The sequence below is a fragment of the Molossus molossus genome, unplaced genomic scaffold (genome assembly GCF_014108415.1).
Source record: "Molossus molossus isolate mMolMol1 unplaced genomic scaffold, mMolMol1.p scaffold_m16_p_14, whole genome shotgun sequence".
Taxonomy (NCBI): domain Eukaryota; kingdom Metazoa; phylum Chordata; class Mammalia; order Chiroptera; family Molossidae; genus Molossus; species Molossus molossus.
This window is the reverse complement of record NW_023425349.1, coordinates 9,274,706-9,483,022: the sequence shown is the minus strand read 5'-3', so window position 1 is coordinate 9,483,022 and position 208,317 is coordinate 9,274,706. Positions and strand designations below refer to the sequence as shown.

General features: G+C 40.4%; 4 protein-coding genes and 3 pseudogenes across 10 annotated transcripts; 3 read left to right on the top strand and 4 right to left on the bottom strand.

Moving 5' to 3' along the window:
• Nucleotides 1-6,756: 6,756 nt before the first annotated feature.
• Nucleotides 6,757-132,988, bottom strand: SCAI (suppressor of cancer cell invasion). 3 transcript variants are annotated; one of them, XM_036261547.1, is made up of 18 exons: nt 132,861-132,988; nt 132,133-132,177; nt 69,000-69,131; nt 52,044-52,139; nt 51,395-51,481; nt 49,642-49,740; nt 38,582-38,678; nt 37,509-37,607; nt 37,213-37,365; nt 35,451-35,552; nt 34,923-35,024; nt 34,148-34,226; nt 31,885-31,984; nt 29,551-29,632; nt 16,467-16,539; nt 12,725-12,898; nt 12,451-12,551; nt 6,757-7,619 (listed from the first exon to the last, which is right to left on the bottom strand). In XM_036261547.1, the coding sequence occupies exons 1-18, from the start codon at nt 132,911-132,913 to the stop codon at nt 7,473-7,475; spliced, it is 1,821 nt and encodes a 606-aa protein (XP_036117440.1). In that variant the 5' UTR covers nt 132,914-132,988; the 3' UTR covers nt 6,757-7,472. The 3 variants fall into 3 exon arrangements, with proteins under 3 accessions (XP_036117440.1, XP_036117442.1, XP_036117441.1); XM_036261549.1 differs by lacking the exon at nt 37,213-37,365 and having other exon boundaries at nt 132,861-132,949; XM_036261548.1 differs by lacking the exons at nt 132,133-132,177; nt 132,861-132,988 and adding an exon at nt 69,449-69,502.
• On the bottom strand, nt 54,427-55,358 carry LOC118629868 (annotated as a pseudogene).
• LOC118630333 lies at nt 89,047-89,147 on the top strand (annotated as a pseudogene).
• LOC118629926 lies at nt 104,507-105,257 on the top strand (annotated as a pseudogene).
• A 5,743-nt stretch (nt 132,989-138,731) lies between the features above and the next one.
• PPP6C (protein phosphatase 6 catalytic subunit) lies at nt 138,732-167,277 on the bottom strand. Its single transcript, XM_036261267.1, has 7 exons — nt 167,126-167,277; nt 155,399-155,494; nt 145,097-145,162; nt 143,938-144,079; nt 141,125-141,204; nt 140,744-140,953; nt 138,732-139,535 (listed from the first exon to the last, which is right to left on the bottom strand). Exons 1-7 carry the CDS (start codon nt 167,198-167,200, stop codon nt 139,287-139,289), a joined length of 918 nt encoding a protein of 305 aa, XP_036117160.1. The 5' UTR covers nt 167,201-167,277; the 3' UTR covers nt 138,732-139,286.
• Nucleotides 167,278-173,048: 5,771 nt separating this feature from the next.
• On the top strand, nt 173,049-192,360 carry RABEPK (Rab9 effector protein with kelch motifs). 4 transcript variants are annotated; one of them, XM_036261943.1, is made up of 9 exons: nt 173,049-173,110; nt 173,488-173,824; nt 175,398-175,456; nt 178,592-178,749; nt 180,962-181,114; nt 185,929-186,090; nt 188,241-188,390; nt 190,769-190,918; nt 192,051-192,360. In XM_036261943.1, exons 3-9 carry the CDS (start codon nt 175,404-175,406, stop codon nt 192,338-192,340), a joined length of 1,116 nt encoding a protein of 371 aa, XP_036117836.1. In that variant the 5' UTR covers nt 173,049-173,110; nt 173,488-173,824; nt 175,398-175,403; the 3' UTR covers nt 192,341-192,360. The 4 variants fall into 4 exon arrangements, with proteins under 4 accessions (XP_036117836.1, XP_036117837.1, XP_036117838.1 ...); XM_036261944.1 differs by lacking the exons at nt 173,049-173,110; nt 173,488-173,824 and adding an exon at nt 174,042-174,068; XM_036261945.1 differs by lacking the exons at nt 173,049-173,110; nt 173,488-173,824 and having other exon boundaries at nt 175,402-175,456; nt 178,520-178,749; nt 192,051-192,355.
• Nucleotides 192,361-193,799: 1,439 nt separating this feature from the next.
• HSPA5 (heat shock protein family A (Hsp70) member 5) lies at nt 193,800-198,620 on the bottom strand. 2 transcript variants are annotated; one of them, XM_036261450.1, is made up of 9 exons: nt 198,542-198,620; nt 198,246-198,457; nt 197,915-198,146; nt 197,412-197,549; nt 196,999-197,111; nt 196,520-196,910; nt 196,136-196,373; nt 195,171-195,338; nt 193,808-194,715 (listed from the first exon to the last, which is right to left on the bottom strand). In XM_036261450.1, exons 2-9 carry the CDS (start codon nt 198,365-198,367, stop codon nt 194,153-194,155), a joined length of 1,965 nt encoding a protein of 654 aa, XP_036117343.1. In that variant the 5' UTR covers nt 198,368-198,457; nt 198,542-198,620; the 3' UTR covers nt 193,808-194,152. The 2 variants fall into 2 exon arrangements, with proteins under 2 accessions (XP_036117342.1, XP_036117343.1); XM_036261449.1 differs by having other exon boundaries at nt 193,800-194,715; nt 198,246-198,615.
• Nucleotides 198,621-208,317: the final 9,697 nt, after the last annotated feature.

The window sequence follows — 208,317 nt, the reverse complement described above, 5'->3', positions numbered from 1 at the left end:
TTCAAATGTTTTTTTAAAAATCACATAACCTTAGTTTGATAATTAATTTTAAAAAATAACTTTAGAAAAAACATAAAAGAAATTAACAAAAAATATTTTAAAATTAAGAAATGGTGCTTCATAAATAGAAAAATATCCTCGGGTGAGGATTGAAAAAAAAAAAAAATGGTGCTTCAGTCAGTGATTAACAGTGTTATGCAGAAATGAAATTCTTCTCAAAAGTCAACATTAAACCAAATAAGTGAAAAATACCAATTTTAGCTTAAGAGAACATTTCACATCTACAGATAGAAATATTTCTATGGCACCAAAAAAATCAGTTATATTAATACATTTATCTTTACCCAATTAAGGGCATGCCCCCTACATCATCTTCTGACACCCTTCTCTTCAATGGGATTTCATTCACACATCAATTATTTTTCTTTAAACACAAGGCATGCTTAGGAAGTCTGTGTTTAAATACTCAGTGAAGCTGGGACATCATGTAATGTTATGTTTTGAAATTCTAGAGTGAGGAAGACAAACTGCCTTAAAAACTTTTTCTGTTTTTTTTTTTAAGTAAAGTGGTCATGGCCAGCCGGTGTGGCCCAGTGGATTGAGCATTGTCCCATGGACTGAGAGGTCCCTGTTTGATTCCCATCAGGGCACATGCCTAGGTTGCTGGCTCAATCCCCAGTAGGGGGCCTGCAGGAGGCAGCTGATGTTTCTCTCTCCCATAGATATTTCTCTTTCCCTTACCCTCTCTCTCTTTAAAAAAAAAAAGTAGTCATAGTATCCAGGAAAGAATGGGAGATCTTGCACAAATAGGTATAAAGTATCAATGTCTAAGAGTACAGGAGGCCCAGAGGGTGTGGCTCAGTGGTTGAGTGTCAACCTATGCACCAAGTGGTTGCCTGTTCAATTCCTGGTCAGGGCACATGCCCAGGTCGTGGGCTGATCCGCAGTGGGGGGGCGTGCAGGAGGAGGCCAATAGATGTTCCCTCTCATCAATGTTTCTATCTCTCTCTTCCTCTCTCTCTAAAAAAAAAAAAATCAATAAAGAAAAAAAAATTTTTTTTTTAAAGAGTACAGGAGAACAGGGAGAAAAGACTTGGTTTTTCTTATATAACTGAAAAGGAACTGGCTTTACAACTGTTAGAGTCAGAGGTCATATTCACAATGTCATTCTCATCTACTGTATTTATTGCTGCCACTCTCCTCAAATCAATGTCCACATTGAGCCTGAGTCAGTTCCATGAATTTTAAATAGCATAATATCTTCTCTGCTACTCTCCAATTTGCAAGAAATGATTTGGTGAACAACAAACACGATGGACGTTTTCACTGACTTTTCAGAAATCGTACATTACCAAATCTTAATATTTATTACTTTATTTTAAATTTAAGACTGTAATTGAGAAGTGCTATGAAGAGTTGACTGTTTTATTAAAAATACAATGAAGAGCCCTGGCTGGTTTGGTTCAGCGGTTAGAGCGTCGGCCTGCGGTCCTGAGAGACCCAGGTTCGGTTCCTGCTAGGGGCGCGTACCTCGGTTACAGTTTGTCCCCGGCCCTGGTCGGTTGTGTGGGTGGCAGCCACTCGATGTGTTCCTTTCACATCGATGTTTCTCTCTCTCTCTCTGTTCCTCTCTCTCCCTCCCACTCTACCTGAACAAACAATGGAAAAATGTCCTCGGGTGAGGATAAAAAAAAAAAAAAAAAATACAATGAAGAAGCAAACGTAGTATTTTGGGGGTGGTAAAATTGACTCCTGACTCTAACTTCTCTCTCTCTCTCTTTTTTTTTGCCTTTTTAAAAAATAGACGTTTTTATTGATTTTTCTTAGAAAGAGAGGAAGGGAGAGAGAGAAACATTGATGTGAGAAACATTAATCGACTGTCCTCATGCACGCCCCCTACTGGGGATTGAGCCCACAACCCAGGAATGTGTCCTGACCCGGAATTGAACCTGGACCTCTCAGTCCATGGGACTGCACTCAGTCCACTGAGCCACACCGGCTGGGCATCTAACTTCTCTCTTTAAGATAATTTAACGTTGGATCAGGTAGATTTAATCTTCTGAAGAATTATGGGGTAAACAGTTTCTTTGCAGTTATAGCTTATCATGCAAAAATAACCTCTACTCAATATCTGTGGTGACTGTATCCAACTATATATTAAACATCTTTTACACGCTTCCATGCAAATAAACATGCCCAGTGAAGACAGGAGTAACTGAACATTGATACTCTGTGATATTTCACAGGTTCACACATTGGCACTGTACATAATTATCCTCTTATCTCCCCCACCTGACATCTTTGGTAGAGGTTTGAAGGCCCAGATTTTAGAGCATACCATGCACCTAATATTAAGAATCCTACCTCATGTGTGAATATACCATCAATTTACAGAACACAAGTGGTCTCATAGAGACAAAGAAATACAACAGGAGGCATTTTATTCACTGGAAGCATTTTCTCAGATGAATATACTCGTGTATCTTTCATATGCAACCCCAATAAGAAAAATCTATAGTCAGAAATGCCAAGACAGTGCTAACCTGATCACAGCTATTGTAAATATAGATTAACAACTTCCTGTTCTCAGTAAATTCCACCCCACCTAGCCTTCCCCTAGCTAATGCCCCCTTTTCTGCTTCACAGAAACATATAAAATGAGATATATCAGTGAAAAAAAAAGTTCCAAAATTAAAATTCAGTATCAGGTATTAAAATGGCAACTAGAAACATAGTCCCCATTTAAAGGACATTTCCCTACCTATTTTGAAATGTGATCAAAGTAATTTTTTCCGCACTCCCTTGATTCTTAGTATAAATACTTTACTATTCAGTAATAATACTCAACTATGGATCAAGAAAATAAAGGACTAATATAGCTTAAGAACCTGCTGGTGTCTCAGTTTCACATACTTAGGTTTTTCAGGTTTACATCACTAACTTATCAGTTTAAATGAAAACTGGCAGATGATTTTAAAGCTAAGAATATCCAGCTTTCTGTTAAGATCTTCGTATCCTAATTTCAACTCCAAATCAACCCATTTTACTCAAACACAAGCCCCTCAAAATAGAGGCTCATGAATGAGATACAACCACAACCTAATTATAGCAGCATGAACAGTGCCACTATGATGTCCTCATAGAACTTAAATAAATTCAGCCCACAATGGGTATGGGTATATAATACACATACTATATCATTGCATACCAATATATTTACAAATATGTACATATATACACAAAGTGTACACAGAGATTGCATTTAGCGTCATAAAAATATACACATGCCATTACAAATTAGAATTTCAAATAAATAAAGTCAACAAAAGAGCCCTCAATGTAAATATCTACACTCTCCAAACACATAGGAATATATATACAACTAAAAATTACCAGGAGATTCATACCATTCATATTAAGATAAAATCTTTTTACTCACTTAGGGTGGGGAGGTGGTTCTGAATCACTGGCAGTAGCCAAGTTTGCAGACCTTCGTACCTTACTGTATTTCCAGTCAAGAATGTTCTCTGTATATCAGGCTAATTACAAGTCTCCGCGGATAACTTAAGTACAAGATTTTTCAACTGGGTCCAAACCCCTTGTAAGAGACATAAAGTTACTAAGTCACACAGGTCAGAGATTACACTTGAAGAATGCCACCGAAAGTTCCATAACTGCTATATGAAAAAACAGATGGTTGATTTTCCCTTTACCTCAATGAAATTCAGTTCAATCACCACCTAAATCCATTTCAGGGAATTCTATTGAAAGAACAAAATAAAGGGCAGAAGCCACAAGTGAAGAAAAATAAAGCCCAGATCCTATATCAGAAAATTTTCAGTCATGACTAGATTGCACTTTGCCTTTATAATCTCAAAACATTTCAACGCTGTGAAAGTATAAAGGGTACAATAGATTCTATGTGCTTTGAGAGGTTTTGAGAGCACCACTTCCTAAGAGGAACACACACACACACACACACACACACACACACACACACACCCCATATCCTGGCTAAAATCAAAGACAAAATGTCTAACTTATGGATTTTTTAATTAATAAATAAAAAATGTGCTAGGGCTGACTAATTTACTGGTTATAATATTTAATATGAAAAAATACTATAACCTTTGTGCCAAAATAGAAATCTCTAATTATTTCTTTCTTCATTATAGAAAACAACCTGAGCTACTGGAAAGACTGGGCTGAGATCAGGAGATCTGAGTTCTAACACTATCACTGTGAATAACCTGACAGTTTTTTGTGTGTTTTTTTTGTGGGAGACTGGGGATCTTAGATTTCTCTTCTGTAAAATAGGGAAGATAGGTGCTTTACCAACTTCAGAAATACACAGGGGTAAAGAAAGATAAAATAATTCTGTTGTGCTTAATTTTGTTTTGTGTATAACTGACTTCTTGCAGTCTTATACTTTCTATTTTGTTTACAGTGATTCTTAAGAGAGGTGAGAGACTGTATCAGAATCTCCAGGGGGAGTTTGTGCAATTTGAAAACAAAGAAGTGCCCTTTCCTATTGCTTTGCATTGTTCTTAATTCCAATATTTAAATTGCTATGAATTCTAAAAATAAATAAATAAAGGGCTTAATATTTTTATGTTTATAGAGAAGTGTGCACTGAAAAAATGAGATTCTTTGCCATTGCCACCATGAGCCCATTGGGTGATTGTCCTTTTTACGTTTCTTCTTCCTTGATTAAAGTAACGCCTTAAAATGTAGAAGCTGGGTAGTGGGTACAAGAGGGTTCACTGGGTTCATTAATCTCTTTTTATGTTTAAAACTTTCACAATAAAATAATTTTAAAAATGGAGAGAAAATACAAAGAAATATGAAGTGTTTGCACAAATGTAATCTTTTCAATAAGGCCTGCCCTCGTCACTCACTTCAACATTGCTCTTTGCCCCAAACCAAAGGGAAAATTTCCCTTACCATGCTCTACCATTTCTTTATACTACTTATAATTTACTAACATCAATTTACTTATTATATTTATTGCCTGGCTCCTCCTCCTAGAATGGAAGCTTCATGAAGACCAGAATTTTAAGTCTGCTTTGTTTGCTTCCCCTGTGCTTGGAACAAATCTGGGGTATAGTTGTAGTTCAACACACATTTTTTAAAGGATGAATGAAACAATAGCTTAGAATTTTCTAGCAGTTTTCCTCTCAAGATTACTTCAGTTCACCTTTACATTTGTAACTATCAATGAGGAATTGCACTACTATTAACTGAAGAAGCATCATCTAAACTAGTTGTGACAAGACCCCTTGTTCTTAGACAAACATTTTTAATCACAAAAGCTCTAATATTTCAGTAGAGTTTCTCTCTGAACCAGTTTCTACAACAACTAAGTGGGACCCAGATATTTATTTGAATAAAAACTAGCTAAATATGATCTAGAAAAGAAAATGTTGTGTACACTAAATTCAGGAAAACTAGTTTTCCAGGTAGCAGAGGTGCAGAAATCAGTATCTTTTGGAACCAAGAGTACAAATTATAGAACCACTGAGTTAGGACCTTAGGCCAACACCTTCATTTTACAGATGAGAATGCTAAAAAGCAGAGATATGAAGAGACCTGCCAGGGGCACAAAGCTAGTTACCAGGACAGCCAGGATTAGAACTCAGGCCTCCTCATTCTCAGACCAGTGTTCTTTATGCTGAACAGGTGAGATAAAGCTCAGGATATAAAATATTTTAAGCATCAGAGAACAGGAAAAATTTTTTGGGGAACGTTACTGGCACAGAATTTCTGGACAACTAAAAGAAGAGGTCAGACAACTAAGGCCAGTCTTGCTGGAGTCTAGGTGAACACTGAGGAGACAGGAAAGCTATGAGGTTTATTAAGGGACTGAAGAAAAAGGGAAAGCAGTCTATCTGATAATGAAAACCCACTAGCAAAGGTCATCTCTATCCAGAATAACTTTCCCAAAACTTTCTGAAATAATGTTTAAAAGAACAAACAAAAATAATTTAAAAATGAATAAAACACCACAAATCGCCCAAAATCAACAACGTCTTCAAGACTTCAGATGAAAAATCAGCAAATTGGAATAGGTATATGAATAACTTAGACTCAAATAATTCCCTATGACAGAAATAAAAAACCAAGTGAAAAATATTACAGTAACATCTCCCTAGGGACATAGGAAAGAGGCACCAAAAGTAATCACCTCATTTCCCCCGGGACTGCAGAGGTAGAATGTAAGCCCACACAGAAAACTAGAAGAGCTTTTGATTCATAACTTTCTGAACTTGAATTCTGTGGAGTCAGAAGTGTGTGTGTGTGTGTGTGTGTGTGTGTGTGTGTGTGACACACACAGACATCATAGCTAGTCTAGTGCCTGTGAAATTATGAAGGGGATGACAGGGAAGAAAAACCTTTATATTATACACTGAGTCCTATTTAAAATAATAAAAAACATGTGTATGAATATAAAATATTAAATACAAGAAGTTTTAAAAACATCTTATTGCCAAATGCAAAAGCAACTTCCACTTTAGGTTTACATAACATTCAGTTATCCCCCAACTAAAATGAATATCTCTGACTCTGAAGTCTTATAAACTTGAACTATGCAAAAAGATGACAAAGTCTGTACTGTATACCATGAACTTCAATCTACATAGTCTTCAAACCTGATCTCATGAATGAAGAATTACAAGAGAATTCCTACTGGAAATACTGTATTATAAAATTGACAATTTGATTTTTAAGTGAAATATGAAAAGTTGTTCTTTTTCATTCCAGCACTCAAAGACTACAAAGAAAACAAAATATGCAAACATGTCTCATAATAACACAGGACTCACACATTCCAAATGATATTTATCATTCTTAAGACCCCAGTTAAAGCTTTTCCTTTCAGACGCAAATCAATCTTACACAGTTTCTGAAATTCTGACAATATTTAAGCAAATCAAATGATTTCAAGAACTGTCTCAATTATACTATTCAGAGAATCACATATTTTTTACCTACTAACTTGGAATGAAAGGAAATACTATGGCAAGACTCTGTTCTTGATTTTTAGTAGTCCATGCTGGCTAGTTTCATCTCTGTGAACAATTACATATTTTCCACATCCACACGTGTGAGGTCCAAGTTTAAGAGTTGGATTTTCCTCATTATATAAAAATAAATAATTTACTCTTCGCAGGGTGAGAACAGTGACTATCTGAATGGCGGATTAGATGCTGGAGGAAAGTATTCATACCTCAAAACCAAAAAAATAAAATTTCTCAAGATTAAGCGAGTTTTTTAAAAGACCCGAAAGATTACATTTTAAAACAGTTACCCTAAAAGTTTGAACAATGTTTTCACTTTGTTTTTAAAAGGGTGGGCCTAAATTAAAAAATAAAAACGAAGTAACACCACTATGTGTCTGTCATCATGTTAGAAAACGGCACCATTTAAAATCTGTGGCAAATGAAAAAGGGTTTTGACAAGAGGGTTTTTGTTTAATAGTCATCTATGGTGTTTTCAAAGAACACGTTTCGAACATCCAGAATGGATGCCAATTCCAAAATGTGCTTCTGGAGATGAGGGTTCTCCACTGTTTCATCCCTTGGCAGTTGTGGATAAGATTCTGGGTAATTTCGTGTTTCCTAATAGGCAAAGAAGAGAAAAGTCAAGTTTTATAGTTTAATGAAAGAAAATTATAAACATTAACATTACTGTTAACATTTACAATATCAAGGAATAACATATATTTTTCTCTTTCATACTGGTATGAATCTTACTGGTGACATATTTTGTGAATATATAAAATTGTTGGCATTTCAGCATTTTGACCTTAAAAAATGAAAATTTCATATTGTTTAACCTAATCTATTAATTTAGTGAGTTAATTCTCTGGACCGCAGGCTGACTCTCTAACCGCTGAGCCAAACCGGCCAGGGCTAGTAAGTTAATTCTCAAATATTACTGGGGCCAAACATTTCTGGGCACTATGCTATACTGTGGAAACCATATAATTTCTACTTGTTTGGGCAGAAATCCTAGCATATTTCAATAAGTATTTGTTAAATGAATAAATGAACAGATTTTTAGCAGAAATTAAAATGAGAAAAAACATGAGAGGCACTGAGAAGATCAAATTAATGGCCTTCAAAATTAATTACAGGAGAGGGACATATCAAAATGACTAGGATTTCAGGAATGGATGACTTGAGAGGAGATTTGGGAACAACTGAGAGAAAAAAAAGATAAAAAAGAGAAGATAATTTGGGAATAGGAGAAAGCTTCAGGTTTTAGGTACATTTTATTTGTGGTAATAGGGTAGTACAAATAGAACTGCTCCTCAATGAGAATTTGAAACTTTTGGGCTGTCTCTCAGAAGACAAGTTTAAGTAGTATATGTAAACACTGATATAATCTGCACGAAGAGAAATATTAAAGCCCTAAAATAGATGAGATTTCTAAGAATATTAGCAAAGAGTAAAACAAAGAGTTCCTCAAAAGGGAGATGAAAGTTCAGAAAAAGAAAAAAACAAACAGAGCCCTGGCTGGTTTGGCTCAGCGGTTAGAGCGTCGGCCTGTGGTCCTGAGAGACCCGGGTTCAGTTCCTGCTAAGGGCATGTACCTCGGTTGCAGTTTGTTCCCGGCCCTGGTCGGTCGTGCGGGTGGCAGCCACTCGATGTGTTTCTTTCACATCGATGTTTCTCTCTCTCTCTGTTCCTCTCTCCCCCTCCCACTCTATCTGAACAAAAAATGGAAAAATGTCCTCGGGTGAGGATAAAAAAAAAAGAAAAAACAAACAGAAAATGAGTAATAAAAAAGAAAAAAAATTCTGTAATTCTATGAAAGCAAAAGAAGAAGATTTCAAAAATCAGGTAATTCTCAGCTGGAAATTCTTCATTTGGTAATTTCTATGGACCATAATTTGCCACACATTTAAAATTTCCTGAAGAAATAAGTTACTACTTTTTTACATATCTCACACAACAGCTCATATATTCAAATGTCAGTTCTATCTCTCTATTCCTGTAGGCCTCACTTATTACACATTTCAAAGGCCAAATTTTTGTTTTACTATACTAACTACTATAAGTGATAAAAATAAAATGTTCAACCCCCTCAAAAACAAAAACAACCAAGGACTACTGTAAGCTAACAATTCTCTCAGCTCACACAGGGCTGGGAGATGTTTTAGTTCTGAGCAAACATCCTCCCAGACAGGAGAGTATTTGTTGAAAAGGGACATATGAAAGAGACCTCAAAAGAATCACTCTTCTTAGTTTTAGGCTGAAATGTTCCTAACTATCTGTTAACACTACTCTAAATCCACCCCTAATAAGCTTAAAAACAAGCTGTGAAGTCTGGCTGGTATGGCTCCATGGATTGAGCATCATCCTGTGGACTGAGAGGTCCCAGTTCGATTCCTAGTCAAGGCACATGCCCGGGTTGTGGGCTCAATACCCAGTGGGGGCCTGCAGGAAGCAGCTGATTGATGTTTCCCTCTCATATCTAGGTTTTTAACTCTCTCACCCTTCCTCTCTCTAAAAAAATCAATAAAAACATATTAAAAAAAAATACCACCAAGCTGTGAAAAGATCAAACAGATCTGCAAGTAGGTTCGCTCCAGCCAGAACAAAGTCTAACATTCTTTATAGAAAAACAATAAACTCTAGAATTCAACATCATAAAATTCACAATGTCTACAGTTTAATGAAAGTACTGGGCATACAAATGAGAAATATGAGACCTATAACTAGTAGGAAAAACAATAAAAATAAACCTATAAATGATAAAGAATATAGTATTAGAAGATAAGGACTTTACCTATTACATATACATTCAAGAGCACAATGTAAACATAAAAATAATGAAATAAATGAAAAGTATTTAAAAACCAAATAGAACTTTTAGAGATGAGGAAAATGTAATCCCTGAAATGAACAACTAAATAGACAGGTTAACAACATATCAGACACTACAGAAGGAAACATTAGTGAACTTGAAGATTTAGGAATAGAAACCAAAACAGACTGAGAAAAGACTAAAAAAAAGACCAGCCCTGGCCGGTTTGGCTCAGCGGTTAGAGTGTCCGCCTGCGGTCAGGAGAGACCCGGGTTTGGTTCCCGCTAAGGGCATGTACCTCGGTTGCAGTATGTCCCCGGCCCTGGTTGGTCGTGCGGGTGGCAGCCACTCAATGTGTCCCTTTCACGTCGATGTTTCTCTCTCTCTCTCTCTCTCTTCCTCTCTCTCCCTCCCACTCTATCTGTACAAAAAATGTCCTCGGGTGAGGATAAAAAAAAAAAAAAAAAAAGACCACATCAGTAGCCTGTATGACAATATTAGGTTGTCTAATCTATGTGTAATTAATGTCGCAGAAGAAAAGAAAGGGGAGAGGAAAAAAAAAAGGGGGGGTGGGCAAAAGTAGGTTTACAGTTATAAGTACATGGGACATTTATTATTGTATTATTTATTAATTATTGCATTATTCATTTGTATTATGTAAACCTACTTTTGCACTCCCGTTTTGAAGAAATAATGGCCAAAAATATTCCAAAGTATTTAAAAACTTTAACCCACAGATCCAAGATGCTCAATGAAACCCAAGCAGAAAAAACACAACAAAGAAAACCATATCAAGGTACCTCATAATCAAATGATCAGAAATCAATATAAATAAATAATGATTCATAAAGAGATGCAAAAATCCATAATGAAATATTAGCAATCTAAATCCAGCAACACAAAAGGATAACAATACATGACCACAAAATACATTTAACCCAGATACACAAGGTTGACTTACTATTTGAAAATCAATCAATTCTATTCATCATGTTAGAATTAATATATATCAGATTAATTAATGCAGACAAAAAATATTTTACAATCCTCTATACCCATTCCTGATAAAACTCTCAGAAGATCAGAAATAGAAGGGAGCTCAGGTATCCATGAAAAACCAACAATTAACATTACATTTTATGGTAAAAGACTAAATGCATCAAAAAGTGTGATAAAATTGCCCTGGCCTATTTGGCTCAGCAGTTAGAACATTGGCCCCCAGTCCAAGAGGGTCAATTGCAGTCAAGGGCACATACCTTGGTTGCAGTTCGATCCTGTGTGGGAGGCAACCAGTCAATGTGTCTCTCTTGCATTGATGTTTCTCTCTCCCTCCCACTCTATCGGAAAATCAATGGAAAAATATCCTTGGGTGAGGATTAAAAAAGAGAGAGAGAAATAAACTGATGAATGGAACGAGGGATGGATAAATGGAAAGATATATAAGAAAGCAAATATACCAAAATGTTACTAACAGAATCTAACCAGTGTATTCACTATACAATTAGTTACCATTCTAAAATTATATTAATAAAATGGAATGTACATATTTTAAAATTATGTATTTAAATTTAAAGTTACAAAAGCTGTTTAAAAATATCCAGGGGTATTTGAAAAAGAACCATATGTTACTTATGGAAGTGAAAAATATAATAAGTAAAAATTTTTAAACCTCAGTGAACAGTACTATGTAGTCACCTGAATACACAGAAAAAAACAAACTACTTAGAACCAAGCAGACAAAAGACTGAACACACTCTTCATCACAAAGAAGAACACAGAATAACACACAAAAAGTCACTCAACCTCAGTAGTCCTGGAAATGCAAAATAAAACCACCATGAGCCACTACTTTACACCCACTTGATTCACATGGACTATATAAAGTATGGCTGTTGGCAAGGATTAGAGCAACAACAATTCTTATACACTGCTAGCACCAGTGTAAATTGATACAACCACTTTACAAAATGCTTGGCATTCCCTAGTAAAGTTGCATATGCCTAAATCATCTGACCTCACGTTCCACTATTAGGTATATTCCCCAGGAAAAGTCTTATCTACATGTACCAGAAAAATGATAGAATAATTTACTGTGGTGGTGTTTATAATAATAAAAAACTGGACACAACTCAAATGTCCATTATCAGTAGAACAGATGAGTAATTTGTGCTACATTTATCAAATAATGAAACCCTATATAGCAGTGAAAATGAATGAATGAAAACTATAGCTGGTCATCATCATGGCTCAATCTCAGGAATATAATAGAGTGAAAAAAAGCATGTTGTAGAATACATAAAATATGGATCCATCAATATGTTGTGTAGGAATATAAATACATGTGGCAAAACTTTAAAGAACAGTGAATGATAATTATGAAAATCAGGATTTTAGTTTCGAGAGGAATACAGGATTAGGGAGGACCTACAAGGGTAGAAAATGTTCTACTTCCTAAATTGGGTGGTAGGATACTCTCAGATGTGCCTTATTTTTTCCATCTTTAATACTTTACATATTAATTTGTGAATATGATTTTGGACCTATTCAAACTCTATTTAATACAGGTAAAATATAATAATACATGATGGTTAAATATCTAAAGTGGTCAAACTGGTCATTAAAATATTCTTTGCCTACCCGAAAAATCTTGTGCATCCTCATGGTGGCTGAACAAAAGACAAATCTTGTGAGAAGCAAGCGAAGAAATTCATCTCCAAAAAACTGGAGGAACGCCTGATCTGCAAAGAGAAAAATGGTGACAGTAAAAAGATGCTTCCAAGAGGAAGAGAAATTCAGGAAACCTTTTCAACATTCGTCTCTTCAACAAATACCTCTAAAATTCAAACCATTTAAACAACTTTAAATCATTATAGTGCGTTCCGTTAAGTGTGCAGTTAGATTAGTAGGGTACCTATTGAACGTGAATGGGTCAGTAGCTGGGCAATATCGCGGTTGATTTTTCGAAGATATTCTTGACACTTTTCCCATAGGCCTCTACGCATGCTTGACAATCCAGAGACAAACAGGAAGGCCATTAGAGGATTGTTCAAAAAGAGAGTGAAGAGGCTACCTCGTTGAGATTGATCTGTAATAACAAACATGTTTTACATATATATATAGAAAACAGTTTTGCAAAAGAAAAGAGATGCATTTGAGGAACATTTTAATATACCGATAATGTATAAAACTAAAGCTATGTCATTAAATCATAATTCAATAAAGTAGATTCTGCAAGGAACTACAAAAACATATCCCAGGTTCTTTGCTTTCTGCTGAACTAACTTTAGAGCCTAGTAAACTAAAGGGAAATAGAACATAAACATATTCCTTTGCCTTTTTCCCTCCAACAAGTTTTATCCAAATACAGCAAGGTCTGGATCACAGGCAGTTCATGATAGACTTCTCTGATGAGTTCTAGGATGGCCAGCCTTTTTCACCCTCTTGTGAGGTATTCTTTCTCCACCTGTCTGTTAAGTGTCAATCTTTTCTTTCTTTGACCTGATACATTGCTGATCTCACCTACTCCTATAATCTTGGTTATCATGTATATGCCTACTGATTCCCAGTTCTCTATCTGCAACCTAGATGGATCTCCTTAGGGCTGAAACTGTGTTGCCTTGCAGTAGCTACTGGACACTTGAAAAAAAAACTTAAAATGTGACTGGTCCAAATTGAGTCACACTACAAAATATAAAATATGCAGGGATTTCAAAGCACCAGTACAAAAAGACATATAATTAACATTAATTTCACCAGTTTCTTTCTACTTTTAAAAAAATGTGGCTACTAGAAATCTTAAATGAGAGAGGTGACTCCCATACTATTTCTACTGGACAGAGTTGCTCTAGACTACTATATTTAACCTAACTCTCAAAGGTAACTCTAAACTCAACATGTCAAAAATTGACTACAATTTCCCCCCTTTTGTTATCTTATAAATCTACTTGTCATTCAGTATTTTTGGTATCTTTGGCCAGAAACCTGAAGTCCATTCCTGCCTCCTTCCTCTCCCTTATTTTCTCATCATCACCAAGTCCTACTGGTTCTCTGGGCTATTATCTTTTGAAGCCAGCTAACCAGCCACTGTCCTGGTTCAGCTGCCAGATCTCTTTATTTCCATCAATGCTCCTGTCCAATTCATTTTATATAAGGTTAACTGAATGCTCTTTCATGGTACTGCTGTTTAAAAATCTTTTGATGGCACCCCATTGTCCTCCATTTAAATCAGGGGTGGGGAACGTCTGGCCCGTGGGCCGTATAAGGCCTGAGAAATCAATACCAGCTAATGTCACACGCCTCACCAAATTAGCTGACCAAATATAGCACGCTAATTTTTAAGTTGATAATTTTGTATGGTCCAAGAATGATGTTAAAATATCCAAATGGCCCTTGGCAGAAAAAAGGTTCAGTCTCACAATCCCAAACTCTGCCCTTTAACTGGCAGGAACTACTTATAATTTCTCTAAATGGTCCATAAAATCTCTCATCTTAGAGCTCTTATCTCAGGGCTCACATGCTGTTTCTCCACTAGAATACTCATTTTCAACCATTTCCAGGCCCATCTAATTCTATGTATCCTTCGACACCACTTTAGACATTTCCTGTACTTTCTTCATTCTCAAAAGCAGATCAGGAGTTCCTCCAGTGCTGCACAGACTTCCTCCTATGGGACACTAATAGCATCGCCAGTAACTGTCTGTTAGGTTGTCTGTTTCTTCTACTAAACAACTGGCTCTGTGGGAGACATAACTGTCTGGTCACAGTGTTACCTCCAATGCCTAGCACTGTATCTGACAAATAAATGTTGAATGAATGAAGTAACTCTTGGGTAAAGAGAAAACTATAGACTGTAGATACCAGAGGAGCAGAAACCTGATGTGACATTCCAAATACTTAGGTATCTGCTAGGTTTGTGCCCAGAGAGGGCACATTTAGGACTTGGAGGTCTAAGCTTCATAGCACAAAAGACAGGATACTGGACTGAAAAATACTAAGCACATATATTACAACTAAACATATTAGGAATAATGATAGTTGGCACATACTGAATACTTATTATATACTTGGAATTATTTTATGAGGCTGGTACTATTATTATCTCCATTTGATAGGACATAAACTGAGACACAGAATGGCTAAGGAACCTTCCAAGGTCACACAACTAATAAGTGGGGGAGTTGGGATTCAAATTTAGTCAGTTTGCCTCCAGAGTATGTGTTTTTATCCTATACATACTGAAGCCCTTCAGACCAAATATTCTTGCTATTAACCCATTAGATCTTGCAATTTTAACCAAAGCTGCCTCTTGATAGGATAAACTGATAACAAAAAGTACTCTCAAGTAACTGAAAAGGGTTACATTTCTCCAGAAATGATAAGCAACAGGCTAACAGAGTCCTCAAAGCAGGAGAATTTTACCGTTGTTTGAAGGTAAGTTCTATCCCTTAGTAAATGGACTTTTGGATACAGGAACTTAGTATCTCTACATGTTTTTCCCTATTAAATAGCAGAACTTACCTTAAAACAACGGTGAAAAGTCTCCAGCTTCTCTCAGGCATTCAAATGCTGACCATCACTTCCTGTGTCAAACTATGTCAGCAGACAGGACTTCTGGCTGGGAAGTAGCAGTAAAATGCCATCTCCCACAGAGAGACATCAGCACTATTCACAGTCAGGGAGATAGTGAAATGGTGACAAGCACGGCTAAAACAGCGGCAAGGTTTGTTTAGTATCTTACCTAGTTAATGGCTGGGTGTTGGAACCAGACTGCATGTGCTGCCAGTTAGGGATAAATTATTACTGCTGTGGTTTTTTTACAGCTAACTAGTATTATACTTTTTAAAAATATATTTTTTAAATTTATTTTTTAGAGAGAGAGGAAGGGAGAAGGAGAGAGACAGAAACACTGATGAAAGAGAAACATCCATCAGGTGCCTCCTGCATGCCCCCTCCAGGGGATCAAGCATACAACCTGGGCATGTGTCCTGACCGGGAGTTGAACTGGCAACCTCTTGGTGCATGGGACAATGCTCAACCACTAAGCCTCACCGTCTGGGCTAGGGATAGATTATTAAACGTCTTTCATTTCTTATTCACCTGAGAAATGGCCAGAACATTGACCTGTCTTTCTGGCACACTGAGAAGAGGTTCTTTTATTTGAAAAACACAATAAGGTAAAATGTGAATAAAAGAAACCCTTTACGTTGTGCCAGTCAGGTATCCCAACTCTTAGGCAGAGACTGAGTAGTTTTCTTGACCAGAAACCTTACAGTCTTAAAAGATGCCTAAAATATGTAGTCAGTGATACAGGAAATCATGCCAGATGGAAGAGGACAAGCTCACCCAAACAGACAGCTGCATAACAAATTTTAAAATTCACAAATCATGAGTTCCCCAAGAGCAAGGGACCAAAAACACCCTTTTCTCAGGAACGCTTTACCACTTCTTTGAGAATTATCTCAAGGCCTAATGGCAGCACATTAAAGAAGTCTGGTGGTTGGCAAGACCTCTGGATTGATTTCAGATTGACATCTGCCATATTAAACACCATAAATCCACATGTGATCATTATAGGTGGGAAAACAAAGATTATTCAAAATGTAGACAGTGTTTATTTGTAACCTATGGATATAAGAGGGAATGATAGAACATACCTTGTAAAGCTTTTGGATATGCTGTAGGAGAAAGCAAGCAGACTAGTGGCTGTCCAAATAAGTTTGTGAAATTCTGTAATATATAAGAATTTAAAAAGTTCATTAAAGGTTTGACCACAGATAGTAATTTTCCGAAGCACATCATCAGTGTTTAGATTGGGTTCTTTGATTCATAAGCAGCTGCAGAAACATCAGTAACAGCTGAGGAGACTGCATTCATGTATAACTACCATGCATAATAGGCTTTTTAAAAATAGTGACATTTACTAAGTGAACTATTGATGTTAAAAATAAAGGCATAGATATGGTTGCAGGGTTACAGGGAGAGATCATCTGTCCATCTACCAAGAGGCCACCCACTGGGCAACATACACTGATAAAGGTGCATTCACAAGGGTGAATTTTCCAAGATCTAAGGTCTGGTTCTCAGCCTCACTGGCTCTAAAACCTGAGTTACTGGTCTGTGAAGAGTAGAGCCATCTCTCACTATGAATTGTATTAACTGCTCACACAGAATGATGTATAAAACCAGAATGTCAATGAGTTCATTTACAATGAGAATTAAACTGACACTCAAAAAATACTCTTTGCATGACTTAAGGATATCCTTTCCTTAAAGGCAGATTTACATGGGAAGTAAAATCATAAACTATTTGGTAAAACAAGATAAATAAAACTAAAAGTAAACATAAGATGTGAAAATAACAAAAATTAAAACACCCTTGAGTCATAAAAATAAAGACGGAAGAAAATGGAAAGATATACTATGTTCTTAGACAGGAACCCATTCTAAAGATATCATTACACTAATTGATTAAAATTTAAACCAACTAAAAAAAAAAAAAAAAATGGCCAGAGTTTTTTTTCCCTGCCCCTGAAAAAAAAAATTCTAAAGTTCAAAAGGAAAAAGCAGATTAGCCAGGAAAACTCTGCAAAAGAAGAGCCGAGAGGGAACAAGACTCATCAAATAGTAAAATATACTTTAAAGCCTCAGTAATTAAAAATATGTGGCCCTGGCAGAAGAATAGGCAGAAGACCAATGGAAGAGAATGGAGAGTCCAGAATTAGATCCCCAAACAGGACTGAATATATATGATAAAGATGACAGTTCAAATTGGTAGGAAAAAATGGATAGCTATGTAGAAAAAAAGTAGGCTCCATACTTTATACCATACACTAGGATAAAATATGTCAAAGATTTAAGTGCAAAAACTTAAATAATAAAAGTGTTGAAATATAAGAGAGTAAGGGTTATTTTTGTAACCTAGAAGATCTTCCTATTATGATTATGATTAATAAACCCAGTCACAAAAAATCAAAGGCTTGTACACAGTAAAATACTGCATAAACTACATCAAAAGCTGAATGATGTTCTGGGACATATATCTGCAACTCATATTACAAGGGATTAATCTCCTTAAATAGAAAGAACTTCTCCAAATATGTAAGAAAAAGTCTGCCAATAGAAAAATGGGTGAAAGATAAAAGAATTAATAGAAAAGGGAATACAACAGGCTCAAATGTATGAAAGATGCTCAACCTTACTGATAAGAGAAATAAAATCAAAGCTACACTAAATCACCATTTTTTAATCTATTAGTTGAGCAAAAATGCTAAAAGTTTGAAAATGTATGCTACTGGCAAAAAAAAAAAAAAGAAAACAAGCATTCATATGTAGAAGTACATACTAGCACAAACTTTTTAGAAGACAATCTGGCAGTATCTATTAAAGTCAAATGCATACTCCATTAACACAGAAATTCCACAACTAGGAGTTTACCCTATCAATATACTCTCAAAGTTGTAAAATAACATAAGCCTTAATTCATTCCTTGCAGCATAGTTAATAATAGTAAAGGACTGGAAACAATCAAATGACCAGCAATAAGGGACTGGTAGAATAAATGATGGCACAACCATACCACAGAATGCTATGCAGCTATAAGAAAGAATGACATTCTTTATGAATGGATGTGGATAGACCGCCAACGTTTCTTAGTAGTGAAAAAGTAAACTACAGAGCAGTTGTATATGGCATGTTACTACCGTTTATATAGTGAAGACTTTTAAAGACTATGTATTATATATACATTTAGAATTTTTTTCTAGAAGGATAAACAAGAAACAGACAACATCGATCACCTACAGGGAGAGATAGTAACAGGGTGAATTGGGTGTGGGAGAAACAAAGAGAATTCATAATATGCCTTTTTACAATTCTGTGACTTTGTAAATATACTATCAAAACAAAAAAATTTAAACAATTTAATTAGAAATTTCTCGCAATGAAAACAAAGGGAGAGTTGAATACTATTAGGGTGCACCCTCCAGACAGGCAGCTGGAGGCATTCTCCCACTGCAGAGTCTCCTGGGTCCTCGGCCAGGACACTCGCTCTCGGATAGTGCTAACACTACTGTTAACTTGTGTCCCAAGGTTTCCTTTTTCTTTGCTTCACTTGCTGATCAACATCTCTCCTGATTTTTTTTTTTAATCCTCACCCAAGGACACTTTTGCATTTTATCTTTAGATAGAGGGGGAGGGAGAGAAGGAGGGGAAGAGAGAGAGAGAGAGAGAGACGTGGATGTGAGAGAGACATCGAACAGTTGCCACCCACATGACCCCAACGGGGGCCAGGGACAAACCACAACCAAGGTACATGCCCTTAGTGGGAACTGAACCTGGGTCTCTCTGATCCGCGGGCCGACGCTCTAACCAATGAACCAAACCAGCCAGGGCTCTCCTGATTTTTTAATACTGTGTAAAAAGAGTTAGCATAACAAGTCTGATTGCTATCCGTTGAAAGGCCTGCTTACAAGGTTGGCCCTTGGCTGGCTTCTGGGATCTTAGATTTGGATGAGTTCCCATCATTAGCAGAACTGATAAGAGCGGTTCACTTTGCCTAGACTGTGCAAACAAGATGGTTTATCCTGAACATCTGCTTTCTTTATGGGAGAATGGCATTTGGTATGTGCCAGGCACACAGTGCCTACATGATCAGTCCCCAATACACACCCTGGGCACTGAGTCCCTCATAAGCTTCCCTGGAACACACTTTGGCTGTGTTGTCTCAATTTGTTGCTGGGAGGATTCGAGAGATCCTGTGAGACTTCACTGGGAGAAAACTCTGGGAAGTTTGAGCCTACTTTTCTCTGGACTTCATCTTATATGCCTTTTTCCTTTGCCAATGTTACTCTGTATCCCTTTTACTGCAATATATACACTGCAGCATGACTATATGCTTAAACCTGAGTCCTCCTAGTGGAGCACTAAACTGGGGGTGATCTTGGGGATTTCTGATTCCCTTCTTTCAGATTATATTTAAATTTTAGGTCTGGGAAATAGTAACATTAAGTATGCTCCACATGTTTTAACCCATTCAGTAATTAATGTTATAGTTTAACTCCCAGAGGATAATCTTATTTTATTTGCAAGTTTTGGGGCATGTCTCATAATTTTGCCACATATACGGATTATATGATTCAATGCTGATACATTACAAAAATGACAAGTATATGTAAATCGATTATATATTGAAATTTTAACTTGTTATACAGCTCATACATAAGATTGCTATTGATTTTTGTACATTGACCCCATATCTAAATACTTTGCTGAATATGTATACATACTAATTTTTTTATGATTCCTTTGAATTTTCTAAATATAAAATCATATAATCTACAATTAATAATTCTCTCTTCCCAATATTTATACCTCTTGTCTAGATAACTGTTTTTTGTTGTTGTTTTTGCTTTATTTGGGGAATATTATAAAATTCTGGTCAGGACTAAAGCAAGATCAATCATAATGATAATAGGAGGCATTCTCTTTTTCTTGCTCATTTTAATTAAGAACATTTTCAGTGTTTCTTACTCTAAGTACAAAGTTGGCTACAAACAGAAACGCTTCATCATAGGCTGAGCTTTTTGTTTTTCACTAAGAATGAGTACTGAATTTTATTAGATTTTACAAATGACGATTGAGATAAGCATGTGATTTTTACTTATCCTGTTAACACAGTATATAACACTGATTTATTTTCATATACCTAACCTTCATGTATGATTCAGATACTCTTTTGGAATATTATTCTATTAATAGGTCCATTTACTAGAATTTAATTAAACTTTTTCTAATCCATAATGATAAACTGATTTGGGTAGAGTTTTCCTTTGTGTGTGCTATTTTTATCTCAAGTAGTGTCACCATAATAATTCCTATCACTTACTGATGCTACTTTTCAAGGACTATCCCACGCTGCTCCGACCTAGCCTATAATTTTTTTTTTTTTTTTTTATCCTCACCTGAGGACATTTTTCCGTTTTATTTTGTTCAGGTAGAGTGGGAGGGAGAGAGAGGAACAGAGAGAGAGAGAGAAACATCAATGCGAAAGGAACACATCGAGTGGCTGCCACCCGCACAACTGACCAGGGCCGGGGACAAACTGCAACCGAGGTACGCGCCCTTAGCGGGAACCGAACCCGGGTCTCTCAGGACCGCAGGCCGACGCTCTAACCGCTGAGCCAAACCGGCCAGGGCCTAGCCTATAATTTTAACAATCCTGTAAAATCAGTATTGCCAACCTATTTTACACAAAAGTGAAAAGTGGCTCAGAAAAGAACAAGGACATGTTCAAGGTCACACAAGTGTCTTTTGGCCTAATTACTATAGAATGAATTGGACAGTTCCGACCTTTTTCATTGCTCTAGAACTGTGTATTTGATTCTGAAAGTTTAAAGTATTTATTAGTGAACCCAAAAGGGCTTGAGGCTTTTTTGTGGGGAAAAGAAGATAACTATGATCACTTTCCTCTATTGCATACCCTGTGATTAGGCTTTTCCTTCTTACGGCCATTAGATTTTTCTCCCAGGAAAGTATCTATTTAACTAAGACATTAAAATATCTTACAACTTCAAAACAGTACATAGTGTCCTTTTTAAAGATCTCTGTTTTTCAACAAATACTCACTGAACCTATGGATTAGACACTGTTCAAGATGCTAGGAATATAGCAGTAAACAAAACAGATTTAAAAAAACCCTGTATTTCTGGAGCTATTTATTTTTTATTTTTTTCCTCTAGATTAAAAACAATTTTTATTTTATTTCATTTTTCCATTACCATTTATTCCCTTTATGCCCTTTTCCACTTCCACCCTCCCCTCTGCCCCCCACAATCACCACACTGTCGTCCATGTCCATGAATTCTCTTCTTTTTTCTGGAGCCGACATTTGGAAGGGGTAGAGTGGCAGGTAGAGACCCACCATAAAGGAAATAAAGAAGCTGCATAATGTCACAGCAGGTGACGACGGTGCTGCCTGTGGAAGGACGGCACAGGGTACAGTCAGCAGCACAGGCGTTGCAATCAGAGTGGTTAAACCCCAACTCAGCCACTGACGAGTTGTGTGTGAGACCTGGGGCAGGCAAATTACTTCACCTTTCTGTGCCTTCGTTTCCTTATCAGTAAGATGGGGATAATAAAGTATCACATTGGGTTGTATGAGGATTAAATGTGTTAGTATTTGTAAAGTGCTTAGAACAGTGTGTGGCACTATACAGACACTAACTGCTAGAATTCTTAAGAACAATAAAGTAAGAAAGGGGGGTAAAGAGTGTTGGGGGCATATCATTTTGAATAGGGCGATTAGGGGAGACCCTGTGAAGAGGCTTCAGTTGGTTGAACGCCTGACGAACAATGTGGGTATCTTAGGAAGATTCAAGGTGGGGGGGACCAGGACACAAAGATCCTCAGCAGAAGGCTGCCAGGTATGTTTGAGGAGCAGTGAGGTCCACGCGACTGAACAGAACCGACAGGGAGACTGGCAAGAGAGAAGATCAGAGATGCACTGGAGGGGAGTAAGGACGAGTGTGAGTGCAGATAACACGCGCCTTTCCTCTGATGAGGAATCTTTGGAGGTTTTGAGGAGAGTAGGACGTGGTCTGACTTACAGGCGCGCTGTAGGGGGCAAGGGCAGAAGAGGAAGACTGGTCAGGAAGCTACTGCAGTAATTCAGGGAGAGAAGATGGAGGTATGCACCAGGGAGATGGCAGTGGAGGTGGTAAGACCCTGGATATACTCGTAGAGACAGAGGATTTACTGAAATGAGTGCGAGGGAAAGAGAAGTTAAGGAAAATCCAGTAAAGGAGATGGAGAAAATAAGCCGACTGCAGATCTCTTTTGTCCTGAGGTAACTGTACAATTTCAATTTGGGTTTTAAAGGCCCTACCCAGAGAATGGGACAGAAGTCAGATGTCAGAGCTCCAAAACTGTCCCTGTTAAATCAGAATCCCAAAGGGCTATATACCCTTAGTGTAAGAATGAATCAAACAAACTTCACAGCTTCCTTCACTCACGACTCCTCCTCAGAGGTCTGCAAGGACAATTTTCTTGGTGCTGAGCAGAGCAGAGACAAACAAAACAAAATAGTCTCTGAGGATTTTAACTATAAATGAACCTTCAGCTTGTTTGCGGCCCAAATTCATACCACTAAGTAATCTCCCCAAAAAGGTCCTGAAATAGGGTGCCTCCAGGTGTCTACAAAGCAAATGCAGACCTTCTCTGGATAGAACTTCACTCTAGGGCTCAGTGAATTCCCCACAAATAATCTTAAGGATGACAAGAAATTAGTCACAGATAATCAAGCCTATAAGGATACAGAAATAGCAAAGGGTGTCTTTAAGTAGCAAAAGCAGATTTCAAGTATAAGATTATCATAGATAATAAATAAGTATATGTATTAAGTTTAAAGAAATAAAGAACAAACCTGAAAATAGAATACAGGACAGTATAAAAAGAGCAATGCATTACCTGAGAAAGAACCAAACATAACTTCTAGAAAAGAAAATTACCACAACCAATATAAAACTCAATGGGTTTAGCCTTGGCCAGGCCCACAGACCAAAGAGTCACAGGTTCTATTCCAGTCAAGGGCATGTACCTCGGTTGCAGTTTGTCCTTGGCCCTGGTCAAGGTCATGTGGGAAGCAACCAATTGATGTGTCCCTCTCACATCTATGTTTTTCTCTCTCTCTCTCCCTCCCTCCCACTCTACCTGAAGATAAATAGAAAAATATTCTTATGTGAGGATTAAAAAACAAACAAACAAACAAGAAACAAGACCTAGAACTCACAGTGTAACTGCAGAATGCCAAAAACTTTCACAGAAGCAAGAAAGCAATAGAATGCATGAGGCTGACTGGCAGAAGAGCCATTTCCTAATCTTGCTACGACGGTGACCGCCTTCACAGACCACAGCAATCTGCAGCCATCAATCAAACAGGACGAGGCATCCGGCCTTGTCATAATTACTTACACACTCCAAAGTTTTTCTTCTTTCAAAGAAAAGAAAGTAAAACTGAAAGAAGTGTTCAGAATGACTGAGGCATTTTTTTTCACTCCCACTTGTACTGCATTAGTACAGAGGAGGCCACCTCCACTTGCCTATGCCCCGATGGAAATCTGAGAGCCACAATGTGGGCCATACTTGTTACACAGATCTTGGCATTCCCATCACTCTCCTCTGAAATGAGGCTCAGACGAGCAGGCAAAGCTCCTGTTCTCCTAAGTGGAAAGAGCTGGGGTTTTGGAATGACAAAGACAGCTGGAATCAGTTCGGCAAGTTTCTTAACCTCCATAGGCCAAGTTTCCTCAACTATAAGGGTAACAGTACCTATCTTCATTTAATCATTTACTAAGAACCTTTTAAGTGTGAGGCCCTGGGGACATAAAGACACATGTGCACACAAATATAAACACACATACAGACTTTGGGGAAAACATGGCCTAATGCTGACAGTCAGACCTTTATGTTCCAGGCAGAATAGTTGTTTGCCCCGAGGAATAGAACCAGATCATAAAGACAGACCTAAAAACACACCAGAGACTACCCAACTAACAGGTTTAGCTAGACAGTCACTCTGAGCAGCTGAGCGTGACAAGCCTAATCAGAGATTCTGACCATTTTCCGAGCTTCCACTCTTAAATCTACGCAGATAGGCAAAAATTACAATACTCTGAGGAAAGTCTCTCATAGGACATATAATAGCAAAAACAAACAGAAACACATCAACATAGAAGAAACAGATAGCAGGGAGAACTTTTTAAAAAAAATCCTCACCCAAGGATATTTTTCCATTGATTTTTAGACAGAGTGGGAGGGAAGGAGAGAAGGAGAGAAACATGAACATGAGAAAGACACATCGATTGGTTGCCTCCTGAACGATCCTGACCAGGGTCCAGGAGTGAACACATAACCCAGGTACGTGCTCTTGACCAGGAATCAAACCTCGAACTCTTTGGTCTGCAGGCCAACACTCTAACCCCTGAACCAAACTGGCCAGGGCAGCAGGGAGCACTTTTAAAATGATCATTGATAGCACTGGCTGGTGTAACTCAGTTGGTTGGAGTGTCATCCTGTACACCAAGATTGCAGGTTTGATTCCTGGTCAGGGCACATACCCAGGTTGTGGGTTTGATCCCCAGGGTATATACAGGAGGCAACTGATCAATGTTTCTTTCTCACATCAATGTTTCTCTCTTTCACCCTCTCCCTTACTTTCCTCTAAAATCAATAAAAACAGCCCAGCGGGTGTGGGTCAGTGGATTGAGAGTCGTCCCATGGACTGAGAGGTCCCAGTTCAATTCGCAGTCAGGGCACATGTCCAGGTTATGGGCTTGATCCCCAATAGGGGGCCTGCATGAGGCAGCCAATTGATGTTTCTCTCTCACATTGATGTTTCTATTTCTCTCTCCTTTCCTCTCTAGAAAATATAAAAACATATTTAAAAAAATAAAATAAAAACATATACTTGAGTGAGGAGGAAAAAATAATAATAAATAAAATGATCATTAATATTCTCAAAGGTAAGAGAATGTATTTCAACCAGGATAAAAACCAACATAATTATACATGTTTATGCATATGTATTTTATACACACCTAAATTTTTTATGAAAGAAACATCTAAAGAACAAATAAAAAATCTCAATAACGAGTTTAGAAGATAAAGGCAAGGGAATTTCCTGAAGAGCAAAAAGACCAGAAGATGAAAAATAAAGGGCAAGAAAATCAGAGGATAGACCAGAAGGTCTAATTTACGAATGACAAAAGTTGCCAAAAGATAGAACCGAGGAAAATGGGGGGAAGAAAATCAATGGAACAACTCAAGAAAATGGGCACAGTCTCCAGACTGAAAGGACTCACCAAGTACACGCCAAGCACCATGGTTAAAAGTAAGCCCAGACCAGGACAGCTGAAAAACACTGGGGACAAAGAGAAGAGCCTATAAGCTTCCAGAGACTGAAAACAGGTCACATAAAAAAATCCAGAATTAGAATACTTTGTACTTGTTAAGAAATAACAGAAACTAGAGAGCAATGCAGCAATGCCTCCAGATCCTGAAGGGAAAGTATTTCTAACCTATTCCAAAACTATCATTAAAATGTGAAGACAAATTAAAGACATTTGCAGAAATGCAAGATCTCAATATTTTACCTCATGTTCACCCTTTCTCAGGAAGCTACTATAGGAGACGCTACACAAAAATGAGAGAGCAAATGTCCAAGAGGAAGACACAGGATCCAGGAAACAGGGATCCAATACAGAAGAGAGACGAGGAATTCCCAGGGTAACAATGAAAAGAGACACCGGGGTAAGAGCTGTGCAGCACACAGATGTAGAGGGCGCCAATTCAGAGGCCCTGAAGATCATTCATCATGAGGATAAATTACGAGACTGATGCATCTGACCGATCTGAAAAAGATTTAGACAATTGGTGAGGTGGCTGGGGTTGATTTAGCGATAAGTTCAAAAGAAAAAGAAAAAAAAACAAACCAGAAAAACAAGGAACAAAAATAGATAACTATTTGCTCCAGAAAGTTGTATAGGATAAAGAAAAAGTTTACTATGTGACTTAGCTGTTTAAAGCACTTTACAGGCACAATAATATAAGCACTAAATATTCAGTGAATAAAAATTATGATGTAAGATTAGTGTGTGGATAAAAGGATGTAAGAGGTATAAATGTGAGCTGGGGCTACAAAGAGGAAAGAAAGCTTATTTTCTCTTCCATAATGGGATAGCAATACATAATGTGTAAAACTGAGTAGTTCTCACTCTGGCAACACACTGGAATTACACTGACCTCTGACCCCACCCCGCAACCCCCACCCCCCAGTGAACAGAATCAGAGTTGGGTTCCTGGTGCAAGTGGTTTTGAAAAGGGCTCTGAATGTGTCTGCTGCACAGGGAGAGTTGAGAACTAGAACTTTAAACTACTATATGCATGAGTTGCTTTCATAAAAATAAAAAAGTAACATTTAAATGAAGAAATACACATAAAAGGTCTGTGCTTATATATGAAGAAGCATTTTAAATACACATATATGTTCATAAAACATTCACATGTATGAGACACATACAGCAAAGTAGGAACTCAAGAAGGAAGAGTGCAGTCATGCAGCCCTCTCCTTTTTCATGAGAAACTTGCAAATGCTGCCCTGGCCGGTTTGGCTCAGCAGTTAGAGCATCGGCCTGTGGTCTGGAGAGACCCGGGTTCGGTTCCCACTAAGGGCACGTACCTCAGTTGCAGTTTGTGCCCGCCCTGGTTGGGTCGTGTGGGTGCCAGCCACTCGATGTGTCCCTCTCACATCGATGTTTCTCTCTCTCTCTCTCCCTCTCACTCTATCTGAACAAAAAATGGAAAAGTGTCCTCAGGTGAGGATTAAAAAAAAAACTTGCAAATGGTAGTTTACAATTTTTTACACAGGCTTTGTAGAAAAAGTATCAGACACCTTTGTATGTTAACACACAGGACTGCATACTTGACTTAGAGGCATTAAATAGTACTAATTTTTAAAAAAGACCAATTGGTCTGTGCCATACTCTGATTTGCCTACTGCACATGGGCTCCCCATTTCTATTCTGAAGATCAATGTGTTCTGGACAATTTAATTTTTTAGAGGAGTTATACTGCATGTGCCATCAAAAAAGCAAACAGACCAAAAAAAAAACCCAAAAAACACAAACACCTTTTTATTAGTCCACTGTTATCCTGGGTGTCAGAATAATAAAATCTCGAATTAAATCATGGTACATAATTAAGTAAATACATTTCCAAATATGCAAATATGCACAGTGCAAATATGCTATTTTAAAAATGAGCATCCAATACTCATTCTACATCCAGAACGCAGTCTGGAAACAGTGGGCACATATAATGAAAGATATTTTTAAGATTATAAAAGGTGCTATCAAATAATACCCAATGAATTGTGAGAAATCACCAGGCTGCTACAATACCCTCATAGCATGCTAGAGCATATATCCAATACACTTGACCTGATGCAGCAACATCTCCTGTCACATCCTTAAACTTATTCCTTCTCATTGACAAAGACACAGAATGCTTCTTTGAATTCTGTGAAGACACAAATGCCTGGACTCCTCTGGTCTTGTAAGTTTAAAAGGGACAGCTAATAAATCTTTTCCTTCAGCAACTGCTCATCCCCTCAAATAAGATTTTAAAAAACATCACACACATGATTTAAGAAAGTATCAGCTAGGTCTGGCCGGTGTGGTTCAGCAGTTAAAGCATTGGCCGGCAGGCCAGAGTCACTGGTTTGATTCCCAGTCAAGGGCACATACTTGGGTTATGGGTTCGAACCCTGGCCCCCAAGGCTGGGGTCGTGCGGGAGGCAACCAATTGATGTATCTCTCTCACATTAATGTTTCTCTCTCTCTCCCTCCTTCCCACTCTATCAAAAAAAAAAAAAAAAAAAATCAATGAAAAATATCTTCGGGTAAGAATTAAAAAAAATAAAAAAAAAGGAAAGTGTCAGCTAATTTTCCCCCAAATCAAAGCTTTAAACTTGACAAAATAGGTAGCAGGAAATACGCTGAAAAGTCTACAGTGGGTTCGATGCTCTTGGAATTCAGACTTTAAAAAGTGAAACTAAACATGAAAATTAGATGGAAAACATATGTTTGGGGTCAGCTCTCTTAACTACCAGACATTTCCATTGCTCTCCTGAAATAAACCTACTACTAATGCTTGCTTCTCCATCTAATTATACAAACATCCACAACAGAAATAGTTCTAATTGACAGTTTAAAAATGCAGATCCCAGCATATTTCTGAACATATTGTTCACTAAAATATTTCAACCACATGCAAAGGACTCCAAAAATTCTGTTTTAATTTTCCTAAAAATTACTAGAGTTTGAACTCTAATATCCTACTTTAAAATGTTTTGCTGCTGACATTCTTTATACAATCACTGAAAAACATTGCTTCAATCGAAAAAAATAAAACAAAGTATTTTCAAGTTAGATCCCTGTCCCTTATTTTAGCATGCAGGGCCATCTCTTTTTACTAATGTCACAAGTTTTTTTTGTTGTTGTTTTTTTAATCCTCACTCGAGGACATTTTTTTCCATTTTTTGTTCAGATAGAATAAGAGAGAGGGAGAGAGAGAAACATCGACATGAAAGGGACACATAGATTGTCTGCCACCCGCATGACCAACCAGGGTCAGGGACAAACTGCAACCGAGGTACATGCCCTTAGCGGGAACCGAATCTGGGTCTCTCTGGACCGCAGGCCAACGCTCTAACCGCTGAGGCAAACCGGCCAGGGCACAAATTTTTTTAAATTAAGTGCATTTAAAACAATTTATGTTGATATTCAATGACTGTAACTAAAACCATAGCTGCTCAATGTGTAGATGAGGAAAAAGTTTCAAAGCTAGAAAATAAAATGTGCCCGTATACTTCTACTTCTATTAAAGAAAATTATTCTGGGTTATATAACAAAAATAGACCTTCCACCAGAGATCTTGGAAATCTTGAATTTTTTTTTCCTGCAGGATTTATTATTTTCCACTGAGTGTCCATTCATGCGTTTTCTTCTTGTTTCTATTCATAGCACCAGATCCTGACTAGCATGCACAACCTCAAAAGAAAAGAAAGACTAAATACAAATTGTGTAAAATTAAATTAAATGAAGCAAAATAAAAAGGCACGTTAAGATTGGTTACCTGGGGGTGGCGCCATCATGTCTAACATGCCGTAACACTCACAGAACTCACCTTATATGCAACACTATTGGACGAATCCACGATGATAAACAGGGGCTTCCTTGTGAAAGGATAGAGATCTCCAGGATGGAGGCTGAGAAAACAACAATAACAATAAATAACTGAGTAACTCGACTGCCAAGTCTTAGAATTTTTCTTTTTCAATTTGCTGTGCTCATGTCTCCTTTTCATCATAGCACTGAGAGAAAAACAGAGATTAATTAAGCAAAAGACAAAAAAAAAAGTCAAGTTTTATTTGGAAAAAAATTCAGAGATAACTATTACACAAGAATATCCAAGCTAAAGAGAAGTCTATATATTTCAAGATGGACTAAACACACAATGTGAAAATCTCAGAAGTTGGCATTTAGCACTTGTTTAGTATTCAAAAGCCCCTTTAAAAACACGTTTTGAAAACAAAGATGTAATAACACAACCAGATTTGTATTTCAATGAGTCTTTCAAAATCTGTATCTGTTTTAAAGATTTTTAGTATTTCAAGCTACATCTTAATATTGCAGACAATAATAAGGACTTCCCTTTTACTATTCTTTGTTTTCTCTGGATATTTTTCAGAATCAGCTGAGTGCTGCTGCTACTTCTTTTTTTTTTTAAATATGTTTTTATTGATTTGAGAGAGAGAAGGGAGAGGGAGAGAGAAAGAAGCATTGATGAGAAAGAAACATCAATTGGCTGCCTTTTGCACGCCTCCTACAGGGAAATCGAGCCCGAAGCCCAGGCATATGGGATCTAACCAGAGACCTCTTAGTGCATGAGACACTGCTCAACCAATGTAGATATACTCACCAAGGAAGGTGCTTCTTTTTTTTTTATCCTCACCCGAGGACATTTTTCCTTTTTTTGTTCAGGTAGAGTGGGAGGGAGAGAGAGGAACATCGACGTGAAAGGAACACATCGAGTGGCTGCCACCCGCACAACCGACCAGGGCCGGGGACAAACTGCAACCGAGGTACGCGCCCTTAGCGGGAACCGAACCCGGGTCTCTCAGGACCGCAGGCCGATGCTCTAACCGCTGAGCCAAACCGGCCAGGGCGGAAGGTGCTTCTTAAACATATAGATTCATTGGCCACAGAAGACCTCCTGGGCCCAAAGGCTAAAAGTCCAGTAACAGGTATTTTAGAGCCACTGCCTAAAAAGGTCACAATTTTGGTGTGCATGCTCTTTCCAGATTAGTGGACAATGTGTGTGTATGGATAAAAATTGATGTAAATATATAAAATAATGTGTCAGTGAGTAATATCATCAAATATCAATATATTTCAAATATAAATTTTTCTAATATAAATCATTTACAACTAAGGTCAACAATAGCACTAACGTATAGCTTGGGGGCTGTTAGCTACTGTAATTTGAAACATCTCTCTCTGCCCTCACTTCACCATTCTGTAGTATGAACAGTTAACATCTTCTTGTAACGTGCTATTAGGAATGCAGTTTCAGCCCTGCTGGCGTTGCTCAATGGTTAGAGCATCAGCATCAATTCCCAGTCAAGGGCACATACCTGAACTGCAGGTTCAATCCCAAGCCTTGATCGGGGTGTATGCAGGAGGCAACCAATCAATGTGTACTTCTCACATCGATGTCTCTCTCTCTAGAAACCAATGAGAAAAATATCCTCAGGTGAGGACTTAAAAAAAAAAAAAAGACAGTAAAAGAAATGCAGCCCTGGCTGGTTTGGCTCAGCAGTTAGAGTATTGGCCTGCGGACCAGAGAGTCCCAGGTTCGGTTCCCGCTAAAGGCATGTACCTCAGTTGCAATTTGTCCTCGGCCCCGGTTCGGGTCGTGTGGGAGGCAACAAAGTAACGTGTCTCTCTCAAATTGATGCTTCTCTGTTTCTCTCTCTTTCCCTTGTACTCTCTCTAAAAAGTCAAGGGAAAAATATTCTTGGGTGAGAATTAACAAAAATAAAAAAAATTTAAAATATAGTAGCCTAAGAGAACATTTCTAGTACTAGAAAAAGCCCCCATTTCATTTAATATTTCTTTATTTGTTTTTTTTTATCCTCACGTGAGGACACTCTTCCATTTTTTGTTCAGGTAGAGTGGGAGGGAGAGAGGGGAAGAGAGAGAGAGAGAGAGAGAGAGAGAGAGAGAGAGAGAGATTGACATGAAAGAGACACATCGAGTGGCTGCCTCCCACATGACCCAGCCAGGACTGGGGACAAACTACAACCGAGACATGTGCCCTTAGTGGAAACCGAACCCGGGTCTCTCTGGACCCCAGGCTGATGCTCTAACCGCTGAGCCAAACTGGCCAAGGCTCATTTAATATTTCTTAAGAGAGAACTACAATATTTATAATAGAGAGAGACACTAAAATACATACCAGTGCATTTCTTTGTGGGATTGATTCCGTTTGTGGATGGCATCTCCATTTATAATATCCCGGTTACTATTAGTAAGTACCCCTCCAAAATCATAAGGACCTATGAAAACAAAGGGAAGAATCCTAGACTTCAATTGGAGAGGAGCACTGTTCTGATGTTTAAAGGTATTATGTGAATTTCTCACTGATACAAGTAGAAGATAATTACAAAACATTTAAATATCTTAAAATTTAACATTCTCATTTAATGCAGTATTTAAATGATTTCAGCATGTTGCCTATTTCAACATTTAAAAAATCATTTAATTATTTATCAGTTCTCCAAATGGAATATAATGAGAAACAAAACAAGAATCCACTGCATCCCCTTGTTCTGGGTGATAAAAGGGATGGAGATAAATGGTCTTTGTATTTCAAGCCAAATTAAAGTCTCAGGTTTAACAAAATTACTTAAGAAATTACAGACTTAAGTCCTAATAATTTCTTAAATACAATTTTAAGTAAGCCATTAATTGTAAAATTTAGGAAAAACTTGGAAAAAACCCTTGAAAATTCTCATTAAAAAAAAAAATCTTTTTTTTTTTTTAAAAAGAATTGCCAAATTGCAGCGGGTGAAAAAATCCATTATTATCACTATTATACCAACCACTGTAGTTCCAGTTCTGAAGTTAGCCTTTGCTCACTGGTCATGTCAGTTAGTTAAACTCTTGCCTACATGGAACAGCAACTGACCGGTGATAGGAATAATCTCTCTAAAAGGATTATCCAGCTAGTACCTATTGTAGTACTATTGTACTTTGAAAAAAGTAAAACAAGAGGTCAATATATTAAGCAGGGGCCCCACAAATCTGATTCAACAGTAGAGAAATGGAAATAGTTATTTATAAACAAAACTATTAACTTTACTGCAAAAATATTAAAGTAGTTTATGACTTTACATCACTTTTATTTATTTATTTATTTATTTATTTTTTTTTTATCCTCACCCGAGGACATTTTTTTTCGATATTTTGTTCAGATTGAGTGGGAGAGAGAGAGAGAGAGAGAAACATCGACGTGAAAGCGACACATCGAGTGGTTGCCACCCACACGACCCAACCAGGGCCGGGGACAAACTGCAACCAAGGTACATGCCCTTAGCGGGAACCGAACCCGGGTCTCTCAGGACCGCAGGCCGACGCTCTAACCGCTGAGCCAAACCGGCCAGGGCTACATCACTTTTAACGCTGTTATATTTTATCCCTTTAAAAAAATCACTGCAATGTAAAGGCTTTGAGGTTTATTTTGTTTTGTTTTCATTTTAACACATTAAGAGGCTCTGTAGGTCATGCAAGGAAGATGGCAGGGTCATGCACTGTATAAAGGAATGCACATTTCAACAAACAGATGAGGAGGAAAATGTTACTGATGTTAAGAAAACATTTTATTTATTTTTTTGTCCAGACAGAGATTTTTTTTCTTTATTGATTTCAGAGAGAGAAGAAGGGAGAGGGAGAGAGGGAGACAGAAAAATAAATCAGAGAGAAAATCGACTGGCTGCCTCCTGCATGCTCCCCACTGGGGATCGGGCCCACAACCTGGGCATGTGCCCTGACCTGGAATTGAACCAGCGACCTTTTGGTGCATGGGTCGACGCTCAACCACTGAGCCATATGGGCCAGGTGCAGACAGAGATTTAAATGCATCATTTACATCCCAGTTTACTCACCTATCCTGACCAATTTCATCTATTTTAGACTCATTTATTTTGGACAGTTTTAAGTTCTTATTCTGAAACAGCATCCCAATATTCTACAGGTTGAATCCATAAAAACCAAATAAAGAAAGGACATAAAACAAAATCATGACAAGGACTTGAACTTTCACAGTTACAAAAGTATACTGCTTTCTACAAAGACTCAGCCACAATGAAGCCACTGACCAGATTCCCTAAAGCACTAAAGGCTCAGAAAAATTCCGTGATGTAAAGCAGATCATGAGGCTTGGTTATTTCATCCAAATGTGTGCTTTTGGCAAATCTGATAGTGAAGCACACAGTTAATATGTGAATTTGCTGATGATCTATGGACTTCAGTGTATATTTCAGCACATAAAATAGACTGGGGTATCTTATTATAAGATTGCCAAGTGAACAAATAGACCAGGTTTTCAATTTGGAAGCCTCTCTGAAAAGCTGGAGATGGTCTGTGGGCCAAGGGTCACCGTCTCATAGAAAGGAAGAGAATTCAAGCCCGGCTCACACAGGAGCATTCCTTTATTGTACCTTCACTGTCAGAACGACCTGTAGGGAAAACGCCGGTGGCCGACAGGTAAATCAGAAGCACGCTATTGGCAGGCAGCTCCTGAAATTTTAAAAAAGCACATATACAAAACAACAAGCAGAGAAAACAACAGTTTCACTTAAAGCTCATGGCATTTGAAGGTGTGGGGAAAACGAGAACCTAATCTGACATATTACTGTGTTCTCCAAAAGAGGAGCCACTCTTGCTGGTTCCAACTTCTGTCTACATGGCAAAAATTCATTATTAATTTATAATCTGCAATGATTGCCAAAACTTTTGAAGACATTCTCTGCTTCAAAACCCCCATCAATTAGAGAATGTTCTCTGGAAAACTTGAAATGGGAAGTAAAGATCCTGACGATAGGCCCAAAAGACAAACTCCATCTATTCCTTACTCCTCACAGCACTTTCAATGACCAAAATAATTCCTTGAGCTGCGCAAATACAAAACAGGCCTATGCAACCTGCTCCAGTTTTTTAAGTTCTGCACTGATTCTTATGCCTAAAGTAGTTTAGTAATAAAATCCTGGAGGAAGGAGAATAATTAAGCAAGTCTCATTAATTAAGGGCAACGAATATTTACAGCATCATAAGCAATTTCCATTCTGAAATAGCTGTGATTAGGATACTCTAAAGGCAGTTTCAATTTAACCTTACCTAAATTCTTGACTCAAATATTCAAAGAGAAGAGTGATCTCAGATTCCACTTAGGGCACACCTTCCCCCATACAGTAAAAAATACTGGATCACATATACCTTAAAAGATGCTGCTAAGAATGTGTACAGTTGGCTGAAGGTGGGTTTGTAGAGCAGGTACTTGTGGGGGTTTTCTCGCCTGGTAGGCTTGTCAGCTGATTCCTGTATTTACACACAGAAAACAATACCCATACAAGCTGTATTTGACAGATGAATTATCAGTGCCTATTTTTACTATTCTCTTCCTCAAATACCTTTTTGTTACTATTATTATGCTTATCTATATGTCCTGTATTTCATCAAGAGAGCTTTTTTTTAAAAAAAATTTATTGATTGATTAGAGAGAGAGAGAGAGAGAAAGAGAGAGAAACCAACCCATGCACTCATTGGTTGACTCCTGCATGATTCTGACCAAGGGTCAAACCTGCGACCCTGGCGAACAGGGACAACGCTTCAACCAACTGAGCTACTGGGCAAGAGCAAGAAAGCTCTTTATTCACACTCATAGCATTTGTTGGATAACAGAATTCCATGAGAAGCAGAAGCAATAAGAGTGTTACCAAAACTGCAAAAGTAGGGAGAAGATACCTGCATTCCTGGCTTATTCATCTGGGAAGCTAAATTCATTGGCTCCCTTTCCAGGGCTTGTAACATCCGGAACATGTCAACAGTTAGTTCACTGAACTTAACCTGAAAGGAAGACAAATCTGATCATTAATGCAGAATGCATATCTTGGAGTCTTTAATCATATTATTAACCCTGACATTCATGTGTACTTAATGACACTGGGTATTTTCTTTTTTTTTTTATCCTCACCCGAGGACATTTTTCAATATTTTGTTCAGATAGAGTAGGAGGGAGAGAGAGAGAGAGAGAGAAACATCGATGTGAAAGGGACACATCGAGTGGTCGCCACCCACACAACTCAACCAGGGCCAGGGACAAACTGCAACTGAGGTACATGCTCTTAGCGGGAACTGAACCCGGGTCTCTCTGGACCGCAGGCCGACGCTCTAACCACTGGCCAGGGCGCTGGGTATTTTCTTTTCCAGGATTTTATTATAAAAAAAAATTCAAAAGATAGAAGGTTGAAAGAACACACATATACCATCTAGATCTTACAACACTGACATTTTTCTATATTTGTTTTATCACATATCTCTCCATTTATTCATAGTCCTATCAATCCAACAATTTCCTCAGGTATTTTTACAAACAAATAAAAGTACTCATGTAAACAGAGAACTATATTAGGTCCTATAAAACATGCTAGCCCTGGCCGGTTTGGCTCAGCGGTTAGAGCGTCGGCCTGCGGTCCTGAGAGACCCGGGTTCGGTTCCCGCTAAGGGCGCGTACCTCGGTTGCAGTTTGTCCCCGGCCCTGGTCGGTTGTGCGGGTGGCAGCCACTCGATGTGTCCCTTTCACATCGATGTTTCTCTCTCTCTCTCTGTTCCTCTCTCTCCCTCCCACTCTACCTGAACAAAAAATGGAAAACTGTCCTCGGGTGAGGATAAAAAAAACAAACAAACATGCTAACTTTGGCAAAATAGCAAAGCAGAAATATGGCTATGCCTCATTTTATTTTATTACATTTTGGTACTTTAAAGTATCTGCATTCCTTTTCGACTTTGAAAAGGCAACATTGTATTTAAATTAAAGTGTTATAATTTAGAAATTTGAATTAATGGTTATAAAAGCCAAAGTTGGAAAAGCACTTGTAAAAGTTAGTAACAAAAATGATAGGTGTAAGGATCCAAAATTTAAATGTATAAATGATGCACAGAGAAAAATGTATTCATTGGCGAATTTTCCAATACCCCAAAATTCCCAGGAAGTAACATTGCTAGTATATTAAAACATCATGTGACTATTCTGTCATGAAGAAATATTTGAAATTTGCTTTTGACAAATGCACTTAAAAAAAATCCCTCCTCCTTTTTTCCTGTTTATAACATGTACAGATTTAGAAAGCTGTAAAGAAGAAAATAAAAATCACCTATAATTCTGCTATCAGAGGTAAACCTTTTTTATATTGGTTAATTTCTTCTTGGTCTTTTTCCTGTGCAGATATATATAGACATTTTAACATGAAATAATTCTGTTTACATAGCTCCATAACAGGTTTCTTTTCACTTACCATATCATGAGTATCTCCTTTCCAATTAAAAATTATTTCTAAACCATTTAAATGTCTGTAGCATCGTCCATAGATGGACTTGGCATAATTTATTTAACCATTTCCTGGCAAATGGATGTTAGGCTATTTACAAGGAAACAATAATCCTGTAATAATCAAAAGTGATACTTTTCAAAGTGGATTTTCAGCATAACTCTTCCACAATTCTTTACCTGGTTATTACAATTACCAATAATGAGCGCGTCAGCCAGAGACAGCTGTCCCACAATCATGCCCTGTTCCAGCAGTGGGGCTCCCGTCTCAGCAAGGCGGTTCGATGTGATGACAATGGTATTGTCATCATTCAACACCATCACGGGGTCCGCCTGCAGAGAGGAGCAGTGAGTAGATGACGGCCAAGGCACCATGTCAGTATAGGAAGTAATTCCTTCTTGACAAATACACAGTAAAAATGTGGCCCACACAGGAATCCACTTAACTGTGACAACCTTTCTTGTAAAAAACTGACCTCGATGAAAGCTGCGACTTCTTGAAGCACCAGGTTCCACTCCACCTGATCTTCAGTATTAAAGCGGTGAGTGTAATCTTCAATTTCATCGGACAATTCCTGATTTTAAAACATCACAAAGAAAATGAGTATAAAAAGAAAAAAAAAAGACAGCTATATGGTACCATATTCCTGACATAATTAAGAAGTTTGATTATTATCAATATACACTCCCAATTATAACCAAAAACAAAGAATGAAAATTACATGGATTTATTTCACAATCAAAAACTCCAGAATGATACATATCCATAAAATCTTCACAGAATCCATAAGACCCATACCTACTCAGTGCCACATTAGCAATGACTTTATTAATAGAAAATCCTTAAAGGTAAAACTCCAAACTTAACATTAAAAAAAAAATTAATACTATCTAGCTGATTTTCTTTGGATTTGTAGCATACTGGTTTTATCTGGAAATAGTTTTTAGTAACTAGGAGTGGAGGAAGACAGAGGGGACTTGTCAAAACTAGCATGTTTTACTTGAGTACCCAAAATGAAGAAGCGTGCCACTGAAACCACCACCTGAACACACAGTGCAGCTGGCATGTCCCACGCAGTCATTACAGATAGTGAGTCCCAAATGCTGTTAACCCTAATTGCCTGAGTTAATGGAGGAGAGAGTGACGCAGACATACTAAAGGTATGAATAAACCAAAACTCATTCCCAACACCTTTGTAAAGCATTATGTACTTTTGCTTGACCGAACATTTCAATTATTTTCTTTTAAATCAAATATTTTAACTCTTATCCCTATTTCCCAATCATCCTCTGATGGGTGGTGAAATGTAAAATATGCTGAAGGGACAAAAAACAAGGAATTCAGATAATTATCTCTGATCAGTGTGTGTTTGAAATATGAAGAGAGTTGAAAACAAGCTTTTTATCATGACCCTTGGCAGAAGATACCAGACTCTGAATGCTGTAATGATATAGATATATCAAAAATTATTTTAACCCTAAATATATTTTTAAAAAATAAAATTATCCATACACAATTAGATATTTAATTATCTTAAAGTACATTTACCTTCACCAGATCCTTCACAACATCCATTTTGTTGAGAAGAAGACAAACTACTATAAATCTTGCATAGTATCGTAGCTTCTTAACTACCAACTCAGGTCTATGGTAGATAAATGAAAAATTCGTCATTAGATTAAAAAAGAAAATATGCTTTTTAATCCCTCTCCCCAACTTTCCTATAGCTTTTAAGCTCTTTGACCCTATCCTGTAGTTATAAACATTTCAACATATAACCTATAGTTTTAACACATTTCTTACCCATTCATTAAGTAATTCACTAATTCAACAAATATCTATGGAGAATTATAGCCCTGGCAGGTTTGGCTCAGAGGTTAGAGCATTGGCTTGCGGACCAAAGAGTCACGGGTTTGATTCCGGCCAAGGGCATGTACCTCGGTTGTAGTTCATCCTCGGCCCTGGTCAAGGTCGTGCGGGAGGCAGCCAGTTGATGTCTCTCTCTCACATCGATGTTTCTCTCTCTCCCCCTCCCACTCCATCTGAAGATAATTGAAAAAATATCCTTGGGTGAGGATTAAAAAAAGAGAGAGAGAACTATAGACACATCAGACACTATGCTAGAAATAAAGTGAAAAAACAACAAACCCAGAACAACAGACACAGACCCTTACTCACAGATCTTAGACAGAAACATATTTAAAATATAAAGGAGACAGATAAATACTTAAAACACAGTGGAATAAATGATAGGAGAAATAAAAGGATGCTATTTGAGCCCACAGGACTGATTTGTTGACAGCAAACTTCCCAGAGAGACTAGTGTTTAAGTTAAGGCTATGTATAAGGAAGAGGAGAAGATAAGAGGCAGAAAAATTCGAGGCGAAAGCGTTTCAGGAAGAACATCCAGTTTTCTTGTGCTTAGTGCTTACATACCACATCTTTTTCTGTCCCTACATTTTCAAGTACCTGTGTTCTTTTATTTTAACACATCTTCTGTAGACAGCATACGGTTAGGTCTTCTTTTTCAGCCACTGTGATCATCTCTGCCTCGCATACTCAGGTCCTCTGGGTTTGTGTCTCCATCTTGCTACATTTTTCTCTCTCTCTTTTTAAAAAAAATCTCCAGATTTTTCTTCTTTTTTTCATCTTTGGTATTTATTTATATATTTATTTTTTAAATTTTATTTTTGTTACAGATGTTTCTCCTTTTTTACCCCATTGACCACCTCCTCCCCCCGCCCCGTCCCCGGCTTTGTTGTCCATGTCCATTGGTTATGCATACATGCATATAAGTTCTGTGGTTTATTTCTTACCACCCCCACCACCCCCTCTTCTGAGGGTTGTCAGTCTGTATCCTACTTCCGTGTTTCTGGGACTACCCTATTCCTCAGACTGTTGTAGTCATTATATTCCATATAAAAGTGAGATCATGTGGTATTTGTCATTTTCTGCTTGGCTTGTTTCACTTAGGATGATACTTTCCAGGTCCCTCCATGTGGTCTCAAAGGATAAAAGCTCTTTCTTTCTTACAGCTGCATAGTACTCCATTGTGTATATGTACCACTGCTTTTTTATCCATTTGTTTACTGATGGACACTTGGGCTGTTTCTAGATCTTAGCTATTGTAAATAGTGCTGCTATGAACATGGGGGTACATATATTCTTTCTGATTGGTGTTTCAGGCTTCTTAGGGTATATTCCTAAGTGGGATCACTAGGTCAAATGGAAGTTCAATTTTTAATTTTTTGAGGTAACACCATATTGTTTTCCATAGTGGCTGCACCAGTCTGCATTCCCACTAGCAGTGCACTAGAGTCCCCTTTTCTCCACACCCTCGCCAACACTTGTTTGATGATTTATTGATGGCGGCCATTCTGATAGGTGTGAGGTGATACCTCATCATTGTTTTAATTTGCATCTCTCTGATGATTAGTGATGTTGAGCATTTCTTCATATGTCTCTTAGTCATTTGTATGTCCTGTTTGGAGAGGTGTCCATTCAGCTCCTCTGCCCATTTTTTAATTGGGTTGTCTTCCTTTTGTTGAGTTGTATGAGCACTCTATATATTTTGGAAATTAAACCCTTATCTGTTGTATCATTGGCAATGGGTTGCCTTTCCATTTTGATGGTTGTTTCTTTTGCTGTGCAGAAGCTTTTGAGTTCGATGTAGTCCCATGTGTTCATTTTCGCCTTTGTTTCTATTGCCTTAGGTGATGTATCAGTGAAAATTCTGCTGCATATGATGTCCGAAATTTTGTTGCCTACATTTTCTTCTAGAATTTTTATGGATTCTCGGGTCACATTTAAGTCTTTTCTCCATTTTGAGTTTATTTTTGTGTATGGTGTAAGTTGATGATCTAGTTTCATTTTTTTGCATGTAGCTGTCCAATTTTCCCAACACCATTCATTAAAGAGGCTCTCTTTACTCCACTGTATGCTCTTGCCACCTTTGTCAAATATTAATTGAGCATATTGCCTTGGGTCCATTTCTGGGTTCTCTGTTCTGTTCCACTGGTCCACATGCCTGTTCTTGTGCCAGTACCAGGCTGTTTTGATTACAGTCGCTTTGTAATATAACCTGATATCTGGTATTGTGATCCCACCTACTTTGTCCTTCTTTTTCAAAATTGCTGTGGCTATTTTGGGTCTTTTTTGGTTCCATATGAACTTTTGAAGTATTTGTTCTAGTTCTGTGAAATATGTCGTTGGTATTTTGCTGGGGATTGCATTGAATCTATAGATTGCTTTGGGTAATATGAACATTTTAATGCTGTTAATTCTTCCAATCCATGAACAAGGTATGTGCTTCTACTTTTTTATATCTTCCTCTATTTCTTTTTTCAATGTCCTGTAGTTTTCTACAAATAGGTCCTTTACTTCTTTGGTTAAGTTTATTCCTAGGTATCTTAATTTTTTTGCTGTGATGGTAAATGGGATTTTTTTTTCAGTTTCTCTTTCTGTGAATTCATCATTGGTGTATAAGAATGTCGTCGATTCCTTGACGTTAATTTTGTTTCCTGCTACTTTGCCAAATTAATTTATTAAGTCTAGTAGATTTTTGATGGAGTCTTTAGGGTTTTCAATGTATAATATCATGTCATCTGCAAATAATAACAGTTTCACTTCCTCTTTTCCAATTTGGATCCCTTTTATTTTTTCTTCATGTCTGATTGCTGTGGCTAAGACTTCCAGTACAATGTTAAATAAGAGTGGCGAAAGTGGACATCCCTGACTTGTTCCTGTTCTTAAGGGAAATGTTTTTAGTTTCTGCTCATTGAGTATGATGTTGGCTAAAGGTCTTTCATATATGGCCTTTATTATGTCGAGATATGATCCCTCTATTCCCACATTGTTGAGCGTTTTTATCACAAATGGATGCTGGATTTTGTCTAATGCTTTTTCAGCGTCTATTGATATGATCATGTGGCTTTTCTTCTTCATTTTGTTTATGTGGTGTATCACATTTACTGATTTGCAAATATTGTACCAGCCTTGCATCTCTGGGATGAATCCCACTTGGTCATGGTGAATAATTTTTTTGATGTATCGCTTGATCCGATTTGCTAGGTTTTTTTTCCAGAATTTTGGCGTCTATGTTCATCAGGGATATTGGCCTGTAGTTTTCTTTCTTTGTAGTGTCTTTTTCTGGTTTTGGAATTAGAATTATGCTGGCCTCATAAAATGAGTTTGGAAGTCTTCCTTCTTCTTGAATTTTTTGAAATAGTTTGAGGAGAATGGGTGTTAGTTATTTTTTGAATGTTTGGTTAAACTCCCCTGTGAAGCCATCTGGGCCTGTGTTTTTGTTTGCTGGGAGAGTCTTGATTCCCTCTTCAATTTCCTTAGTTGTTATTGGTCTGTTCAAGTTTTCTATCTCTTCCCAGTCCAGTTTTGGGAGACTGTGTGTTTCTAGAAATTTGTCCATTTCGCTTAGACTGTCAAATTCGTTGTCATATAATCGTTCATAGTAGCTGTTAACGATCTTTTGTATTTCTGTGGTGTCGGTTGTTACTTCTCCTCTTTCATTTCTGATTTTGTGCATTTGGGTTCTCTCTCTTTGTTTCTTGGTGAGTCTAGCTAAGGGTCCATCAATCTTGTTTATCTTTTCGAAAAACAAGCTCTTTGTTTCATCAACCCTTTGAATTGTTTTTTTGGACTCTATGTCATTTATTTCTGCTCTGATCTTTACTATTTCCTTCCTTCTACTTGCTCTGGGGTTTTCTTTTTGTTTGCTTTCTAATTCTTTAAGTTGTGAAGTTAGACAGTCAATTAGAAATTTTTCTTATTTCTTGAGGTAAGCCTGTAGTGCTATAAACTTCCCTCTCAGAACTGCTTTTGCTGCATCCCATAGATTTTGTGTTGTTGTGTGTTCATTTTCATTGTTTTCCAGGAAGTTTTTAATTTCTTCCTTGATCTCCTCAGTAACCCATTCATTGTTTAATATCATGCTATTTAGCCTCCATGTGTTCAAATGTCTTTGCATGTTTTTGTTGCAATTGATTTCTAGTTTCATGCCATTGCGATCTGAGAAGATGCTTGATATGATTTCAATCTTCTTGAACTTGTAGAGATTTAGTTTGTATCCTATCATGTGGTCTATCTTTGAGAATGTCCCATGTGCACTTGAGAAGAATGTGAATTCTGTAGTTTTGGGGTGTAATTCTCTGTAGATATCTATTAAATCCATTTGGTGTAGTGCTTCATTTAGAGTCTCTGTTTCCTTGCTAATTTTTTGTCTAGAGGATCTATCCAGTGGTGTCAACGGGGTGTTGAAGTCCCCTGCTATGATTGTATTGTTGTGGATTTCTCCTTTGAAGTCCTTCAGAAGATTTTTAATATATTTTGGTGCTCCTATATTGGGTGCATATATGTTTATCAAGGTTATATCTTCCTATTGGATAGATGCTTTCAATATTATGTAGTGGCCTTCTTTGTCTCTAGTTATGGCCTTCGTTTTGAAATCTATTTTATAGGATATGAGTATTGCTACCCCAGCTTTTTTTTGCTTTCCATTTGCTTGGAAAATTTTTTTCCATCCCTTCACTTTCAACCTATGTGAGTCTTTTGTTGTGAGGTGGGGCTACATTTGTTTCCGATTTGCACCTTCTGTGTTTGTGTATTTTGTTGCCCCTCTCTTGCTTTCTTTTCGGTTAATCTAATATAGTTCAGTGTTCCGGTTTTTATATTGTCTATTGGCTTCTTATACCTCTTCATTATCGTTCTTTTTGAGTTGCTAGGAGTAGCAATATGCATCCTCAACTCCTGAACGGCTATTTAGAGTCAATATTGCATTTCTTCACACCTGACCTTTACAATGATCCTTTATCCACTGAGACCTGACATTCCCAATTTCCACTTCCTGCTTTCCACGTCCTCCATTACAAATATAACAACCATACAACGGTATGTTTTTTGTGTATGTTTGACTTTTTTCCATAATAAAACTCAAAAATTTTCTCTTTGACCCATAAATTATTTAGAAATGTGTCTACTGACAAATTTACTGATTTTTTAAAAAACTATGTTTTCAGCCCTGGCCAGTTTGGCTTAGCAGTTAGAGCGTCAGCCTGCGGACTAGAGAGTCCTGGGTTCAGTTTCTGCTATGGGGCACCTACCTCATGTGGGTGGCAACCAGTTTATATGTCTCTCTCACATTGATGTTTCCTTCTCTCTCTCTTCCCCCCTCTCTCCCTCCAGCTCTATCTGAAGATAAATGCAAAAATGTCCTCGGGTAAAGATAAAAAAATAACAACAAAAAAAAACAACTATGTTTTCATTCTTAATTTTTAATGGAGTTGCACCATAGTTAGATAACATATACTTGAAAAACCTGTTTTGTGGCAAGTATAAGTCAATTTCACAAAAGTCTCATTTGATCTTGAAAATTACATGCATTCACTTACTGTATGCAGTTTTGTTGTTGTTGTTTTTTTAATCCTCACCTGAGGATATTTTTCTGTTTATCATCAGATAGAGTGGGAGGGAGAGAGAGAGAGAGACATCATGTGAGAGCAGAGACATCATGTGAGAGAGAGACATCAACTGGTTGCCTCCCATAAGACCTGACCAGGGCCAGAGAAGAACAGCAACCGAGGTACATGCGGTTCATCTCCTTGACCAGAATCAAACCCGAGACTCATTGGTCTGAGGGCCGATTCTCTAACCGCTGAGCCAAACCGGCCAGGGTTTTATGCAGTTTTAATACAATATTAACTTCTTAATCCTATTACTCAAATCTTATCATTAATTTTGTCTTCTTGGTATATAAATCATTAAATATGGAATATTTCAAATTCTCCCAGAAAATGTGCCACTTTTTACTTTGTTTATATAATGCTACCTCATTGGGGATATACATGCTCAGAATTTTTATATTTTCCTGAGGTGTTCCTTTTATCATTAGGAAGTAAGTCTCTCTCCTTAACAGCACTTTCCGCCTTAAATATAATAATGTACACATAAACACAGAAGCATTCTTTTCCCCTACTATCGTTTCATTTATCTTTCTATGTAACATATATCTTCGGAGGATCTTTTGTAAAGAGTGTAGTACTGGATTTTTCTTAAAAAGGCGTACTGATAATCTCTGACTTTTACCTAGGAAGTTTAGATCACTTTCATTTACTATGATTACCAATGCACTTAGACTTGTTGCTACTTTGCTATTTTATACTAATTATATATTTTAATGTATATTCCTTCTCTACCTTTTACTGTAATAATCATAATTTTATTACTCACTTTTCTCAACCACCTATCTATTTTGAAGTTAAATATTCTCCTCAGGTTCTTTAAAAATATTTTTCTTGCCCTGGCCGGTTTGGCTCAGCGGTTAGAGTGTCGGCCTGCAGTCCCGAGAGACCCGGGTTCGATTCCCGCTAAGGGCATGTACCTCGGTTGCAGTTTGTCCCTGGCCCTGGTTGGTCGTGCGGGTGGCAGCCACTCGATGTGTCCCTTTCACATCGATGTTTCTCTCTCTCTCTCCCTTCCTCTCTCTCCTTCCCACTCTATCTGAACAAAAAATGGAAAAATGTCCTCAGGAGAGGATTAAAAAATAATAATAATAATAATATTTTTCTTAACATTTAACAACCAAATTTTACTCTAAGCTTCTTCTGAACAATGAATGGATCTTATTAGTGTGATTTAATTCTTTATCTTCTTTCTACTTTCATGTTATAGCTCTCCAGGATTTGGCTCCATTTTATCTTAATCACATCAAGTAGCCATTATTACAATGATTACCGTCTTATTAAGTCTGCTTTTTTAGGAAACAAGGGGAAAACTTTATCTAACCAATCCTTCTATCTAATTTAAATTTTCCTCTCCCTGAAGAAATCGTTAGTAGTTTTTTTATGTGACCAAAACACAGCCCTCCCTACAAGGTTGCTATAGCACTGGTCACAGGGCTAAAGATCAGGGGACTTCCCTTACTTTCTTGATAGCTAAGCTGTCCATTTATTTATTTCTTTATTTATTTCTTTATTTATTTTATCCTCACCCGAGGACATTTTCCCATTTTTTTGTTCAGGTAGAGTGGGAGGGCGAGAGGGGAATAGAGAGAGAGAGAGAAACATCGATGTGAAAGGAACACATCGAGTGGCTGCCACCCGCACGACCGACCAGGGCCGGGGACAAACTGCAACCGAGGTACATGCCCTTAGCGGGAACCGAACCCGGGTCTCTCAGGACCACAGGCCGATGCTCTAACCGCTGAGCCAAACCGGCCAGGGCTAAGCTGTTCATTTAAAGGCAGGCTTGTTCTATTTTATCCAGCATGTCTAGGTGTTTTGGATATAGTATTTTAGATTACCTATCCTACCATGTTGTCAGAAATAGAATTTAAAATAGAAGAGGAGGATGTCAATTCATACTTGAAATATTAACATGGCAATTCTTTAATATTTGATAAAAATAAAATAGGTTCTATGACTCTGTATCGTAGATTATAGAACTATGTAATAACAGAGATTAAACAAACATATTGAGCCAAAGATTGACAAACATTCTGTAAATGCCCAGACAGTAAATATTTTTGCCCGCACAGGCCACATATGGTGTCTGAAGCATATTTTTCTTTTCTTTTTTCACAACTTTTTTTTTTTATCCTCATCCAAGGATACTTTTCCATATATATATATTTTTTTTTTCAGATAGAGTGGGAGGGAGAGAAAGAGAGAGAAACATTGACGTGATAGGGACACATCACGTGGTTGCCACCCGCACAACCCAGCCAGGGCTGGGGACAAACTGAAAGCGAGGTACATGCCCTTAGTGGGAACTGAACCCAGGTCTCTCTGGACCGCAGGTCGACGCTCTAACCGCTGAGCCAAACCAGCCAGGGCTTTTTTCACAATCTTTTAAAAAGGTAAAAACGATTCTAAGCTGCTAGACAGTACCAAAGAAGACCATAGTTTGCTGACCTTTGTATTAAATAAACACACAGAAGTGGTGGATGCATTCTGTTTTGGAAACCACTGTGTTGAACTGCAGCAAAGCACAAATGAAACGAGTGCTGTCAGCTCACACGTGAGAGGCATTCCCAACCTAGGCTGCAACCCTGAATCCACAGCCCACGGCCCAATGCTTGACTCCATCCAAACTGCAGAAGAAAAGGTCATCCTGTGACTCTCAATGGACAGGTCCACATCAAGTCCTCTTTGTAAACACTGCCACTAGGAAACCGCAGGTCTTCACACTTAGATTCACATTTCCAACTGCAAAAAATACTTCAATACCATCACTGCTGAAGTTGACGTCATGATCTGACAAAGCCCTTGTGGCACTCCAGAACTGCAGCCCTGTCCAACCTGCCAGGCCCACTACTTGTAAGACACCGACTCTTGACACATTTGCCAGAGAAACTGATTTTCCTGGTGCTAAATGCAACATCACCCCCTACCCTCTGCACTCAAGACACCTTATTGTCTCCATCTCTAACTCTGCCCAGGGTCAGCTTCAGCCATTTGCAACAGTCTGGGCTATGCCCTGGCCGGTTTGACTCAGCGGTTAAAGCGTCAGCCTACGGTCCAGAGAGAGACGGGTTCAGTTTCCGCTAAGGGCACGTACCTCGGTTGCAGTTTGTCCCCGGCCCTGGTTGGGTTGTGCGGGTGGCAGCCAATGGATGTGTCCCTTTCACGTCAATGTTTCTCTCTCTGTCTCTTCCTCTCTCTCCCTCCCACTCTATCTGAACAAAAAATGGAAAACTGTCCTCGGGTGAGAATAAAAAAATAAATAAATAAACAGGATGGACTGTGGACTGAGACACTGTGAGAGCTGTTTATGCTTAGTTACAGCAGTTACCTTGGTGATTTTGTCAAAGCCATTCCTCCTGGCTGTGATAAAATCCTTAGGCACCAAGACAGTGCAGAGAACTTGCCCCTTTGAGGAGAGATTTTTGCCTTTTAAAGCAACTGTGACATTGTAGAATAGTTTCTTACTTTATTTTAATCTACTGGCTGTTGATTTTAGGAGTGTCGCCAATTGCTACCTTAACTGGCCTTCTTACTCTATATGAACAAAGAAACAAACAACACACCATCGAAACCAAGTCCTCCCAGAGAACAAGGTCAAGATTTTGGATTGTTTCTTTGATTCTAATTTAGTGTCTTTAACGCAAGGGCTGTTGTCATCCTGGTTCCAAATAATCCTACCTCTGTTCATCTGCCCTGCTCTAGGAGGCAGCAAAGGAAAACAATTGATATGTGGTGTTTGCTCTTAGGATAGAAAATGATTTCCACAAATCAAGCTATTGGGTTTTAAGCCAACGGGCCTAAGGCCAATTTTCCTTTTGGCAAATTGGAAAAGTGAATTATACAAGGTATTTTACTATTGCTTAAAATAGTTCTTTGCTGATAAATGTTAAATAGCCCTTTTGCATGTTCTTACGGATACAATTTATCTCACCAAGAATTCAGACAAATTGTATAACCTAAATGCAAAGGCGGGGGGGGGGGGGGGGATGCGTTGGAGGAAATATATCTGGAGTGAATATATGTAAAGCCAATTATAAGTAAACCTGAAGGAAAAGTAATTGATGGACCTTCTGACAGAACAAAGGAAGGCAATGACACAAACATTTCAGCATCTACATGCCTCACTTGTCTCAAGCCAACTCCTCCAGGCGAGCTTGAACAAGATTCGCAAGGGCACGAAGGGGATTTACAAGAGTGGGGCTTTCCAAAAACTGTTGCCGTAGAGCTGGGAAGCCTATGATAGGCAACCACAAAGTGTTTTTCTAGAAAATCATGTCAAAACCACATTTTCCTCTAATGCTAAAAGAATATAATCTTTTCACTATGTAACAACTGTGAATTCTGTTGCTGGTGGTAGAGAGAACCTTCACATCTTCTAGGCCTGAACTTTCTCTTCCAACAATCCTTGGAACGCTAGCAATAAAGATTCTCCAGCAGATCCCTGGTTTCTTCCACAATTCCATGCTCATCTGGAATTAATAACATCACCACCCACCTGTACCCAAAAGACATCTATAACTCCCATGAGAAGATAATCTTTCGAAAGGAAAAGAGCACACCTGTACACCTTCTTCTTTTCTTTGTGCTCTTTCCGCCCAAGCAGTGACCACAGTGCCAGATGTGTAAGTGCTCCATGGATTACTGTTGGAATTAATGAATCCCACCAGATTGTTTCCCTAACAACTGCACAATAGTATTAGGTTTACAAAATAAAATTCAAACAGCTTAACATCTTTTCTTTAGTCCTATATGACAGCTGTTGACAGGCTTTCGAATGTATATGAATTAAGGCTAAAAAGAATTAACGTTATCAGCTAAGCCTCACTCTGGAGTTCTTTTCCGTAAAATTTTGTGTGACCCCCAATCTCTCATAACGAAGTAATCCACCCCTCCTCTGTGCTCTGACTCTATGCTGGTATTGTGACATCTGTTACAACATCTGTAGTATTTATTGCTATTAGGTAACATATCTCTGTGTGCTTAAGAAGGCCTGGTACATAGTAGACCCTCCATAAAACCCATGAAATGAATAAAAGTTACAAACAAATGTATGCATTTCTGCATAATTTGCACACAAACTAGAAATGTTAAGTGTTTTACCTTCCTGTCTCTAAAAATGTAGGAAGTGCATACCTGTCCTCTTTGTTGACTTGAGAATAATATGATCTCTGTCTGATTGCAGAATAGAAGGAAAAAGCCTCATTCAGATAGCTGGTCTCAGATGTGCGTAAGCTACGAGAAAAAAAAAATCTTTAAATTTGACAGTGTCTCAAATTCTTCACCATGATAAATACCTGCTTTATTATTCCTCTATTCCTATACAACAGGGATGGGAATGACTGTCCTAAATTTGAATCAGCAAAGCAATATTCATATCACCCTTAAAATGTGTAAAAATAATAATAATGATAATTTTAAAAATACCTCCCCACTGCTCCCAAACCTTTTTGGATGGCAACCCACAGTACACATTATTCTCATTCTTTGGAGGGACTCTCCAAACATTTCCTCAGTTAAATCTTCCTACCCAGGACCAGACCTTTCATTACCTTCCCCAAATTCATACATGGTCACTTGTCCTTTGACTAATGTCTTCCTTTTTTTCTCACAGAAATCAGAAATGGACTAATCCATATTAATCTTCACAGGACGCTGATGAATTAGGTTCTTTGTTTAAAGAACTGAGCGAAGGAGATGAGGGATTAAGAAGTACAGATTGGGCCCTGGCCAGTTTGGCTCAGCGGTTGAGCATCAGCCTGCGGGACCAGAGAGTCCCGGTTCGGTTCCCGCTAGGGGACCGTACCACAAAAAAATAAATAAATAAAATAAAAATAAAATGTATCTTTAAAAAAAAAAAAGAAGTATAGACTGGTAATTACAGAACAGTCCTGGGGATATAAAGTACAGCACAAAGAATATGGTCAATAACATGTAGTAATTATGTATGGTGCCAGGTCGGTACTAGAAATATCAGGGGGAACACTTTGTGATAAAGTATATGATTATCTAATCACTGTGATGTACACCTAAATCCAACACAATATAATATTGAAGGTAAACTATAATTGAAATATTAAAATATTTAAAAAACCACATTTTTAGTTTTACAAAGGACTTCTTAAGAAAATATGCTACCCAAGAGAATGATTTTAACGGTGGGAATTTTGGGTGGCGTGCCAAAAGACAGGAAGAGGAAGGAATTTTTTGGCCTATTAAGTTACAAATGGGCCAAGCCTTTTTATGGTATACATGGTATTATTTCTTGATGAGATTTAGAGTCCTAAAAAGGAGTTCTCTTCTTTCCTTGACTCATGGGTGGGACTAAATACAGGGGTGAGCAAAAGTAGATTTACAGTTGTGAATACACACAGATTTTATTCTTTTATTATTATTTATTAATTATTGTATTATTGTCAATAAGTACAACTGTAAACCTCCTTCTACAGGATGCTATTGCTCTAATATAATCAGAAGTATCCTTACTTACTTCATGTAACCTTTCAGACATATCCTACAAATATGAATTTTAAAATATCCTCCTAAAACCAACTCATTCAAACACACAAGTCATGTATTTGCACAGTATCAAGATTTAAGTGAAGCTATCACAAACTATAAATTCATAATTCAAGATCTTATTCCTTGAAGTTATAAATGAGTCTGACCAAATGAACTATTGGGAAGGTGAGCCTTTGAAGCAAATAATGTTACTCTGATTATGGAAGGTCATTTAGTAATGTGGTCTTGATCCATATGATCTGAATTATTAAGGTTTCATTTATAACTCCTTAGTTTTCCCCCCAGCCACGTAAGTATACCACACATACATCCACCTGCTGTGTTTAAATCAGGACAACGCTTGATTTTCCACGGGCAATTCACTTACTAATAATGGTAGTATAGCTGCCCAATCTTAGAAGCAATTTCTCCTATTTGCCACCGCTTCAAGCCATACCGATTATCCAAGACTTGTCTGTTTTATATAGGAAGAAAATAGAAATAAGAAACTATAAATTTTTAAAATAACCAGATTTGTAAACTTAATAGGATAACATAACACTCAATTCAGCTTGAAATTTTAAATTCATGAATTCAAATTCATGAATTTTTCATGATATTTCAACATATTCATTCAATTAATTTCAAAAAGCAGTTATTGAATGTCTATTTAAAGTAAGCTGAAATACAAAAAATAAACTTGCATTATGTTCATGAAAATTAGAAGTAATACCCCCAAATAGTTTAGGCCAAAAAACAATCAATACCTATTTTAGAATGAAACCAATCAGCCAAGATATGTTAGAATTAATCAGAACCATTTCAGACATAACATTGTCTTTAAAAATCAGATTAAGAACATTACATTTTAAAAACTTAAATAAACAGGGAAAAAATCCATTTGTTTTCAGTTGGGTCATAAAGATGAAATATATTAAGATGCACCCAGAAATAAAAAGCACTGAGGTAGTCAAGGTCAAAACTGTGCTCAATATAAAATGGAAGTTCACTCTCCTTTAACAATAAAATTCCTTTACCGATGCTGCTGCTGGAACTTCCAGAGTTTGGTGTAAACATCAAAAGTTCTTCCAAAATAGGACTGCCACTGCTTCTGCCCATATTGAGGCAAATCTCTGTAAGAACAAACACACATACATTAATTTTAAATCTCTTATACTATTTGAAAACTAAGTCTTGTGATGGTACAAACTGGACAGATTTAAAACATTTGCATTCAGGCTTTCATTTTTTAAAAAATGTTATAATTTTGGAGAATAGCTCTATAATAAGGGTCCAGGGCACGTTCCTTCCTATTCTTCCCCCTACCTCTGACAGTTCATTCTTAGTGTCCCATGAGGTTTCTAGCACTCTCTTCCCTCTCCTGGATGATCTGTTTCATACTCATACTATGGTAACTTCCAAATGTTCTCTTCAGCTAAGAATTCAGCACTTTCAAAAATGCTGCTTCAGGGACTCTAAAAGGAAATGTGCAGGTGGTACTGTTCTCAACTATTCTACCCCGTCCCTATAGGTGAAACTATAGCTCCCTATCCTTGGGCCTGATGGCTCTAGTACCTCCCTTAGAGACAAATACTTCCCTACCATGCAGACACTGAGACTGCCATATGACTTGCTTTGGCCAATGAAACATAATTGTAAGTTATCTCTACCATATCTGAGAAGGTTTAAGAGGTATTACAGGGGTCAGCACTTCCACTTTCCCTCTGACCTAAGACCAAGATGGCACTGCTCCTCTGCCTGGAACACAGAGAAGACACATTTCATACCACTTGTAGCTGCTAACATGGGAGCTAGAAATGAATCTCTACTGCAGTAAGGCACTACAGTTTTGAAGTGATTACCACAGCCTTACTTAGGAAAAGCCAGTAGAGAAACTGGTACCAGGGGTGGGTTACTGCCATACCAAACACACCACGTAAGTGAGACTGGCGTTAGACTGAGTGGCAAGTAACTGTTAGTGAAGACTGGAAAAATGATGACACATGTAACATGGTGGCAGAGCTGCCTGTGCCAGCAATAACTTGGAAAGCAGATCATGTGGCTAAAGAACTTGAGGGTTTATAGGAAAAAGCCAACAGATGATATGCTACTGGCCCTGGATGCTTAACAAAATACAAGGAAGAGATGAACTCAGAAAAGAACCAGCTGCAAGCAGGAATGGAAAGGAAAAGAGAAAATCCACAAATTCCAGAGCTGGAAATACACAATAGTTTCTAATGCCTAAGTGTAAAAAATACAATTTGAGAAATACTACCTTAAGACTCTGTCTCATCCTCAGGGCAAAACCTCACCATGAAAGCCTATGAATAAACGTAGGAGAGGGGTCCCAAATATATTCTTTCAGGGGGACAAAACAGATGAGAGAAAAGAATCTAAGGGTTCTGCTATTTTATGGAGTTCTGATAAGCTCAGGGTATTAATAATCAAGTCTAGAAGAGAGAGAGGCATGTCTCAAAAAATCATGGGTATGGCTATTGGTACATGGAAGCTAACCTAGACCAAATAGATAAAGAATAAATAAACTGCCCTGGCCGGTTTGGCTCAGCGGTTAGAGCGTCCGCCTGCGGTCCGGAGGACCCGGGTTCGGTTCCCGCTAAGGGCATGTACCTCGGTTGCAGTTTGTCCCCGGCCCTGGTTGGTCGTGCGGGTGGCAGCCACTCGATGTGTCCCTTTCACATCGATGTTTCCCTCTCTCTCTCTCTTCCTCTCTCTCCCTCCCACACTGTCTGTACAAAAAATGGAAAAATGTCCTCAGATTCAGATGAAGATTAAAAAAAAAAAAGAATAAATAAACTAAATCTTGTGAGAGTTTACTGTTGAAGTCATTTGTTTGATAAAGGAACAACCACCATTTACTGATTACAGTGTGGCACACACTTATCCCAGTCTGTGACTTGTCTTCTCATTTTTACTGATATGAGTAGTTATCAAATATATCAATCTTAGCACTGGCTGGTTTGGCTCAGCAGTTAGAGCATCAGTGCTCAGACCAAAGGGTCGCAGGTTTGATTCCTGGTCAAGGGCACGTACATGGGTTGCAGGTTCGACCCCCAGCCCCGGTCTGGGTCGCGTGAGAGACAACCAATTGATGTGTTTCTCATATCCATGCTTCTCTCTTTCTCTCTCCCTCCCTTACGTCCACTCTATCTACAAATCAAGGGTAAAATCCTCAGGTGAGGATTAACAAAAAAATAATAATGAGTAAGACAACTTGATTAAAATATATATATATAATATACATATATATACACACACACATATATATAAATCTTAATCTTTATGTTTAGTGCTTTTTTTTTTTAGCTTAAGTGCTATTTATTGAAAAGAGCAGAGAAGAAAGCATTACAGGTACGCTGGGGGCAGGAGGGGCAGAAAAAGCAGTGCAAGCCAGCCTCCTACTCAGCATATTCTCTTGTTGCCCCACTGGGCCATCTTGTTGTTTATTGCATCTTGAAGAAGCGGTCAGACTGCATGTAGGCAGCAATATTCTCCAAAGCCTCAAAACGGCACAATAAAGCCTTCAGATTTGGAAATTCATCCAAGCACTTGCGCTCAAACATACGGTTCTGATCTAAGACAGCGTAGGTGAGGAAATTCACAAAGGTGAGCTTTTCCCCTGCAAACCATGAGAGTTTCCCCAGGAACAAGGAGAATGGTTTCAGTTGTCCAGGTAGCTGGTCCAAGTACTGAGGCTTCCATTTTTTTTTTTTTTAATCCTCACCCGAGGATATTTTTCCATTTTTTGTACAGATAGAGTGAGTGGGAGGGAGAGAGAGGAAGAAAGAGAGAGAGAGAAACATTGACGTGAAGGGACACATCAAGTGGCTGCCACCCGCACGACCAACCAGGGCCAGGGACAAACTGCAACCGAAGTACGTGCCCTTAGCGGGAACCGAACCCAGGTCTCTCCGGACCGCAGGCCGACGCTCTAACCGCTGAGCCTAACTGGCCAGGGCAAGGCTTCAATTTTTCATGGCCAGAGTTGTAAGAGAGTCGAACCAGTTGCAGGCAGAAATCCATGATGGCCACTCGAATCTTTTCTTCTTCAGTGTCGCTGCACATACTGTGCTTGCAAGCGATGTAGTGCAAGATGGCATTGCTTTGGGTGATCTTATTCTTACCATCCATGAGGTAGGGCAGATTAGGAAAGTCCAGGTCTATCTTGAATTTCACATCCAGCCATTGGCTTCTATCATAGTCAGGAGCTCCCCCACAGGTGTACCGTTTCTCCTTGTAGGATATACCTGTGAACTCCAGGAGCAGGCAGATGGCGTGAACCAGCCCGCGAATACCCCGGAACCCAGAACCACAGCAGACTTAAATGAGGACATGGTGGTGCTGTTTCAGTACCTCTGGGACGCTTGTTTAGTGCTTTTAATATCTTTGTAAAGCAATTCATCCATACAGTAATACAGACTTTTTAAAAAAACTTAATGATGTGACTTTATTGAAACTTAATCAAAAGATGCTGTCCTCCAAAGCATTATGGAGGTTTTGAATTAATAAAAGTATAAATAGAAAAATGCAGAGTTCTGCCCTGGCCAGTTTGGCTCAGCGGTTAAAGCCTTGGCCTGCAGTCCCGAGTAACCTGGGTTCAGTTCCCGCTAGGTGCATACCTCAGTTGCAGTTTGTCCCCGGCTCTGGTTGGTCGTGTGGGTGGCAGCCACTTGATGTGTCCCTTTCACATCGATGTTTCTCTCTGTCTCTCTCTGTTCCTCTCTCTCCCTCCCACTCTACCTGAACAAAGAATGGAAAAATGTCCTTGGGTGAGGATTAAAAAAAAAAAAGAAAAATACGGAGTTCTGTTTCTACGCTAGTCATTGTGGTCAATGCCTCCTGCTGATTTATTGCTTTGTCTGCACCCAAGGTAGGAGGTTGCCTCATTGGTGTCTACTCTGGCTGTGATCAGTCTCAATGTGAATGTTTCTTTAATTTCATAATTGTAGGACTTCCATTCAGCTTGATTTCAGGAGGTTCTGAATGATGGTTGTTCTGTAGTTTAGTTTTACTTTGATGTGGTTGTATCTAATACAGACTTTTTAATGATATAAAGTGTTGGCCTTCAAATTTAACTCTTTAATAGAACCAAAAACAAATTCTATCTGAATGATTAAAAAAAAACATAAAACATTCCTTTGGCTAATATAATAGAACTAGAATTACAGTCATCAATATTCCCTTATGCGTGTGTCTCAGCTCTTCGTTTTATTCTACGAGTCTGTTTTTCCATTTCCTCATTAACATTGTCAATTACTATAGCTTTATAATAAGTCTGGCATGTTTCTTCTTTTTCAGAAATGCTTTAGCTATTCTTGGTTCCTGGTACTTGCACAGAAATGTTAAAATCAGCTTATCGAAGTTCTAAAAAAAAAAATCCTAATGGCAGAGTTCTAATGAGGACGAAATGAATCTGAAGATCCATTGGGAATTAACATTTTTAAAATAACTTTTCATGTCAAAAATATACATTTTCATTTATGTTAAAAACATTGTCATCCCTTGGCCAGTTTGGCTCCGCGGTTAGAACGTCGGCCTGTGGTCCAGAGAAACCCGGGTTCGGTTCCTGCTAAGGGCACGTACCTTGGTTGCAGTTTGTCCCCCAGCCCTGGATGGGTTGTGCGAGTGGCAGCCATTCGATGTGTCCCTTTGATGTCGATGTTTCTCTCTCTCTCTCTCTCTCTCTCTCTCTCTTTCTCTCTCTCCCTCCCACTCTATCTGAACAAAAAATGGAAAAAAAATCAGGTGAGGATAAAAAAAAATATATATTGTCATTAGCTCTTCCGGTTTTGCTCAGTGGTTAGAGTGTTGGCCCGCGGACTAGAGAGACCCAGGTTCAGTTCCCACTAAGGGCACGTACCTTGGTTGCAATTTGTCCCCGGTCCCAGTTAGGGTTGTGTGGGTGGCAACCACTTGATGTGTCTCTTTCACATCAATGTTTCTCTCTCTCTTCCTCCCTTTCTCCCTCCTGCTCTATCTGAAGATAAATGCAAAAATATCCTCAGATGAGGATAAAAAAACATATATATTGTCATTAACCCTGGTCAGTTTGGCTCAGCAGTAAAGAGTGTTGGCCTGTGGACCAAAGGGTCTCAGGTTCGATTCCCGGTCAAGGGCATGTACCTTAGTTTCGGGTTTGATCCCGGGCCCTGGTTGGGGTGATGCGGGAGGCAACCAATTGATGTGTCTTTCTTACACTGATGCTTCTCTCTTTTTCTCCCCCTCCCTCCCACTCTAACTGGAAAAAAAAAAAAAAAATCAATGAAAAAATATCCTCGAGTGAGAATTAAAAAAATAAATAAATAAATAAATAAATAAATAAATAAATACACACACAGACACACACATTTACATTCTTGCAAGGTCTCATATTTTTATTGCTTTTGTGAAAGGTATCTCTATTTTTTTAAGTTATGTCTTTAAGATATTTTTCACATACACTACACTAAAGTGGAGAAGAGTCCAATGAACCCTCACATACCACTGCCAGCTAAACAAGTTAAAAACTTGGGGCTAATCACTTCCACTGAGGTTGCCAGATAAATGCGCTAACTCCTTTCCATCAGTTCGTCCATCTCTGTGCTAAGACACTTTGTCTAAATCAATACCTCTATGATCACCATGAGCACTGTTTTAAATTAAGCAAAAAAGTGCAGGCTCTGTTTCTGAATGAATCTCTATAATCCAAATGTCTACCAAAACTCTTAAAAAGAGAAAACAAACGTTTAGTAGTAAAAGACTTTTAAAATAGAAATTCTCTCATTTAACCCTATTTTAATATATAAAAGAAATCCTTTATTTACCTCACATAACTAAATAAGCTGAATGTTCTTTGTACACTATACAATTTCATAGAAATTTGAGGTAGTAGCACATTGTGTATATTACACATACATGTCTGAGACTGGCAAAAAGAGACCACATATATACACACAAATCTGCCACATTTTTATTTGCTTGGTGAAGGAAACATAATTTTGTGGAAATGAGATAGCTACAGAGCAAAAGCTAATGCAGTCCATGCTTGTATAGCTTTTCTCTTGCACCAGTGGGTGTCACGCTGTTATTGGTGGCATATGCCCTGCAACTGGGCGAGGTACATGCTGAGGACAGTGACAGGAGGAGGAAACCTGCTACTACATATGATTCTATCGAGTGCTAAATATTATGAAGGCCAGAGAAAGTAATGTGAAATATGGTCTGTATAATCAAGGAGCTTATTGTTAGGTAGACAGAAAACACTAACATATACGCAGAAAAAGAAATAAAAAAGCACGTTACGTACTAAATTATTCAGTACTGAGTAAAAGTAATAGAAGAGTGTAGAAAAGAGATAAATTGAGGGTTTGAGTAGTAAGAAAAAGCTGCATGAAGAAAAATTTGGATATGCAAAAGAGAAAGAAGAGATCAGCAGAGAGAGAGCTAAGTAAGATATTTAAGAGAAACAAAGGCAATTTTAAGCTAATAAAATGTAGCACAAGTCTCAGCCAGACCTCACTCATGCAACTGTGGACAGCTAGTGGTGGATGGTCCAGCAGTTGCCTAGATGGTGGCTAGGGGATGGGTCACGTGTTTCTCATCATCCAACAGGCTAGCTTGGGTCTGTTCATCTGAGGTTGTTTGCAAAGATCCCAAGCGCAGCAACAAAGAGGGAAGCTCGAATGTGCATTTTTCTTTCCAAGTCTTTGCAAAAAATCTCTATCGTTCCATTGGTCAAAGCAAATCTCATAGTCAAGCCCGGAGTCAGCGTGAGAGGGGCCAACTCTTGGGCATGAATGCAGGGAAGGGAATGACTTTTACAGACAAAATATCACCTTATGTTTCTTTTCTAATTTTGAAAATAATATATGTCTTGAAAAGCAAAGGTACTATACAGCATATAAAACAAGAAGTAAAAAATATCTTACTGTTCCTCCCTTCTAGTCCCCAGAAATAGTACCCTTTAAGAATATATTTCCCATGTACATTTAAATATATATGTGAGCTTTCTACTATTTTAAATGAGATCAAACTATATATGTTTTATAACATGCCTTTAAAAATAATATAACATGCCTTTTTAATTTACTAATATATCAAGTTTCTTTTTTTCTTAATCCTCATTGGAGGATATTTTTCCATTTTTCTTCAGATAGACTGGGAGGGAGGCGGGAGAGAGAGAAAGAGAAACATCGACGTGAGAAGGGCACATTGACTGGTTGCCTCCCAAATGACCCCAACGAACCGCAACCGAGGTACGTGCCCTTAGCGGGAACTGAACCTGTGACTCATTGGTCCATGGGCCGACACTCTAACCGCTGAGCCAAACTGGCCAGGGCAATATATCATGTTTCTTTAATGAATACAGAATGATATCAATATTACTATGAATAATGTATATAATGAACCACTTTAGCCAGTCCCTTCTGATGGACATTTATACTGCTTCCAACTTTTCCCTGTTATAAAGATGCTGCAATAAACATCTTCATATTCAACAAACTTGAATACTTATGTGATATGATTAAAAGGTAAATTTCTATAAGTGGAATTGATGAGTGAACAAAAAATTCGCATTTCTGTACCAGATGTTAAGAAAATGAGTAAAAAAGCAAGAGGTTTTCCTACCCTAAATTTTCAGGCACACATAAGAATGAGCTAGTAATTGCATTTTTAATCCATTTCCATTATGCTTATGATAAGCAGAAACTCATTTCAGATTACAGAAATAGGTTAACTATATAGGTACTAGATTCCACATTTATTGTAAGTTATCATCTTTTTTGTGTCTCCATGGATCTCTAGTGAGAGGCTGCATTAGGAATAGCTAATCAGATATTTTAAAATGGAAGTTTCTGCTAGAATCTTCAAGACTCTAATCAAGTAGCTGCTGCCAGGAAGACTGTACTATTATATAAAAGCATCAGGCAGCAACATCACTTCATGAGAACTGACAATTCTTGGGTGCTTCTTTAACAATACTGTGTAAAGTCTTAAGACCAATTTTCAAGTAAGCATTTTGCCCGCAAGTTCCTAAAATTGACAGATTTACTAAACCTCGGTAATACATCTTGTTAAGGGAGAAAACAGAACCGGAACTCTGTGCTTTATTTCATGACTACATAACTTGAGATAGTCAGTGGCAGGGTTTTAGAGGAAGGGAATTTTGTATGAAGGTTTATAGCCTGGTGTTGCTCAGTGGACTGAGTGTTGTCCCATGGACTGAGAGGTCCTGGTTCGATTCCCAGTCAGGGCACATGCCTGGGTTTCAGGCTTGATCCCCAGTGAGGCTCATGCAGGAAGCAGTCGATGGATGTTTCTTTCTCACATCAATGTTTCTCTCTCTCTCTCTCTAAAAATCAATAAAAACATTTAAAAAAGAGAGGATCTAAAAGGCTAGAACCACATTCTTGATAATAAGCCATAATATACCCACATCTTCTGATTTATTGGATACATTCCATATTATTTCCCTCAAAAGAATTTAGAACATCTTCCACTCTAGTCTAAAGACTTGCTATAAAGATTTTTAAAATCCTCACCCAAGGACATTTTTCCAGTTTTTGTTTAGATAGAGTGGGAGGGGGAGAGAGAGAGAGAGAGAAACATTGATGTGAAAGGGACACATCGAGTGGTTGCCACCTGCACGACCCAACCAGGGCTGGGGACAAACTGCAACTGAGGTACGTGCCCTTAGCAGAAACGGAACCTGGATCTCTCTGGACCGCAGTCTGATGCTCTAACCGCTGAGCCAAACCGGCTGGGGCAACAATTTCTTTTTTGAAGTGTAGTTTAAAATTTTTTTAACTTCCTAAAAGGATAAGTCCTATGATCACCCTTTTTCTAATGAGACATATTTTTAAAAAGCTAGTATAAAAAACCACTATGATTGGAGTCTAAAATTAAGGTATTTTATAAAGAGTTTTAGATAAATTCCTCTACCATTCAGAACTTGACTCTGGTTTTAAACTCTGAATATATCACTTGGTCATTATTACTGTCAGTAGAGATGGGAAATTAATGGTCCATAGAATTAAATTAAATGGGGCTCTGTGAATTATCCTGTAAGCTAAATGACCTTATATTTCACATCTTGCCAAGGCACCTGTGTTATAAATTGGCTGCTCCTATTCTTTTTCCAAGGCTTTAGAGGAAACTGAAAGTATGACACTGATCTCCAGTTGTTAAAATCCTCAACTCTCTCAAAAGTTGGGAGACTGTGGCAGGAAAGAGTATAGTACAAATGATTAAACCTGACTCTCAGAGATGTTTCAAATGTAATGCTGAGATGTCAAAACTTAGGAACTTTCTTCCAAGTTTCTACAAGTCAACCCTCTTTACTAAACGGAACTAGCTAAGATCAGTGATGCCTAACCAGTACATCTCAGAATATGAGTGTATTTGGAGACAGGCCTGTAGAGAGATAATTAAGTTAAAATGAAGCCTTTAGGATGGGCCCTAATACAATTTGACTCATATCCTTATGAAGAGGAGATCAGGACACCAAGGGTACTCATGCAAAGGGCAGCCACATGAGGACATAGCAAGAAGATGGCCATTTAGAAGCCAAGGAAAAAGGCCTCAGAAGGAACCAACCCTGCCAACACCTCGACCTTGAACTTCCAGAACTGTGAGACAATAAATTTCTGTTGTTTAAGTCACTAAGTTTGTGGTACTTTGTTATGACAGCCAAGTGATCAAGTTCCCCTTAAATCCCAAAGTACAGGTGGGTGGGGACAAATCAGCAACAGCCAAAACCTGCAGGCTATCAGCACCTGTACAAGAAGAGACCGGAGAAACAAAATGGGACGTCTGGGACGTCTGACAGACCTGTGAAGAAGAAAACCACAAATAGCTGATATCAATTCACTGAACAGCACACTGGACCATTCTGAGAACAGAAGCTAAAAGTGGGAGGAACTTCACCTGAGCCGACAACCACGTGTGGCTATGGAGTACGTGAAATGCGGCTAATCTGAACTGAAATGTAAGTGTGAAACATTCGGCATAGGTCAAAGACTTAGCATGAAAAAAAAGAATGCAAAAGATCTCCCTACGTTTTCTATATTGATTACATGTTAAAATAAAATATTTTTTATATAATGGATCAAATAAAATATATTAAAATTAATTTCACTTTCTTCTTTTTCTATTTTTTAAACCTGGCTGCTAGAAAATTTTGAATCCCATTTGTGGCCCACATTACATTTTTATGAGTCAGTGCGTCTTCTCTATTTCACTCGAGGCAGGCTACCTCAAATTCAAGGGCATCTCTTTTGAGTAGGAAGCCATATAAAATGAAAGCATATAGCACAAGCTTATACAATAATTTAGGGCATTATTTTTAATAACATATACCTTCCTATTACCAGCTTGCAAAACTTGCCTCTAGGAAAGCATTCGTGTCTTGAAGGAGGAGAGGGAAGAGGGAGAAGAAAAAGAGGAAAGAGGAAGGAGAGGGAGACAATATGCAAAGTGGTTGTTTCGCAGTTATTCTTTCCTGTGTAGGAGCCAAGACTTCCTAAAAATAGGTTTTAAAGGAAGCATTATAGATTATTTCTTCTTCAACATGAAATATTGGGAGCATGATTAATAAAAATAATTCCTGCAATGATTTTTACTTAAGACCATTACACTTCACGTTGGTGCACGTCTCTGTAAATATGTACATTCATAGGCTCCAACGCTTATTTTGGCTTTGTGTATTTGCTCCTCTGGAGTCCGATAATTAGTGACTTGGAGGCCTCTGCTGATTCAAAGCACCCAGTCATGGATATCAGTGTTAGACACAGCTGTGTATCGCAAATACATGTCTCAAGATGCTGCCTTATATAATCCCACCAAGTATTCCACTCTGCTTCATCACCATGGCAACCGGAACCCTGCAAGCACTTGGGCTTTGATCATTTTTCTGACAGTATTCAAAGCTATTTCTAACACTTCATTACTACTGTAACTACATGCAAGAGCTACTACAAGCACCCCACCATTCATTCTAATCATTTCTCACTCTCTGGACTATGTTTTCTTACACAGCAAGTGGAAAGAAGTTTATTTATCATGCATATATTATCAGAAGGTATTTTCAGTCAAGAAAAATACTCCATTAAGACAGTCACAGCTGGGAAATTGAAAAGGCTCTGACAACCTGGATGAATGGCTTAATGTAAGGTGGAAATACACAGCTTCAAGAGAAATGAGAGAATTTATTATATCCGAATTAAGACAGTATATAGAAATTCTGAGGCCTTTCCTGCACTTTTTCACTCTGTTCATGAAGAGTTAAAAAGTCCAGGTAAGCCCTGACTGGTTTGGCTCAGCGGTTAGAGCATCGGCCCATGGACCAGAGAGTCCCAGGTTCGGTTCCCACTGAGGGCACGTCCCTCAGTTACAACTTGTCCCAGGCCCCGAACCAGGGCCGTGTGGGTGGCAACCAGTCAATGTGTCGCTCTCACATCGATGTTTCTATCCCCCCCCCCCCCCATGCTCTATCTGAAGGTAAATGCAAAAAGGTCCTCGGGTGAGGATAAAAAAAAAAAAGTCCAGGTGAGAGAGAACACAGGGAGTTGCTAAGGTGCTGTAATATTTCTTTAACCAATTAAAGCCACATGGATGTGTTCAGTCTGTTAAAAAAATATATACTTACGTGTACTTTTCTGCAAGTACATTACACTGCAATAATAAGTTTAATCATTAGTGTGTGAACTCAGGAAAGAAAGAGAGAACACAAAGGAAAGCTAGCCAAAAGATAAGTGCAAACAATAAAAGGTATGCTGGGAAAGAAAGGCCGATGCTAAAGGCTGACACTGTTCCAGCTGGATTCTCACTTCACCCCATTTCCCCAAGTTCGAACACTGGTCCAGGACCACTGCCAATGTATTTCTTGTTCTCTAACAGCACTGTGATCCTGTTTTTCTATTCAGCCCAACACAACTATAATAGAACAAAAACAAAAACTTATTTTAATTACTCCCAAAGAAATTTTCTATATTTCAAAAGAAATGCACAAAAAGTAATCAACACTTAAAGTAGAAAAGTGTTTAATTTATACACACAGAGAGGTTTGGACCGGGAACCGGAAGGAGTGTGGAGCCCGTCACGTGCCTCTCCCACCCCCACCACAGGAACTCTATCACAGACCTGCAGAACTGATAAACAGAGGCCTTTCCAATTGCTTTCCAACCAAAGAATAATACTGAACAAAACACTTTCATTTACATAAACAGCACAGAAAATACACAACTCACGGAGACCAAATGGTCACGAAGAGCAAACAGTCCCCACCACATATATTTAATACAGAACTCTTAATTAAAAAGACCATTTAAAACATATTGTTTTTACAATTTGCTTTTTATTTGACCACATATCATAGGCAACTTTTCATTTATATCTTCACTAAAATCTTTTTCAATAGTTCAATCTTATACTATATAATATATATATAACAATTTTTCTTTAAAAATGGAGAGAAAAGGGAAGAGTCAAAGTACTAATCTCTCAGTAAACTATAAATCTGTGCTGCCACTAGCCACACCCCAAAGAAAAACTCAAAAGCAAGCAAAGAATATATATACTTACTCACCACAAATATATATTTTTGTAGAAATAATTAAATGTGTTTAAACTGAAGAGCGTCCTACACATAATGCACTAAAAATAAATCCCTGATGGATTTGCTTACCTAGCCTTCTAGGTTAAAATATATCGTTATTAGTACTGCCAAATTTAAAAATGGCACTTTAGGAAGGTACTCCTCCACCTCTGGGAAGCAATCAATATGTTAGTACAGGAAATACTGCTTTCCAAGTAGTGATTTATGGTATCTGCAAGTTATACTTATGCACTGACAGAATTACTGACTCAATACACAAAGAAGAGAAATTTCAAGTTGGTGGGACCTGTGTTTTTATCTATTGAATATTTCAGAGAACAACAGTTAAAAGGATTAATACCTGTAATTGATATATAATTGACATATATTAGTTTCAAGTATACAACATAATAATTTGTATATATTGCGAAATGATCACCACACTGTCCTGCTGATGTACTAAGTGGTTAGAGTGTCAGTATGAGCACTGAAAGGTCTTGAGTTTGATTCCTGGTCAAGGGCACGTACCTGGGTTGCAGGTTTGTTCCTGGCCCCAGTCAGGCGCATGCAGGAGGCAACCAATCGACGTGTCAATCTTACATCAATGTCCTTCCCCCCCCACTCTCTCTAAAAATCAATGGAAAAAATAACCTCAGGTGAGGATTAACAACAACAAAAAATGAGCACCACAATAAAGTTCAGTTAACATCAATCACCATAAATAGTTACAAATTATTTTTTCTTGTGATGACTTTTGAGGTCTGTTTTCTTTTTTAAATTTTTTTTCTTTATTGTTTTTTTTTTTCTTTAGGGAGAGAGAGAATGAATAGGAGAGGGAGAGAGAGATAGAAACATCGATGAGAAAGAACATCGATTGGCCGCCTCCTACATGCCCCCCTCTGGGGATCCGGCCCATGACCTGGGCACGTGCCCTAACCGGGAATTCAATTGTCAGCCTCTTGGTGCATGGGTTGACAATCAACCATTGAGCCACACTGACCAGGCTTAAGGTCTATTTTCTTAGAAACTTTCAAATATACAATACAATATTATTAACTATAGTCACCATGCTATACATTACATCCCTATGACTTACTGATTTTTATGGCTGGAAGTCTGTACTTTTTAAACTCCCTTCACACATTTCACCCACTCCTTCACCTATGACAACCACCAATCTGTTCTCTGTATCCTTGAACTTGGTTTTTTTAATTTTGGGGAGGGGGGTGTTGTTAATGGTGGTGGTGTTATATTCCACATAAACTAAGATCATATATTTATTTGTCTTTCTCTACCTGCCTTATTTCACTTAGCATAATGCCTTCAATCTCCATCTATGTAACAAATGTCATGATTTCCTTCTTTTTTACAGCTGGGGATTGAGCCCACAACCTGGCATGTACCCTGACCGGGAATCGAACCAGGACTTCTCAGTCCATGGGACGATGCTCAATCCACTGAGCCACACGGGCCAGGCCATCTACCCATTTTAAAATCCGATTGTTGTTTTGCTATTAAGTTATATGAAAAGACTTCTTTTTTTGTTAATCCTCACCTAAGGATATTTTTCCATTCATTTTTGGTTTTTTTACAGAGAGTGGAAGGGGTTGGGGAGAGAGAAACATCAGTTTAACAGAGACACATCAAGTGGCTGCCTCCTGCATCACCCCGACCAGGGCCAAAGATTGAAGCTGCAACACAGGTACACGCCCTTGAGTGGAATCAAACCCACAACTCTTCGGTCTGCAGACCAACGCTCTAACTGCTAAGCCAAACTAGCCAGGGACAAAAGGCTTACTTCTTAGACCTGACACAGTATTAATTATTTAATATGACATGCTTGGGATACCGTGTACTATTCCCATAGATACAAGTTTATTCTACAATTACTTTGAAAATAAATAAAATCTGTGTGTTATAGTTATAGTTGTTACAGAGTGATCTTAGTCCAGCAGAGAGTCTTAGGCAGGAGACTACTTGAGCTTTACAATTCATTTATGATTCAGAATCAGATTAGGAAAATAATTCATTTTAAGAAGAGAAATGCCACTGCTAAATTCAATATGCTTCTCAGATATAATGAAAAAATTCATTTCCATTTACCAACACATTAAAATATCTAGTGGATGTCTTATTTGAATATATAAAGAAGCTAGTAAACTTTAGGTCAAATATTTAATACCTAGTTTTTAAAAAAGCAATATTGCAAAAAACACTGATATAAAATGACAAGATGAAACATATCTTGCACATGGTGGACAAATGTGAGACATCAAAAGATGCTCAACATCATTAGTCATTAGGAAAATGCAAAATTCATATGTGGGATATAAAACTAAAACTCACAGACACAGAAAGACAACAATATGGTGGTTACCAGAGGGAAGGGGGTGAAGGGTAGTAAAGAGTAAAGACAGCCAAATAGATGGCAATGGGAGACTATTTGACTTTGGGTTGTTGGCACACAATGCAATATGCAGATCATGTATCATACCCTATTAACCAGTGTCACCCCAATAAAAATAAAAATTTTTAAAAACCCACAATGAGATACTACTTCACACCCACTTGAATGGTTATCATAAAAAAGACAGACAATAACAAGTGTTGGTGAACATGTGAAGAAAATGGAACCCTCATACACTGTTGGTGATATAGCCTCCTTGAAAAACAGCCTGGAAGTTCTACATAATGGTAAATATAGAGTACCATATAGCCCAGCAATTTTACTCCTAGGATATACTCAAGAGAACTGAAAACATGTAAGTCCACACAAAAACTTGTACACAAATGTTCATAGCAGTATTATTCGTAACAATAAAAAAGGGCAAAATAACTCAAATATGCATCAACTGATGATTAAATAAACAAAATGTGCTAAGTCTGTACAATGGAATATTAATCTGTAATAAGAGGAATGACAGCCCGGCCAGTGTGGCTCACTAGTTAAGCTTCAACCCATGTACCAAGAGGTTGCCAGTTCGATTCCCAGTCAGGGCACATGCCCAGGTTGTAGGCCCAATCCCCAGTGGAGGGCGTGCAGGAGGCACCAATCAAAGTTCTTGTGAAAGAGGCCAATCACAAAAGATCACGTATTGTATGATTCTATTTATATAAAATGTCCAAAATATGTAAATCCAGAGAAACAAAAGTTTACTATGGGCTTGGGAATTGAAGAGCCACTGCTAATGGGTATGGGGGTTACTTTTGGGGTGATTAATGTTCTAAAATTAGATTATGGTGATAGCTGCACAACTTAAAAATATACTAAACGATATAACTGCAAACTATGAATGGGTGAATTTTTATGGTATGAAACATAGCCCCATAAATTGGAGGGAGAGAAGAAGAAAAAGTAGGGATTAATCATTTAAATAGAACACAACAGTACAAAATTATTTACCCACCACACACAAGAAAACATCATCAAAGACACATCTAGACAAACATGCACATAGCTTCTGCTGCCAGTCCAAGGGCATGCACAACTAAGCAAAAATAATGCTGTCTAGAATCCTCTGTCATTACTTTAGTTAACAGATATTTTATCCAAAGAAAAAGAATGAAAGGATAAAAGAAACAAGCAAACAAGTGTACAAAGATTGAAACAGAAGAGAGACCACACATTCACCTGAATTATGCATGTGTAGGCTCCTTAGTCCTCAATACCCCAATGTGTGAAATCAGATGTAAATTGAATATAATGTGGACTAATGTATATAAAGCCATCTAACAAAAGAGCTCTCCTCAACTTGAGTAAAACAATATGTTATGCTCTTTTCCTTTTTAATCCTCACCCGAGGACATTTTTCCATTTTTGGTTCAGATAGAGCGGGAGGGAGAGAGAGAAAGAGAAACATCGATGTGAAGGGACACATCGTGTGGCTGCCACCCGCACGACCAACCAGGGCCGGGGACAAACTGCAACCGAGGTACGTGTCCTTAGTGGGAACCGAACCCGGGTCTCTCTGTACCGCAGGCCGACGCTCCAACCACTGAGCCAAACCGGCCAGGGCTCTTTTCCTGTTTTTAAATCTGAGAATGAAGAAACAGTGTCAAAGAAAAAAAGCATGGCCTTGGTTGGTGTGGCCCAGTTGACAGGAGCCTTATCCCATGCACCAAAAGGTTGCCGGTTAATTTCTGGTCAGGGTGCATACAGGAGGCAAACCGATCAATGTTTCTCTCACACATGAATGTTTTCCTCTCTCTCTCTCTCCTCCTTCTTCTCTCTTAAAAAAAAAAAAATTAAGTTAAAAATAAAAAGGAAAAGAAACATGATCAATTCTAGTATAGATATTTATGCAACATTCTATCCATAACTTTCAGAAAGTTACCACACATCAGCCATGGGAAAAAATACACAGAACTAGAGAAGAGTTTAAGGTATCAAGAGTCCACTAACCTTAACCCATTGAACAGTTGCTTAGATTTATCCAGAAGATAACAAAAATCTGTAACTGTTTTCCTCTCTCCCTGTGGGATGTCATCTTCAGCACCTCCAGAGGACATGATTTCTTTAAGAGCAAATTCAGTCCTGGAAGAAAATATGTGTCCATTAACCAAGTAAGTGAAACTAAAAAGAGAAACAGACCTTAGTTATACCACCTGATAGCACTTTTTTTTTCAGGATAGAGAATTCTTCTGATTACAAGCAAATCATCAAACAATTTAAATATAAGATGGTGTGGGACAACAGATATTCTCATAGTTAGTGGGACTGGAAATTGGTATATCCATATTGGAAAGCAATTTTTTAAATATTCTTTCATCCATTAAGTATTATTTGAATGACCATTACGTTCCAGGCATTCCTGTACATGGTTAAGAATAAAAAATGTTTATCTGCTTTACCTATTTATCTATTTGATCCATTCTATAAATCCATCCTGGAAAATAATCCTACAAAAGGAAAACACTTATCCATAAAGATATTTATTTCAGTATCATAATATTTAAAAAGTGATAATAACCTACAAGAACCAAAAAGGAAAATGGTTAAGGACTTCTAGGATTAATGACTGCTCTCTACCTCTTTCCTAATTTACAATTATATTTAGATGATAAGGCAATAATATGGGGGATACCTCCATATAAAAGGGATATAAAAATCACACCTAAAAACAAAAAGAAAAAAAACACACCACACACAGAGATATATTTTAAAACTATATTTTATTGGATCCAAATTCTTCTCATATGAAATCAAACATGTTAATCAGCCGTTTTAAAAACACCAAGTTGCTGGACAGTATAAATAGTATGAACCCATACTAAACAAACAAACAAAACAATTAAAAATTGAACTTCCATTTGACCCAGTGATCCCACTTCTTAGAATATATCCTAAGAAGCCTGAAACACCAATCACAAAGAATATATGCACCCCTATGTTCATAGCAGCACTATTTACAATTGCTAAGATCTGGAAACAGCCCAAGTGTCCATCAAGAGATGAGTGAATACAAAAGCAGTGGTACATTTACACAATGGAATACTGTGCAGCTGTAAGAAAGAAAGATCTCTTATCCTTTGAGACGACATGGAGAGACCTGGAGAGTATTATGTTAAATGAAATAAGCCAGTAAGAGAAAGACAAGTATCACATGATCTCACTTATTTGTGAAATATAATAATAAAATGAGCTGATTAACAAAATAGACCCAGAGACATAGAAGTAGGGTTCAGACTGACAAACCTCAGAGGAAGTGGGTGGGGGAAAGAAGTAAACCAAAAAACTTATGCATATAAGCATAACCAAAGGACACAGACAACAGTGCTGGGGGCAGGGGTGGGAATGGGGAGGAGGGTGTCAATGGGGAAAAAAGGAGAAACAACTGTAACAAAAATAAGTGAATTAAAAAAATAATAATCCCATTGCTAGAAACATTAAGGTGAAACTTAAGAATTCCAGAAAAGCCCTCTCCCCTCCTGAGCAATTTGGCCCTATAGGCCTGAGGTGGGACAGAGCACAGCTGGTGCCCACACAGAGGGCAGCCTGCACGGGTAGGCATCAGAGTCCAGATGTGAGGAGGGCATCTGTGAGGGGGAAAGACTAGCAGAGGGAGTGAGAGCCTGAGCAGGGTGAGGAGGGCATCTCCACCAGACAGTGTTCTTGGCATCAATAGATGCCAGGATTCACCAAATTTTAAAAATATAAACATACGCTCTGGCTGGTTTGGCTCAGCAGTTGGAGCGTCAGCCCGCGGACCAGAGAGTCTCAGGTTCAATCCCAGCCAAGGGCACGTACCTCGGTTATGGTTCAGTCCTGGGGCCTGGTCAGAGTTGTGCGGGAGGCAACCAGTTGATGTGTCTCTCTTGCATTGATGTTTCTCTCTAGCGCGCTCTCTCTCTCCCTCCCTCCCTCCCTCCCACTCTATCTGAAAATAAATGGAAAAAAATATCCTTGGGTGAAGATTAAATACACACACACACACACACACACACACACACACACACAAATGGCCTGGTTGGTGTAGCTCAGTGGATTGAGCATCGTCCCATGAACCAAGAGGTCACAGGTTCAATTCCCAGTCAGGGCACAGGCCTGGGTTGTGGGCTCAACCCCCAGTAGAGGGTGTGCAGGAAGAAACTGATTGATGATTCTCTCTCATCAATGTTTCTATCTCTCTCTTCCTCTCTCTCCAAAAAGACAATAATAATAATAATAATAAACATAAATATATGTGGGGTGTGTGCATGTGTGTAAACATAAGCACACATACATACTCCCTAGCTCTGTAAATCTGTCTACCGAGAAGGCCTCTGAGCAGTGACCACCTCCACTCCCAATGGGATGAAGGTACCTAGCCAAATATAGTTAAAATCCTGGGGCCATATATAGTTAAAACAATATAACTGACTATATTCCCTATGCTGTACTTTACATCCCTGTGACTAAATTTATAACTGGCAGTTTGTTCTTCTTAACCCTACCCCACCCCTGCCATCTAGCAACCATCAATTTGTTCTCTGTATCTATGAGCTTGTTTCTGTTTTGTTTTGCTTTTTAGATTCCATATATAAGTGAAATCATATAGTATTTGTCTGACATTTCTTAGGATAATACCCTCTAGGTCCATCCATGTTGTTACAAATAGCAAGATCTTATTCTTTTTGTATGGCCAAGTAATATTCCATTGTGTGTGTGTACCTTCTTTATCCATTCGTCTATTGATTGATGGACACCTACGCTGCTTCCATATCTTGGCTATTGTAACTAATGCTGCAATGAACATAAGGGTGCATCATATATCTTTGCGAATTAGTACTTTTGATTTCTTTGGATAAATACCCAGAAGTGGGATTGCTGGGTTATATTGGTAGTTCTTTTTTTTATTGGTTAATCATCACCTGAGGATATTTTCCATTGATTTTTAGACAGAGTGGGAGGGAAGGAGGGAGAGGGAGAGAAACATTGATGTGAGAGAGACACATCAATTGGTTGCCTCCTGCATGACCCCAACTGGGTCAGAGATTGAACCCACAACCCATTTACATGCCCTTGACCAGGAATCAAACCGACTCTTTGGTCCATAGGCCAACACTCTAACTGCTGAACCAAACTAGCCGGGCAGCAGTTCTATTTTTAATTTTTCCTTTTAAATTACAGTTGATGTACCATATTATATTAGTCTCAGGTGGATTATTTTAATTTTTTGAGGAATCTCCATACTGTTTCCCATAGTGGCCACACCAGTTTACAACCCACCAACAGTGAACAAGGGTTTCTTTTCTTCCATACCCTTGCCAACACATTCCTTGTTGTTTTTTAGATAATAGCCATTCTGTGATTGTTATTCTTGAATAAAAAGACTGAAAGGCAGGTAGGAAGGAAGGAAGGAAGGAAGGGAAGGAGGAAGGGAGGAAGAATACCAGACTCAGATGTTTTTACAAGTTTTCAAACAAATGTTAAAAAAAAAAAAAAATTAACATTAAATATCTTTCCCTCCCAATCTTCATTTTAAAAATGCTAACAGCCTTGACACTGAAAGCAATACAAAAAAATCAAAATTACAAACCAAAGTCCATAGTATATAAATACTTGTCGCCCTGGCCGGGTTTGCTCAGTGGTTAGAATGTTGGCCTGAGGTCCAGAGATTGGGTTCGGTTCCCGCTAAGGGCACGTACCTCAGTTGTAGTTTGTCTTCGGTCCTGGTTGGTTGTATGGGTGGCAGCCACTCAATGTGTCTCCTTTACATCGATGTCTCTCTCTCTGTCTCTCTCTCTCTCTCCCTCTCTCTCTCCCTCCCACTCTATCTGAACAAAAAATGGAAAAATATCCTTGGGTGAGGATAAATAAATAAATAAATAGTTGTTATGTCCTCAAATGTTTGTAATATTAATAGATCATAGATCACTGAAATTTTACTAGTACAGCAAACATAATCTCACTAGTATACTAAAAAATAGATGGTAAATTCAGACTTATGAATGACATTCATGAGAAGCATATGTGTAGACATACTGCATGGGTAAGAATAAAAGTACAGACAAAGAAAAGGCAATAGGGTATTGTTATGGGTTGAGCTATGTCACCCCCAAAAAACTATATTGAAATCCTATCTCCTTGTACCTGTGAATGTGACCTTATTTGGAAACAGGGTATTTGCAGATGTAATTAAAATTTGAGTTAACATAAGGTCATACTGAAATACATCGAGCCCTTAAGCCAACGTGACTGGTGTTCTTATAAGCCGAGAAGGAGAGACGCCGAGACAGGCACACACAGAGGGGAATGCCACGTGAAGACACAGAGAGGGAAGATGGCCATATGAAGAAGGCAGCAGAGACTGGAGTTCTACAGCTGCGAGGCAAGGAACACCAAGGGCTGCTGGCACCAGCAGAAGCAGAGGAACAGACACGGAACAGATTCTCCCTCTAAGCTTCTGAAAAGGAACCAATTGTGCCAACACCTTGATTCTGGACTTCTGTCCTCCTGCAGCGAGAGAGACAAGTTTCTGTTGTTTTAAGTGAGTCTACAGAAAGCAATGCATGTATGACAAAGTCCTGACACAGATTACAAAATGGGCACACCAGCAAAAGAGCAGTGAGGGGACAACTGCTCAAAGGCTTGTTCTGCTCAATACAGAGCTTCTGACAAATCAGTGACCTGCCCTGTTGACAGTTTCTTTTTAGAGGGAGTCTTTTGACAAAGCAACAAGCGAAACTGCTACTCTGGATTTAATTCTGAGTAAGTGGTTCAATATGAAAGTATGAAAGAAACCTGGAAAGAAGTGTCTAAGTGTGTGTATTACATTATATCGAGGAGCACAGTGCAGAGTCCTAAGAGCAGTGGAAAGAGCCCTGAACTAGGACAGAAGCCTGAACAGTCCTGTTCCTAACACTTCCTACTTAAGTGGTTATAAACAGATAAAAAACTCCAGCAAATTTGGAGTTGCAGGTTTTTAATCCACAGAAACAAGCAATTTACACTTGTCTTATCTGCTTCAGATAACTGTTGTGAAGATAGAACAAGATTATAAGTGTGAAAGAAGCCTTAAGTGATTTAAGGTATAATATCACAACCATTCCCACTCTGCAGTTTAATGATGTTTCAAAAAGATAGGGAATGACCCTGCGATTAGACCCAACGGGAAACAGGCTGAGAAAAGAATGGAAGAATATAGGAAATGAAACAAAAATATAATAAATTAATTCTGACAAAGAAGAGAAGATATTTATAGAAGCCACACGGTAGGAAACAGATCCTTTTCTTATGCACTAAGATTTTTTAAAAAGACATGTAAAGAGATAGAATGGCTATATAATTCAGCATCAACGTAAGAGAGTACCACATATGTTTTTCTCAGCTATAAGAACATCAATAATAGCTACCTTGTAAGGCTGTTGGACAATAAAATGACCCAATGGATATAAAACTGCCCTGTCAATTATAATATACTCTAAAATTGTTAGTTGTAAAATTGTCATAAATGCACTCAAAAGCAGAGCATAAACTGAAAAATACCAAGTACAAAAACATATTGAATGTGCATACGTGGGGGGTGATGATGATGTTTTGATGTACAGTATGAAGGGAACAAGAAGCTGCTGAATGGTACAGATGGTATTCCTATAAATTGAACAAATGACAAAGCTAAAAAAGCTAGTCCTCACCAGAGTATAAAGCATCTTCATGCATAAAAGAGAGCATAAAATAATCACAAATTATATACAAATTATTTTCCAAAAGCAATTTTTCTGACTTATTCCAATATGTGACTGAAGTGAAATTACAGGTTATAGTAACAGCTGTAAGAGAAATGCATAGGTACCAAACCTCACATTGATCAACATTTATATTGATCAACAATATAAAGAAACCAAATGCTAGGAATATATCCTAAGAAGCCTGAAACACCAATAAGAAAGAATATATGTACTCCTATGTCCATAGCAGCACTATTTACAATAGCTAAGATCTGGAGACAGCCCAAGTTTCCATCAATAGATGAGTAAATAAAAAAGCTGTGGTAGCCCTGGCCAGTTTGGCTCAGCAGTTAGAGCATCGGCCCGTGGACCAGAGAGTCCCAGGTTCGATTTCCGCTAAGGGCAGGTACCTGCTGCAGTTTGTCCCTGGCCCCCGTTGGGGTCGTGTGGGTGGCAACCACTCAATGTGTCTCTCTCACGTCGATGTTTCTCTCTCGCTCTTCCTCCCTCCCTCTCTCCCTCCACTCCATCTGAAGATGAATGCAAAAATGTCCTCAGGTGAGGATAAAAAAAAAAAAGCTGTGGTACATATACACCATGGAATACTATGCAGCTGTAAGAAAGAAAGATCTCTTATCCTTTGAGACGACATGGAGGGACATGGAGAGTATTATGCTAAATGAAATAAAGCCAATCAGAAAAAGACAAGTATCACCTGATCTCACTTATTTGTGGAACATAATGAACAAAATAAGGTGATGAACAAACTTGGAAGCAGGGTTCAGATTGACAAATTTCAGAGAAGGGGCGGGGGGATAAACCAAAGAATGTATGCATATAAGTATAACCAATGGACAAAGACAACAATGTTGGGGCGCAGGACAGAAACGGGAGAAGGGTGTCAATGGGGGGAAAAGGAGAAACATCTATAACAAAAATAAATTAATTAAATAAAAAATAAATAAACTAAATGAATTGAGAGCACAGAGAATTTAAGGAAAGGAAGCCAAAGAAGCTAGGGCAGGGAGCAGCAGTGACACACACAGCCAGAAGGCCATTTGAAACACACTGCTCAGGAGGCCAGGAAGGTATCATTTTGCTCACCAAGTGTTGAGAGAGAGATGTGTTTACCTAACACACACAAGTATGCAAACTATTCAACCGAGACACAGCACAGCAGTGAAAGGAGGAAAGGCAGCTAGTCAGTCAACCATCTAAAAAGAATGACTATCAACAAGACATATATACAGGGACTATCTATGAAGCTAATGGGGCAGGAAACACAAAAACATACAAAATGAAAAAAACCATCAAAATATAAACCCTGGAGAATAATGTGGGGACATGACCTGAAGTAGCCCAGGCTAACAATTCATAAACATGGTCTCCAGTGGAGCCCTGGCCGGTGGGGCTCAGTTGTTTGCAGTGTCATCCTATACACCAAAAGGTTGTGTGTTCGGTTCCCCATCAGGGCCAATACCTAAGTTGTGGGTTCAATTCCCAACCGGGGCATGTGTGGGAGGCAGCTGATTAATGTTTCTCTCTCACACTGATGTTTCTCTCTCTCTCTCTCAAAAAAAAAAAAAAAGTGTTCTCCCATGGAGAACCCACAGAAACAGCTGTCAAATACAATGTAGTTCTAATTAAATAGCCACTTATTCATAACACCAAAACTCAAGAGGGAACAAAAAGTTCGGGCAAGACCCTGAATCACTAACCAACAGGACATCACTCCTGTTTAGTATGTAAAAAATACAAGCCACACAGACGTTCCTTCTTAATCACATCCAGAGATGAGAGGAGCAGGCAGAAACCACACCATGCATTTTCTGTACATGTCTTCTGCACACCTCAAGAAGGCAGGCATTGTTACCAGAGTTTAGAGGTGAAAAAACAGGCCCAGTTATTTACCCACAGGTACACAGTTGGGAAAGGCCTCCAAAGTCAGAGGACCCTCAAGGTCAGCACCCTTAGATAAGAAAGCAAAGATTGCACAATAGCACTGTCTGCTCTCTTCATCTCAGTGCTTCAAATCCTGTGGGCTCTACCTCTCCTTTCCCTTAAAACATAGCTAATAGTGTTTTTAAGCCCCCTCTCCAGTGATTAAAAATCACTCTTTGAAAAAAATTACAAGACCCAAAAAAATCACTAAAACAAATTTTTAAAAATGGACTTTGGGCCCTGGCTGGTTTGGCTCAGTGATTAGAGTGTCAATCTGTGTACCAAAGAGCTGTGGGTTCAATTCCGGTCAAGGGCATGTACCTTGGTTGCAGTTTGGTCTCCGGTCCTGGTCGGGGTCGTGTGGGAGGCAACCAGTCGATATGTACGTATGTATGTATGTATGTGTGTGCGTGTGTGTGTGTCTGTCTCCCCCTTCCTCCCTCCCTCCCACTCTATCTGAAGATAAACAGATAAATATCCTCAGGTGAGGATTAAAAAGAAAATTATTTCCTGCTGGGGAGTTCCAGCTGTTCCTGCTGCTTATAACCCACCTAGAGGTTGAAATGTGCCGCGATGATGATACCATCAAGACAGAGCCATACTGCTGATGGGAGGGCTTCTTACATGAGGACCACTTGCCAAATTGCCAAACTGTCCTCCTGTCGTCTGGGTTGACAATTATTCTTTTGTTAGACCTCTATCTTGGCAAACTCAAGAATGCCCTTAGCACAGAGGTAGTTATTCTGCAGCCAATTTAGAAGTCACTAAACTGACTTAAGAGCCTCCACTTCACAACACTTTTCTGGATCAACCGTGACAGAAACTGTTTTTCTCTGAACTCTAAATTACTTGACCCATATAGCTCAGCTCCGTTTGTCATAGTTCTTCGTGTACATTCATCATGTCCTTACTAAACTGGAAGCTGCTTGAAAGCAGGAGCTTGTCTGAAAAAGCTTTCTGTAGGGCACCTGTGAATACTGTCCTGATAATTCCAAAATACAAACTGATCAAAGACAGTGAAAGAGTTTGTGTGTGCACATGACAGGCACTGTTCCCGGTGCTGGAGACACGGGTGTGTGTGGTGGGGGGGGAGTGGGGGGAGAGTGTGTGAACATGAATTTATTTAGATACCAAAGATGACCAGAAATAAGGGAAAGTGACTGTGGCAGGGACTTGAGAATCTGCAAAAGCTGGGAATGTTTGTCACCTAAGTCCAGGAGGGAATGAATTCCAAGTAGCTGTCATTAAGAGTGAAAAAAGGCAAATGTTCAGCCTTCTGAGAAAGAAATCTGATTATAATCAGACTGGTGTAACAGTACATGTGAGTAACCTACAAGTATTTTGTGAAGGAAAAAGGAAACCCCTTAAATTCCCAAAGCCTTAGCCACATGCCTAATACATGGCCTAATACTATGCAGATGAATTATCAGGGACTCTAGTAGGTCAGCTCGTATTCTACAGACAGGTGTGTCTGGGACCCGCGTGGAGGCCACAGAGCAGAGTGCTCAGGAGCACAGGCACCAAACTGCCTACACTCAGCTCCTGGCTCCACACTAGTCAAACATGGCTGTGTGATCCGAGCCAAGTTATTTAACTCCTTGGTGCCCCAATTTCCCCCGGTGTAAAACAGGGTGTAATAAAATCTGCTTCTTAGGGTTTTCATGAAGATTAAATGAGAATATACATAAAGTGTTCATAAGAGAGCCTGGCACACATTAAATGCACTATAAGTAGTAGAACTACCATTTAATTCCCACCTACTCTGGAATAATTCTGTGATTAAAAAGGGACGTTATTAATAATTACATAAAGACTGCACAACCTGAGACTATGTTAAGCAAATCAGGACATATGGTCACCCTGAAAGTTAGAAGAAATGAGAAAATGTGACCAGAGGAAGTAAAATTCCTTGCCTCACCTCTTTATATGGAGGCTGCCCATAGATACAGGTACCAAATGTTGACATCTGAATTATATTCTCCTGCATGCACTGTTAGAGTTAAATGAGTACACTTAGTTTTTTTGCTATAAATAGTTTAAATTAATATACCAATCAATACTGGCACTATTCCCACAAGATTAATAACAGGCATCTAACAAATACTGAGGACATGGTAATGGTAATAGGCAGAAAGATGCTCCTTGCCCTCAAGAAGCTACCCACCAGTTAGTCAAATGATTCCTGCAGGTACTTTCCTGCTAACAGTTCTCAGAGGCCATGGTTACAGAAAATACACCAAAACAGGAAGATATTTCAGAGAAATATTGGAAAAGATGAGAAAGGCACCTTAAAATCTGAAGATAGTAAAAAAGAAAGAGTTTTACACAGCACTGCCAAATAGTTTAAGACATTCTAGAAAGAAAAACCAAAATTCACAAAAAATATTTGTGACAGCCCTAGCCGTGTGGCTCAGTTGGTTGGGCATCGTCTGGTGCACAGAGAGGTTGCTGGTTCAATTCCCGGTCATCGAACATGCCCAGGTTGTGGGTTTGATCCCCAGGAGGGGGCGTGCAGGGGGCAGCCAATCAATGTCACCATCTCACATAGATGTTCTCTCCCACTCCCTTCCTCTCTCTATAAAAATCAATTTTAAAAAATCTTTTTAAAAAAACAAAAAGAAATTACAGCAACAGCATCTGTCTCAGTCCGTTCGTGCTGCAGACCAGGTGGCTTACAAACAACAGAAATCTATTTCTCATAGTTCTGGAGGCTGAAGTCTGAGATCAGGGTACTGGCCTGGCTGGGTAAAGGCACCCTTCTAGCCGCACAGTTCTTGTTGTAGCCTCACTTAACAGAAAGGGGCTCAAGGATGTCTCTGGAGCTTTTTTTAAAGGCACTAATCCCATGAGGGTCCACCCTCATGACTTGAGCACTTCCCAAAGGCCCCACCAATTACCTACGAGGGTTAGGATTTCAACATATCAATTTGGGTGGGAACACAAATATTCAGACCACATCAGCATCCTTAAACCAAACATCCTTGACCAAGGTCTTCCAGTGTGACCTTGGCAGCAATTCCAGATCTTTTAATTCCCTTGGTTCCTGCCTGTTTTCTAAACCAGATTCTCCCGTCTTTCCATCAGTGCTGTGAGGTACTTGACAACCTTCCAATAAATTCCTTTCTGCTTAAATTGGCTGGAATTAGGGCCTATAATTCTCAACCAAGAACCTTTCCTGAAACAATGCCGTGCCTTTTTCCTTTTTTTTTTTTAATGACCTGTCACTCATCAAGTTTAGCCTTCCAAAACTAAGTATAATTAAAAAGCTGAAATTCTAAATGCCATTCACATCACCAGCCTCCTGAAAACAGCTTGCAAAGTGAACAAGGAGTTTTATTTATTACCTGATTAAATCCAACCTTGTACCTACTCTGAGCTTCCATCCCAGCAGCTAAATATGGCTGAAGAAACACACACAATCATGCTGCCTGGGCTCATGTTCAATTCACGACCTCAGAACAGGCACTCCCACCACAGTCCCCTAGTTCATTCACTCTGCCTTCCCAGAGCACTATTTCACACCTTCTCTTCTCCTCTCAAATAGCCAACATTTCATCCCCATCCTCACTTTTCAGCTGATGGCAACTGTTGCATGGTTCACTGAAAAAACACAGGCAATCAGTACAGACCTTCCATACACACCCATCCACACATATACCAACCACTGGCACCTGTAACCGTGTACATTACCTTGTCTTTCCTTCTATTACCTTGACTGAACCATGTTCCTACCTAAGGTCAATGCCTCTATTTACGCACTAGCTTTCATATCCCCTACTATTCAAGGACATCAACCCATCAACCATTCTCTTTCTGCAGCATCACCAATAGTCTCCTCTGAACTGCACAATGATCACCAGTGTTCAAAGAGGCTGTGTTATCTCCCAACTCAAAATCCCTCACAACCCCCCTCTAGCTCATGCTATTGCTCTACTTTCTATCTTCTTCACAGGTCTTTAAAAAGACATGTCTAGCCCTCACCGGTTTGGCTCAGTGGTTAGAGTGTCAGCCTGCGGTCCAGAGAGACCCGGGTTTGGTTCCCACTAAGGGCACGTACCTGGGTTGCAGTTTGTCCCTGGCCCTGATTAGGTTGTGCGGGTGGCAGCCACTCAATGTGTCCCTTTCACGTCGATGTTTCTCTCTCTCTCCCTCCCACTCTATCTGAACAAAAAATGGAAAAAATGTCCTCAGGTGAAGATAAAACAAACAAACATGCCTATATAGCAGTCTCCAGTTTGTCTCCCCTCTCTCTCAAACACACAGCGACCATTCCATTGAAGCATTACATGTCAATACTAATGATCTTCATGTTGATAAATCCAACAGGCAATTCTCAGTCCTCATCTTAAGCCACTTGTCAACAGCACTGGACCTCGATGGTCATTCTCCTCTCTTGAATACTCCTATTTGTCTTCTCGGCTTTCACTTTCTCCTCCTACCTCACTGGCTGCTCCCTTTCAAGTCTCCACCAGTGGGTCACCTCATCACCCGACCTTGGAAGTGCCCCAGAACTCAATCCTCTGAGGTGTTCTCTTCTCCACTCATTCCGTAGGTGAGAGAAGCCCTTTCATGGTTTTAAATACCTTTCACACACTGCAGCTCCCAAATACTTAGAATCAACAGATTGGTCCCCTCTCCCGAATTCCAGTCTCCATTATCCAACCTCCTATCTAACATACCTATCTGGATGTCTAATTGGCATGCCAAACTTAACATATCCAAAATTGAATCCCCGTTGTTCTCCTCCAAACCTTCTCTATTCACAGTCCCCTCCTTCTCAGTGAAAGGCAACTCCATTCTTCCAGTTGCTCAGGTACAGTTTATTCCAAACAGAGCAGATAAAGTGATCCATTTAGAAGGTAAGTCAGGGGCTGGCCAGTGTGGCTCAGTGGATGGAGCATCAGCCTGCACACTGAAGGGTCGCAGGTTTGATTCCCAGTCAAGGGCACATACCTGGGTTATGGTTCACTCCCCAGTCCCAGTTGGGGCGTGTGCGGGAGGCAACCAATTGACGTATCTCTCACATTGATGTTTCTCTCTCTCTGTCTCTGTCTTCCTCTCTCTCTACCTCCCTCACTTCTTCCTCTCTAAAAAATCAATGGAAAAAATATTCTCAGATGAGGATTAACAAAAATAAATAAATAAATAAATAAATAAATAAGATCAATGTAAGTCAGATTCTATCACTTTTCAGTTCAAAACCTTCACATGGCTTCCTGTCTCATTCTGAGAATGTCTTGAAGTCTTCACAATGGCTTACAAAGTCTCATATGATCTGACCACCACTACTATGTCCAAGACTGTATCTCCTACAACCCTCAGTCACTCTGGTCTAGCCACACTGGCCTCTGGGCTACTCTTCAAATATACCAACACGCTACACTCTCCTGCCACCAAGTCCTCTTGGCATCTGCTGTAATACTCTTCCCCAAAATAGCCATCATTTCACTTTCACTCTTATCTCTGATCAAATCCCCTTATCAGAGATGCCTCTCCTGACCACTCTATATAAAGCACAAACATCCCTCCTTACACAGCATTATTTTTCAAGTAATTCTCACCATCTGACATATTATAAATTTACTTATGTGTTTATTGCCTATCTCCAAATACAAAGAAGCCCCATGAGAGGAGGCCTGTGCTTTGTTATTTCCCATCTCCAGTGCCTGAACAGAGTCTGGCACACAGTGGTTGCTCAAGAAATTCTAGTGGAAGGAATGACTAAGTAAATTTTAGCTTTTTAAAATTATAAAATGGATACATAAACATGTATTAATCACTTTCACACACCAAAAAAGTGACAGACAGAGATGTGCCACCAGGTTTCCCTGGGGAGGACTTGGTGTCAAGCTGGCTAGGAGTGTTGCAAGCCAGCCCCTCCTGGGGTCATGTCTGCAGAGTGCCTTGCCCAAGGTCATGCTCAGTGGGAGGTAGCCCACATCCGGTGGCTGATGGAGGCAAGGGTATAAAGATCCAGCCATTTCAGCCAAATGCAGAATGACTCTAAAAGGCCACTTGAGTTCCAGAGCTCCCTGTAGAGTCAGCCCAGACTGTTGCTCAGGACTGCACCATAGCTCAACGCCTCCTCCTGCCAAATCCTGACTCGCCCCTCCCACTCCTGCCACAGGTGTTGTCCTGAGAGCACTCCTAAACATCCTGTACATTAAACTCTGTCTCAAACCCTGCTTCCTGGAGACTCCAATGTGGAACAATTTAAAAGGAGAAAAAAAAAATGCTTGTTGTTAAAACTAAAAAAATAGCCCTGGCCAGTGTGGCTCAGTTGGTTGAGCATTGGCTCATGCACCAAGAGGTCACTGGTTCAACTCCCACTCAGGGCACATGTCAGGTTGTGGTCTCAATCCCCAGTAGGGGGCGTGCAGGAGGCAGCCGATAGATGTTACCCTCTCATATCAATGTTTCTCTCTCTCCCTCTCCTTTCTTCTCTCTCAAAAATGGATTAATAAAAACATAGTTTAAAAAAAAAAAAACCTAAAAAAAACTGCCCTGGCCGATTTGGCTCAGCGGTTAGAGTGTCGGCCCATGGACCAGAGAGTCCCAGGTTCGGTTCCGCTAAGGGCACATACCTCGGTTGCGCTTTGTCCTCCGCCCCGGTTGGGGTCGTGTGGGTGGCAGCCAGTCGATGTGTCTCTCTCACATCAATGTTTCTCTTTCTCTTGTCCTGGCTCTATCCCTCCCTCTCTACCTGAAGATGAATGCAAAAATGTCCTCAGGTGAGGATAAAAATAAAGAAAAACATAAAAACTAAAAAACAAGCCAAGAAACTGCATCCCTAGAGTAGAAAAATGTAATAAAGTCCTACAATATGCATTCACTCCTTTCACAAACATGCTTGCATAACAGTCCCCTCTTTTCTTAATTTTTTTTTCCTTTATTGAATTTTAGAGAGAGTGGAAGGGAGACGAAAAGAGACAGAAACATCGATGAGAGAGAACATCAATTGGCTGCCTCCTGCACGCCCCCCACTGGGGATTTGGCCCACAACCTGGGCATGTGTTCTGACCAGGAATTGAACCGGCAACCTCTTGGTGCATGGGTCAACGCTCAACCGCTGAGCCACACTGGCCAGACAAGTCCCCTCTTTTTAACAGGGCAGAAGGCCAACCAATGAAAACTAATCTTCCATGCATCCAGGAGTGGCTGACGCAATTTGAGTCGAAGTGATTACTATAACTTCCAGAACATGTCCTTAGAGGAATCAATGTGCCTTCTACCCTCTTTTGTCCCAACCAGGGCTGGGGACAAACTGCAACCAAGGTACGTGCCATTAGTGGGAACCGAACCCGGGAATCTCTGGTCCGCCGGCCGAAGCTCTAACCGCTGAGCCAGACTGGCCAGGGCGGTCCATGACATATTTCAAGTGAAAAAGGCAAGGTACATAGTTTATATCATATAATTCCATTTTCATTTAAGAAAATCAGCATATCTTTGATTATGCAAAGAAAGGGGTTTGGGAGGATGTACACTTATTAACTGCTGGACCCTAGGGAACGAGGTGCTACTCACTGGATGCTTTCAGTGAGTACTGCTTCAGGTTGGATTCCTCAGAGCAGAACTTGGGATGAGGTTTCCCTGGGAAATAACTTACCAAGAAGAGTTTCGGGAAAACCTGGTAGGGAGTGAAGAAGTGGGACTGGGAAGAAAGAAGGAGGCTGGAGGGCAAGCAAGGATGGAGCAAGGATCAAGCAGAGCCCCGGGGAGGACAGCTTTGGCTCAGTCTTATGCAGGAAGTGACGGCAGCCTAAGGGTAGCCTTCCTGTAAGACCTGCGGATGCTGGCTGTGGAGTGAGAATTGGGGGGGGTGGGGGGGTGGACCGAGAACAGAAGCAATTATAGAGGTTTACCCAGTTATAGAGGTTTAAAGACAATAGAGGTTTTTTTTCCTCATGTAATCATCCCGTTGAAGCATCCCAGGGCCTGTGGTAGCCTCACAGGTCCCAGACTGCTCTTCTTTTGTTGTTCTGTCATCTCTAGGTTAGTGCCCACAGCTCCATGGCTCAGGATGCTCAATATTATATCTCTATTCCCATTTGAGAAAAGTGGGGAGGGATCCTGTAGGTGGCAACCAGAGTAAATGTGTTTCTCTCACATCGATGTTTCTCTCTCTCTTCCTCCCTGTCTCCCTCCTGCTCTATCTGAAGATAAATACAAAAATGTCATCAAGTGAGGATAAAAGAAATATGTCATGGATGACATTCCATCACAGTAAAATATATATATTCCCCATTATTTCTCAGGATGAACAGTTGCCTATAATTTAAAGTCTAAATAAATGTCAAAAACATTTTCAGAGAAAAGAAGGAGGAATTTTTTTTTTATCTCATCCAAGGACATGCTTAGAGAGAGAAAGGAGGCGAGGAGAGAGAGAGAGAATTGACATGAGAGAGAAACTGACTGGTTGCCCTCCACACATGCCCTGACTAGGATCAAACCCACAACCCAGGCATGTCCCTGACTGGGAATCGATCCAGCAACCGTTTGGTGCACAGGATGACGCTCAACAAACTGAGCCACTCCAGCTGGGCAGAAGTAATTTTTTGTTTTGTTTTGTTTTATTTTGTTAATCCTCAACTGAGGACACTTTTTCCATTGATTTTTAGAAAGAGCGGATGGGAGGAAGGGGGAGGAGAGAGAGAGAGAAACGTGAATGTGAGAAAGAGACATCAATTGGTTGCCTCTCACACACACCCCTGACTGGAGCTAGGGACTGAACCTGCAACCCAGGTAAGGTGTCCTTGACTAGAAATTGAACCTTCAGTGTGTGGGCCAATGCTCTGACCACTGAGCAACACCAGCCAGGGCAGAAGAAGTATATTTTAAAAGATGGGAAACTTTGTGGGTTTATTCCTGTAGTTGTGCTCACTGATTAGCAGAAAGATTATATACACATTGACTTCTGGGAATACCAAAAATAGTAAATGCAGAATTTATTAAAACCAGATAAATTACATCTTCTTTATTCTGATTCTTTAAACTCCTGAAAACTTTAAAGGACTGAAAAAGATTAATGTATTTCATATGTATATATACATAACCAGTAATATGTTAACTCTAAAATATATAAATATATTCAGAGACATATAAAATTCATATGAAAAAAATCAGGACATTCTTCCCTAGAGTCTTGTGATTTAAAGAGGCAGGGAGAAAAGAAAAAGGAGTCATACAAATTGTATGTGTATTGTATTGTTCTTCTCTCTAACTCCTAGTTGAAGTTTGGCATTTCCAAGTAATATCCTTCTGTTACTGGCAAAATATATTCTAGATATTTCAGAAGGGTATGTTATTTGAAATAAACCTACATTTCAAGGAAGAAGAGTTTATGGAAGTTTCACGAACCTCAAAGAATTAAAATAGCCAATACACAATAGAAATTTTCAATACAAACATTATTTAAGAATATGAGCATATTTAGAACATACCTGAAAATATAACAATAAAAATGATCTCTTATGGGATGCTACATCTGGATTGCAAGTGTAAGAAAGACTTAATAAAGCAGTGCTACGTTTATTTTGTACAAAACAACTCTACTGGTATATAAAATCAAACAGAATCCTTTAAAAGACAAACTCTTCTGCATACGATTGTTTTAAACTCGTTTAGAACTGTTCAATGTTACATATTAAAAAATTAGGAAGGCCCACAACCTGTAAACATTACAACGGAAAGGTAATAAAATGAGGCATGGCAGTGAGGTGCAGCTGTACTGCTGGTGAATTAAGAAAGGGAGGAGGTCAGATGTGGGAGATAACTTCTGTGGTAGTGTTTTTCCTATTTATGCACTGCAAAGGAAATCTCCAATCTAGTTATTAAACTTTCAGTCTGTCTGAGGTAATAGCTATTATGCCAAACCAATTACACAGGCTAGAGCTGGGGATCTGAGGGTTCTGTTGTTGTTGTAGCAGATGTAAGATAATTCCTGGGTTTGTGTTATGTGCTCTTATCCTTTAATCAGCAAGTACATCTACAATACCAAAACTCTCACTCCTGTTCACATTTCTTCTCAATTGGCAAAATCACAGATTTAAAAAAAAGACAGCATTACCCTAGATAAACATGTCCGATCTTGCCTTTATACAAACTTTTTCAGACAAATTTTAAAAACAGATTTACTTATAGGAAATTTTCTGGAGACGTAGAGAAGTAATTGGAGTTCCCTGAAGGTATTTGGCTTATTTCACTGAGCATGTCTTCAAGGTTCATCCATGTTGTAGCAGGTGTCAGCATGTCATTCCTTTTACAGCTGAATAATATTCCATTAGATATATATAACATTTTTTGTTTATCCATTCATCCATGAGTGGATATTTGGGTTGTTTCCACCTTCTGGCTATTCTGGGTGCTGCTGCTATGAACAATGGTGTGCACATATCTGTTTGAGTCCCTGCTTTCCATTCCTTTCTGTTACCAGAAGTGGTATTGTTGCATATAGTTCTTCTGTTTAATTCTTTGGGGAACTACTGTATTCTAATACCAGTGTATTTTACAGACCTATGAGAAGTTGCTCTGGTCTCCTGTGCTGATTGCTCACACTGAGTACCTTTACCTTAAAACTGCAACTTGTAACACATACGTCACAAGTGGCCCAAGATTTCACATTTGGAAGGGAACAACAGTGATAATAGCAGCTATCATTTATTAGCCAATTACTAAGGGCCAGATTCGGAGCTAAGAGCTCCGATGTACAAGGACGAATACACAATGCCAGCCAGCCAAGAAATTAAAGTACAGTCTTATTTTATCCTGAGGATTTTTCAGACTTTAATAAACGAATATGTTCTGTGACTTTCTAGGAGGGGATATACTGAGCCATGACTCAAATTGGTTTTTGTGGAAGGTCATGTCACAGGAATGTTCTCATCCAGGGCAAGGTTCTCAACCACAGCGCTCTTGCATTTGGGCCCAGATCATGCTTTGATGTGGAGGCTGTCCTGTACATTGTAGGATGCTCAGCAGCACTCCTCCCTTCTACACACTAGATGCCACTAGCATATTCCCCAACTTATTTTTTTTTAAATTATTATTATTATTATTATTTTATCCTCACCCGAGGATATTTTTCCATTTTTTTGTACAGACAGAGTAGGAGGGAGAGAAAGGAAGGGAGAGAGAGAGAGAAACATCGACGTGAAGGGACACATCGAGTGGCTGCCACCCGCACGACCAACCCGGGCTGGGGACAAACTGCAACCGAAGTACGTGCCCTTAGCGGGAACCGAACCCAGGTCTCTCCGGACCGCAGGCCGACGCTCTCACCGCTGAACCAAACTGGCCAGGGCTTTTTAAATTATTTTTGTTACAGATGTTTCTCCTTTTTCCCCCACTGATTTCCCCCTCCCCCCTCCCTACCCTGTCCCCAGCTTTGTTGTCCATGACCTTTGTTCATGCATACATGCATGTAAGTTCTGTGGTTTATCTCTCCCCCACCACCCCTGTTCTGGGGATTGTCAGTGTGTACCCCAAATCCACGTCTCTGAGACTATCCCATTCCTCAGACTGTTATGTTCATTATACTCCGCAAATAAGTGAGATCATATAATACTTGTCTTTCTCTGTTTGGCTTGTTTCACTTAGGATAATACTTTCCAGGTCCCTCCATGTTGTCTCAAAGGATAAGAGATCTTTCTTTCTTATAGCTGCATAGTACTCCATTGTGTATATGTACCACAGCTTTTTTATCTATTCATCTACTGATGGACATTTGGGCTGTTTCCAGATCTTAGCTATTGTAAATAGTGCTGCTATGAACATGGGGGTACATGTATTCTTTCTGATTGGTGTTTCAGGCTACTTAGTATTCCCCAACTTATGACAATCAAAATATCTCCAGACATTGCCAAATGTCTCCTGGGAGACAAAACCATCCTCCAATGAGGTCCCCTGGTCTGTTATTATCTCAAGAAGTTCACTCGCCAATTCCCCACTTAATAGAGGCCATTAGACATGAATTCCTCATTTCCTCCTCCAACTGTCTTCCTCCTTTCCTCTTCTTCCAAAGAACAGCTGATCCTCTCGGCCTCCACCTGCACAGTACGACCTGCCCATCAGTTATCCTCTGGCAAGGATGTTTAATTTCTCCCTTGGGTTCCAAACATGCTCATTTGTTTCTTTCCTAAACCAACCAAACAACAAACCCAAACCCTTTCTCCTCTTTCTCTTTCTCTATACAACTAAATCTTCATAAGGATCCATCTTATACTCTTGGTCTCCACTCTCCCTTACCTCACATTTATGTCTAGTCTCTCAAAGATCAAGACCTCCTACCTGCCCAGTTCAACGGTTTCCTCGTGGTCCTTCCACTACATGACATCACCAAGTGATTAAAATATTTCTGAATGGTGCTTGCTTCAGCAGCACGTAAACTAAAACTGGAACAAAACAGAGATGAGCATGGCCCCTATGCAAGGACACAGAAACTTGTGGCGCACTCCATGTGCCCAGCGTCCTCCCACACTGCTGATCATCTCAGGAGAAACAATGTACGGCATTCAACAGCAAAACTGTGACTTTCCCCTATAAAAGTATTCGTGTATGGCAATCTTGAAATAACAGGGTATCCCAAAAAAACGTACACACAACTTTGAATAACTATAAAGCCAGTGTTTATTCAAATAAATTTCATTTTCAAAATGTAATAGAATCTACAGACACCCTGTATACATTTTTGGGGGGACACCCTGTATATGTTTTTTTAATGAAGTTCTGAAGAAAATATCTGACCTGGTGAGCAACCTAGCTCTTGAATTCCATGACAATGGTCTCCTAGTTCTCTTCTGATGGCCTTCTCTGGCCATTTCTCTGTTTCTTCTGCATCCACTAAATACAGGTCATCCTTTGAGGATGATTTCCAGGCCTCCAAACACCCCTAGGAATTCTCTGTATCTCTGATCCCATATTATATCCTGAGTTCCAGATTAAGATTTTTGAACAGCAAGGTGGCAGACTTTTATTTATTTATTTTTTTCCTTTATTGATTTTAGAGAAAGAGGAAGGGAGAGGGGAAGAGAAAGAGAGAGAGAGACATCAATGAGAGAGAACATCAACTGGCCGCCTGCTGTATTCCCTCCACTGGGGACCGGGCCCACAACCTGGGCATGTGCCCTGACCGGGAATCGAACCGGCGAGCTCTTGGTGCATGGGTCGACCCTCAACCACTGAGCCACACCAGCCAGATTAGGTGGCAGACTTTTAAATAAAAGGAAGTAATATTAACATAAATAACAATAATAACTACCATCAAAAGAATGCCTTCTACATGCCAGGCAGTGAAGAAAATAGTTTATAAATATTACCTTTTTGTGTGTGTGTGGTACGTGCCCCTGGCGGGAACCGAACCTGGGACTCTTCGGTCCGCAGGCCAACACTCAACAGCTGAACCAAATCAGCCAGGGCACCTCATGTATTTTACTCAACAACCCTATGAAACAAGCCCTACCATTTAAACTGTATAAATGAGGTTAGAATCTCAGACAACTTAAGTAAACGTTCACATATAGCTAATACATTATAAATATAGGACTGGAACTAAATTTTACTTTAAGGCAAATTAAAGTATCACTTAAGTTATCAATTAAGTATCACTTAATCAAGTGATACTGTTTCATAATATTTTTCACATTTCTCCTCAAAATTCAGTTCTCTTAGGATTTTTCTGATTTTCACAAAGGTACAGGATAACTTAAGGTCAACTCTGTCAACTGTACACTCTTAGCCTCTGTATTAAAGAAAACATTATTTTTGTCAGAATCTAGGGCTGAAAGAAAGTCAGCGTCATAGAGTTCATTGCCAAGCCTGCAAGAAGAATTGTATCTAAACCATTCCAGACAGATGGGTATCTTCTATTTTTAATGACACTTAGGAAAGGAGATTCTTGCCTACTGAATTTAGATTGCAAGCCAAAGGAAGAAAGCATATCTAATTTTATACTCCATATAGCTATACCGTCACATACAGCTGGCAATATGTTTTTTAACAGGAATATTACAAGTAGAAACGGATACTTAAAAACTCCAATAGCCTGGCTGGTATGGCTCAGTGGTTAAGCGTCGACCCATGCACCAAGAGGTCACCAGTTTGATTCCCGGTCAGGGCACATGCCCAGGCTGTAGGCCTGATCTCCAGTGGGGGGCATGCAGGAGGTGACCAATTGATGTTCTTTCTCATTGATGTTTCTATCTCTCTCTCCCTCTCCTTTCCTCTCTCTCTAAAATCAATAAAGCAAATAATAATAATAATAACTACAATAAAAAAATAAAGCCAGTCACTAGAGAAGGATTCAATAATAATAATAATTACAATAAAAAAATAAAGCTAGTCACTAGAGAGGGATTCAATAGGACCGTCAAGCTAACAAGAGGACAAAATCATTCTAGTCCAAAGTACAAAGAAGCTGACATCACATTATTCCTATTAAACTCCATCTGGCAGAAGTAACTAAAAAAATGACAAAGGAGTTTCCTAGTACGAGGTCTACATATGGCTATGACTAGTTTTAAAAAGTTAATTCCAAATCTTACTGGAGAGGAGCCATGAATGCATCTGAAGTCAGGAACTTTTTGAGGTGTCTAGTTCTACCCTTGCCATCACTTCCTTTAGGCTCTAGGCTTTAGAATTCACAATCCCCCCATAAGAGTTCAGTCTAATTCTGCCAATCAGATGATCTTTGCTGTCTCTTAACACATTATAGGAAAAACAAACAAAACAAAAAATTAACAAATGCTGCAAAATGAAGAGATTTATTTCATGTGCTTTACTTTAAAAAAATACTTGCACTATTTGTTACAGCAGAAAGATAAAATCACTTTCAGGTCATTGTCTTGAAGAAGCTACTGGCTACAGCTGACACAAAAGTTTCATTGGCCTTAAGTCAAATACTGTCCCAACTTAATACTTTCCCAATCATTCGAGCAAAAAATCTTCACAAAGTCAGGAGGGCTTTAGCATTCCTTCAAATAGTATAATCCCTAGCTTAAATCATACTGTAAAATTAAGTTCATCCTTTTTTATAATGATTAAAGGAAACTGCACAGAGGATAATCTCATAAATTTTTACCTCTAAAATCACATTAAAATCTAGCACAGACTAGCAATAAATGAAAGTTGATAAAGCTAGGGAAATGTTTGTATAAAATTACAACAGTGTTGGTACAATTCCAAAAACCCAGGTCACAGCTTGACCATTTTTTTAAAGTAAGTATTCATCAAAAACAGCAAATGTCAAGGATAAGATGAACATACTGACCTGACCTACCTTTTGTCACTTTGCTTTTGGTTTCATATGTAAGAAACCACTGCCTAATCCAAGGTCACAAAGATTTACCTCTGTGTTTTCTAGATGTAAATTTTCTGAGAGTCTTGTAATTTTAGCTCTTCCATTTAGGTCTTTGATTCATTTTGAATTAATTTTCATATATGATGTGAGATGTGGTGTCCAACTTCATTCTTTTGCATTTGGATATTTAGTTGTTCCAGCACCATTTGTTGAAAAGACAATTATTTCACCATTGACCTGTCTTGACACCCTTATCAAAAATCAGCTGACCAGAGGAATGGGTTTTATTTTTGAACTTTCAATTCTATTCCCTTGATCTACATGTCCATCTTTATGCCAGGACCACAATGCCGTGATTATTGCAGTAAATTTTGAATACTTAGATTTTTAGAATAAATGAAGAATATTTTTAGACTTAGAAACTCCAATTACAACAACATCTAAGGCAAGAGAAAGAGAGGAAAAAATGAACACATGGGAATACATCAAACTAAAAAGCTTCTGCACAGCTAAAGAAACAACCATCAAAGCGGAAAGGGATCCCACTATAATATGGGAGACCAAAATCGTCAATGATAAAGGTTTAATTTCCAAAATATATAAAGTACTCATACAACTCAACAAAAGGAAGACAAAGAACCAAATTAAAAAATGAGCAGAAGGCCCTGGCCAGTTTGGCTCAGCGGTTAGAGCACTGGCCTGTGGTCTGGAGAGACCAGGGTTTGGTTCCTGCTAAGGGCACATACCTCAGTTGCAGTTTGTCCCTGGACCTGGTTGGGTCGTGTGGGTGGCAGCCACTCAATGTGTCCCTTTCACGTCGATGTTTCTCTCTCTCTCCTCTATCTGAACAAAATATCAAAAAATGTCCTCAGGTGAGGATTAAAAAAACACACAAAAAATGGGCAGAGGACCTAAATAGACACCTCTCCAAAAAGGACATACAAATGGCCAAGAGATATATGAGGAAATGCTCAACATCACTAATCACCAGAGAGATGCAAATTAAACCAACAATGAGGTATCACCTCACACCTGTCAGAATGGCCGCCATCAACAAATTATCAAACAACAAGTGTTGGCGAGGGTGTGGAGAAAAGGGGACTCTAGTACACTGCTGGTGGGAATACAGACTAGTGCAGCCATTGTGGAAAACACTATGGTGTTACCTCAGAAAGTTAAAAATTGAATTGTCATTTGACCCAGTGATCCCACTTCTAGGAATATACCCTAAGAAACCTGAAACACCAATCAAAAAGAATATATGTACACCTATGTTCTGGAAACAACCCAAGTGTCCAACAGTAGATGAGTGAATTAAAAAGCTGTGGTACATGTACACAATGGAATACTATGCAGCTGTAAGAAAGAAAGATCTCTTAACCCTTTGAGATGACATGGAGGGACCTGGAGAGTATTATGCTAAGCAAAACAAGCCAAACAGAGAAAGACAAATATCACATGATCTCACTTATTTGTGGAATATAATGAACTAAACAAACTGCTGAACAAAATTAACCCAGAGACATAGAGGTGGGGTACAGACTGATAAGCCTCAGAGGAGGGGGGCTTGGGAGAAGAGATAAACCACAGAACTTACATGCATGTATGCATGACCAATGAACATAGACAACAAAGCTGGGGATGGGGCAGGGGGGAAGAAGAGGAGGGTGTCAATGGGGGAAAAATGAGCAGCATCTATAACAAAAACAAATTAATAAATTTTTTTAAAAATTGTTTTTTAAAGTAAAAAAAAAAAGAAACTCCAATTACAGAAAGACTCCAACATTTTAAAGGCTGTTATCTCAAAACTTCATTTTCTAGTCAACTGTCTAAAAATCTAGAACTTTTTTCCCCTGGTGTTTACACACACACACACACACACACACACACGCACACACACATTTATTTTTAATCCTCACCTGAGGATATTTTTCTATTTATCTTCAGATAGAGTGGGAGGGAGGGTAAGAGAGAGAGAAAGAAACATTGATGTGAGAGACACACATCGACTTGTTGCCTCCCGCATGACCCCGACCAGGGCCGGGGATGAACCAAAACCAAGGTATGTGCCCTTGACTGGAAATTGAACCCATGACCCTTCAGTCCACAGGCAGATACTCTAACCACTGAGCAAAAGCGGCCAGGGCCGTACCTCACATTTTTATTTACATTATGTTCTATATACCTAACTTTAAGGTTTTAAAAATGTTCCATCACACATGTATCAATTTTATTTCAAATACTCTATCATACAAAATAATCCATTACTTTGTACCACATTTCCCCCTGGCAACTTCTTTCCCATAGCATTCCATTTCTGGCCACAATGGACTGACTGCTCTCAGACCTGGTATGCAATGTGCATCTCGAAACTTCCTTTCACTGTCCTCCTATGTTGGAGCTGCTGACCCCTGAAGCCCATTTATCATCTTTCATGAAATACACCCTTATTTTGCTAAACAATACCTCCCAGTAGTTTTCTAAGAAGGAATAACATTTCTAAATCCTTGCTCATCATATACTGTTAATACTTGGTTGATCATTGGGTCAGGTATCAAGTTCAGGCTGAAAGACATTGGAGTAATGCTTGAAAATTTTTGACAAAAAAAAAAAATCTAGAATTGCAATTGAGAAATCTGATTCTCTTCTCATCCTCTATTCCTTACAAATGATGTGCTGTGAGAGAGATTGCAAGCTTTCAAGACCATTGGTTTCATCTTTTTTTTTTTTAAATCCTTACCGGAGGATAGTTTTACATTCATCCTCAGATAGAGTGGGAGGGAGAGAGGGAGAGAGGGAAACATCAATGTGAGAGAGAGACACATCGACTGGTTGCCACCCACACGACCCTACCCGGGGACGGGGACAAACCGCAACCGAGGCATATGCCCCTAGCTGGAACTGAACCCAGAACTCTCGGGTCCGTGGGCCAACATTCTAACCGCTGAGCAAAACTGTCCAGGGCTGTTTCATCTTTTGTAAAGGATGTTCTGCAATTTCATGATGAAGGGTTTTACTATGGAGCTTTTTCATTCACTAGGCTAGCTACTCTGATGCTTTTCATTCTGGAAACATCAGTTCCGGGCAATTTTGTTTTGTGGTGGTTTTATTTTGTATAATGTTTCTTTCCTTATGCAGCTTCTATTAGTCTGTCATTGGACCCTCTCAGTTAATTCTGTAAGCCTCTTATCTTTTCTCTCCTATTTTCCCTTACTGTCTTTTCCTTTTAATCTCTGAGATTTTTGTTATTGTTGTTATTTTATCTTTTTACTTTTTATTGAATTTATTGGGGTGACATTGGTTAATACAATTATATAGGTTTCAGCTGTACAATTTTATAATACATCATCTATATATTGTGTTATGTGTTTACCATCCCAAGTCAAGTCTCCTCCATTACCACATATCCCTCCATATCCTTTATACCTCCCTCACCCCACTTTCCCCCAGGTAATCACCATACTGTTGTCTTGTGTCTATCAGTTTTTGTTTTGTTTTGATTTTTGCTTAATCCCTTCACCTTTTCACTCATCTCCCAACCCACCTCTCTTCTGACAGTTGTCAGTCTGTTCTCTACCTATGAGTCTGCTTCTATTTTGTTTGTTAGTTTATTTTGTTCATTAGATTCCACCTATGAGTGAACTCATATGGTATTTGTCTTCCTCTGACTGGCTTATTTCACTTAACATAATGCTCTCCAGGTCCACCTACGCTGTCGCAAATGGTATAATTTATTTCTTTTATTGATTTTTTTGTGTGTGTGTGGTACGTGCCCCTAGCGGGAACCGAACCCAGGACTCTCTGGTTCGCAGGCCGACGCTCAACTGCTGAGCCAAACTGGCCAGAGCAGATTTCTTTCTTTTTTTGGCCAAATCGTATTCTGTTGTGTAAATGTACCACAGCTTTTTGATCCACTCATCTAATGATAGACACTCAGGCGCCTTCCAAACCTTGGCTATTGTAAATAATGCTGCCATGAACATAAGGGTGCAAATATTCTTTCAAATCAGTATTTAGGGCTTTTTTGGATATAGTCCCAGAAGTAGAATCACTGGGTCATAAGGCAGTTCTATTTTAAATTTTTTGAGGTATCTCCATACTGCTTTCCACAGTGGTTACACCAGTCTGTATTCCCACCAACAGTGCGTGAGGATTCCCTCTTCTCCCACATCCTTGTCAGCACTTGTTGTTTGTTGATTTATTGATAATAGCCATTCTAACAGGTGTAATGTGATATCTCATTGTGGTTTTAATTTGCATTTCTCTGATGATTAGTGACATTAAGCATTTTTTCATATGTCTATTGGCCATCTGTATGTCTTCTTCGGAGAAGTATCTATTCAGGTCCTCTGGACATTTTTTAATTGGATTGTTTGATTTTTGGGTGTAGTTTGATAAGTTCTTTATAAATTTTGGATATCAACCCCTTATCAGATGTATCACTGGCGTATATGTTCTACTATTCAGTGGGTTGTCTCTTCATTTTGTTGCTGGTTTCCTTTGCTGTGCAAAAACTTTTTAGTTTGATGTAGTCTCATTTGTTCAGTGTTTTCTTTTGTTTCCCTTTCCTGAAGAGACATATCATAAAAAAAACTGCTTCAAGAAATGTCCAAGGCTTGGCCGGTTTGGCTCAGCAGTTAGAGCGTCGGCATGCAGTCCAGAGAGACCTGGGTTTGGTTCCCGCTAAGGGCATGTACCTCAGTTGCAGTTTGACCCCGGCCCTGATTGGGTCATGCAGGAGGCAGCCACTCGATGTGTCCCTTTCATGTCGATGTTTCTCTCTCTCTATTCCTCTCTCCCCCTCCCACTCTGTCTGAACAAAAAATGGAAAAATGTCCTCAGGTGAAGATAAAAAGAAATGTCCAAGATTTTACTCCCTATGTTTTCTTCTAGGATTTTTATGGTTTCGAGTCTAACATTTAATAAGTCTTTAATCCACTTTGAGTTTATTCTTGTGCATGATGTAAGAAGGATGTCTAGTTTCTGTTTTTGCATGTATCTGTCCAATTTTAGGGGAGAACTTTTTCAACTTCACCTTCCAACCATTAAAAAAATTTTTTTTAATTTTAACTACCAGTTACATATATGCAATAGCTCTTTCTTATCCCAAATTTTCAAAGAATCCAGTTCTTATTTTATAAATCCTTATTTCTATGATATTATGAACCAGAGAATTTTTGTTTTATTTTGGTTTGAGGAGATATTTTTCCCTGTGCCTCATGATCCTTAGTTGCCTGTTTCTACTTAAGAATGCGACACTGCCCTGGCCGGTTTGGCTCAGCGGTTAGAGCGTCGGCCTGCGGTCCAGAGAGACCTGGGTTTGGTTCCCGCTAAGGGCATGTACCTCGGTTGCAGTTTGTCCCCGGCCCTGGTTGGTCGTGCGGGTGGCAGCCACTCGATGTGTCCCTTTCACATCGATGTTTCTCTCTCTCTCTCTCTCCCTCCTGCTCTATCTGAACAAAGAATGAAAAAAAAAGTGTCCTCGGGTGAGGATAAAAAAAAAAAAAAAAGCCAGTTTGGCTCAGCGGTTAGAGCATCGGCCTACGGTCCTGAGAGACCTGGGTTCGGTTCCCGCTAGGGGCATGTACCTCAGTTGCAGTTTGTCCCTGGCCCTGGTCGGCCGTGCGGGTGGCAACCACTCGATGTGTTCCTTTCACGTCGATGTTTCTCTCTCTCTCTGTTCCTCTCTCTCCCTCCCACTCTACCTGAACAAAAAAATGGGAAAATGTCCTCGGGTGAGGATAAAAAAAAAAAAGAATGCGACACTGAAAGATTTGATTGGCAGCCCTGGTATGTACAGACAGGGTTTTCAACCAAAAAACTTCCCTATAGGAAACAGCTCTTTCATTAGAGACCCTCAAACTTTGAAGCTTCTTTAGTTTCTCTCCTGAATAAGCCCCAGAAGTCTGGTGACCGAGCTCAGGAGCCAGAGTATATCTGACAGACGAGGTGAGAGGCTGCAAGTCCACAGTTCAGCACACAGATGATTCCCATTTTCTGTTCTGCGACTACTTCATCCCCAAGCATCTCTGATTTATAGAGAACCCCACCCCAGCTACATTCAATAACTGAGGGGTGTAAGGGAGGTGGTTGTCTGGCTGCACCGTGGGAGACAGAGGACTTGGGGATTTAACTTTTCAGTATAGAGACTTCGAACCAATGCCTTATTTTCAGCTCAATGCCTCAGCCCCACCTCTCAACTACCTGGTGCCTCTAGGAAATATGTGGGTAGAGCTGGTCTGCTTCTTGTAGGCACTGTCCCTTCGGGTCCTAAAGGTTGATAACTAAAAAGTAATAACATCGCCCTGGCCGGGTTTCTCAGTGGTTAGAGCCTGCGGTCCAGAGAGACCCGGGTTTGGTTCCTAATAAGGGCACAGATCTCGGTTGCAGTTTGTCCCCGGCCCTGGTTGGGTTATGCAGATGGCAACCACTCGATGTGTTCCTTTCACGTCGATGTTTCCCTCTCTCTTTCTCCCTCCCACTCTATCTGAACAAAAAATGGAAAAATGTCCTCGGGTGAGGATTAAAAAAAAAAGTAATAACATCTCTCCGTTCTGTTATGTCAGTAACTTTTTCCTCTACCAAATTTCCGTCATTAAAATCTTATTAAATCTCCCATCAGAGGCTCTGTTCTCAATCATTCTCCTTACGTTTATAGTCTTAACATTTGCTGCTTTTTAATATTAAAAGAAAAAAGCACATACATATGGAAAGTGCATCGTTTTAAACCAAAAGTGAATCTAAAGTTACAATAGCACTGGGGGAAAGATATTATCAAGTGCATTTTAAAAATAAGAAACCTAAGTCTCAAAATTATTAAGTAACTGCTTAAGTCAAAACCCAGCAAGTGACAGAAACAGAATCTGAATCCACCTTTGTGAAGAGTGAAACATTCAATATGGAAACATAACAGAATTATAAAAACAAACTAAGAAATATAATATTCAACACAGAGATGAAGAGCATATATTGTGTACATTGCTTCTCATTTTGGAGTAAATCAAGAAAAGAATGAAGGAAAGGGGAAGAAGGCAGAGAAAAAGGGGAGGGAGGTGTGCAGAAGAGAAAGAGAAGAATGGGGGTGTTTACTCCAGTTACCCTCGCCCTGTGCCACCACTGAAGGCTGGGAGGGGCAGGCGCTCAAACCACATCAAGAAGTGATGGAGAGACTATCACAAGATCCTGGGGGTTAAGCCTGCTGCTGTGATTAGATGGGACTTTCGGGTTGTCTTTTCTTGTGAGGAGGAGAAGAATAAAAGATTTTATAAGCATAAAGAATGAAAGAAAATATTTATGGCTAAAAGAGTGAATTGTAGAATACTGAATTACTGCTTTACACTTCAGGAAATGCTAGTCTAAACAGTCAAATTTATGGCAAGAACCTAAAGCCTATTACATAATGACTTACAAAGCCTAATAACAACAGTAACAGGTAGCATTTATTGAATCCTTACTACACCAGGGTGTTCTAAGAGCTTCACATATTCTAACAACAGCTAACATTTACTGAGTGCTTACCATATGTTAAGCACTATTCTAAGCACTTCACAAGTATTAGTTTAATTCTCAAAACAAGCCTATGAGATACATACTATTATTATCCCCATTTTATAGATGAAGAAACTGAGACACATGGACGTGAAGTAACTTACCCAAGAGTACAGAGCTAACAAGTGGCAAAGCCCTAGCTCGAATTCATGATTCAAGACTGCCCCTGCTGAATAGGCTACAATGCAGCTACAATCTGAACTCAGAATACAACTTTTCTGTAAAAGAAAATTTTTTCCATGCCCGACAGGTGTGGCTAAGTGGTTGAGCGTCGACCCATGCACCAAGAGGTCACTGGTTTGGTTCCTGGTCAGGTCACATGCCCAGGTTGTGGGCTTGATCCCCAGAGGCGGGCATGCAGGAAGCAGCCAGTCGATGTTCTCTCTCATCGATGTTTCTATCTCTCTCTCTCTCCCTCTCCCTTCCTCTCTCTCTAAAGCCAATAAAAGAAAAAAGAAATTTTTTTTCCAAATTAAGTGGCAATTTTTTTTGGCTTCTTCAAATAAGTTATTTATTGCTGTTATGAATTGTATACATTTTTAAATCATTTATTTCAACATTCTATGACCCAGAAGTGAACCAGACTGATTTAAAGATTTCATCATACAACAGTGTTTACAAGGACTGCCTAAAACTGAAATGACAGGACCATCTGTACTCCTTCTAGAGTTTTATAACCTTAGTCTAAAACATAACTGTGAGCTTCAAGGGGGCATTCATAGGGCAGAGAAGGAGACACCCATATAGAAGCAGCCCATCAGGCTTAAATTACATAATTTCATCATAACCTTCTCTCAGTTCTGACAACCTAAAGCTCTTCTTATTTTATTTAAAGTGTCAGCATTGTGTTATTTCCTGAACAACAGGGGGCTTCAAGGGAGCTTGATATTTCTTACTTCTGTCGGCAGAGAACTGAAAGCTAATACACCAACTATTAGAAGCCATCTGGTGGTGAGAAAACCAAGGCCACATTTAAGATTTCAAATAACTCTTAAATACAATAGTAATTAAGGGGCAGGTTCAATTTCCCCCAATGCTAAAAATGTTCTGATTCCCTTTATGACACTGGAGAAATTACTTGTACTTCAATCAGACCTACCCCATTTCCCCATACACAATGGAATCCAAATAACCTTTAGAAGTCCTTTGGGCTCAAAATTCTCTACTGTATCTCTGAAGGTATACAATAGAGATGAGAAATGTTGAGCCCTGGCCATTGTGGCTCAGTTGGTTGGGCATCATCCCATAAACCAAAAGGTTGCCAGTTCGATTCCTAGTCAGGGCACATGCCCAAGTTGCAGGCTTGATCTCCAGTATGGGGTGTGCAGGAGGCAACCACTCGATGTTCCTCTCTCCCATGGATGTTTCTCTCTCTCTCTGTCTCCCTTCCTCTCTAAATATCAATAAAAAAAATTTTTTTTTAAAGAGCAAAATGGGAAATGCTGAACTGTAAAAATAAAGAGAACCACAGATAAATACTTGGACAAAATTACTTCTTTATGTTTTCTATATTTCTATTTTTGCCACAGAAAAGAAAATCATTTACTCTATTTTATCTTCAAGAATTTAAAGTTCATCTCCCAATATATTTCCAAACCTTAATCTCAGAATATAAATACGTTGTAGAAAAAGGATATAAATACATTCATATTTATGCAATATGATCTTAGAAAGTTTTGGTTTAAATTTTTTTTCATTTTTTTTCTTCATTGATTTTAGAGAGAAAGGGAGGAGAGAGAGAAATATCGATGAGAGAGAACATCGATTGGCTGCCTCCTGCATGCCCCCCACTGGGGATCTGGCCCACAAACCTGGGCACGTGCCCTGACCATAAATCAAACCAGTGACCTCTTGGTGCGTGGGTCTACGCTCAACCATTGAGCCACACCAGCCGGGCTGGTTTAAATTTTTTAAAGTTTAAATTACGTTAAGTATAAGTAACTCTGTCTATTCAACATAAAAGCATAATTTAAAAAATATAAGCACTGTGCCCGGCTGGTATGGCTCAGTGGTTGAGCGTTGACCCATGCACTAAGAGGTTGCCAGTTCGATTCCCAGTCAGGGCACGTGCCCAGGTTGTAGGCCAAATCTCCAGTGGGGGGCATGTAGGAGGCAGCCAATTGATGTTCTCTCTCATCGATGTTTCTATCTCCCTCTCCCTCTCCTTTCCTCTCTAAAAGCAATAAAAAAAATTTTTTTAATAATAAATAAATTAAAATATATAAGTACTGGAAGATTCATTTCCTAAGGCCTCACCATCCAGTAAAATTGTTTTAGCATCATAAGCTTTATTTCCTGTACGACATCCTCAGAGATCTGGTTTGACAACTCTCCTGTACAATTTCTACAAGACTGCTCCAGCCTCTCTTGGCACATGTAAACTGCCGCTAGGTAATATTTCTTTTGGCAACAGATGACATATTTTGTAGAAACAGACCTTCAACTGAACCCATTCCACTCAAACTCACATTCTTCCCTAACTTGTGAATTTGAAACTAAGTCTACTTTAACAAGATGGACACATTTGATGGTACTGAAACGTTACATATTCACTAAGTGTTCCATGTAACAAAATTCAATTCAAGTTACAATCTCTCCTGAATAGAAATAAAAAATGGTTTTGGTAAGTCATACTCTGAATTAGAGCTATTTTTTTCAATTGCCTTAGAATAACAGACAGATACCCATTCTACAAGGTTTCAGGAAATAAAAATAAAATGGAGTGAAATCTAGAAAAATAAACACAACAATACAAATGATACTTCCAAAGTTAAAGAACTATACTTTCAATTCACTAGTCCCACATTTCTATTCCATACAAATGAACACTAACCCACTGCCAAAGAGGTAAAATGTACATTTAGAGACTGACAGAGCCCAAATGAAGTACTGAAACAACCTTAAACCAAGGCCTCTCCTTTTAAAATCTCAATACAAACCCCAAGTATGCTTGAATTACAATTCAAGTATCTATTTGGCCTGAAGCCTCAGGTAATACTAAGTTTTATCAGAGACAGAACTTGCCTGCTAGTTTATAATCTACTAGGGAGGATAAAAGAGTATACAAATGTAAAAGTATATATTATGGTAGTTTGACATAGTTCAAAAAAGCACATGATTGAAAGGTTTATTCATGATGAGATCTATGACTTTGAACATATGATTTGTCATCTTAGAAAAACAGCTGACCCAAACTGAAACAAAAACAAATGAAAGATCTGAATAGTCCTATAACTATTAAAGAAACAGATCTGTAATTAAACAGTTTCCCAAAGGAAATTACCGCACAGCTTCTTCATCAGAGAATTTGTATAAGCATTTATGGAAGAAAAAGCACCAATATTATGCAAGCTTTTCTAGAAAAAAAATAAGGAACATTTCCCAGCACATTTTGTAAACCAGGATTGTCTTGATGTCAACACCTGAAGAAGGGCAGTATATGAACAAAAATATAGATGCAAAAATCCTAAAATATGTACTAGTAAACTGAAACGAGCAACATATAAGAAAGAAGACAGCTTCATGACTAAGTAGAGTTTATTCCAGAAACTCAAGGTTGATTTAACATTAGGGGGTAAAAAATCCATCAATGTAATTTAACACATATTAACAGAAAAAAAAGGGGTGGGAGGGAGAAAAAAATCATCAATGATCTCAATAGACACAGAAAAAGTATTTGATAAAATAAAACATCCATTAAGGATTAAAAAAAAAAATCTCAAGGACTTTCACTTCTGGCCACAATGTAGTAACAGGGACCAGATTTATTCTCCTACCTGAAACAACTTAAAGAAAAAAGATAAACTAGATGAACAATGGTTTTGAAGACACTGTATCAGGTAACAAAGAACAGTCACCTCTCAGGACAAAAGGGGGTGAGTCCTAGAATTGCCCCAGCTCCCTGCCTGGAGAGTGTGTACAGTGTGTGGTGCAGGAAAGGGAACCCAGGGGGATATCCTAAAGATGGAGCTGAGAGTCTTAGGAGACCAAGGCAGCTGGAGTTCACAAGGCAGGATACTGTGGAGAGACAGCTGCACAGAGAGGAACTGCTGGAGACCTGTGGGGAGTTTCTCTTAAGTAGTCCACTGAATACTCATCTCCATGTGTAAAGAAAACTTTTGAGCCCGGCCTTTATGGCTCAGTGGTTGAGCATCGACCCATGCACCAAGAGGTCACTGGTGTGGTTCCTGGTCAGGGCACATGCCCAGGTTGTGGGCCAAATCCCCAATGGGGGGGCATGCAGGAGGCAGCCAACTGATGTTCTCTCTCGTAGATGTTTCTCTCTCTCTCCCTCTCCCTTCCTCTCTCTCTAAAATCAATTTTAAAAACAGAAAGAAAGAAAAGAAAACTTTTGAAAACAGAGAAAAGAACCATCCAAGAGGATTAGAGGGAACAGTGCCTGGAGCTTACGCAGGCCAACAATAGTGCCAGTTCCCATCACAGACTTGGTAGACCTTATCATTCCCTGGTAGAGTATTTGGGAGGGTCTTGCCAGAGTAGTGAGAGCCCAAAATGCTGCTCTGGTCTCACCCAACAAAGCTTAAAATCAACACTCAAGAGAATCAACCTATGTCCAAATAATCTGATTGCACCCAGGTAAAATCTCCAGAAATTTATAAGGAAGAGAAAGAAAAAGACAAAACAAAACTCCAGTCCCTCCACAATATCTAGCATCCAATCAAAGATTACCAGGCATCCAGCGAAGCAGAAAATATGACCATCAATGATGAGAAAAGTCAACCAATCAAAACCAACCGAGAACTGCCATTAAAATAGTTATAACTATAGGTATAAGCAAACTTTTTCTTTAAAAGTCCAGACAGTAAATATTTTAGGCTTTGTAAGCCATACAGTGTCTGTCTCAACTACTCAGCTCTGCTGTTGGACAAGTTTTGAACAAGCTCATATCATGACAAACAAGATATACAAATAAACAATAAACACACATAAAGGTGCTGGGCCTCATCAATCACAGAGGAATGCAAATACCCCACTCACAGTCTTCGCAGAGTCGCCGTGGTTTCCTGCTTCAACAGTGCTTGGATGGAACCTGGAGCTCGACCCATCCCCACCCCCCAGCCACCTGATGCAGCCTTCGGCCACCTCCTCACAGCGCCTCGGACATCCCCAAGGCCCCTGCTCCAGCGCCACGCAGCCACCTCTCCTAAGCCGCCCACCATGACGTCCACCGCGTCCACCTCGCAGGTGCCCCAGAACTACCATCAGGACTCAGAGGCCATCATCAACCACCAGATCAACCTGGAACTCTACGCTTCCTATGTCTACCTGTCCATGTCTTACTACTTTGACCACGATGATGTGGCTTTGAAGAACTTGGCCAAATATTTTCTTCACCAATGTCATGAAGAGAGGGAACATGCTGAGAAACTGATGAAGCTGCAGAACCAACGAGGTGGCTGACTCTTCCTCCAGGATATCAAGAAACCAGACCGCGACGACTGGGAGAATGGGCTGAATGCGATGGAGTGTGCATTACACTTGGAAAAAAGTGTGAATCAGTCACTACTGGATTTGCAAAAACTGGCCACTGACAAAAATGACCTTCACTTGTATGACTTCCTTGAAACTCACTACCTGAATGAGCAGGTGAAATCCATCAAAGAACTGGGTGACCACGTAACCAACTTGCACAGATTGGGGGCTCCTGACACTGGCATGGTAGAGTATCTCTATGACAAGCACACCCTGGGAGACAGTGATGAGAGCTAAGCCTTAGGCTGGCTTTCCATAGCCAGGGGGGTGACTTCCCTGGTCACCAAAGCAGTACTGCATGTTGGGGTTACTTTTATCTTTTCTATAACTTGTACCAAATCATCCACTTACATCTTTTCATTTGTACCATTCCTTCAAATAAAGTAATTTGGTACCCCCCCAAAAAAAATTAATACCACACTGTACCCCATTATCAAGATGCACACCCAACATTGAGATCTTGATTTTTAACACCATTTCCAATAAAAAGAAACAGGGTTCCTTGGAGAAATGTCTGAGTCTATGACCAAAGCAAAAAATATTCAAGTTGAGCCTAGACTATCTTGTAGTACCAGAAAGTAGGGAAGTTTTGAAAAAAAAATTTTTTTAACCCACAATGATAGGAGTATATCAAAGGGACACAGGAGCCAACTGAAGAGCTCCCAATGGCCAAGCTGGAACAATTTCAGCAACAACAAAAATAAAGTAGTAACAGATTACAAACCAAAGTATTAAAAAAGCATGTGTCCAATTATATAAATAAATGATCGCATAAATAAATAGACAAATAAATAAGTAGGTAGAGAACAGATGAATCTCCTATGAAAAAAAATTGAAATATTTTGTGTACTTTGCCTTACAAAAGTGGAGCATAACTCCCATTCTTTCAGTGTGGACTGCACAGAGTGACTTCCTACCAAAGAATACAGTAAGAAAAAGAAAGTAAAGGGTAACTTTGCAGTTAAGAAATCTGGCAAGCCCAGCTGGTGTGGCTCAGTAGTTGAGCATCAACGCATGCACCAAGTGGTCTCAGGTTCCATTCCTGGTCAAGGCACACGCCCAGGTTGTGGGCACAATCCCCAGTGAGGGGCATGCAGGAGGCAGCCAACTGATATTCTCTCTCATTGATGTTTCTATCTCTCCCTCTCCCTTCCTGTCTCTCTAAAATAAAAAAGAAAAGAAAGAAAGAAATCTGACGAACACTACCTCAGCTAGGTGGTCTAAAGTTAATTAACATCAACAGTGGTAACTCAGTGGAGAGCACGCACCTTCATACGATATAAGGAGAATGGCATTTTACCTCTGCAGTCTTCTCCAATAAAAAAAAATTCTAGCCCTGGCCGGTTTGGTTCAGCGGTTAGAGTGTAGGCCTGCGGTCCTGAGAGACCCGGGTTCGGTTCCCGCTAAGGGCACGTACCTCGGTTGCAGTTTGTCCCTGGCCCTGGTCGGTTGTGCGGGTGGCAGCCACTCGATGTGTTCCTTTCACGTCGATGTTTCTCTCTCTCTCTCTGTTCCTCTCTCTCCCTCCCACTCTACCTGAACAAAAAATGGAAAAATGTCTTCGGGTGAGGATAAAAAAAAAAAAAAAAAAAAATTCTAAAAACTACTTAGCCAATACTCCTCAAAACTGTCAAGGTCAACAGAAATTAGAAAGGCCTGAAAAACTGTCACTGTCAAGAGGCCTCTGAGGATATGCGACGACTGAATGTAATGTGGCGTCCTGTGTGACACAAAAGGACAGATAGCAGGTAAGAACTAAAGAGAGTAGAATACAGACTCAATGATTTATTGAGAGATAAAAATATCGATGAGAGAACATCGATTATCCACCTACTTCATGCCCCCCGACTGAGGATCGGGCCCACAACCTGGGCATGTGCCCTGACCGAGAATCAAACCGGCAACCTCTTGGTGCATGGGTCGATGCTCAACCACTGAGCCACACCGGCTGGGCTAACGACTTATTTTTTAAATGGTACATATATAAAATATTTTCTCTGCCCTCTCTTGTGTTATATGCTCATAATATAAGAAATGTGGAAAATCCAGAAAGTATTAAAAAAAATAAAATCTCTACTCCCTGGCAATAACCATGATTAATAGTTCAAGGCTGCGGTTCCCAAACTGTGTGCTCAGGCACCTTAAGGCGCCACCACTAGGATGCTGCCAGATATTTTAAACATTCAAGGGAAATGTAGTGACATCTGTCGGATACTATATAAACTAAGAGCTCTAGGTACTTTAGTTTTAACACATAGATCACTTTACATTTCTTTACATAATGTCATGTCTTTGTGAAGCTGGTTTGTGCAGTGGCTGCTGTCCTAAGAAGCAAATACCAAGCCCTGGGCAGGTAGCTCAGTTGTTCAGAGCATCGTCTCAATACATCAAGGTTGCAGGTTTGATCTCTGCTCAGGGCACTTCCAAGAATCAACCAGTGAATGTACAAATAAGTGAAACAACAAATCTCTCTCTCAAATAAATAAATACATACATACATACATACATAAGAAGCTAATACCATATGAGAATCATTTGGTACAGAAAATGAAGAGATGGAATCCAGTATGATTCCAAGGTCTGAGAAGTTGCAAAGTGCCGAAGTAATTGTGGTTATTTAAGAAAAATAAATACAAAAGCTTTCTTTAAAAAAAAAAAAAGTAATATTATCATATGCTTATCCCAGTGACTAAAATTTAAAAATATAAGTACTGCCCTGGCCGGTTTGGCTCAGCGGTTAGAGCGTCGGCCTGCGGTCTGGAGAGACCCGGGTTCGGTTCCCGCTAAGGGCACGTGCCTCGGTTGCAGTTTGTCCCCGGCCCTGGTTGGTCGTGCGGGTGGCAGCCACTCGATGTGTTCCTTTCACATCGATGTTTCTCTCTCTCTCTGTTCCTCTCTCTCCCTCCCACTCTACCTGAACAAAAAATGGAAAAATGTCCTCGGGTGAGGATAAAAAAAAAAATAAAATAAAATAAGTACTGCCAAGGAAGCAAAGAAACTGAAACTCTCACAGAAGTAGCTTTGAGTTGACAGTGCCCATTTTGTATGACTCAGAAAGTCTTAAGATATATGCCCTAAAGAAATTCTTGCACATGTACAGCAGGATATACCTTTAACAAACGTCTGTGGTTGCATTTGGTAACTTAGAAACAAGTCACTCATCCACAGGAGAATGAATAAACTGTGACATGGTATGTAAGTGAATACTATGGAACAGTGAAAATGAATGGAACACATCTGTGTGCACCACAATGAATGAATCTCAGTTTGCTTTGAATGAATAAAGCAAACTGAAAAATATATGCAGACTGAATAATATGATTTCATATATATATAAAATTTAACAAATCCAAAATTAAACAATATACGTGCAGTTACATCCATATGTTGTAAAACCACAAAAAAAAAAAAAAAAAAAGCAAGGGAATGAAAACAATTTCAAAGCAGTGTTTTCCTCTGATAGGGGAGAGAAGGAAGTAAATGCCATAGAAAGAAGGCATATGAGGAACTTCTATGGTATTGATAATGTACTATTTTTAAAGTTGACCAGTGGAACAAAGATGTTTATTTTATTCTTTTCTAAAGTATACATATGTCATATATATTACAGTTGTGAGCACACAAAACACAGTTTATTCTTATATTTTTATTTATTAATTATTGCATTGTTTTCCATAAGAAAAACTACAAACCTACTTTTGCCCTGCATATGTTAAATTTCATTTTTAAATAATTAATTAAGTCCTGGCCGGTTTGGCTCACCGGTTGGAGCACTGGCCTGCGGACCAGAGAGTCCCGGGTTCAGTACCCACTAGGGGCACATACCAAAAAGATAATAATAATTAATTAAAATAAACATTATTTACTCAACAAAACAGTTTTTGAATACCCATTATGTTCCAGATATATTGGGGGCTTTCTAAAAAAGAAACATCCCCGCCCTCTCAGAGCTTATATTCTAGCAGAGGAAAAAGACAGAAAGCAAATTCCAGAATAAATGAATGAAAATATGCATGTGTGTATACTTTTTTATTTTAAAAAATTTAAGTAGAGCAGAGAAAGGGATAGGGCAGTTTGTAATATGAAATAACTCACTGAATTTAACTTGAGATGTTTAAAATTATCATCAATAAAATTTTATTACAAATAAACTCTTAGATTTTTACCAGTTTATATAAGAAACTAGAAAAAAACCCAAGAGCTGAAACCACCGACAACATATTAAGAGAAAAGCATTTCCTCTTACAGTGTTCTTGAGAATAATATACACTATCCATTAAAAGTCTTCAGAGCCCTGGCTGGTTTGGCTCAGCGGTTAGAGCGTCCGCCTGCGGTCCGGAGAGACCCGGGTTCGGTTCCCGCTAAGGGCATGTACCTCGGTTGCAGTTTGTCCCCGGCCCTGGTTGGTCGTGCGGGTGGCAGCCACTCGATGTGTCCCTTTCACATCGATGTTTCCCTCTCTCTCTCTTCCTCTCTCTCCCTCCCACTCTGTCTGTTCAAAAAATGGAAAAATGTCCTCGGATGAGGATAAAAAAACAAAAACAAAAACAAAAACAAACAAAAAAAAGTCTTCAGAATTAGCCCTGGATGGTTTGGCTCAGCAGTTAGAGGGTCAGCCGGTGGACCAAAGGATCTCAAGTTTGATTCCCAGTCAAGGGCACGACCTGGGTTGTAGGTTCAACCCTAGCCCTGGTTGGGGTTATGCAGGAAGCAACCAACAGATGTGTCTTTCTCACATTGATGGTACTCTCTCTGTCTCTCTCTTCCTTCCCTCCCTTCCACTCTCTCTAAAAAAAAAAAAAAAAAAAAAAAAATCAATGAAAAAATCCCTGGGTGATTAACAACAACATAAAAGTTCTCAGAATTGAAAAAAATACTTAGATGCTGTCTAGATGTTTTAAGGATTCTGTTAAACAAATCATTGTTAGCACATGAACTCTGTCTTAATTATCCCATTTTCTAAGCTGTCATTTTTCCATAAATTTTTAAAAATAAATTATGAAAATGAATGGCTGAATTCTCACTTACCCTTTCACCTATTATATTTAATTCTTTATCTAGTGCCAATTTTCAAAGAGAACAACAACTAGAACATGTTGCAAAGGATAAAGGAATACAAAATACAAAAGAAAAATCTGAGACCTTCAGCAATACTGTCCTGATTGAATCAAAGACTACACTCCTCTATATTGAATGTAGTTAAGTGACTGAATCTGAGTGAAGATGTTTTTCACTCAATAACATTTTAAATTATCTGTTCATCATCTAGTCTCAGGTGTGAGGTTTGTTATCCAATAAAATTCCATACCATCATCTAATATTTCTGCCTTTATTTTCTTTTTATTGAATTTATTGGGGCAATACTGATTAACAAAATTATGCAGATTGCAGGTGCCTCATTCTACAACACATCATCTGGACACCACCCCAAGTCAAGGCTTCATCTATTATCATTTATGCCCCCTATCCTCCTCCCCACCACCTCCCTCACAATCACCACACTGTTATCTGTGCCCATGAATTTCTGTCTTTGAATCTTGTATCTGTGAGACTTGTAATAGCATGAACTGTCTGGAATCAGACTTCTTTTCATTCTTAATGGTCTTTATTTTCTTTGATAATGAAAAGTGAAAATGCACTAGGTTACCCAAAACAACTACTTTTACCTAATTAGCTGAACACTGGAGAGAATTATCTGACAAAACGACACTATCTCAATTACAGAAATTGGGAAAATAGAAAATAATGATTTTAGAAGCATGGAGAAGTTTGAAGTATTTGAAACCAGAAGACATCCACATCAAGAACTGTTTTCGCAGCACTATTTACAATAGCTAAGATCTGGAAACAGTCCAAATGTCCATCAGTAGATGAGTGGATAAAAAAGCTGTGGTACATGTACACAATGGAGTACTATGCAGCTGTAAGAAAGAAAGATCTCTTATCCTTTGAGATGACATGGAGGGACCTAGAGAGTATTATGCTAAGCAAAACAAGCCAAGCAGAGAAAGACAAATATCACATGATATCACTTATTTGTGGAATATAATGAACTAAACAAACTGATGAACAAAACTGACCCAGAGATATAGAGGTAGGGTACAGACTGAAAAACCCAGAAGAGAGGATGTTAGGGGGAAAGAGATAAACCACAGAACTTATATGCATGTAGCATAACCAATGGACATAAACAACAAAGCTGGGGATGGGGCCGGGGGGATGGGGAGGAGGGTGTCAATGGGGGGGAAAGGAGAAACATCTGTAACAAAAACAAATCAATAAAAATAATTTAAAAAATAAATAAAGTACTGATTAATTTAAAAAAAAAAAGAGGAGAAATGTTTTCAATTTATTTATGGGACTTCAATAAAGCCTCAAAGGAAATTATCTCCACCAAAGTTGTTTTGTTTTTTGTTTCTGTTGTTATTGTTGTTAATCCTCACCTGAGGATATTTTTCCCATTGATTTTTAGACAGAGTGGAAAGGAGGGAGAAAGACAGAGAGAGAAACATTCAATGTGAGAAAGATACATCAATTGGTTTGCAACAACCCCGACCAGAGCTGGGGATCAAACCTGAAACCGCTGAACAAAAATCGAACTCGAGACCCTTTGGTCCGAGGGCCAATGCTCTAACTGCTGAGCCAAACCAGCCAGGGCTCCACCCAGACAGTGTGGCTCAGTAGTTGAGCGTCGACCCATGTACCCAAAGGTCCCCAGTTCGACTCCTGGTCAGGGCATATGCCCAGGTTGTGAGCCTGATCCCCAGCTGGGGGCATGCAGGAGACAGCCAGTCGATGTTCTCTTTCATTGATGTTTCTTGGTGCTTGAGTTGACACTCAACCACTGAGCCACACCACCCGGACTCTCATCAATGTTTCTATATCTCTCTTCCTCTCCCTTCCTCTCTCTCTAAAATCAATAAAGGAGCCCTGGCCAGTTTGGCTCAGCGGTTAGAGCATCAGCCTGCGGTCCGGAGAGACCCGGGTTCGGTTCCCGCTAAGGGCACGTACTTCCGTTGCAGTTTGTCCCCGGCCCTGGTTGGTCGTGTGGGTGGTAGCCACTCGATGTGTCCCTTCACGTCGATGTTTCTCTCTCTCTCTCCCTTCCTCTCTCTCCCTCCCACTCTATCTGTACAAAAAATGGAAAAATATCCTCGGGTGAGGATAAAAAAAATAAAATAAATAAAGATAAAATCAATAAAGGTAAAAGTTGTTTCTGTTTTGTTTTTTTTTAATTTCAATGTTACTATTTTAGTCTACAGCAAAAATTTGATAGAACCAGACAAAAATTGTGTTTTATCTTGACTCTGCCACTTCCTGGAAGCTGTGCTACTTGACTTTACTGAGCCTCAGTTTTTCTATTTGTAAACCGGAATAATACCATCTGTCTTCAAATGAAGTAACAAATAGAAACCTGATCCGCTAATAAGCACCAGCACCCAGGGAATTAAGTTACCTCCCCTGGTTTCCTCCTTCCATTGTCATTTACTACTCTACTTTGTAAGCAACATAAACACAAATAATTAAGAACTGCTTAAAACACACGGTGAACACTTAAGAGAGCTACGTATTTTATTGCATATAAAGTCTTCATCGATACATTTAAAGGGCTCGTTAGAAAAATAAACTAGTGACAGCAGGTAATATATGAGACATCGCTGTTTAATCCACCAAGAAATGCCAGTCATTATCGATTAACAACAACAAAGTCCAAAAACTAGCACCAGCTCACCCTGGTTTTGACATTTCTCTATCACCTTCTCCCTAATCCTTCTTCCCCAAAGAGATCATTCTGGTCTGTACCTCTTAAGTGAACCTTTAAGTCTTGAAAAATCTAAAACACGTTTATTAATCCATTTTAGTCCCTTCAGACTTCCCAAATTCCTCTGACTCTAACTTCTGTTTTGTTTTTTGTTTTTTATCCTCACCCGAGGACATTTTTCCATCTTTTGTACAGATAGAGTGGGAGGGAGAGAGAGGAACAGAGAGAGAGAGAAACATCGACGTGAAGGGACACATCGAGTGGCTGCCACCCGCACGACCAACCAGGGCCGGGGACAAACTGCAACCGAAGTACGTGCCCTTAGCGGGAACCGAACCCGGGTCTCTCCGGACTGCAGGCTGATGCTCTAACCGCTGAGCCAAACCGGCCAGGGCTGACCCTAACTTCTTAGAAAGATTTACTCCATCATTTCAGATTGCAACCTTTCTCTTCCTTATCCTTCTCCCCACCCTAGTCTAAAAATAATAACGCCAATAATAGAGTAGTGATTAGCAGTAGTAATCAACAGCCAACATGTTGTGACAGGCACTATCTAAAAACTTTACATGCATATATGATTAAAATCTCACAACAACCCTATGAAGTAGATACCATTTCATAGATGAAGACACTGTTACAAAGAGGATGTTCCTTTCCAAAGTCACTGCTAGCCTGAATCATTCTGAAGTCACTTCTCATTATTAACATGCACACAACCTTCTAAATTAGGACATGAAAACGGAATTATCTGGGAAGTGGCATTATTGTCCAATTTTTGCTGATTTATACTACTATTTAATGTTTTTAAATGTAATTTAATAAATATGTAAAATGAGAGTCAATGACAAAAATCTATAAGGGAAGGGAACAGAGAACCCGTTTTTCTTCTCTTATGAGACTTACAGTGCTCTTGAAGGTAGAATTACATCTTGTTCTTAAAGTGGAGGCAGTTTAATATATAATGTGGTCTCTACTCCAAACTCTGGCAAAATGGAATACCAGTGCAGTTATCTTCTGCTGTATGCTTTAGGAGCTTAAAATAATCTCTTATCGTGCTCATGAACCTGCTATCTGGGTAGGGCTTGGCAGGGGCAGTTCTCCACTCGACATGGGCACCCACTGGGGCAGCATCATGGGGATCTGGAGGATTAAGGTCCACTTTTAGGATGCTCACTCACTTGGCTGGCAGGCTGATGCTGGATGTCAGCTGGGAGCTCAGCTGGGGCAGAGGGTCAGGAGCTTCAGTTTCTTGTTCACACAGCCTCTCTTGAGCCCCTCAAGCACTGGCTGGTAGCTAGAGTATGCCAAGAGAGGAAGGTGGGAGTACATGGCATTTTTATGGCCTAGCCCCAGATGTCACATAGTGTCTTTTAAGCCATGCTCTATTGGTGGCAACAGTTACAAAAGCCTGTGGTTAAGAGATGGCCTCACCACTAGATGGGAGGAGTGTCAAGGTCACATTGTTAGTACAGCATGTGGAATGAAAGATACTTTTTTTTTTTTTAATCCTCACCCAAGGACATTCCTGCATTTATCTTCAGATAGAGCGGGAGGGAGAGAAGGAGGAAGAGAGAGAAACATCCATGTGAGAGAGACACATAGACTGGCTGCCACCCACATAACCCCAACTGGGGCCGGGGACAAAGTGCAACCGAGGTAACAAACCCGGGCCTCTCTGGTCCGCGGGCCAACGCTGTAACCGCTGAGCCAAACTGGCCAGGGCATGAAAGATACTTTTGCAGACATCTTTGGGAATTACAATCTATCACATCAATGAAATGGTTCTGTGTTAGAATACATTGACACTAACTTTTTGTCAATAGTGTTTATTGCTTTTTTGTTTTTTTTTATCCTCACCCGAGGACATTTTTCCATTTTTTGTTCAGATAGAGTGGGAGGGAAAGAAAGGGGAGAGAGAGAAACATTGACGTGAAAGGAACACATCGAGTGGCTGCCACCCACACAACCAACCAGGGCTGGGGACAAACTGCAACCAAGGTACACGCCCTTAGTGAGAACCGAACCTGGGACTCTCTGGTCCACGGGCCAACACTCTAACCACTGAGCGAAACCGGCCAGGGCATGTTTATTGTTTTTTATTAAGTAGACAGTTCCTGCAAAAAGCAACAGGTGAAGCATCTGGAAAACAATAACCTGGAGTTCCTCCTCCCTTGTGATGAAATAAATTCAATGGTCTACAAGTAATTATCTTCAGGGCCAAATGATTAAGAAAAAGAGAAGAAAAGATAGGTACTTTCTAGAACAGAACAGTGATAAAATACAGAAACTAAGCAATCTCTGATGAAAAAGTAAACATTTTTGAATTGGAAGAAACCTTTTTATTTTCATCCTCACCCAAGGACATTTTTTGTTGTTGTTCAGATAGAGTGGGAGGGAGAGAGAGGGAAAGAGAGAGAGAGAGAGAGAAACATCGATATGAAAGGAACACATCGAGTGGTCGCCACCTGCATGACCCAACCAGGGCCCGGGACAAACTGCAACTGAGGTGCATGCCCTTAGCGGAGACCAAACCTGGGTCTCTCTAGACTGCAGGCCGACACTCTAACCGCTGAGCCAAACCAGCCAGGGCTGGAAGAAACTTCTGATATAAGTCTACTGCCTATATTCTAACAGCTACCAGAAAACAGAGCTTTTCTCATTTACCTTTTAGGGTAGGTTAGGAAAACCTCTTCTTTTTCATACACCTCTAAGTCCTAGAATGTATCAATTTCTATTCATTCAACTCCTTATTGTTAGTGGCAATAAAAACCCTTAAAAATGAAGAAGCATAGCCCTGGCCGGTTTGGCTCAGCGGTTCGAACATGGGCCCTCAGATGAATGAGTCACGGGTTTGATTCCAGTCAAGTACCTCAGTTGCAGTTCATCCCCGGCCCTGGTCAGGGTCATGAGGGAGGTAGCCAGTAGATGTAGCTCTATCACATCAATGTTTCTCTCTGTCTCTCTGTCTCTCTCTCCCTCCCTCCTTCCCACTCTATCTGATGATAAATGAAAAATATCCTCGAGTCAGGATTTAAAAAAAAAAGCAGCAGCATCCAATACCTTCAGAGTTAACAGGGAAAAGCCGAATCCTGTTTCAGGGAAGCGTTTATGGGCACAGAGAATAGATTACATAATGGATGTTCGAATAAAGATTAACCAAACCCCTGGGGCATGTAGGGATAAAAATAAAGGGAAAAAAAGGAGTGACTAGAAACCAGCAAAGCTCTGGGGATTTCACCAGCAGGCCATACTACATGCTCTTTAAACACATTCTTGTACATTAACTCTATCCTTAAGCCCAGTTCTTTTCCCATCTAGAGCTCGAAATGGCTCCGGAGATAGCTAATCCAGTGGTTTCCAATGTTTTCAAGTATAAGAATCTCTCTCTTTTAAATCCTCACCCAAGGAAATGTTTCTTATTGATTTGAGAGAGAGAGAGAAAGAGAAACATCGATTGGTTGCCTCCTGTACGCACCCTACTGGGGACTAAACCCACAACCTGGGCATGTGCCCTGACGAGGAATTGAACTTGCCACCTTTCTGTGTCTGGGACAGCACTTCGATCAACTGAGCCACCTGGCCAAGGCAAGAATCTCTTTTTAAGAGTAAAAATTCTGGCCCTGGCTGGTTTGGCTCAGCGGTTAGAGCGTCGGCCTGCGGTCCTGAGACCCGGGTTCGGTTCCCACTAAGGGTACGTACCTCAGTTGCAGTTTGTCCCCGGCCCTGGTTGGGTTGTGCAGGTGGCAACTACTTGATGTGTCCCTTTCACATCAATGTTTCTCTCTCTCTCTCTCCTTCCCACTCTATCTGAACAAAATATCCAAAAATGTCCTCGGGTGAGGATAAAAAAAAAAAAGAGTAAAAATTCTGTGGACATTCATGATAATTATCATGACTTTATTATCTGGTTATTGAGAAAAATCAATAATGACAAAAATACTACAAAATTCACTAACACCTCTATAAAATGCTATTGGTATTTTTCACAAGGGCATTTACATGTAACAGTGTGTACATGAGACATTCAATTTAGATAAAATACTCGGAAAATATTAAATACATTTCGGTTATTGGTAAACATGTGAGTAAACTATATTTGAAAAGACTGAGACAAGAATTTTTTTAATTTTTTACTGAATTTGTTGGGGTGACATTCGTTAATAAAATTACACAGGTTTCAGGTGTACAATTCTATAATACATCAGCTGTATAACGTATTGTGTGTTCACCAACCCTAGTCAAGTCTCCTTCTAATCACCATTTATCCCCCTCTGCTACACCCCTTTCTCTCTGGTAATCACAATACTGTTGTCTGTGTGTATGAGGTAGTTTTGTTTTTTTATTTTCTTTTTTCTTAATCCCTTTACCTTTGAGACAGGGATTTGTAAGAATTTCCTTTTCAGGTATGTTAAAGGACTTCTGCTGTGCTTGTGGTTGGATTCAACAACTAATTTCTTCCAACACAGATTCTATCATTCTTATAAATTATTAAAAGCATTCTCCTTTTTAACCTATATCTAAATTATTTAAAATTGCTTTGAGACAATACAGATGCATATTCCTATTTTATAAAAAAAGTAAGGTCCTGGCTGGTTTGGCTCAGCGGTTAGAGCATCAGCCCAGGGATTGTTCAATTCCCAGTCAAGAGCACATACTTGGGTTGCAGGTTCAATCCCCAGCCCCTGTTGGGGTCATGTGGGAGGCAACCAGTCGATGTATCTCTCTCACATTGATGTTACACTCACTTTCTCTCTCTCTCTCTCTCCTTCCCTCCCTCCCTTCCACTATCTCTAAAAGCAATGGAAAAATATCCTCCTGTGAGGATTAACAAACAAAAAAAAAAAGTAAGAATCCTCTTACTTGTTGATGACAATTTTATTACCACCAGCCAGGAGTCACCTCAATAGATAAATAGCATGCTTATCAACTGTTAGGAAGATAGGCTAATGGCAACTAGTCTAAATCTAAAACCTTTGTTTTGGGCTGTTGCTCTCTAAAAATCTGTATGCCATCACTCCATAGGTTGGGAATTATCACAATAGTTTAAAAGTTCTGACTGCTGCCCTGGCCAGTTTAGCTTAGTGGTAGAGCATCAGCCCATGGACCAATGAGTCACGGGTTCAATTCCGGTCAAGGGCACGTACCTCAGTTGCGGTTCATCCCCGGCCCTAGCTGGGGTTGTGCAGGAAGCAACCAGTCAATCAATATGTCCCTCTCACGATGATGTTTCTCTCTCTCTCTCTCTCTACCCCCCCAACCCCCCTTCCTCTCTCCCACTCTATCTGAAGATAAATAAAAAAATATCCTCAAGTGAGGATCGAAAATAATAATAAAATAAAAAATAAAAGTTCTGACTGCCACTTTGCAGACTTTAGGGAACCATGTGTGAGCACCTTCAACGTGGGCCCCATCCAGAGAAGAACTCCCAGGATACTGCCAAACAGGCACATACCCTTTCACGGTCCATGGAGTATGCGAACAGAACTTGGAAGAAAGAAACCCAGATGCAAAACGGAATATAAAAACTGGTGTCTAGCCTCAGAGTGAAATGTTTCCAAAACAGCTGCCAAGTTTATGAAAACACAAACACCTCTCCTTAGGCTCAGCTTACAGTGAAGATGGCCATTTCATGGCAGTCTACACCGTGAAGACACCCCCAGTCAGTGATGCAGAAGCTGTGACAGGTTTAAGAGCACTTTGGAAAACCAGGGATAAAGCAAAGTTAAGCCATAAAAAAGACTAGGCTTGTGTATTAGTCAGGGTTCTACTGAGAAACAGAAGCAACGGGTGTGTGTGTGTGTATGTGTGTGTGTGTGTGTCTGTGTGTAGAAAATAGGGAACTGGCTCATATAATTATGGGCACTGAGAAGTGCCAAGATCTACAAGCTGGAGACCCACCAGAGCCGATGGTGTGGTTCCAGCTAAAGGCCTGAAAACCAGCAGAGCTGACGGTGTAAGTTCCAGTCTGAGAGCCAATGGGCTTGAGACCCAAGAAGAGCAAAGTTTCAGCTCGAACCCAAAGGCTTTAAAGACTGATGTCCCAACTCAAGCAGTCAGGCAGGAGAAGTCCCTCTTACTCAGTCTCTTTGTTCTTCTCAGGTCTTCAACTGATGGGATGAGGCCCACCCACATTGGAGAGGGCAATCTGCTTTACTCCATCTACTGAGTGAAATGTTAATCTCATCCAAAATACCCATGGCCCAGTCAAGTTAATACATAAAATTAACCATCACCGCCCTGGCCGGTTTGGCTCAGCAGTTAGAGCACTGGCCTGCAGACCAAGAGTCACAGGTTCAATTCCTGGTCAAGGGAACATGCCTTGGTTGTGGGTTCCACCCCCAGCCTTGGTCGGGGTCATGCAGGAACAACCAATCAATGTGTCTCTCTCACATAGGTATTTCTCTTTCTCCCTCCCTTCCTTCCCACTCTATCTAAAAAGAATCAATGGAAAAATATCCTTGGATGAGGATTTAAAAAAAAAAAATTGCCCTGGGCAGTTTCTCAGTGGTTAGAGCATCATCCTGTGGACCAATGAGTCATGGGTTTGATTACGGTCAGGGGCAAGTACCTTGGCTGCAGTTCATCCCTGGCCATGGTCAGAGTTGCGCAGGAGGCAAACAGTCAATGTGTCCTTCTCACATTGAGGTTTCGCTTGCTCTCTCTCCCTCCCTCCCACTCCATCTGAAGATAAATGGAAAAAAATATATATCCTCAGGTGAGGATTAAAAGAAAATTTAACCATCTCCCTTACTTGACCTTGATTTGCCAATTCTTTCCAGATAGCCAAAAAGGGTTTGAAAAAGAGTTTAAAACCTGGTGACAGGCACATGGCAGAGGAAAACTGACTCTTCATTGGGTAACTACCTTTTGGCTCTTTCCTTGATTAGAGTGAACATGAGCAGGGGGTTATCTTCTAATCTGTGGGACAAAAGATCAGGGAGATGCCCTGGTTCGTGTGGCTCAGTGGATTGATGCCCTGGTTGGTGTGGCTTCAGTGGACTGAGCATCATCCCACACACCAAGAGGTCACGGGTTCAATTCCCACTCAGACCACATGCCCAGGTTGCAGGCTCAATCCCCAGTAGGGGGCATGCAGGAGGCAGTCTCTCTCTCTCCCTCTCTCCCCTTCTCTCTCTAAAATCAACAAAAACATATTAAAAAAAAAAAAAAAAAGACCAGGGAGAGAGTGATGACTCTGAAGATGAAGAGTAAACGGTTAGAGATTCAGTTACTAGGACAGGCACACATCACTGCCTGAAAGTCGACAGTCCTTCAGTGCCTTTAATAAAAAGCTGTTTCCCCACACAAAAACACACACACGTCAGACACTATCCAGAAGAAAAAGCTTAGCCAGAGACTGAGCACTATGAGTATAATGGAGCCAATGCTAGAAGAAAGAAGACTCTCAAAAAGAAAATAATAATAAATCACAGACTCATATAAGTCAGCCCTTGCGAAGCCAAAATTATAAGTCTAGCCTTTGGCCAGGGATGTAGTCAGCTCGAGGCTCAACTAATGTAGGATCCCCTTCCAAGCTCATTCGTGTGGCTGCTGGCAGACCTCGCTTCCTTACCATGTGGCCCTCCCCACAGGCTGCCTGAATGTCTTCACAAGGCCACTGGCTGCCCTCTACCCAGCGCTGCCTTGTGTCATGGGAGCTAGCCTCCCCCAGCAAGTGATCAGGAGAGAGAGTGAAAGAGCACACCCAAGACAGGAACCAAAGCTGCCTTAAAGCCTGATCCGGGAAGTTACAGCTCCTCACTTCTGCTGTATTCTGTTCACTAGAAGTGCGTCCCTAAATCCAGCCCACACTCAAGGGGAGGAGAACTAAGTTCCATCTTTTATTAAGTTCCATCTTTTAAAGAAAGTAGAATCAAAGAATTTGTGCACAGATCTTTAAAACCACCCCAGGGACTGAAACAATTACTGAGGGGGGAAAAGTAGCTGCGTAAAAGTCATTAAGATCATCAGTGGGTGCTTTATTCTCACTGTCCTCTCCAATACCCAAGAAGACAGGGAAGGTCTGTGTTTGTCTCCTGAAAATGTGAACTTCTTGAGATTACAGTGACAGAAGAGTGGAAAGATAGTGCCTTTGAGGGCAGAAAGGTAGAAACAAAAAAAGGGGGTGATTTATCTGGGAAGGAGGACTCTTTGGGTCTCAGAAAAAGAGAAGCCTGCAACTCCACTTGCTAGCAGTGTTCTAGAATGATGAAGGGAAATGGGTGTATGTTTTACCTAGGAAAGCTGAATCTACAACCGAATCCCCATAACTGGAAGGACTCTTGCACCTGAAGTTGGCCACAGCCACAGGAGACACCAAGCATCAAGGAGCCGTATCCTCTGAGACAACAAGCATAGCAGTCGCAGCCACAACGGACTGCAAACTCACCTTCCACCGTAAGCCTCTTGGATAACTGGACAACCCTAAGGAGCGGTGGATGCCTATTCTTAATCACTGACACTGAATTTTTCATCAGTTTGGCGGAAATGAAGAAGGGTATCCTGTCCCAAGACTGGATTTAATTTCATTGGAAGGAAATAAAATATTGTAACATTTCTTTGTTACCTGATTTTGTGAAGTAAGAGTCATACTTACAGTATGGCTAATTCATTTATTAACTTATGGATATCTTTTATAATTCAATAATCTTGGTAAATTTCAAAGGTAGGAAATTCTAAACAAGTTGCTCTCTCAAAACAAAGATTTTTCCATCAGTAATATATGACCCCAAAATTTGTCCAGGTTATACTCTACTAATGTATAGACTATTAAGCAATTATTTACATATCTGAAAAATCCTAGCCTTGTGGGAATGCTATCCATTAAGGTTAAGGATACACATGTTCCATTAAAAAAAAAAAATCAATTCTACCACTTTAGTCACTTGATCTCTCAATAGATCCAGTCATAATCCGCATTAGAGATTACCTATATTTCAGTAGCTTAACCTACAGTGTAACTCCCAACTGTGTGCTACTCAACTGTTATCAAAAAATCCAAATGGAAAAAAATTACATTTATTGAGGATTATTGAAGAACATGGTATATAACCATCTTGTTGCTTTCAGAACTTCTTTTAGGTTACATAGGGTGGGACAAAAGTGGTTTACCATTGTTTGTAAAGAAGATAATACAATGATTACTAAACAATACCAGAATAAACTGGTTTGCACACTCACAACTATAAACCTACTTTTGTCCCACCCTGTGTAATCCTTTCTTTCTAATAGAATCTCAGGATATAAAACACAGAGTTAGAAGCAGGGTAATAGCAAAATAGGTCTCCTTGGAGAACGGCAGGATTCTAGGTCTGAACAGAAAACATACAAGATGGGCCTGGAATACCTTGTCCAACCAGGACGCAAGGAAGCTATCAGTCTACCAGAGTCCAGTCAAAGGGACCCTGGAGCCAATTGAAAGAGGCTTCCATTGGGGAAAGCTGGGTGATGAACAATTCAGGTTGATTATAGTATTCCATGTTTGTCTATATTTAAAATTTTTCCATATTAAAAATGGATGGACAGACAGAAAGCAGGAGTGGGGCCTCAGAGGCTAGTCTGTTTATCTTCTTCGGCTGCTCCTAGCATCCCACCCTCCAGGGAGCCCCTGAATTAGTCCCAAGGAACCTTTGAACTCTCTTTGAACACACTGAAAAATCACTGCTTGAGCTAGTCTAGCTTTTATTCCTGAACAAAATATTACCATGAAAATGCTGAATACTCTGACCCCTGAAGAATCTGCTTTCACAGAACTCAATGTTGGCATTATGCCCTAAGTTTTCATTCACACGTGCTTTGCCAAACCCACTGCATTTCTGTAGGGATATTGCTGAAACAAACACTATCACAAAGAAAATAAATAGTAGGTATTCCTGTGTTTCAGTGTAAATTGGAAAACCTTCCTCTGGTTTTCCGAGTAACTACCTCCAGAATCTGTTTCTCCCCAGAGTAAAGAGATCTGTCTCCCAGAGATAAACACTACTTGTTTGATGACTACCCATAAAGAGACTGCAACAGACAGATAACACTGCAAAGAAAGAGCGCACATCCAGAAGACAGAAAGCACTCTGGTCTACTTCCACACCATGTTACTATGCCGTTCTATGGCATTCTTCACACTTCCCTCCACGTACTCTCTCTGGGTTATTGCATTCGTTTTCATGACTTGAACCGCTAGGTGTTTGCTGATGACTTCTAAATCTTAGCTCAAGCCCTAGTCATTCTCCTCAGCTCCAGACCCATGTTTTCACCTGCCTGGCTAAAGATGGTACACTGAAGCACTTTGCCCTCCACACAGCCAAAATAAACTCATAATCTTAACCTTCCAAACTTGCTCCTCTGGTACCTGCTACCTCAATTAAAAGCATTCCCATCCAACCTATTATTCAAGCTAAAAGCTCCCCAAGATACTGTGCAGAGCCTGACTGGTGTGGCTCAGCTGACACCGGCACATGCCTGGGTTGTGGGCCTGGTCCCCAGTGGAGGAGGCGTGAGGGAGGTGACCAATCGATGTCTGTATCTTTTTCCCTCCTCCATCCTCTCTGTCTAAAAATCAATAGAGAAAAATCAAAAAGATACTGCTAAGAAAAAAGAAAGGCAAGCTGCAGACTGGGGGACAATATCTGCAAAACATACACCTGATAAAGAATTGGTGTGCAGAGCCGTGACCAGGCAGCTCAGTTGGTTAGAGTGTCATCTCAACTCACCAAGGTTTTGGATTCAATCTCAGGTCAGGGCACATACAAGAATCAACCAATGAATGCATAAATAAGTGGAACAACAAATCGATGATTCTCTCTCTTCCTCTCTCTCTAATCAATAAATTAAAAAACAAGAATTGGCTTGCAGAATACATAAAGAACTCTTATGCCCTGGCTGCTGTGGCTCAGTTGGTTGAGTGTCACCCTGTGCATGGAGAGGTCACCAGTTCGATTCCCAGTCAGGGGACATACCTGAGTTTTAAGCTTGATCCCCAGTAGGGGGTGTGCAGGAGGCAGCCAATCAATGTTTCTCTCTCACATCAATGTTTCTCTCTCCCCCACTCCCTTATTTTCTATCTAAAATCAATAAAAACATATTTTTAAAAAGAACTCATAACTATACATATAAGAAGATGAACAACTGATAAAAATGGGTAAAAGACCTGAACAGAAAATTCACAAAAGAAGTATATGAATGGCTAATAAATACATGAAAAGATACTCAACAACATTAGTCATTAGGGAACAACAAATTAAAACCATAACAATATAATATATATCCCTATACACCCTCAGAATGACAAATAACAGTGATGATGTCAAGGGTGTATGTATATATGTGTGTGTGTCAAAGTTTATCAAACTGTACACTTTAAATGTGTGCAATTTACTGTTTACCTCAATAAATTATACCTCAATGAAGCTGTCTCAAAGAAAAACAATGACAATATCAAGTATTGGTGAAGATATGGAGCAAATAGAATCCCATACATTGCTGATGGGTATGCAAAATGGCACAGCCACATTGGAAAACAGTCTGGCAATCTCTTATAAAACTACCCATACACTGGGTCATAAGACCCAGTGAGGTCACTCCTAGGCATTGTTCAAGATAAATGAAAACACACATCTACACAAAGATTTCCCTCAAATGTTCATGACAGCTATATTCAAACTAGCCAAAAACTAGAAACAAGACAAATGTCATCAACTGGTAAGTGAATGAACAAATTGTGGAAAAATCATACAATGGAATGTTCCTCAGCAATAAGAAGAAATTAACTACAGTTATAAACAATAACGTGGATGAATCTCCAAAGCATTATGCCAAGTGGGAGAAGCTAGACACAAAAGACTGTATAATGAACGATTCACTTAGGACATTTCAGAAAAGACAAACTCTTCCTGATAAGAAAAAAAATCAGTGGTTGCCAGAACGGTGACGGCAAAGGAACATGAGCAAATGTGGAGAAGAGGCGATGTCCTGGATCGTAAGTGCAGTGGGTGGTTACAAAACTGTATACACCTGACAAAAGTCATCACATTGTATATTTAAACTGGTGAATTTTATTATACGTAAATAATACCTCAATAAAGCTGATTTTTTTTTTTTATCCTCACCCGAGGACATTTTTCCATTTTTTGTTTAGATAGAGTGGGAGGGAGAGAGAGGAAGAGAGAGAGAAAAACATCGACGTGAAAGGGACACATAGAGTGGCTGCCACCTGCATGACCCAACCAGGGCCAGGGACAAACTGCAACCAAGGTACGTGCCCTTAGCGGAAACCAAACCTGGGTCTCTTTGGACTGCAGGCCAATGCTCTAACCGCTGAGCCAAACCAGCCAGGGCAATAAAGCTGATTTTTACAAAGACTGGAAGAAAAGGCCAAATAAAAATAATTAAACTAATGATAGTAATAGCTACCATTTGCTGAGTCCTTACTGTATGTCAGGTAACTGTATCATGTACTGTACATTCATTATTTCATTGAATCCTCTCAATGAGCCAGTCATTGAATCCTCCGACAATGAAGTACTGTTACACTTGTATGTGAGGCGCTGTTCTAGGTACTAGAATTGAAATGGCCAAGAAAACAGACAAAAGTCTCTGCACTCACACAATTTACTATATACTATTAGAGGAGAAGAACAATCCTACCAGGTAGATACTATCATTATCTGCATTTTGCAAAAGAGCAAGCAGGGTCAGAGTTTAAATACTATGCCCAAGAGCCCAAAGCTAGTATTTGGAAGAGCTGAGATTCAAACTTAGTCCAGGATTTCTCAACTTCGGCATCACTGACAATTTGAACTGGAAAATTCTTAGATGTGGGAAGCTGTGCTATATATTGCAGGTGTTTAGCAACATCCCTGGTCTCTACCCACTTGTAACAACTACAAATGTCTCCATTTGCAAATGCCCTCTGGAAGGTAAAATTGCCCCTAGTTGAGAACTACTGCTTAACCTCTAAAGACTGACATCATAGCCCAACCTTTTAAAAACATCTTTCTTTCCACACCTGACATTACCCTGGTTCAGGTCTTGGATTCAGCTCATCCAAAACTCCATCATTAGTCAGTCTACATCCAGGCTCTACTCAGTCTTTTCAACAGTTACACTGCTGCCAAAAATAACCTTCCAAACCTTCAGGATCTAGATGAAATGTCTCTGGAAACTGCCATCATGACCAGCATGCAAAATTACTACAAACCCTTTATAAATACACTGTCATTACACTGTCTCATTTCTTTGTGTCTGTCTTCCCCACGCATAGGAGCTTTTCCCCAGGAGTGGCCAAATCTCACTCATGTCTATATCTCTAGTACCCAGAACTAGAAAGCAATTAAATGTTTTTTTTGTTTTCTTTTAATTCAAATGTAACTCAAATTACATATATCATCAAAATGCCTGGATCCTTTGCTTTAAAGACGAACACACACACACACACACACACACACACACACATATTCACACTCCAAATCATATAATAAAGTTTTAATTAATGTCAATCCTATCCAAACAAATGGGTCTTGTTCCAAAAAGGATCTGAAAGGATTCTGTAACTCATAACCCAAATTTTATTAGTAGATTTACTGAAGTTTTCAGAATGTTCCAAAACCACACCAAGATGAAGTTGCCTAATCTTAAAATTCCTTTCAGTGTAGTACAGTTTATCAAGGGTATTAAATATTATCACATTATTTTGGACCATCCCACACTAACTCCCTCTTGTCACCAATTCATTTATTAGTTCATTCGTTTTATTAAGTACTCCCTCAGTACTACAGATCCAAAAAAGAACTAAGACAAGGAAATAAAAGTTTTAGTGGGGGGAAAAAGATACAAAAACAGTAACAGTAGGGTATGATATGCTTGCTTATTTCAAAGTATATTAGTTCTTTTTTAACTGCATTATAGTTTGGTCTGTACTAGGAAGGTTCTCAAAAGATAACTCAGCCCTAACTTTTGTCTATCAAAAAGAATGGCTGAGCCCTGGCCGGATTGGCTCAGCAGTTAGAGCGTCGGCCTGTGGTCCAGAGAGACCCGGGTTCAGTTCCCACTAACGGTATGTACCTAGGTTGCAGTTTATCCCCAGCCCTGGTTGGGCAGTGCGGGTGGCAGCCACTCGATGTGTACCTTTCACGTCGATGTTTCTCTCTCTCTCTCTTTTCCTCTCTCTCCCTCCCACTCTATCTGAACAAAAAATGAAAGAAAAAAAAAGTCCTTGGATGAGGATTAAAAAAAAAAAGAGCCCTGGCCGGTTTTGCTCAGTGGTTAGAGCATTGGCCTGTGGTCCAGAGAGACCCAGGTTCAATCCCTGCTAAGGACACGTAACTTGGTTGCAGTTTGTCCATGGCCCTGGTTGGGTCATGCGGGTGGCAACCACTCGATGTGTACCTTTCACGTCGATGTTTCTCTCTCTCTCTTCCTCTCTCTCCCTCCCACTCTATCTGAACAAAAAATGGAAAAATGTCCTCGGGTGAGGATAAAAAAAAAAAAAAGAATGGCTTATCCCTGGCCAGTTTGGCTCAGCAGTTGGAGCATCATCGCCCATGGATCAAAGAGTCCCGGGTTCAATTCCGGTCAAGCGCAAGTACCTCGGTTGCAGTTCATCCCTGGCCCTGGTAAGGGTTATGCAGGAGGCAACTACTCAATGTGTCTCTCTCACTTCGATGTTTCTCTCTCTCTCTCTCAAATCAATGTTTCTCTCTCCCCTACCCCCCTTCCTCCCTCTTCCTCTATCTGATGATAAATAGAAAAAAAGAATATCCTAAGGTGAGAATTAAAAAAATAAAAAAATCATATTTTTGGCAACTGTTTTCCAAAATTTAATAGGATATATAGTATAATAATCAAAAACTCTACTTTGCAGGCCAACTCACAGGACTTTTTTTTTTTTTTTTTTTTTTTTTTATCCTCACCTGAGGACATTTTTCCATTTTTTGTTCAGGTAGAGTGGGAGGGGGAGAGAGGAAGAGAGAGAGAGAGAAACATCGACGTGAAGGGACACATCGAGTGGCTGCCACCCGCACGACCGACCAGGGCCGGGGACAAACTGCAACCGAGGTACATGCCCTTAGCGGGAACCGAACCCCGGTCTCTCAGGACGGCAGGCTGACGCTCTAACCGCTGAGCCAAACCGGCCAGGGCTGCAGGCCAACTCAAAGGGATCCTTAAGACTACATTCAGGCCCTGGCCAGTTTGGCTCAGCGGTTAGAGCGTCAGCCTGCGGTCCCGAGAGACCCGGGTTCAGTTCCCGCTAAGGGCGTGTACCTCAGTTGCGGTTTGTCCCCGGCTCTGGTCGGTCGTGCGGGTGGCAGCCACTCGATGTGTCCCTTCATGTCGATGTTTCTCTCTCTCTGTTCCTCTCTCCCCCTCCTACTCTACCTGAACAAAAATTGGAAAAATGTCCTCGAGGGAGGATAAAAATAAATAAATAAAATAAAAAAATAAAATAAAAATAGACTACATTCAGCTCCCTGGCCAGTTTGGCTCAGCGGTTAGAGAGTCGGCATGCGGTCCGGAAAGACCCGGGTTCGGTTCCTGCTAAGGGCACGTACTTCGGTTGCAGTTTGTCCCCGGCCCTGGTTGGTCGTGCGGGTGGCAGCCACTCGATGTGTCCCTTCATGTCGATGTTTCTCTCTCTCTCTCCCTCCCACTCTATCTGTACAAAAAATGGAAAAATATCCTCGGGTGAGGATAAAATAAAAAGACTACATTCAGCAATTAGTTCATTTGAAGCGTTCACCAGGAAGTTATATCATTTGATATTGAGAATTTGTATAGCCACAGTATGCAATTAATAGTAACAGCTGTAAAAAATTTTCAGCTACAGCCATTACATCCTTTCTCTATAGTTCATCTTTAAGGCCTTAACCGGCATTTTGTTTTCTATTTTTAGAGCAACCCCAAAACTGTCTGCTGAGGAAAACCTTGGTCAAGCTCACAAGTCCTCTTTAGAGATGTATGCTGGCGTTCATTCAGGTCAAAATCCTAACTTGATCGGGATCTGACTTTAATCAGACGTGCAGTTGAATACACAACCTCATGATTCTTGACTGAGAATATAAGGTTAAACTCATTGCTGCCTGATAGTTACCAAAACTTGGTTACAAGAAATAATATTCATGGCGAAAGACTCACTCATTCAATAATTCGGTCAACAGTCTTCTAAAGGTCAGGCACTATTCTAGGTGCAAGAGTCCCTGCAGCTCATTCATTCCTCTTTATCTCTGAACTGAGCTCAACTATCAGGGAGCTGTATACCTAAAGCACATTGCTTTGGCTCTCTGGAGGATGTCCTGTTCACCAGCATTACCTGAACCTGGATTGAGAAGCATTATAAGAAGCAATCTTTAAAAACTTACTACTATATTTATCACTGGGATTTTCCTTCCCACAAAACCACAGTGCCCCCACTCTGAAGACCAGTGAGAGAAATGTCTTTCAGATCTAACAGTCAAAAACAACTATGTTTCTCCTAAACAACCTGTGTTTGATTTTATAGACACCATGAATCTGGAAGTTGAGCTTTATTTTCTTCTTTGCTTTACTCTAGGAAACTCAGAGCCAAACATGGAACCCACCTTCAGGAACTCTGCAGTATGTTCTAGTCTCTAGACTAACTTTGGCACTAGTTTAATTTTATTCTTCTTTCATTTCTTCTTTGCCTTAACATATATATTACTAATCCTTTAAACAGTATATATCTTTATTTTTTTTAATCCTCACCAGAGGATATTTTTCTATTTATCTTCACATTCAGTGGGAAGGAGGGAGAGGGAGACACATCGACTGGTTGCCTCCTGCAGGACCCCGACCAGGGCTGGGGCAAACGGCAACTGAGGTACATGCCCTTGACTAGAATCAAACGTGCAATTCATTGGTCCACAGGCCAACGCTCTAATCACTGAACTAAACCGGCCAGGGCTAAAGAGCATGCATCTTTAAAAGAGGTGGAAAATAACCCTGGCCGGTTTGGCTCAACGGTTAGAGCATTGGCCTGTGGACCAAACCAGAGAGTCCCTGGTTTGGTTCCCGCTAAGGGCACGTACCTCAGTTGCACTTCATCCCCGGCCCGGCTGGGGTTGTGTGGATGGCAACCAGTCAATGTGTCTCTCTCACATCAATGTTTCTCTCTCTCTTCTCCCCCCTCTCTCCCTCCAGCTCTATCTGAAGATAAATCCAAAAATGTCCTTGGGTGAGGATAAAAAAAAAAGAGGAAAATAAAAGGTATCTGATGGGTCCTTTTTTAATCTAAAATTTATTGTGTATTTTCTATGTGCCAGTCACTGTACTAAGCATTTTACAACTCTGTAAGTACTGAATTATTATTATTTCCATTATACAGATGAGGAAACCAGGGCTCAGAGAGGTTGCTTGCATATGATCTCACAATTTGTATTTGACAAAGCTAGGATTCAAATTCAACCCAAACCATTATATCTAAGTGTATGTAAAGGCTATCACAGGCGCAAACAAGGGAGAGCAGGAGAAGGAGAAGGCGAGGGTGTAGAATGTCTGCATGGAGGATGTGACATTTGAGCTAAGTCTTAAAGGAGGGAGTCTGCCAAGGAACAAGGAGGAAGTATTCCAGAAAAAAAGAAAAAGTGTGAAAAAACCCAGAGCAAAGAGAGAACATAAGTTCTGGGAATGGCAAACAGAACATAGAGTTACATTCAGGAATTGATTCATCGTGAAGGGTTTAAGTCATTTAACACTAGACATTTAGTAGGTCTGTGATTGAGACTTTCCATGGCCACAGTACTAAACTGTGGCCGGAAAGATAGGCAGAAGGGAAAGAAAGGCAGTCTCTTTTTCATGATTAGGCTAGAAGTCTGAATTATGTTCATAAGCAAAGGGGAATCAGGAAAATCTTAACCATGAGAATTACAAGAGCAGGTGAATAAATTAGACTCGAGGTAGGGAACCCAGTCAGGCTACACCAAGAGTCTGGCAGTGGGGTAATGAGAGTTAAACAAGATCTGTCAGAAACAAATATAATGCAGACCATATACGTAATTTTCGATTTTCCAGTAGACGTTTAGAAAAAATGAAAATAATTTTAGTTATTCAATCCAATCTGTCTAAAACATCATTTTAGCATGGAATCGATAAAAAAATTAGTTATGAGACATTTTACATTCATTTTTTGCACTAATTTGAAATCTGTGTGTACTTTATACTTAGAGCACATCCCATTTTGGACATTAATTTTTCACTGGAACTATTTGACCTGTATTTAAATTTCATAAAATTTACAGATGAAAATGTAGATTCACAAACCCAAGTTGTTCCAAACATACTGAAACATTTTCCAATAAGGAGGCAAGTGTCAGTTTTTAAGTTTAAATGAGTTATCATTAGTATTATTAAAACTTCAGTTCCTGAGACATGCTAGCCACATTTCCAGTGCTCAACAGCCATTTATGGCTACCATATTGAACGGTATAGGCCTAACAAGAGACAAAGGAACTATGGCTGTTGGCACTTCCACAATCAGCAGTTTACATCTACTTACTGTTGAAGTTTTCTGTGTACTAACATCAATAACTTACCAAGTATTAACTATGACCATAGTCCTGCTGGCCACATCCTCACTACTGCAGCTTACTTTCTCTAGGACAGTGCCTACATTTGTGAAAAAGGAATCTTCTAATGACTACACAGAACTGCTCTATAGAACCTGATGTGTTGAATGCACTAAAAAATGTTTGTGGAATGGGTAGATGTGTTCTTCTTCGTTACTCAACTCACTTGTTTGCAGACTACGTAAGCCCTTTTTCTATTGTCCTTTGACTCAACTATTTATTGAAAACAGAAAAAGCAATAGGAAAACCTGTTTTCAACTGGATATTTATTAGAGCCATATAGTATACTGGTTTAGAACTTAAGTTCTGGAGTGAGGCTGCCTCAATTCAAATCCTGGTTCTGCCACTTATTAGATGTGTGATCTTGGGTAAATACTTGGACTCTCTGTTCCTCAATTCCCTTTTCTGCAAAACAGTAAAAACAGTATATACTTCCTTCGAGTGCTTCAAGGATTAGAGAAAATAACACATATAAAGCACTTGCACATAGTATCTAGCAAGTAGTAGATGATCAATAGACATCGGCTTTTAAACAGAGCTGGCGGAGAAGTTGAAATTATGGCTAAAGTAAAAAACTAGGAATTCTGAATTATCCACGTCTCTTTCCTATATAATCTTAGATTACTCCCCCAAAAATCTTGCAGACAGTTATATTCATTAAGAAAATAGCTAAATAAAAGACTTCCCCCACTGACAGTGTATAATTATGCAGCATGGTACAGGTGCAGCCAAGCAAAAGGGAAAACACAAAACAAAACAGGAAGGCATTTTACCTTACCTGCTTTTCCGTTTTCGAGGTGGTTTCTCCACTGTGCCAGTCAGTCTGTACACCAAACAGATAAGATGATAACTAAAAGTAGCATACAAGAACACGTCCCGGGGCCCTACCCTACCAGTCAAGAACTCGATGTACCACCCTCTAGAACTACAGGCTCGCTAAGCCCACACCTGACCTTCCAAATGCCTGTGCTCTGTTTCCCCTATTTACCAAGACCAAGCAATGCTGGGACTCACTGTTCCCCTAATGTCCGCTTAGTCCAAACCTTGCTCTGCCTCCTGAGCTCTCACTCCATCCTCAGCTCTTATTTGTCACAGCCCAGTTCCCCCAAGCCACCCACCCCCATCTAATACTCATTGTCTGCCTCGTCACCCCCCCAAGCCCCTCCGACCTCCCCTTTCCCTTGCGCACCCCCTCGCGAGCGTGCACTCACCCTGCGAGCCCCGCCCCTCTGGGCCCCGCGCCCCCCGCATTCCACGGCCCCTCCCGGCCCAGTGCCCCCAGCCTCACCCCTCGGCGCCCCTCCCGCCCATGCCACTCCGGCCTCGAGGGTGCGACCGCTGCCCAGCCAGCTTCCCCGCCCCTACGCAGCCTCCGAATCCCTCCAACCGAAACCCCCGCCCCTCCAGTCTCTGCGCCCCTAATGCTTCACGGCCCCAAGCCGCTGCCCCTGGGCCCGCTCTGGTGCCCCAGCCCCAACCCCGACCTCCACCCAGTTCCCGCCCCACCTGGAGGCCAGGCGACTCCGCGGCTGCTGAGGCTGCCGGGCTCCTCTGACCATCCGGCTCCTGCTCCGCCGCGGGAGCTGCTGCGGCGGCCGCAGGGCTCGCTGGGGAAGCTGAGGCGGCGGAGGATGGAGTAGGCGGAGAGGCGGGAGGAGGGCCTCGCGCCTCTGCCAGACTTGCCGCGGGGCCCGCCCCCTCTGCGCCTCTCCTCGGCTCCCATTGGCTAGATCCGTAGTGTGCCCGAAAGCCTGGTGGTCGATTGGACACTCAGGCCGTCACATCCCGCCACCTAGAGTTTGGTTGAGACTGCAGGTGGCGGCTGAGGTGCCTTAGAGACCGCTAGCGGCGCAGGGGAGAACTGGGCGCCACCGTGCGTCCAAAAGTAGAAACTGCACCTTCAGAGCCAAACACCTGCCGGCAGGTCTGTGTCCTGCATCCCACACACCTGCTGGCGCCCCCAACACTGCACCACGCCAGGACCAAAAGCCAAGCAATAATATTTCCCAAACTCCTCTGGCAGATGCAACAGTGATGCAACTCTCCAAAATGAGCTTCACTGTGAATCACCTTGTAAACCGCCTGTTTCTACAGCGATTTTCAACCGGTGTGTCACAAGAATTTTTTAAACATGCAATACCTGACTAGTTGGGGACACTGACTTCTTTTCCCTTTGTCAAATAAAAATATGACAACAACCAACACAATAGCCATACGGTGTGAATGAATCAAAATGATACCTATTTTTTGTCAGATCGGCAAAAAGTATATACTTTCTGGTGTGCTGCAGAATTTTGGTAGTTTATGTGTACCATGAGATGAAAAGGTTGAAAAATCACTGCTCTATATTATACTGAATGAAATGTTCTCACAGCTTTCAGATACCCTTCATAAAGGATCCAGCCAGAAAACTCTTATCTATCATATAAAGCGTGGTTTAGACACTCAATCCTCAGCAGAAAAGATCACAAACTTGGGTGCAGACTTCCAAGAAAGCAAGAGTTTTGTTGTTTTTAATTGCCCTGAAAGAGCAACACTGCAAACGATGCCATAACTAAAAGCAACGTGTCCCATTTTGAAAGACCTGAGTGTATGCTAACCGTCCTGTGATACCACAGATGGTTTTAAGTTCTACGCCAGTTAATCAATCAAAATAAATTTCACTGCATTTCTATTGCTGTTGACAGACTACTAGCACATAAGCACAATGTTACCTCTAATAAGGCCATCTTTGAAAATAAGATGTAGCTCATTAACGTATTATAAAATTCTTCCTTGAAGGTAGTATTCCCTTCAACCTCTCTAGATACCTTTGTGTACTCTTTTTGTTTGGTAGATCCTTGGTATCTACCAATTGAAGCGGGGAGGAGGCATAAAACTTGCTCTCAAACTACTTCCATTTTATTAGAACACATCTTTAAGCATCAGTAATGAGATAGCCTAGAATAGTACACACCAACAGGTTGAGGACAAGTCTCTCACTGATCTTCACAAATGGCAATAACGGATATTAGTTTTTCGCAAAACTAAATTTATGGCTGCATTTGTGCACAAATGATTCTTTTACACCTGGGATGTTAAAGATGACCTTCCATAAAATTATGATAGTAAGTTGTAGAGATTTTTTAATGGCTATGATGAGGAAAAGATGCTGTCAAACATCTGTCAGTCTCCCAAAATAATATTGTATGCAATCCCAAAATCACAGAGCCACAAGCCACTTCAATCCCAATCAACAGTATACACCTGTAATATCATCAAGCCAGAAAGGGCAAAGAACCCTAGAATAATGTCAGGCAAGACTGGAGGAGGTGGGGTGGGAGGTTCTGGTGGGGAAGATCATTAATTCACTAGGAAACTAATCTTGAAACACCACTCATTACATTTCTCAAAATAAGCATTAAAACCTTCTGCCTGGTTTTCAAGGTTTTTCATGATTGGCCAATGCCTGTCTGATAAATGGTAGATATTAATAGAGCTGCAGCTATTCATAGAGCTGCAGCTATTCATTTCTTATGCCTTCCCAAGAAGTACCCTCAAGTCATACCTCTGTGTCATGTCCAAGTTCTAGCAATCCCTGCTTCTGAAGCTTTTACTATATAAGAAATGCACATCCCATCATTCTAGTCCACATTTAATTCATACTTCCTCTTTAAATCTCTCCTAATTACTCCATCCTATATCAAACATTTCCTTCTCCAAATCTGTTGTATTAACATAAGCTTTACTATGTCAGCAATTACATATTGCCTTGGGTTATTCTTACTTCCCAACTACATTGAATTTGGGCAAATGGTATAGTAGTACATACTCAATAAATAGTAGCTTTGGACCAAGGAAGGACCTGGCGCTTTTGAGTGCTATTTTAATCCTGTTTTCAAGCTTATATGGTACTCTTATTTTAGACACAGAATTTCAAGATTCAGAAAACCCAACTTAGGGTCACACAGCTACAATAACAAATATTGCTTCAAACTTCTGTAAGAGGGCTTAAGATGTATGCTGGTATGCCCTACGGGTTCGAGTTCCAGCTCTCCTGTGTAACCTTGGGCAAGTTACCCATCCTTTTTAAGCCTGTTTCCTCATCTGAAGAAAAAAAAATATGTAGTCATAGAGCCATAGTAAGGGTGCCTCAAAATAGGGCATCACGGCATTTAGCTAAGTGTGCTCAACACAGGTTAGCTGCCTGGCATGGCTGGGTTTACCTAGATCTGATCACAAAGTCTATATTTCTCTCACCATTCCATAATGCCTTTATGCAGTCTTTTCTATCCCATTTCCTTTTACACACAAAAGCAGGTTGCTTAGAACAACAGTGGGTGTCCAGGGATTAAGTGGAATATACTTATGTGATAAGTATTTTTGATGACACACACACACACAAAACTTCATAAATTTCATGCAGTTTTGAATCAAGAAAATATTCGAATGCCCCACACTAGCATAAGCATGCTCTCATGAAGGTAAAAAAGGCACATACCAAATGATTGACAAGGAAATAGAAACCTAGTAAGAGGGGACTAAGGAACCAACCTTCCCCAAGCATCGACTGTGTTTGGCATCATACTAGGGGACCTCCCAAATGCTTCTCTTTGGTGTTTTACTACTGTATATTTTCTCAGTATGACTGCACACTGTACACATACAACTGAAAAGAGTTGTGACAATCTCATGAAGCATGGTTCTGGCCACTGGACCCAGGATGTAACAACGGATAATGCCTTTAAAGAATTGAACACTTAGTTCAGAGTCAAATGTGGAACAAGAAAGTTTCACTTCTGTTTACCAGTCAAGCAACCAAGTGAAGGGATAAACATTTTTCTTTTTTAATTTAAATCGTATTATATAAAATGCTAACTTCTTGTTGGGACATACTACAGACTATGCATTAGATAAAATTTTCTGACAAACTTCCTATAATATTTTTATTAATTTACACTGAGAGAATATAGCACCCTTCATCCAAAGAACTGAAGGTGCTTTACAAACATTAGCAGTTAAAAAACAATTACATTTAAAAATCTGGATTCTTGCTGTTAAATCTCTTCAACTCCAGGTACACAATTTTCTGGAGGCTGATGATGAAAAGCAATTCTATTTCCCACAATGAAAGAGGCTCAGAAAGAGTTTAGATGTACTTTCACAATACAGGCATTGTCCAAAACCTGGTGCTGGGCTTACAAAGCAAAAACACACAAATCTTAATGCAATGAACAATATTTCAAACCTTATTTCAAAGCAAAACCCAGGATTTAAGACGTCAAAATCTTCCAACAATTCTAGACATCCAGATGGAATAGGAGCTGATGCAGGTCGCATATTAGATATGTTCTTGATCCAGGCTTTTTAGGATCACATCCAAATTAACACATTTAAAGTGGTGAGATATTTCAGGAAAAAGAATTGACCTATAAAAAGCTAGCCAAGAGTTTATCAGGCAAGTAAGGAAAGGGAGTGATTGGCAATTAAAAGTAGACAGTTCTCACTAGAGCCTAGGACAATTTATTAGAAACCAAGTATATCATAGGCAAATAAAAAGTTATTATCCCCATTAATACAATATAAGGAATTTTACATTCAGCCTAGATACAGGGAGTAACAGATGCTCCTGCCTACAAACCTATGACTTGCAAGTATCTTCCACCATATGATTACTCTATATAGTTACATAGCCCTTATTTAGTAGACGAATCCAAATATTCCTTTTAGGCTTACAAAGTCCAATACATTCACTCTCTCTTCCCTTTACATGTCTAATAGTAACAACTATTTTTTTTTTCCATGCAAAAAGCCGTTATTCAGTTGGAGAGAAAAAAAAAACAGGCAGAACAGAGATGGCAGTTAAGGAATGGACAGAATATTATTGGCACATGCCCAACTAGTGACAGACAAATGCAGTCCACCATGACTCAAAAATAAAAGTCACATTACAGGGATAACTAAAACAACTACATCAATCTAAGCTAGGGAGTGTTAAATGGGAAGGGAGGGCTCAGGGTTACTGGTTCCACTGGTACAACTTAAAAGCAGAGGAGAGCAAGCTCTTAAATACAATTTATGGTAACAGGAAAAAAATACTGCAGAGAGCTGTTTAAAGACCACATCGAGTTGTCTGCATCATTAATTTCCAGTGTTTAACAATTAGTAAAATACATATAGCTACATATCCCTGTAAGATTAATACCTTTCCCCCTGAATTGCACTGGGGTCATGGCAATGCCACAAGCTACTGACCCAACAGTTCAAGTGTGTGCAGCAAATGTCTTACTCACTTCTTTCATATAGCTATACAATTAAAAACTACACAAGTAGTTGGGTGGTTGAGGAAAAAAAATCAAAACAGTGTTGTGCTCATTTAATAACAGAAAACCCTGATGAAAAATTATGTGCCAAGAAGCGTAGACTATAAAGATTTTTATTGCATTTTTAGGTAACCTGGAAGTTCTTATCCTGAAGGGGAAAAGTTGGTTTTCAAAACTACCTGAACAGATGCTAAAGTGCTTTATTAATTGGCTGGCTTCACAAAGATTTCCCGGAATGACAAAAATTAATTATAGTAGTAAAAGGATATCAACTATTTCACAAAATGGTAAATTCCAACATCATTTATGACCACAGTCATAAGAGACACTGGAACACTTGTCCTTATTAAGTGGACATTGCATATCAAGAACTGATCATCACAACCCTTTGGATATTCAAATTACTTACACAAAGCCGCAACATGGTATCACAGACCTTTAACAAAAAGGACAATTTGTTTCTTTCCACATTTTTTAAAACCTGCTTCAGATTACAGTTCACAAATACAAGAGTCCTGACTTTTCAACCTTTCCAATTGCAGTTGAAAAATGAACACTTTCTAAAAGTTAAGGTCAAGTGTTACAGCAAGAAAATGATTCCTATTGAAAAGTACATAGATTTTACTTAATGATACTCATGATAGATTGTAAACTGGATTGATCACATTCTACTCAATTGGTATCAAATGAACACATCAGCATTACAAGTATTAAATGTTTTTCTATTACTATAGAGGATATAAACCAAAACATTAATATGGCAGTTATGTTCTTAGGCACAGTTTAGTGATTTTTTCTTTCTTAAATAAATAGTATTGAATTTCAGTTGAAGTTTTAAACTCAGTAACTGAAGGGTCAAGAACTCTGACTAGGAAAAAAAAAAAGAAAGAATTTTAAGCTAACAATGTAAGCTGTTTAAAATTTTTAACACTTCAACCTATCTGGGTTTTATTTAAGATTACTTTATTTAAAAATACAAGGAATCTGAAAAAAGATCAATACAATTATCTTAATGTACAAAGTCATAAGCTGTAGCAGTTTTTAACTGAAATTTAAAAACACAACAAGGAGGGCAGCCCTTTAGACCAATTTATTTTATATCCATTTAAAATATCATCCAACAAAGGACAATGAAGTTTACAGCTGGGACAAGTATACATAACTCGAGGCATTTTCAGTCCATCGTGCCCACTGAATAACAACTTTGCTGCTGAAATTTCTTAAAACTTACCAAACTAAAACAAAAGGCTGAATGATACAAAAGGAGGAGTATTTCAGTGTAGTCTGTTCTGTCAATTGGCTTTTTTAAAAAGGAAACACGTCTTGTTTCCCCCAGACCAGTAAATAAGCAAGAGCTACATGCAGCAGTATGAGTATTAAGACATTTCTCAAGTCTTCTCAGATGAGTCCAAGGTGGGGATGGGATGGGGGAGAAAACTGATAGGAAAACATTGTTATAGACACAATAACAAACAATAAATTTAGATAATTTAAAATAAAAAAAAAGGCAAGAGGCAGCATTTCAGCAGCAAAGTGCTCAATAAAAAGTATATTATAGAGGGTAATACACGAAAGTTGGGGTAAGAAGAGGGCAGAAAAATGTGACCGGTCAGCAGGATGGGCGAAGGCCTCAAAGGAAATACGGCGTCGTAGTTCTGGGAGGAATAACACGTTCTGAATCTGGAACTGCCCGGAATAACTTTGGTTCTCTTGTATTTACATCTTTGAAGACCATTATTGAAGCAATATTTCCACAACGATAGCAGTAATTAGGAGCAGACCATACTGTTACCAGCTTCTCATCAAACATAAATTTATAGCCTTCGTGCACTAGTTGGTGTGCTCTGCAGATGAGTTTTAAGTTGTTGATATGAACAAACTGCAATTTAGAAAGGTTTTGTTAAGTACACAGCATATTCTTTTTAAAAATATCAACCTACATATATAAAACATAAACATTTAAATAAACTATAAATACTGTTACTAAATACAGTTCTCATTATAATAAAACCCATTCTACTGTTACCCCAATAATTTCATTAAGTTATAGGCTATAGAGTCTCTTTGACCTGGGTCTAATTTAAGAGTTTAGAAATCATGCAGTCACATAACTATAAGTTTCTAGAAGAAAAGCATCCTACAAGCACGATCAGACATGAAACAAAGTTTTTATTGTTTAATAATAAATATAGTGTGGCCATATCTATCACTTACTGAGGGTTTAGTATTGTTCTTGCAAAAATCTGAGCTGTATTATCCTTTTTTCAATTTAAGGAAACAGAGATTTAGACAGGATAATGACAAGTTATTTTGAACTTAGCTCTCCATGCTGGATTACTTTCCAGTCTAGCTCCATCCATGTGTATATATGTGTGTGTGGAAATAGTTGAACCTCAAAAAGTTGCCTATTCACAATACATATATCACGTCATTATATTGTACACCTAAAATCAATAAAATGTTAATTGTCAATTATATCTCAATTAAAAATATAAATGTTGCCCTGGTCGGTTTGGCTCTTTGGTTAGAGCGTCGACCATGGACCAGAGAGTCCCAGGTTCGCTTCCCGCTAAGGGCATGTACCTTGGTTGCAGTTTGTCCTCAGCCCCTTTGGGGTCATGTGGGTGGCAACCAGTCGATGTGTCTCTCTTGCATTGATGTTTCGCTCTCTCTCTTCCTCCCTCTCTCCCTCCCACTCTATCTAAAAATAAAAGCAAAAAATGTCCTCAGGTGAGGATTAAAAAAAAAAGTAAAAACTATTTTAAAAAAGTTAAAATATAAATGTTAAAAATAAAGTTGCCTACCTTGCCATTGCTTAGTCTCATTACTAACTGCAATATTTGAAAAATAAAGAATATTTATTTTACATATATTACCAAGTAGATGCCGAAGGAGGTGCTTTCATTATATCATCCCTTCTAATTATTAAGGAAATATATAGATGATAAACTAAATGAGAAATTTTATATCCATAACCACCATAGTTTGAGTAATCTAGACTAGAAGTCTGTTATCTACAGCCACCATAGTTCTCTATGTAGTCCATTGGCAACCAACAAACCACTTTTCTGAAAATACTGGCTTTACCTCATTTGTGACCTTTGCGCCAAAAAGCCAACCTGCTCCTCGGGGACTGATAGCCCAAGTATCCACATCTTCAGGATCTGACCAAACCAGATCACAAAATGCTCCTTTATGAGGAATTTCCTGATTCCGTTCAATGGTTCGAATTTGATCCAGTGTTTTGATATCAGGAGATAAACCACCATGAACACATAAAATCTGCTCATCTATTAACTAACAAAAAAGGATAACAAAGAGTTGAAATATAATAATAAACCCAGTAACAACTAAATTCATCAATAAATCCTAATAATATCAATATAACTAAGATGGCAATTAGACAAAAATATGCAAGTGCTATTGGCAAGAAAATACTTTGAGGTTTTAAAAGATATATAAACTTACAGCTGCTACTGTGAGCATGTCAAAAACTTTGGTACAGTATCTCCAGGCATTAGCATTTCCATATTTGGTTTGGCACTCATCTGCAAAAGAAACAGGAGAGTTCTCAGTAATGAAGTTCTGAGTCTAATGACAAGAATAAAGAATACAGCCCTGGCCAGTTTGGCTCAGCGGTTGGAGCGTCCGCCTGCGGTCCGGAAAGACCCGGGTTCGGTTCCTGCTAAGGGCATGTACCTCGGTTGCAGTTTGTCCCCGGCCCTGGTTGGTCGTGCGGGTGGCAGCCACTCGATGTGTCCCTTTCACATCAATGTTTCCCTCTCTTTCTCTTCCTCTCTCTCCCTCCCACTCTATCTGTACAAAAAATGGAAAAATGTCCTCCGGTGAGGATAAAAAAAAAAAAAGAATAAAGAATACAGCCCTGGCTGGGTAACACAGTTGGTTAGCGTGTCCTCTCAATAGCCAAGGCTGCAGGTTTGATCCCTGGTCAGGCAAGTACAAGAATTCACCACTGAATGTATAAATAAGTGGAAAACAAATCAATGTTTCTCTCTCTCCCTATATCAATAAAAAAATAATTAAATAAATCAAGAATACATCAAATACTAGGACAATAGGAATTCGGCTTAAACTAGGTAAGAGAGTTCAGTTTATCTTTATAATGTCAGAGGATAACTCAAAATATAAAATCAGAAAGTAAAGGGTTATAAATTTATTTTCAAATCTCTCAATATCTGCTTTAATTGTGCTCAAAGAAAAATTCATATTAATAATCTCAACAATTCTTCTGTCTACGTCCTTCAAAGAACTTCTTAACCTCGTTTATTAAAACTTTCAACCATATAAAAATTTTATAAAAGCAGCTAATTTGCTTTTAAAGACTTTTTAAAAGTATATTTTAAAATTGAGGTTAGACAGAGAGGAATAAGAAACATCGACATGAGAGAGAAACATCAATCGGCTGCCTCCTGCACACCCCCTACTGGGGTTTGAGCTGGAAACACAAGCATGTGCCCTAACTGGAAATCAAACTGGCGACCTTAGTTGGGACAGTGCTCAACCAACTAAGCCACACTGGCCAGGGCAGCAGTTATTTTGCTTTTATTTAATTAATTTATTTTTTAAAATTTGTTTTTATTGATTTTAGAGAGAGAAGAGGGATAGAAAGAAACATAGGTAAGAGAGAAACATCAATCAGCTGCCTCCAGCCCAAGCCCACAACCTGGGCATGTGCCCTGACCGAGAACAGAACCAGTGACCTACTGGTACATGGGATGGCACTCACCACTGAGCAACACTGGCTATTTTGCTTTTAATGGTTGTGTGCTGTTTCTAATCCCTGAGGTAACTGGGATTCTCTGGAGCCAGCACACAGATTGTTTATATATATATGTATATCAATTAATATATGTAAAATGATATTCATTCAGCTATGCATATACCATCAACTTAAAAATAACTCCAACATCCATGCCCTGGCCCATCTGGCTCATTGCTTAGAGCATCGGCCCGCGAATCAAAGAGTCACAGGTTCGATTCCGATCATGGGCACATACCTTGGTTGCAGTTCGGTCCTCAGCCCCAGTCAGGGTCATGCAGGAGGCAGCCAGTTGATGTGTCTCTCTCATATCGATGTTTCTCTATCTCTCTCTCTCCCTCCCTCCCTCCCTCTCTCCCACTCTCTCTCTCTATCTCCCTCCCTCCCACTCTGTCTGAAAATAAATGGAAAAATATCCTCAGGTGAATATTTAAAAAAAATAAATAAATAACTCCAACATCCAATGTTAAACGGACTGGTTAAATCAATTATAGGGTATCCATACAGTATAATATAATGCAGCTACAAAAATAACATTAATGAAATAAAAAAGCAGGTCACAATAGCAAATGAAAAAAGCAGGTGTGAGCCTAGCCAGTGTGGCTCAGTGGATTGAACATAGTCCCATGGACTGAAAGGTCCAGGTTTGATTCCCAATCAGGGCATATGCCCAGGTTGCGGGCTCGATCCTCAGTAGAAGGCATGCAGGAGGCAGCCAATCGATGTTTCTCTCTCTCTAAAAAAATCAATAATGAGCCCTGGCCAGTTTGGCTCAGCGGTTAGAGCATTGGCCTGCGGTCCAGAGAGACCCGGGTTCGGTTCCTGCTAAGGGCACGTACCTTGGTTGCAGTTTGTCCCCGGCCCTGGTTGGTCGTGCGGGTGGCAGCCACTCGATGTGTACCTTCCACGTCGATGTTTCTCTCTCTCTCTCTTCCTCTCTCTCCCTCCCACTCTATCTGAACAAAAAATGGGAAAGTGTCCTCAGGTGAGGATAAAAAAAAATAAAATAAAATAAAATAAAAAAATCAATAATGAAATAAAAAGCAGGCTGACCCCATTTTAGTGTGGTGTGTATGCACACACATGTATGTATACAACACACACAAATCACAAATATGTACTTATATATAGAATAGATTCTCAAACTTGAGTGTGCAGAACATTCACCTTTGGTAAATTCAAGGGTCCCACTTCAAAAGATTTGTAGTGGGGTCCAGCAATCTACATGTCTAACAAGCACCCCAGATAATTCCAATTCAGTAAATTGAGGACTACACTTTGAGGCACTGATCTAGAAAAATGTACACCAAAAATTTAAGAATGTTAAGATTTTCCATTTGATTGGGAAAAAAGAGAAAGTTAAAGGGTAAGAAAGTAGAAAAAGATTATCTGTATTTTCTAATTTTACTGTAAAGCACATTTATAACTTAAGTAGTTTTTCCCCCCCAAAGAGGAAAGTAAAACAATGTTCAGAATCAGAGGAAAAGAAAGAAGGTCTTACCATAAAATCCATACACCTGTGTTATCTGTCTACTCTCATGATTTCCTCGCAAAAGTGTAATACGATCAGGCCATTTAGCCTTTAGTGCAAGAAGGTAAGTGAAGGTCTCCAAACTATAGTAACCTCTGTCTACAAAATCACCCTGTAAAGTAAAAGTTTATAGTTACAAACACTACAATAGCAATGCTATTTTTTTTTCTAATTATACCAAAGTGCACAAATTCAGAGAAACAGCCCAAAATAATGAAAATGAAGAGTCACACATTGAATTATTTGGAAATCATTTAGGTTTTAACAAAAATTCAAATAGTAGTAAATAGGTTGTTTTTACCAAGTGTTTGTGCAAGTCCACGATTCAGGAGGCCTACAAGTACCTGCAGTACAATTCTCTCAATGATTTTCCCTGCAAAATCACCATTTTTTCAATTCTCTGCTACCCACAGTAACAGATGTTTCAGAAAGGCCATGTGTAAATCAACATTTTAAAATAAATTTCAAAAATAATTTTAACTGTATCAGAAGATCTGCCAACTTGAAGAAAAGAGATTTTTTTGTAAATACCATAATTATAACAGTGTTCCATGTTCAGCTTTGTATTTAACAATGGCATATGATGACATGCTATTTATACTTCTCATTAACGTTTTACTTGGGCCAATATTAGACCAATAGGAAAACAGCTAAAAGAATAATAGGAAAGTGACCCAGAAACTTTCAGATGGAAAAACATGGCAGAAGAATTCAGAAAAAGTAAAACAGTAACATTACATTCTGAAAGAAAAGTATATATGCATCTGAATAGCAAATGTGTATGTGTGCATATTCATCAATCCACAAATAATAACAAATAAAAATAGATGTGCAAAAAAGTTAGGTAAAATAACAATAAAGATTTATGCCTTAAAAATCAGTAGTTCTAGGATATATTTGGGCCCAAACCATTACTGAGGGCTACAACCCAGTCCTTTGTATACAGCAGTTACTAAAGCAATTATTCTCAATTAGAGGGCATGGAAAAAATGTAGAAAAGTATAGAATCACCTTTTCAGATACTTAAAGTGATTATTACATTCTAATAAAATTATTATATAATTTACATGTAATAAAACAGATCTTTTCCTTTTTAAATAAGTACTTGATATCACTGGTGTTTACATACCATAAATATGTAGTTTGTGTCAGGAACCTGACCTCCAGTTCTGAATAGTTCACAAAGGTCATAAAACTATAAAAGAAAGGCAACATATATTGATTACAAATTCCTATGAAGGAGTGAAGTAATAAAACTGAGAGTAAATTATGTAAAGAAGCAGTTAATTGAAAGGACTGCAAATACAGACATTAAAAAAAGAAAAAAGTGTAAGCAAAGTTGCCAAACACACAGCTCCCAAGCCTTAAAAAAAAAAGCATTAAAATAAAGCTTAATGACTATTAAAGTCATTCCTAGATCATTAATGTTATAGGCCTCACTCTCGAAGTTCTTTCCTACATCTCTTCACCTATCACTTGAGAAGGTGAAATCATTTTTATTTACCAGTTACCTAACTTGTTAGTCAATAAGCTAACCTAACCATCCAGTCACATATTCAGCATCTATTTCAATGAGAGAAAAGATAAGGAAAATATCTTTCAAAGAATAAACTTACATGACACAAAACAGATCAACCTACCTCCCTACTATTGATGTGTACCCTTCAGGACCCACAGATGTGAAGTTTCTTCGCGATATTTAGTAAAAAGAACTATACATTTCACCATATTCTATTTCACTAAAAATTGGTAAATGACAAATTGCACATTTGGTAACTTCAATCAACTAGATTAGTCTAATCTAAGTTTAAAAAAAAAACTTCGATTTTTCTGGAAAAAGATTTTGGATTAAAGGAGCTGACTATAATAAACTATACCTACTACAACTAATAATTTCCTACACATTTATCTTTCTCACTTGAAAATAAAATTACTACTTGAATTTGTAATACTTAAAACAGCACAGAAATCTTAGTAACAGTGAACAAAACTGAAATTTAAATGTTTACTGAAATAAAGCACTCCCCCTTATAACTGTTTCATAGGTTTATAGCAGCGATTTTCAACCTTTTTCATCTCATGGCACACAAACGAATTACTAAAATTCTGTGGCACATCAAAAAATATATTGTGTTTTTGGCCAATTTGACAAAACAAATAGTATAATTTTGATTCATTCACACCTATTCATTCACAGCTATTGCCGTGTTGGCTATTGCCATTTATTTATTTATTTTTAACTGATTTTAGAGAGAGAGAGAGAAAGGGAGAAGGAGAAAGAGAGAGAGCGAAACATCAATGTGAGAGACAAACATGGATTAGTTGCCTCTTGTACGTGCCCCAACTGGGGACCAAACCTGCAACCCCGGCATGTGCCCTGACTGGGACTCAAACTGGCAACCTTTCGATGCATGGGATGATGCTCAACCAACTGAGCCACACCAGCCATGGCTGTCATTTTCTTATTTTTTATTTTATTTCTTTAATTTTTTTTCTTTATTGATTTTAGAGAGAGAAGGGAGAGGGAGAGAGAGACAAAAACATCAATGAGAGAGAACATCGATTGGGCTGCCTCCTGCATGCCCCCCACTGGAAATTTGGCCCACAACCTGGGCATGTGACCTGACCAGGAATCGAACCAGTAACCTCTTGGTGCACCAGTTGATGCTCAACCAGTGAGCCACACCAACCAGGCAGGGCTGTCATTTTTTTATTTGACAATCTAAAGGAAAAGGGGTCAGGGTCAGTGCCCCTGACTAAACAGGAATTACATGTTTTTAAAATTCTTATAATACACCAGTTGAAAATTGCTGGCCTGAAGAGTTACTAGTTGCTGCCCAGGCAGTGTGGCTCAGTGGACTGAGCGTCATCCCATGGACTGAGAGGTCCCACTTATATTCCAGAAAGGGCACAAGCTGGGTTACGAGCTCAATCCCCAGTTAGGGGGCATGCAGGAGGGAGCTGATGGATGTTTCTCTCTCACATCAATGTTTCTATCTCTCTCTCCCCTCTCTCTCTAAAAAAAACAAATTAATAAAAAAATATTAAAAAAGAGACCTGGCCGGTTTGGCTCAGCGGTTAGAGCGTTGGCCTGCGGTCCAGAGAGACTCAGGTTTGGTTCCCGCTAAAGGCGTGTACCTTGGTTGCAGTTTGTCCCCTGCCCTGGTTGGTTGTGTGGGTGGTAGCCACTCAATGTGTCCCTTTTACGTCTATGTTTCTCTCTCTCTCTTCCTCTCTCCCCCTCCCACTCTATCTTAACAAAAAATGAAAAAATGTCTTTGGATGAGGATAGAAAAAATAATAATAAATTTTCTGCCGTGGCCAGTCAGTGGATAGTGCATCATTGGCCCTTGAACCAGAGTCGTGGGTTCAATTCCTGGTCAAAGGCACATACCTGGATTGCAGGTTCAAACCCCAGCCCTGATCAGAGCATGTGGGAGAGGCAACCAATCAATGTCTTTCTCACATATATCCATGTTTCTCTTTCTCTCTCCCTCCTCCCTCCCTTCCTTCCACTCGCTCAAAAAAAAAAAAAAAAAAAAAAAAAAAATCAGTGGAAAACATCCTCTGGTGAGAATTAACAATAACAAATTTTTCTACCTTTTTAAATTAGCAAACTAGTATGTGAAACAAATTTTCAATCTTAGTCAAATGGGAGACTATTTGGAGTCTCACTTTGAAAGGAGTATATTTCCCACCCCACAGATATATATAGGATGTGTCTATGTGTAGCATATGTTTTTTATATATTTTATGCACACACACACACCATATGAGCAGTAAAAAAATCTGTATATCTATATACACACACACTTGTATATATATATGCACATGTATGTGTAACTTTGGCCTAGTAATTTTACTTCTTTGACTATATCCTAAAGGCAAAAAAAAATCAAATGCTATGTAAATATATAGAAAATGTGTTACAACATCATCCAGAATAACAAAAGAAAAAAGCTTCATGATTAACATTAGGAAATACTTTAATAAAGTATGATTTCCTGCCCTGGCCAGTGTGGCTTAGTCGGTAGGAGCATCATCCTATACCTCAAAAGGTAGCAGGTTTGATTTCCAGTCAGGGCACATATCCAGGTTGCAGGTTCAATCCCCTGGGCTGGGTGAGCAGGGACATTTCTCTCGCACATCAATGTCTCTGTCTCTGTCACCCTTCCACTCTCTCTAATCAATAAAGATAAATAAATAATGATCTCCCAACTCAAGGACTTGGACCTTATATGATCATAAATAATGATTATAATGGAACCGATGTAGCAAAACAATAAAATGATTAGGAAAAGAATGGAATACAAAACTATACCTATAATATAACTATATAATTTTACTATGTAAAAACTGACATGTATACATAAAGTCAGGAAAGGAACATTAAAAAGTTTTATAAAATAGCCCAGCCGGTGTGGCTCAGTGGTTGAGCATCGACCCATGCATCGAGAGGTCACCAGTTGGATTCCCAGTCAGGGGACATGCCCAGGCTGTGGGCCAAGTCCCCAGTGGGGGTATGCAGGAGGTGGCCAATCAATGTTCTTTCTCATTGATGTTTCTATCTCTCTCTCCCTCTCCCTTCCTCTCTCTCTAAAATCGATGAAAAAAAAAAAAATCAATCTTGAGAGGTGGATTTTATTCCATCATTAGAGCCAAGTAGACAGTTGGCTAGCTCAGTAGTTTTTAAACTTTTTGGTTTCAGAACCCATGCATAGTCTTAAAAATTAAAGGTTCCCCAAAAGCTATTGTTTATGTAAGTTATATCAATCAGTATTTACCATATTACAAATTAAAATGAATCATTTTTTTAAATCAATAACTCATCAAATAGTAACATACACATATTTTTAATGAAAAATAAACTGTTTCCCAAAACAAAAACATTTAACGAGAAGAGTGGCATGGCTTTTACATTTTTGTAAATCTCTTTTATATCAGGCTAAATACAACACAGCTGGATTCTTATACCCTGCCTCTGCATTCTGTCTGTTGGCACAGACTGATTAAAGTATATGAAGAAAATCCAACTTGTACACAGATATGTACACAATTTGTACACAAAAGAAGTCTTTTATTTTTAATGTTTTTATTGATTTTTAGAGAGAGAGGAACAGAGAAGGAGAGACAGACAGAAACATCGATGAGAGAGAACTTCGACTGGTTGCCTCCTATATGTCCCCCACTGGGGATTGGGCCCACAACCTGGGCATGTGCCCTGACAGAGAATCTAACTGGGGACCTCTTGGTGCATGTGTCAATGCTCAATCACTGAGCCACACATTCTGAGCCAAAAATAAGTCTTTTAATTACCTTTAGAGATATTGGTCCATATTCTTTAATATATCAAAATGTGAAAAGTGGTCATATCATACTCGGATAAATTAGTGTAACACTTTGAGTAGACAACATACTAGTCATTTGGAAAATGAAAATGATAAATCATTATACATCAAAAAAACATATTCATTAATATGTTAATATCACCACTCATCTCATCAGAAGTCTTTTAAGTATTAGAAGCTGTTAGGCTCATGGTGGTGACTCAAATTTTCTAAAACTTTAATTTTTCATTTAAAAACTCAAATTTTGGCATTGGCAATAAATACTGTCAATTGTGTTCCCAGAAGTGACTGGCTCACTTCATTCACTTTTGCAAAAATGGCTGCCAAATATCCATAGCTGGTCATTCATTCTCTCAAGTAAAAATGGCATTCCATAAAAAAAGAGGCTATTTAGTTAATAATGCAAAGAACTGAACAAGCACATTCCCTTGAACAAGCCATCTTTCTTTGGTATGCAGCAGATGTGCTTTATGCAGACTTCTTAGTTCATCACATTCAAAAGAAGTATCTACTGCCCTTGTCAGTTTGGGCTCAGCGGTTAGAGCGTCAGCCTGTGGACTAAGGAGTCTTGGGTTCTATTCTGGTCAAGGGCATGTACCTCAGTTGCGGTATGGGTCCCTAGCCCTGGTCAGGATCGTGAGGGAGGCAGCCAATCGATGTGTCTCCCTCACATCAATGTTTCTCTCTCTCTCCCCACCCCCCCACTCTAATTGAAGATAAATGGAAAAATATCCTCAGGTGAGGATTAAAAATAAAAACAAAAGTTTCTACTCAGGGTTAGGAGTTAAAATTAATAACACTACTTCATCATGGACAATCTTAAGTGATAGTGGCATTGTATTTCACTGCGCACGCATGCTGGTACAGCAGACAATAACAACCAGCATAGTCTGGTACTACTCCCTTGAATTGTGATAAGGCACCAGCAGTTTTACCCTCAGTTGATTTTGTAACACCTTAGGAACCCTGAAAGATCCACAAGCCATACTTAAAGAACTTATGAGCTAGCTTAAGTAGCTTCTTAAATAGGCAGTACATAGGCAAGTCAGGACCTAAAACAAGCTCTGTCTGATACTGAAGTCTACCATGTCCTCACTAGATTACACTGCTTCAATGCCTCACAGCACTAGTCAGCCAATCGTATCTGCAGATTCCAGATTCTGTATTGCAGACTCACCCTCATTCAACCAACAGCATATGAAAAATATTTGGGGGGGGGGTTATGTTTCAGCCAATATGTACCATGTAGTTAGGCCTTCAATGACTGTAGGCCTAAATATGTACACCCTTTATTTTTCTTGTCATTATTCCTTAAACAAACTATTTACATAGCATTTACATTGTATTAGGTATTATAAGTAATCTAGATTTAAAGTATATGGGTAGAGCCCTGGCCGGTTTGGCTCAGCGGTTAGAGCGTCGGCCTGCGGTCCTGAGAGACCCGGGTTCGGTTCCCGCTAAGGGCGCGTACCTCGGTTGCAGTTTGTCCCCGGCCCTGGTTGGTTGTGCGGGTGGCAGCCACTCGATGTGTTCCTTTCACATCGATGTTTCTCTCTCTCTCTCTCTGTTCCTCTCTCTCCCTCCCACTCTACCTGAACAAAAAATGGAAAAATGTCCTCGGGTGAGGATAAAAAAAATAAATAAATAAATAAAGTATATGGGTAGATGTGTATAAGTTATATGCAAATACAATGCCATTTTTATATAAGGGACTTGAGCATCCCAGGATTTTGGTATCTGTGGGAGGTCCTGGAGCCAATCTCCTGAGGATACCAAGGGAAAGCTGTATATGCTTGCCAGCATGTTTATTTATACTCATAACCCAATCCTGCAATTCCAGAACTGGCCAAAAGGAAAGACAACTGTACAAGTCCCAAAGGACACATCTGACATTTAGTTTACTCAGTCAGCAGACAGTTAGAAGCTCTGCAAGTCCTATGCTTTTGATTAGCAACTGTTTTAAAGGGTCAAGTACAAAAGAAACAATGTTCACAGTTTGATGGCAGTCTTAAACTAACATGGGCTACTGGGCACCCAAATAAGTTTCAAATCTCTGCTCTGTCCCTTAACAGCTTATAGAGTTTGGACTAATTCTTCAATCTATTAGTCCCAGTTTCCTTCTCTACAAAATGATCCAATCTTATAGAACTCCTGAGAAAATTTTACATTTTTATGTGAAAAAGCACTTAATTACCCTCAAAACATAAGATAAGTATTAGCAAGAACTGTATATTTGGCTGAAGGTATACATTGCATATTAATTAATTTTCATAATTTTCATAACTTCCTGACCTTTGATCATGGCTGTAAATCATATAATAAAAAATTCTTGAGCCCTGGCTAGTTTGGCTCAGTTAAAGTGTCGGCCTGTGGTCCAGAGAAACCCGGGTTCGGTTCCCGCTAAGGGCATGTACCTCAGTTTCAGTTTGTCCCTGGCCCTGGTTGGGTCGTGTGGGTGGCAGCCACTCGATGTGTACCTTTCACATCGATGTTTCTCTCTCTCTCTCTCTCTTCCTCTCCCTCCCTCCCGCTCTATCTGAACAAAAAATAAAAGAATGTCCTCGGGTGAAGGTAAAAAAAAAAAATTATTGATAACCCATCAAATTTAATGTTGTAAGTAGAGGAAAACATTGTTTGGTTTATGTTAAAAAAAACTGCTTATACTACTATCCTTTATGTTAGCAAAATACAAATGCTTATTATAATTTTGAAAAGAAGTTACACAGAAATTTTAAGAAATCCACTCCTAAAATCTACTAACATATCACAGTTGGGGTCATGTGGGTGGCGACCAGTCAATGTGTCTCTCACACATCGATGTTTCTCTCTCTCTCCCTCTTACTCTGTCTGAAGATAAATGCAAAAATGTCGAGTGAGGATTACAAAAAACAAAAAAACAACTCTATAAACATATAGGTTTGCAACTAGGCTAAACACTGACATTAAGAGTCTAAAGATTGCCCTGGCCAAGAGAATCCCCATCACTTCTGGCTGAAAAAACCAGCGGGAACTGAGGCTTAGGGAAGCTGAGGCAGCTGGAGCCCCAGGCAGCTCCTCTTAAAGGGCCCGGTGCACAGACTTAGGACTTACTCGAACTTGCTCCCTCTAAGCTCAGAGGGGAAGCAGTTTGAGGGGCGCCAGAGACATACAGGGAAGAACTGAGCTGTTTGGCATTGGACCGAGGGCTGGAGAAAGGGCTTTCTCCTGGACAGAAGTGCCATGAGAGGCCTTTGTTCCTTTGGTGAGCCCTTCCCTGGGGCAGCAGACAACCGCCATATCCGGGACTCCAGCAACCTAGCTCACACTGTTTGCCCTGAGGCCTTGCCCGACCCAACCTTCAGGCCCACCGAAGCTGTTGCTAGTTGCTTTACTGTAGGATTGGCCTGTCTTGGATCCTGCTTCAGGTTTTCCTAAATTCTTTCAAACAAGCAGCATCTGGGCTCAGCTAGACCCATACCTCTCATTAAGTAATACATAGAAACAAACACAGGGAGGCAGCCAAAATGAGGAGACAAAAGAATAGGTCCCAAATGAAAGAACGGAACAAAACTCCAGGAAAAGAGCTAAGCGAAATGGAGGTAAGCAACCTAACAGATGCTGAGTTCAAAACACTGCTTATATGCTTATAAGCATCCTTATAAGACCCTCAATGAACTTAGCAAACCTCAATGAACTTAGCGAGAACCTCAGCGAACTTAGTGAAGGCCTCAAGAGCATAAAAAAGGACCAGTTAGAAATGAAGGAGGCACTAACTGAAATAAAGAATAATATAAACAGATTCAGTAGTACAGTAGGTAAAGCCAAGAAGCAAACCATTGATTTGGTATATAAGAAAGCAAAAAACACCCAACCAGAACAGCAAAAAGAAAAAATACTCCAAAAAAATGAGGAGAGTGTAAGAAGCCTCTGGGACAACTTCAAGAGTGCCAACATTCACATCTTGGGGGTGTCAGAAGGAGAAGAGAGAGAACAAAAAATCGAAAACCTATTTGTAACAATAATGGCAGAAAAATTCCCTAACTTGGTGAACGAAACAGACATATAAGTCCCGGAAACACAAACAGTCCCAAACAAGATGAACCCCAAGAGGCCCACACCAAGACACATCATCAAAATGCAAACGGTTCAAGACAAAGAGAGAATCTTAAAAGCAGCAAGAGAAAAGCAGTAAGTTACCTACAAGGGGGCCCCCATAAGACTATCAGCTGACTTCTCAAAAGAAATTTTGCAGGCCAGGAGGGAGTGGCAAGAAATATTCAGAGTGATGAAAAGCAAGAACCTACAACCAAGATTACTCTATCCTGCAAAATTGTCATTTAGAATCGATGGCCATATAAAGAGTTTCCCAGACAAGAAAAAGCTAAAGGAGTTCATAACCACCAAACCATTTTTATATGAAATGTTGAAGGGTCTTCTTGAAGAAAAAGAAAAAATATGAACAAACAAAATGGCAATGAATACATATCTATTGACAATTGAATCTATAAACAAAATGAACAGGCAGAAGAGAAATATTCTCATAGATACAGAGAACATTTTGTTGGTTGCCAGATGGGAGGAGGGTTGGGGGAATGGGTGAAAAAGGTGAAGGGATTAAGAAGTACAAATTGATTGCTAGACTGATAAACCTCAAAGGGAAGGGGGATTGCAAGGTGGGAAGAAATAAACCAAAGAACTTTTATGCACTTAGCATAACCAATGGACACAAACAACAGTGTGGGGAAAGGCAGGAGGGAGGCAGGAGGGGGGAGGAGGGGGTCAATGGGAGAAAAATGAGGAACATCTGTAATACATTCAACAATAAAGTTAAGTTTAAAAAAATAAAAATTAAAAAATAAATAAAGATTGCCCTGGCCGGTTTGGCTCAGCGGTTCAGTGTGGGACTACAGACCAAAGAGTCTTGGGTTCCCTCATTTGCAGTTCAGTGCCTGGCCCTGGTCAGGGTGGTGCAGGAGGCAACCGGTCGACATGCCTCTCTCATATCAATGTTTCTCTCTCTTTCTCTCTCTCCTTGCCCCTCCCACTCTATCTGAAGATATATGGAAAAGTGTCTTCAAGTGAGAACTCAAATAAATAGTCTAAAGACTGCCTGGCTGGTGTGGCTCAGAGGACTGAGTGTTGTCCCATGGACTGAGAGGTCCAGGTTCAATTCCCAGTCAGGGCACATGCCCAGGTTTCTGGTTCCATCCCCAGTGGGGAGTGTGCAGGAGGCAGCCAATCAATATTTCTCTTTCACATTGATGTTTCTCTCTCTCTCCCTTCCTCTCTAAAAGAATCAATTAAAAAAAAAAAAAAAACATATTTAAGAGTCTAAAGACACACTGGCGAGTATGGCTCAGCGGTTAGAGTGCTGGCCTGTGGACCAGAGAGTCCTGGGTTCGATTCCCGCTAAGGGCACGTATCGCGGTTGCAGTTTCTCGCCGCCTCCAGTTGGGGTTGTGTGGGTGGTAACCAGTTGATGTGTCCCTTTCACATCGATGTTTTCCTCTCTCGCTCTTCCTCCCTCTCTAACTGAAGATAAATGCAAAAATGTCCTAAGGTGAGGATAAAAAAAGTCTAAAGATGACATGTGCCTCCTCCTGCCTTGAAACTGTTAAAAACAAAAAAACAAAAACCCAGCAGATGAAAAAATAAATGAATTAAACCTCTCTTATCCCATTCTAGCAGTGACGTGCTGTGAAATCACACAATCTTCATTCTGAACCTTTGCTATTCTCATTACCACTATGAAAATGATAAATTTTCAACAAAATATGACAATAGAATGAATAGGAAATTAGTGCCTAGAACCAAAACATCTCCTATTAATCATAATAACTATGAGCAGTCCACATTTGTATTTTATATCTCCCCCTTCCCACAAAACAATAGTGGTGCATTCTGTTTGCTTTGCAGGTATAATTTCAACAAACTCCATGAATAATTTCACCACTGCTTTTATTCACTGTAATAGTAACCAGGAATCCTGTCACACAGACTGAGGTAAACTAGCCAACCACCAGCTGTTGTTTTTTGCAGCACAAGCAGAAACACACATGTACTATGGACAGTACAGAGCTAAAACTTTGCTTATGAAAATTTACCTGTCCGTGTATGTCTCCACACACTGTTACTGGTGTTGATACTGGCTGAACATTTGACTCTTCCAAGAGGAGGTCACAAACGTAGTCACATAGCCGCTGTAAGAAAAGATAAAATGCAACCTTTTACTACAATATTAAACTAAGGCTCACATGACAAAAAGACAAGAACTAATACTTATATGGTTTGATAGGAAAGAAAACTGCCCTTTGAGCCCTGGCCAGTTTGGCTCAGCGGTTAGAGTGTCGGCCTGCGTTCCAGAGAGACCCGGGTTCGGTTCCCGTTAAGGGCGTGTACCTCGGTTGCAGTTTGTCCCTGGCCCTGGTTGGTCGTGTGGGTGGTAGCCACTCGATGTGTCCCTTTCACATCGATGTTTCTCTCTCTCTCTCTTCCTCTCTCTCCCTCTCACTCTGTCTGAACAAAATGGAGAAGTGTCCTCGAGTGAGGATTAAAAAAAAAAAAAAAAATACAGGCCAAACATGGCATATTTGTTCTTTGGAACTAACCTTAAGCTACATGAAAGTGCGTGAGGTAGGGTTTTAAAAAATGCAAATAGTAGGTTGTAAACTTCGGGAGCTAATTACCATAAACATAATCCCAGAATCATCAAAGGTTAGTTTTTTTTCTTTTTAATTTTATTTCTTTATTGATACAATGGTGATTTTTTTTTTTTTAATCCTCACCCGAGGATATTTTTTCATTTTTTGTTCACGTAGAGTGGGAGGGAGAGAGAGGAACAGAGAGAGAAAGAAAAACATCGATGTGAAAGGAACACATCGAGTGGCTGCCACCTGCACGACCCACCCAGGGCCGGGGACAAACTGCAACCGAGGGACGCGCCCTTAGCAGGAACCGAACCCAGGTCTCTCTGGAACGCAGGCCGACACTCTAACCGCTGAGCCAAACTGGCCAGGGCTGGCCTGTATTTTTTAATAGTCTTTCATTACCACCTTCTTTCTCCTCATCTTGCAAGAAGCAAGAGCACTATTCTTTTTAGGTTAGCTTCACAGAGTAGCAATTAATGCTTTAAATTTTCTTTTTCTGCTCTGGCTGGTTTGGCTCAGCGGTTAGAGCCTCGGTCTGCAGTCCAGAAAGACCTGGGTTCGGTTCCCGCTAAGGGCGCGTACCTCGGTTGCAGTTTGTCCCCAGCCCTGGTTGGGTCGTGTGGGTGGCAGCCACTCAATGTGGCCCTTTCAGGCTGATGTTTCTCTCTCTCCCTCCCACTTTATCTGACAAAAAAAAATGGAAAAATGTCCTTGGGTGAGGATAAAAAATAAATAATAAATAAAAAGAGTCCTAACTTCCATCAGTGAAGGTCAGAGCCCATACCATGAATGTAATTTAAATGTTCCCCCCAACATATCCTCTGACACAAGCCACCAAATAAGCTCACCTCTCACTCTTCATTCTACAATGCATCTCTAAGAGAGCAAAGTTCTGTTTCCTACAATGTTGATCTTTCTATATGCTCACTCTCAAAAAAAAATGTTGGTTAGTGGTAAATTTGAGGGCTCCACTGTTTACACCTTTTTAAAGGTCAATTATTAGCCCTGGCCAGTTTGGTTCAGCGTTAGAGTGTCAGTCTGCGGTCCCAAGAGACCCGGGTTCAGTTCCCACTAAGGGCATGTACCTCGGTTGCAGTTTGTCCCCAGCCCTGGTTGGGTCGTGCGAGTGGCAGCCACTCGATGTGTCCCTTTCACATAGATGTTTCTCTCTCTCTTCCTCTCTTTCCCTCCCAATCTACCTGAACAACAAAAACAAAAAATAAATGTCAATTATTAAAATGTTACCCAAACAAACCTATTATAAACTCCACCCTGAAGTAAGTCAGGTTGTCCTTAAATATATGTATTTTTTCTTTATTGATTTTAGAAAGAGGAAGGGAGAAGGAGAGAGAGATAGAAACATTGATGAGAGAGACTATCAACTGGCTGCCTCTTGCATGCCCACCACTGGGGATCTGGCCCAAAACCTGGGCATGTGCCTTGACCGAGAATCAAACTGGCGACCTCTTGGTGCATGGGTTGACGCTCAACCAGTGACCCACACCAGCCAGGCATCCTTTAAAGAGGCCTGTCCTGCCCGGTGTGGCTCAGTGGTTGAGGTTGCACCAAGAGGTTGCCAGTTCGATTCCCAGTCAGGGCATATGCCCAGTTTGTGGGCCAGATCCCCAGTAGGAGGCATGCAGGAGGTGGTTAATCGATGTTCTCTTTTATCAATGTTTCTATCTCTCTCTAAAATCAATCAACCAACCAACCAATAAAGAGGCCTGTCCTCACCCTGCATTATCCTGCCCTCCTTTCCCACTTGCTTTTTCCCAAATTACACTTTACTGTCATGCCATCAACCTGTAGTGAGGGACATGGTAGGAAACAGGCTTCTATAGATCTTGTCACTGCACACTATAAACAGGGTACATAGGATGCTGTGATTAAACAGCTGCCTTCAAGGAAGACCCAGGGAAAGAATGCTTCTATCAAGGATAAATGTGATTTCCCAGAGAAGCTTATTTTTATCATCTTCAAGACTATATGAATTTTCTAACTGATCATTTCCCATCTTTCAGTAGGCTCCTAGAAAGCTTAGGACCTAATTTCAAAGAAGGAAGATAATCATCCCAGCTTTTATTTTACATATATATTTTACTTTTACTGTTGGCTTTATCTTGGTTTCCTATTTTTATTATCTCTGCCTCATTTTTCTTACTTATTCTGAATATAATTTATCTTGCTGTGTTGCATGCATCTTTGTAAACCACTCTGTATCCTTTCGGAACAAAATGAGTTATCATTTAATTAACATTTTAAACTAATCACAGCACAGATTCCTGAGGGACTCTCCATGGTTCCCATATTTGAAATGTGCCAGAATTGGCACTCACACATGACTGGCTCTCCTAGCCCATAATGCCTCCTCAATTGCAAGGAGACTGGTCCATACCCCCAGTACTGACCTGAAATTAACAGTAGGCTGTAAAGAACATCACTGTGAAACCCTGACAATCTCAAAGGCCAGTAAATGTCTGGAATACACATGTCAACTACTGAGACAGCATCTTGAACCTTAGGCCAGGCATACTGAGTAAAGTAACAGCTGACTCCTGTAACTGTCACTTCTGCAGTCCTAACTGAGGATTTAGTTACGTCTCCAAAGCCATTGCCTCTCATCTCTCCAGTTCAGCAATAGCTTACAAGTCTCATATCAAGCAAACACAAAAATAAGAAGTCTATGAAGCCCTGGCCAGTTTGGCTCAGCCCATGGACCAAAGGGTTGCAAGTTCAATTCCCAGTCAAGGGCATGTACCTGGGTTGCAGGTTCCATCCCTAGCCCAGTCAGGGAGTCTTTCTCACATTGATGCTTCTCTCTCTCTCTCTCTCTCTCTCTCTCTCTCTACCCTCCTCCCCCGCTCTATCTAAAAATTAATGGAAAAATATCCTCAGGTGAGGATTAAAAAAAAAAAAAAAAGACCAAGTCTATGAAATCTCAGTACAAACTGTACATATGTCAGCCATCTATACATACAGTGGCCTCACAGAGCCCAGCCTTGCCATGGGAGAAGCCCCTCCAAAGCCCTTCACAGCTTTGTTCCGCTGCTTGGTTTATAGAAGTGTGGTTACTCTTACTGCTCCAAGACAGGCACTAAGGCAAGATTCTTAATCTTATCCCAAATTTAGGGCAAACTCTACCCATTTCTCCCCATGGTGCCCAATTAACTCCTAATCTCTGAACAAGTACGAGTTCATGGTCCCCATTCTTAGGATACCCTGTTTCCCTTGTCTACCCTTTCCTTAAGATACTCATTCATGGCCCTGGCCAGTTTGGCTCAGCGGTTAGTGTTGGTACGTGGACCAAAGAGTCACGGGTTCAATTCCAGTCAAGGGCACGTACCTCGCTTGCAGTTCGGTCCCCGGCCCTGGTCAGGTCATGCGGGAGGCAACCAGTCGTTGTGTCTCTCTCACATCCATGTTTCTCTATTTCTCCTTCCCACTCTGTTTGAAAATAAATAAAAAAATATCCTCAGGTGAGGATTAAAAAAAGAAAAAAGATACTCATTCATGGTTCCATTCTATTCTTTGCTCCTGTCCCGTTCCCTCTTGTCCCTCAATTACACTGGGTTTTAACTTCTCAACCACAGCACTACTACTGATAATTATTTTTGTGGGGGGCTTCTGTCCAGTGCGGTATAGGATGTTCAGCAAAATCTCTGACTTCTACATCCATTAGATACCTACCTACAATAACCTCCCTTCCTCCAGCTGTGACAAACAAAAATGTCTCCAGACATTGTCAAATATCCTCTTGAGTGCAAAATGACCCCCAGTTGAGAACTACTCATCTAGACCTTTCTCCTGAGTTTAATACTACTAGAACAGAGAGTGCCTGGAGCACACATGGCAAGCAATAAGTGTTTGTTAACTAACCAACCTGTGTATCCAAGTCTTCTGAATATCTCTATCTCTGTCTTGACTTGGCCACATGTCAAATCCAGTATGCCCAAACCAAACCTTGCATTCCTTAACCTAGTTATCATACTAACTAAATAATCCATATCAGAAACTAAGAGATTACACTGTACTCTTCCCTCTCCCTCATCACCTAGACCTACTCTGTCAACAGGTCCTATTATACGTCATGTTCTCATGTCACCTGGTCTATTGCTTCTATGACATTCTTGCCGCATTCCAATTCATGATCCACAATGTTGCCATAATATTTCTAAAACCTACCATCACTTCCTTTAAAACCTCTCAAGGGCACTCCTCTGTTTATGTCAGTGTTTCCCAAAATACATTCAGATACCATCATCATGATTTTGTCATACTCCTACCACATACAACAGTGTATTCCTGTAATAGTTTTCTTTGAATCAACCTTTTTTTTTAGTCACATTTTAAACAGTATCAAAATGTCACAGTATGATGTTTTCCCCTAAAATATAAAAACATTTCTAAGTGTTTAATCATGTACTACCTAAAAGATAAAAATCTAAGTGTATCAGCCTAGTTTGCCATAATCTGTCCTCTGCCTGTCTTCCCAGCACCACTTCTAGGCATACCAACTGCCTCAGATTCCCCAAATCAACCATGTTCTTTCTTTCAGATTAAGCTACACCATGGCCATGGTATTTACTCTGCTTGCATGTTCTTTCCTCCCTATTTTGTTGACCTGAACAAACTCTGCTCATCTTCTCATTGCTCCTCCTTTGTGAAACCATCTCTGCATTGAGAATGCCACGTCCATGTTTCCCAATATCCCAGACAGCACTCTATTTTAGCCCCCATCACACCATGCAATGATCATTTGTCTACTTCTCATATCTCCCTTTCTATACTGAGAGTCCTTCAAAGGCAGAGACAAGTATGGGATTCTACCTCTAGCACCCACAGGGAACAGTACTTGACACAGGAAACATTTAAAGAAATGTTTGTTGTAATGCAGTATACAGTTGGATTCAACAAATCTCAACTGACTGTCACATACAAGGCAGTGTTCTAAAACTGTGGAGAATACAATAAATAGGATATGACTCTGGTCCTCGAGAAGCTTGTATTCCAACGGCAGAAATTGACACATTTACTATCATATAAGACGGAATACCGTAAGTGGTATAATGGAGTAAAAGTGCTATAGGGAAAAGGTTAGTATAGAAAAGAAAGAATGGGAAATTTTTGGTTTGTTTGGGTTTTTTTTACTTTTTTTCTGTTAATCCTCACCCGAGGATATTTTTCCATTGATATTTAGAGAGAGTGGAAGCAGGGGAGGGGTGGAGAGACATCAATGTGGAAGAGATACATTAATTGATTGCTTCCCGCAGGCCCCTGACCAGGGCTGGGGATGGAACCTGCAACCCAGATACATTCCCTTGACCAGGAATCAAATCTGAGACCCTTCGGTCCACACACCAACGCTGTAACCCCTGAGCCAAACAAGCCAGGGCAAGAATGGGATTTTTTTTTTAATCCTCACCTGAGGATATTTTTCAATTTTTTTGTTCAGCTAGAGTGGGAGGGAGAAAGAGGAAGAGAGGGAAAGAAAGAGAAACATGGATGTGAGAGAGACACATCGACTGGTTGCCTCCCGCAAGACCCCAACCAGGGCCAAGGATGAACCATAACTGAGGCATGTGCCCTTGACCGGAATCGAACCCGGGACACATTGGTCCATGGGCCCACACTCTAACGGCTGAGCCAAACTGGCTAGGGCAAGAATGGGAATTTTTTTTTTTTTTTTATCCTCACCCGAGGATATTTTTCCATTTTTTGTACAGATAGAGTGGGAGGGAGAGAGAGGAAGGGAGAGAAAGAGAGAAACATCGACGTGAAGGGACACATCGAGTGGCTGCCACCCGCACGACTAACCAGGGCCGGGGACAAACTGCAACCGAAGTACGTGCCCTTAGCGGAAACCAAACCCGGGTCTCTCCAGACCGCGGGCCGACGCTCTAACCGCTGAGCCAAACTGGCCAGGGCAAGAATGGGAATTTTTAATAGCAAATAAATTCAGGCATGTACTCTGCTGACTCACTAAGGCAAAAATCACTTAAATATCATCAATTCCTCTGGCTTTGATATCTACTCAGCCTATCACAAGGATTGTGTAAATGACAGAATGGACACAAAGGTGCTCAGAAAACTATAAGTAGCTATGTAAATTCTAATCATTGCTAGTAATTCCAGGAGTCCTACATGGAAAAAATGGCTTATGAGCTAAAGCTCAAAAAGCATGGAGGGTAGGTATTGCATAGAGGAAGCATAGGTGGTAGTTAGGGACATGAACACTGGAGCAGTCTTGCCTAGATTTGAATCCCAGCTCCTCCACTTACTTACTAGCTATATGACTTTGGAAAGTTACTTGATCTGACTGTGCTTCAGTTACTTGTTTATGAAACAGGGCAAATGTTAGTACCCAACTCACAGAGTATTAAATAATTTAATATTTGTGCTATGTACACATTAAATAGGTAACAGAGCCTGACTGGTGCAGCTCAGTGGATTGAGTGTCGTCCCATGGACTGAGAGGTCCTAGTTCGATTCTTGGTCAGGGCACAGGTTGCAGGCTCGATCCCCAGTAGGGGGCACGCAGGAGGCAGCCGATTGATGTTTCTATCCTCCTCTCCCTCACTCTCTTTCTCTTAAAAAGCAATTTAAAAACATTAAATAAATAAATAGGTGACAGAAATAGACTAAAAAGTAAGGAAGTACAGGGCATGTTGTCAGAAAACAGCAGTCCAATGTGCTTAGAAAGGAAGATTTAAAAAAAAAGGGTGATGAAGGCTATTAACTGTATTTAAAAGAGCTCTGCACAAGGAGGTTTTCCAACCTAATTCATAGATCAGCTGGACACCTTCAGGCAAATCATAAACTCTATAAAGCTGAATTCCCCCTCAGTAAAATGAGAAGGGTACAGAACTAGATGAACTGATTCTCTCTCAGCTCCGCAATTCTAGGAAATGAGCTAGGGAGTTATTAGAGGTGTGCACTATCCCATTCAATACCTACAACCACATGTACCTACCTACTGAGCACGTGAAATGTAACTGGTCTGAACTGGGATTTGTTCTAAATGTAAAATATGCACTATATTTCATAGACTTAGTACAAAAAAGGAAAAATATTACATTAATAATCTTATATTAGTTACATATTGAAATTAAGTTAAATATTATGGAAATTAATTTCACCTGTTTCTTTTTTACTTTTTTAAAAATGTATTTTATGGCCCTGGCCAGTTTGGCTCAGCGGTTAGAGCATCGGCCTGTGGTCCGGAGAGACCCGGGTTCAGTTCCCGCTAAGGGCACGTACATCGGTTGCGGTTTGTCCCCGGCCCTGGTTGGTCATGCGGGTGGCAACCACTCGATGTGTCCCTTTCACATCGATGTTTCTCTCTCTCTCTGTTCCTCTCTCTCCCTCCCACTCTACCTGAACAAAAAATGGAAAAATGTCCTAGGGTGAAGATGATAAAAAAAAATTTATTTTGTGGCTCACATTTCTGAGCATTTCTACTGGACAGCACTGTTACAGACTATTTTCAGATTACACAGAAGAAATGTGATTCTGTGGCCAAAGAGACAAAGAAAATGCAAGGAATTATCAGAAAGTTTTGAAAACACTCTTCTGGCCCCATGGTGTTGCCTAAGTCCTGTACTAGTTCAATTTTCCTTGCATTACCTGAAGAAAGACACAATGCAAAACCAAACAACTCAGGTAAGTAGAATGATCAATAAGACAGGCAATATGGTGATTGACAAGTATGTATGGAAGGATAAAGACTACAATCTATACCCTGGCCGGTTTGGCTCAGTGGTTAGAGCATAAGCCTGCAGACCAAAGAGTCACAGGTTCGATTCCGGTCAAGGTCACTTACCTAGCTTTCGGTTCCGTCCCCAACCCTGGTCAGGAATCCTGTGGGAGGCAATTAATCAATGTGTGACTCTCACATTGATGTTTGCCTCTGTCTCCTTTTTTTCTCTCCCCCTCCCCTCTGTCTCCCCCTCCCTCCCTCCAACTCTATCTGAAGATAAATGGAAAAATATCCTTGGGTGAGGATTAAAAAAGACTACAATATATGACAACAATCTATAAAATGAGATAGAGGCTGAATGAGAAGGCACGAAAGGTTGTTCACCAAATATCGGAAAAAAGCAAGAGAAAATTCTTTGAAGCTTTACGGAGACATTTCAGACAAAGGTACAACTTTGCAGAGCCGGTAGCCTTATACAAAAAACTCAGGGATGGCCCTGGCCAGTTTGGCTTAGCGGTTGAGCGTCAGCCTGCGGACCAGAGAGTCCCGGGTTCAGTTTCTGCTAGGGGCACGTACCACCAAAAAAACAAACAAACAAAAAAAAAACTCAGGGATGGCTCAGACTAAACATAAAAGTGAGTTCCACAAAGATTACATTAATATTAATCCATAAAAGTAGTTACTATGGAATTACACAATTCTTTGTGTTGCATCTCTGAGATAGATACTACTTCTCCCAACCCCTACCATGGTAACTGTCTTCAGTTCCTCAGTAAAAAACTGAACGCCAACTCAATGTACAATTTCTTTGCTTACATGTCACCTTTAAGAACCATCTAAGAGATCAGACAATCTTCCCATCACCAGCCTAAATACTTAAGTTTAAATATTCAATAAACCTGCCTTTTATCATTCATTCTTCCCCTTAGCCAGATATAGAATCTGTATCTTCTATGATCGTTTTGAAATTTTTATTGTGGATGAGAATCACATGACCTTTTTTTCAAGAAAGGTTGTACTTTGGTCCACTCACTTTTTAATTTCATCCTTATTCCTTCAAAACAGTCATATAGATTTGATCCAGTACTAGTGATTTAACCACTTCCAATTTAGGTATAGAGAAATCATGATTAGATCTAGGATACCCTATGCACTTATTATTTTATTTAGTACCTCCAACTTCTAGTCAGTTTAAACACAGTGAATTTCTGTCTTTTCTACCAGAACAAATCTTTTCCATATGATCATTAAGTGGCCCCAATGATTAAACTTTTCTTCCTCTGACAGAATCTTACTTTGGTTTTAAAGCCCCTGAAAAGGTGTTCCTGGAGCCCGGCTGGTGTGGCTCAGTGGTTGAGCATTGACCCATGCACCAAGAGGTCTCGGGTTCGATTCCCGGTTAGGGCACTGCCCAGGTTGTGGGCCCGATCCCCAGTGGGGGGCGTGCAGGAAGCAGTCAATCGATGTTCCCTCTCATTGATGTTTCTACCTCTCTCTCCCTTCCTTTCTCTCTAAAATCAATAAAGAAGAAATTTTTTTTTTTAAAAGGTGCTCCTGGAATACTTTCTTGGCCTGCCTAATTTTAGTTTGCACTTCAAGCCAAGAAATAAAAACAAAATTAAATTTCTTTAAATACACCAAAGATGAGCAAATTAAATCACAAGCAATTAATCTGATAAAAACATTTCCAAGACAAAAAAAAGTCTCCACTTAGAAGAAAAACTCATAATTGTCCCCTGTGGTTTCCCAGAAGATTTTTTTTAAGTTTCTCAAGAAACAGATACACTCCGAATACAGTCCAATTGTGTTGCAAGGGGAAATAAAATGGTTTAATATTTCCTTGAGGTGGGAAGGAAATCTAATGCTTATCAAACTAAGAGGTCTTAAGAAAATCCAACTGATTATCCAAAGCATTTCAATATCCAATTTCAAGTTAACATCAACATACATTTTCATAATAAACAATATTTTACTAATTATAAACACAAAGCTTAAATCAGCTTTACATATGCTAAAGAAAAAAATTCACCTCAATTCACTGATATACAAAAACCCACTTCACCCATTGGATGAACAATGCTTCCAAAAGATGTCTGGCTGGTTTTCCATGAACCGGGAACCAATGTTGCTTGTATCTTTGTTTCCTAAAAAAGCATCTAGCAGAAAGAAGCCACAAAGGACTCAGAAGAGCATGACAGCTACATTTCTACTAATACTGGCCTTGTCCTCATTTTTATTAAATTTTCCTATTAGGAAGAAGGAAATGCACAAGAATGACTCCCCTATAAGATAGCACATATAAACCTATAAGTACAAAAGTTACATTCACAACAGCTCCTTTGGCTTTCAACATTTTGCATACTTGTTGACTGTCGTTAAATATCAACTTCCTGTACCAAGAGATAGCAAAAGAAAAAACCTGTAACATCTTCCCTAAGAGAAAAAACTCATGGACAAAGATAAACTGCTTTAAACCCACAGCCTAAAGAATAAAAAGAATTCAAAAGCTACTGACAGTTTACCCACTTACCACATAGCAAATCGAAGTTAACTGAATAAAACAGACAGTAGCACTAACCGCTTAACACTGCTAGACACCCCAGGCCCGGTTTAACAAACGCATAAAAATAGAGTTGTCAAAGACTTAACATTCACTCCTTTAGCCACACATACATTTACTGTTACTTGGACTCGGCAGTAACAAAAAACACCTCCATTAGGAAGCCAAGAAAATGCAATCCTGGGTTAAGAAGGGATCGTGGGGGAACAAATTAAAGAAGAGAGAAGTATTTGCATTGAGGGACTACTAAATGATCCACTTAAATTAGCTTTGTCCACTTAAATTAGCTCAACAGCGTCCACGAAAACGGGATTCACATCGGATAAGCAGAAGAAAACCAACACTCCTGAAAAGCAATTGGGAGGAGTGGCAGGGAAAGACGGAGCCTTGACGTTGGCACATCTCCACCCAGCGGCTCCGGCCCCCCGTCTGCCCAGTCCTCAGGAACTAAGCGCACTGAGGCCGCGTTCCCGGGGCCGGGGACATCTGTCAGACGCCGGCCACCCGCGCTCCTGTCACCACCTCTGGAGGGGTGACCCCATCTCGAGGGCACTGCCCGCCGGAGCTCCGTCCGGACTCCGGGAGACCGGAGATGGGTTATGGGAAAGGAGTCTTCCTGGCACAGCTATTAGGGCTCGGAGCCCTGAGCCAGCCCGAAGGCCAAGAGGGGCGACCCTGGGGCAGAGGCCGCGACATCCCTCGGGATACCTGCTACGGACCCGGAACAGCATTCGGGGGACTCTGGCTCCCCCCTCGCTCTCCTTGCGACGCCAAATCGAACCTGGCCGCTTAGCACCGCGTCAGGCCTCCACCAAGCCGGGACGAGATGCTGGCGGGGGTCCCGCGCAGAGAAGGGCGGGCCGGCAGGCGCCCCACTGCCGGAAGGGGCGAGCCCCATCAGCAACACTCCCACCCCGACCCAGCTCACCTTCAGGTCGTTCTCCGGCAGGTACTTGCAAAGCCGCGCTATCTCCACATACTTGTCCAAGTCTAGGGGCGCCATTTTAGAAATAACAAGCCCCGACGGCGGCGGCGGCGGCGGCGGCTGAAGTAGCGGCGGCAGCGGCAGAGGCCGAAGCCGGAACTCTCCCTACGTCACGTCCGGCCCGTGAGAGGCGTCTGCGCAGCGGCGTAAAGCTTGACCCGAGTCTCCCCGCTGCCTCGACACGCCCCACGCCTTCTCCCGCTGAACTCGGGCTGCAGGCCCCGAGGGGTCCCCTCCGTCCAGACAATGAAACCTGCTGGGACCCGTAGTTGTCTGCCGCGGGGAATGCTGGGATTTGTAGTTTTGAGGATTGGCCAGATAATTCTCTTTTCCTGTTTCTTTCCTCTTGACTTTCATCCCTGGGGACCTACTGAGGCTTTTCCGATCAAAGCAACGAAGTAGGTAACCCTAATCATTCCCTGGTTTCTCACTTTGACCCATTTAATCATTCTCTCACTCGAATATCTTTAGTTAAAAATTAGGTAATCCTGGTCCTGGCCAAGTGACTTAGCTGGTTGGAGCGTCATTCCGTGAGCCAAAGGGTTGCGGGTTCCATTCTGGTCAGGGCACATACCTGGGTTGCGGGTTTGAATCCCTCCTGGTGGGAGTATGTATGGGAGGCAACCGATGGCTCTCTGTCTCTCACATCAATGTTTCTTTCTGTTTCTCTCTCTCCCCCTTCCTCTTGCTCTCTAAAATCAATAAAAACCTCAGTGCGGTTTTTAAAAAAAAGGATTTAAAAGAAAAGTAGGTAAGCCTGGCCATAGTAACCTGCTTGCGCCTTTGCTAGGCCTTGTGAAAACCTTGCCTAAATCTGTGGCAGAGATGTCAGGCTACCAGTCTTCCAGCCTGGAAGGAAAAGAAACAAATTAGTAAAGTGTTTCTTATGCTAAATTATATATAAGTGCTGTTTTTCTGTTTAATACTCACAACAGCTGATAGAAAAGAAAGACTTGGAGGGGTTAAGTAACTTGCCCCAAATCTCAAAGGGAATAGGCAGAAGGAGTCTAGATTGGAACTTAGGTCTACCTGGTTTAAGTATACCGCAGTGTGAGTCCCCCAGGGCAGGGAGTTTTTGTTGTACCCTCAGTGCCAAGAACAGGACCTGGCACTAGTATAGCTTCAACATTCGGGTTCATTCAACAGCTTTTATTGAACATCAACTATGTGCCAGGTACAATTGTAGGCACTTGGGATATTCAGCAAACAAAACAGACAAAGATCCCTAGCCTCAACACATAGCTACAGTCTAGTAGAGGAGACAGAACATAATAATTGCACAGTATATTAGAAAGCAATAAGGGGACGGGGGCAGCAGGATAAGGGAGATGGGATGATGCATTTTAAAGAACTAACAAAGAGGTGGGGGGTGGTTGGCTAGCCATGCAGGTACTAGAGGAGAATTATAAGGAAGAGCTGATGCAGAGGCCCTAAGATGAAAGAATATCTGGAATCTTGTAAATGACAAAATTAGTGTGGTTGGAGCAAGGTGAGAGGAATAGGAAAGGAGATGAGAAAAAAATCATGTTTTCTTTTTTCCCCCTGATTTTTAGTTTTAATGTAATAGGGAGTTATTGCAAGGTTATGAGCAGAGGAGTAATGTGATCTAACTCACTTTAGAAGGATCTGGTTCTGTATGAGACTAGGAGACAATGGTTGCAGCTGAGAGACCAGTTAGGGACATATAATCCAATTAGTAGTAGGTTCTCAATAAATGTTTGTTGTTTAAGTGGCCCTGCACTGGATCCTCTTGTTCTAAAGTGTATTTTGGGACCAGCAGGTGTGGCTCACTGGTTGAGCGTTGACCCATGCACCAAGAGGTCACCGGTTCAATTCCTGGTCAGGGCACATGCTCAGGTTGTGGGCCATATCCCCAGTGGGGGGCATGCAGGAGGCAGCCAATCAGTGTTCTCTCCCATCTATGTCTCTAACTCTCTCTCCCTCTCCCTTTCTTTCTCTAAAATCAATAAAAAAATAAAGTGTATTTTGGGGACATCTGGCTAAAATTTAATGAGGTTTCTGAGTGAAGTTCTTTGTATTATTCTTGCAACTATTCTGTAAGTATGAAATTGTTTAAAAGTAAAATTAATTTTTAAAAGTTTGTGGTAGAATGAATGATGTCCACAAGCATGCATTTTTTCATTCATTCAACAAATAGTTATAAAATATCTATGATGATCCAGCCCATGTGGCTCAGTGGTTGGGCATCAACCCATGTACCAGGAGGTCACCGGTTTGATTCCCAGTCAGGACACATGCCCAAGTTGTAGGCCTGATCCCCAGTAGGGGGCATGCAGGAGGCAGCAAATTGATGTTCTCTCTCATTGATGTTTCTCTCTCTCTCTCCCTCTCCCTTCCTCTCTCTTTAAAATCAATAAAGGGAAAAATAAAATAAAATATCTATGATGGTCTGGCTGGTGTGGCTCAGTGGATTGAGCATCATCCCATGGACTGAGAGGTCCCAGTTAGATTCCCAGTCAGGGCACATGCCCAGGTTGTGGGGGGTGTGCAGGAGGCAGCTGATCGATGTTTCTCTCCCTCTCTGTCTAAAAAATTAATAAAAATAAATAAGTAAATAAAATACCTATGATATGAATGAGATCATTATTATCCCTGCCTTCATGGGACTTATAGTCTGACAGAGAGACAAACAATAAACATATAAATGAGAAAACATTTAGATGCAAAGTGTGATTAGTGCTTAAAAAGGAAAGAAGGGGTACTGTGTGTTAAAAAATGGAGTAGAAGAGGCCTACTTTAGGTTGGCCATATAGTCGAGGTAAAGCACGCAAACTTGAATATCAGATAGACAGAGTTCAAGTTAGTTACCATGTAACTTTGGCAAATTTATTTATCCTTTCTGTGCACCGGTTTACTCACCTACAATATGGAGGTTGTAATAACAGTGCCTACTTCATATGGAGACGATAGGAATAATACTTACCACCCTGGCTGGTTTGGCTCAGCGGTTAGAGCATCAGCCCATAGACCAATGCATCACGGGTTCGATTTCAGTCAAGGTACATACCTGGGTTGCAAGTTTGATACCGGCCCTGGTCAGGGTTGTTTGGGAGGCAGCCATTTGATGTGTCTCTCACATTGATGTTTTTCTCTCTCTCTCCCTCCTTCTCTTCTCTCTCTCTCTAAGAAAAAAAAAATCAATGGAAAATATCCTCAGGTGAAAATTAACAACAGCAACCAAAAAGATGCCTTGGCCAGTTAGGCTTACCAGTTAGAGCATTGGCCCTCGAACCAAAGAGTCTTGGGTTCACTTCCTATCAAGGGCATGTACCTCAATTGCAGTTTGATACCCGGCCCTGGTTGGGGATTGTTCAGGAGACCACCGATTGATGTTTCTCTCTCTCTCTGTCTCTCTCTCTCCTCCTCTTCCCCCTCCCTCCTTCACTCCCTCCCTGTCTGAAAATCAATGGAAAAATATCCTTGGGTGAGGATTGAGCCCAGCAGGTGTGGCTCAGTGGTTGAGTGACGACCCATATACCAAAAACTCACCGGTTCAACTCCTACTCAGGGCACATGCCCAGGTTGTGGGCCCAATCCCCAGTGGGGGGCATGCAGGAGGCAGCCAATTGATGTTCTCCCTCATTGGTGTTTCTGTCTCTCTCTTCCTCCCTCTCTCTCCCTCCCACTCTATCTGAAGATTTTAAAAAATGCAAAAATGTCCTTAGGTGAGGATAAAAAAATAATAATAAATTAGCCTGGTTGGTGTGGCTCAGTGGTTGAGGGTTGACCCATGCACTAAGAGGTCACCGGTTCGATTCCCAGTCAGGACACATACCCAGGTTGTGGGCCAGATCCCTAGTAGGGAGCATGCAGACCAGTCGATGTTCTCTCTCATCGATGTTTCTTTTCTTTTTTTAAAACATTTTTTTCTTTATTGATTTTGAGAGAGAGAAAGAGAGGAAGGGAGAGGGAGAGAGAGATAGAAACATCGATGAGAGAGAACATCGATTGGCTGCTTCCTGCATGCCCCTCACTGGGGATTGAGGCCCACAACCTGGCATATGCCCTTGGCGACCTCTTCATGCATGGGTCGATGTTCAACCACTGAGCCACACTGGCCGGGCTCTCTCATCGATGTTTCTATCTCTCTCTCCCTCTCACTTCCTCTCTCTCTAAAATCAATGAAGGAAAAAAAATTTTTTTAAAGAATAATACTTAACTTATAGGCTTATACTGAGGTTTAATAGAGTTAATGTATGGAAAAGGCTTAAAACAGTGTTATGAACAGAGTGAGTGCAATGTGTTAGCTTGGAGTATTGGGTGGACAAGAAAGGCCTTTCTGAAGAGGTAACATTTAAGATGTTAGGGGGAAAAAGTATAGGGGAGTGTGCTCAGTTTCTTGTTGAAAATAAATTCCAAGTGAGGAAAAGATGCTATTGTTTGTTTTGTTTTGTTTTGTTTTAATCCTCACCTGAGGATATTTTTTTATTTATCTTCAGATAGAGAGGGAGAAAAAGGGAGAGAGAGAGAAACATCGATGTGCTAGAGCCACATCGACTGGTTGCCTCCTGCACGACCCCGACCAGGGCCGGGGGAAAAACAACAACCGAGGTACTTGCCCTTGTCCGGAATCGAACCCGTGACTCATTGGTCTGTGGGCCGAGGCTCTTCCACTGAGCCAAACCAGCCAGGGTGAATTTTTTTTTAATGACTGTCCTCTTTGGAAAACTGGCAATTCACTTTTTCTCATTTCTGAACTCAGTAACTGGGAATGAATCCTACTCAAAATACTTTCTCAGAATTGGGAAGGAGGACAAATAAAGTGCTTGAAAGGAAGGTGTCACCACCATCATTACTTCCCTTGTGGATAAATCAGTGAACAGGTATGTAATGAAAGCAGTTGGTATCCCCTTTCAGTAAAAATAGGTGGGAGTCCTCACATTACCAAACTGGCAGTAAGAAGCTCCTTCCTGTAGGCCACCTCATTCAATGAACCTCACTGTTGACATCCAGAGCAGAGAGAGGGAAGCATCCCTGAGTGTTGGGCAAGTTCTTAGAAGATGCAGAGCTTGCTTACTAGAATATGTTATTAATCTTCCTTGCACAAAGCATGAGATATAGGCTCCTGGTTCTGCCATTCACGTGAGCAGTTAGTAATTTTAATTTCTCTGGGCCTTGATTTCCATTATAAAAATAGATCTCAGAAGTTCCTTCCAGCACTTTCTAAAATGTGATTTCTAGTCTAAAAGCATAGGTCCCACATGGTTGCTCTTTTGCCCACAAACCTCTTCCAATTTCTCTTGTTTTTCTGCAACTCCAGCATGGCACCTTGAAATAGATCTACCCAAAAGACACGGGGGATGTCAAAACATTCTGCAACTCTGAGCAAAAATCTCTATCTAGGTGCACATGGACATATGGCAGAACCAACCTGGCCTTGGTTTTCTTTGCTGAAGAAGAGCAGAATGACTGAGTACTCCTAAACTCCTCTTTGGCAGACAGTCAATGGAGATTTTTCCCATTAATACGGGAATTCACAGAGACTCCAGGTGTTTGAAATAGGTTATTTGAGCAGTGAGAGCTGCAGATCTCAAATTCCATTTTGTCAATAAACTTTCATATGGTTTGAAGGAGCTGAAGGATTTACCAACTGGCCTTTCACCTCTACTATCCAACTGTCTCAGCTGTTCCCTCTGTGAGGTAGGTATTACTGTTCCCATTGTGGAGATGAGGAAACTAGGGCTCTGAGAGGGTAATGAACTTGCCAAATGCCAGGGTTAAATGGTTAATGCTGGAGCCTGGATTTGAACCCAAGTGTGTCTTTCTCTTTCCTACTATGCTACCATAGCTCTGTACTTCAGCAGTTCCCATGTTTCCTTCCTTAGCTGTTTTCTGTATTTCCTAGGATACAACAACTGGCCTCAGACCTCCTAAGCGATTGTGGGATTCTCTAAAACACAGACATAGGTGAGCCACCTCTTCATTTTGAGGAAAGCCACAGAGAACTGATGGTTATGGAAGCCAGAGATAATGCAGATAAATACTTCCCATTCAGGGCGGATGTCTAGGGTTGGTTTATAGCTAGGAATAACATTACACTTTACAGAGGACCATCTGCGCCAGCGGATGGGCACCGAGCACTTTACACACATTAGCTTCAGTATTCCCCGTCATAACCTTGCCACACAAAACTTAGCTCCACCTTACAGGGGCGACACCGAGGCCCAGAGAAAAGAAACTTACCCAAGAATAGATACTCCCATTGACTATATCTTTTTATTCCTTGCACTTTTTACAAACGTACTAGTTAATTGTTTTTCTGTTTAATCTCTCTCTCCCTCTAGTTCCATTGCAAAGTCCAGGAGGCCAGGACCCTTGCTTGTCTGGTTCACCGTCGTGCCTGCCATAGTTACACACGCTAATTCTGGAATGAGTCGGCCGTTTAAGGCGGCAAAGTTTGAACGGGCCTAAAGACTGCGCAGGGAATTATCCCTCCCAAGACAGCACCCTTAACTGTCCCTTTCAGAAACCATTTCTAACGGCCTAACAGCCGCTGGAACTGAAAACATCCTAGCCCCTGTAGGATAATCCAGAATTGGGTCATCCAAGTGGACGCCCAAACGCCGGCATTTTTTCGTTAATCGCTTCCAAGTAGCCCTGCCTTACTGACTCCGCGGGCAGGTAAGACCCCGAGAACAGCTGGCCTATTTGGGGCCCCGGAAATGCATAGAGGGACCTGTACCAGGCCCGGAGGACCCCTCCCCGCCCCCTTTAAGGGCGATCTCCGGGGGACCGACACGGCGGGCGGGGAGGAGCGGAGCAGTTGGCTGCTTCGCTCTTCCGGGGTCTGGGACCAGGCGAAGGCCCAAGCCCCGCCCTCGTTGGGGGCGGAGCCACGGCCCGGGACTGGCCTAAGCCGCCGCAGGTAATGCGAACTGGGGCTGGGGGTCGCAGGACGCGATCCTGGGGCGGGGGCGTCTCACCCTTTAGGGGAGTGGGAGTGGGCCCGGGCTAGGTGGCCGGGGGGCCCCTCCGGCTCTGGTCTGGGCACATTGACAGGAAGGAGTCGGCCTGTTCTCTTCCGACCCTGCCTCCTATCCCCTGTCCCTGCAATGGGGGGATGAGACTGGGGAATATCCCCACCCATGGGAAGTTTATCCCACTGAGCTTTAGGCTTTGGGGACAGCAGTCAGTGACTTAAAGCCAAGGTTGTATTTACCCATTCATTTCCCAGAAATCTCATCCATTTTCTTCATTCATTCATCCCTCACTTCTACTCTATGCCGGGCCCATAGGTAGGTTCTCTGAAGGAATTTGACAGGCCCAACTCTCTTGGAATCTAGTCTAGAGACTTTTACATAGGTAATTACATTCAGGGTGATCTCTGCAATGATGGTGGTTAATAGACACCTTCAGAGGGAGAAGGAAGTAATTTGAGAATGTTAAGTAGAAAGCAGCAAATCAGTGAAGATTTTACTGAGGAGGGTTCATGCCAACCGAGGTGTGGAGGTTGACTAGGAAGGAAAGGAACATTGCAGGTAGGGGAAACAGCAGGGGATGCAAGTTATGAAAGGGCTTGTCATGTTAGAAGAACAACAAACATAGCAAGAACAACTCAATATAGCTAGAAATTGTGGAGGTGAGTTCCTGGAAAGAAGGTTGAGACCAGAAAGCTTTGCACGTGATGATGAGGCCAGGATTTATCCTAGAGTTCAGTATTTCTCAGCCTTTTGAAATGTTTTATCTTTTTTTTTTTTTATCCTCACCCGAGGACACTTTTTCGATATTTTGTTCAGATAGAGTGGGAGGGGGAGAGAGAGAGAGAAACATCGACGTGAAAGGGACACATCGAGTGGTTGCCACCCACACAACCCAACCAGGGCCGGGGACAAACTGCAACCGAGGTACATGCCCTTAGCGGGAACCGAACCCGGGTCTCTCTGGACCGCAGGCCGACGTTCTACCGCTGAGCCAAACCGGCCAGGGCCAAAAATTTATTTTGATACATGCCTCTACCCCATGAAAATTACAGATACACAGAAAACTTTAGCCAAAACACTTATGTAATTATGTTAAGAAAGTTAAATTTGCATCCCAAACATAACTATATCAGAAGGTTGGTAATGCTTATTCAAATTCATCAGATCCTAAAAATTGGTAAAGTTTTAAAGAGGGAAGTGATATGATTTGTTCTGTCTTTTAGATAGAAAGTAATTGTAAATGTCTAAAAAATGCCTTTGTTTCTTGTATGTAGAACACCATGAAGCAGCTGCCAGTCTTGGAGCCTGGAGACAAGCCCAGGAAAGCAACATGGTCTGTAAGGAAGGATTCAGACAGAGAAAAACATAAGTTTTTGTTTTGTATATAAGTAGTTTACTAACATATTTAAACATCTATGGAAAAGGGCAGAGATAAAACTGTTTGCAGTTTCTGATAATTAGATTCAAACTGTGTGAGAAGGTCTTCAGAGGAAACATAGCGGGGCAATAATTATCAGAGCAGATGTTGATTTTATTAAAATCCATTTACCAGGAAGAGGAAGGCACTGACCATCTGGCATCCTCAGCTTCAACACTGTGTCCTCCCCCCAAGTTGTGACTCATTTTTAAGATATTTAGGGAATTGGATTTGGACTAAACTGGCTTCACTGCTTCTTGGCTGCTTGCTCAATCAACCCTTCATTCAACAACAAACACTGGCCTGACAGAGGCAGCTGCTGTGTAGGTGCTGAACGTACAAAGGTGAATAGTCTCACTGTAGTGGGGGCTACAGATGAAGCAGGTGATGGAGATGAAATGTGATCAGTGCTGAAGCAGGATCTTCAGAAGGCTGTAGAGAGGGGTCAGTGCTTCTGCAGGACCTTGGAAGAGAGTCTTCGATCTCGCTTCCCTGTGTCCACTCATGCTCTCTACTCAACATAAGTCTGATCATGGTATTTCCTAGTTTAAAACCCTTTTGTGCCTCCCCATTGGTCTTAGAATCAAAACCAGAGTCCTTAAAATGGCCCACTGGGCCCTGCGTGATCTGTTCTTGCCTGTCTCCAGTCTCAAATCGCCATGCTCATCCTTTGTTCTCTTTCTCTTCCTTCACATGCCTTGTACTATCCCACTCAGCAACTGTATGTTTTGTTCTCTGTGCCTGGATCCTCTTTCCCTTCATCTTTTGTGCCTCTCTTTACCCAACTAACTCTACTCACCATCACATTTCAGTCTAAATGGTGCTTCTTCAGGAAGCCTTCCCTGACTGTCCCTCTCCCCCACCTCTCTCTACAGGGTAAGGTGCCCCTATGATATATTCTAATACTGTATACTCTGTACTCCTTTATAGTGCAGTTGAAATGAAACAGATATTTGTGAAATTATCTGTTTAATATTTCTCTTCTCAACTAGTCTGTAAGGGCTATGAATGCAGGGACTTTTTTTTGGTCTTATTCACCATGTATCTTGATGGCTATGTGCTCTTAAGTAAGTTATTTAACTTTTTTAAGCCTCAGGTCCTTAGTTGTAAAACTCAGATGATGATAATAATACTTTCCTCAAAGGAATTTTATGCAGGTGAAGTGAAACTGGATTGGTAATAAAGTTAGCAGCGTGCATGGAATGTTGTTAGTAATTATTCAGGTGATTATGGGATCTGTGAATTTGGACATCAGAGAGAGATCTGGAAAAGAAAAAGAGATTTTGGAAATTACTGATGAATATGTAGATAGGTGGTAATTGAAGTCATCAGCACAGGTAAAATTGATCAGATAAGAAATGCAGACCAAGACAATCTAAGGGTACTGAGGGTTAGGAGAAGGCTGGCAGGAAAGGAGTCAGAGAAAGAAAGAGAAAAAGCAGCCAGAAAAGTGAGTAGGGAACCAGAAAAAATAAAAAAAGGAGCCCCGGCCAGTTTGGCTCAGCAGTTGGAGCATCAGCCTGCGGACCAGAGAGTTCCGGGTTCGGTTCCCGCTAGGGGCACATACCAAAAAAATAAAAAAATAAAAATAAAAAGGAGGGGAGTAGGGCAGCTAGGTAAAGAGAAGGTACAAGAAAGAGGGAGGAGCTCAGCCCGTGTGGCTCAGTGGTTGAACCTCAACCCATGCACCAAGAGGTCACTAGTTCCATTCCCGGTCAGGGCACATGCCCAGGTTGTGGGTCCGATTTCCAATGGGGGCATGCAGGAGGCGGCCAATTGATGTTCTCTCTCATTGATGTTTCTATCTCTCCCTCTCCCTTCCTCTCTCTCTAAAATCAATAAAGAAAAAAATTCTTTTAGAAAGTACTAAAATATAAAATGTTTAAAAAAAAGAAAGAAAGAGGGAGGAGCCAGAGAAATCAGATAAGATAGGGCCTCAAAAATAGCTAGAGAATTGTCTTTTCCAACCAGGAAGCTTGAAGTATGTTTTCTGAGTCATAATTCAGAACTTTAGAAAGTGGAATGACTGGATCCTGTATTTGACTTTTTAAAGTCCTAGCTTTGGCTTCCATCAGGTCGAGCCTTAGGAGTAATCTGGAAAAGCTCTTAAAATCAGTCAATTCTGGCGAATATTACTTGACAGAGGGAAGCACCACTGGCTAGTGGCAAGAGTGCTGGGGCTGTAGGTTCCTGGTGGTTGCACATAAAGCTCTAGCCACCATTCACTGAGTCCTTTCCTGCACTGTTACAAGTCTTCATCTTACTCTTCACAGGTAGGAACTATTGCTATCCTCATTTTACAAATAAGGAAACTTCAGTTCAAACATCTAGCCCTGGCCTGTTTGGCTCAGCAGTTAGAGCATCGGCCTACAGACTGCAGAGTCACGAGTTTGATTCTTGGTTAAGGGCACATATCTGGGTTGCAGGTTTGATCCCCGGCCCTGGTTGGGGTCATGTGGAAGGCAACCAATCAATGTGTCTCTCTCACGTCAGTATGTCTTCAATGTGTCTCTCTCTCCATCCTATTTAAAAATCAATGGAACCCTGGCCGGTTTGGCTCAGCGGTTGGAGCATTGGCCTGTGGACCAGAGAGTCCCAGGTTCAGTTCCCGCTAGGGGCACATACCTAAATTAATTAATTAATTAATTTTTAAAAATCAATGGAAAAATATCCTCAGGTGAGGATCAATAACAACAACAAAAAAGTCACGCATGTAGAAAGCACCTGAACTAGGTCTTGTCTAAATTTGCAAACTGTGCTCAGAACTACCATCCTGTGCTCAGACACACCACTGAACATTTCTGGGTGTCAGTTTCTCTGTCTACCACATGGGGACAATTACTACCCCAGTGCATCACCACTAGGTCATTGTGAGATGAAAGGAAAAATCAAAGGTTATGTGCAAATGGAAATGCTGCTTTGCTGGGTTTAATTTAAAGTGTCTGTGTCTGTATAAGAGTCTTCATTTTTATATTTCAGGAGGAATAGAAAGAACACACTGCTGCATTTATTCTCTGCTCAGGCCTCCTGAACACATCCTTCCTTTGGCAGGTACACCTTGACCCTCTCTGGAGACAGCCCATGTGCTCGGGTTGGCCACAGCTGCTCATATTTACCCCCAGTTGGTGATGCCAAGAGAGGGAAGGTCTTCATTGTTGGAGGAGCAGATCCAAACAGAAGCTTCTCAGATGTGCACACCATGGATCTGGGTAAGACCAGCAGCGGCAGAGCATATGTCCATAGCCAGAGAGGCAGGGCTTTGTACTGCCAGCCATGGCCAGAGCATTCCTAGGAACACCAGTTCAGACCAGACAACGGGGATTTTCTCTACAAAAATTAACATCACTGAGAGGTCCCTAAGGTCTCAGCAGAGCACCCAACTAATACATCATGTTTTGGGGAAAAGAATCTATATGGAGCCCTAGAAATCCAGCCATTCATTTATCAAATATTTCTCTGGAAGACATTGATGACTCCACCTCCTTTCCTATCCACATATCCAATTAATCAACGAGTCCTAAATATTTCTCTCTTCATCCATGTCTGTCCATTTTCACTACTACTGTAGTCCAAGAATTGTTATCTCAACTAGATATTACAACAGCTTCCTCTCCAGTCTCCCTGCTTCCAAGTTTATCCCCTCTACAGTGTATTTTCCATACCTAGCTGGGGATATTGTCTAAAATACAAATCTGACCAGGGCACTCCTGCATGTCAAGCCTTTCCCAAGTTTATTTCTTGGTTCTCCCAAACCCTCATTTGCTATACTGAGTATCCTTCGGATTCTTGAACACATCCTGAAATCTGGTCTTCAACTCTCTAATCATAGAGTTGGTTTCCTTGGCAACCAGCCTCATCCTTAGAGGCTTTCATAAGATCACCTCGCTAACATAAAATCAGTTATGACTGACCGGGGCTTCTTACATAAGACACCCTTACCTATCTTACCACTTAGGAAATTTCAAGGGTTTGAGGAGCTCTGTGCCTGGAACTGATGAAGGTCAAATATATCTAAATATAAATCACAGTGTCATAACCACCCTCTATATTTTCATAGTAACCTGTACTTTCCCACCCTTATCTCCCTTCATACCCCTTATCTCATGTGTTTGTTTCTCATCTGTCTTCCCCATGAGTATAAGCTCCTTGGAAACAGGAAACATGGTTATATTGCTCACCATTGTATCCCCAGCCGCTAAGTAGGTGCTTTATAGGTATTTGGATGGATGGATAAACAAGTCATTACTACTACTATGTACTATACACAATGACAGAAGAAAACTGATGATTCACATACATATTTTGTCAGGTGCATGTAATATTGTTGTTACTGTTTTAATCTGAGTTGCTTACCAACCAACTGTGCAGAGGTCTACATATACAAATTGAAATGGTTTGGCCTCTCTTGATGATTTTGGAGGATCTGACATCTGTAAGCTTGTGTGTCTACATGGCAACAATTATTTGGAGCTGAGCCGCCACCTATCAATGGGGATCTTGGGCTCCAATTTGCCACATTCCCTCCACTCCTGTGTGGGTATTTGAATTTCTGCACACTGCAATAGAATCAAAGGTAAATTAAATTTCTTCTAGCCCTCAAGAAGCTCACTGTCTAGTTCAGTTACATCCTTATTGTCACCTCTTACTAGCTTTGTGACTCTGGCCAACTGTCTAAACCAGCTGGGCTTCAGTATCCTGTAAAATTGGTTCACTTACAATTGTAAGGACCCAACAAGATAGGCCTGTGAAGGTCCTATGTAAGTGGTTTACTAACTAAAATAGCTAGTTAGGTACTATTATCCTATGAATGTGTTTTAGCCAGAAATTATTTAGTTGTGAGTAACAGAAACTCTTTAAAACTAGCACAAAAAAAGGAGGAATACAAGGGTAGGAAATACAGCCTTGCCTTGGGAGAGAGGGGAATCAGGAACTGGAAAGCTGTAAAAAAAAAATCTACTTTTTTTCTCACTGTCTCTGGGGAGATCTGCTTCTTTATGTAGATATTTCATTCTTCTCTCCTCTATGTTTTGGCTTTCTCTACCATGCATGGTAGAAGGTGGCCACCCACGTCCAGGAATTTGTTTGAATACCAGACTTTTGGGAGGGAGGATATGATTGGCCCATTTGGGGTCAAGTGGCTACCTTTGACCTAATCAGCAAAAGCTGGAAAGTCAAAATGTGGTAGTACAAACTGGCTGGGTTGGGGAAATGGGGGCAGTTTCCATGGAAGAGGGTTTGTGGACACTCCCTGAAGTGTCTACTGTAAAATTTTTTGGAGTTGGACCACATTCCCTGTAAGTGATCTGATGGTTGTTCACTTGTGCTTTTGACCAACTACTTCTCACTCCCCTTCCCCAAGTTTGCTAAGCAATCTAAGCGGTTGGCAGCCCCAATCTAGAAACTGGGTGAAATGTTTTCTAGGAACACACCAGTGGGATTTAGCCACCTCGGAGGGCCTCTTGCCCCGGTACGAGCATGCCAGCTTCGTTCCCTCTTGCACGCCTCACAACATCTGGGTGTTTGGAGGTGCCAACCAGTCAGGAAATCGAAATTGCCTTCAAGTTCTGAATCCTGGTAAGCAGCCAAAGGTTACTTTATTTACCTAAATAAATAAATAAAATTCCAATTTTATTTCCCATACCAAAGCCTATTTGAACTGTACTGAATTATCCATTGAACTTTGCTGACCTTATAGAAAACAGGAATTTAACTACTAGGAGAATCTGAAAATAACAGAATTACATTTTATTTTCCTAGTAACATGTACAATTACCTGCTTCTTAAAAGCCAAAGCTAGAAAACAGCTTTGCCAGGGGGGTGAGCCAGGTCTAGCGACTTTCCTTAAGTTCCTAGGGAGTCAGTAACTGAGCCAGGCTAGAACCTATCACCTAGTTCAGGGTGGTGATTGTGCTCCCCAGGGGACATTTGGCCGTATCTGGTAACATTTTTGGTTGTCCCAACTCGAGGAGGTCAGGGGCAGTTTGCTACTGGTACCTAGTGGGTAGAGACTGGAGATGCTGCTATGTATCCCATAGTGCACAGGACAGCTCCCCACAATAACCAATTATCCGATGTAAAATGCCAGCAGTGCCTGACCTAGATCTTCCTCGTATACTTCCGTTAGCCAAAATAGGCAAAGTTCCTGGCTAGTCTCACTGTTAGTTTTATCACAGAGGAGGCAGTTTAGGAACATCACTACTGAGCAGATGTTGCTGAACCACCGATGGGAGGTGGACTTGTCTTTTTATTAGTTAAAAATTGTTGTTTTATCCCCCTGCCAGTGTGGCTCTGTGGATTGAGCACCAAGAAATCATGGGTTTGATTCCAGGTCAGGGCACATGCCTAGGTTGCAAACCCTATCCCCAATGTTTCTCTCTCTCCCTCTCTCTCTAAAATCAATAAAAAATATATATATTTTAAAAATCATCATTAGCCCTGGCTGGTTTGGCTCAGCAGTTAGAGTGTTGGCCCTTGGACCAAAGGGTTTGGGGTTCAATTTCTGGTCAGGTGTACATACCTGGATTGCAGGTTTGATCCCAGCCCCAGTACTGGTCATGCGGAGGGGGCCAATCAATATGTTTCTCTCACATCAGGGTTTCTCTCTCTAAGCCTGAGATTCTACCGTTTTACCGCTACACTATTGTACCTTTTTCCTTTTAATTTCAAAATTACTGCATAAATGATGTCCTAGTAACAACAGTATTTTGTTAACATCATTTTTAATGGCTGCATAACACTCCATTTTACGACATTATGATAATTCTCCTGTTTTTTAACATTTAGGTTGTTTTCAGATTCTTGCCATTATAAATAACGAAGCAGTGAACCTCTTTGTTCAGAAGACATTGACTGTATTTCAAATTATTGTCTTAGAATTCATGCCCGGAAATAAAAAAATTCTAAGTGAAACACTGGGAACTTAATTTTTTTTAAATATCTTATTTATTTATTTATTTATTTATTTATTTATTTATTTATTTATTTATTTTGGTACGTGCCCCTAGCGGGAACCACACCTGGGACTCTCTGGTCTGCAGGCCAACACTCCATCCGCTGAGCCAGACCGGCCAGGGCTAAAATATCTTTTTATTGATTTTTTTAGAGAGAGAGGAAGAGAGAGAGAGAGAGAGAGAAACATGGATGTGAGAGAGAAACATCCATCGACTGCCTCCTGCACACCCCCTACTGGGGATTGAGCCTGCAACCCAGGCATGTGCCCTGCGTGGGAATTGAACTGGACCTCTCAGTCCATGGGAAGATGCTGAATCCACTGAGCTACACCAGCCAGGCCACTGGGAAGTTTAAGGCTTTTGATATGTGTTCCCCAATGTCTTTCCAGAAAGATTTTTTTTCCAACTTATCTCCAGCTGTGTTTAAATTTTTTTTTCCTTTATTGATATTAGAGAGAGAGGAAGGGAGAAGGAGAGAGAGATAGAAACATTGATGAGAGAAAACATCAACTGGTCACCTCCTGCATGCCCCCAACTGGGGATCGGGCCCACAACCTGTGCTGTGTCCCGACCTTATCCAGAATCAGACCGGCGACCTCTTGATGCATGCGTTGATGCTCAACCACTGAGCCACACCTGCAGGACTCCAGCTGTGTTTAATAATGCTTGTTTTACTCCTGACTGACGTAGAATCTATTATTTTTAAACACTGCTAATTTGATTAGGCAAAACAACTTGTATCTGATTGTTTAAATAGGCAAAACAACTTGTATCTGATTGTTTAAATATGCATTTTGTTAATTACTAGTAACTTGGACATTTTTTTCACATGACAATCAACTCGTGCCCAGTTTCCTCTATCAACAATAGATTTATGTGCAGAATAGTTGGTCTTCTTTGTTACTTTGGGATATTAATAGTTCCTACCTTGCTGAGTTTGGCAAGGATTTACATTAACTCAATATCTGGCACAATAATGGTTGTTGTGGTTGATGTAGCTATAGTTTGGCAGATGAAACTCTGTCTGGAACCCTGGTCTTTTGATTTTCAACGATGGCAATTATTTAAATAAAATATACCAAGAATTTGGAAAGCCTCTGTGAAAGGAATTGATTTTCCACCAGATCCTTTTTTTTTCTCCTAGAAAGTATAATTTGACACCATGCCCAAAAAGTATGAAAGATGAAAGTGAATCATTAGTTGCTTTTATTGGGAAGGCAAGTCTGTCGAATGGCTTAGAACTCCTTTGTGATTATTTGTGCTGCTGTTTGACTTGGCAGCAATACAATCCCAGGATCTTCTGACTCTGAAGGTTGTGAGCCTTCTAACTTCCCCTAAGATCCTAAAGCTCCTTAAGCTCTGTAGCTATAGAGACAATTTCATTTGCTTTGGATATAGGCTGAAACTTGTTTGGTCTCCAGGTTCATGTCTGAGCCCCACACATTTACAGATGATTCATGGGTCACTTTGTATATTGAATGAAGACTTCTACAAAAAGCACAGAATTTGCCAGGCAAGAAATAATCCCTGGTGTGTTATAGTAGAGTAAGTGTGGGAGTCTTGACAGGTCTGAGTTTAAACTCCTACTCTGCTGCTCACAAGCTCTGTGACCTGGAGAAAGTATTTAAGTTTTCTGAAGTTCAGTTCCCTCATCTGCAAAGTAGAGATACTTTCTGCCCTAGAGTTGAGTGAGGATAGTGGGGTTGACAGAGTGCTCAGGGCAATGATTCTGCACAAGGAAGGTACTCAATTAATACATCTATTTCTATAAAATTCACACTTCATTCTAGAAAGAATTAAGCTTTCGGCCATTTGGCTCAGTGGCTGAGCATTGATCCATGCACTAAGAGGTCACCGGTTCGATTCCCAGTCAGGGCCTGTGCCCAGGTTGTGGGCCCAATCCCCAGTGGGGGGCATGCAGGAGGCAGCCAATTGATGTTCTCTCTCATCAATGTTTCTATCTCTCTCCCTCTCCCTTCCTCTCTCTCTAAAATCAATAAAGAGCCCTGGCCAGTTTGACTCAGCAGTTAAGAGCAGCGGCCTGCGGTCCAGAGAGACCCAGGTTCAGCTCCCGCTGAGGGCACGTACCTTGGTTGTGGTTTGTCTCTGCCCTGGCTGGGTTGTGTGGGTGGCGACCACTTGGTGTGTCCCTTTCACATGGATGTTTCTCTCTCTCTCTCTCCCTCCCACTCTATCTGAACAAAAAATGGAAAAGTATCCTCTGGCGAAGATAAAAAAAAAATCAATAAAGAAAAAAATTTTTTTTAAAGAAATAAGCTTCTGTACACTTACCCAGGTGATAAAATTTTATTCTCAAGTCAGAAGAGTGGAAAATACTTAGATCTTGGTGTTATTGAAATAAAATTTGAATCCCAACTCAACCATTTGTTGGCCATGTCACCGTAGATGAGTGACTTCATCGATCTCTGCTTAATTCCTTTATCTGTAAAATGGAAAATTAATATTTATTTAGCACTTATTATTTAGGTAGAAACAAATTACTACTACTGAAACCATAAAAACACTGTCTACTATTTTCTGTTTTGTTTTGTTAATCCTGACCTGAGGATATTTTCCCATCAATTTTTAGATAGAGTGGAAAGGGAGGGGGGAGAGAGAGAAACATCAATGTGAGAGAGACACATCAATTGCCTCCCACACAACCCTGATTAGGGCTGGGGATTGAACCTGCAACCCAGGTTCGTGCCCTTGACCAGGAATCGAACCTGTAACTCTGTGGTCCTTTGGTTGAGGCTCTAACCACTGACAAAACCAACATGTCTACTTTCTTTGCTTTCTTCTTCTTCTTTTATCCTCACCCAAGGATATTTTTCCATTTATCTTCAGACAGAGTGGAGGGGGAGAGAGAGAGAGAGAGATGTGAGAGAGACACATCAACTAGTTGCCTCCCACATGGCCCTGGCTGGGGATGAACTGCAACCAAGGTACGTGCCCTTGACCGGAATCAAATCCGCAACTCATTGGTCCATGGGCCGATGCTGTAACCGCTGAGCCAAACTGGCCAGGGCCTGTCTACTTTCTTTTAATGGCCACATATCCTGGGAAATTTGTCACATTTGGTTTCTAGCATAGTGGGAATGATTTTTAGCAGATGTTGGGTTCCTCTTAATGGCATAGGACAGGAGTCAGCAGAGTGTAAGAAGGTTCAGAGAGGATGTTTGAAGGCTTCCAAAAGCAAATTGACTTCATTTTTCATTGCACTTGTGGTTTTTTTGTCTTAGAGATTTGGGTCTATCTGGGCAAATTCTAAATCGCCCCTTATCTATCCTTGACTTTAGTGGCATGAGTTCACTGCCTTGACCTACAGTGTCCCCCTTGAGGATTGGGGTTTGGAAGGTGGCCCTGCCCAGCCCCAGAGTCAAAGTCAGAGGACCCCCAGTCTGGGTATTTTAGGTGCTTCCCTTCTCTCTGGACTAGAAACCAGGACTTGGACCACGCCAGAGGTGACCACTTCTCCACCATCACCAAGAACATTCCACTCATCATCGGCAGCTATTGGAAACCAGCTGTATGTGTTTGGGGGCGGAGAGAGAGGTGCCCAGCCCGTGCAGGATGTGAAGCTTCATGTGTTTGATGCAAGTATGGATGGGTGGGGATCTCGGGGCTGCTTCTTACCTGGTCCACAGCTTACCTAATATAGGAAGCAGAGGTTAGAAAATGACATTCTGGCTGAGTGTCTTACCTCTAGACTCCTTCCCACAGCAAAACTTGCATTTACGAAGGTATAAATGATCAATTTAAAAAATGTGAACAGTGTCAAAGGAGGGAGGCAAGGGGGAGGGACAAGATAAACCAAAGAAATTATATGCATGTATGCGTAACCAATGGACATAGACAACAATGCAGGGGAGGGTGATCGGGAGGAGGGTATCTAGTAGGGGAAAAGGAGAAACATCTGTAACAAAAATAAATTAATAAAAATTGCAAAAACATGTGAACAGTGTAGTTTATAAGTAAAAACATAAAAGTTTCCCCATTAACCTTTCTTTCCTACCCCCCAGACAGAGGTAAACGCTGTTGGCAGTTCCTAATTTCTCCTTCCAGACTTTCCTATGCATTAATAGATCTTACATATAAGTGTATATGAACATGTATGAATTTTGAAATTATTTTTATTTAATTAATTAATTTATTTATTTAATCCTCACCCGAGGACACCTTTCCATTTTTGTTTAGATAGAGTGGGAGGGAGAGAGAGGAAGTGAGAGAGAGAAAGGGACACATCAAGTGGCTGCCTCCCGCACGACCCAACCAGGGCCGGTAAAAAACTGCAACCGAGGTACATGCCCTGAGCAGGAACCAAACCCGGGCCTCTGTGGACCGCGGGCCAATGCTCCAACCGCTGAGCCAAACCAGCCAGGGCTTTTAAAATATTTTCTTTCTTTCTTCTTCTTCCTTCTTCCTTCCTTCCTTCCTTCCTTCCTTCTTCCTTCTCCTTCCTTCCTTTCTTTCTTTCTTTCTTTCTTTCTTCTTTCTTTCTCCTCACCTGAGGATATTTTTTCTGTTTATCTTCAGATAGAGTGGGAGGTAGAGAGGGAGAGAGAGAAACATTGACGTGAGAGGGATACATCCACTGGTTGCCTCTCGCATGACCCTGACCAGGGTGGAGGATGAACCACAACTGAGGTACATGCCCTTGACTGAAATCGAACCCATGACTCTTTGGTCTGTGGGCCAATGCTCTAACCACTTAGCCAAATCAGCTAGGGCTTTATTGATTTTTGGAGAGAAAGGGAGAGAGAGAGAGAGAAACATCGATGTGAGAGAGATACATCGATCAGCTGCCTCCTGCACGCCCCTACCAGGGACTGAGCCCGCAATCCAGGCATGTGCCCTGACCTGGAATCTAACCAGGACCTTTCAGTCCATAGGACGATGCTCAGTCCACTGAGCCACACCGGCTGGGCTGAATTTTGAAATTATTAAAAACTTAAAAGCACACACATGGAATCAAATTATAAATACTGTTATGCAGCTCTTTTGTAGGGGCAAGGGTAGATCTTAATGGTTGAAAGCATGAACTTTGAAGCCATATAACCTGGACTCAACCAGATCTGACATATATATTCTGTATTACTTTAGCCTAGTAACTTAATCTCTCTAGGCCTTAGTTTACTGATCCGTAGAAGTAATAACAGTGCCTACTTAAGGATATTGTCTTAGAAAAAGAACACTCAGAGCCTGCCTTAGAGGAAGCAGACTCATTCTAGGTGTAAGTTGAAGCTTAAAGGAGGTTTGTTTGTTTGTTTGTTTGTTTATTTATTTATTTATTTATTTAATAGAGTGTGAGGGAAAGAGAGAGAGAGAAACATTGACATGAGAGGTACACATCGACAGGTTGCCTTCCTCACGACCCTGACCAGGGCCAGGGAAAAACCACTACCAAGGTACATGCCCTTAGCCGGAATGGAACCTGTGACTCATTGGTCCATGGGCCGACGCTGTAACTGCTGAGCCAAACTGGCCTGGGCAAGGGAGGTCTTTTTACATTCAAGGCAAGGAATGATTTCCTAATGCCCAGTAGAAAAGGATGGGCTTGTTAGGTAGTAAACTCTCCAGCCCTGGAATTGTCCAAGCAGAGGCTGAACAGGCTGTGGAGAGTGTTGGCGAGTTGGAGTGAATGACTCCAAGGTCACTTTCTGCTTGGAGCATCTCTGCTTGCTGGGTGTTTTTCTTGTGTTCTTGCTTCATAGCTTTGTCCTCTGATATCAATGAATTTACTTTTCTAGACACACTGACCTGGTCACAACCAGAGACACTTGGAAAACCTCCATCCCCACGACATGGTCATGTGATGGTGGCAGCAGGGACGAAGCTCTTCATCCATGGAGGCTTGGCAGGGGACAAATTCTACGATGATCTTCATTGCATTGATATAAGTAAGTAGGGTGGAGGGCATGGGAGCTTGTCTGCTTAAAATGAAATAAAATGTGCTTTGATAGAATATAGCCTTGATCTTAGATGTGGGTAACTTATCAGAATCGTCACTAGATTCTGTCTAATGTGACCTGAATACTACTAATAATAAATAATAACAATAAAAGCAGTACTTTTCTGAGCTTTTGCTATGTACCTAGCTATTAATTATCTCATCTCCTTCCAACAACCCTGCTCTTTCATTAAAATTCCTTATACTTTGTGTTCCCCAGCTGGATTTCTTTCAGGCATTAGCAATTAACCCCATGCCCATGAGAGGCATGGGCGACTTCTAGAGTATGTCTGGAGGTGGGCAATCAGAACTCTCATGCTAAATAGTTAAAAACACCAGGAAGAGAAAAGTTAGGGAGGACACGAGAATTGTCTTAAAGTGTCTGAAGGGCTGGCATGCCCTAGAGAGCCTGGCCTCATTCTGGGTCATTCTTTCAGACTGTGAGCTCCTTAGAACAGGGACTTTGTCTCTTTTATTCCCCATTTTATTTCCAGCACTTAGCACAGTGTCTGGTAGATCGTGGGTGATGAGTGCATATCTCTTAAGGGGTAGATGGATGAACAAATGAACGTGTTCTAGACTACGAGAATTAGAACAGTGGGCAGAAAGCATGGGAACTGCTGTGCACTGTATTCAGCTACCTTGCCAAACAATGGGTTCTCTGGTTTGATGACATCTGAGGCCAGGTGACACTGGCTGGGATTCCTGCATTGACTAGAATGTTGGCAGGACTGGGTGCTTCTCCCTTCCAACTCTAGATCCCTGCTTGAATTGACAGATAGAAAATATCTTCACAGAAGTGTTTCTTGCAGGAAGTCAAAAAGTTTGAATGCTTTTTTTTTCAATCCTTACCCAAGGATATTTTTACATTTATCTTCAAACAGAGTGGGAAGGGGAGAGAGAGAAACATCAGTGTGCGAGAGACACATCGATTGATTGTCACCCACACGACCCCAACTGGGGCCGGGGACCACCTGCAACTGAGGCACATGCCCTTGGCCGGAATCGAACCCGGGACTCATTGGTCCGCAGGCCGACACTCTAACTGCTGAGCCAAACCAGTTAGGGCTGAATATTTATTTTTAAAAAGAAAGTCCTTTTCTCTTGTGCTGAGGAACTACTTCCTTGCTCTTTTTCCTATCTAGGTAAATTTCTAAACCTAAAATCCAATGATATCCAGCGTCATTTAAATACTTGTTTGGAAAGATGCAAATATCCCTGCAGAAGTAGGTTGGGAGTAGGTGCTGAGGCAACAAGTTACAGTATAGAGAACACAGGTTTTGGAGTCTGACCTGAGTACAATTCTAGCCCTGCTTCTTGCTAGCTGTGGGATCTCAGACAAGTCTCTTTCCCTCTCTAATCCTGTTTCGTTATCTGTAAGAAGAAGGAGAGTAAGCAGAAACAACAGCAATTTCATAGGGCTGTTAGGAGAATTAAGCAAGCAAGATGTTTGTGTATGTTTGTTTGTTTGTTTTTAAATGTTTTTTTGTTTTGTTTTGTTTTTTGTTCAGACAGAGCGGGAGGGAGAGAGAGGGAGAGAGAGAGAGAGAAACATCGACGTGAAGGGACACATCGAGTGGTTGCCACCCGCACGACCAACCAGGGCTGGGGACAAACTGCAAACGAGGTACGTGCCCTTAGCGGGAACCGAACCCGGGCCTCTCTGTACCGCAGGCCGACGCTCTAACCGCTGAGCCAAACCGGCCAGGGCTGTTTTTAAATGTTTTTATTGATTTTTTTTTTTTTTTTTTTAGAGAGAGAGAGGAAGGAAGAGAGAGATAGAAACATCACTGTGAGAAAGATATATCAACTGTCTGCCTCCTGTATGCCCCCTACTGGGGATCAAGGCCACAACCCTGGGCATGTGCCGTGACTGGAAGGAGTATCAGTCCATGGGATAATGTTCAATCCACTGAGTCACACTGGCTGCAGGCAAAATATTTAAAGTGTCTAGCTATCACTTGCAAAGTTGCTTTCTAAGGAATTGTTAGTATTTAAAGCACTCACGTGGAAACTCACCTACTTCTGGGCTCCAAAATAGCTAATGGTGGTGATGATCACCAAAGGTACTATGACATTTTTCAGTGAGCTCTGGAGACCACCTACATCAGAATGACCTGAGATGTTCATTAAACTATAGATTACTCCCTTTCCCTGGATGACCCAAACAGGATTTCAAGCTCTCCCAAGTAATTTTTTTGCAGACTAACCTTGCTCTTAGAGCTCCTAGTCAGTGATGTTCAGTGATTGGTTTGTGAACTGCAGGAGTCTGAGAGGTTTGAAAGTACATTACAGGCCATGGTGTATCCATTTTCTTTCTCTTGGCAGGTGACATGAAGTGGCAGAAACTAAGTCCCACTGGGGCAGCTCCTACAGGCTGTGCTGCCCACTCAGCTGTGGCTGTGGGGAAACACCTGTATGTCTTCGGAGGGATGACTCCCACAGGAGCACTGGACACAATGTACCAATATCACACAGGTAAGCAGGTGTACCCTGGGGGCCTTTATATAATTTATTTACTGATTGACTTTTTTTTTTTTCTTGGTAATCCCCACTGGAGGATATATTTTTCCATTGACTTTTAGATAGAGAGGAAGAGGGAGGGAGAGAGAGAAACATCGATGTAGGATGATTGGTTGCCTCCTGCACGACCCTGACTGGGGTGGGGGATCAAGCCCCCAACCCAGGTACACGCCCTTGACCAGGAATCAAACCTGCAACTCTTCAGTCCACGGGGAAAAGAGAGAGACAGAAACGTTGATTTGCTGTTCCACTTATGTGTGCACTCAGTTGATTTTTTTTTTCTTTTTTTTTTTTCCCCATTTATCTCAGATAGAGTGGGAGGGACAGAGAGAGAGAAACATCAATATGAGAGAAACACATTGACTGGTTGCCTCCTGCAGGAGCCCTACCAGGGCCAGGGACGTGCCCTTGACCAGAATCAAACCTGTGACTCTGGTCCGCGGGCCAACGCTCTAACCGCTGAGCCAAACTGGCTAGTGCTCATTAGTTGATTGTTATATGTGACCTGACCGGGGATCAAATTTGAAACTTTGGTGTATTAGGACAATGCTGTAACCAACTGAGCTATCTGGCCAGGGCCCTGTGAGTCTTTTTGTTTTTTAATCTTCACACGAGGACATTTTCTTTCCATTTTTGTTCGGATAGAGTGGGGTGGGGAGAGAAAGAAACATCTATATGAAAGAAACACATCAACTGGTTGCCTTCCATGCAACCCCGACCAGGGCTGGGGATGAACTGCAACCGAGGTATGTGCCCTTGACTGGGATCAAACCCACGATTCATCAGTCCATGGGCTGAGGCTCTAACCGATGAGCCAAACTGGCCAGGGCATCCCTGTGGGTCTTAACAAATGTGACTATTTTTTTAAGTTACCCAGTGCTTTGGTTTTTTCAGTTTGGTTCCTCTACATCTAAATCCAAGGGAATGAAAACCAAACTTTTAGGGAATGACATCATCAAAGCAGTACCACCACCGTTAGTTTTTGTTGTTCATTTTCTATTTCTTTTGGTGTTCAGGTGATACAGCAAATCACTGAGCATTTCTGGAAATTTCTTAACACAGAGCCTTTCTTTTTTTCCCCTAACAGAGATGCAGCATTGGACCTTACTTAAATTTGATACTTTTCTACCCCCTGGACGATTGGACCATTCCATGTGTATCATTCCATGGCCAGTGATGTGCACTTCTGAGGAAGATCCAAATTCTGTCACTCTCAGTTGTGATGCTGAGAAAGGGGACTGCACTGACAAAGGAGTGACCCAAAGTGGTGACTCACGTGAGGAAAGTCAGGCTGACTCACTGCTCTGTTTTGTGTTTGGTGGGATGAATACAGAAGGGGAAATCTATGATGATTGTATTGTGACTGTAGTTGACTAATAAAACCTACATTTTTGTTATTTTTAATATCAATTACATTTAGAAAAGTTAAGTGAAACCTTAGCGGTTTCATACCTCCAAAGTATTTTTTGCACTATATAATCCTCTTATATATGAACTGGATAGCCCAGTGTAAAAACTTCTATTATAGAAAGGGTTTTACCAGCAATACAATCTAGGTGAGATTGGTTGCTAAAGATAGTAATCACAAAAATGTTGAAGAATCATGATTGTTAGATACAACATAAGCTGTATAAGTCAGGGAGTGGGCATTTACAGGTTCAAGTGTGTTTTTAATGTTAAGTAGCTGCTCCTCAGAAAGGTGCAGACTGTCGGCGTTTGGCAGTGAGAGCTATTGAGGTCAGGGAAGAAGACTGGTCCAGAAAAACTGGTAGCCTTTCCCAACTACCCACTAAACCCAGTGCACATAGCACTGCGGTCATCATTGTTTGTATTCAACTTGGCCTGAAGACCAAGTATTACTCCAGGCCCATCCAAATGCTTCTTCTGGGCATTGCAGCCAAGGTCCTGGCCTCAGTGTAAGACAATCATGCTACCAGGTCCCAGTTCTGCCAGTTAGCAAATTAACCTTTCAGCCAGTTGCCCATCCAAAAAATAGTTATCTGCCTGGCCGACGTGGCTCAGTGGTTGAGCGTTGACCCATGCACCAAGATCGCCAGTTTGATTTCCGGTCAGGGCACATGCCCAGGTTGTAAGCCTGATCTCCAGTGGGGGGCATGTAGGAGGAGGCCAATCAATGTTCTCTCATTGGTATTTCTCTCCCCCCCCCCCCTCTAAAATAATAAAGAAAAAAAATTAAAACAAAAAACCCAAAATAGTGATCTTTGGCTCTTATTGGATTTCATGTTAACAGATAGTCTGCCCGTTACTGATCATACTACTTATTCACTATCCCTTTTCCTCGGGAAGCCAATCCAAGTAATCTTGAACTTGTCAATGACACAAATGACTGCCTGTGATCCACGATTACAGTGGAGCTTAATGTAGTTTCAAGGTCACCATCCTAGATTCCACTCCAGTACCACTCGTATTGAGAAATTTCAGATGGGGATTCTGACATTATTTTACACCCTGAAATAGTGAATTAAATGCAAGTGCGCAAAGTTAACATCAGTATTCCATCTCTCTGTCAAGTCTTAGGAAAATACAAGCAGCCATAAAGCATCATTAATAGTAAAAGGCCACCAGAAAGCATTTAAAAAAGATAAGGGAAAACAGGCCATTTCAAACATGTTTAAGAAAACTCCATCTTGGGCATTGTGAAATGACTCTTGCCCTTAGTGAGGATATGGGTGAATTAAACTGAAGTTAGGAAGTTCCCAAAGAGTACTGAATAAAAATGTTTCCTTACCTAAAAACCCCAACACTCCTCTCCCTCATGAGAATCTAAACCTAAAATAAAGGACTGACCTAATTAGAAAGCTTATCACAAAAGTTAGACCAGTGTAAATAACAAACATTTATTGGTGTCACTTATGGTAGAAAATAAAGTTCCTACACCAGATGCACATGACCCGATTGTTAAATAGAACATTTCCACAGCGAACACAGGCCCTAATCCAGCTTTTTACCCACTTTTTAAGACAGCCAATTTCTCCTCTTCCCCCACCCCAAGACATGTGAGCAACTGCTAATGAAAAGCAGTAAACAGCCACTTGGGCTATAGCATTTTCAACTCCACTCCAAGGTGAAGATTCCAATTACATTTGAGACTTAAGTTCTCTCAATTTTCTCCTAACGAAAGTTCCTGAGTCCAGTATTTACAATATTATAGCACTAGCAGAGCAGTGTCTACAACTCATCTTTGTCTGCTGATTCCTCATCACCAGTTGGGGGAGGGCCTGCACTTCCATAGAGTTTGCTGATAATTGGCTGAACAATTTCTTCTAGTTCCTTCTTTTTAGCTTTGAAATCTTCGATGTCAGCATCTTGGTGACTTTCCAGCCATTCAATCTTTTCCTCTACGGCTTTTTCCATGGTCTCCTTATCTTCAGAGGAAAGTTTACCTCCTAGCTTCTCTTTATCTCCAATCTGATTCTTTAGAGAATAGGCATAACTTTCCAATTCATTTCTAGTATCAATTCGCTCCTTAAGCTTTTTGTCTTCCTCAGCAAACTTCTCTGCATCATTAACCATCCTTTCAATTTCTTCAGGTGTCAGGCGATTCTGGTCATTAGTAATTGTGATCTTATTTTTGTTGCCTGTACCTTTGTCTTCAGCTGTCACTCGGAGAATGCCATTCACATCTATCTCAAAGGTGACTTCAATCTGTGGGACCCCACGGGGAGCAGGAGGAATTCCAGTCAGATCAAAAGTTCCCAGGAGATGATTGTCTTTTGTCAGGGGGCGTTCACCTAGAAGTTACACACAAAAATCTTTGTTAGTTGTTAATGACAAACATTAGTACATCTGGATCTCTACATTTCAGTCTGTAAGAGTCTACAGTGGCAAGGGCACTCTTATCAAGCCAGAAGCAGGTCACTAGTCTATAAAAAGCAACAAATGGGACTAATAGTGAACTATTACTACTAACTCTTAAATGAATTTCACTTACTTTATATGAACGCTTTTCTTGTTCTTGTATTCTAGAGCTAGCTCACAAATTATTTTTAATGGGAAGGAGTGCTAGATAGCTAGATATGAACTGGATTTTAATAGTGACTACACCAAACTCAACACTTGTCAAATTAGGAACCCCCATCTGAGAACAGCAGATCTTTCTTTCCCTGTACTTTTCAGTAGAGTATATTAAGCAGAAGTCATGCTGTTCACATACACACCATGAATATTAATAAATGTAAGCAATTACCTTCATAAACCTTGATTGTAACAGTTGGTTGATTATCAGAGGCTGTAGAAAAGATTTGTGACTTCTTGGTGGGTACCACAGTGTTCCTTGGAATCAGTTTGGTCATGACACCTCCCACAGTTTCAATGCCAAGCGTAAGAGGACATACATCAAGCAGTACCAGATCACCTGCAAAGGTAATATAGGGTTAAGTTCTAATTAAAGAGCTGTAGGAGCACTACCAAGCAGTCTCCCTATGACCAGTTCAACTTGATCTTCTTCATCTTGCTATTTGGTTAAGTTCTATGTAAAATCATTTTAGAAAGTGAATTAAATATAGCTGTGCCCTGGCCGGTCTGGCTCGGCGATTAGAGAATTGGCCCGCAGTCCAATGAGTTGCGGGGTTCAATTCCATTCAAAGGCACACTTTGGTTGCAATTCGTCCCCTGCCCTGGTTGGGGTCGTGTGGGAAGCCGCCATTTGATGTGTCCCTTTCACATTGATGCCCCCCCCACTCTACCTGAACAAAGATGGAAAAAAGTCCTTGGGTGAGAATAAAAAAATTAAAAAAAATATATATATATAGTTGCTGCGTGGCTAGTGTGGTTCAGTGGTTGAGCGTTGACCCATGCACCAAGAGGTTGCCGGTTGGATTCCTGGTCAGGGTACGTGCCCAGGTTGTGGGCCAAATCCCCAGTGTGGGGCATGCAGGAAGCAGCCAATTGATGTTCTCTCTCATCAATGTTTCCATCCCTCTCTCCCACTCCCTTCCTCCACCTCTAAAATCAATAAAGAAAAAGAACTACCCTCTTCCAAGACATATTTTTAAAATAAATAAAGGAAGATCTTGAAACTACACCAGGTCTTGTCCTTACTGTACCATTTAGTAGCTGTGTGACCTTGCTGTTCATATTCTATTGCTTTTTAAAGCAACAGTTAATTATACTCTTCCCATTAAGTTGCTGAAGCACTGGACATTGACCTACCTGTATCTTGATCACCAGAGAGTACACCAGCCTGGACAGCAGCACCATACGCTACAGCCTCATCTGGGTTTATGCCACGGGATGGCTCCTTGCCATTGAAGAACTCTTTAACCAGTTGTTGAATCTTTGGGATTCGAGTAGAGCCACCAACAAGAACAATTTCATCAATATCAGACTTCTTCAAATCAGAATCTTCCAACACTTTCTGGACAGGCTTCATGGTAGAACGGAACAAGTCCTGGAATAAGAGACATTAATCACCGTGATGATGCCTGTTACACTGAGATATCGTCTAGATTTCTAAATGCATTGTCCCAAACCCAAGAGAATCTAACTAGATCTCATCAGCGAAGCAAAAAAAAAAAAAAACCCCAAGAAACATACCATGTTCAGCTCTTCAAATTTGGCCCGAGTCAGGGTCTCAGAGAAGTCTTCTCCTTCAAAGAAGGACTCAATTTCAATTCTTGCTTGATGTTGAGAAGACAGGGCCCGTTTGGCCTTTTCTACCTCACGCCGGAGTTTCTGTACAGCTCTGTTGTCTTTCCTAACATCTTTGCCAGTCTTCTTTTTGTACAGCTTGATGAAGTGTTCCATGACACGCTGGTCAAAGTCTTCACCACCCAGATGAGTATCTCCATTAGTGGCCACAACTTCGAAGACACCATTATCAATGGTGAGAAGAGACACATCAAAGGTTCCACCACCCAAGTCAAACACCAAGATGTTCTTCTCCCCTTCCCTCTTATCCAGGCCATAAGCAATAGCAGCTGCTGTTCTGTGAGAATAAAAAAATAAATTCAGTTAAGTTTACAGTTTCCCTATTTAGCAAATATGCCATCCATCCCTTTGAATTTAACACTTACGGCTCATTGATGATCCTCATAACATTCAATCCAGCAATCGTTCCAGCATCTTTGGTTGCCTGGCGTTGGGCATCATTGAAATAGGCTGGTACAGTAACAACTGCATGGGTAACCTAAAAAAATGACAGAAGGTAATTACGTGTACTTTATCACATGGCTTAACCCTTAAGTTGCAATCAAAGCATCACTTTAGTTTCTAAGCCAGTTTACTTGTAAGATGGGCATAATATATATAATTTTATATCCAAGGAAAGTCCTTAGTATTTTGTTTGGCATGCAGCAAAGCATGCAATTAAAACTGATATACATAGATGTCATTCAAATTCAAATTATTAAAACGATGAAGGCATTTATACAACACAATCCAGAATAATAATAATAAAATTACTTAACATTGTCATAGAGACACTTACCTTCTTTCCCAAATAAGCTTCAGCAGTTTCCTTCATTTTAGTGAGAACCATGGCAGATATCTCTTCAGGAGCAAAAGTTTTTGTTTGCCCACCTCCAATGTCAACTTGAATGTATGGTTTAGTTTTCTTCTCAACCACCTATTTTAAAGAATGATTATTATTTGCAGACACAGAAGCAATGACGCTTCAAACTTTAAAGAGGGTTGCCTGAGAGACACTTCCTCCCCTATAGTTTGGTTTACTTTGATCCTTTGGAGCTGAATACCGACCAGAAATACTTCTCTTAATCCTAAACTATTGTGGAGAGTAGTTATGTTTAAAGTCTGTCTGCCAACTGTACCTTAGTACGTTTTGTAACATACCAGAATTATTACATAAAAACTATTACATAGACCATGTCCTATCGTCTTTTGTCGTCAACACTGTTTTTCATTAACTTCTTGATCTTAAATACTCCCACCACCACCACCCACTTCCTATCGGGGGAAAAAACCCAGTCCAACCTTGAAAGGCAAGAACTTGATGTCCTGCTGCACAGACGGGTCGTTCCACGTGCGGCCGATAAGCCGCTTGGCGTCGAAGACAGTGTTCTCTGGGTTGGAGGTGAGCTGGTTCTTGGCTGCATCGCCGATCAGACGCTCGCCTTCGGGAGTGAAGGCCACGTAAGACGGAGTGATGCGGTTGCCCTGATCGTTGGCGATGATCTCCACGCGGCCGTTCTTAAATACTCCGACGCTGGCGGAAAAACCGAACGGAAAGAATCAGCACAGCCATTCTCACATCTCAGCCCAGGAGGCTAAGCGCCATTCTCCCCTTTCCACAAACCCCACTTACCAGGAGTAGGTGGTCCCCAGGTCGATGCCGACCACCGTACCCACGTCCTCTTTCTTGTCGTCCTCGTCGGCCCGCGCTGCGCCGAGCAGCAGCAGCACGGCGGCCACCAGGGAGAGCTTCATCTTGCCTTCGCCGTCGGTCAGCAGGCAGGCAGGGCGTCTCAAGCAATCCAGCCACAGGCCGAAGCACGGCAACGCACGCAGATTACCGACCTGAGGGCGACACAGGGCCCGGGGTCAACAGGAGCAGCGGACAGGACGAAGGGCTGGTCCGGAAAGGCAGGCCGCGGCGCTTACCTCGCGCACTCACAATATCTCCAAATCACTATGTCTGTAATATCTCGACCAGTGTCTACCGCGCGGTACCCCGACTCCGTTTATATACCCTCCCCCCAGCCCCGTCGTGGAGGCCGCCGATTGGTCAAGGCTCTGTTAGTTGGACGCCGCTAATTGGTCCAGGCCACCAAGCTGGCCGCAGCCGATTCGAAGGAGCTTCCTCTGCAACTGACGTCACCGCTACGCCCCCAGGGCGGATTCATTGGCTGCTGGTCACACCCAACAACCACCAATGGGAGGCAACATCCGCCCCTTGAGCTGAGCCCATTGGTTCAGCAGCTGTCCGTCCGTGGTGCGACCCGGAGACCGTTTCAGCCGGTAACCGCTGAGGTCCCGCACTCGCCCTGGGCCCTCGGGGACCGGAGCCGGCCTGGTGCGCCTGATTTCCCTCGAAGCAGTGGGACTTGAGTCCTTTGCTTCTCCACTACCTGTCTGCCCCCTCTCCTCCCCTCCTTGTCCCTCATCCCGAAGAGAGAAACAGCTCTTTCTCTTTCCGGCCTACCACCTGTCCGGTGCAGCAGGTCTCGTCATAGATGCTATGATCACCCCAAAACGAATTTCTCTGCCCTTCAAAGCCACTGCCGGTACATAGTGTACTCGGAGTTTCTTGGTGCTCACAGCTCACAGCCCTTGAGCTGGGACCTTGGTTTGGGCACCGGCCGGCCGCCAGTCGTGGCTCCTTCTAGCCAATATGCCCCCCCTGCACCCCCTCCCCAGCTATCTTTGTCTATACCGGGCCTCTCCACATTACCCTGCCCCACGGTAAGTCACAGGACAAGCCTGGCCAAAGTATTGCCTCCTAGCCCCGAATCCCCACCCCAGTGTGGCAACCGGCTCCTTGAAGAGCTTCCTAACGCCACACCCTGGGATGTTTCATTTTTCTAGTGCACTACCCCTTGCCTTTTCCTTCCCTGCCCATCGTTTGCCTTTGTGGCTCACGTTATCATTTACAAGACCTTCCTCCGCCTCTATTCTTGATACCTTTCTGCCTTCACTCCTTTTGTCTGATTGTGCTTTTGATACACAAAGACTTCTTGATGATGCCTTAATCTCGTGTGGTATCCTGTAGCGAAAAATAGTACAGGTTACTGTTTATTTCAGGTTTACTATGTGCCAAGCTTAGTCCTATGTTTCCTGTGGCATTCAGTCCTAGAGTTCAATATTTGGCATTTCCCATTTTCCAGATGATAACATTGAAACAGATGAACTAGCTTAAAGTCGAAGAGCTGATGGTGAGGGATGGAGTTATGTTTTTTCTTTTTCTTTATTGATTTCAGAGAGAGAGAGGAAGAGAGTAGGGGAGAGAGAGAGAGAGACATTGATAAGAAAGAACATAGATTGGCCACCTCCTGCATGCCCCCCACTGGGGATCTGGCCCACAACCTGGGTGTGTGCCTTGACCAGGTATTGAACAGGTGACCTCTTGGAGTATATGGGTGGACGCTCAACCACTGAGCCACACCGGCTGGGCTGGAGTTATGTTTTTTATTTATTAGTGTAATGGAATTTATTGGGGTGATACTGGTTAATACAGTTATGTAGGTGTCAGATATATAATTCTATACATCATCTGTATATTGTTTTGGGTATTCACTACCAAAGTCAAGTTTCCTTCCATCACCATTTATCTTACCCATACCCTCTACTACCTCCTCCAGTCCTCTTTCTCTCTGGTAATCACCATACTGTTGTCTGTGTCTATGAGGGGATGGAGTTAGGATTGATATACAGGTCAAGATAACTCCATAGCCAATGCCCTTAACAATTTTTTAAAATTAGTGAGTTCATTCAACAAATGTTATCGGATGACCTACTATGTACTGGCCAAAGGCCTGATACAAAATATTTTCAGATGGTTACAGAAAATGCATGGGATAGTCAGAAAATGATTACTCCAATATTTTCCCACTAAATGTATTTTGAGATTCATAGGCATGGGTGGTAGTGTCTCCACATAGCATTGAAACATCTTACACACAGTTCTCTAAGATGCTGAATGTAGGAGTCAGTACTTAGGAATTTTCCTCTTTCCTTTAGTGCTCTTCAAAGGTTCCACCGGTGACTCAGAATTGACTCCATTCTTACTATGGAAGTTGCATCATCCATCTCTTTCAACAGGGCTGTAATACTGCAGTAACACTGACCCTTCTTTAGGTTGCATCAGTCTATTATCAAGATAGAAATCACCATTCAACCTTGGCCCAATGTCTCAGTTGGTTGGAGCATCCTCCTGACACCAAAAAGTGGCAGGTTTGATTCCTGATGGGGGCACATACCCAGATTGATGGTTCAATCCCCAGCTCATGTAGAAGGCTGTCTGTCTGTATCCCTTCTTCCTCTCTCTGAAAATTAATTTTTAAAAAGTTTTCATAAATTTAGCACTTAAAAATTTATCAGAAATAAACAATTTCCATTTTGAAATGACATTATGATGTATCAGTATGATGAGATATTATATAGCCATTAAAATTGTTGATATCTATGTTTTTCTTTTGTTGAATTTATTGGGGTGACTGGTTAATAAAATTATATAGGTTTCAGGTATACAATTCTTCAATACATTATCTGTATATTTGTGTGTTTACCACCCCAAATCAAGTCTATGATATCTGTTTTTCAAAGAGTAAACTGTATGTTACTTTTCGGTCTACATTTTCTTATTTAAAAAAAAATCTCTGTTTATTAGGAACTTACCAAGTTTTTAAAACTTTAAGAACTTAAAACTAAAATGAATACAAGAGAACAAAAGAGTTGTCAGTGAAAAATATGTTAAGATACAATTTCATTAAAGATATTTCACACATTATAATTAGTCAGGGGTTAAATTCAAATATAAGTAATGCACCAAAGTCTTATAGTGACAGCTCCTACCAATTTGGACATCACTGGTACTGGTAGAAAAATAAGACTTATAGTTTTCATTGGCCTGAAGTGTGAGTTGTATGATTTATGACCCTGTTCTACAGGAATCACGAACCTCATTTTTAATATTCTCAAGTTTTAGGCTTTTATCTATTGTCCTCAACTTAGCCAATAATTTAAAATCCATTGACAAATGTTACAAAACTGTATGACTACGTGAATACATTCCTCTGGCCTTGGTAGGGTCCCCAAGCAAGTGAGGAGCCCTAAATTATAAGCTCCAAAAGCTTTATAGTAAATTGACCTCTGAGTACTAGCATTTCTGAGCCTGCCAGTTGGGGCCAGTACAGGACAACCAAGGGCCCAGAAGACTATAATGTATAACTGGAGTCTTGTCCTTTACTTTTCAATTGGATTGTTCCAAAGTGCAAAAAGATTTTATGAGGGAATACTTTCTGCCACCTGTGTATAAGGCAGCTTCCATGCATGTCTTTCTGGATTTTTTTGTTTACAGACTCCCAGAGCTTTTGAAAACTTTTCCCATTAAAATATAACATTTAGTTAATTCACATGTATTTTTTGTTATTCAAAATGTAATGAGTCAACCTAAATGTCCATTAATAAAGGATGCTAAGGAAACAATGGTAGATTATACTATGGAAATACTGTGCAAAGCTTCAAAACAATGAGGTAGATTTTTATTATTGACTTGAAAAGATGCCCAGGATTTATTATTAAATGAAAAAAGCACCTGGCCAGTGTGGCTCACTGGTTGAGCGTTGACCCATGCAGCACCAGGTGGTTGCTGGTTCCATTCCCCGTCAGGGCACATGCCCAGGTTGTGCGCCAAGTCCCCAGTGTGGGGCATGCAGGAGGCGGCCAGTTGGTGTTATCTCCTATTGATGTTTCTCTCTCCCTCTCTTTCTAAAATCAATAAAGAAAAAATATTTTTATTTTTAAATTTTTTTCTTCACTGATTTTAGAAAATATATTTTTTAAATAATTTTTTTTTTTAATGAAAAAGTGTCTGTTTGGTGTGGCTCAGTGGTTGAGCATTGTCCCATGCACTAAGAGGTTGCCAGTTTGATTCCCAGTCAGGGCACATGCCCAGGTTGTGGGCCAAATCCCCATAGGGGGCATGCAAGAGGTGGCCAGTAGATGTTCTCTTTCATCAATGCTTCTGTCACTCGCTTTCTCCCCCTTCCTCTCTCTCTAAAATCAATAAAGAAAAAACAATTAAAAAGCTAGTTACAGAACACAGAACAGTATGTACAATATGATCGATCCTATTTGTGTTACACACACACACACACCATATCTGCACAAATACCTATCATATTGACAGGAGTGGCTCCCTCTATATGGAATTAGATGGCAATCAAGAGGAACTTTTAGACTTAGTTGTATTGTATACATTTTTTTAAGATCAAGAATGAATTCCTGTATTACCTGTTTGATCTAACATAAATTTTAGAAATGTTGTGAATGAAAATGGCTAAGTTAGCCTTTAGCATCGAATATTTTTCAAATGTTTGCCTGCTGTTTGAGTTTGAACTATGTCATAGTATAGCAGCTTACATTTATGGTAAACAAAACTTTGCCCTGCATCCTTTGGTTTTATCCTCATAGTAACTAGATGTGGTTAGGGTTGGCAACATCTCTGTTTTTTTTTTTTTTTTTTTTTTTTTATTTTTTTTTTTTTTTTTTTGTTCAGGTAGAGTAGGAGGGGGAGAGAGGAACAGAGAGAGAGAGAAACATCGATGTGAAGGGACACATCGAGTGGCTGCCACCCGCACGACTGACCAGAGCCGGGGACAAACTGCAACCGAGGTATATGCCCTTAGCGGGAACCGAACCCGGGTCTCTCGGGACCGCAGGCCGACGCTCTAACCGCTGAGCCAAACCGGCCAGGGCAACATCTCTGTTTTATAGTTGAAAATACAGTCTCAGAATTTATTCATAGTAAAATATTTTAATTCTTTACTGTTTTTCTATTCATGTTATTGCTGGATTTACATAACACCTAGTTTATAATTCAGTTGACTTTTTCTCATGAGACACTTGTTAAACTTTTCACAGGCTGTGGCTTTCCACAGCCAAGTGTGTACTACCAGTTCAAAGTAATTATTTCCTAAGCTTTGTGTCAGACAAATCTGTTTCTTCCCTTTCATCTTGTTCTTTGTCTTCCTAATTTTTTTTTTCTTTCTTTCTGGATATGGCCGTTTTTCTTTCTGGTATGGTTTTTTCTCACTTAACTGTCATTATTTCCTGGAACCTGCACTTTCCCTTTTCATCAAAGACTGAAGACTGTGTCTCCCTGGCTAAGCTGAAACACAAAAGAGGTCTGGCCAGAGCAGAGCAGAGCAGACCATCAAGAAGAGCAGACTGTCTAGCTGCACAGGGCCAGGGCCCCAGGGCTGCCTTACCAGCCCTGTTGTATCACAATTGAGCTGTTTCACATAGAATAAAATTTCTTTCTTCACCACACCCCCTAAGACAAACAAAAACCTGTTATTTCCTAAGTGTGGATGTATAGTAACAAAATGTTACTTTTCCCTGGGCCATGTACTTTTTTTTTTAATTTATTTTTGTTACAGATGTTCCCCCCCACCATCCCTTGACACCCTCCTCCTGCCCCCACCCCAGCATTGTTGTCTATGTCCATTGGTTATGCTTATATGCATAAGTTCTTTGGTTTCTCTCTTCCCTCCTCCCACCCCCTTCTCTGAAGTTTGTCAGTCTGAACCCTACTTCTATGTCTCTGGGTCTATGTGTGTGTGTGTGTGTGTGTGTGTGTGTGTGTGTGTGTTTATTGACTTTTTAAAAATAAGTTTTTAAAAAAATTGATATTTTAGAAAGAAAGGAAGGGAGAGATAAATAAAAATGTTGATGTGAGGGAGAAACATCAATCTGCTGCCTCCTGCATGCCCTGCACTGGGGATTGAGCCCCGGTAACCCAGGCATGTACCCTGACCGGGAATCGAACTGGGACCTCTCTGTCCATGGGAGGATGCTCAATCCACTTGAGCCACACCGGCCAGGCAGGGGCATGTACTTTTTAATTAGGATCTCTTGAGGAACAGCCTCCAAATTCAAATGAATGAGGGGGTTAGACTAGATCTCTGAGACTCAGCTCTAATATCCATGATGCAATGTATCAATCTCTAATTATGACATTTTGGGGCCTTTCACAGATCTGAGAACAAAATATTTTTGTTCAGAAATACTTGTTAAAGCTCTCTCAAATCACTTGGCATAGCACCTGCTTTCTTGGCTTACCTCTAAGGGTGTGCACAAATAGAAGGAAAGAAAACGTTGTTTTTAAATTCTGAGTTTGTCACTGCTCTCTGATTCTGTGGTAGAGTAGCCTAATGGAGAGTATGGAGCTGGAAGTCTGAAGAACTGAGCTCTAATCAAGATCCAGTATGAATTTTGTAACTATATAAATGTATGTCAGGGAAAGCTGAGTGGTGTGGAAAGAAAAGGGCTTTGGCCAGGGTTCACTGTTTATTCATCTCATTCATTTAAAAAGCAAACAATTTCTGTACTGGTGCGGCTCAGTCCCATGGACTATGAGTTCTTGGTTCCATTCCCCATCAGGGTACATGCCTGGGTTTCCAGCTCGACCCCCAGTAGGAGGCGTTCAGGAGGCATTTTGTGCAAGATTGATGTTTCTATTTCTCCCTTCCTCTTTATTGCAAAAAGAAATGTTTTAAAAAATAAAATAATAGCCCTGGCCGGTTTGGCTCAGCGGTTAGAGCGTCGGCCTGCGGTCCTGAGAGACCCGGGTTCGGTTCCCGCTAAGGGCATGTACCTCGGTTGCAGTTTGTCCCCGGCCCTGATTGGTTGTGCGGGTGGCAGCCACTCGATGTGTTCCTTTCACATCGATGTTTCTCTCTCTCTCTCTGTTCCTCTCTCTCCCTCCCACTCTACCTGAACAAAAAAAGGAAAAATGTCCTCGGGTGAGGATAAAAAAAAATAAAATAAAATAAAAAATAAAAAATAAAATAATAAAAAACAACCATATAGCATACAAAATATAGTCAATAATATTGTAATAACTATGGTGCCAGGTGGGTACTGGAAATATCAGAGGGGACATGGTGTAAAGTATATGATTGTCTAACCACTATGCTATATACTTGAAACTAATACAAAATAATGATTGTAAATTAATTGGAAAAAAAGAATAGCCCTGGCCAGTTTGGCTCAGCAGTTAGACCAATGAGTTGCGGGTTTGATATTGGTCAAAGGCACATACCTCGGTTGCAGTTTGTCTCTGGCCCTGGTTGGGTCGTGCGGGAGGCAACCAGTCTATGTGGCTCTATTCACAGTGGTGAATAAGATAATTCTCACCCTGCCAAGAGAGCTCAGTTGGTTGGAGCATTGCCCTGATATGCCAGGGTTTGATCCTGGTTGGGGCACATACAGGAATCAATCAATGAATGCGTGGATAAGTGGAGCAACAGATCAATGTTACTCTCTCTGTGTGTCTCTCTCTCAAATCAATAAAAAGAGTTATTGCCAGAAATAATTTTTTTTTTAAAAAGATGGAATTCTCTATCCTCAGTATTTGTTATTGATTTCGAGCCTCTTAACCTTGAGTTCTTTTTTTTATTTTTTTATCCTCACCCGAGGACATTTTTCCATTTTTTGTTCAGATAGAGCGGGAGGGAGAGAGAGGAAGAGAGAGGGAGAGAAACATCGACATGAAGGGACACATCGAGTGGCTGCCACCCGCACGACCAACCAGGGCCGGGGACAAACTGCAACCGAGGTACGTGCCCTTAGCGGGAACCGAACCCGGGTCTCTCTGTACTGCAGGCCGACACTCCAACCGCTGAGCCAAACCGGCCAGGGCTAACCTCGAGTTCTTTTTCCCATGTGGAAAAGGTGTTGAGAGTAATATATAATCATATTCCACAAGAATTATTGTTGTAGTGACCCATTATTTGATGTCTGGGGTTATATTACTTGGGTGTGCTGGGTGGAAAAAAAGATTGAAAACTGCTGATCTAGTTCAAGTTTTTCTTTTTCTTTTTTTGTTTAGTTTTTATAAAGTTTTTTTTCCCTTTACTGATTTTAGAGAGGAAGTGAGAGGAAGAGAGAGATGGAAACATCCCTGAGAGAGAACATTGATTGGCCACCTCCTGCATGCCCCCCACTGGGGATTTGGCCCACAACCTGGGCATGTGTCTTGACTGGGAATTGAACTGGCGACCTCTTGGTACATGGGTCAGTGCTTAACCACTGAGCCACACCAGCCAGACCAAGTTCTTCATTTGTAGATAACAGAATAGGGCTCAGAACAATTAATTGACCATCCCAGTGCTCTGTTTACTTACCACTCCCCGTTAAGTTTCTTCAGGACCCTCAGAAAGTTTCTTTCCTCTCCTCCTTGGCCTGTGTGCTCCAGCCCATCTAGAGTACTAAGTATTGAGAGCAAACTGTGAACATGTTGATTTGTGTATTCATTTTGCTTAGGTTGGGTTCTTTGTTCTCAATCCTCACATGCCCTTTTCCTTCTTGAAATCCAGTCATCCAGTGTCACTTTCTTCTAGGGTCATGGTCCCTCAACTTGATAAAACCTTTCTTTGGAATCTCATAACATTTTATATTAGTTTACTATTACTATCCTTAATCTGTGTGAACTATCCTTTCACCCTTGAGTGCAAACTGCGTCCTGTTGGTTTTTTCATTCCCCTGGTGCTTTGGGCAATGCTTTATAACAGCTCGTAAATAATCTTTGATGGAATTGAGTTCTTTTAAAAAAATGTTTTATTGATTTTTAGAGAGAGAAGAAAGGAGAGGGAGAGAGAGAGAAACATTTGATGAGAGAGAAACATCTTTTGGCAGCCTCCTGCATGCCCCTTGCTGGGGATCCAGCTTGCAACCCCTGACCAGGAGTTAAACCAGTGACCTCTTGGTGCATGGGTCGTTGCTCAACCATTGAGCCACACCAGCTGGGCCAAATTGAATTCTTGAATCAGATTAATGGCAATATGATAGCAATTATATCTGACCAGCTTAATATAGCACGCTATTGTGGTAATAAAATGAGGCAATAAATGTGAAGCAAATTTTGACAGTTTTTAAAGGTAATAAATACATCGAGGAGGATGACTAAATGGAAAGTAGTCTAGGAGCTTATTCACATTTTAAATAGTTAAAGTGATTATTATTTTATTTTTTTGCCTGGAGACTTAGTGTTGGAAGATATAATCATTGTTTTGAATTTTTTGAAAGGGTGTCAAGTGGCAAACATTCTATATTGCTCCAGGCAGCGTAACTACTAGCAGTACGAGGAAGTAAAAGGGAAGCAGATTTCACTCCAGCAAGTGGCAGAAGTTCTAACACTTAGAGCTGTCAAACAATGAACTGGCTGCCTTACTTAGGTAGTGAGCTCCCTGAAATTTGAACTGTGGAAATAGAGCTGGAATGTGCAAGAGGGAATTCCTGCCCGGGAAGAGTTGGACCAATAACCTTTAAGGTGTCTTCCAACTCTCAAGTTTCTATTACTGTTCAGCTCAACTGCATATCTGAATTGTTCTTGAAAAAAAAAATTGTATTAGGTAAATTGTCAATCAACTTAAAAACTGTTATGGTCAAGTTTACAATAAGTAAAGTTTGACAACATGAGGAGTGGGAAATCAGGTTTAAAAATCCAGATACTACTAAAGGGGGTGGGAGGGAGTAAAGGAGAGAGAGAGGGAACGGAAGAGAGGGAGAGGAAGACAGAGAGTGAGTTGTGTTTGGAATGATGTGTTCTGGGCTAGTGACGGTTATCGAAAACGTAAAAGTTCCGAATTGTTTCGCTTTACACTAATACTTGCAGATTTTCCCGAAGCACTGTAAGCGGAAGCGAGACCCAGTGT

What these genes read in the sequence shown, in the direction of transcription:
- SCAI (XM_036261547.1), bottom strand. Translation starts at nt 132,913, where the DNA reads ATGGTCAGAGGAGCCCGGCAGCCTCAGCAGCCGCGGAGTCGCCTGGCC. An exon ending in AAGTTCCAGCAGCAGCATCG is followed by an intron (nt 51,482 to 52,043) that starts GTAAAGGAATTT and finishes TATATAAAACAG; the next exon opens with ACAAGTCTTGGATAATCGGT. An exon ending in TCCCACAAAGAAATGCACTG is followed by an intron (nt 29,633 to 31,884) that starts GTATGTATTTTA and finishes TTGTTTTCTCAG; the next exon opens with CCTCCATCCTGGAGATCTCT.
- PPP6C (XM_036261267.1), bottom strand. Translation starts at nt 167,200, where the DNA reads ATGGCGCCCCTAGACTTGGACAAGTATGTGGAGATAGCGCGGCTTTGC. An exon ending in TGCCGGAGAACGACCTGAAG is followed by an intron (nt 155,495 to 167,125) that starts GTGAGCTGGGTC and finishes CTTTTCTTACAG; the next exon opens with CGGCTATGTGACTACGTTTG. An exon ending in GTGGAGACATACACGGACAG is followed by an intron (nt 145,163 to 155,398) that starts GTAAATTTTCAT and finishes TTTCTTTTATAG; the next exon opens with TTTTATGACCTTTGTGAACT.
- RABEPK (XM_036261943.1), top strand. Translation starts at nt 175,404, where the DNA reads ATGAAGCAGCTGCCAGTCTTGGAGCCTGGAGACAAGCCCAGGAAAGCA. An exon ending in GCTTCATGTGTTTGATGCAA is followed by an intron (nt 186,091 to 188,240) that starts GTATGGATGGGT and finishes TTACTTTTCTAG; the next exon opens with ACACACTGACCTGGTCACAA. An exon ending in TCTTCATTGCATTGATATAA is followed by an intron (nt 188,391 to 190,768) that starts GTAAGTAGGGTG and finishes TTCTCTTGGCAG; the next exon opens with GTGACATGAAGTGGCAGAAA.
- HSPA5 (XM_036261450.1), bottom strand. Translation starts at nt 198,367, where the DNA reads ATGAAGCTCTCCCTGGTGGCCGCCGTGCTGCTGCTGCTCGGCGCAGCG. An exon ending in CTGGGGACCACCTACTCCTG is followed by an intron (nt 198,147 to 198,245) that starts GTAAGTGGGGTT and finishes TTTTTCCGCCAG; the next exon opens with CGTCGGAGTATTTAAGAACG. An exon ending in TACAATCAAGGTTTATGAAG is followed by an intron (nt 194,716 to 195,170) that starts GTAATTGCTTAC and finishes TGTAACTTCTAG; the next exon opens with GTGAACGCCCCCTGACAAAA.